We start from the raw sequence: 288,358 nt of genomic DNA, 5'->3' as shown, positions 1-288,358 counted from the left end.
GACAAAAAGGACAGAAATAAGTAGAGTCCAGGCAGGCTTCGTTGGTAGCCCAATGGGAATCCCTACCAGGTAGGATTTCCACCTCAGGCCAGTGAAAAAGTTAGACAGGGTTGAGTGGAATGATGGATGCTTTCAGCAGACACAATGGTCCTTGACTTTAGGTCTGTCACACTGTCCAAGCTTCCCAAGACTAATCACAGAGAAGTATGTTAGAGACAAAGTCTGAATCCAAAACATGGAGCTGTGGTTCTCAATCATGTGTGACCTTACAAATCACCTGAAGGGTTTGTTCAAATCCAGATGGTTGGACCCCACCCAAGAGTTTCTGGTTCACCAGGTGTGGGGTGGGGCCCGAGGATTTGCATATTTAACAAATCCCCACGTGATGCAGATGCCTCTGGTCCTGGGGCCACACTGTGAGGACTACTGACATGGCAGAATGGAAATGAAAGAACAGACTCATCCAGCAAGCTGTTGTAGCCCTGAGCAAGATGGAGAAAGGAAAAGGTTACCAGCTTCTTCTTAAGGTGCTTTAAGAACAGATTAAAGTATTAAAACTTGGCTGAGTCTTCAAAAAAGTCACAGGGAAACAATGCAGCAACAATGGAGGATATCACCCAGCTGCAGAAAGAGAAAGAAGGGTGGCTCGAGGGGTGAAATTGAAGAGTGAGGAGAGGAGGAGCCAGCCCAAGTGCTAGTCCTCCGCGAGCCCCTAGAGGCGCGGGCTCCAGTTCAGGAATCTGCTGAGGGCAGCTCTCCAACAGAAACCAGCAGGCAAAGAGGATTCACAGCCTGTGCTAGGCCTGTCTCCCTCGGCCAGAAGGCCAACCCCCTGAGGCCACACGGCCTGTTTCCCAAGGCCTTTCCTGACTCCTGTGCCAGGTGCAAACCAGCTAAACAGCGGGTGAGTAAACTAATACCTCACTGGCTTATCACACCATTTTTATTATAAAAAGAACGACCATTATTATTATTTAGCAAAGAATGACCTTTGTCTGCTAAGTGCCAAATCCTCATCATGGCCCCGTGAACTACACGATCACCCGTCTATTACAGATAAGAAATCTGACCGTCGGACAGGTTGACGATCTTGCCCAAGGTCCCACAGCAAGTCAGAATTTAGCTAATCCGGGCTTCCTCACTTCTCCTCCTGGGGAGAGGAAGTTCTGCCTAGGAGACAGAAGGTGTGGGGGCATGAGCCAGAAGACAGAAGAAATGAGGAACAGGAAAAAAACAAGAGATACCCACTGCAAAAGGAGAGCTTCGACGTTCATGAACACCTAACTGCTCCTTCGGAAGTCCTTGTATGAGAAAAGCTTACATCCATGAACTGACCCATTTTCATCTTGGTCTTCGGAGTTAGAAAGCCCTCACAATGTAAAGCAAATAACGCAGAATGCCGGAAACTCGGATTCTTCTTAAAACCTGCCGCCTAGCCAGCGAGATTGTGTCTTCAGTGCAGGCCAGCTTTCTGTTCGTAGTGCCAACGGCTGGACCCCAAGCACGTCACCAGCTTGGGGACGCCATGAAGGGAAGAATGCAGAGTGTCCCGGGACCGAGGATCCCGAGGGGCTGAGAGGTGTGGCTTCGCTGGGGAGGCGGGCAGGCATCACAAACGGGAAACCAAGCCTGCAGCACCGACTTAGAGAGCTTTGATCTATCTGCGAAGCTGGTAGAATCCGCTCTACAGGAGCCACAGCCAGATCCAGTAGTGTAAAGAGACATTGCCTGGAGAACAACTTCCCTCCCAGTTATATATTTGCATGCGGTCTAAAATGGCTAAACATCTGAAGAAGGAAAACGCTGGGCATCTCAGGACTTAACTAGAAGTCACACTAGCGCCTCGAGCCGTGTTGAAGGCAGAAACAAGCCCCCAGCCTCTACAACTACCCCCCAGTGTTGTCACTGGGAGAACGAGCTTATTTTTGTCTTCTCTTAGAACCTTGATCATTATGAGCAAAAACAGAAAACAGATTTCTGTATCAATTCTGGAAGGAAAATTTACTTCTCTCATGCTGTTTTTGATAATAAAAAAATCAAGGAGAAATGCCTTCCCTGCTTTTTACAATTCAATGATAATACTTAATCTTGAACTCTTACCTTCTCAACTATCGGCGGCTTCTCAGCACACTGTAGTTCCTGGGTAAATGATGGGAGAATGGGGAATAACTGAAAAGAGGTAAATATCGATTGAGCTGACAAAGTACTAAGGATGAGCACTTAGGAGGGGGTCCTTTCATGCTCATGGTACTTTCTCAAAAAAAATAAATACCATGAAAAGATGTTTCATCTGTCATGCTGTTTCAGGGACATCATGTGATCTCAAGAGAACCTGAAGGAAACTCCTGGCCACTGGAGTTCAGTAAAAAGCAATAGGTAATCAGATCAAAATGGAGAAAAGGAAGTTTGATATTTTATGTTCTATTTCAGTATCATCTGCTATATTTACTTTCATGGTTCACACCTCTGTGATGAATCTATATAGTCTTACTCTCGGTAATTTCTCTTTAGTCTATCAGTGGATCACATGCCATGACAGTTGGAAGCAACTGGTAAGCTCCAAATTGCTGCAGAAATGGCCTCCAGCCTATGAGGGAAGTAGGCAGAAGAGGACCCAAAGTCATATTAATAAGGAGCACACCCCATTAGAGACTGTCGCTTTTTTTTAATATTCTGTTTACTGTTGCAGGACAAAAGCAGACAGACTGAGCTACTTATAGTTCTTAAAGCCATTAGTTAACTCACCGCATTCAAACCTTCTAAGTCATTCAATAAGATGTATAACTTAGAGATCGCTACTGGAATTTGGGGGGATAGGGTAACTGGGTGATGGGCATTCAGGAGGGCACGTGATGTGATGAGCACTGGGTGTTATATGCAACTGATGAATCATTGAACAGTACATCAAAAACTAATGGTGTACTATATGTTGGCTAACTGAATTTAAATAAATAAAAAAAAATTCCAGAGGGGAGAGAACTTCTGTTCCCCAGCAATACTGCTCCCAAGAAATGACAGATGGGAGGAGGTGAGCTTGGGAGAGGAACTGAGCATGTCCAGCATGATGCATCAGCCCTTTGGGAGCAGCCCGTCTTCCACTGTCTTCTACATGGCCATTTTGTGAGCCTGTGGACTGCCAGCGAAAATGGAGTATAACTAACGTGAGGTAATATTGGGAAGCCCATTGGACAACAGATCCACATCTGTTTACTGGTCAGGACTGTCTCTCTAAAAAGGCAGATAGTTTTCATCAAAGTTTCTCTCCTGCAGAAAACACTGTTGTCCTCTACCCGCACAGCTGGGAGATGCAAACACATCTTTTTCCTTTCTGGGCAAAATGGTGCCATTTGAGGTAACTACTCTCATTCCAGATAGGCCAGGAGGTGAGCCACTGCACATCATGCCTTTGCCAAGAAAGGACATCCCATTGCTGAGGGCCACACTTTAGTTCAGAGCCTCGATCCGTGGTTGTGTCTTATGAGGTCAACTTAAAACATCACTTCTGCCCAGGCCCCTCGCTGCCACTTCATTGTGTTTGCCATTTAGCACAGAGCTGGATACCATGTGCTCTTGTGCTCTTTGGCCCCATGTATATCTGTGCCAAGCAGCTCTTCACACGGGAGAGTTCAGTTGTGCATCAGGAACTCAGCACTGGTCATCCTATCTGGTTCAAGCCCAACTTGCAAAACTAATCAAGAGACTGGAGATGCCATCGTCAACAGGCCCAAGTCTTGTGTTTGTCTATTTCATAGGGTACCTCAGTTTCTATTAACTCTTCCTTTGGTCTTTATGCCACATTACTTTTGGGGATTTCAAAGTACTGGCATAATTAATATTAAATACCTGAGAACCTAATGTGTATTTAATGTTTATGGAGCACCTATAATGTACCAGGTAGAAACCTGGACTGTACATACAAGGAATCCACAAGGGAAAAATCATAAACAAAAAAATACAATCATGTTTAAGTGTCATAATAGAGAACAGGAGACATGAATTGTGTGGCATTGTTCCAAGTCTTTATGACAGGGTGGATATAAGAATACCTCATCTCTTAGGTTTATTGAGGGCATAAAAGCAGATTGCATACATAGAACCTGATATAGAACTAGTATGTGTTTAATAGGATATTTTTTGTCCCATTATTTCCACCCCTCTCCCACCCCCCATACCTATGATAGAATTATGAGTGATTAGAGCATACCCAGATAGGATTAAACCCTCAAAAATCTCTAAAAGAAGACTAGTTATCTGGTCTTCCCACTTCGGGTGCCAGAATGTGCAGTACCATTGTCAACTGGAGTCCATTTGGACCTAAGTGTTTCATTCAAGGAGGTAAGATTAAATGTAAATTATTGAACCCACACAGTTGATGAGAACCATGTACAGACAGCTAATGTACAACCAAATATAACACTTTATAAACAGCATAGCTTAGAGTACTATTATTGCATGAAATTTCAGTTTCCTTTCACCAAAAATTGCTCAAATCTTACCAAGTGTGACTAAGGACACTGTCCCTACTATGATCTGGCCCAGACTTTCCTGTTCTTTCATCACCAGGATCCACAGATCCTCTTCTATGTACCTACCTATGCTGCCTTAGACCCAAGCCAGTGGGCCCTGCCGTGGAGTTGGCACTTGAAAGAAACCCACCTTGCCTTCCCCATGGGGCACACTCGGGCCCAGGCCCCCTTCTAGGTCACTCTGTGAGCATCCCAGGTCCCTGGAATTCCCTGCGTGAATAGCCCGGAGCCCACTCCAGGCTACACATACATCTTTCCTGGGCTGTCCTCTTGAAGATGGGGACTTGCTAGTGGCATGTGGAACCCTGATCTCAGCGGGGTGGTCAAGGCGTGACTATTGGCAGGAGGTCTGGCTGGAGCTTAGACACACAAGCTGGCCATGTGTGTACAAGAGACCCCTTGCCATGTGAGATAGAGCCTGGGCTATATGAAAAGGGGGTAGGTCGTAGGCCTAAAGAAAATGAGGAGTCTTGGGTGCCTGGGTGGCTCAGTCATTAAGCGTCTGCCTTCGGCTCAGGTCATGATCCCAGGGTCCTGGAATCGAGCCCTGCATCGGGCTCCCTGCTTGGAGGGAAGCCTGCTTCTCCCTCCCCCACTCCCCCTGCTTGTGTTCCTGCTCTCACTGTGTCTCTCTCTGTCAAATAAATAAATAAAATCTTAAAAAAAAAAAAAAAGAAAAGAAAATGAGGAGTCTAGATTTGCTCCTGACCTTCCATGTCTTTAGGAAATTGTATTTGTCAAGGTGGGGAGCTATGATATAGTTTACTTATGAATTTGTAAATGTGATCAATAACTTTAAAATATGTAGACCTATTGTATGTGGGTCTCCTGTTATATCTTGTCCTGAACCCTACAAATGTTAAGACCAAGGCTGTCATCCAGGGCCCTTACCAATGTGTACCTTGTGATTATTTCCTTGTATCAGACCCCTCTTTACTAACCGCGGAACATTCTCTGTGTCTGCAGCTGCCCACAGTTCAGAGTTTATATATAGTCTTTACCAACTGCATTCACTTTCCTCTAATAAACATCTGCGGCTTATCACTTGGTGTGGCTTTTTATATCTTCAGGGGTTTAGAGCTTCGATTTTAGTCTCTTTCTTGGTCCTTCCCATTTCCTATTCAGCCTTGTCAGTGGGCAATGCAACTTCCAAATTGAATATGAGTCTCCAGAGTCATGGAGGCACGTTCTGGGGATGGCTACCAAATGCCCCTGTTGGCTGAGACGGTGAAACGACTTCACACCTATCTCAGGCCTTCAGCTCCCCCACAGTGCTGTGGGATGGCAAAGGAGGCCCTGTCCACCTGTGCTTGGGGACCCCAGAAGGAAGGAGAATTTAAGCGGAGACTCACGGGAATTTCTGTCTATGGTAGGGAATGGTAAGGTTATACCCCAAATGTATGACATACTAGGTAAATTTTAAGCACAAAAGCAAAAAAAGTCCAGGTACATATTTGCACTAGGGAACCCTCACATCGAGCCAGAGATTGTAATTGATGGTACGGGGTTGAAAGCCCTCTCTGAGTGCTGATTCCTACCTAGCAGACAGAGTGCGGATACGCTAATCAACGAAGCACTGAAAAATGAGGTAAGATTTGGTCGGAGCAGCATCCCGACGCCTACGCCAGACTCTTGGTGATAAAAATGATTTGGTAAGAGATGAAGTTAGAGAGAAGACAATCAGGGAACAAGGGTTACTGTGGCATCCCCCAATTCCCAGAAAGGTGACAGTCGGTCCAAATTTGTATACAAATTTTTCCTCCGTGGAAGTATCTAAAAGCAAAATTGGTCCATTGAGTTAATCACTAAACAGGGCACTTCAGTGTGCTCTAGTTCTGATCTAATCAGCAATACAGCTGCATTTAAATATGGAAGACTTAAAGGATTTTGGTTTCTGAAGCAAGGGATTTTCTAGATAATCTTGCCTATAAGGTCCTTGACTTGTGCAGTCGAATGCTGCCAACTGTGATCAGCAGGAAATTACAGGGCGGTGCTTATATATCTGTTTTTCTCCTGTGTATATGGCTGGGAATTCTTCATTATAATTAGCATTTGCTAGTGAAAAGCTCATTTCTCAATTTAGCTGTTGACTTGATAAGAAACCCAATCTACGAGGACCCACCCTCCCCTCTGCAGCTAAGTCCACCGCCAGGCGAGGCACCGTGTGGTACGTGGCCTCGTGACCCTTAAAACAAGTCAGGGGGTCCGGCTCAAAAAACTTCCAAGGCTAGAGCTCAAGCCAAGATTTTTCTTTTTCTCTGATCTCTTTATTCTCTGAATAGAAAGAATCTAACAGAACAGAAACCAAAACTTAAAATGATGCTAAAATAAAAATGCTGCTGGGCTATTGCAGTATAGATTATGCAAAAAAAAAAAAAGAAAGAAAGAAATCATTAGGATAGGGCCATCAGCTTCCATTAAATAAGCCTAAAATAAAGAGCTGGGGGATTAAAAAATTAAAAAAAAAAAAATTAAAGAAGAAAAGGAGGAAAAAAAAAAAGAAAAGAAAAAGGCACATTTGCTTTTGATGCCCCCTGCCAAAGCTCTGGTAATTATGCTCGTTGGAATATTTAGCATAATTAGTCCTTAGCTGCCCATTTCAGTTTTGCTCAAGATATAAATGTCAAGTCAAAGCTATTAAAAACCATGTTCTTGAGAAACAGATACTCAGAAGGAGAATTGCCCAGGTAGCAAATGCACTGCTGGAAATCACAAATGTCACTGAATATTTGTATTGTTCTGCTGGCTAGATGCACTAATTACTATAATTCTTTTATAGCATATAAACTCGGGACTGGTTGATAGCCACATAAAATTAATTTTTATGTTAATTAGCCTCTCGTCCAAGTGAAAGCTAACCAAAGTCACAAACTCTGCCCTGCCCATCCACTGGATAGGTTATTCTCTCTCAGAAAATTGGCCCCTATGCCTTAGGTCAGTATTTCCTATTAAGTGGCAGGGCTCTTCTTGGCCCTGAGCTGCTGTAAACCAGGCATATGATTTACTGTCCATCATCTCAGATAAAAATAGATCTTTTTTTCCACAGGCGGCATGAGGATCACTGGCCAGAGTCAACAGAAAACACAGTCTGGTGTCCCTGGCTGAGCGGAGGGCCCTTGTGCTGTTTTGCATTTATCACGGGCACTTCCTCTGGGGAAGATGAGAAATTCCCATGGGTGACAAAGAAGCAAATTTCTTCCCCTTTCAGAAGGAAGGCTACGGTTACCTCAGCAGCTGCCCGAGAAACTTTTATCTGAGCCCAGAGCTGGGGATGGAGACCAGAGCCCGATGAAGGAAACAGCTTGGAGAAAGGACGCCCATCCCAGGCGGTGGCAGGAAGAGGCTTTTTGGGAGCAGGAAGTGCACCACGGGCAGAGCCCTGGAAGTTAGAGACTAACAGAAATGTAAAGAGCTTTCCCCCTCCACCTTTTACAGGTGAGGAGATGAGATCAAAGAGGGGATGAGACTTCCAAGATGGTGCACCAGGTTGATGGCAAAGTTGATGTGATGCAGGCACAGGGCTCTTTTTATCTCATCCCAGTTCACCAAAGGAAGGAAGGATGAAGTTGGCTCTGGCCAGGCTGACAATCATGTAAACATGCCTATCGGTTTTTTGAGAGGGACATTTTGAAAAATATGGAAGCTTGGGAATAGGGTGCAAATGTGAGCATGAACAAATGCAGCTCTGTAAGTAGGAGAGCAGAAAACACGAGAACAGGCAGGCCACATGAGAAATCTGGCACATTTTCCAAATAGAGCTCAACTGCTTGGCTGTCTAATAATTTCTTTCAGTTCTTTGAAAGATTAAGTTCCACAAATCTTGTTTAACGTGCAGATAATCTGCCCACCTTCAGGCTCACAAGTCATGGGTGACTCCAGGAGGTGACTGAACATAAAAGACACATGTTTTCTAGAATTGCCAAGGCGTACTGCCCAAGCTCTGTAAGTGGGGCCTGGGGTCCTTGTCTGGTCACAAACCAATTAAGTTAAGTGCTACTGAAATTGCTTTTTATCATCTAGATAAGAAGCAGTTCACAAGTGAGATGCAAGGCTTGACATATAAAAGCTTATTCATAAGCCTGGGCCTAGTGACTTAATAGTCACACTAAGACCCATATAACATATTTGTGAGATGGAAATGAGCTGTCAAAGCATGAGAGGGCTCTGGGGATCACAGATATCAGAACTGTGTAACAGCTCCTCACTCTCCATAAAATTGTTTGGAATTGCCAATGGCAGCTCTCTGATAATTCCACTGACAACCATGTCTGCTTACATCAAAGGAACTGAATCCAATCTGAATGGCTAGGCTGGTGCAAAAGGTGCTGGGCTACATCCCACGGCAAGGTCCAGCCTTAGCTGGACTAAAACACAAAATTGCCTCCAAGCAGGAACAACCAGCTGACTGTTGCTTTTATCTGTCTAAAAAATCTCCATTTCCTTTGAGGAATTGCTCTCCACATCCCTTGCCCATGTAGGGAACAATTCTGGTGGGTTCCTTCAGTGTCCCATGGGACCCTGGTTCCCCCGGACATATAAATGGGTCATCATTCATTTTTCCAACAAATATTCATTGAACGTATTGTCTTGGCACTGGGGCTTGTGCAGTGAGCAAGGCAGGCAAACTCTCTGCCTATGTAGAGCTTGGATTCTGCTGGAAAAGGCAGACAATTAGCACCCAGAGTAATAAGTAAATGATATACTTTCTACAGTGGTGAGTGGCAGGAAGAATATAAAGCAGGGTGGCAAATGGAGACTGCCTGTGAGACCCTAAAGAAGTGACAGTGGAGCAGATACCTGGCCTGTAGGAAAGAGCCAGGTGTGGGAATACCTGGGAAGGAACATGTGACCCATGACGAGGCCCAACCAAACCTTCCCAGGTCACAGCAACTGGTCCAGGACGGGATACATAACAAAAGCCAGGCCAATCAGGAATTTTCTATGTGAGGCCAAAGAGAGGGGCTTTGTCTTTTGGGTTACGGAGAGCCTGCCAAAACTCACCTTCTCTGACCAATGGAAAAGAATCATCTGCAGTCAGAGAACAAAGCCAAGAAAAGTGAGACCCGGATGCAATAACACCTGAAGCCAGACCCACCCTGGGGCAGACACCGAAGGGCACCCATCAGACCCTCCTTTGAGAAAGGACTCTCCTTTTCGTTTGTGGGAAATGTGCTTAGCTGTGGTGACTGTGTAGAGCCTCCAGCTACCAGCTTCCCTAGGGACCACCCAGCCCTCAGACTGAAGTCACACTTTTCTCAGGCGTCGGCTCTTGTCAGAGACTGAGCCAGGTGGTGATAGCCACGGTCACACTCTTCTTGAGCGTCCCCAGGTACAAGGACCTAGTCCAGAAGTCCTCAAGCACCCTGCAGGACCTTGGAGAATCATGGTGCACAGCTCAAGAGCTGCAGGCCTAACCATTTCTATCCGATGCAGGGCTCCTCCAACAGGCACGCCGTGCTCCAGAGCTCTGGGTTGGGCTAGCAGCTACTTTGTCAGATACACATTGCAGACTAAAGACTTCCCCTGCCCAAGCTGTCTTCCTCCTTCTCCTTTCACAGACATTATTACCCAGTAAGACTTTTGCATTTCTAACTCCATCTCCTCATCTGCTTCTGGGAGAAGCCAACCTACAACATATCTCTTGATTTTCAAAAGGCTGAGTTATCTGGCACAATTTAAGGGAACTTCATGAAATCCATTCCTGAGGTCACATTTAATGAACATATTCCAAAAACGATAGAACTGATAAGTTTGCCAGATCAGATCTCCTTCCGCTACAACCCATTACGGCAGTCTTAGTCGTCTTTGCCAGCCCCCAGCTCACTGTTGGTCACAGGAGAAAGTACTCAATAATCATTGATTGTATATTTGATGAATGAATCAATCATGTATAAAAATACACACAATATATGTCAGCATTTTAAACAGAGTCTTGAATAAAAGACAGCTACCATATGTTCCACCGTTCTCTTAAAATTCACCTGCATCTTCAAAAAGGTCTATCAATTATATTTTCCTCTCCAAAACTACATCATAAATTAGTAGCAAGATTTCTGGCAGAAAATAAGTATTTAGGGAGAATCTATTTCCCCACTAAGTGAGTGCATCATGACACTGAATGCAGTTGATTTCATCAGTAAAATTAATAAGTAGATTGGATTTTCTTGTGTAGGAAACCCAAGTGAATTTCAAAATCCAGTCATTAGTGAATGAAACCAAGCTTGAAAACACAACTAGACAAGAAGTTATGTCTGTGCTCTGTAGTATCCATCCCCAGGCATTTCATTGCCATATTTAATACACATTACAATAAAGACTTAAAAAGTCTCAGCAAAAGAACACTTAATGAAGGCAAGCCCACCTTAGAACAGGATTTCCAAAGACAGAAGTGTTTCATTCTGTTTACTGGAGAACTAAACCTACCATGGAGTTCTTGAAACATTTCCCCAAAAGTACTTCATGGTGTAAACTTATTTCTCTCAACCAGATTAGAAGTGAGGAGGGGATCAGTTTGATGTGGGTTTCCATACACACATTCTTGGCACTCCCCTTTCTCATGTGGAAGCGGCTTGCATCCTCTAATGGAGAGAGTCCTCGTCATAAGTCAGCCCAGCCTGCACTTCCATTAGTGCCAAATGCTCTTTTAAAGTGAAAGAAATACAGGAGATTCAGCCCTATATTTCCCCTCTCTTCAGGGCCTTCCCGGACGGGGCGGCGGGGGGCGGGGGGAGGGCAGAGGCTTGGTTGGGGAGGGGGAGCTCCCCGGACCATCATGGCCTTATTTACTGCTCCAGTCATTTTTCATGCTCTTCCAGAAGCAACCATGCTGTCCAGCTCAGGTGTATCAGCAGATGCCCTGGGATTTCACACCTGCTGTGATGGAAGACATAAACACAAGTTAATTAAGTCTATTGTTCAAACAATTTGTTTCTCACTGAGGTTGACTCACTTGCAACTACTTCAGCACAATTTTTTTTTTCCTGAGGTAGACTACCACTTTCACTCTGGTGTGAGGACCGCCTTCTTTAGAAATTCATTTTATTTCAGAGACTTCCAGGTCACTGGCAGAGTAACACTTTAAAAAAAAAAATCTATTGCTAATGGATGACAAGCTGTTTAAAAAAAAAAAAAAAGAAGTATGTGGTGTGCTGGGTTTTTTTTTCATAGCCATAACATTTTTCAGAGTAACATCATGAAGGTGAAACTGGAATAAGTCGAATGTTGAAGATTTAGTATTGTGCAGCATTCTTACTCAAAGTCAAGACTGAAAACTGCTTTTGAAAGGCTTTCATAGTCTCTCTGGCAGAATGAAGCATGGAAAATGAATGGAAGGTTTAGTCCAAGGAGAAAAATGTAGGCAAGAGACATATGGGTGGGGGGGGGGGGGTTGTAAAGCATGCTGCTTTGTTTTTATACAACAGGATCAAAGGACATTTCCCACATTAATTGCTTCTATTTTTACTTTGTATCCTTATTGTGCTTCCATTCATCCTCTCTACCTGATGTTCTGGATACTCTTTTTGTCCTTGTTCCTCTCTTGTCAAATGCCGAATCATTTCTGCCTGGGATCACCTGTCCTCTCTCTCTCTCTCTCTCTCTCTCCCATTAGATCCAGTGTGCGGTGCAGCAGACATGACCCGCCACCCTTTGTCTTCCACAGTGTAAAGATGTTCCTGGGAAGTAGCTATCTGGCCAAGGACCACATTTCCCAGCGCCCCCTGCAGTAAGTTGAAACCAAGTGACCCAGTTCTTCCCAATGGACCATAAGAAGGGTGCCCTTTACTTCCAGATGTGGTGCATTACACCTTCTGTGCTCTCATCTTCGCCTCAGCTAGCTAGATATTGACGCCCTGGACCCCTCAATGATTCCTCCCTTTATCCTCCTTCCTCTCACCATTGGACTTTCTGTAAGCAAGAAATAGACTTATTTTGTGTTGCACCATTGTGACCGTGGGGATGATGATTAAAATAGCTAGTGGTACCTTAACTAATGCATGAGAATGATCAAAATATCAAAGCCTACTGATTATTCCTGCCACAAATACGTATTGAGCCATACTGTATACCAGGCTCTGCACTAAGTCTGGGGGTTGGAAGATAAAGGACACAGAGAGAATCCGACCCTCGCAGAGCTTACGCAGAAGCCTCTTAGTTTTCAAATCGTCTTGTCTTCCTAACAGCATACGTTCTATTGAACTTCACTTGAAATCTCTGAATTAGGATAGCCACTTATTCTTGTTTCACACATATAGAAACTACAACCCAGACACGACATGGCACTGGAATAAGCCAAATCCAGATCTCCCTGACGGAACCATCCGCACAGCATGGTCTGTGGAACCGTCAAGCAAAGTAGAACTGGCTTCTCCATGAATCCTACCAAGTCAAGAACAGAACAAAACTCCCCAGCCACCTCTCAGACCTCAGCTGCTTACTCGGTGATACACTGCGGGTTTGATGCAAAAAATGAAAGTTATCGGATAAATAGAGAGAATTTTTTAAGACACAAGACTCCGGGGTTTTCTCCTTTGACATCTCTTCCTATAACTTGAGGAAATAATTCATTTTAGAAATCATCTGCATCTACCCACTTGTTTTTGCAATAAAAAAAAAAATCGCCTATACGGGTGCCTGGGTGGCTCAGTCGGTTGGGTGTCTGCCTTTGGCTTAGGTCATGGTCCCAGGGTCCTGGGGTCGGGCCCCGAGTTGGGCTCCCTGCTCATCGGGGAGCCTGCTTCTCCCTCTCCCCCTGCTCCTGCACTCTCTTCCTCTCTCTCTCTCTTAGGTAAATAAATAAAATCTTTTAAAAAACAGCCTATAAAAAGAAAGAAAGCATAACTAACTCAGACGAAGGTGAACTCAGATTTGTGATACCTGAAACTTAAGTATTTTGGAGACTCTCTTTAAAGAAAAGAATATAAAATTACAAAAACGAATTTGGTAAAGGACCTCAATAGGGCTCTGGCAAATGAAAGACTGTCAGACCCAAGCTTCATTAGTTTTATGGCAAATCCATATATAAGCCAGCTTTTTTTTTTTTAATCAGGTGAATAATTGAAAGGAGGATTGAGAATTTTTTAGATATAATCCCACTTTGATCCTTAGTTCAGTTAATTATTAATTGGTTGTCTCTAACCAGATGGAGCAACTATCCATCAAAACTGTGTTTTTGAGCTCCTATTTTCTGAACCATGTATCATGTTGTGTACTTCTGTTTTAAATATCTATTTATACCTACTTATGTAAGAGAAGACAACATGATTTTTTAAGTGAAAACAGAAATACGGATATTGGAACACAAAATAATAATGATGGAAATCTTGTCAGAAATTTAGGAAACTTATTTTAGTCCTACTTGAAGAAAAATGCTATTCTTCTCACTGATTTCTTAGACCTATGGATAAACCCCCCATGCCACTGCGTACGCAAATCCGTCAAGTACAGTAATTAGAAAATATGCTAATTTGGTCCCTGATCTTTACCCAGCCTCCCCAAAAAAGATTTTATTTAAAAAATGTCCCTTTTCCCATTTTCTGAGAATGAGTGACCTTATGCTTTGTTGACTAGGGAAAACTCAGTTGCCAAATGAAAATCGTCTACAGTGAACTGTCAGCTTCCAGCTCTTTAGACTGTAACCCAGGGAGCAATTAACAGGAACACATGGCTCATCTTCACCACCAGGGGGCTTGGGAAGCCCAGACCGCAAGTCTTAACCAGCTAATTATATCGCCATGAGTTATCCTCAGGAGTCAGTTTGTAACCCAGTTAAGAGAACAGTCACATTTCCATAAGTTCCAGTGTAAATGTTGTCCTGTTAAACCCCTAACAGCCACAAACTTGAGTTGATATTAACAAAACATTTCCTCCTAAGATCCTAAAATGTAAAGGGCTACTAAGATACTTATTTTCTGGGTCATCACTTTCAGTTTAGTTCAGGCAAAGTTATATATTTTAATAAATTACGTCCTTTTACCATGACCAAAAGTTCAAAACAATATGTCCTATACGATCAACATGTAGGTAATCATTGTTATCACCCCACTGTAAAGAATCCAGGACCATATTTTCTCTCAAACAGCCAACACGTGATGAACATGATTATTAATCTACAGTCACCTTAAAAGACAGACTACCTTTCCAGTCAATATACCAGAAAAACAGGTCCCAGACACTGAATAACTTGGGCTTGGTGTAAAAAAAATATCGCCGCCTACTCAATATCTGAAGAAAGACCATGTACGCTGAAAAGAATGATCTTCTTAAAGTTTCAAAAAGAAAGAATTCCATTAGCTAAACCATTTTTTCACACCATATTATAAAAGTTCACTTAAAATAAAAATTCACCTAAATGTATGAACTACAATGAATAAAATTCTTTGATGAAAACATAAGCATGAAGTGTCATGACCTTGGGTCAGGCCGTGGTTTCTTAGATATGACACCAAAAGCACAAGCAACAAAAGAAAAACTTGATAAATTGAACATCATCAAAATTTAAAACTTTTATGCTTCAGAGGATGCCACCAAGAAAGTGAAAAGATAATGCACAAAGTGGGAAAATATATTTGCAAATCACATATCTGATAAGGGACTTGTATTCAGAATACATAAAAAAAAAAAAAACGCTTGTAACTCAACAGTAAAAAACCAATTGACCCACCTGAAAAATGGACAAAGGATTAAATAGATATTGCTCCAAAGAAGATATATAAATGTCCAAAAAGTACATGAAAAGATGCTTAACATCATTAATCATTAGGGAAATGTAAATTAAAGCCACAATGGGATACTACTACTTCACACCCACTAGGATGACTAAAATGAAAAAGAGAATAGCAAGTGTTGGAGAGGATATAGAGAAACTGGGACCTTCAAACACTGCTGATGGGATTGTAAAAAAGGTGCATCTTGGAAAACAGTTTGGTAGTTCCTCAAAAAGTAAAACATGGTCACCATATTAGCCAGCAATCCCGATCCTAGGTAGATACTCCAGAGAAATGAAAATACACGTCCTCACCAAAACTCATACAAGAAATGTTCTAAGCAACATTATTCACAATGGTTGAAAAAGCAGAAACGACACAAACGTCTGTCCACTGAAAAATGTATGAACAAAATGCACTGTACCCTGCAATGGAATATTATACAGCAATAAGAAGGAATCAAGGACTAATTTGTGCTACAACATGAATAAACCTTGAACACATTATGCTGAGTGAAAGAAGCCAGACCAAAAAAAGAAAAGAAAACCCACATATTGTATTACTCCATTTGTATGAAATGTCCCAAATAAGCACATCCATAGTAACAGAAAGTAGATAACTAGTTGCCAGAGGCTGAGTGAATACTGGTGGGTGCGGGGCTTCTTCTGGGGATGGTGAAACTATCTTAACATTGAATGTGGTGTTGGCTGCACAGCTTTGTGAAGATACTAAAAACTGTGGAATTTTACAGTTTAAAAGGGTGAATTTTATGGTATGTAAACTATATCTCAATATTATATCTCAATAAACCTGCTATTTAAAAAAACAAAAACAAAAACAAAAACTCACTCTGTTCAGGGAAGGTGGTGTTCCAGTAACGGATCTTCTTAGTCAAGGCAATGGACACCATGTTAGTGTGGTGCCACCAGCCACAATACGTTCCAGAACATTCTCTCTGCTCTGATTCTAAATATAATTTGGCTTCCCATTTACGGTTTTCTCACAGAAAATAAACTTGTTATCAGTGAAAGTGAGCATTTTACTCCCCTTTCATTCATATGTTTGACAAATATTTTGAGTCTCCTTTTTGCCGTGCGCTGAAATATACACATGATACAGAACAGTGAACAAGACAGAAGTCCCTCCCCTCCCTTCACAGCTCTCAGCTCTCAAAGTCTGGGGTTGGGAGGAGGGGTGTGTAGTAAAGGAAAAAGCAAATAAGTAAACAATATTCTGCTTCATTATTTATTGTCTCACAAAACTTCTCTCCTTAACCAAACTCCTGCCCTGACCTCACATAATAACAATTCTTATATCTATTCTTTATATCCCACTATAATTATCTAATACACACACACACACACACACACATAAAATCCATTCAGATAATACTCGCAAGCACTTAGACTATGCCAGGCACATAATAAGTGCTAAGTGATTGTTGTTATTATTATTATTATCATTATGATTTCCTCCTGAAGCAATGTTTGTGTTAATGGCGGTGTTCCCGATGAATATTATTTGAAGCCTCAGGTTGTCCGTCATCACAGAAAGCCAAGAAGGTGTTTGTCAAGACACGGGCTGTGTCTAAGGCAGGGGTTGAGGTGTTTATGCAAAGGAGATCACCACTTTCTCCCCTGACTTAATTCTTTCAGGCCTGAATTTCAGGAACTTTAGCTTGTCTTTCCCCAATCTAGTTGATCTGCATCCTTGAGGGAACTTTCAAAGATACTGGACCCAAATCTGGGGAGATCCTAATGCAATAGGCCTGGGGGAAGTGTGCTCAGGTTACTTCTGCATGGTTGGGGAAAAGAGGGTTTAACAAAGGCAGGCCCTGAGAGAGCCCCTCCACATTCCTCCTGGGGACTCCAAGCTGAGGCTCGCACACGGTATCTGCCAAGCCACATTATCCAAATCTCATTATTCTCCACAACGTTGCCGGAGGACAGACCATGCATGCCCTCTGCTCAGAAGAAAGGACCGCCAAGTTATCATCATGCAGAGAAGTAGCCAGTGACTTTCTAGCAGAAAAGGAAAACTCAGATCTCGACAGGCCTGCTCCATCCCAAAGAGAGATCGCATGCCCTGCCTATCGAGGGACCCAGGGAAAGGGGAGAGAGATACTGGACTGGGGCTTCACATTCACAAAGTAGACAATGGGTCTGTAGTTACACAGATGCACAGACAGGACTGACCACGTAAACCACAGTTTTTGTAACCCTGAGGGGGCATAATTTTTCTCTTAACGCACCAGGAACATTTTTTAATGTCATTATTATAATAGCTAAGTTTCATTCTTTTTTCTAAGAAAATTATTATTCTTGTTCTTATTTGGGCATGGCTGTGCAATTTAGAGCAACTGCTCAGCCATTCTGAACTTCAGGTTCTTCATCGATAGAAATGGAAGCAATAATATTTGACCTCAGGAAGTTGTTATGAGGTTTAAATGAGGTACTTAATACATTGAACTGGCACATGATCAAGCCTCTATTTTAGCTAGTAGTAATAGTGGTGGTGGCGGTAATTTTTGAAATAGTAGTAATATCAGTGATTGAGCCACATTATCCAGGTTCCGAATCGGTCAAGCTGATAGCCAGACCCCAAACTATAATGACCTCACCATGTCATGCCAATCAGTTGGCCAGCTTTTCCTTAAATATCTTTGAAGAGTCTCTAGCTGAAGACTTCAACACCTTCTTTATAAAAATGAAGACTAATGGGGCACCTGGGTGGCTCAGTCGTTAAGCGTCTGCCTTCAGCTCAGGTCATGATCCCAGGGTCCTGGGATCGAGCCCCGCGTCAGGCTCCCTGTTCAGCGGGGAGCCTGCTTCTCCCTCTCCCACTCCCCCTGCTTGTGTTTCCTCTCTCACTGTGTCTCTCTCTGTCAGAAAATAAAAAATCTAAAAAAAAAAAAAAAAAAGAAGACTGATGTCAGTTCTTCACAAAGAAGATTTCTAGGTAATCTTTTTCTAGGCATAAGATATAGATATATGATGGATGGATGGATAGATGACGGGTGATAGATATCAACAGTAGAATATTAAAAATATCTATCAAAAATTTATTTATCATTAAAATTATTAATCATTTGGAAGCTTTGGATTTTATCATGCCAAAACTTTTACTCATTCATTTCTCCAACAAATATTTACTGAATGCTGATTACATACCAGACATTTTGCTAGATATAGGGGATTCAGTAGTGAGCAAAACTAAGCATGCTGCCTGCCCTCATAAACCTTCAGATATGGAACATCCTGGATATACCAGCAGGCTGGTAACACATCTAAGCAGGTGATCTCTAGGACGCATTTCTTTCTCAGGGTATACATCCTTTATGTTCCTTCAAGAAATAGCATCACACGACTGCTTGTCCTAATTCTCCAGGATATAAATCCCTCTAAGAGGAAACATTCCATATTTTGGAGATCACGTGGAGATGGAGTTTTGCAGGGTGTTGTACATCACTACCCTGCAGCGGGAAATTTATGAAAAGATGTTCTGGGTCACACTTTTAGTGTCAATAGACATTTATGAGGTCACCCTCACTCCCGAAGAGGGAATGTTCCCATTAATATGTCTGAGAAGTGTTCTGGATTCGGGGGAATACATTTACCTACAAAAAAACATATCAGTCCCCAAAGTAGATTTTCCATGATGGCACCATGCTAATTACTCAGAATGACTTGCCCTTAGTGAACATATTGTAATAAAATGATAAATTTCCTCAGGCTGACATTTATCATTTCCATATCCTGGTCATGGACCTCACTGAATTTCCTCAATCAACTCTACCAAACAAGTAGAATTAGATTCACAATGTTTGAAAAAGCATCATGATTACAGTCATTGTTTAGAAGAAAATGAGTAAAAGACTGATCAAAAATAAATAAATTCAAAGCAATAAAAAAAAATTAAATCCCAAATCCAATCTCCAGCCAATCCAAAAGATAATTCAACCTAAACAAAGAGAGAGCATTTAAAAAGTTTTAACTCTGATTTCAGTTCAAATCAAGGGAGAGAAGATTAGGAAAAAAGAAATGTTCAATTAAAGCAATTGGGGTATATTTGTTAAGATTACATAATTCCTAAATAAGCACAAAGCCCTGATTGAGGGCCTAATTGCTCCTCATGCCTGCACTAGATCATCACTAAATTCTCCTTTGTCAAAATCTCTGGTGAAAACACTAGAGTCTTAAGGAAAAAATCTAGGGGAAATGAAGGAACTATTTAGTACTGAGTGATTTTACTTTAAAAGAAATCTCCATGTGAACTCTTAAAAAGACAGTCTGTATCCTGTCAACACAAATATGTGCTCTATAAGCCATTAGTCTGTGTTATTTGAAAGCACTTAATTTTCATCATGCCATTTGAACTTTTTATCCATTTAGCCACAATCTCAGTAAGGCTGATAATTATTAGACCAAACATAAAGATAAATGTACTTTTGCAACTCAAGAATGCTACATCTGAAACAAGTGATGTACTTTAGGTTGGCTAATTGAATTTAAATTAAAAAAGAAAAGACTGGAAAAGGAAAAAAAGCAACTTCTTTTTCAACTGAACAAATTTAATTTTGTTCTTCCAAATTTTTATTTAAATTCCAGTTAGTTTACATACAGTGTAATATTAGTTTCAGGTGTAGAATTTAGTGATTCATCACTTACATACAACACCCAGTGCTCATCACAATTGCCCTCCTTAATACCCATCACCCATTTAACCCATTCTCCCCTCTCCCCCGCCACCACCCACCTCGCCTCCAGCAACCCTCAGTTTGTTCTCTGTAGTTAAGAGTCTGATTCTTGGTTTGCCTCTCTCCCCCCACCCCAAACCATGTTCATTTGTTTTGTTTCTTGAATCCCACATATGAGTGAAATCATATGGTATTTGTCTTTCTCTGACTGACTTATTTCGCTTAGCATAATACTCTCTAGGTCCATCCACATCCTCACAAATGGCAAGATTTCATTCTTTTTTATGGCTGAGTAACAGTCCATTATGTATATGTACGTATACACACGCACACACACACACACACACATATACATCTTCTTTATCAATTCATCAGTCAATGGACATTTGGGCTCTTTCCATAATTTGGCTATTACTGATAATGCTGCTATAAACATCAGGGTGCATATATCCTTTCAAATCAGTATTTTTGTATCTTTTTGGTAAATACCTAGTAGGGCAATTGCTGGATCGTAGAGTAGTTCTATTTAAGGAACCTCCATACTGTTTTCCAGAGTGGCTGCACCAGCTTGCATTCCCACCAACAGTGCAAGAGGGTTCCCCTTTCTCTGCATCCTCGCCAACATCTGTTTTTCCTACGCTGTTCATTTTAACCATTCTGACTGGTGTGAGGTGGTTTGTAGTTTTGATTTGTATTTCCCTGATGATAAGTGATGTTGAGCATCTTTTCATGTGTCTGTTGGCCATCTGTATGTCTTCTTTGGAAAAATGTCTATTCATGTCTTCTGTCCATTTTTTAACCAGATTATTTGTTTTTTGGGTGTCGAGTTTGGTAAATTCTTTATATATTTTGGATACTAACCCTTTATCAGATATGTCATTTGCAAATATCTCCTCCCATCCCCTAGGATGCCTTTGAATTTTGTTGATTGTTTCCTTCACTGTATAGCAGTTTTTATTTTGATGAAGTCCCAATAGTTTATATTTGCTTTTGTTTCCCCTACATCAGGAGACATATCTAGTAAGAAGTTGCTATGGCCTATGTCATAGAGGTTACTGCCTGTGCTCTCCTCTAGGATTTTGACGATTTCCTTTATCACATTTAGGTCTTTAATCCATTTTTAATTTATTTTTGTGTATGGTATAAGAAAGCGGTCCAGCTTCATTATTTTGCATGTATGAAGCAACTAACTTCTTGCATTTGATTTGGGGTTTTCATTTTAACATGCAATGTAGAGATTTAAACACCAGAGGACAGTGTGTGAATGAAAACAAAGTTCAATTACTATTCATCCAATTCAACTCATTTACTTAGTACATCAAAGAAAAATCTTAATTTTAAGTTCTTTTCCCCAAAGACATTTTATGTCATTTCATGCTTCAGAAATTAAAAGTAGAGGTTGATAGAAATGTGAATCATGAGACCAACTAATCAAGTTAATTTGAATCATAATGGAAATCAGAAAGATTAATTTCATAAGCAATCATTAAGAATAGAAGCTCTCATGTACGAATAATCAAAGCTTTAAGTATTGTATGGTAATTAATTCATTACTATGAGCTGCATATTTTAAAATAACTGAAATTTTCTTTGCTTTGGTGTACTTATTAATAGCAATCCTGAGGGAAGAAAAGCTAAAAGGTTTCTTTATAAAAGTTTGTTCTATGTGTCTTTAAATGGGCAAGAGAGAAAGATGAATTGAATGATACAATAAACAGGCTTGCTCCTTGGTAACTGGCCTTCAACCATGGACAAAGTCAATTGTCAGCCTTTTATGAAAGAGGAGAGAATTGTGCTCCTGATGAAGAGATGGCTTAAGGTGGAAGATTAATTATAGTATTTGTCCAATAGTGAAACTAGTATTTTGTATATGTTTCATTTCATTTAAAAAATGCATTTGATCTGGGGCTTGATTTAGAAAGTGGTCTGGTATGCACTCCCCATTGACCACAGCATATGTTACAAAATCAGCTTGATAGTTTTCTCATTCGCAATGCCTCTGCAATTTTCCCATATTCAAATTCACAAATTCCCATATTCAAATACATAAAACACTGGGTATTATGGGTTATTCATGTAAAAATCAAGGCACAAATATACTTGGACTGTACTCTTAAACATTACTTCTTATCTTTAGGAATATTTTAGTATTGTCATAAAAGAGTTGTGGAAAGTGTTATATAGTTCCTTAGTGATCATGTGAGCTCCGGAATATAATGTATTCCTATCATATGTTAAAATATTTTATATATAAAAACCTCCTTATGGATAAATAGACCTGACCTTGTTTTCTACATTTTCTCCCTCCATTTTGATGAGTTTTCTGGGTGATCTGGATTTGCCCTGGTCTCGATGACACTTGACTACAATATGTGACCTCTGTCATGCTAACTATAGCCATTCCTTCTGCCAACAAGGATTTGTCGAGTATCCACCATATTTTAGTCACCCTTTCTGGTTCTGGAGATTTCAGGGCAAATAAGACTAGGTGCAGGGAAGAGTTCTAGGCAGATGCTTGCAAAGGCTCTGTATTTCTGAGAATCTAGAAGGAGCCTATTCTGACTGACCCACTGAAGTAAATGAAGGAGAAAGTGACAAAAACGGTCAGGTAACATAGGGTCTTGGCAGGCCAGGTAAGGGGCTTGGAATTTTTTCTAACTGCAATGATTCCACTGGATTTATCTTTTTCAAGTATCATGTTGTCAAGAAGGCAAGCTGGGTGGCCATTGCAAAGATAAGACTGATAGGACTAGGATGGTAATGGGGAGAGAGGGCAGCAGATAGATTTAGGACATATTTGAGCGTTAGAGGTGACAGGGACTTCTGGGGGACAGGCCATGGTGTGTGAGGGAGAGAGCAGAGTCAAAGATGGCTCCTCGGTTTTCAGCCAAGAAACCTGGCGATGGAGAATCTTGGGTGAGAAGCAGGTTTGTTGAGGAGGAAGCATTATTGTTTCGGCCATGATAAATTTGAGGCAATTAATAAATATTCAAGTAGAAAAATTGACTCGGCAGTTGGATACAGGAATCTGAAGCTCAAAGAAGGGGTTGGGGCTAGATAGCTATATATATACTTGTGAAACTTAATAACTAATGGGAGGAGAGAGAAATTAAGCAAATAGTATAAACAAGAGGTCTTCTGGAAAAGGCAGTGCAACAAGAGAACCATATTTAAATGAAGGATTCAAGACAGCCTCTTTGGGAGCAGAAGGCTCTGAAGACTGTGATTTCTTTCAGTGTCATATTAAAGGGTTAAAGATCTTAGATTACAGACACGACCTTTACCTATAAAATAATAATTGCTTAGGGAAATAGATCCATAATTACATGCACTTTCTAATATGTAGCAGCACCCAAGACCACTCTCCTACCAATTACAAAGATTATCCCTCATAAATATTATATGGAGCATATGCTCCCACAATGGGTTATGACCAAAGACCTAAGCCCTTGTTGTCAATTCTTTATTTTTCTCTTATTTATAACTCTTTGTAGAAGAAAGGGGGGGAAGAGCATCAATGAATAAGGAATGAAATATATCGAAGTAGCCCGTATCATATGCCTTCCCTTTCCCTCCTACACCTCTCGAAATTCCAAGTTTTCTTTTCCACTCTGAATACCCATTATTATCATAAGTTAAAGCCAATACGTCAAACCTCATTTTCCCAATTTCTCTTCCTCTCTTTGGGAGACTTAAGCAAAGCTCTTACCCAGTAGATGTCAGTGGTAGCAGGTAACAGGATTCTCATGCGGTAGGAATTACAAAAGAACAACTTGCTAAACTTCAGCTGCCACATAATTTATTATCAGGATTTTTTTATCCACTTCCTCTGGAATAAGAAGTTGTCCTCTAGGAAAAAAAGAATATTTCAAATAATAGTTCATAATTCCCCTTTAAGCTCCAATCTTGATGAAATTCAGACTGCCATTTTCAAACTAAAAAAGTTCCTCCTCACCTAGAAATTAATGAATGAACACACACACAAAAATACATAAACATGCATACATACCACTAAATAGTATATATGTATTTTTAGGTTTTAGTTTATGCTATTCCTAGAAGCTGTCACAAAGCAACTAGTTGAACAACAGAAATACTGGGTATGTGGTTGTTCTTACAGTTATTCTTACAGTATGTTATTCTTACAGAGTTGATTGAAGCAACTAGTTTGTCACCTCAAACTCTAGCAAAGCTACTTAGATGCTTTCTATCTGGTACTCAAATACTTTTTTCATTCATCTCAATTTGTTTTCCATTCATAAACATTAGTTTCTAAGCCATAAAATTTGACTATAATTTCTTCTTTTCTGTGTCCTTGGATGAAACCCTAGCTCTGGACCAGCTCACTTCCCACCCAGGCTCTCATAGCACCCTCTGCTTGATCTCCAGCCTCCAGACCCTTCCTGATGCAATCCTTCCTGCCCTGCTCCATCAGATCACACTTGCTCAATTACCACTTTGATTATGTCACTCCCCGTTCAAACATGTTGATTGTTCACTATGTGCCCATGAAGTCCAAATTCCTAACGTGATGCCAACTGACACATCTCTCACACACTGTCCAGCTAAGCCCAGTGACCATGGGGCTGTACCTTATTTGAGGACTCTCCCTCCAGTTTTGTTAAAGTATGAGGCTTCCTTTAAGGCACAACTGAAATGTCATCTTCAAGATTATCTTCCAAGCCATCGAATCTTTAACACTCTCTTGCGTTCTCTGTAGCTATGAATAGATGGCCCACAAAATGCCACTTATTACATGTCATGTACCCTTGTATTGTAGATGCTATATTTGCAAAGGTTTTGGTTTCTGAGTGTTTGGTTTTTGTGGGTTTTTTGGGGGGGGGTTGGGTTTTGTGTTTTTTTAAGAACTATAGAATGTAAGGCCTTTGAAGGCAGCCTATCTTTCTTTGTTTATCACTCTGTACCCAAGCATACAATTGATGGTCAATGAATATTTGTTGACCTGAATTATTAAGATTATCTGAAACTTTAGTAGTGACATTAATTTCACCCTGACCCAAAGAATAACTGTTTTTAGATTATTTATATGGAAAGGATGATCCTTCCTATTTCCTCTTTCAACACTTCTCTTATTAATTAGAAGATTTTTTGTGGGTTATGCTGTGCATTTTCATATTTGCTTACTCTTTTCACGCATTCCATGAGAACAAGCAGGCTGTCTGTTTCAATAAAAAGAGAACAATGCCTGGGAGGTTTTTAGATGGATCCCCAGCCCCACTTCCCAGTAAACCAAGAGTTAAGCAATAGGAACATTGAGACCTGCTCTCCAGTCTATAGGCATTCTCTTTCTACCCACTGCAGGACTTACCTTGAGCCATGAGAGAAATGTACCTATTTCCTTAAGGGTCTCTAGCCAATAATGTTATCCATGACATCTTTTTAAAGCCTTAAATGTGATCCAAGACAGTAACTGGCATCCAGTCATTTTAGTTTTGCAACACCAAGTTAGTAGACCCATGGCAATCCCACTTGTAATACTTACACCAGAGATTTCTCTTACCTGAGTGCCGTTTAGACCTCCCCACAGGGACTGCTAGGGTCTCATTTGCCCAAAGTGAAACCGCGACTAACCTGGGATTCTTTTAATAATCTGTGTTCTTTCCTTCTCCCTCCTTCTCTCTCATCAGTGAGTACCTTATGCCCCCACTCTAATTTCCATTTAACTGCAAATTACAGCAACGCCCAGCAGGAAGCAAAGCTCATGTATATTCTGTATTTTTCTACGAGGTTTGCCGGGTTTATGCGCAACAGAGGATAATGAACTGGGCACCAATTTCAAATTTTAGAGTTTTGAGAACAAGAGATTTAAAAACAGTATTCACCAGAGGGAAAAAAAAATATTCCAATGTTTCCAGGCTTTAAAAAGAAGTACCATTGCTCTGGGGATTGTTGGGTAGCTCAACTCAAGGGGACAAACAACAGAACCTGAGGGAACTTGAGAGACTTTGAATCGAGTGAGTCCAATTCTTGAATTTTCAAGGTTTTTTTTGTTTTCTTTTTTTTAAGTATGTCATTAACGTCTGAGAGATCAGCTCTTACCTGGCTGACACCTAAAGTCTGAGAGATCAGCTCTTACCTGGCTGACACCTAAAGTCTGAGAGATCAGCTCTTACCTGGCTGACACCTAATGTCTGAGAGATCAGCTCTTACCTGGTTGACACCTAATGTCTGAGAGATCAGCTCTTACCTGGCTGACACCTAATGTCTGAGAGATCAGCTCTTACCTGGCTGACACCTAAAGTCTGAGAGATCAGCTCTTACCTGGCTGACACCTAAAGTCTGAGAGATCAGCTCTTACCTGGCTGACACCGTTGCTGTTGACACAGCTGCTCTGCTCTCCTTATGGAGGGTGAGAGGGAGGCAGCTTGCAGCCTGCCCCAGGCAGTCAGCCCCTCCACCCACACGCCTTCGTAAACCACGCAGATATTTCTCTGCTCAATTACGCGTGCATGTACCTCTATGAGCTAATCAGTCTTCTAACCAGGTGTTATCACGGATACCCTCCATAGCACTATTACGATAAACTAGGAACAAGGCACAGAGGCGCGGCCAGGATTGCGCAAGAGGGTTTTGGCAACAGAGCCTGTCTTGAAGCCAAGAGTGATTATTACTATTAATAATAGCTATCATTTATTAAATTCCCACCAGGTGCCAGCTGCTTTCTATATGAAATAATGATGCAAGGTAACATTTCCTGAGGTGTTTAAATGATAGGTACTGTTACAGATTCTTTATGTGTATCTTCTCATTTAATCCCCCTCCTACCACTCTATGAGGTAGATACTACTTTTTTAGCACCAGTGGATATATAAGGAACCTGAGGTGTAGACACATTAAATAACCAGCCAAGGACATGCAAGGAGTTAGGTGCTGGAGCTGGGGCCTTGTCTGGAAGCATGACGTCTGCAAGCGCTAACTGCCCTGTTCAGCCACTTTCAATCCTTTTATACCCAGTTTGCAGATGAGGAAACTGAGGTCCAGAACTATTAGTTAATATAGGTAGTAGCTGAGGCCCTCCTCAGGTCCTCTGGACTCCAAGGCCTTAGCCCCTGAGTACAGAACTCTATTACCCCAGAAACCTCTGTGGGTGTCTGGCCTTGGACAAAAGTGTCAATTCACTGATGTTTTCTCCAAGAACTGTCTCCTTCTCTCTTCTCCGTTCTCTATCCCCTTTTCACCTCAGAACTCTCACTATGGCCCATCTCCCCCTCCATACCCTCTCCCAGAGCCACCCACTATCATAAAACTACTCTCTCCTTTGTCTCCTTGGGAGGGGTTGTAGAGAGGAATTAATAATTTATTTATTCCTTTCTAATTTTTCATGGTCAAATATAGCACCTTAGAGTGCTGAGTCTGTTGAAAACACAAGTCCCAGGCCCCAAACATAGTGGTTCTGATGAGGTAGAACTGGGTGGGGCTCAGGGATCCACATTTTCAGGAAGGGTCCCATGAGTCAGATGTAGATCAATATATCACTACTGTCCGGCAACATGTTTGCATTGTAGAAAGGGATTTTCCAGTGGGAATTTCAGACTGGGGTGGGTGAGATATTTTAGAGCAGAAAGGCCTTTGTTTTTTCCTTCTGCTATCACATAGGTCAGTCTTGGGTATAGATTTTATTTATGTAAATTTTAAAGCAAGGGTCTTTCAAATACTCTTCTGTTGTATTAAATTCAAAGAATTGATGTTCTTTTTTTTAAAAAAGATTTTATTTATTTATTTGACCGAGAGAGAGAGCACAAGCAGGGGGAGCAGCAGAGGGAAAAGCAGGTTCCCCGCTGAGCACGGAGCCTGATGCAGGGCTCGATCCCAGGAACCCAGGATCATGACCTGAGCTGAAGGCAGACTCTTAACCGACTGAGCCACCCAGGCGTCCCAAGAATTGATGTTCAAAAAAGAACAAAAATAAAACCTCAAGGCTGTTACCACTTTACTTAGTAAATAATACTTTTAATAAATAATAATAAACTTACTAAATAACAATTTTTCCTTTTTTGATTATTAAATATATACATAGATCACTTGTGTGAAATAAAAGGTGTTGGAGTTCATCCTTCCTTCTAGTCAGGTTTCTTCCCCCAGTGCTCCAGAGGGTATATACTGAGGAAGAACATGGTTTTTAAGGACAGGCTTTCTTTACAAATATCCTAAAACTTAAGTGTTGAAAGAATTGAGCATTTTTCTCTGATTTCCATGCGCCTTTCCCCAATAATATTCAACATGAAAAAGCTAAAAATACTGATGATACGAAAAATACTCAGCAGAAAAAATAAAGGGTTAGTTCTTAATGCTAATAGAAGTTTGAACATTAAGCATTTTGGATTATTAGACAACATACAAAAGATGAAGAGACCCACTCCAAGGAGACTCAACAGTTGCCGAGGACAATCTTCGTATCATAAATAAATTAAGCTCGAGTAAATACTAACGTGTGCTCTACCTCTTTTATTTTGAGCACGGAGCTTTCTCACATAAGATTCTTATTAGTAATAAATTCTCTATGCTACCATAGCGACCTTATAGCTTAAAATGCTCAGTTATTTTTTTCAGCCAACTTTGGATGTGTTCTGAAGGTTTTATCTGAACTTTTTTCCCAGATACTCCTCTGGTTGACATTTGCATAGTCATTTGCATAATATTATTCCTGATAAAGCTCTGGTTCTCTGAAGAAGAAAATTAGCAATTATTATTTTGCCGTGGAATGAATGATAGCACAGGATGTTAGCTACCAACCTCGCTTAAAAACTTTTGAATTAGGGCATAAAAAGAATATGAAGACATGTGGTATTAAAAAAAGTCACCGTCCCATCACACATGGCACAGACTTCTCTTCCAGTGATTAATAGTGTCCACTGGAGGTCTGTGGGGAGCGGGCGAGGGGAGGAGTTGGCAGTTGCTAGAAAGGCAGGGAGAGCAGGCGAATTACTCTGAGCGAACCGTTTAATGAGGGCTTTGTTAGCGTGCAGGGCTGCCCTGCTGCCGGACAGCTGGCCCTGAACGGTCACGTCCTTACGGCAACATAATTCTGTCCATTGGCAGCTCAGCAGAGGGGACAGTAATGGCCCAGTGTAGCCCAGAGCAACACTTGGTTTTAATTATAATTTTCCCTTATTGAAAAACACTATATGTGTGGGTGTGTGTTTCACACTCACATATGTGCATACATTTTTTTTTTTTTTTTAAAGAAACAAGGGAGGGTTTTTTATAATCGCAACGCATCTTTTAAATTACTCCCTCCTTCTCATGGCCATCAGAAAAGACCGGCTATTGTGGACATTGCTGCTGTAAACATTAGGGGGTCTTGAAGCTTCTCAAAAGATCTTTAGGACTAGCCCTGCTCCCCGCTCCCCTCACACTATGTGTGGAGGCAGGAGACTTGGAAGGAAAGGAGGACGGAATGGCAGGCAGAAGAGTTCTTAAAACCCTTTTCTGGGGGCGCCTGGGTGGCTCAGTCATTAAGCGTCTGCCTTCGGCTCAGGTCATGATCCCAGGGTCCTGGGATCGAGCCCCGCATCAGGCTCCCTGCTCGGCGGGAAGCCTGCTTCTCTCTCTCACTTACCCTGCTTGTGTTCCCTCTCTTGCTGTGTCTCTCCCTGTCAAATAAATAAATAAAATCTTTAAAAAAAAAAACCCTTTTCTGTGCCCTTGCTCCTAGGTCTTCTCTAGGCTGCTGTCCGCTGTGTTGGCCCCTTCTCCTGGATTGCTCTGGAAGCGTCCCCTTCTTCTGCCTCTATGATGCAGAGCACATGAGTGCTTTCCTACCAGGATTCTCAGGTGCCTCAGGGAGGGTTCTAGAGGGGAGGGGGGTGGGGGGATGGGTTAGCCTGGTGATGGGTATTAAAGAGGGCACGTACTGCATGGAGCACTGGGTGTTATACGCAAACAATGAATCATGGGTCACTACATCAAAAACTAATGATGTAATGTATGGTGACTAACATAATAAAACAAAATTAAAAAAAAAAAGTAAAAAAAAAGAAAAGACCTCTCCTGTTCCCTGAGAAAGAAGTGCCCAGCTGTGCTTTCTCCCCCACTTGCGGTGACAGGCTGCAAGTCACATCATTAGCAGGACTGTCATGCCACGGACGATGGGGTGAGGGAGAGGGCTGCAAGCAAAAGCTAATCACCATTGTCTCAACACACCCAAAATATTAAACAACTTCAACATTTCTAGTGGGTTGAAAAAACCAAGGGTCACCAATTATTTATAAGTGGGACAACAGTAAGCTCTTTAATAAAAGGACTCTTAAAAATAAATTTATTTAAATAAAAATGTTTTTTAATTAATTAATTTAAATTTTCTCTTATAACTGAATTACAGAACATTTAGAAAATGAAAAGAAATGAAAAATTTCAGTGAAAGAAAAGTTGTAATTTCATTACCAAAGGTAAATGGTAATAGTCTTATACTGATATCCTTTTATTTGATATTCTATCCATCTATCTATAATTTGTTAAATGGTAGTATTATACTGTGATAATGGTTTATAACCTGCTTTTTTCCCTATAATAGTATTCTGTTAGCATATCTTCCCTGTCATTCAATATTTTACTCTATGACCAGGTTTTTAATGGCTGCCTAACATTCTAATTATAAGAACATAGCATCTTTTGTTTAACCAGGCCTCTAAAGCTCTAATGTTAGGCTTTTAGGTTGTTTCCTTTTTTTTTTTCCTTTGCTATTATGCAAACACTTTCTTAAACATGAAAAGAAATTATCAGATGGCCACGTGACAATGGTTATACTTCCAGTATCTCACTGACTACAGAATTTTCTAGAAAGGAAAGGCTACTATTAATTTAATAGTACTTATCAATGAATTTGTATTTTATTCATCACAGTAGTATCTCTGCACATTTAACAAGCAGTAATACATGCACACAAGTAGAAAAACTATTCTGTGCCTGCATCATTCCCGAATATCCTATAAAATTATGAAGGCTAACTGGGGGCCTCCAGCCCACAGGTAGGAGAGAAGGAGAGATTTGGTGACAGCACTCATCTGGGAAGGATGTTTCAGGACTAGGCATGGAGAAACAGCATTAGCTTAGCATTACCTCAGATTTTAGAACCACAGTGTTTTTGGCCCCTTAAACTAAAAGGCAAGCATTAATTTGTTTTCAGTGGTCTATATTTGTTTTATGCAATGTTTCAGAAAAATCCTTAAGCCTCAGGGTTAAAAATCATAATTTCAAGCTGGGAGCATCAGAGAAGAGGTCCCCTGAAGGAAGGAAAGGAGGGGAGAGAGTCTTAAGCCCTGGTTTTGAGCCAGTGCTGTAACTAATACTTTCACATATTAAATCACGGGTCCATGCATCTATTTGTGTGAAAAGCTAATATTCGAGATCAATATTTTGCATTAAAACAACTAAAGAGTTTACATCTACCAAGATAATTTATCCATACCCATTTCAAAATATAGTCAACTAGCCTCATGGCATAAGGCAGGCTCATAACCTCCAAAAGTTGAAGAATAGTGTAGAAGAGGAGAATAGATTTTGAAGGAAAAAAAAACACACATCTGTTTTAATTGTCCACACCAATTAAACTCAGCTCAGTACATCTATTTTGAGGTGTTAACACATTTTATGCAATTTTGCTATTTAAAATTCAAGGGGCAAATCATTGGCTATTTCAGCATTTAGTTGTTTATAGGTACACAATAAAAATTAAATATATGTCCAAACCCACTCTAATGAATTTATAAGGGCCATACAAATATCTTTCGCTATCATCTGGAATAGTGGGCCTGCACAATTTTGTTATATATTTTTGTATTGAAATAGGATACAACTCATTATAAAGATTTTAAGATTCCAGATTTAAATAGACTATATATTTTTTAAATATGGAAATGTTTATGACACATGGGGGAAAAACAGTACATAAAACTATGCCCAGCATCATTGCGATTATTTTTCATTATATCACTGCAAACCAAGTATCAGTTGACACCATTCTGCCTTTAAGATTTAAATAAAATTGTTGTTGCCGCCTTTCTAAATCCCAATGGGAGTTTGGGGCCATCTCTACGATTTCTGTGCATTCTGGGTTTTACTGGTTTTATTTGTGGTGCCAGGTTTTTTCTACTAAACTTTGCATCTCATGCAAACATCAGCACGGTGGCATTTCTCTATCCCTTCCGCACGCTGATCCAGCGGTGGAATTCAGCCATTTTTATTTCCCCCCAAACACCCACACGAGGCATTAGGATGTGAAGCAAGACAACACAGATTTGGGGTGACCAAAGAGGATCCTATATCGCATACATTCAAATGAAGTCTTAGACATCCTTGTGCCTTGTTCCTAAAAGTCGTTCGATCGCCCCGCATAGAAATTGCTCGTTTGTAATTCATTTGTAACACAGACTGTAGCTTCCTGCCTTTGCTACCCTGCTCGCTTCTCGTCTTCTCTCTTTTCTCCCCTCACTTCTCTTCCCATAACTACACTCCTGTTCGTTTCACACGCAAGGCAATTTCACTGTCTCTTTGCTATTTCCTTCTAAACATGCTCTAGAGCCTCATTTTCTGTATACAAGAGTCTTATTAAGCACTTTTTCTAAACAACTACAATTTCATTCTACCACCTTCTCTCTGTCTCTCTCTTTCTCTCTCTCAGACACACACACACACACACTCTCAGGCACACATAGGTAATGTGGTAAATATTAAATTTTTTATTATATAAAATTACTTTTATAGTCAGAAAGCATGATTTAAAACACAAACATATTTTGAAATAATGACTTCATAGGCATTCTTCTCTCTGTTGGTCTGGAAACTGCTAGCAAAGCTGCTTGGGGAATGCCCCCTGTCTGACTGAAATGTAAAGTGACCATACTAAATACTGTTTAATCTTTATAATTCCCTAATATCAGAAGAGTTGGATTCAAAAGATTCTCTCTCTCTCTTTTCTCAGAGGTGTTTCATTCGAAGTTCCTGTAGGTGTTGGGTATGGTTATTTCTGCCAAGTTACATTCCAAATGGTTGAAATGGGGTCTGGACTATAAATAGGATCCTTAAATGGTTTTCAAAAATGAAAATATGGGGCGCCTGGGTGGCTCAGTCGTTAAGCGTCTGCCTTCGGCTCAGGTCATGATCCCGGGGTCCTGGGATCGAGCCCCGCACCATGCAGGGAGCCTGCTTCTCCCTCTCCCACTCCCTCTGCTTGTGTTCCTGCTCTCGCTCTCTCTCTCTCTGTCAAAGAAATAAAATCTTAAAAAAAAAAATGAAAGTACACGTACATGTACTTACATGTTTCAAACCATATGTAGCAAACATTGATTGTTAACACAATAGTCACCCCCCCCTTTTTTTTAATAATGAAGGGGCCCCTATTTTATTCCAGAGGCTGTCCCTCTCCCATATGACTCAAGGATGAATCTTGTTTGGTCTAAGCCAATCATGGTGGTGCAATTTCTCTCACCAGTGAGTATTTCAAACATGGGCGTGTGATCTAGTCCTGGCCAATAAGCGATGAGCAAATACCTACTGGGGGATGTTAGGAAGTGTTTCCTTCACTCTTAGGGGAAAAAAAAGTCTAAGGAAGAGATCATCTCTTCTTCTATTTGATGTTTTCATATCTGCATGTAATACCTGGAGCTGCAGCAGCAATCTTGTGACTATGAGTACAGTAAGCTAGAGGATGAGTCTGACAGAATGAGATTGCAGAGTGACAACACAGAAAGAACATGAATCCTCCATGACTTCATTTTACCTCCAAATTAATCAAGCCTGGAGCTGCCTCAGCACTTATTTTTTTTCTGAGAGAAAATAAATTGTCCCCTTATTTAGCCAGTTGAGCTTGGGTTTTTTGGCTAGTGGTACAGAAAGCATCCTGATACGCTGTCCTCAAGCCCATTGACTAAAAGGAAACACAATATTTACACTAATTTGAACACAATATTTACACTAAGCCAATGTGAGCTGCAATCTCAGAGGCTGTCATTTTCATCTTCACGCTTTAAGATGCCTGATCTCGTTCACCAGCCACGCTGGCATTGCTCTGTGTTTATGTTGCCTTCTTGGCAATTAATACCAGCTGTCTCTACTCAGAAAAATGACTATTGTGCCCCATGGTTTCTTCTCCATTATACCAGATGCTCTTTGAAAGGAGAAGGGTGCTATAGAGGTCATAGATTTGTTCCTCATAGATTAGTCCTTCACAGGAATGGCTGCTCTCAACTCAAAGACAAACTGATGAGAAAAGGAGTCACCCAGGTAATCAAGGTTCTATAATTTGATGGAGGCAACCAACAGGCTCTCTTCATTCCGTCTCATATGTGTAGACCTAGATTCGGTTCACAGATAGCAGAATGACATTTTACAGAAATATAGACAAAGATGGCACAGTGAATTTTGAAAAGACTGACTTGTTTCAAAAAAGCCTCTGTCACCCTACCCTTTCTTGCTGTCCAGCCCCAGGGGTTTCCGGATCAGCAAAGCAGCTCTGTCATGTCATGTTCGCGCTGGTTTGTAGTATCCGTCTCACACAGGCAGTGGGGTGGGTGTGGCCAGAAGTGCTAATGGGGCAGTAATGACAGGAGGCAACCATCTCCGTGTCCTGACATCTGGGTCCCAGCTCCCATTTGTGGCATGAGGGACGTCTCTCTATTATTAATCCTAAGTATTCCATATTTTAAAGTTTGGTTTAACCTGGCAAATGATTATAAAACATGATCAGCCCACATTGTTTACAAGCCCATTATCTTCAAAATATTTCAAAAGAAAAAAAAAAAAAAGAAAGCCCTATGGATTATTTATATATCTCTCAGCTCATCTCCTAAAGACCAAACATTGGAAGCAATTTAATATGTGCTTTTGTTATTCTTTATATCACAGTCTCCATGTATGATCATTGGTATGAATCCAATATAAACCTCAGCAGTTGCTTGCGTGATCTTAAACAAGTATTTAACCTTTTTAAACCTTGATTTTAGTAGGAACTAAAATCAAACTAACTAAAATCAAACTAATAAATTTATTGCCAGGAGTAAGCGATATAATTTAGATGAAGTGCTTGGCCCAAGGCTGGGCAAGAAACAAATGACCAATTAATATGAAGTATTGTCGTGTTGTGTCATGGTTGCTAACAATTCTGGAAAGAACTTTGGAGTTTGTTCTAAGAGACATAAGTTTAGTTTCATCGTGGTCGCCTTTTCCTTCCTTAACCATAAAATCGAGGGAATAAATCATCCTAACATTGAAGAATTAAGTGACTTTAAACCAATGCTGAATCTTTTTTTTTCAAGATTTTATTTATTTATTTTAGAGAGAGCATGAGCAGGGGGAGGGGCAGAGGGAGAGAGAGAGAGAGAGAATCTCAAGCAGACTCCCCACTGAACACAGAGCCTGACACGGGGCTCATTCCCAGGACCCTGAGATTATGACCTGAGCCAAAATCAGGAGTTGGACCCTTAACCGACTGAGCCACCCAGGCGCCCCACCAATGCTAAATCCTTAAGCATTTGATTTTACAGGCAAAATTTTGGCACTATAAAGGGCTCAATTAAAACTTCATTTCAAAATACTTGTTCAAGAAATTGAATCAAGAAATACTTGTTCAGAAAATTAAAGCTTTTGCTTTAATAATTACAGTAATGCTCCTTATTCTTGTGTAAAGAAAGACAATGGGGAGACAAGGCAACAAGAAGTCCCCAATAAAGTCTCTGATTTTAGTACATACTGTAAAACCAAGAGATAAGAGTAAATCCACAAGGGGGAGACAGGTACATGCTAAATTTCCTCAGGGAAAGCAAAAAAAAAAAAAAAAAAAGAAGAAGAAGAAAGAAAGAAAAAGAATAAAAATATGATTCTATTCAAGAACTTCTTGAAATTTCTAAGCGTTTTAGGTTTAGTCATTTTTTTAAGGAGTATTAGTTTTCTACTCTATAAAATAAAATAATCTTAGAACTTAGCAAATCTTTGAACGTAGAGATAGACGCATACATACCCAAAATTCCACTGAGTGATTCAATCAAAAATAAAGTGTGAGGGGAGCAAAAGGAAAAAGAGGAGGCTAGGAGAAGAAAAAAGCAAAAGTACTTTAAGCAAACCCCAGGCTGCAGGGCTGTGGAGCGGCAGTCCCAGGGCTCATGTTGTCCCCACTCGGCCCTGTTGCCCTGCGGCCCGCAGCCTGGCCCACTTCCCAGCCCCATCCGGCGGGAGCTATGGAAGTGCCTCCAGTGAACTGGCTCGGCGCTTAGGAGACACTGGACGTCTCCTGCCTTCTCTTCGTCCTCCCCATCTTCCCCAGGCTACTTTGCTCGGTCTCCCCTGTCTCCAGAACTGAGCCTCTCGTGCTGGCCTGCCACCATCTGCTTCCACTCACCGAGGACAGAGACAGGTCTCTCTGGGTCTGAGATAGTTCCCATTTTTCTTTCTGGCCCCCTACCCTTAGGGTCAGTTTGTGTGCACTTCCCTTTATAGCTTACCTTGCAGTTGGCCCTTAGAGGAAGGAGTCTTATCTAGAAAGAGACATCAGGGGGCGCCTGGGTGGCTCAGTCGTTAAGCGTCTGCCTTCGGCTCAGGTCATGATCCCAGGGTCCTGGGATCGAGCCCCACATCGGGCTCCCTGCTCGGCCAGGAGCCTGCTTCTCCCTCTCCCACTCCCCCTGCTTGTGTTCCCTCTCTAGCTGCCTCTCTCTCTCTCTCTGTCAAATAAATAAATAAAATATTTAAAAAAAAAAATAGAAAGAGACATCAGTGGAAACCGGGTTCCCAAGGAGACTTGCTCATAAAGGCCATGACAGTCTCCCAACAGCCTTTGCTCCTCCAGCTTGGCATATGGCACCCCCATCCCACCAAGCCACCTCCCCCTGCTTGCCCTCAGCTTCCACTCGCCCTCATTCCCTGCTCTCCAGCTGGGCCCCCCTCTTTGACCCTGGGGCAGGAGCTCAGCCAGGGACCTGGAGGGCAGCAGGGGAGGAAGCGAGGCCGCCAGCATGCACCATGTCTGTTTTCTGCTAGGCACTTGGCAGCCTGTGTGTCTTCCCTGCTAGGAGGGGATGAGGAGCCTGGGCAATCGGGAGGTGGAGGAGGAGAGACCTGAGCCTAGCGGTATTCCCCAGGAGAGGAGCGACGATCCCAGTCTGGCTCTGCCTCGCTGAGCTTGGCCTGCTTCCCCAACAGCTATGATTTGCTTTGTTTCTGTGGGCCAGTGTGGGTGTGCCCTCCATGGGGAGGGGGGTCGTGATCTGTTTTGGGATAGTCCCCACAGTTCCCAGAAACCTCCACCCGACCAGCTGCTGCAGCGTATGCATCTCTGCTGAAGGACAATAAGGTCAGGCCTGCAGAGCGAGGCTTCCATGCTCTAGACTCCCAACCTGTGGGGCTTTGGCCTCCATTTCACCATTTGTTATGTGGGGACACTTGGTCTGCGGACTATGGACAGGGTTAAATGAGGTCAGAAAGTCAGACAAGTCAAGGATTTTCAAATCACACCCTGTGAAGCCCTAAGGGTCTGAAGGACATATCTAAGAGACTACTCCAGCAATGCGGAGGGGGTTCTGGCACTCAGATCCCATGATGAGGGCGCGCGCGTGCACACCCACACCCACACCCACACACATACACACATACACACGCACACACACGCACACACCCACACACATACACCCGCACCCACACACACATACACACGCACACACACACGCCCACACCCACACACATACACCCGCACCCACACACACACACGCACACACACACATACACCCACACCCACACACATACACCCACACACATACACACACACATACACCCACACACATACACACATACACCCACACACATACACACATACACACGCACACACACCCACACACCCACACACATACACACATACACACGCACACGCACACACGCCCACACCCACATACACCCACACACATACACACATACACACGCGCACACACCCACACGCACACACCCACACCCACACACATATACCCACACGCGCGTGCGCACACCCACGCACACACAACCACACACACGCACACACAACCACACACAAGCACACGCACATACACACACGTACACACACATACACACTGCAACCAGAAGAGCTGGTTGGCCTTACATACAAGACTTTAAGCCTCTCTGGATTAGAATCCTCCCCTTCCTTTAAAGGTCCCTATACGCCAATGCGGTTTCAGGCTGGAGTCTCTAACCCGTGCAGCCGTGTTCACAAAGTGGGCTTCCCTAGTGCTGCTCTGGGGGTTGGATCTCCCAGCTTCACACCCAGCTCACCCCCTCAACCGGACAGAGCAGCCCCGTTTCTGTCCTCTGTATTAATGTGATTCTGAGTAACATCGGTGGGGAGGGAGCCGTCGACTGCTTGCAAACAGCCTGAGGGGCCCCTGGCCGAGGGCATCTGGAACCACTCAGATGAGCAGGGCTGATGAGTGTGATGCAAAGACACGGGGCTGGGGGCAAGAATCGGGCTGTCCGGGGCTGCCTCAACTGCAAGCGGCTTGCTAACACGGGGCTCAAAACACTTTTCAGTCCAAATACCACTGGCCAATTGCCTGGAGCTGTTTTCTTCCTTGACTTGTGTCAGCTTCCAGACTTGAGCCAGACCATCACACGTATGGGGAGAAGCAGCTTTAGGCGAGGCGGGTGCAGAAGCCAGGCTTGCGGAGGTCACCTACCGCCCCTAGCCAGCCCGGCCTCTGACGGGCGAGCCGGTCAGCTGGCGCGAATTGTCTACACCACTGTGCCCTGCGAGTCACAACGAGGCGCCTCCTCACCTGTGACACACGCAACACACGACCTTCACGGGTGCTACACGTTGCGGTGAGCGTACCTAGATCCGCGGGTGCAGACTTGGTGTGGTAACAGCTTATCTCCAGGTGTTCTCACTGAGTAAAATTGTGTTTTATTTACCTCTTCTCTGTCTATCACTCTCCTGTTATTTTGATTTTAAATGTTTATATCACAAGACCCAAAAGGTGGCAGCAACCCAAGTGTCTATCAAGGGATGAGTGGATAAACAAAACATAACATATACACACAATGAAATAGTATTCAGCCTTCTAAAGGGAGGGGTGAAATTCTGACCTGCGCTACCATGTAGGTGAATCTCGAGGACATTATTTTAAGTGAAATAAGCCAGTAACAAAAATAGGATACCACCTATATGAGGTACCTAGAGCAGTCAAATTCATAGAGACAGAAAGCAGGCTAGTGGTTGCCAGGACCTGGGGAAAGGGGGGAGTTGGGAGTTAGTGTTTCATGTGTATGGAGTTTCAGTTTGGTGCAGTGAAGAACGTTGTGCTGTATTGTATATTTGAAAGTTGCTAAGAGAGAGATCTTAAAAGCTCTCATCACAAGAAAAAAACTTGTAACTATGTGAGGTGACTGAAGTTAACTAGACTTATTGTGGTAATCATCGGGCAATATACACATATATCAAATCATGATGCTATGTGCCCAAAACTAATACAATGTAACATATCAATTATATCTCAATAAAACTGGGCAGAGGGGAGTCCTGAAGACAGGTGGATGGAGGGGGGTAACAATTCCACAATGATGTGAATGCACTTAATACCACTGAACCATACACTTGATAATGGTTAAAAGCATACATTTTGTTATGTATATTTTACCACAATGATATTTTAATGTTTAGCTATGAAATATTTTTTTAAAGATTTTATTTATTTATTTGACAGAGAGAGAGCATAGGCAGGGGGAGCAGAAGCAGAGGGAGAAGCAGGCTCCCTGCTGAGCAGGGAGCCCAGGACCCCGGGTTCATGACCTGAGCCAAAGGCAGACGCTTAACTGACTGAGCCATCCAGGCACTCCTAATTATGAAATATTTAAAACATACAGAAAAGTACATAAAATAGCATTTGTGTAAGATCCTGGATTTAATAAATGCTTACATTTCGCCATGTTTGTTTCATTTTTTTTTAAAGAAACAAATCATCACCACCAAATGTGGCTAAACTTCCCCTTCTCGCCCCAACCATTTCATTACTCTTTCTCCTCCAGAGAGGTAGCCACTCTTGTGTGTATCTTTCCCATGTATATTTTAACATTTTACTATATAAGAACACATAATATTGTTTTATGTGGTGTTTAAATTAGGCAAAGAATAATGTCCATTTTGGTGGTGGGGGTGGGTGGATTTGCCACACTGACCAACATAGTCTGTTTATTTTTAAATCCTGAATATTATTCCATTGTTTGAAACCCCCACTGATGGACATGTAGGCTGCTTTTACTTGTTTGCTGTCATGAATGTGCTGCTGAGAATATCCTGAGCATGTTGCCCAGGGTGCGTATGTAAGAGCTTCTCCGGTACACAGTCCTAGTAGTGGAACTTTTGGGTTGCAAGGAAATGTACATTTTCCACTTTACTGGATATCATCAGGTCGATCTCCAGAGTGGTTGAACAACTTGAATTCCCCCTTTCACTGGAAAAAGACCTATTGTTTCCCCATTGCCCTCACCAAACTTGGGTATTATTACCAACCCCCAATCTAATGGGAGTGAAATGATATCTCCTTGTGAGTTCAATTTGCCTTTTCTCCCATCAGTGAGATTGAGCAGGTTTTCACAAGGTTACTGGACATTCTGCCTTCTTCTTTTCTAAACTGCTTGCTTCTTATACTGAAATGTCCATAAGGACAAGGACAGTCTGCATTATTCATGGCGCACGCTTATCACCTAGCCCGTCATAGGTAGCCATAACTATTTGCTGAATGAATGAATAAATGAGTTGCCAGGCACTCCGACAGGCACTAGGTAAAAGTATTATTTTAAAAATGTTAATGACAGTAGGTGCTACAATTACTCCTGACCATGAGGTTCATGGAGGTTAAATAATTTGCCAAGTCCACAGAGCTAATAAATGCTGGAAGCTAGATTCAAACCCTGGTTTGCCACATGCCAGAGTTCACACACCTAATGGTTCAACATCCTGCCTCCCTTCAAAACTCAGCTAGGAAGATAGCAAATAATGAACAAATGTATAAAGGATCCTTAATTCTGTTAATAATTCTTTGTCTTAACTTAGCCACCTTATCGTGATTAAATCTCTCAATTAAAAAATGTGTTTTAATGTCTGAAAAATGTGTTTAAGGTGTTTTAATGCCATTTGCTTTTGGAAAGCATCAGAGGATTTTTATTAATTTGGAAGCTTTATCCCAGGAGGGGGGAAACCCTCTTATTTAATGCAAAAGCTATTGCCAGCCACCTCTTCCACTAGGAGACCATTTATATCTGTTGCCCGTACTTCTCATCCAAGTTGTAACCTTATACACCCAACTGCCTATGAGATATTTTTGATGTCTAAAAGACACCTCAAACTTGCCTCTCCAAAATGAACTTTTGCTCCTTGCCCCCTGCCCCCCAATTCATCCCACCCACAGCCTTCCCATCCCAATTGGTGACAACTCCATCCTTCCAGCTGCAAAACAGAAACCTTGGAGTTGCCTTTACTGTGCTCTTTCTTTCCTATTTCACCTCCCTTCCCTGTTGGCTCTGCCTTAACAACACATGGCAAGCTGGACCGCTGCTCACCACCTTCCACTGTGTCACCTTGGTCCAATCACCTTTGTCTCTGCCTCATAGGTACCCCTATTTCCCTCCCTTGCCTCCAAAAGTCTACTCTCAATACAGCAGTCAAAGTGATCCTCTTATAACTCAGGTCACATTCCTCATCGGCTCAAAAGCTTACAAAAGGTCCCCATTTCACCCTCTAGAAACTAGAGTCCTTAAAATGGCCATGGACCCACATAATCCTTCACTGAGCTCACCTCCTGGCACTCCCCTCACTCTTCTGCAGCCACACTGACGTCCTTGCTGTCCCCTGCACATGCAGGGCACTCCTGCCCGAGGGCCTGTGTCCTAGCTGTCCCCGGTAGGCACTGGCTCTCCTCCTCACCTTTGCTGAGATTTCACTTTTTCATGAAGTCCATCCTAAGATCTCCTTCCACGCCAAACTCTTCCACTCCCAATCCCCTGCTCTAATTTTCTTCTTACCACGTTCTACATGACATATAGTCATACTCTAAACCTATTAATAATGCCTGCCCCCCTCCAACTAGAATGTAAGCTCCTCAAGGGCAGGAGTATTTTTTGTTTGGTTCACCGAGGCATCCCAAGCAACGAGAACAGTGTCGGGCCCAGCTATGTAGTGCCCAACTATTTGAATAAATAAATATTGTTTGCCTACCCAACACCTTTTCCCCTCATATCTTCCTAACTAAGCAACTCTCCGTTTTGGTAGAGAGACTATCCCTGCCCCAAAGAATGAATCATAGTCTTCTTACCAAGTAACTGGATTTGGGGTATGCAGGTGGCCCCACTTTTGGAAACTGAAAAGTCAACTTCAAAGATGTTTATGCAGCGAGGATAAAGGCATGTGACTTTGGCTTGACTAAGCGGATGTAATGGTGTGGATGTAAGCACCATGGCTGATACTCTGGCATCCAGGGAAGTCAAAGCATCTGATTCTTATCAGTCAGCTATGGTGGGGCTCTGGTATCATATGTACTGCAAGGCGGCAATCTCAGTCATGTTTCATCTATAACAGCCTAAGGTTTGGTAGGTCATTTTTCCTAGTTGCATTGTTTTTGATCAGAAAGTCTTTTTCTGGCTTTCCAAAAGATACTATTCTTTAATACATCATTTTCTGCTTAGAGTAGATTTGGATGTCTGGATCTATGAAATGTGACCAGTACAAGCTTTCTTCTTTTCTTTCTCCCCTTACTGCTTTCCCTCCTTTGAACACTATTTTGTAAGGATGTTATGTCCAGTGATATAGCAGCCATCTTGCAACCATGAGGTAATGTGCATGAGCAATAGAGCTAGACTCTGAGTTTAGTGACATTGAGAACATCATTAAACCACCAAATTAACCCTGAGACTGATTACTTCCAGATTTCTTACAACATAATAATCAATGTCATGGTGATTTAACAGTTACTATATTTTCTGGTACTTTCAGTTGAACATGTACTATTTTAAGCTGTACATAGTTCTTCAGTTCTCTAAAAGATCTTGCTTTGTTTTATTTTTTGATTTAGAAAAAATAAGAGCCCCTAAACATGGCCTGGATGGGTGAGAATGGGACAGAAAAAGAGCTAAATTTTTCTGCCTCATGAAATTAGAAGGGCTTGGCAATTTCTGTTGATACCTTGGAGTGAGGGAGAAGCAAGAGAATCGGAAAGAAGTGAGAAATGTATGAAGGCTATATAAAGAGAAAAAAATGGCACTTCTGTATAGAGTGTAGAAAGCTGCAGAGAGCATCAGTCCTGCCATAATAACAAGAAAAAAACCACTTAAACTACAAAATCAAAATTTTCTTGAACCTATCAGAGAGCTGAGTTCACAGGAAACCAATTAACCTAAAATCTAAGAAAAGACAGGCCCTCCAAGGAGACAGGATGCAAGCACTGGCTCAAACCAGGGCAAGGAAGAGACACTGGATGCCATATACACAAATAAGGAGAATACAGCTAAATGTTTCATGAACCCTTAAATGCCAAGTGTGACTCCCAGGAATTCCATAGACACGAAGGAAGCATGCACCCACTCAGGCTCCACAAACATCCACTTTATCCTAAGTACTACCGAGAAAGACTAGGGGCAGGGCAGAAGACCTGAGCCAGCCTCATTTGGTGGTGGATGTCTAGAGGAGAGAGGGAAAAATGCAAACCCTGCCTGGCCCCATCTCCCCAATGGAACAAAAATCAAAAACTGCTGGGGCAATAGAAGGAAATCTGTCTCTCCCAGCACATAGATGAAGACCCATGGGGGTGGGGGAATGGAAGAGACAAAGCTCACCTCTAGATACATTCTGAGCCCAGGCCATTTGAGATCTTCTGTCACTGGGGGAGGAGCAGGGAATTCTCTCCCTTGTAATGCCCTTCAAAAATACAAAGTAGAGTTTGCCTGCCAGTGGGAGAAGAGACAGAACACTGAAAAATATTGCCCCCCAAGGTCCAGTGAGACAGGGCTTACCTAAGACTGGGGTTGGATCAAGACAGTAGAGGACCACCCTCTGATTCCCATCAGTGGCAGGCCAGCAAGCACCCAATAACAAGTAACAGCCGTTTACCGGTGAGGGAGGAGTAAGGGCATGAATAGATCCACCTGGGGTACAGATACCCAAAGATATAAGCTGAGAGTGGAAATAAAAGAGCATTAAAAAATACCCCTCTAGCCACCCAGTATCCACCTTAAGCATAAGATAATGCTAAACGAATTTAAGGTTAGCAGTATAGTAAAAGTAACGACAGCAATGATACAATCTAAATTCATCAAACTCTGACTAGGTTGCCTCAACTCCCCACATGGATGGCCTAGTAGAAGAGGCATGCTCATTTTCAGGCATGAGTTCAATTTACCTTGGTCTTTCCTGTTCTATACATTATATCTAGAATTCAATAAAAAATTACAAGGGGTTGGGAGGGGAAGCAAGGGAAAACAAACCTCAAAGGCAAAGTAATCAACAAAGCCAGACTCAAAGATAACATGGATATTGGACAGGGAATTTAAAATAACTGTGATTAATATGTCAGAATATCTAGTGATAAAGATGGACAATATGAATACATAGAGGGAGTTTCAGCAGAGATGAGAAAATTATTGAAAGACTCCAATGGAAATACTAGAAATAGAAACCAAGATATCAGAAATGGAGAGTAACACCAGTGGGCTACCCATGGACTCAACACAACTAAGGAAACAATAAAGGAATTTGAAGAGAGGTCGGCAGAATTTGTCCAAACTGAGACCCGCACACAAAACCTGAAAAAAATAATATTAGAAAATTGAATCTAGCAATAAGAATGCTATATCATACCAAATGAGGTTTATCTCAGAAATACAAGTCAATATTTCAAAACCAATCACGTTATGCCCCATATTAAAAGACCAAGGAAGAGAAACACATGATCATTTCAATAGATCCAGAAAAAGCATTTGACAAAATTACTGTTCACTTTAAAAACTCTCAGCAAACTAAGAAAAGAGCAGAACTTCCTTAATCTGATAAAGAGCATCATTTAAAAACCTATAGCTAACATCACATTTAATGTTAAGAATGATTGTTTTCCCTCTAAGATCAGGACGAAGGCAAGGATATTTGCTCTCACCACTCCTACCAGCATTCTGCCAGAGATTCTAGCCACTACAATAAGACAAGAAGAAAAGTGACACACAGATTGGAAGGGAAGAAATAAAGCTGTCTCTATTTGCAGACATGATGGTCTACATAGAAAACCCCCAAAGTCTCCATATATGCGCCATACATAATGAGTGAGTTTAGCAAGGTGGCACTTTATACAAGGTCAATACACAAAAATCAGTGTATTTGAATATACTAAGAATGAACAATTGGAAATTGAATTTTTTATATGTACCATTTACAAATGTATTAAAAAACGTGAAAGACTTAGGTATAAATCCAACAAAATATGTAGAGTATTTGCATATTGAAAGCTGCAAAGCACTGATGAAAGAAATTAAAGAAGACCTAAGTAAATGGAAAAGTTACTGTGCTCATGGATTCAAACACTCAATATTGTTATTAATTCACCCCAAATTTATCTGAAGAGACAACCTAAATCAAAATCACAGCAAGACATTTTGTAAAAATTGACAAGCTGATACTAAAATTTATATGTAAAAGCCAAGACTAAAAAAGCCAAAACAATTTTGAAAAAAAAGAACAAGGCTGTGATTCTGATTTTAAGAATTATTATAAAGTGATGTTAATCAAGACTATGTAATGGAGTTAAAGAAGAAAAAGTGATAAATTAAAATTAATCAAAATTTAAAACTTCTCTTTAAGAGACACAAGTAAGACACAATTCTGTTCAATGGGACAGAACAGAGTCCAGAATGGAACCACACATATATGGTCAATTGATTCCAAGGTCATTGAGATAGTTAAATTTATGTGTTAACTTGACTGGGCCATGGGATCCCCAGAAATCATGTTAATTATTATTTCGAGGTGTGTCTGTGAGCGTTATTTTGGGAAGAGATTAGCATTTGAGTTGGTTGACTGAGTAAAGCAGATGGCCCTCTGCAATGTGGGTGAGCATCATACAATCCATTGAGGGCTCAAATAGAACAAAAAAATCAGAGGAAGGGAGAATTTTCTTCCCTACTGCCTGAGTACTTGAGTTGAAACATCTGCTCTCAGACTGGGGCTTAACAACATCTGCACTCCTGGTTCTCAGGCCTTTGGACTTGGACTAGAATTATACTACCAGATTCCCTGGGGCTCCAGCTTGTAGATGGCAGATGGTGGTACTTCTCAGCCTCCATAATTGAATCAGCCAGTTCCTCATATAAGTAATTATATATATATATATATATATATATATATATATATATATATATCCTACTGGCTCTGAGTTTTGGGAAAACCTTAACTAATACAGTAATTTAAGTGAGAAAAGATAGTATATTCAACAAATCGGGTTGGAACAATTGGACATTCATATGGAAAAAAGTAAACTTTTAATCCTATCTTGCACCATATACAAAAATTGATCTAAACCTAAATGTTAGTTTAAAACTATAAAGTTGTGGGCACCTGGGTGGCTCAGTCAGTTGAGCGTCTGCCTTTGGCTCAGGTCATGATCCCAGGGTCCTGGGATCCAGTCCTGCATCAGAGAGCCCGCTTCTCCCTCTCCCTTTGCCCCCCCCCACTCATGTTCTCTCTCACACACTCTGCTCCCTCTCTCTCTTAAGTAAGTAAATAAATAAATACATAAATAAATAAACAACAACTATAAAGTTGGTAGAAGAAAACAAGCAGAAAATCTTTGCGACCTTGAGTTGGGCAAAATATTTTTACCTATCACACTAAAAGCATGATCCATAAAAGAAAAAATGATAAATTACAACTAATCAAAATTTAAAACTTCTTTTTGAGAGAGACAACTAAGGAAACTAATAGACAAACCACAGATTGGGAGAAATATTTGCAAAACACATCTGATGAAGAAGCACTTATATCCAGAATTTATAAAGAATCTTAAAAACTCAACATTAAGAAAACAAACCATCTAATTTTTTAAAATGGGTGGAAGATTTGGACACTTCCCCCCAAAAGATATACGGTGGCATAGAAACACATAAAAAATGTGCAAAAGTATTCGTCATAAGGAAAATCAAATTAAAACCATGATAAGATACTGATAGAAGTGCTGGTGAGGATGGGGAGCAACTGGAAATTTTATCCATTGCTGATAGGAATGGAATACATTATAGCTACTTTTGAAATCTGTTTGTCAGTTTCTTATGAAGTTAAACATACACTTACCCCATGATTCAGTAATCCCATCCCAAGTATTTACCCAAGAGAAATGAAGACTTAACATTCACATGTAAGCCACATGTGCATGTTTATAGTGACTTTATTTATAAACACCAACAATGGGAAACAGTTCAAATGTCTTTCAACGGGCAAGTGGGTCAGAAGAAAAAACTGTGGTACACTCATCCGTGGAATATTACTCAGTATAGGAACAAACAAATCACTGATTCACTTAAAACCATGAATGAATCTCAAATGCATGATGTTAAGTAAATAAAGCCGTATATGGCTTGATTCCTTTTTAACTCCTTTTTTATGACATTCTCAAAAAGGTATAGATACAGAGACAGAAAACATCAGTGGTAGCGAAGTGCTGGGGGTAAGGTGAGTGGGTGTCTAGAAGGGAGTATTAGGTACTTGGGGGGTCATGGAAATGTTCTTTGATTGCAGTGATGGTCACGCAACTGTAGCTTTTGTCAAAAGTCATGAAACTGTTACTAAATAATGGATTTTGCCATATATAAATCACACCTCAATATACTCGACTTTAAAAAAAAAAGAGAAAGAAATAAAGGGGGCAAAGAAGATAGAGGTAATCCAGGGTTTTGAGGAGGTTAGAAATTCCGCATGATAAAATGGCAAAGGAATTTTAAGAGAGCAATATCTAAATCTCATTTCCATCCTCAGCTACTCTGACCCTTAAAATAAATATTTTTTTTCACCTGACACCAACAACACAGTGAGAAATTCAGGAACAGAATGATGAAGTCAGGTGTGGCAGCCTTGCCTGGAGTCCCTCTCAGCCAAGGCCAGTGGACGCAGCGTGATATCAAGGGGAGTATGACAGCACCCGTGGGGACCAGGATTCAGGTGAGTGGGGTCCAAGTGAGTGGTGCAGCAGGGCACATTGGAGAAGTAGGCTGGTTTGGACCGACCCTAGAGCAGAAATGAGACAAGCCCCTTTTCTCCAAAAGTACCAAAGAAGATAATCCTTGAATGGATATTGGCAGACACTTGGATTATAATTCCCAAAGAATAATCCAGACCCGTATTATTTCCTCTACCACATATCATCAAGTTGTGTTGAATTAATGTTTTACAGCAGAAGTATGAACAGAGCCCTAATTCCAGCATTTACTTGTTGTTTTTCTGCTTTGTGAATTATCACTACTGTAGCACATACATTACACATTTGTTCCACTTAAAGTTATAAAAACATCAAAATCCATCTCTGCATTGCTAACAAATACGATGGAAATGCTCCGAGCTTATTTTATAAAAAATGAATAGCATCTCTTCATTTTATTTTTTTTAAACAGTGTAAGGGTCAACTTGGACAAGAGTTCAATGCTGCTTTTTAGAAATACTCTTCTTTACAAATTAGATGGGCTCAGCATTTTATTTGATTTGGGTCAGCTTTTCACAAACAAATACCCTAAGTATAATTTTTCTACTCTGTAAGCTTAAAAAAAAAGAGAGAGAGAAAAGGTTGAGGAGAAGGAAGAGTAGGAGGAGAGTGGTCAAATCAGTTGAGAATATGTAGCATAGAATTTCCCTGTGGTATTCACAATGCAATTGGTATAGGAGAGGCCCTCAAGAATCTTCCAGTAAGGAAGCCCATTTAACTGTGTTGGGACCAGGGGTATTTTATTCTGTGTGCAGCACAGCTCCTAATAAAGGGAAGCACTCTGTCAATTTTCTTGAATGAAGCAGTATTTCCCACACTTTATTTGATCAGACAATCCTTTCTTCTATAACATCTGTTCAACAACCTGCCTATCTGTTCTCAGAAACTGCTGATTTAGGTATTAAAAAATTAAATCAATGCACAGACGATTTGGGTTTTTTTTTAATGCACAGTTTTAAAAGCAAAATTGGCATTGCCCAATAAAGAAGAAAAGGGAGATTTTTATTTTAAAAAAATCACTGAATGCCCTACTGTCAGATGTAGTCACGTCCTTTCTCTGACATTTAGAGTTCAGCTAAAATGTGGTGAGTTTAGCCGTTTTCAAATTTGGGGACTTTTTGTCTTAGATATCAGGAAGTTCATTAAAATGATATCCTGACTTTTGACCACTGTCATTTCATTTTTTAAATGACAGGGCAAAAAAATAACATGAGAAGCTACAAATTATATATTTTATAGGGGTTGGGAAAGTTCAGTTAATCACAGTCCTTAATTTTAAGATTGATTTTCACAACTTTTCTGGTCCCAGAAGGGTCTGGAAATAGGAACCGTCAAGATAGATTAAGGAAGCCAGTCTTCAGCTCTGTAGAACAATTACACAACAAGGATATCAAGTCTTGTGGTACAGCTTCGTTCTTTGTGGGGAGGTGAGCAGTAGGAGAGGGTTGAAGGGGTTGCAAGGGTTAGGAAAGGCTTTTGGAATCTAGAAGCATTGTCCCCATGGGAAGGTCCACCAGGATGCATGGCTCTCAGCTTCCCTTATCTCCTTGACTGTCCTTTCCTGTCAGAGTTAGGGACATTGAGGAGTCCTACAGGAAGGTTCGGACAACATCCATTTGCCTGCACTCATCAAAAGCACTTCCTGGTTCCTCCTCTGTCATGCTGGTTTCCTGGTGGATCACCAAACACAGGAGGGGCGAGTGCATTGGCCTGTCGCAGGCTCGTCCCAGAGAGCCAGCAGGAGGCACTCAGGGTTGGGGGGGGAGGGGTCACTCTCCTACAGGATAAAGGAATTCTTATAAGAATTGGTGGGAGGAGCTTGGGAAGTGAAGATGTGCAAGAGCAGGAGAGTTGGAAGATGAGAGGAATCACCAATTAGTCAAATAGAGGAATTAAACCCATTCTGGTGATTGAAAGGGGACTGTGAAGTAGGGCTGTGGGGACATCTATGGGAAGCTCTTGTCTCGGCTGCTTCTGTGGTCTGTAGCCTGGGAGCTGGTGGCAGGCTTAGGGCTGCTATTGGTCAGCACGGCCAGTGATCTGGAAGGATGGGATGCAGAGCAGAGTGAGGATAAGCTTTGCCCATCCGTCACCATACATAACCCCCAAAAGACCTTCAGAAAGCAATGGCCACTGTCTCTGTCTTCTGCTTTTCAAATCTCATGCAGGTTCCACCTCTGGCCAACTGTACCCTGGACTCACGCAAGGAAGGGGATTTGGGGCAACGGCTCCCAGTGAGATGGACTGACACAGATACGACGCACCACACGGTCTGCACACTTGGCAGGCTGAAACCTTCAGCTACGCGTGAGGCCCCTTGACCAGCATGGCCAGGTCACGCTCAGACTCTGATGGATCCAGCATTCCGCCATTCATGGTCTTTGTGCTCCTATCACTTCCAGGGTGGCCCTGGAGACATCGTCTCTGTTCAGTGTCACTGATGATCAGAGTACTGCCAAACCTCAAACAGAGTGTCAACAGAGTATCTTTCATAAAAAATATTCTCTTCTCTCTAATTACTCTACTCCAGACTCTCAGAAGCCCATGGAGACGTCTATCTCGCTTCCACGGAAAAAGCCCTGGACTCAGAGACCAGTCCAGGCCTTTATTCACAAAGTTACCTGGTCTCTCTGTCTTAGTTTCTCTCTATATAATTTGAGAAGATGTAGACTATCCCTAAGGACATTTCTAGTTCTAACATTCTATAATTCTACATTTGTGGAAATGTTATGTCTGGAGAGGCAAGTCTGTTGCTTTGCGCAGAGGATGAGACTCTGCCAATGAAAACCTCCCTCTCGTGGAAAAGAAAAGGCAGTAGTCATCTTTTCTCATTAGCAGCACCAGATTCCGCTACCTCAGCTGCAGGCTGGTTAGTCACCTCCAGTAATAACCTTCATCTCAGCTCCAAGCGGCCGAGGTCTGTGGTTATGAGTCACAAGCTCTTGGAGCCAGGAATCTCAAGGAGACCACGGAAGGCAATTTGCCTTCCATAGCTGGCTTGCTAAGAACTGATTTCTTCCCCATAGAGAAAATAGTATTTGTGGTTTATGAAATATCACACAGTATTTCCTCCTAAACTCATAGCTCCAGAAATGAATTCTAATCCTCCAACTGGAAAAACTTAGACTTTGGCTTTAGTTATTATGATCAGTTGCTGGATCCGCAGCTCCTTTGTGGGACATTAAGTCATAGCAAATGCCGTGCTCAACAGAATACAGTCATTGATACAATCTGCTCCCATCTGGGAAGTCTGATGAGCCTACTTGTCCTTTTGGCATTTTCCCTTTGCTCGGTTTTAAGACATGGGTTCAAACAAGGCTTGGCAACAGCAGCATACCTCTAAGGCCGTACTTCCCTCCCCAACAGTCATGCTCACCTTATCTCCTTGCTGGGCTTCTATGACGTGTCTAATAAATACTCATGGCTAGTCCTCTCCCTGCAGCTGTTACATGAGAAGTCAGGAAGGAGGTGGGGCCAGCCCTACTTTTCACTCACCACACCCAGGTCAGCCTCCACTGCCTGATTTCCAAGTTTGAGAGGAAACAGGAAATGCAAGTTGCAGACTATAAAAAGAGTTTGGAGAGGATCAAAGGTTGGTAGAAATGGAAACCCAAGTCGTGTCTCCTGTAGACAGGGAATGAGTTGGGGGGGCGGGGGAAGTGTCTTCATGGACAGTGTCACTGCCAGAATTTGGCTACGGGAGATCAAGGGCAAGGCTGAGGGTGGGAGTGTGATCCTGGGAATCCAAAATGAGTACATGAGAGGACAGAAGCACAGAAAAGAATGAGGGAGGAGGCGAAGGAGAGGTGAGGAAGAGCACAAGGAAGCAGTGCGGAATCTAAAGATCAAGCGAGATGCTCCATGATCAGTGCTCTTGCTGAAAGCCTAGCTTCTGAGACATCCCATGGGAAAGGGAGGGGAATGGAAGGTTTTCCCAGAAGATCCATTTTCCTTCCAGCTTCCCAGGGGAGGTGACATCTGTGTTGGTCTCAAAGACTAAGTTGGAGTGACTGATACCACACAGCATAAGAAGCCAGACTACGGGGCTCCAGCCTGTCCCCACTGTGTACTGGCCGTGTCATCTTAGACCTAGCTGTGCCTCGATTTCCTCATCTGTAAAGCTCATTCACTCAACAACACTTTGTTGCTGAGCACCGCAATGTACCGGGTAGCATTCTGATGAAGAAAACAGAAATCTCTACTCCCTGCAGCTTACATTTTAGTGGTTGAGAATAATAGTAGTAATACCTACCTCGTGGGGTTGTCTTGAAGATTAAGGAGCAAACACACGTCGAGCCCATAAAACAATGACAACATATAATGGGTGCTCAACGATACCTATTATTATAGTATTATTATTGACAGTTCCTGACTTAATAATAATGGTTCAACTTACAATTTTTCAGCTTTTTGATGGTGAGAAAGCGATATGCATTCAGAGGAAATCGTGCTTCAGATTTCGAATTTTGATCTTTTCCTGGGTTAGCGACATGTGGGGTGCTACCCTGGCATGATGCTGGGCAGCAACGAGACGCAGTTCCTGCGCAGCCAGGCAGTCGTGAGGGTAAACAACCGATACACTTACAACCACTCTGCTTTTCACTTTCAGCACAGTAGGCAATAAATCGCATGAGCTATTAACCCTTTATTATAAAATATTAGATGGTTTTGCCTAACTGTAGGCTAATGTAAGTGTTCTGAGCACATTTATGATAGGCTAGGCTAAGCTATGATGTTCGGTAGGTCGGGTGTATTAAATGCATTTTTGACTTGTGGTATTTTCAACTTATAATGAGTTTATCAGGATGTCACCCTATTGCAAGTCAAGTAGGACCTGTGGTATTATTATTGTTGTTGTTCCTGCTGTTGCTGCTGTTGTTGTTATTGTTACAGCAAGAAAGGTGAGAGCCTTCTAGTCAGAGGTGAGTATGGAAAAAGCAAGAAGTTAATTATGGCCATCTTGTTGGGCACCTGGGGTAAAGATACTTGGCCAGTTGATCTAAGAGCACAGTTCCCTGAGCCCTCACTACTTCCTTCTGAGTTTGAATCTCAGATCAATTACTCACTAACCTGCTTACTGTGTGACCTTGGAGAAGTAACTGGAGCTCTCTGTGCTTCTGTTTCCTTCCTCATCTGTATAATGTAGATAATAAGATTTCTTTTACAAAGTTGATTGAGGATTAAGCAAATTAGTATTGTTAAGCTCTTAGAAACTTGCTGTTATAATTCAGGAAGCATTTGGGGTGCCTGGGTGGCTCAGTCGTTAAGCGTCTGCCTGCCTTCGGCTCAGGTCATGATCCTGGGGTCCTGGGATCGAGCCCCGCATCGGGCTCCCTGCTCAGCGGGAAGCCTGCTTCTCCCTCTCCTTCTGCCCCACCCCCTGCTTATGCTCTCTCTCTCTCACTGTGTCTCTCTGTCAAATAAATAAATAAAATCTTTAAAAAAAATAATTCAGGAAGCATGTAATAAATATAAGACACAATTAATCATTGTCATTATTATTTCTATCATCTACCTCAGCTCTCCAGTTTACCCATAAGTACTACATTTTCCTTGTTCTTTGCCTTTCTTTCCTTCTATCTCCAACACAACTCGCCAGGAAGCTCTGCCTTTTTCCTGCATCAGGTCTCTCGAATGCCTCCTTTCTTTCCCTGGGCTGCTTTTCCAGTCTAGGCTCTCACTGCATAGTTCCAAGGATAGAGCAGCAGTTTCCCAGTTGGCCTCTTTTTCTTAAGCTCTCCTTCATCCCAGTCTGTTTTTCACAAAGCTGCCAGAAAAAAAACCGTTCTTAAAGAGCATTGTCCACATGTCCATGAATCTATATTGTCTATTGCATATCTTAGCTTTATCCTAGCATTCAAAATAATTTCATTAGCCCTGCTATCCCCAACCACCACTGCCGCCGTCCTACACCTCCCCTACCCCGCCAGGATGGCTAGCTCAGATGTGAGATAGATAAAGCCACCCTGTTCTCAAGATATTTGACGGCCATCTGCAGCAAAATTGTTGCTATCAGCCAGGGTCTCATCAGGAAACAGATGGTACATTCAAATTGGATAATTTACAAAGCTATGTGCAGGATTTAGGGGAACAAACAATGGAGGGTGTAGTACTCCAGAGCCTGCAATGGTCAGGAACCATTATCACCCACGAGTCCTGAAGGTTCAAGGGCAGGAGGTGGTTATCACAACGTAGAGGAAGGTAGCTGCATGAGAAGAGCTGTTTGATAAGAATTGTGACCCTTCAGGAGAGGGTCAACTCAGAGTGACCTAGCAAGGAAGAAATGATCCGAAATGATCCGAAATGATCCCACCTCACATTCCTCTTGCCCCTTCTCCTCTGCATTCAACCAGAAGACAGATAGCAAGGCAGCCCCTTGGGGTAATTCATACAGGTCTACTTCTTAGGACACAGAGCAAGGAAGGGTGGGACAAGTGGACCAGGAGGAGCAAATGGCAGACACTCAATAGAACTATGATCATAAATATAAATCTATGATGTCCCTACATTTGCACAATAAATAACTTGTGCAGCCCAATGCCACAGCCCTGACACCATGTTGTGACCAGGATGACCTCCACCTCCAACTACATTACACTCCCACCATGGTAACCTTCACCAAGGCCAGTGCTTGACTCAAAGGTGTCTTAGTGCAAATTAGAAAAGGGCAGCTTTGGGGTGCCTGGGTGGTTCAGTCAGTTGGACGTCTGCCTTTGGCTCGGGTCATGATCCCAAGGACCTGGGATCGAGCCCCACATCGGGCTCCCTGCTCAGCGGGGAGCCTGCTTCTCCCTTTCCTTCTGCTATTCCTCTTGTTTGTGCTCTCTCATGCTCTCTCTCTCTGTCAATTAAATAAAATCTTAAAAAAGAAAAGAGAGGAAAAAAGGCATCCTTTTTCAAGACACTTGACTCTTATCTGATGAAAAAGTTTTGGAACATTCTGAGTTTATTAGAATAAGATATCTCACAGCCATTTGCCAGAAAAATGTTTGTTATTATAAATACGCAAATATACTATATCCACAATGTGAATGAGGTCCATCGCTTCGGGGTGGCAGCATGAGGAGTCCCACAAACCCCCACTCCAGAGAAACAAACAAACTGGTAAAAACTATTAAAACAACAGCAATAACATTTAAAATCTCTGGAAATTGTCCAAAAGGTGTACAGCAATTGAAGAAACCTTTATTCAAGAAAATCTACTAAGATTTTATTTCAAAACAGAAAGATCCTATAGTATTTGAACCACAATCCACTTTCTCCCTCCACCTCCCCCCTCCCATTTCTCCTATGGCCAAAAAGATGGGGATCCCTCTCCCCTCAGCTCTCTATCAGGGATTACCATATCTCACCAGGAGAAGCAGGCCACCGGCTTATCATCTCTTATCCGCTCCAGCTCTGAGTTGCAGAGGCTAAATTCCTGGTGCATGCAGCTGAGAGGATGAGGGCTCTCTTCTACCACCCAGCAGCCTCTCACAGGAGGGGCTCTGCCTACGGCATGCAAGGCCAAGGATCTTGGGACCTGATCCTCCTCACCCCAACTCACTCATAGGGCAGAGGTTCTACCCCAAAAAAAGCAAGCTGAGAAGACTGGAGGCTTCTCACCCAGCGCCCCGTGTAGTGGCTTAGAGAATTTGACCAGGGGGAGAGAAAGTCCTTAAGAAACTGGAGCTGCAATGCTTTTTCTAAAGAAGTTGACTTCCTTAAAGAAACAAAATGTAGGAAAGTTCAACTTTAAGTGTGCTCTTGAAAGCAGTAGCTCCCCTCAATTAAGAGCAACAAGCTAAACCATAGATCATGGAGTTCGCCAGAGACAACCAAGGAAAGAGACAGCTAAAAAGAGCCTTCCTGGGATTAGAACAAATCTCAAAAACTACCCCTGCAAAAAGGCCCAAATTTAATTTGATCAGACTGCTGAATAATTTACACACCGAGCACTGTGGGGAAACAATACATCAATCAGCCAGGAAACAGTGGACCTTAACAGCTGAGTGTGGTACCAACGGAGGCAGACGCTTCACGGATTGATCAGAGAAAGAGCCACAGAGAGCCCGCTGAAAACACTGTCATACAAGGGGGATGGGGTGCACACTCGCACACTCATCCCCACCCTCTGAAGACCGACACTGGCAGAGGGTGAGACAGAGAGGGAATCTAAATAAACATCACTAAATAAATAAACAAGCAAATTACAGAAGTGATCCCCAGAGATGAGGGAAGGGAATCAGTATCCAAAGTTGCTACAGTACATAACCTAAAATATCCAGTTTTCAACAAAAGATTACAAGACAGGCAAAGAAAGAGGAAAGTATGACCCATACATAGGGGGAAAAAAAGCAGGCAACGAGAATTGCCTTTGATAGGACCCAGATGTTGAATTTAATAGACAAAGTCTTCAAAACAACTGTTATATGGATATTCAAAGAACTAAAAAAGGAAACCACATTTAAAGAAGAAAAGGAAGATATGAGGACCATGTCTCATCAAATACAGAATATTAATAAAGAGACAGAAATTATTCAAAATAATTAAATGGCAATTCTCACATTGAAAAGTGCAATAACTGCAAGGAAAAATTCACTAGAGGGACTCAACAGTAGATTTGAGCTGGGTGAATGAAGAATCAGCAAACTTGAAGTTAGATGGATAGAGATTATTCAATCCAAAGAAGAGAAAAACTAGAATGCAGAAAAACTGACAGAGCCTCACAGAAATGCTACACACCTTTAAGTGCAGCAACATAGGCATAATGGGAGTACCACAAAGGGAGGAGAGAAAAAGCGGCAGAAGAAATCATGCCTGAAAACTTCCCCATGTGACCGACACTTTAGATGTGATACATCTTGTGTGGTGCACGACATATACAGCCGTACACTGCAGTCTAAGTTCACGGCCACAGCTGCCACCACCATCACCATCTCTTCAACCCTTTTTCTTCTTCAGGAGAGCGGTTCTGTGCTAGTCGGGTCAGTCTCCCAAACTGTCACCTACACTTGTCTTGGTCATTCTAAGCTACATGACTTTTCCCTTGACATTTCCTATTCTTGGATTACCTTTCTTTTATTCAGTACAAACCCATCATCTCTCCCAAGCCCCCAAATTCATGTATTTTTATCTAATTACTTATATTGCTTACCTGTGTTATGGTAGTTTTTCTATCATTCTATTTAGATGCCTACAAATATTTATCGAATGCCTATTATATTTCAGGCATCCTAGCGGGAACTAGGAAAGAACAATTCAAAGGGCCTGTCCTCATTAGCCCACATACAAGTAAGCCATCAAGTAGCCTAAGAGTAGTATAGATAGCAATAGGTACTGTGTCAGGTGACAGAGATGACCCGGGGAAGGAGAGCTGTTTCAGATAGTGTCCAGGGAAGGCCTAGTTAATATTTAGGTGGCAAACTAAATGAAGACAAGAAGCCAGCCAGGTGAGAACATGGAGAAAGGACTTTCCAGTCAGGGGGAACGACAGGGCTGAAGGCCTTGGGGCAGGGACATTTGAGGTGGGTATGGAGAAGAGCGAATAGGACAGGGTGACTGGAAGGCAGTGAGCCAGGAGGAAGGGGGTAGGAAGTCGGGGTTGGAGGGATGGTGGGAGCCTCCATCACGTGAGGCCATATTGGTGTGCCTCGCTCTCCTTGGGATGTTAGTCTAGGATTGTAAACCACTTCCTGAAACACTCAAGTTCTACTTCATTCTCCGCCCAGGCCCAGTGTGTCTAGGGAAAGAAGGGTAATTTCCATACCCAGGCCTCAGAGTCCCTGCTCTTAAAAATGAGGACTGTTAGAGCTAAGACTGCCTGAGGAACAGGAGGAGGGGATCAAGAATGATGAGACCCCTGCAAGCTGACAGAAGACATTTCCTGTAATACTGCTTACTACACACTTAGTCTGTGTCGAGACCTCTATATACACAGTGCCATTTAAACTTGACCACAAGCCTGTGACATAGGCACTACCATCCTATTTTATACGGGAAGAACCTGAGACACAAAGATTCCCCACAGTCGCCCTGTTGGTGGTAAAGCTAGTTTAATCATCTGTGTGCCTCCAAAGCCCAAACTTCTAATCAGCCACTACCGCTACGCCCTGGAAGCTCAAAGATTTAACAAGAGGACCATGAGAAAGAGAGGAGGAAAGAAAGAAAGCGAGGCATTGAAGAGGAAGAATTCCTCAATTCCTATGACCTGAGAATGTCTAGACAACATGAAGTAAATATTATTGTTTATGGTCAATCTGTACTTCTTGTTTAGCATAAGTAAGCAATCAAATGAGAATTGACTTGAGACTACAGAGACCAAATCTGAGAGTTTTTATTTTAAAACCAGCAAGAAGGTTTTTAGGTTTCCTTTTTGCTTGTTCTTTTTTTTTTAAGTTTAAAAAACACAAAGAAGGATAAAGAAGAAAAGTTAAATCACCTAGAGAACACTCATCTATTTGTAAGTGCTGACTTGATGGTCTAGAATCTTCTGGGACCTCATTGTAAATTCTTAGGAGAATCTGATTGGATCAGCTTGGAGCACATGCATCCCTTGATCCAATGACCTGTAGCCAGGGAGGGTGAGGATCATATCTTAGCTGTAGGGATCCACCTCTTTGGGTTTTTAGAGAAGAAGGTCATCAAGAACCCAAGAGAGGGTCAATTAAATCTGGTTTGGGATGGCTATCTCTGAAAGCAATGTGGGAGATGGATTGGGGTGTGCAGGACCAGAGCCAGAGACATGGGGTGGGGGCCGTTGCCATGATCTAGGCTAGAATAGAGGCTCTTCACCTAAGCGGGGTCTGTGGGGAATGAAGGGCTGCAGAAGCATCTGAGGGAAAATTAGTGAGTGGAATCAACTGTCTTTGGTGAGTAATTTGATATGGGAGATGAAAGTGGGGTTAGTAAGAGCATATGAGAATTGGTGACAAGATCACGATTTTGAGGGGCCTGTGGGGCATGTAAGCAGACATGTCCAGTAGGCAATTATGTGCCTTCAGACCTTAGGAGAGTGGCCTGGGTTGGAGTGAGGTGGGGTTAAAGCCATGTGTGAAGAGAAGGTAACCGGGGAGAATGTGAGGAGGGAGGAGAAGGCTGAGGCTAGAACCCAGGGGGAACCATTAATGTGTAGGCGACAGGTAAACTAGGGAAGAGCTGCCCACAAGGGAGGCTGCGGCGTGACTGGAGGAGGAGGAGCACCAGGTTGGAGTGCTGTCATGGCAGCCAGCACGGGCACTGCCGGGAAGTTAACAGAAAATCCTGCAGCCAAATCAATCATCCAGCGCCTGGAAAGAGCCAATACAACTCAGCAGCAAGGTGGATGCACTGGAGGCGGAGGGATAGAGGATAGAGCCCGACCTCGGGGCGAATGCGCAGTGAGAATGGAGATGATATTCCAGAAGCTTGGCCATAAGGGAAGAAGAGAGGTTAAGGGCAGAAACTGGAATGGAAGGGATCCGGAGGGAGGGGTGCATGAGTGATCGCGAGAGAGGAATGTGGTCTGATGCATTTACCAAGCCTCATTGAGGGTAGGATGCCAGAGGTAGAACCCTGAGAACACGGGGAAATGATGTATCCAGGGCTGTAGACCGAAAAGGAGGAGAGATGAATGTGGGTGTAGCTAAGTGTGTAGACAAAGGAGCAGCAGGCTGAGGGATCTTTGCCTTGAGGCCTCCATTTGCCCAGTAACCAGACAGAGCAGGTCATCTGCTGAGAAGGTGGGAGGAAGGTAGAGAGGACCTGAGGAGCATGAATTCTTTGCATTGTCAATTGAGGATGCACAGAGACATTTCCCACTGGTGTTGGAACCCAGGGTGCTGTGGTTCCATCAATCTGAGCCTCGGGATTTCTCTGTAAAACTCAGCATCTGGAGCAGAAGGGAAAAAAATCTGCACAATTAGGTTGATCTGGTTTGGGGTTTTGCTGAGCGTGGAGACAGAGTATCAAAGTGGAAAGAGGGTGAAGGGAGGAAAGGGCTGATGGACCTGAAGAAGATGAAGTAGGAAGTGGGAAAGAGGTATGGCAGGGACCAAGGTGTGACTGAGATGGAAGACAGAGCTCAGGTGATTGAAAATCATCTTGCTCCACCCACGTGTGACTGTATTGGAACAGCTGACAAAGCCCTTTGGTGCTTTAGTGTTGTCGCTCTGTAGTAGGCTTAGATGGTCTGTCCCTTGGCTACAGGTCTCCTGCCCACAGTGATAGTGATAAAATCATAATGAACATTTGTGAGCCCTTCAGAACATGTGTGCCCCGGCTTCTCACGTTTTACGTTATCTAATTCCCATGACGATCTTGTCCTTATGTTTGGTACTGCCCTCATTTACAGAGGATATTTGGACTCAGAGCTTAATTAACGCCAACATCATGTGAGCTTGGCTGATTTTGTAAAATAGCACCTTCCCCCAAATCAGCTGCAAATGGGGTGTTTGCTTCACCTATGGAACATGCTACCAAAGTTCCGACAGCCTCGTATCTCTCCAAATAGCCCCAAATAGATCAAGAAATCTCAAAGGATACTAATTTCAATTTGCATGAATCGAAAGGCCCTGGAAAGAGTGGTCCTGAAGCCCATGGGGACAGGGCAGGGAAGCAGGGCAAGGGACAGGATAGCGAGTTCTCTCAGGGTGCGGACCATGCCCCCCCAGAACCGCAGATTCTGAACCCAGTGTATCTGGCAGGAAAGCCCCAGAACGCCTAAAACCTTGAACACTTTGATCAGTGGCTTTTCTGAAAACTGTTCCTCCCTCCGCCTGCCCGACACGTGGAGGACCGAGAAATCTTATTAAAGGCCTTTCAAAAAAAGCTCCATGTCGTGGAGCATCTGCTTCTGGTGTGCGAGAGATTACACACGAGTGATCTTGGCCAGGGAGACCCAGCCAGCTCCAGGCTCCACCGGGGAGACAGGACTTCAAAAGGGAGGCGCTCAATTAAGGAAGCAGCCTTTCCTGGTCGCGGCTCTGAATCTCATTTCCAGCCTAGGCTCCTCTGGTTAATGATAAGAAGCCAGGGATAAGAGCCTGCTTGTCGCCTGAATGGCTTCCTTCCTGAGGGAGAAAAGAAAAAGGAAAGAAAAAAGATTAGCACAAGTATCAGGCTCCTGATTTAGCTTCCCTTCTGGAAAAAAAAAAAATTACAAAGAGCCCTTTACCATCTGAGGCTGTTTGGATTTCTCTTCTTGCACGGCCCCATTCAGGTTATGTTTTATTTCTTACGGTTGACCCTGTGCATTGTGGGGCATTGTGTCCTTTTTCTATGGTAGGCACTTAATGGATTAAACTGAAAAGAGTCAGTGGTAACCAGACATCCATTAGAAGGGTCTATTTACATGCAGTCACTCCTGCCGTTTTTTGAAAGGCACAGAATTAAAAGAAAAAATGCCCGGAAAATACAATCATCAGAGTCCTTTGTCCCTCTTGGCTCCACCTCTTTAAACCCCTCCATCTGCTGAGGGGGAGGGGAAGGCACCCGGTAAAGATGGGACCTTGGGAGCATGGGCTCGGCTTCTGGGGTGAAAAGGACATTCAGGACCAACGAGGAGGATGAGGCTCCTCGCTCATAATGTTTTCCATTCTGCTGCTGCTATCATCTGATGATCTTTTCCCCTAAGCTCACAGAAGCTGTCTTGAACGGGCTGGTTCAGGACAACTCCTAAAATCCCTTCTTGGGGCGCCTGAGCAGCTCAGTTGGTTAAGTGTCTGCCTTTGGCTCAGGTCACGATCCCAGGGTCCTGGGATCGAGTCCCGCATCGGGCTCCCGGCTCAGCAAGGAGTCTGCTTCTCCCTCTCCCACTGCCTCTTCCCTCTGCTCATGCTCTCTTGTGCTCTCTCTTTTTCTCTCAAAAATAAATAAATAAAAATGATTTAAAAGAATAAAATAAAATCCTTTTTTTAATGATTTATTTATTTAGAGAAAGAGAGCACAAGTGGGAAGGGCAGAGGGAGAGGGAAAGAGAATCACAAGCCGACTTCTCGCTGAGCACGGAGCCTGATGTGGGGCTCGATCTCACGACCCTGAGATCACTACCTGAGCTGAAACCAGGAGTCAGACACTCAACCGACTGCACCACCCAGGCGCCCCTAAAATCTTTACAGAAAGCAAGGTAGCCTGATTTGAAATCTCAGATTCAACCCTGTACTTAATATCAATGGGGTCCTGGGCCAGAGAGTAACTGACAAGGAAATTCAGGAATGTTCTATCTCTTACTCCGTGGAGGATTTGCACCTATGAATCCTTCATCGAAAAGACTTTTATGATTTGTAATGTTTTGAAATCTACACATTCAGGACTCCGTCTTTTTCGCTTTCAGTGTGCTCTGTGATCTCCGCATGGTTAGCATGGTTGTTAACAGGACACCACTTACTCATTAATGGAGAAGGCTGGTAGCAGACACCTGAGTTATCTCTTTTCCGGGTGATACGCATTATGGACACAAAAACACTCTCTTTGACTTCCAGAAAGCACAAAGCTTAGAGACAATGTAGAATCAAGGTTCTCATTTGTTAAAAAATAAATTGAGGCATATTAAAAATTTTAAGAATTTATTGGAACAAACATCGATTTGAATCAGGCAGCATCCAATCTGGCGGGAAGAAAGGAGCTCCAAGGAGCTGTAAAACATGAAAGACTTTTACAGCCAGAACGGAGCAGAAACAAGGAAGTTACACTCGGCAAAAAGTGGGTTGGTTGTTGCACTTTCCCTTACGGAAGGGCCGGGGTCCACCAGGCAGATTACCTAACTAGTGCTGATCAGGCAATTCCGGACTGACTGGTTTAAGATTCTATTTCTGGGAAAGCCAAAACTGTAGTAAGTTATAGCTTGGTTTGGTGACTCAGAGCTGTAAGTGACTCCATTCTGGGTCTGTTGTCTTTTTAACACATCTCAAATTACTCTTTAAAGTAGAAAAGCTTGAGGGTTATAGAATTTAAAAATAATAAAAATTCAAAGAGCTTTTGTTAAGGTGTGTTGACGGCCTAAAACAAAACGCAAAACAAAAATCAAGTCAACAAGTATTTGTTGACTAACTATGCTAGTTGCTTCTAGGAATACAAAGATAAATTGAACATGAATGAACGTCAAGTCCTACATTTAGATTCAATCAATTGCACAAACTCACATTACATGGGACATGGGTGAATTAATTTAAAGTTGACATGAAATAGGCCTTGAACCTTTGATGTGATGGAAACAGTTGATAAAGCCTTGGCTGCCCCAGTTGAAGCACAAGGTCTAGTACAAAAGAGGGCTTTTTAAAGAGGACTTTTACAAAGTAGAACCTATGCAAAGGAAGGCATATGTGTGGATAAAGGTCTTGGGAGACCTATGATATGAGGAACACTTGAGGGAATGGAGATCGTTTAACTTTGAGAGGATCGGAGTTAGGAAAGGACTAGAATCACAGAATTGACAAGAGAGTGACCTACTTTGCATTTTTTCTTTCTAACCCCTGTCTTTTACAGATAAGAGAACAAACCCAGAAAAGGGAAATGCCTCACTGATCTCCATCTGCAGCCTTGCCCATATCCGCTAGTTTTATTTCCATAGTATCAACTTCTCCAATTCCAACAGGCGCTGTATAGCTGTCTATGCTTCAGGTCGATTATTGGTTGATTCTTGTTGTCGGAAGGATGGACCTTCCCTGCCTTCAAAGCTATTTGAGTGTTGGAAAGAAGAGGAGCCAAGAGTCCAATTCTTCTTCTTCCATCACCTGCCTGGCAATTACCTGTTCGTCCTCCAAGGCAGCTCAAACGTCATCTCTTCTCTGAGCCTTCACTTACAGCTCTGCCTTAAAAATTAATTACTCTCTCCTCTCATTTCCTTCTGTCTGGAAATAAGTCACTGTAGCATCCTTCACACTGAATTGTAATTATTTATTATAATTACATGTACATTCATCTTTCCATTCGATTCTGAGCACCTGGTCTAGCATGGCTGAAAATCCAGGCCCGGCTGACGCTACGGCTGCCCCCCCCACCATGTCTCAGTGTGACCAAGGCTTCCTCACAGCACGACTGCCTCAGGCCACTCAGTCTCCGAGGGCAAGTTCCAGTGACCAAGGAAGAAGCTACGTGGCCTTTTGTGACTTTGCTTCAGAAGTCGTTCTTGCCATGCCTGCCAAGATTCAGGGTGTGGGGCATAGACCCTACCTCTCTGTGAGAAAAGTGTCCAAGAATTTGCAGCCATGTTTTAAGACTGCCACAGGTTGACAGGAAACAAACTGATAAATACATAAAATACTGTGTATAATATGTCTAATGGCGATACATTTTATTAAGAGGAATAGAGTAGGGGCGTCTGGGTGACTCAGTGGGTTAATCGTCCAACTCTTGATTTAGGCTCAGGTCATGGTCTCAGGATCCCAGGATCGAGTCCCACGTTGGGCTCTGTGCTTAGCACAGAGTCTTCTTGTTCCTCTTCCTCTGTTCCTCCCCCTGCTCTCCCTCTTCCTCTATCTCTGAAATAAATAATAAATAAATAAAATCTTTTTAAAAAAGAATTGTGTAAAAAAAAGTGGATAGAGAATACTGTGACTTGAGGAATTAGGAGTGAAATTCTAGGTAGGATGGTCAGAGAAAGCCTTACTGACAAGATGCTGTTTGAGCAAACGGTTTTCACTATTTGGTCTTTAACCCATAGGCTCAACTACCTTTCTTCCACGTTTTTAGGCCATGTTCTTATTGATTTCACAGTACTCAAAGTTGTTCCAACTATAGACTTTTTAAATTTTTATTTTTGTGGCATCGCTATAATAGTCTGCAATGTGGATTCCTTTCTGCTTATTGCTCAGGAAATGCCATACAAGCAATCCTTGTTTTGCACGACACCGTGTTAACAGAAACTCATGCATCTCTGAATCGTGTCCTTGCTGAGATATGTCAGCTACTACAAAACCATGCAAAGGGAGCACACTGTTTCTTCCTATTTGCGTGAGTTTCAGGTAACAGGATACTGTGCATAGCAAAGGAATACCTGTATTCTTTCATTTGTAAAAAAAAAAACACATTATTTCAAGCTTCTCTTCAATATTTAAATATTTCTCTTTTGCATGCACTGCTTGGCATTTTTGAGCCAGGATACTTAGATGTTTGGAATGTCGGGTGTTGTCAAACATAGAAAAGTTCACAAGAGTGAAGGTAGGATAACACATAATATGAACTAAGGTAGCCCCGACCGGTGGATGTCGTGTGTGTGTGTGTGTGCATTTTGGGTGCTCCTACGGGTTCAGTGGGGTGTGGTTTTCTGCATTTACCTAGTATTTCTCACAGATGAAATTGCACATAAGCAAAGGCAAAATTCATGTTATGGTGAAATGATTCCCTAATGTATTGATCATATAAGAACAAATTCACAATTTCAAAATACGTGTTATAGCAGAACTGACTGGATCGACTTTGAGATGCCTATTGCCACACAAGTGGAGACATGCAAATAGGCATTTGTCTCAAATTCAAGCAAGAGATCAAAGTTAGATATATAAATTACAGAGCCATCAGTGCCTTAAACTTATGAGTAAGGAAAATAAATTAAAAAGCCATCACTTTATACATATACTGAAATCCATGAGCTCATACAGAGATTGAGTATAGATAAAGAGACTCAGGCTGAGGGATTCCAAAACATAAGGGGTAACGGGACAATGAGCAACCAGCAAAGGAGACTGAAAAAGAGCAGCTGTGATGTAGGAGTCAAACTGAAGATTGCTTTAGAAACAAGGTAAAAATGTGTTTCAAGGAGAAGAGAATGATCCACTTTGTTCAGCCCTGCTGGTTAGCCAAACAAGATGAGGACAGAGAATTAATCACTAGCAGGGGTAAGAGCCAAAGATTAACTGCAGAGAGTTCAAGAGAGTAAGGAAGGGAAGAAACTGGAGACAGCAAGTGCAGATAACTCCATCAGGATTTTTGCTCCATCAGGGAGAGAAGAGAATTGGGGTAATAACTGGACTGGAATATGAGGTCACAAGAGATTTTTTGAGATGGGAGAAATTATAGCAGACCCATCTGCTGCTGGAAATAGTAAAGGGAAAGGGAAAAATTGAGGACACCCTGGGGAGGAGAAGTACTTGACAGGGGTAAGTCCTTCAGTATAGAGGAGGGGATGGATGGGATTCAGGATTCAGTGCCCAAATTGGGGGCTTGTCACAGATAGGGGTGTGGACAGTTGAGCTGTGGTAACAAGACGGGAGGCAGAGAACACGGGTACAGGTATAGGTAGGTATGTCATGAGGTGGTGGAGCTTTCCTCATAGCTCCTTTTTTCTCAGTGAGATAACAAGCAGGTTCATCAACTGAGTGAAGATGGGAGGCATGGCGAGATTGAGGAAAGCTACAAAGGTGTTTAACTGTTATCTGACAGGTGGGAATGAAATAGGAAAATGTGGTAAGGGGTCCAGTGGAGACTAGGGTTCATGAGATGGTAAATCAGTTAATAATCACAGAAAGTGCTTGGCGCAGTGCCTGACCCATCACAAGAATGCAATCACGGGTAGTCATTTGTTGTTGTTTTGTTATTATTATTATTATTATTATTATTATTATTATTATATTGCACTTTTTACTCGAGAAATTTTAAGCAATCTTAAAAAGAGGGGAGAGGAATTTAATATTGAACTAATGGAGCCTCCTTGCAAGAATTTTCCATTACCGCTTGCCAGCACAAGGCTCTGCTTTTAATGAGATCAGGGTTTGTCTACTGACTTAGTCACTTCCCCTCGGGTTGCTGCGCGGGCTGCGTGGGCACCTCCAGGAGTGCCGTTTATATTCAGTGTGACGGAGCTTGAGCTCTCAGAGAACACCGTGATGCTGGGCACAGTAGTCAGTCTCATGGTAGATCCACGACCCAGAGAGATTCTTCCCCTGTGTTGCTATATAGAATTGAGAGAGAGAGAATTTCCTTTCTCTTGGCATGCCTAAACCGGGAGATGCTCTATACAATTGCCCAGTAATGCTTTCAACTGATCGCTGATGTATCTCCAACAGATGGTCTCCATCCCTTCAGAACACCCTGAATAATGCCCACAGCGCTTTGATTACTCACTTGTGGCTTCTAGGCTAGTCCCTTGTTTTCTTATTTCCGCTCCTATCGGTCGAGTTATATTTCTATCAAGAGTCGATTGCATTTGTATCCAAACATGTTTATGATACCTGTTCTTTCCACAATTATGTAACATAGTGTATGCTGTATAAATCAATGATAAATGAATGTGTAAAGAGAATTGTGCCCATGAAGACAAAGTCAAATGCTGAGGAAAGACTTGAGCAAAGCAAAGCATTACACAGAATATAGTTCCTATCAATTTTTAAAAATTTATTTATTTATTTATTTATTTGAGAGAGAGAGAGAGGGAGGGAGAGGGAGAGAGAATCTGAAGCAGACTCCATGCTGAACACAGAGCCCGACGCAGGGCTCAATCCCATGATTGTGAGATCATGACCTGAGCCAAAACCAAGAGTCAGATGCTTAACTGACTGAGTCACCCAGGTTCCCCTATTGTTGCTATCAATTTAAGTGTGGGCAAGAAAAGATAAGAGATTGAAAGAATCATAAAAATAGGTTTAAAAGCGTCTTTAAATCCTCCTTCCGTTATAAAGAAACCAAAATTAAAAATGATAAATTATACACAGTGGAATGGTTTATGCAAGAAAGATGACTGAGAACTGTAATCAAAGAGAACTTGACTCTTTATTGAAAAGTTGGTAAATGAATGTATACTAAAATGTTTTAGGTTAAAATAGAATGTTTAAGAAAAGTACATATCCTTTTTATGATTTTATACTATAATCAACTTTTTAATTTACCTACCAACTCCCAGATCCAATCCCATAGGATGAGCATAATTCCATAGCAGCTTTTGAAAGCTCTATGGTTCCAAATACACTAGGAAGCAAAATATAGACAGTGGGGGATTTTATTAAATAAATGTCATGCAAGAGCAAGCATTGAATGGGAACCTGAGGTCAAGGTCTGATCAGAAGTCCAGTTTACATTAATGTCAGGGATATTCCTTGGTGCCCCCAGAGACCTAACTGGGAAAGAAAACAGTTTGCAAGAATTTAGCAAAAGCTGGAGGGTAAGTGTTTCCAAGAATGATATGTAGATGCAGGAGGTGATGAGACAGGCAGCTGAGTCCCAAGTCAGGACTCACGAGTCATGCAAACAAAGAGCAGGCATGGAGGTGAGCATAGACCCTAAGGGAGAGGCTTTTTGTTGTCTGCTCCATTTTATGCTGTTAATGGAAGCTACTAACCTGGGGCCTCAAGCTGCTATCCAGAGCCAGAAGGATGTAAAAGACCCTCAAGGTGAATCTTGACCCCATTTGAGAAAGAGCTAGAGATGCTGAGATTAATCACACTGTGAAAGCTTTTGACATTAATTCTTAGTGTGTAGGCTAGTCTTGTTGAACAAAATTATTTGAAGTAGGAAAGCAAGATATTTTCTATTTTGGAAAAATCATTCCAGGACTTATTCATGACTGATAGTTTTCTCTACTTAAAGACAAGTTCATCTATACTCAATGCCAGCAGGCCTAGGAAAGAATTTTTTTAATTCCTTTTCAAAACCATATTAACAGAGCATACCTCACATACCCACCTTGCACTTAATCATTGTCTCCAGAGATAAATCAAACATGGTTACAGGCTTTAAAGTCCTCATCACTTTTACTAAAGAGTCAAAAGACCCTGGGTATTTTGAGTATCATATCATAAAGCCAGATTGATGACTGATATAAGTCTAATGAATTTTTCTCTACTTTAAGATTAACTCTCCAGAGTTTTATTAGGCTTTCTTAGACAATTTGGCTACTATTTAGGTATAATATTATTTAGCAATAGATTATTACTTTTCTGAAGGCATCCATTTGCTATTCATCAAATTAGATAGTTACTGTGGGATCTGCATTTCTTCTTATTTCAACAAGCAATTTAGCAATCACATATGTTCTGTTTTCTTGGACAGATACTCACTTGCTGAGCCTCCTGTTTAGCATCCTGACTAATATTTATCTAAGGCTCTGTGAAGTCAGTTTGTCCATCTGCAGGAGAAAGTGACTATAAAAAATATACAGGAGGATCTGGAGGCATAACAGACTAAGTCCCCCTCCCCCCAGTGTACTTAGATTCACTTCTCAATGGAAATCTGGCAACATAGTTCAGAGGACCAGTGACAAGTTCAATCGAAGGAAGCTTCATAATGATCTTAAGACTGCAATTGAATGTTTTGGGAGCAGTTAAGTTGTAATCTTTTATTCAGCCATTGGTTTTCTTCCTTCAATTTTAAACATATCTAAAGGTTTTACGCGCAAGATGTAAAGACAAGATAGAACATACTTACATGGATCTTCGAATAGTGCTCAGTAACATAAAAGCCAAGGAGCAACAAGGTAGTCCATTTTTAATTGCTAGTCATGTGGTGTTGGTCAGTGAGTGTATGAATTAGAAGGACGGAGGAATCCTCATAAGCTAATGTGCAGGCCAACATCTAAGACAGCCTGGAACTTGAGCTGGGTCTTGAAGGAAACACTGGAATCAGGGAGGTGAAATGCGTAGGACGAATGAGGAGAAGGAGGGAACAAGGTATGGGCATGGAAATGACCATGCTTGTTTAGACCGCATGGGCTGGCCCAGCCTATCTGCCCGTGGTAGCTGTCTAATATACATTTGTTGCATTTAACTGCTGACGCTTCGGAGGACAGTCCTGGATGCTGGCCGGCAGTAACGGAATGTCTGAAGTCTCTAGGGCATGGGTTGGCAGGATGCAATTATGTAAGTGTGGATCAGGAACAGCAGAACAGTGGCCTGGATTGGTTTGATCAGTGCATCAGCCACAGCGATTGGTTCAGGAAAATGGAAATATGTATCAAATTTATCCTTTCAAAGTGACCCCCAACATTTTTGTGTGATGCCTGGAAGACAAATACGTCTCTGTTGTGATGTAGTTCTGGACAATCAGAAATAAATGGAAGTTTTGGCAGAGGGCTCCCAGAAAAACTCCTTTAGAGGTTGGATTCAATAAGCATGTACCATTTTTGCTCTTTTTGTTTTTTCCTTCATTCCTGAAAGTGGAAGTGCTGACTGGAGCCAAGAAAAAAGAGCCAAGAGGCTCACTGCAACCTTGGCTTTGATGATTTTGAGCCACCCAACCAACAACAGCAAATACCTACCCACCTCCTACTTATTACACGAGGAAAAGTAGACTCTTTTTTTTTTTTTTAAGATTTTATTTATTTATTTGTCAGAGAGAGAGCACAAACAGGGGGAGCGGCAGGCAGAGGGAGAAGCAGGCTCCCTGCTGAGCAAGGACCCCGATGCAGGACTCGATCCCAGAACCCCGGGATCACGACCTGAGCCGAAGGCAGACGCTTAACCAACGGAGCCACCCAGGCATCCCTACATGAGGAAAAGTAACGCTTACCTTGTTGAAGCCAGTTATTCGAGTTTTCTGCTACATACAACCAATTTCACCCCTGCTAACTTCTCTTCCTTGATTTTTCAATCTTAAATTTCCAGCTCTCCCCCCTCCCGTTCCCTTACCCTGCCCTTGCACTGCTGCTCTGTCCATAGCAAACGACTCTCTGGCTCCCCAGCAAGCCGTGTCTGCTCACCTGTAGGCCTTGTGCGTGCTCTTCCTTCTATTTCTTCTCTCTCCCTCACACTCGTCTGGCTAATTCCTGTTCGACCTTTATGTCTCCGCATAGATGGCATTTCTCCCTTGATCACCACCACCTCCACCCCGGCTTCACCCCCATCCGGATTTGAAGACTTCCTATGTATTCCAAAGTATGTGTTACTCTCCATAAGAGAAATAACACCTCCAAGGGGCTGTTCTGAGAATGGCATGCCTTTCAGGATGCTCACTGTATGCGAAATACAAGGTAGCAAGGCTCACACATCCGCATCTGCCATCTTCCTTCCGGCTCTCCCAGAGAGCCTCACGGCCTGAAAGCCCGCAAAGAACATTGCAGTGCCTGATTCCATTACTCCCAAGAGGACATCTTTTACTCAATAAAGTGGACAGCAAGAAATGGAGCCACTTCGTTCTTATCTTTTATCTTCTTGATGCCATAGTCAATTCAAAACATAAGCAGGTTGGGCCTATCCTTTTTCTCTGGTAATTGAACACTAAGCTCGCTCCATCTTGGTGTGATGTAAAAATATCCAGCAGATTCTGGCCTGTTTTATCTTGGTTTCAACATTTACATCCGTTTATTTTCCATCTAAAAAAGAGGGATTGTGAATGGATGATTTTCTCCACCTTGTATTCTTTCCTTTGTTCTTCCTTCTATCCAAGGAAATAGTCAGTGCTGTTCTCATGGTCTCTAGGTAGGTTTGTAGCAGGGCTGGAAGAGAAGCCGCTTAGAGAAAGGTCTGGCTTTGTCTTACAAAAACCTGAGTCTTAAGGAAGAGGGCCTTTTCTCTCTTGCTTTCTGTCCCTAGATGAGAAAAGGATCTTTTGGCCTATTTGCGGGGAGAAAGAGGAGAAAGAGAGAGAAAGCAAGTGAGCATGAGAAAGGAGACAGAGGTGAAGTCTGAGAGAGGGAGGGCCATAAGCAGAGGGCACCTGTGCGGCTCTTTCTAGAAGCCCTGAGGGGAAGTGGCTGCATGGTGCATCTGGGCAAAGGACCACGGGCTTCTGAGCAAACATGCCCTGACCCTAAGCATGTAATGGAAGCAGAAGAGGGCCACCTGTCCTGCAGCAATATGTAGACAAGAACAATGAACGTCAGGGAGCCACGTGTGTGGACAACCAGAAGTTGTTTCCCTGCCCTACCGTCTCCCCTTCTTGAGGTCTTGGAAATTCACAGAATCCAAGAACAATGGCACCTACACTGACAGAACTGGGGAAAAGCCCAGGAAGGACGAAGGTTGTCAGGACTACTACATCCATTTGTGCTTGTTGTGTCTTATACAAAAGTGCCTGGCCAAGGGGTGAGGGTGCAGCCTGGGTGAACTCCATGTGTTCCCTACATCCCAAGCCCTGCACCTAGAGAACGGGGGCTCTTGTGGTTTGTCCACCTAAGGTGTGTTTTGCGATTCTGCTACCTGGAAGAGCGGCTTTTTGGAAATTAGTTGCTAGTGGAGCTCTGAAGGTTTACTCCCACCAACCAAGAGTCGGAAATTAATGTGAGTTCTAGACAAGCTCTGTTCTTCCATACTTACCCTGTAGACGAGATCCGTACCCACTGTGTGAAGTTTGCCAGGCCGACCTGATAGATCACTGAGAATATCAAATGAGTTCACAGATATGAAGAAAGAGTTTGAAAACTGGTGAAATGCACACAAGCTTAAGGCATTATTATCAACAGCTTTGAGCTTTAGGGCCAGAACACTTTTTTGTGTGTATGATTCATGTGATCAGTATAAAACATTTCATTTCTCTTGGTTGCACCTGGAAGTGTGAAGGAAGGGCTAAGCCTACAAAATTGCATGTGTGCCTCGCGCCATTGCATTTGGCCTGTGGAATGGTCATTCTAGGTCCTTAGGTCATTTATTTGTTTAGCAAAGACAATGCATGTTCTATGCACTTATTAAATAAAATTGATGATGGTGACACTAAAATTAAAAATATAAAGCACCATGAAACCCAATTAAATTGTTCTTACAGGACTCTGAAAAGCAATGCCAAAATAATTTCCTCCGTTGGAACACCAGACCACGTTTAAAATGAAAATATTGTATGCATAAAAAACTACATGGTTTGCCCTACACCGACTGTCACAGTAAGATCTGAACCTGGGGACTCTGTTTTTGAAACTGGATCCAATAAAACTTCTATTTTGGCCACATAAAGGCCTTTCTCTCTTTCTTGTTCCTGTCTCATTTTATTTTTTAAACTATAACTAAAATTACTTAGTAGAAAAATGTTTGGAGACATGTGAATTCATTTAGAAAGTAGTTCTGCTGTAAAATATCTTTTTGGCATCATTTTCAATGAGCTCACTCTCCCCTTTTTCTTTTGTTTAAAGACACTGGAAACTCGTAGGAGGAAAAAACGAATGGTGGGGGGAGGGTTGGAGCCCTCAGGACAGCCCGTGACAGGAAGTCCCAGTGGAACAACCCACAGTTACAGGAAGTGAGGAGCCTTTCTTCCCAGAGTCTTCTGCAGCTGTGTGGTTCGAGGAGGCCACATTCCTGGACTGACCTCCACTTAATTACTCTGACCAACAAAGCCCCAAACTTTGTCCTCAAAGCTGTAAGAATATTTTCTGATTGTAAAAAAAGTTTTGACTCCTCACCTCTTCCAGGCCAGCCTTGCCCTGGGCTCCGCCCTCTGATGTGCCTCGGAGCCTCTTCTCCCTGAGTCAACTGTCTTCTGGGACTGTTCCCAGGACGGGGGTGGGGGAAGAGCTTGGTGAAACCAAGCAGCCTTTAAAGAAAGACTATCAAACTGAAAGTCTGCCCAATTTTACACATTCCTATTGTCCTCCATTTTCTCTTAGTAAAAGTGTGATATCTCAGGGGATTCCAACCAGTTTTGATAAAGGTTTGTATTAATAAATTTTTTTTGATGTTCAGTAGTTAGAGGAAAAAGAAGTTATCGACCCAGAGTCTGAAGTTACCTATATTAGTCATTTCATTATTTGACTTTTCTAATACCCTGGACAGGATAAAATGTCCCAGCAGGATATGTTTGCCTTTGACCTACGGAGAAGAAATGGGGTTTCAAGCCTTTTCGATGGGAGAAATACCTTTAAGCAAAAAGAAACATGCTATGTTGAGAGCAGAAGTTTTTCAGGGCTGGGAATGGGATGCTTTTAAAATTCTTGCCTTTGTTTCCTACATTACAGTGCTCAACTACCAAATAAATCAGGGCCTTTGGGGAAGCCATAAAAACTCATCACTTAAAGGCACATTAATTCTTCTAGGTCACTGGGTGTCATTAAGTAGATCACTGGCCCAAAACATCTTAAGGTGCCTTTGGGGCCTGAAAGAATATATATGCTTTCCTCAAAGAAGAGCTCAGCCACTGAGAGCTGGCCTGCCTGCCCTTCTTCCTGGGAAAATCAGGACCAGTCTATTTGAAACTCGTATTTAATTCTAGGAGGGCGCTGTGTGTCAATGCCAGGAGCCACCTTTTGCTGAATTGCAACTGTGTGCTTTGTACAAGGGCTTGATGCACTGATTCTTCACCCTGAATGTTGCCTAATGTTAGACCAATGTTTCTCAACCTTTTTTTTCATTATTGCTCCCCTAAGGAGCCCTTTTTGACATTTTTTTTTTCTCTTTGCTACTCTTCTCCCCAGGAAATTAAATACCAAGGAACAAAGAATAAGATTTTTGTCAGGCTAGGGTAGAGTCATTTTAATATTTAAGTTACTCTCCTTGTTGAGAATATATGCTTTAGACCAGCTTCTCAGCTTCACCACTACTGATACCTGGGACCAGATAGCTCTTTTGTGTGGGGGGCGGCTGACCACCACACAGTAGGAAGTTTAGAGCATCTCTGGCTCTACCCACTGGATGCCAATAATTCCCCATTCCTCTGCTCCTGTGTGACAACCAAAAATATCTCCAGACACTACCAAATGTTCCTGGAAGACAGAACTGCCCCCATTTGAGAACCACTGCATTAGACGCATAAACAGGAAGGAGAGGGCACCTGGGTGGCTCAGTTGGTTAGGTGTCTGCCTTCGGCTCAGGTCATGATCCCAGGGTCCTGGGATCCAGTCCCGCATGGGGCTCCTTGCTCAGCGGAGAGTCTGCTTTTCTTTCACCCACCCCCCACCCCGCTTGTGCGCACACGCATACGCGCTCTCTCTCTCTCACAAAAATAAAAAGAAATAAGATCTTTAAAAAAAACAAGATGGAAATACGTCAATGTGTATGAAAAGTCAGAATAGCATTTTTGGCAAAATTCAGAAGAGACAATTTTTAAAGTGAGAAGTAAGGGAAAGACTAGGAACTAGAAGGTGAAATGCAGAAGACAATAGTGAGAAAAGTGAAGTGCAAAAGGCAATGCTGGGGGTGAGGGTGGGATGGCAGGGAAAAGGAGTGGTTGGGGAAGGAGACCTATTCACTATTTGTCCTGGAGGGTTGCACGCTGATCTCACTCTCCTCACCCAGTCTGCCTCCTCTGCCCTCGGGCTCCCAACACATGGAAGGCCTGGTGGCAGTTTGTTCATTTATGTTTTATTTATAACTCTGTGGATCAGTTTCTTGACTTTTAATCATTAACTCTGCAACTTTGAGTGGCAGAGTCTGGGGGAAGTATTGGCAGTTTGTCCTGGATTGGATTGAGCTGCTAAGCAACCAGGCCTCAGTTTATAGCTGAAGTTAACTGAAGAGAACAAGAATCTTGACTTCCTTGCCAAATCTCTTTTCATAATCTGAAGTATTCATCCCTATAAATTGATTCTCAACAAGTAAAGTGATGATCTAGACCAGTAATTTTGCCTATGGCCTCACCCTTGCTTCAACCAGTACAACTGGGCTTTGATCTGTGTGAGGTATATTCACGAGATTTTATTTTTTTGAAGAAATAATTCCTCCACTTGAAATGAAAGCAGCGGTCATTTAGAGATGGTGTGTGAGATCTTAGAACCTCACTTTGCATGCAGTGCTGCAAATAGAGCTAAAAGTATCAGCGTGAGCACCAATAAGATGCTGTACACCTGCCTTCTTACGTCATATCCCAAGGAATCCCAATGATCTGAGAGACACCTTTTGAAAGCCAGCAATCAGATGGTTTTGTTGTTAAGGAACCCCGATACTGATGACAGACTCACCCAAGGATGGGCATCAATGGCTTAGCATCCCCTAGAACAGCCCTATTTAGATTGCTGTGAGTAGATTTCATCTCTACCTGTAAAAGTTGTAGAAGACTGAGAAAGTTTAGGAAAGTACAGCAGAAATGGGTAGAAATAAGAACCAGAAGGAAAAGATTTAAAAATATCAGTTTTCTTGAAAGAGAAAGGCCAAGAAGTGATTTAATGTAGAAAAGGGAGGAAGACAGTTAATAGTTTAATGCTTTCTAGGTATCATGAACCTTAGTAATGTAATCTTTACTATAAACTAGAGAGGAAGGCTACTGTTTGCCCCTAATATTCATTCTTTCCTTCTTCCATGGTAATAAAATTTTCAACAGGGCTCATAGCCCTCCAAATATAACACTATATTTTCCAGTCACCTTGTATGTGGCTTTTTATCTGAGTTCTGGTGATTGGGATAAATATTTTGTAGTAGACTTTGAGACTGCTTCTCTCTCTGCTTTTTTCCTCGTTGCTGCTGGACGGAGAGTAGACATAGTTGCTAGAGTGGGAGAAGCCATCTTGGAACTTTAAGGGAGTTTGGGAATGATGTCTTCTACAGACATAGTTGTGAGATGAAAGGAACCTGGGTCCCTAGTATCATGGATTGCCATACCCACTCGGGACCAACCGAAGATAAATAAACTTCTATCTTGTTTGTTGCTTTATTATTTGAGATTTTTCTGTCACTCCCAACTTTACCCAATTTCAACTGATAATCCTAGATATGGCCACTATCATCCTTTCAGATTAGACAGTTGAGTCTCAGAGGTGCTAAATAACTCAGTGCTGTGTCGCTAATAAAGTTCGTAGTGCTCTTTGTCCAACACCAAAGTCTATGTGCTTTGTATTACATTGCATTTCAACTGCCATATAAATTTACTGTTGGGCAGGTCTTTAGGTAGAGTAAAGATTATTTATTGCTATTCTCCATATCAGGACAGAAAGGACATCGGTTTATCTTCGAGTAAAATCTTGGTAGACCTATCTTATTGCCTGATCCCTAATTAGGAGAAGTCAGACTCCATTATTGAATTTGTATCTGTAGTTTAAGTATAGACTTGCTGGACGAAAAGGAATAATCCAAATGTATCCAATCATCTTGGAACAAATGTCCAATGAGCATCTTCTAACTGCCAGGCACTGTTCTGACACTGGGGAGAGAGCAATGAACAAAAGAGGAGAAACTTTTTTGCCGTTATAGGGTTCATTTTTTTTTCTAGTGGAAGTAAATAATAAACAAAATAGTAAAATGATAACATTTTAGATGGTGGTAAGTATTATAAAAAAAACTACATCGGTAAAAGGGAGATAAGGAATGCCAGTGGTGCTGGTGGGGGAGGGAGGAGGGGAGGGTGCCTTTCAAATAAAGTGGTCGGGGAAGTGCTCACTGTGAAAATGGCAATTGATCCAGCCCAGCCCTGAAGGAGGTGAGGAGCTATGCAGGGTGGACATCTGAAAGAAGAGGGAAGAGCCAGGACTAAGGCCTTGAGACAGGAGTGTATCTACTGTGCTTGAGCACGGCAAGGAGGCAGGTGTGCCTAGGGCATGAGATACAGTTAGCAAGATGATGAGGGAGCCGGACGGTGAGGGACTTGTAGATCATTATAAAGAATTTGGCTGTTATTCTAAATGTAGTCATAAATAAATGAAGGGTTCTGACCAGAAGAGTGAAGTGATGTGATTTAAATATTAAAAGGCTACCTTGGGCTGCTGGGTAGAAGACAGACTGAAGGGGCAACAGTGGGAGTGGGGAGACCCATCAGGTGCCCAGGGTTATACTCTAGGGAAGAAACGATGGCGTGTTCTGGTTCCAGGAACCGCAGAGGGACACGTATCAGACTAAAGCTGTCATGGATAACAGTTATAAACTCCGGACAGAATGTTTTTTTAAAATGTAAGCCACTGTCAAGTGGTCAGAAACAGCCAAAAACTGGAAAGAACTAAACCCTTGAAAGAAATCATAATCTGATTGAAAGAAAAGAATCACGAGAAGTGAGACTGTGGGTTTTCCCCGCACAGCAGGCTCCAGTCCGTATAATGGGGGCAGCTAGAACTCACTCAGAAAGCCCAGTCTGACCGGTTTGAGGAGTCAGAGGACAGAACTTAGGGACTGCAAGAGCGGCTGGGAATTGAACAGAAAAATCTCAGAAAGAAAGATTCCACAGAGTGGGGAGCCCAAAAATCCACATATAAATTCCATTCCACTCCTTGAATGATTCCTGAACTGTAAACATATGGGGTAAAAATGCCCAGGGGAAAACAAAGGAAGAACAACATAAGAACTGACTGAGAGAGCGCCTGGGTGGCTCAGTCGGTTAAGCGTCTGCCTTGGGCTCTGGTCATGATCCCAGGGTCCTGGGATCGAGCCCTGCATTGGGCTCCCTGCTCAGCAGGGAGTCTGCTTCTCCCTCTGCCCCTCTCCCCCACTCATGCTCTCTCTCTCTCTCTCAAAAAAAATAAAATAAAATCTTAAAAAAAAAAAAAAACTGACCAGAGATGTTTACTACTCACAGAAGGGGAGGCAGAGCTTAAAGTTTAAGTTTAGCCAAGTGAATTGTTTGCTAGAATAACTGGATAACAGAATTCAAGAGTCTGTACAATATATCATCCATAATGTCTAGTTTGAAATCCAGATTACTAGATGTGAAAAAAAGATGAAGATGTGACTCGTGGTCAAGTGAAAAAGCTATCAGTAGAAACCAGCTCTGTCCAGATACTGGAATTAACAGGAAACAAATTTAATGCGGCTATTATAACTGTGTTCAAGTACTTAAAGGAAAATGTGGCCATAATTATTGGTGAACCTCAACAGAAAAATGGAAATTTATTAAAAAGGAATAAGTTCTAGAACTGAAAATTATAGTATCTCAAATGAAAAATTTACTAAATGGGCTTAATGACAAGATAGCAGAAGGAAGAGTCTGTGACTTTCAAGATAGAAATTATAATAATCCATGGAACAGAAAGAAATTAATAGAAATTATCTAATCCATGGCACAGAAAGAAAAAAGCTTTGAAAAAAATAGTATTGAAATGACCTGTGAGATAATAAATGTGTGATAGCTGTATACTTGGTGTTCCAGAAGGAGAAGAGAGTATAGACTAGCAGACCTGCACTTCTAAAATGACAAGAGAAGATTTTTTTTTTTAAATGAAGAGAAAGGACACCAGATGGAAACAGATTTGCAGGAAGGAATGAGAAGCACTGAAATGGTAAATCGGTGGGTAAAAATAAAAGACCACCTTTTTTTCTCAGTTTATCTTAAAGATTGCTCACTTTGTAAAGCAAAGAGTATATTGCATTATAGTATTATGGGATTTATGACATATGTAGATATAAAATGTGAGGATAATCCAATTGAACATCAAAATATATGATAAAAGTAATGACATATAATACAATGGATATGTCTCCAAGTTCCTACTATTAAAAACAAATGCATAATACATAAATAGATGGGAAAATAGGTAATTTCTTCTGCACAGAATGTTGGCAACTAATAAAGGTAAAGGAATGGTGGATTTTGAAAATAATCAATAGAAGCTAAAACTAGTGGTTGAAAATTTGATGAGAACAGCATCTTTATATATAGTTTTAAACATCTCCCTCCAAACTATTTATGAATTATAAAGGGAAAAATTACTTATTAATTATAAACTTAAGTATATCTTCACACTGAAAAACCAGGTAGATACCACTTTACTCAAGGTTCCGAATAAAATATATGCATGTATATTTATGTGTGTGTGTGCGTTATGTTTGTGTGTTTGAGAAAGGGGAGAAAAGAAAGATGAGTGAATGTAAAGTAATTGAAGGAAACTGGAAAACATTAATGAATCTGAGTAATAGGTATATTGGAGTTCTTTATACAATTTTGGCAACTGTTTTATATGTTTGAAATTATACTGAAATAAAAGAAAATGATGACAGCTTGACCCCCAGTGGTAGTCATGCATGTCCTAAGAAATGGTCAGATTTCTGAATACATTTTGAAAGTCAAAAATATTTGCTGATACATTGCCTGTGGGGTGTGAGAGACAGAGAGATATCAAGAATGACCCCAAGATCTGGGATTCAGGCCATTGGAAGGAAGAAGTTGCTTTCTGTTCAGATGGGAAAACTGTGGGTAGAGAAAGTTTGTGGAGGTGGAAATCAGGCATTTGGTCTGGGACATAATAAGTTTGACATGCCTATTAGCCATCCAAGTAGAGCTGTTCAGTAGGCTCTTAGAATTTATATGTGGACATCAGCAGAGAGGTCTGGGCTGCAGATATAAATCTGCTAGTCAACAGTTTATTTAAAGCCATGAGATGATGCAGGGGATCAGCATAGAAGACTGAATTGGGAGACACTCTCGCTGAAGACCTTCCTGCTCTAAATCTACTGACAATACATGAGTCCACAGTCTGTGTTTAACTATTTGCAGACTCATGATGCAGTTTAATATGTTGTTTTGTCTAACTTCCTCACTTAAACTTGATGAAACAAACATTTATTGAGCATCTTCAGTATGCAAGGCACTTGCATGTACCTCTAGTGCAAGTACCAGCATGTCTAAAAGAGTCCACCCAGGTAACATGAGTTTGTAGGTAGCATAAATAAACAATCCAGAGTCACGTATCTTGTCATGCTGCCTACCTGATTCAGAGAAGTTTATTGCCCTGATAAATTACAAAGACGTTTTAGGTAATATTAAGCAATGCATTTGCAAGAGAAAACACATAACTCTACTTTCTCACCACTTCTGGGAGAGCCAGGGACGAAGCTTATCACTGTTTTGTTTACTTATTTTTAAAAATAAATCTACTGCTCAAGAGAGGTTACAATAAATTGGAGGAAACTTAACCCAAAGTCCCCTAGAAGTGAGTTTTCTATGTCAAATCAACCCATGACCTCTGTGAGGCATTGCCCTCCCAAACTAACAGTTATGGAAAAATTCACTCAATCTTTTAGTTATTTTGTCCTCTTCTTTTTCATCTCCTTTTCAATTTGATTGTAAAATAAAACACTAATGCAGAAAACCACACACATCAAATATATGGCTTTCTGAATCATTTGAAGGCCAACACCTCCAAGGTCATGAAACAGAATTTCACCAGTCACCCCAGAAACCCTTCAAAATGTCCCTCCTTTCCCCATTAGGTTGCAAAAGGGTGATAGTCTAAGTATATGTTTTTTCATGTATTAGTTAGAATACTTTCATAAGAGACACTTCCCTTCATCCAATCTTTGGTTACACAGTGATACAGTTCATATAGAGAAAGGAGGATAAATGCTTAGTTCTCTAGCTCTATATGCCAGGTTTCAAGTTAATGATTTGGCTTCCTATCACCCTCCAAAAAGTAACAATTACTTTTCATAGTTTTATGAGATTGTGGATTTACATATATTTGCTGAATTTCAATCCACTGCAATTACTATTATAAACTCAAAATTTTCCATCTTTGACCAATGGGAGCCTCTTCAAGTTGACTCCAGAGTCCTTTAGACATAACCCTCATAGTCTTTGACAGCTTCTGTGCCACCTAGTCTGACAAGATGCCCCAGGACCATCTTGCTCATTTCCTACCTTACACCCAGAATCCATCATTTCTCCAAAGGGACCCGGTCCCTTGTAGTGAAAAATGATATTGCAAGACCACAATCTGCATGCTAGAGATGCTCATTGCTATTGTGTAGTTTATTGTTTCTAGGTCTTTTCAAAGGACATATTTGGAAGTAAAATAAGATCAAGTACTTCATGGGTTTATATTGATAGCTCCAGTTTTGAGATCAGAGTTTTTACTTAACCTCTTCTCTACTACTTTAGTATCTTCTTTCTTCCATATCCAGAATCCTGGTTCTTAAGGAACCAGGGATAAATGAGATGATAGAATTGCTCTCAGGTATAAAGGAGATGATAGGATTGAATATCTTGTTAAGTACTCATTTGTTTTATCCCATATTATACACATAACAGTCTCAGGATCGCAGTTATAAGACTAATACCAATGTGATTACTGAAAATATTTTCTCCTCCATTTTGAAACATTTGTATATCTACGCTATCAGAGGACCCAGCTCTGAGCATTGTCTCTTAGCATTTAGTCAGTCATCTTAGTTCTAGGGAAACTCTGTACTGAATGTTCACCAAAATTTCTTATGTCAGACAGTATCCGTCTAGTTATTTTGTTGTTTGAGGTTTATTTTCAAGAAGATTTCACAGGAAGAGCTCATGGAAACATTTTGAGTTCTATCTGTGCCCATTATACTTGAAAGTTACGCTTGATTTAAAAAGTCTTTGATTCACACTAAATTCCTTGAGGATCTTAAATTTGTTAGTCCATATTTTTCTCACATAGAACATTAGTTTCAAAAAGCATAATAATCTAATTTTCTTTTTCTTATAAATTACCTACTCTTTTTTTTTTCTTTTAGATATTCAAAGGATATCTTCTTTTTCTTTAAAGTTGTGCCATTTTAGTAAAATTTTTCTTGCTGTCAATATGGGTCAATATTCCCAGGGTAGATGGTGTGCTCTTTCAATATTCAGTTTTAAGTCCTTTTTTTAAAAAAAAAATTTTTTTCAGGGAAGTTCTCATAATATCCATATGTTCTATCTTCTTTGCCTATCTTTAATATTTATCACATTTTCTCAAATCCTTTTATGTCTTTCATTTCCTTTTTCTCCTCTATTTAAAATACATGGAATTTAGGAAACAAAACAGATGAATATAGGGGAAGGGAGGGAAAAATAAAACAAGATGAAATCAGAGAGGTAGACAAACCATAAGAGACTCTTAACTACAGGAAACAAACTGAGGGTTACTGGAGGGGAGGTTGATAGGCGGATGGGGTAACTGGGTGATGGGCATTAAGGAGGGCACATGATGTAATGAGCACTAGGTGTTATATGCAACTGATGAATCACTAATCATTTATTGCATGCTTGGCCTTGACCCACTCCATACCCGTAGCACGCTTCCAGTCTTGACAATCAAAAATGTTTCCAGACATTTTCAAAAGCCCCCTGAGTGAGAGAGGGAATCAATTTCAGCTGAGAACCACTAATGTAAGTTACATATTTTTGGCAAGGATACCACACAAGCAATAGGTGTCTTCATAGCATCCCACAGGAGGCATGATTTGCTCCATTACTGGGAAGGTTAACTTTTGATCACTTCATTAAGGTGGTTCTGCCAGAATTCTCTACTGTAAATTTAGTATTTTACCCTTTATAAAAAATAATATGTGTCATGTAAGACCATGCAAATACAGTGTTTCTCATCATACTTTCACCTACTAATTTTGGCATTCATTGATTTTTGCCTGAAGCAATTACTACTATAGTTTTTGCCAACATTTCTTTCTACGTTTATTACTTACATTTCTACTTTAAGAAAGAGCTTTCCTTTTTCCTCCATTTATTTCTTCATTCAATTATTTATATCAGTATAGACTCATGTATTCTTATTTTATGGGTTATAATTTGTTACCATCATTACACATTTTGTTGCTCAAATTGTCCCCAGTATGGCCATCAGAAGCCTCTGAAGTTGGCTTTTTTAAAAACTTCACTAACTTTATTGATGTATAAAATACAATCCAAGGGGAAAAAAAGATAATTTCTCAATCCCCTCCATTGATTGCTGTCCCCAGTCTCTCCCATGTGGGCATTCTGGAGCTGTCCTGTTGCCAGGCTATGGGGTTTGGAATTCATTCAGTAGGTAATGGTGATGGGAGTCTTTTTTTTTTTTTTTTATGTCAAGAGCCAGTTGATCAGGTCTGCAAATAAGAAAACATGGCTCTGAGACAGCCTGAAGTTGGAGACTGAAGGCAGAAAAGGCAAGCACACTCAAGCAGGGGAGTGACCACAGGGAGAAGGGGTTGTTTTAAGAGAAGCGAGGTGCTACGGTGTGGGTACGATAAACAGAGGTCTGTGATATCACATAATACACAGAGGAAACGCACATGGAGGTCTCACTGTGCTTCAGGTGCTCTGCCAAGCCCCAGCTCACCTGCTCTTCCCAAGAAACCTGTGAGGTCAGTACGATCAGCAGCCTCACCGCACGCAGCCACCTCTGATGTTTGCCCTGGCACCCTGGCTTTTAGACCCCTGCAGCAGCAGATTGAAATAATCTCTAATAGATCTTGAACGTTGCATTGCTCCCCAAAGACTCCAACTTCCATGAGTGTCTGAGTCACTGTGAAGGCCCTATGGCCACAATATAGCTCCCAGAGAGGAAAAGATATCTGTGGCTTTACTTTCTGTGGTGGGTCCTGCCTTACTACTCTCTTGTATTTACCTCTAAATGGAAAAGATGTTTGGAGACTGGGCAGCCAAAATGAAAAGGTTGTAATCCAAAACTATACACTTGATCTTAGCCAAAAGGCCGAGAAGCGATATGTAATCCAAAATTATAAATAATGATGAAAGGAATAGCTTATTGCTTATTGCTTATAGAATGTTTTGAATTGGTATGACATATTTCATATATCTAGATATATATCTATATATATGTACATATATGTGTATATATACATAAATATATATAGATCTAGATCTAGAAAGATCTAGATATATATGTATATGTAGATATAGATAGATAGATAAGTATATATTTCCTTCCAAAAGGATTATACTAACTTGTGTGTAGTGTTTGATATCATGAATTGGTTGATCCACAGTACTTTCTAATCTTTTCTTCTCTTGCTACTTTCTACTGTACAGGCTGGAAAACCAAAGCACTTGAGTTTTCTGGTGCTTTTGCTGCTCATAGTGACTTTCTGATACAATGGGATATAAATAGAAGATTGTGGGGAGGATATTGAAATTTTTTTAAAAAGATGTATTTATTCATTTGAGAGAGAATGGGAGCATGCATGCATGTGCACGTGGGGGTAGGGACAGAGGGAGAGAATCTTCAAGCAGACTGCCTGCTCAGCGTGGAGCCAGACACATGGCTTGATCCCAGGACCTATGAGATCATGACCCTAGCCACAACCAGGAGTCAGCGCTCAACTGACTGAGCCACCCAGGTGTTCCAAAAGTTTTTGTTTTCTTAATATCATCCTAGGTTTTTTTTTTTCTGTCTTTAATGCACATGTGATGTCTGGAGATACAGCATCCACTTTGCAACCACGTGGCAGGAAGCAGGAGGGAAAGGCCAAGAAAATCAGAGACGTTGCTGTGACATCAACAAGCCAGTGAACCCAAATCAGCACCTACCCCTCCAGGTAGCTTCTGTGAGAAAATAAACCCTTGTTTTTTTGTTCATTGTTTTTGAAAATAACCCTTCTTGGTTTAATTTACTATATAGAGAAACAGAACCAATAAAATGCATACGTATATAGAAAGCAATTTATTTTCAGAAATTGGTTCACATGATGATAGAAGCTGACAAGTCCAAAATCTGCAGGATGGCCAGCAGGCTGAAGACCCAGGGAAAGACTGACGCTGCAGTTCAAGTCCAAAGGCCATCTGTTGGTAGAATTCCCTCTTGCTCGGGGAGGTCAGTCTTTGTTCTATCAAGGCCTTCAACTGATTGCATGAAGCCCACTCACATTATGGAGGGCAATCTGTTTCACTCAAAGTCAACCAATTTAAATGTTAATCTCATCCCAAAACACCCCCACAGAAACATGCAGAAGAATGTTGGACCAAATATCTGTAGCATGGCCCAGTCAGGATGACACATGAAATTAACTATCACACTCACTCTAATTCAAGTTTGTGTTACTTGCAGCCAAAAGCATTCCTGATACATAGTGCTATTTGAAATATTAGATATTCAAATATTTCTCATCCTAGTTCACCTCAGTCCCAACCACACAAATTATTTCCCTGCTCTGTCTTTACTTATTCTTTACCTCCTACCTTCTTAGCTAAGATCTATGCCTCTGAGAACCCCATCACTCCATTGTATATTAATGTATATTGTATATTAATGGCACTAGGAAACATTGGATTTAAATGTTAATGATAAAATCTACATATTTTTAGACAGGGGATTAATTTTTTTCTCATTTTGTTCAAATGTTTGCTATGATATAGACCTGTGATAATGTATAGGCCTCTAATACAGTAACCATTAGCTACATGTGGCAATTGAGGATTTAAAATGTGAGTAGTTTGAATTGAGATGTGCTGTAAGTAGAAAATACACATTGGATTTTGAAACTTTAATTCAAGAAAAAATGTGAAATGTCTCAATAATTTTTTACACTGATTTCATGTTGAACTTTTTAAGATTTTAGATACAGGGGGTCAAATAAAATATATTAAATATATTACTAAAATTAATTTCACTTGATTCTTTTTACTTTATTAGTGTGGTTACTAGAAAATCTAAAACTACATATGTGAATTGCATTTGCAGCTCACATCATATTTCTCTTGGACAGGGCATAGAATTTTCTGGAAAATTCACTGTTATTTTTGTAGTTAATTTATCAATATTGTATGTAAATTTTATTTGGGTTTAAAATTTTACTAAGAAATACAAATTGACTTATTTGTTTTAAAAATGGATAGCTGTAGCATTACTCCAAGTTCAGAAGAATAAAAATTATAATGAAAAATCCTATGTATAATGAAAGGTTTATAACAGAGAATCAGCACTTTCTGTCCAAAAATTTAGCAATTTTCCCAGCTAACTGAATTGTGGGAACTCAGCTTTTCCAGGGAATAAATATGCTATTTTTAACATTTTTATTATACAATTTGTCACAGGCTGTCTCATGAGAGTATCAACAATCAGTTTCAAACAGAATCCAACCACAAACACTTCTCCACATGTGACTTGGAACATCTGGTCTGTTCAAGTCCCCATCTACATCAGGCGAGTGCCAGCCTGACTTTGATTCTTAGGCTCCTAAAATCCTTTGTCCCACTTCCCACACTGGGAATGAGGTGGGGTGAAAACCATCTTCAAGGGGCCAGCCTGAAGCAAGTCTGAGTGCTAGGCTTGTGTTTCCCCTCACTCAAGGCTGCAAGCCCTTTCTGAGGGAAGCATGTGCTGCATTCCAGGGATATCATGAACTCAAAAATTTATGTGGCGTTTTCCCTAATGGGTTGAGAGAAACCTTTTTTAGAAAAACTTTAGCCAGCACCTCCTAGCCAAAGAGATCATAATACCTGCCCTGAGCGGAATGCTTCAAGCAGGAAGTAAAAAAGTCTTGAGAGCTACAGGCCTGCTGTGTTGACATTTTTAAGTAATGAAGAAAAGGCTCATGACTGGAAAAATGAAGGAAGACGGGCTCACTTAGGTGCCATAAAGCAAGGAAAGACACCAAAAGAGGGTGATCTGCGGGGGGGAGTGGGGGTGGGAGGATTATGTAAAGGGAATGCAGGAGTCTTATCCCCTCCCCGCTTAAGCAATATCAGTCTTTCTGAAAGTTGGAAACTCAGTATTAAAAATTCACTGATGTTGCTGGCCATCTCAAAAAGCCCCATGGGAAGTTCTTTCCTAAAGGGAAGGGATCTTTAATGAAGCAAAACTATCCCTAAATATGTTTTCCAAGTACAGTTCTCCATACCAGTTTTTCTTCAAATGAGGTGCACATGTAGAAGATTCTAGCTCATAGAGGTGGTAGAGCCTTCAGAATAACACATATTTACAAGTAAATGCTTGTTTGACACTTAGGCTTACCCATATTCAATAGGTGGGACACACCACATTTCTCAACACGCCATGATTCACACGAGCATATACACACTGAGGTGTTTGCAGCAATGATAACAAGACTCATAAAGCATTTGCCTAAGCAAAAAGCAGATTTCATTTTTAAGAAGCTCATTATCAAAATATTTGAAAATATTTATGCAGAATTGATATGCCATTTCTTCACCATCTTAAATATAGATATGCATGTTGCCTTTTGCCACATTCGTAATTGTATGAAATAAATGATAGAGAAGATATCGAAAGTTTCAATTTGAGTTAGGCTCAATTTAAAGTCCTTGCTACCATAACTTTTAAATTCAGTCTTTAACCTCAGTGACGATCAAACATGCAGCATATGTATGTATTTTGTACACAGGGCACGATTTTTATTTTCACACTTTTATGGGGAGTGTTATACACCTTTTATGTTGTTAATTGGTCCTCATAATATTCCTCTCTGTGAGTTTTTGATACATGAATGAATAAATGAAAGGGATGTGATAAGGCAGGAAAATAAAGAAAATAAAAGAAATTCTGCAAAATCAATGTAGCATTTTCATTGGGAGAAAGTTTTCACAATACGCCTTTCAATTTTAATACCTAAAAGAATTCACGTGACTCGATGAAAAGTTTGCCACCTTTTCTAGTTGGTGAATGGTATTCCACACCAACAGAGGTGATAGAAGTTGTGTTGTGTTGGTTTTTTCTTTTGGAAGAATAGAAGTCTGAGTCATAGATGGCCAGTAACCCCGGAAGGAGACAGTCCTAACACCTGTGTTGCAAAGTCACCGTCAAGTTCTTCCTCTTAATAATAATATTCTTGGGGCAATGAGTAGGCAAAATATTTGCATTGGGTTTTTAAAAAGCCAAGTATTAACATTGCAGTGCTTCCTTCAACATTTCGTTGGGTTTTGCCCACGCTGAAATCCCATCTACTCATGCAGATAGAGTATATTTCTAGAGTTAAGTTCATTATTAGACACATGAATATCTTTCCTTATAAATTGTTCCAAGTGGTAGTTGGGTTCCTACGCTCACATCCAAAGCTTATTAATATTATAATGTGGCTGAAACACCTCACATTTGCAAAGACACATAGTTGGAAATAATATTATATAATATTAGTCATAAAGAGAGAAAAATAATGAAGTAAAAAAAGGAAATATTTCCACTTGAAAGCTGGCACATAGAGTTTTAATTAGAAAAAAACAAGGAGATAGAATGCTTATTTTTCAAGAATTTTAGAGCTTAATCATACCAGTTTTTCATGATGCCTATTTTTAGTTGCTTTTCCTTTTACTTAAATGAAGACAATTTGATGCATTTTTCAGTTAGAATATAAGCTTCAGGAACTTTTATTTGCTTATTTTATTTGTCATTATAGCCCCAGCACCTAGGTCAGTATCAGATATATAGTAAGTGCTCAATAAATATTGCATTTATCATTCATTTGGTAATTCAGCAAATATTTATTGAGTATCTATCTGCATTTGCCTGCCACTATATTGAAACTGGGGAGTTTTTTAAAAAAGGAGTGAGAAAAATCAGTCTCCACTTTTACCAAGTTCCTCTCTTATACGGGAGAAGGAAACTCACAAAAGAATCTCACTAATGAACTTGAACATTTAAAGATAGCTAAGTGCAAGGGCGCCTGGGTTAAGTGTCTACCTTCAGCTCAGGTCATGGTCCCAGGGTGTTGGATCGAGGCCCGCATTGGGCTCCCTGCTCGGTGGGAAGCCTGCTTCTCCCTCTCCCACTACCCCTGCTTGTGTTCCCTCTCTTGCTGTGTCTCTGTCAAATAAATTAAAAAAAAAAAAAAAAAGATAGCTAAATGCTCTAAAGGAAAGAGGTACTTAGCCATTATTAGCACACATTTTTGGCTCATAAATATCATAAAGATGAAGAAGCAACGTAATTCTTCTGCGAAAACTGAGAAGCTAAGGGGCAAGAAGGAAGGAAAGTCTAAGAGTGTGTGCGAGCAGAAGAGAATAAACTTCTCAGAGTTGCAGTGAACCAAGCTGAACCAATGGAAAGGCAGAGATGAAATGCCACTCCGAGTGGTATGACGTCACTGGGAGGGAGCGGCTGAGAGGAAGCAGGTGTGGGGAGGGGATGTCCTGTCTGCGCACAAAGCAATGTGGCCCAGAGTGGGTCAGTGAGAGTCCACTGGTGGAGGGATGACAGAGGCAAAATACAACCTTATTTAATCATATAGGATGTTTTGTCCCTTAGGAAGTTCCCACATCGTCTTTTTGAAAAGTTAATTTTATGATTTAGACAAATTACTTTTGATTTAATAAAATTATTTTTATAACTGAGTTCTGGAAGGCTCGTTGGGAGGAGAAATGTAAGGATACAGTGTACACTATTTACTAATTGGAGACTATGGCATCCAACTCAAATGGCCTCTGCCACCACAGCAATATTCCCTCCCACTTGTCACCAGTCCAAACCCACATTCTTATCCCTGGTAGCTCTGCCTTGCCTGCCGCTCTGGTCACACAGCTTGGCCACACCACGTCCCTATCTCCATGACGTCATCCTTGGTTGTCCCATCTCTCTTACCCTTTTCTCCACTGGTCTGTCAGAATGGCCTAGAGCCACGCAGGCTAACACACCAGTCCACCCTGCAGAGAGCAAAGGAGCATCTTTCGGACGGCATGAAAGGAAGCTACATTTTTTCCAGTAGCAGGGAAGGAATTAACAGTGACCTCTAGGGGCCTGGCATCTGGACTTTGGTCGAGGGCGGTGGATGCAGTCCAAGCTAGCATCATGGAATTCTATTTTGTTCTCTTTCTTTTCAAAATTTTAACCCAAGTGTTATGATCTTTGAGGGACAGGACGCGTTGTTTTCAAGGGAAGCAGAAAGATGCAGCTTTATGTTGCAAAATAGTTATATAAATATCTCCAGTACTTCCTGATTCGAAGCATCACAGATGAGATCTGCCTGTTTACAAGATGAGGTCAAAGTTCAAAGAAGCAAGCACAAAGCAAAGGTTTTTTGTTTTGTTTTGCTTTGTTTTGATGTATACCCATGTGCCTATGCACGAGTGCGCACACACACACACACACACACACACACACACACACACACCATCCTCAGAACTGAGGGTTCTGGTCACTTTCTATTTCGGAAAACAATTTAGCCACAAGAGAGACTGAATCACATGGTTTCAAAGAATAATATACATTTGCTTGTTTTAAATATCCATCTGTCAGTCACAAGCACATGGAAATCTTATGAACAGTACTGCTAAGTCAAGAAAGACCCCATATTCAAAATTTAAATGCAAATAAGGCTTCCCTGTTGAATAAGTGCCAGAAATAGAAGGAGTAAGAGTCTCTACAGTTAGCTTCTTTAGCATCTGAGCCCCAAGGCTTTAAAAGGGGAACAGTAGTAAGCTATTCTCTACAAATCTGAAATGAAGCAGAAATTAAGCTCTGCAGATGCAATTATTTCTCTTTATGGTCCAAAGCACCAGCTGTGTGGGCTTAAGAGCCATTTGGTGCTCAGGAAGCAGTTTGCCGCTGTTAGCTGTCATTCACACCACGTGCTGAAGGACACGCTTGAGATGCTACAGCCACCGTTCTCTGACTCCATGCTTCAGGAGCTGGAAAAATATGTCCAAAGCTGTAGCTATTCTAGTTTGTGGAAAACAAATATGATTATATTATTCTAATTTTCGTCTACAGTAGAATTATTTTATTAGGGGGTCTAGAAAATAAGAGGGATCCAACAAAGAGAATAATGTCTTCCTTCTTTAAAAAATAAAAAAAACCAAAAACACAAAACCACCATGTGCTATGCAGAATGTCCTCATCAATAACAGAATTTATCCCCAGGAGGATAATACAAACATGTCCTTCTTAGGCATGTTCTGGAAAGGTTAGCATTTTTGCAGATCTTATTTCTCATCATTTTATTTTTTAAATTTCTTTCTGATCGCCTGTTTTTGTTCTTGATTTTTCTCTCACTGGAAGTGGCTTCAAACATGTCAGCCCGTCCCGAAAGGGAGGAGGCCAGGCTGTCACGCCGAAGGGCACCCACCGTGCGTAGCTCTGGGGCTGCATTTTCGGAGGGCTGCTGACTGCCTTGCACACAGGGCACCCAGGGCCAGGATTCCTACCATTCGGGTGAAGAAACAGGGCTATCAGACCCCCACTTCTAAAAGGAGAACACGATGCTGCTGTAGGTTGAAGACAGGTTTCCCCAGAGTTGCTTCAGGAGAGAAGCAAGGTGGATGGCACAGTGGCGGTTTTCATGCCATAGCTCTCCAAACTGTCATCCGTAGCACATTTTACTGTGTGCTGTTTTAATCTTCATCGATTTATGATCAATTTATCAAAATGATGAATTTTGGGTTTCGAATTTCTTATGAGAAAGTGGTGAACAATCCTCCTTAGGTATCTCAGGATTGCTTCCGGGCCAAACGCCAATGGTGAACCTTTGGGCTCCTGCTTTGCACCTGTCCCAAGGAGGCTGCAAGGGGGAGGGACTCGAGAGTTGACACAAGTGAGGAGAATAACAGGGCAAAATCTGCAATAGCGAAGGTTTGCCCTTAAAAAACAAACATGAGTCAGTGTGTGCTACAGAAGCCCTGGGCTGTGGGTGTGTGTTTATAAATCAAGATGAAGATCTAATGGAGCTGATCAACTCTAGCATGAGCTTCTAAACTGCTCCAGAATGCTCCTCCTAGAAGATAAAAACTGTTAGGGCCTCCGAGTTGAAGTAGTGCAAATCTGTACAAATCCCCATCACTACTTTATCAGAGGTAGCAGCCACTGGCTTATTTCAGGCTCACAAAACTCAATCTGTTTCCCTGATCCTTCTTGTTAAATAAATGGTATGTTGTAGCATCCACAATTGTGTGTGCTTTTTAAAAATAAAGTGCGAAGTCTCATACAGACTTAAATACTATTACTTTACACACGGTCAATACCAAATAAGCTTAAAATCACAGTTCTCTTTAAGAGACCAAATATCTAAATGTCCCATGTCTTTTCAGGCAGCTGAAGATACCTGCTCTCTCCTCTTCCCTACGGGAGACATCAGAGGAGTATAACCTGGACTTGTCTGGAAGGGCACTGAATCCCGGACAGGACTGTCTCAATTAATGCCTGGCTCTTCCTGACACAAAGCGCTCCTCCTTGGACATCTCTATTGGCTCTTGCACAAAAAAATGAGTCCACTGGGACTCAAAGAACAATTTCATGGACATGAGGAAGATGCAAATGTGTTTCCAAAATGGGTGTTCTTGCTGCAGGATAGTTTTATGTACAATATTAAAGATATAATTTGGTTTTGGAATATTCACCATCTTAATTAGTTTAGAAGTAACTCCTAGAATATTAGAAAAAATGAATGAAGACCAAGGGAAAACTTCTTTCATTGTTTATATCAATGTTACATTCCTTAGAACCGTAAGAAAGTTTCCGAAACGTTTAGGAAATGAGAACAGTCCGTTTGTTTGTACTACTTCCTGCCACAGGGATGGAAGGTGAGTCCGATAAACAATTATTATACTGTTAAAGTTATGGATGGTGGGGAGACTGGACAGAGGTAGGAACTGAATTATTATAGATAATTATCTTTGGGAAAAGCAAGTTTGAACATTCAACTGTATAAGAGTGAACAATGCAATGAGAGTTTCCAGCTTGGGGGAATTGGAAACTCAGGGAGGGCAGAGGGTTAGTTATGGAAAAGAAGTTGCGTTTCCATCTGCTCTGTTTATTGAACAACTACTATGGGCCAGGCAATACCAATTTTGGCTTCTACATTGGGATCCCATCTTTTCTGCTTACTTTTTGTATTGTGGCATCTTCCATGAATAGCCACCACCGTAAATTCATAAACGACAATACAGGAGGTTGAGTATCTTTTCCTAATCCTGCTAAGGGAGCCTGTGGTGGGGAGTGGAAACACCAGAAGACGTGGATTACAGTCTAGTCCTGCCAGTGACCATAAAATGTTAGAACAATCGCATCATCTCTCTGGGCCCTGATTTTTCTTATTTGTAAAGCAAAGGGATTAGAGGATATGGATGCACAATTTCCAAACATTGGAGTTTGTGCAAGGAATCTAGGAGTCCATATGAACCAAGCCTGTTGACTGTATTAATAAGACTTGCAGACATATGTAATTCCATTTTGCAAATGTGTTGAGAGGTGCTATGATTAAGAAAATGCGTATTTATTTAAGTCATGCACTTATAAAAATTATGTTATTTACAGAGTCAGAAGATGCTCAAAGCCTGGCCACCACATGCCAGCGTTCATGAATAAATTAAGAAGGGGTCTCCATATTAGAAAATGTTGGGAACCACCTTAGATGACAGAGATAATTTCTTAATATTATTTCACTGATATTCTTGAAATTCCATTGTGTAAAGGGAAAATTCTCTTTTTAGATAAGAGTTGAAAGTCTTTTTCCTGCACTAACACTTGTCATCCTTAGCATCCACGGTCTCAATCAAGATGGCAGCCTTTCAGACACGCTCTAAGCGCCTTCATTTGAAGGGCAATGTAGTTTCCACCATGCTGACTGGCAGTTTTGTCTAATGATACACATTTGGCAAGACTTGTTGAGGTGAAGTCTAAGAGCAAAATGGACCATTCAGGGATCTGATTTTGGTTTAAAAAGTACTTTATAATTGAATATTGAATATATTGAAAAGATCAAGTGGTGATGTAGTTATTGAAAAATAAGTGACTTGATCACATCACAATAGGACTTGGTGGCAAAACTGGAAGAATTCAAACCTCTACCCTCAACATGAAGCAGTTCCTCATGTCTCAGCAGAACGTAATAAACAAAAATGCTGCAGTGGTTGCCCCAAAGATGAAGTACTGGAAGACAGGTTTGTTTGGGAGGTAAGTGGCAACTGTGTGACTGAGGGCTTCTGAGACTTGTACCAATTTCCTAATTAGCCACGTGTACCCATCACAAACGGCTTTTTGTTGTTGTTGTTGTTATGAATGGTGTGTCTACATCTGTATGTATCAAACCACACTAGTGAAGTAAACTCTTTCAAACTGTGTGTGTCTGGTATGGTCTGACGGCAGTTCGAGACGCCACACATGGCATCTTCATCTGTGGGGCTTTTTTTCCAGTGGGAAGAACAAATTGGTGGGTGGATTTCCTTCCCCTTTTATAATGTTTCAGCAACAGCTCCCAAGTGCTTTCCATTTAACGTTACCAGATCCCATTTCTTTTTCAGATCCAAGTCCAAATTGTGCGAGGAAGTAAAGACAGCTGTTACCCGACAATCCAAGATCATCACAAAGACTAAATCCCAACTATTGCCATTTTCTGGACCACTACCCTAATTTGTGCCAAGTCTATCTATAACAGTACCCAGACATAAGAACTTTTCGCCCCTTTTAACTACGCTCAAGTGAAGGTGTTTTCCAACAGAAACAAATACCAAAATATCTAAGAATATCTTTCTTTTCATTTTTGTTTAGTCACTCAATTTCTACAAAATAATGCTCAAAATACGAGTAAGTTCTTTCCCCTCCTGTGCAAATGGTATGTGTGGGAGCATTAAACTTGTAAAGCCCTTTTTGAACTTGATTCTCAAAAACGGTCAGGTTGGTCATCTGAATAGAAACTGATTTTCCCCCACCAGAAAGTATTAGGTAGTTTCATTTGAATAAAACAGTGCTGAGTTGAATCTAATAGATACAGTCTTATATTCTGAGAGTTCTAGTCTAAAAGCTGTTTCAAACTTTAGGAAATTCATTTTTGGTTCATTCTTAAGGGCAAAAACAAGGAGACTAAGTTTTGATTACTCTGCTTAAATAGGACACTGCCCCCTTATTAGAAGTTAGGACTTACATAGTGCATTTGTTGTGATGAGCACCAGGTGTTGTTTTAAAGTGTTGCATCACTATGTTGTTCACCTGGAGCTAATATTACACTGTATGTTAACTAACTAGAATTTAAATACAAACTTAAAAAAAAAAGAATGTATACTTGGGAAAGACAGTATCTTTAAATTGTAACATTCATATTCAATATCACAAATAAATATGCTGTATATGTATATTTAATAAATACTGGTGTTGGAAATAATTTCTTAAAAAGACACCAGAATAGTCGTATCACCATAGTATCACCATATACGTTATATTACCGAATAAAAAAGGAAGGTTGAATTTGTAGGTGAAGGACTACTTGCAGGTTTCTAAATGAAGGAACATTTTTATTTTCTACTATGCAATGCCTCAACAACTCTGTGGTGACCCTCTGTGTAGGAGCTTAGATTGATACAAACTTACCTCCTATTTGACTTACAGACACTGGAACCTTTCCAGGCAATTATTATTGTTGCATATAAGATGAAAGGTAAGCATGTTTTCCTTTGCCTACAATTTGCCCCTCTAGGAAAGAAAAGATGCATACGCCTTTAATGCTCCTGAAAAACATGCTACTAATTGCCTTTTCAGTGGTGTTCCTCTCTGTCAATTAAAATTTCCACCTTAGGAAAGCTGAATTTGTAGTGATCATTTTAGAAAAGGCAATTCTGAATTTAGCTCCTAACTGCACACAAGGGATTGGGTGATTACTACGAAGTTATTTAGAAACATTTTTTTTTTAATTAAAAAGAAAGTGTGAGGGTACTAGAGAAGGACTTCACTTCTAGCACCAGCTGACCTCATCTATAAACTATTACTGCACGAGATAATCAGTTGTAAAAGACTGTAAAAATAGTGTAAAAGTTTGTTAAAGAATTAGAAAAACCACGGAGTTCTCTCATGACCAAAGGAATCACATCTGAGGAAAAGTTTTACCTGAAAACAAAAGGAAAAGGAAATATTCACATGCACTTCTATAAAATAGTAATTTTATGAAGATTAGAGGGAAAATTTAAAGTAGGGATAATTAATAATATGGATAGAAACTATTGCATCAATGGAAAACCAAAACAGCATGTAAAATTAGACTTACTTTAAGGAAACATTTAATATTCTCCCCTCATGATCCCATTAAGAACTCCCATGCCCAAAGCCCTGCGGCTGAAGAAAAGGGCTATGTTCATATTTTCAGGACTCTGATGAACTATCACTACTCTAAATACTCGCATGTGTATTTATTAGTTTTAATGCATTACTCCCTGCTTTCATAAGAGTATAGGACCTCTGAGTTACAAATTTCACTTCTACATGACCAGGCCAACAAGTTCTAGAGCTGTAATAATTAACATGGTTTAGTACTGAAACAAAGATAATTAATTTAATATAGAATCTAAAAACAGTGCAGTGAGGCAAGGATGGCCTTTTTAATTAAAGGTGCCAGGTCCACTGGCTATCTATATGGGAAAAAAAAAATCTTGACTCCCTACTTCACATCATTCAAAAAAAAAAAAAAATCAATTCCAGTAGACTAAAGAGCTAAATATGAAAGGCAGAACAATAAAGCTTCTAAAGGAAACCACAAATACCTTCATAACCTTGAGCAACAAATATTTCTTCAACAGAAAACAAAAAGTATGAACCATAAAGCAAAGAACTGGTAAACTGGACTACACTGAAATGGAGCGTGTGTTCATCCAAAGACACTGGTAAAAAGGTCACTGTAGACCGTGCGGAGATACATGCCACACACATATCTGATAAAGATCTTGTATCCAATATATAACTACAAATCAAAGAGAGAAAAGACAATCCCAACAGAAAAAAATAAAAGCGAACTACTTGAATAGGTACTTCACAGAAGATGTACAAATTGCTAATATTGAAAAGGTATTTGAGCTCACGATCATCGGGAAAATGCAAATTAAAGCTAAGACCCATCAGAAGGACCAAAATTAAAAAGACTGATGACACCAGGTGGGGCAAGGATGTAGAGCAAATGCAACCCCAGCAGGCTGCTGGTGCGGATGTCAACTGGTAGTTCCTTTGGAAGTCAGTTTGATGCAATCTACTGAAGGTGAACATAAGCTTCCCCTATGACCCGGCAGCTTTATTCCTAGGTATATACCCAGCAGATACGTGGACGGATATTCACCAACAGACGTGTCCAAGAATGTCTGCAGCAGCACGATGCTCATAGCCAAATGCCCGTCAACAGCAAAATGGATTACAAAATTGCAGTCTCCGCACACTATGAAGTATTATAGAGACAGAGCAAACTTTAGCTACAAGCAACAATGTGAATGAATTCCAGTTATAATGCTGAATGGGAAAGGCCAGAGGAAGAGCATATATTGTACGATTCCATCTATATGAAGCAAAAACAAACAAGAAACAGCAAAAAAACAAAACCCAAAACAAAAAAGGACAAAATTAATATATGGTCCTAGAAAACAAGAGAAAGTTACTTTTGTGGGGACTTGTGACTGGGATGGACAAAGGAGCTTCTTGTTTTGGGTGCTAGGTACATGGATGTGTTCACTTTGTAAAAATTCTTTGATAGGTATGTTTCTGGTATGTGTAATTTGTGTATGTCATTTAAAAATACATGTTTCTAAAGAGAATATGCCAGATCCACTAATTAGTGAGAGAAAGGAAGAAAGGAGAAAAAAGGGAAGTTGGGGTGAGTATAAAGTAAGTGAACGACCTCGAGAGTAATCTTAAACGTTCTCATCACGGGCGCCTGGGTGGCTCAGTTGGTTAAGCGACTGCCTTCGGCTCAGGTCATGATCCTGGAGTCCCGGGATCGAGTCCCGCATCGGGCTCCCTGCTCAGCAGGGAGTCTGCTTCTCCCTCTCCCGCTCCCCCCTCTTGTGCTCTCTCTCTCTCTCACTCTCTCTCTCAAATAAATAAATAAAATCTTTAAAAAAAAAAAGTTCTCATCACAAGAAAAGAATTATAACTATATGAGGTGATAGATATTTACTAAACTTACCGGGGCAATCGTTTCACAATATGTGCATATATCAAATCATTATGTTATCCATCTAAAACTAATACAATGTAGCATGTCCATTATATTTCAAAACTGGGCAAAAGAACATTTTTTAAGTAAGTGAAATAAGGTGGCTGGCTGATCTGTTTCTTTCACTCAGTACTGCCAGGCCTTTGGGTGAATATGGAAATAATTCCGTTCCCAGTTTCCTCCTTAAATGCTGAGAAGCTGACACTGTTTTCCTTGGTTACAAAGCTAGATTTTTGCTGGATTTTATGGAGCTGAGCAGAGAAGATCTGGCCACCATGGCAGCAAAAAAAGTTAATGAGGAAGAGATTGTGGTTTATGCTGTACTGTGATTAACTCCAGATTTTGAAAATGATCTTCAAACCAAAGAGAAGGAGGCAAACAATTCCAAGATTTGCAGGAAACCAACTCAAAAGCCATTAATTTTCTACTGAGTGGCTATTGGATTAGAAGCTGATGAGACCAGAAAGTGAGTGCAGGCTTGTCAAGGCCATGGCTTCCTGAAGTTTCGAAAACCAGAACCTGAGAATGGACAGCACATAATGGAATCACTACAAGGAGATCCAAAGAAAGAGCCCCTCCAATGATAACATATTAACTCCTCAGCATTATACCTTCAAATGGACAATGAAAACTTACAGCTGTTTTTCTCACCAGGAGGAAAGAAGAGCAAAATGACTGTCCTTTCTCTTCCTTTTTCTCTCTTGCACCTAATGGTTTGAATGAATCTGAGTGCTGCAGTCGTTAGCAGAAAACCCCCAGCTTAAAAACAAAAGGCTTTTACTACAATGCCTTCTTGTAAAAACGTAATAAACACATTAGGAATTTACAAAATCTTTCCCAGCAGTATATACCATTTTAAAGAGTGCTTGTGATTGGAGTAGGTTAGAACCTAAACATCTTACCTATTCTGTGCAAAGCAGCATATAGAAGATGTTGTTGTCTATCATATTTAGACCAAGAATTTTGAACCATATTCTAATTACCATAATTATACTTAATTACATGAATTTGAGAGTTCTCACTCAGCATACTAATTGAGATGGCATAATAAAACCATGTATCCTCCTAGGTATCAGCCAAATCCTCCATACTGACGAGGTGCCTCTGACTCTCAGAACTCTTGGCCCTGGTGCTTTGGTATCACGGAAATACCCCACAACCCCTGCGATATGAGAAAAGGTATTCAAACTCGAGCTCAAGGTTTTACATCCGAGTACCAGGTCCAAGTTGTTATTCCAAGAGCGGGGAACCCAAGACTGTAACCAGTCTATTTAGATAGTCACTTTCCCATGTGCTTCTTGCCCCGTGGTATGTGGAAGTCGAAGTCAAGGATAGCGTGTCACCCACACTGCAAACTTGGCAACGACAATGGTCTGATATTTGGTACTTATTACCTCGTTACTTTTTTTCAAGCACAGTTATCTCTTCGTCTGGGCCTACAGGTCACTCCAGGGGCTGGGCAACGAAGTGGCGGCTGAGAACAAGTTAGGGCCGTGTGGCCAGGCCAGAGCAGAAAACGTGGAGTGCCGCCAATACTTCCATTCCCCATTGCAGGACAGCGGCAGAAATTCAAAGATAAGGAAATACCGGCTGCTCACCCATTATAATAGGGCAATGCCACGGTTTGTCAGTAACGCTAGCCAGGCACAGGGGGCGGGCGGGAAGCACGGGTAGGGCCGGCCCGAGCTGCGCGGCTAGAGACGCTCTAGGCCAGTTCTGACACCCGAGGGCTGCATCAGAATCACCTCCCAGAGGACTTGTTAAGACACATGGCTGTGTAGCTGCCGAGAAGCGCTGGTATTTTTCTTGGTGGTTCTCAAACTCCAAGATGCTTAATCACCTGGTGATTTTCTTGTAAGCGCCTATTTCCAAGCTCTGTCCTGGAGATTCTGATTCAGTTGGGAAGGGCTATAGCCCAGGTATCTGCATGGTTGTTTGGCTGAGTTTTAAAAACAAGCTTTCCTTGTGATTTTTGACCCCTCTCTAATCTCATGACCAAAGACCAGGGTTTCATATTCTATTTCTGAGCTGAAAATTTCAAAATAATTGCTTGCAACAATTACATTTATCCTAATTACTAGTGCTTGCTCCCTATGGAAAAAAAAAGGAGGCAGGGAGGGGGTGGGGGGACGGAGTAATGGGGTGATGGTCATTAAGGAGGGCACGGGATGTAATGAGCACTGGGTATTATATAAGACTGCTGAATCACTGACCTCTACCTCTGAAACTACTAATAGTACACTATACGTTAAGTAATTGAATTTAAATTTTAAAGAAAAGGCATCACTACATGTATTGAAAACATTAAGAACTCTCACTTCCAGTCTGTATTGTTCAAGGACGCTCTCCCCAGCTGGCGAGCTTGGTTTAGGAAACTCTGAGGAGGCACATTTCACCCTGGTGCATACAGAAGCTTTCTTGCTAAGGTTTGGAAAAGCTTTTTCAAGTCAAGTCACAACCCACCTAGAATGAATTTCATGACCAAAAATTATTGAGTATTTCAATGACAAGACTAGAAGTGATGGATTATATGCAAAAACACTGTCATTTAAAACTACTTTGTAGAGATATTTTTAAATCCAGGCAGAACACCTACCACAAAGTCTGAGATTAAATGGCTTCTCTATTGGAAATAAACTCTGGGAAATGTATTGTTGCTAATCATCATAATGAACAATCTGCAGAGACGGTATTTAGGAAAATTTAACAAGTAGACCCGTGAAATATTGGTCCTCTCTGTCGTGGACTTAAATTTCCATTCGGGAAACAACCCCGTGATGATCGGGAGGGGACTGGATAAACGTATCCATACAACAGAAGACTGTGCCACAGTAAAAAAGAACAAAGAGCAAAAGAGACAAAGTAAAGAACAAAGTCTATAAAGTATTAGCTTTTGTCTACTAAAGCAGGAGATAAGAATCTATATTTTTATTTTGTTTTGGAAGCATATGCATAAAGCTGTGCAAAAGCAAGTAAAAACAACGGTTAACTTGAGAGGGGGCGTGGGAACTGAGCAGATGGGGGAATGACGGGATGGAAAATTTGCATTGTATTTCTATCTATCCTTACTTGCACGTTGAACAGTGTGAATGTATTACATATTTTTTTACACATTTTTTAAAAACACCTCAGTTCCAGATTTCTAATCACCTATTTCAGGAACTACCAATCTACCGCTCTAGGTACACGATGCGGTAGACCGAGAGAAAGTAATGCTATTCTCTACCTGCACCAATAAACACAAAGGCTTCTGAGAATTTCTTTATGGGAGCGATTTTTTTTAAGTCAAAAATTAAAAGAAAGTGCCCCCCCAAAATACTTTCAATGAATGTTTCTGGTTTATAAAAGGTCAGTGAAATTCAATTACACAGAAAACATATAATGTTTGAATGGTAAAGCCTTTCGGTGCGATATTACACTGACACACAACATGAGAACATACCTTGAAATACAAAAATACAGTTGTGATCCAGGAAATGGCACCAAATTAGAACAGTTTTATTATTTAACATACCAATGTATATACATTATCCTCCCAAATAAGAAACAATTTAATTCCAAAGTAGTTTCCAAAAATGAATCCTTATTGTAAATTTGGAAAAAAAAAAAAAGTCCTGCAAATTAACATAAACAATTTTGATCCTTGACTAAAATATGCACCCTGTACCAATCACCCTCTCCTACAAAATGTATATTATAAATAAAACTTTCAAAAAAGATCTTGGATGTTTATTTCACATCGTACAGAATGCTTGCCATTATCTGAAAGGCTTTCAGCCCTTGACTGTATTAGCTGTTTAAAATATTTACTCAAATTTGGGTGAAAACAACACTCTGCAAATATTAGCCTATGTAGGATCATATACGAGGCTTACCAGAAACAGGAAAATATAATCTTACTGGACTACTTCTGTCACTTTTTCTACAATAAGAATGACTCTGTTTTCTACTGTTAAAAGCAACGACAAGAGCCGAACAAATTAAAAGTCCTGTTGCAATGTCAGTTTTCTCTTTTCAAATAGAAACCACATGTAGGGGCATTTTACCCGGTCATACATTTCTACTTCCTAGGACCAAGCCCTTCTTGAAGTGGACTGGTTAAGATCACACTACGGGATTCGGAATAATGCTGTCCATCAGCAATAGGTACTGTTTGGGTTTCAACGTCTTCAACCTCTCTTAGCCCTAGTCAAGACAGCACAAGCCAGCCAGATGCCGCGGCCTGAAAAACAAAAAGGCTTCCTAGTCAGTTTTCACGCCATCCAGCACCGTGCCTAGCAAAGAGGAGGCACTCAATAAATATTTGATGAATGAATGCAATTACCGCTTGGGACCATTTACTCTACTTAGAAATAGTAATGATTTATGAGCAATATGCTGATTGCAGGTACACAGATCTAACATGATGGCTAAACAAAGAACACGTATGACATGGCACAGACACTGTTAGCTTCTATAATCCTGTCCCAGGACAGACTGTGTAATTTAAGGTTTAAAACTATTCCAATAATAAAAATTGATTAGTCAAATATTTTTTTTTTTATTTTGCCAAGGGTCTCTAACAGTATTAGCCTTTGGCAATTCCCAAACATACAATGAATCCCAAACAAAACAAAACAAAACAAAACAAAATTGCACTGTTACAAGGAAACAAGTCCGTGAAAGCAGAGAGGAGGAGCCAGTTAAGGAACAGCGACTTCCAGGAGACGGTTGTTTTTTCGTTTGCAGGTTGGGACACTCCCATTTTTCTGGTTGCCCTGAATAAACTTCACACATACTTTATCCTGTCTGAACTGCACCAGGAACCTAGAAGAAGAGAATAGGACAAATTAGAGAAAAGCACACACACAAGAGCGGATGATGATACTAACATGAGCTTTTGTTTCTTAATGGATAGTGACCTTGACAAACATTCCTACTTTCTTTCAGCACTTCCTGAAGTCACCACTTAGCCCCAAGGAAACCGAAGTTCATTAACTCACCATATTCCAGCAAGGGGAGAAGGCCTAAGAAGAATTATTTCCATGTTCCAAATGGAAAAAAATCTCCCATTTTTCTCCATTTTTGCATAGCAAAAATATAAGCTGGGGGTCGGGTCCTATTAAATTATCACCAATTTCAGAAAATGAAATGAAAAATTTCAGGAAAGGGGTCTAGAGATCCTCCAGACTATGATTTCCAGACACTGGTTACTCACCTATTTCCTAAACAATTTTTGTTATATCCACATACTATGCTAATAGTTGTTTCTACCATAAATAAATATGTTTCAAATAGCTGTGACCTATGGAATAATAATAATAATAAAATCACAAGTTCAATCTGCCCCTTATGTTTTTTGATATCCACCAAATGGATATTAAATGGATATTAAAATATATATATAATTTATATATATACATAAACTATAAAGTTTACAAAATCTATCAGTGTACACCCAAAGCCCCCTCTTACCCTACCAGTAGTATGTGTGGGACACCGTGAGAAACCATATTCTAGTCCGAATCTTTCCTGTCACAGACCATCAGGGATCAAGTACTTGTCCGTAAGATTATCCATCACACCTTCCTACCACACACATACCGCCTTCCTCCTGGGCTGGGTGCTGGGGGGGACACCCAGACCTATCCAATGAGGTCCTTGCCTGCAAGGACGGCATATCTGCGGAGGCAGGAGAGTGGCATGGCTGGTCCAGAACCCAGGCTCTCCCAGCTCAAAGCCAGTGCTCTTCTTTCCACCAAAGAGTTATAGCACAATGTTACCACATATCCAGTATGCTTCTCAGGGAACAGTTTTCTGAGTTGTTGGCATATAGCTGAGTCACTCTACCAACCATGTGACAGACCACATGCTCACTGGATCCACCCAAGTGCAAACATCAAAACAGCTCTGTTCTGTGCACATTAGTCTCAGTGTCAAGGTCTACAGAGCCCGTGCTTTGCAAACATTATCTACTGGACTAAAATGTGACACATAAACTCCTGATTTATCAGTTGCTTTAGGAGGATAGTATTTCCGAGCTTCTAAATAGGCTGTTCCTTTTCAACTTGAAGGCACTGAAAAGAAAGAGCTATCATTCCAAAATCGCATCACAGATATAGATACTTATATCTACGCGCCTCAAAGAAAGAAAGCACCTTTCATCAAGTCTAATGCCAATACACACGTTTAAAAAATCAGATATTTTGACATTTTAATTTTCAAAGACCACTTTTAGTATAATAAAAGTATAGGGAGTTCTTTTCCCCATAACTTTAGCATTGGCTGTCTTCATGTTCACGATTCATGAGTGCAATTCACTCCAGAAACAACAATAATAGCGAAGATACACAGAGTATTTGCCACGCACGGCACTGTTCCTAGTAAGCTACATATATTAATGCAACTTTGAAATAATCCTATGAGGCAAGTAATATTTCTATTTCATAGAAGAGAAAACTGAAGCATGGCCCACAGGAAGGACACGGTACTCAGAGAATCATATTCGCCAGCAAACAATAATGTTGAACGCATCCTTTCATAGCATCAATACTAGTAAGAACTTCACAGCGAAAAGAATTTAGATGATTCGATTTAAAATATTCACAGAAACAACTGTACCAGTTAAAATGATACGTCTGTGTGTGTATGCATGTACATATACGCACATGTGTTTAAAATGTTTAATAGATAGAACAAATTCACTTTGGTTTTTTTCAACACATTCAGGACTTCATTTTTAGAAATTTTTTAGAAATATTACACATTTAAGGTCATCCTTAAAATGCAATCTATTTATGGACTGAAAGGTTTGGGAGTTGAAGGACTGGGAATTACAAAGGAGGTTAAAACTGCTCTAAGGAGTAAATAGGACTTTGCCTCTCCTCCTGGAAATCAACATCCAGTTTATCCAGAATGGCTATGGAGACTGGGTTTGTTAAAATAATTACTTCTACTTCTGAGAAGGACACGCTGAGGAAGGTTTTGGTCACTGAGCTGCACACCGTTTATAATACTAATCTGTAGAGCGGCAGTGAAATGGATTAAAGCCACTTAGGGCTGAAAAAAATACATGGGCAAGGGTGCCCATGACTTTGTCAAATTTTGTTTAAATTTAAAATGTTCTCCAAGGAGGTGTATAATCCCTGCTTATGAGCTCTCGAGGTTAGTAAACGGGCTCCCCGGGCCCTTGCTCTGCCCCACAGCTCCCTTGCTGCCTGGGCAGGGACCCACCATTGCTACGCGGGGTTCCATCAGCTACTCTGTTTCTGTGAAACCAACCAACAATTAGGAACTGGAGAAAGAAAGGTGTTATGGACTGGTTTACAATGCTACCAAATGTTTTGTTTTCTTCACATGGCCACCCTGTCAACTTGCACGCACACAAGCATGTTTACTGCAAGCTGACACAACCAGAACATCATACCCCACCCCCCGCCCCCATGACAAGGCAGGGGCTCTGCCACCCACGAGCGAACTCTCCCACAATCATGTGCCTCACCCACAAACCGTGAGAACCACGGGAGGGGCTCTGTGGTTGATTCTGTATGAGGAACACAGCTCACGCTAGCCCACCCAGCCCCTCAGGAGAGTCATGATGTACGACAGGATGGTGCATCTGGGAAGAGCTATAGTAAAGGATTATAAATTTCCACCAACGAATACTTTCTTCACAGCAGAGGCAGTGTTCTTAGAATACCAGCTTGGGAAATGCTTTAAAAGTAGCAATCCTTTGTACCCTGGATGTTGACGTGGCTTTCTCTGTAAAGACAGCCTCGTTAATGGGGTGAGCCAACCAGGAGGCTGCGTCATCCATGTACCAAGGAGCTCCTGCCTCTGGAACAAACAGAATCTTCCCAGGATTGGTGGGAATGATCAGTTCCACCAAAACTGAAGCCCTGCATCTCAAGCTCTAACAAATTTCAGCTAAAGGGAGTTTAAAGTTCTAAGGGGCCCTAACAGTTTAAAATCTTAGTTGACTGGAGCACGACTAGTCATTTTATTTTTTTTCCCCTAATATGAGAAAGGATCCAACGACAAAAATTATCTAGTCCAAACTGCAATTTCCAATGTAGAGGATACATAAAGGTCAATCTCCCACCAACTTAAACATCATTCTTAATGTACAATGAGAACAGATGATGGACCTAAGGTTTTGTAAATCCCAAAACATCAAGGAAGGTTAGTCTGGCTTATGCAGGGATAAGAATGGGTATGAAATTATTTTAGAAAGACTTTTGGAAGCACCATCAGCATCACGGGGACCCTGTTAGAAAGCAGAGCCTCAGGCCCTGCCGTAGGCCCGCTGCATAGGAACCGAACAGGATCCCTGAGTGATTTGTTTGCATATTCAGGCTTGAGAAGCACTGACCTAACCTATCACTCATTCTGAAAGAGCTATTTAAAAAAAATTCCTCAGTGATTTGGTGAAAAAAAAGGCGTCACAAATATAACACATCCAAAACAGCACTCTTGACTTCACGCCCCTTGGCCGCCCCCAAACCCCTCTTTCTTCAGTGTCATCTATTGCAGTAAATGGTACCACCATTTGGGCTCAGGCCCCAAACCTAGCATCTAATCTGTTAATAAGTCCTCTTTGTTTTCCTCCAAATTACATTTGGAATCTGACTACTTCTCACTACCTCCCACTCACACCCTAGCCTAAGCCACATCATCCTAGACAGCTCAGAGAAGCTCCTAACTTTTTTCTGCTTCCACTCTTGCCTCCCTAGAGCTATCTTCCACGCTGCAGCCAAAGCGATCTTTGAAAATCACAAATCGGATCATGCCGCCTCCTTGCTTAAATCCTGTAATGGCATTCCATCATCCACAGTAAAATCTCAGCTCCTTAGCTAAGCTCCTCCAGCTCTACAGGGCCGGGTCTCCGCCTGTCTCTCCCGAGTCTTTTCCTACCATTTCACTCTGCCACTTTCACTGCTGTCTCAGGGCCTTTACACCTGCTGTCCTCTGCCCTGGAAGGCACCTCCCGGGTTGTTGCCTGGCTTGCTCCCTTGATTCCAGTCTTGACTCAAATGTCACGGCATCAAACAAGGCTCCCTGACCTCCCGATCAAAAATAGAGCACCCTCTGGCCCTCACCCTGCTTTGTTTCCCTCCACAGGCACTTGTCACTAACCAAAGTCATATCTCCTATTTCTTATTTATGCATATTTATCTCTTTCACCAGGATGTCCGGGACATGAAGGCAAGGACTAGACCACCACCATTCACTGCCCATCCACCATTTAGAACAAATCCCAGACACACACTCGCTACTTAAAGGTAGCGGCTGTATAAACAGATGAGACCGGAGTGCTCGACTACAGCAATAAAGCTAAAAGTGAGACGGCACATTCAAACGATGATGTACATACTCATCAGAAATTTCGATATTGAGCTTCTGTTTGGTTTGGCTGAGAGTCGTCCGATACAGCTTGGTGGCCATTTCAATCAGGTGATCACTGCTGAAGAGAAAGTCTCCTTTACTGGCTGCTTCAGACCCCTGCAAGGACAAAGCAAGAGGTAGACTATCATAATTAAGGAGAGCTTAGGACGTAAATGTTTACAAGCTTGGCTGAACACATATTTACAGTCTCTTGAAAACATCAGCTACTGGAGTCCACTCTTCCAAATAAACGATAACAACAGAAGAGGCATTTCTTCCAACTTGCTCCAAGCACTCTCAGTAAGGTTACCTAACCTTGTGCTACCCCAAAGTTGGTAGATGGACCAGAGGCACCATCAGCATGACGGGGAGCTTGTTAGAAAGCAGAGCCTCAGGCCCTGCTGTAGGCCCGCTGCATAGGAACCGAACAGGATCCCTGAGTGATTTGTTTGCACATTCAGGGTTGAGAAGCACTGACCTAACCTATCACTCATTCTGAAAGAGCTATTTAAAAAAATTCCTCAGTGATTTGGTGAAAAAAAAAAAAAAGAACAACAACAACAACACTCCCAACAAATATCTGAGGGCAGTGACTCTTCACCTAAGCTACACAGGGAGCTTGCAAACAGGAGGATGGTTTTGTGCCCCATTCCAAGAAACTCTGATCTGGTGGGAGTGGGGGTGGGGTGGGGTACGGCCTGGACATTAGCATTATAAAGTGTAATCAAAGTTCAGAATCACTGTCTTAGGACTGGATATGCTCCTTTTAAGTTAAGACCCACAGGAGGGAAAACAGGCTGAACTGAGCATAGGGGATTTTCCTAAGCGTAGAAGCAGCAAGACAGGTGGGCCACCAACTAGATGCATGTCCCTAAATATGATTCATATTTGCTGACATCTACTTATTCAGGGACTATTTATTATAGGGTAGGCACTATACATAGTGTCTCATTTAATCCTTTTAACAACATTATGAAGTAGTACTAGTATTCTCTCCATATTTTAAAGAGGAGAAAAAGTACATAGGAACATGGAAGTTAAATGACTTGGCCAAGGTCACTGTAAAGTTAGTGAGACCAACTCCAGAGCCTGCATTCTTAGCTATGCCATTCAAATCAGGAGGTCCTAGGTTAAACTAAAAAAGCACAAAACATTAAAAAATCTTTAGGTCAAAATTATTAGGCAGTTGTTTTATTGTGGTTGCCTTCTTTAATAAAAAACTCACAAATTAAAGATGAACAAAGGGACATTTACTAAGTTGGTATATAGAATAAACAACAGGAGGAAGCATAAAATATCCTGATATTTCCATGGTTTTTCTCAAAATAATGCACATCACAGTGAGTGCATACCAAAGCTGCTCAGTGAAATTAGAACTCAATGAACAAGTTAATAAATGTGATTAATCAATGCAATTTCAGTTAATCAATTTCAATTACTGAAAAACCAAGCCTGAGATTTTACGTGGGAGTGAATATAGCCAAAATCTGCAAATTAAGGTTATAATGTATAAACTTCAAGTAGTAACATTCTTCAGATGTGGAAAATTCTAATTCAGTGGCTCAGAGATTGGGAAAATGCAGAAATCTTTAGGTCAAATCAATAGTTGAACCTTTACCTCTTTGAGGTGGACGGCAAAGAAGCCATCGTTTTGTGAGCTCATCGATACTTTGGTCACATCCACCAAGGGAACCTCTGATTTGATCTGCCCTGACTTTTGATCAGCAAGAAGGAGATTATTATTTGTTAAGAGGAAAATCCGAGATGTGCTCTAAAAGAAAACAAAACAAAACAAATAAGGATGTAAAACCAATGATCAAAAATACCCCAAGTGGGTCCATGAGTTTAAAGCATTTGTTATTTGCAGAAATGCCCATTTGATTCCGTATCTTTCAGCACACATACCTAGGTAAACTGAGAACACACTAAAAACATAGACAATAGATCTTAAGTCATATAAGTTTCAGAGAACAAGCAAAATTCCACCTAAACTTAAAGGTAAGGGGAAACAGCTCCCTTTATAGGAACTCTGCTGAGAATATGAAAGGCAAATCAGAATAATCAGAAAATGAAAGATGACTGTCCCAACTGATAAACACTTCTTACACGTCTTCAGGGTTAGCATTTTTACCTTCCCATTGGCACGGTTAATTTTGTTCACAACTTCAGCAATGATAATCTTTTCTTCAATGGCATCCTTGAGTTTCTTATACTTGGGATTCTTGTTGATTTCCAGGTAAGCTCCTTGGAATGGCTGCCCAACGCTATAGGAAAAAATTCCCTCACATTAGAAACAGTACCGGATGGAGGCATTACTGGAGAAAGGTAACACGTCAGCTGATTCTGAAGCGCATAACTTCATCAAAGTTAATTTTATCCATTTTATTCGTTTCCTAAATACAAGTTGGAAATGAAACCTGGAACCTACTTTAAATATACTTTTGATGGGATCATGGCATTTTGTAGGTAGCACTTTGATAAAAATCTTATCGTATGGAACAATCAAGCTAGAAACCAGTCACAAGAAAGAGAGTCAGGACCCACGTGCATGGTCTCATGTGAAGGGAAAGGCAATTCCTTCTAATCTGGTAATAGAAAGTTAACAGCTGCCCACAAAGGACTTTTAGTGCCTTTCAACAATATGTGGCAATGGAAAAAAGGACACAGATCATTACCAACACCTGCTTCAAAGGGAAATTTCATTTTCTTGCAGAGAATAAGAAAACCAAGAGGCCGTCCAGGGGAGCATAGATCCAGAGCAAGCACTTTAGAAGAGAACTACAGAGCACTTAATACTATCATGTAACTCTGGCTCTAGATCAGGCCTTTCCTCCAAGGATATGCCCCTAAATGGACAAGGTAAACATTCAGAACCAGAGCGGTTTTCTTTCAGACAAACTCCATCTTGCGAGCAGCACAATCATGTACTAAGATGCCCATTTCCCTAAAGGCTTGTGGGGTGACACTTTGAGGAAAGCCTCTTCCAAGACACCAAAAAAAAAGAAAAAAACCCACACACATACACACACACATAAAAACCACCCAAAAAAAACAACCGTGGCTTCATTTTGAGCTATAAAGTTCTGGCAATTTGCAAATACAACTTTAAATGCTTGTGTTGTGGGTGGAGGATCAGGGAAGAAAACTCCACGTAGGTGGTCAGTGTTTCATGGCTCCCAGCATATAAAAGGCTGACACCCACCACAGCGTGAGGGTAAATTATTCCTCCCCTCCGACTACTGCCGGCTGAGCGCACCACCATCCCTGAAAATGGATAGAATTACCCCAGAAGGACTTGGCTTGACGTTAGTATTTGTTTCCTGTTGTTCACATTCAAACATGTTTTTAATAATAAAAAGTGCTAAGAGCCTTTGAATTTGTTTCTTCACAAATATATTTTTCTCTTTGCAGTTTCTGAAGTGTCATCCACAGGGAATGTTAATTAAGACAATTACTCTACAATTTAAAAATCTATAAAGAAAAAGTTAAATGAATTAGTTGCTGGAGAGAGTATATAGGCCATTTTCATGTCTGAATGTGCTTTATATAGCAGGGACTTTGGACAACTTTGGATTTAGATGCTACGTTTGACTCAAAGGGAGTACAGACCATCACAAACCGCCAGATCAGCTGACCCAGCAAGTTGGGTCATTTAAAATATTTAAACCACATGAGCCTGGCAACAATGTTTATTTCAACTTTTCAAAGGAAGAGCTTTCAATTGTGTGTAAAGACACTGAGAATATAAACACAGCATATGTAATACATGTGAATATACTTAGCATATAATGCTTTTTCATTTCTAGGCCATCCTTTGGGAGAAGCTAAAAGTTGTTAGAGATTTGGCTTGAAACTGTCCAATCTAACTTTTTTTTTTAGGGGCACCTGGGTGGCTCAGTTGGTTAAGCCACTGCCTTCGGCTCAGGTCATGATCCTGGAGTCCCGGGATCGAGTCCCGCATCGGGCTCCCTGCTCAGCAGGGAGTCTGCTTCTCCCTCTGACCCTCCCCCTTCTCATGCTCTCTATCTCATTCTCTCTCTCAAATAAATAAATAAAATCTTAAAAAAAAAAAAAAAAAAACTTTTTTTTTTAGAAACACTGGATGAAAAAGGGATATGAACTCTGGGGGAGAAATGATGAACTTGGGAGATGTAAGGATATTCAGGTAAGCGGTCTTTACCAACGATTTCACTTGGCAAACTTAACAACTGGTGTTCCTTCTTTTACTGAGCACTTGGTGTCTACGACAAAGGAACAGATCTGACTGCACAGGCCGCTAACATCGTACCCAAGGACTTAGCCACGCGAAGGCTGTCACAGACCAGGACTGCCGCAATACTCAGAGGGCGATGGGTCACTCCTCATTATCATGCAAATGAGCCTGACCCAGCTTGTTCGAGTAAGACTGGAATGGGATGACAGTAGATTGCCCACAGAAATTGATCCCGCAGGTCTCTGAAAACAATGGAGAACTAACAGGAATTTACAATGTAAATTTATCTTAATAGCCTATATAATTTGTATCTTAAAGGACAACTTCTAATTATTTAGTGAAGTGTTCAGGCTAATGCCAATGAAGTAAAACCAACAAATGTAATCTCATTTCATTAAAGTATGCTATGAAAGCCATTGCCCAAATGTGTTTATGTGTATTCATATCCAGCTGATCATAAAATAATTCATAAAATTAAAAACCTCTCGTGGATTACTAAAATCAAACTCCGCTAGACCTACAAATATATTTGAGAAACTTTTAAAATGCTGACTTTTATGGGTAAAGCAAAGCCATAATACCTAGATGGGTATAAAGCCTTCTTGTCTTTGAAGAGTTCACTGGCTTCTAGTTTTTCTTCATAAATAAGTTTCTGCTGGTCTGTGAATTGGTCCCTGTATTTTTTACACTGTGAGAAATGAAAAAGGGGGGAAAAAGAAGATAATCACTTATATAAATAAATCTTTATTCATTCTTAAATATGCTAAGTCCATTTAACAGCATCAAGAGTAAGACTAAATGTGTACAAATACCCATTTAAAAAACCAAGAGCATTTTTCCTTTCTGGGTTTTAAAAGGTCGGTCTTAGAAAATGTCATAAAAACTATTATTTATATTGTGGAATTTGGGATGCTTCTTCAAAACACACAGGGCCTTGCTGCGTGGGTCCTGCTGGGAGTACTGATCCTCCCACCATGACGTCAGCTTCCCCCCAATCCTTTAATCCTTATTAGTCTGTCACACTCTTTCACAAAGACCCGCAATAAGAACAACACTGTACATTACAACTCACTGCACACATTTACACACACACAGACAGACAACGGACACAAAAGCTTCATAAGACAATACTTTCAACACGTCCTGTACCCCATTATTTTTATTCTACCATATTTCATTTTACAACCCTGGTCAATAATCTACTAAAAATTGATTTCATGACTCACAAATATGCTACAACCACTGGTTGGAAAAATCCTTCTCCGCACCCCCCATTACCATCTTAAAGTGTGGACATGGGACCTGAGAAGTCTCCCCTTCACCTGGATTCTAAGATGGCACTGGAGGGAGACAGGGGGTGGCTGGAGGGGCAGGCCAGGTTTTTAGATGAACTCAAAGAAATTCAGGTACAAATGCAGCTGAGAGCCACCAACATAATCGTATAAAGGCACATCAGCATTGCCGGCCGCCCTTTCAGGACTAAACACATCCCTCTCATTCTTTACCCCCAACACAAGGGAAGTACGGGCAAGATTCAGGGGCCAGGAGCCAGTGGGGAGCAGAGGCAGAGCAGACCCCTGGCATGAGAGGCTCCCCATCGTTATTCCTGAAAACAGTTCCACCGTCAGACTCCAAAGGGGAGAGATGAGCACGGAGACATGATGCATCTCACCAAAGTGACTCACTAAGCGAGGGAACGGAAGTGAGAGTCTAGTTCCACATGTTGAGCGGGTACCAATATGACACTAATCAGTGATAATGTCACTCTGCATAAGGGACTCTGGTAAGGGACAAGCCTACAGTGCCCGGTAGGAAAGAGCTTCCTGGAAGACATGTCCATCAATCATTCACTTACTAACTAGAAGCCCTTCGATCAATGATACTTGTACATAGTTAGCATTTAATACATCAACTGACCGAATTATTAAAATAAAGTCAACATCTAAACAAGTATCCCATGTACTCACGCTGGGCAACACCTAATGTTTTCATAAAATTAAGGAAGCTAAATTATAAGCCATTATCAAATAGATTTCCAGCTTCCCTTTAATTCAGGTAGAGGGAAACTTGAATCTCTTGAATGTCTCGTGGACACTGTAAAGCCTTCTCTTCCAGTCCATCAAAAGGTGGGCACCTTCTCACGAAGGTATCCAACAGGTCTCAGAAAGCAAACTCTTATGATCTGCAGGATTTCACTACCTCGGGTGAAGATGTTCAAACTGTATTATTCTATCTCTGGCAGTATTCCTTCAGATAAAGATGAAAAAAAGAAACAAAGCCAAACAAAACAAAAACCTGAACTCCTTTAAAGCAACTGGAATGTGGAATGAAACTACACACTCTCCGTTCCAGCCAAGGGTGAGAGGAGACAGCCATGGGAGCTCCTGGCTGCTCTGGGAATTCTCACAGAAAGCCAAGTACAGGGCAAGGTTCAAAAACACCGTAGTCCTCAGGTGCAGCTCCTCGAGGCTACAGGAAGAATGCGGTTAAAGTGTGCTTTTACCTAACACTTCTCAAACACTCAAAATACACAGTAAGGAGTCTCTGGAAAAAAAAAAGAAAAAAACCTAACAAGGCATTTTTTACCCTCCACAGGTGGAAAATCCTTTTTAGCTCCTTGTGAGTAGAATCCAAGAATAGGTAAGGTCTTGGTGGCCAGTTCTTGTCAATTGGAGATAAGGAAGGCATCTTATTTTTCATTTCCAAGAAGTATTTTTGCACCTATGTTGGATTTGACAAAAAAAAATGCCAGATGAGTAAAATATGCCAGGATCAAACAGACCAGTCTTTAGTGGAATTTAGCAAGTTTTAGGTGATAAAATGTTGTATTTCCTCTGGAAAATCTCTTTTTTTACTCTCTGTCTTGGTTGGGAAAATCAAAGCTCCACTAAATGGTTAGGGGAAAAGAAGAATGCTAACACTAACACTAATGTTAATATTAACATGAACACTTACACCAGCTAACACTAGACAGCTGCATCGTTTAAGAGGTAGCCACTATCCACATGTGGCTGTTGATATTTAAATCTTAAGTAATTAAAAAAATTAAAAATCCAGTTCATCAGTCATATTAGTTACATTTCAAGTTAGCCACACGTGGCTAGAGTCTCCTCTATGGTACCATGAGGATACAGAACATTTTCATCACTGCAGAAAGTTCTATTGGGCAGCACCACTCTAGACTACTGGAGAGGGGCCAGCACTGTAAGAGCTTTCTATGACCACAGATGACAAAGTGAGGCTCACGGAAGCAATCTGCTCACGTCACAAATCTGCACGTGGCAGAGCAAGCTGGCTCCAGAGTTTGCACTTCCACCACTACATATACTTGTCTGGAAGACAGAGGGGAATGTTGGACCCCACCCTGGTTGAGTGGCACAGCCTGGCTCTCCTTCGCCCCTCCGCCCACTGCCTTGTTTGCCGCAGGGCAGGGGTGGCAAGATGCTGGCATTCTCCTCAAATCCCTATGTTGAAATCCTCGCCCCCCAATGGGACAGTATGAGGAAACGGGGCCTTGGGGAGGAAATTACGTTATAAGGTCACAAGGGGTAGTGCTCCCAGGATTAGTGCCCTTTTCAAGAAGACCCAGGAAAGTGCTTGCTTCTCTTTGTCTTCTCCTGTGAGGGAACCAGGAAAAGGCCCTCACCAGAACCAGAACATATTGTCATTCTGACCCTGGGCTGCCCAGTCTCCAGAACTGTGAGAAATAAATGTTTACTGTTTAAGTCACACAGTCTGTGGTATTTTCATTATAGTAGCCCGAACTAAGATACCTGGCTTGCTTGGGTTCACCTTCCCCAGACTATGTTCTCTCTGTCAAAGAAGAACATTAAAATAAAATGGCACAGGGGGAGGGAGAGGGACAAGCAGACTCCCCGCTGAGCAGGGAGCCCAACGCGGGGCCTCGATCCCACAACCCTGAGACCATGACCTGAGCCGAAGTCAGATGCTTAACCGACTGAGCCACCCAGGAGCCACAGAAGAACAATTTATTAATTATTTTATTAATCATATGTGGGCCACTGATAACTTCCCGACACAATGCTACCTGAATGTGGGGGGAAATGATAGAGAAGACAGAATCCCTCAGTGTCACAGCTAGGATTTAACTGTTACCAAACAAGTCACTTGAGGTGATGCTATTAACTAATTAATCCAATAACGCTAATCAGCTATATAGAAAGTGTAAACTTACAATTCTCTGAAGCGTAAATTCATAAATTTTCTTTCCAGCATTGGCTCTGAAGAATTTCCTGTACTCCCTACGTACCTTTAAAAAGAAGCAGCAGAATGTAGAGGTTAATGCGTGGCCAGCAGACGCCCATACAGATGATGCACCTCTATTAGAAAGGAAAACAGGTGGAAGGAGTAAAATCTCTAAGTGATTTTCTGGATACAGTAAATAATTGAAGCACGTTAAGACAATGGATTTTAAATCAGAGAAAAAGAAATTAAGAGATGCAAAGTGATAATACCAGAGTGTTCTGATGTTTTAAATACTCTTAACTAGTTTTTAAAGAGCCTGATGATTTGACAAGAAACACTCTACAGACAGCGCTGCAAACTCATCACAAATCAAAATACATTTCAGAAAAAAAATTATCTAAGGTCATTTTCACACAGATTGTTCTTAAAAGGTAAAAAAATGCCTGAAGAACTCTTGCGGTTTCCAAAAGCCTTGCATCCGAAGACAGGACTTTGGTACTGCACACTGAGAACTAAATGTGCCTAAAAATAAGAATTTAAAAAGCAGCTTGTGAACGAACTACCATTATCTTCCATTTAATTGCATTAATATTTCTCTAATCTCTGCTCCTGCCAAAATTTCTACTAAGTACTATCACAGCACTTAGGACATCACATTACAGTTTTAGTTTCCCTATTTGCTCCTTGCTAACACTGTCACATTTACTTTGCATGCTAATGTCTAACAAATAAAATAACTAGGTGAGGTGTTTACTGTTTGAATGAATGGTACAGTTAAATCTTGAAACTAGGGGAAAATATTTAAAATATTTATTATCATCTAGCCGTAAATGAGAACATTAGATTTCAGCAAAACATTAGCCTATTTGAATAATTCAGACATTATGTACCTTTGTCTTTTGTCTTTAGTTTTCTGGGTTTAATTGCACATGTTCAAAATATTTCTACATTAGGGCTTATAAGCTAGCCACCTACTAACCAAATTCAGTTTGTAGAAAAATGTTTTATTTGCCTATTTTTAAATTAAGAACTTCACATAGGAATTCAGACTGCATGTTTCTCTTGAAATTTTTCTAAGATCTAGCAACAGTGAGCCCCATTCCTACATAACGAGGCCTACGTGGGCCACAGGAGCTGTTGCTGTCTTTATGAGACAGGCACGCTCCAAACTGCTCGAGGCCCCACCATTCCTAATCCACCCGCCCTCTGCTGCTTCCCTCATCCATGTGACCTCCCGGATCCTGTGGGGCAGATGAGCACCAGACCCATTCTCTACACTTGTGGATTATTAGGTCTAAAACGTTTCCCATCCATCATACAGGCAGTTTTTCCTTTTGTTCCTATTCTAGGTTACTGCTTATCATTTTTTCTCTTAGCCAAGGAGCTCCTAGATTCAGAACCATTTCAAATCTCAAACTAATGAAGTTGGAAAGGACAAGGAGAAGAAAAATGAAAATTATTTATTGGCTCCTGGAATTTTAATAGTGTAGGAAAGCAGAGAAGGTAAAGTGAGATTTCATGTAAACACATCCATAGAAATACAGTGGAAATCCTACTGTTTAGTTGAATGTCACTGTAAATGAGTTCACTGTAACATGCTTTTTGATATTCACAGGAATATTTTTCCTGAAATATTCTCTGGAATCACAGCTATATACAGAAAAGGCCTGGTGACAACGTGCTGGCCTACGCGGAATGGGTTCCCCTCGTGGGCTCTGACAGTCCTGAAAGAGTCCACTGAACTTTGTAATCAATTCCACAAGAACTTAATCATTTAAAAGGACAAAACTACTGCTCTTATCAACATCATTCTTTAAAAAAAAGCACAAAATGATTACATTCTTGGACTCCAAAGAAGTCTGACCTTATTTCATAACAATAATAATGGTAACATATTAAAATACTTGTTTTATAAGGAAACTGGTGGAAAAAAAAGAATTACATCTAGAGGAAGCCCAGTTACCTCCAGCTAAAACCTACAATTCACCTACAAACTGAATTTGATTTATAGGCTGCTAGTATACACCCCTAATACGAAAGTATTTCTGAAACCATACACAGTTAAACCCAGAAAACTAAAGATAAATGTGATGTTGCTGGTAGAAATCATGACACAGAGTAAAAATCCTGACTCAATGTTTTGTTCCTTCTTTTTATGAAAATTAGAATGCAAATTAGAACAAGTGAATAAAATGGGAAATAAAATCCTTTAAAAAAAGCAGTTATAGAACTTGTTCAGAATTAAACAGAACATCTTGAGTTCCTGTTTAAGTACTTCTTAATTTAAAAATTGCTTGATGAATATTCAGTATAATCAAAAAGGTTAATTTACTAAGAGTTTATAGGCTAAACTTTTAGGGGAAAATGCGGATTATTCAAGAGCAGAACATACAGATACTGCTAGTGCTCTTTAGAACCAGAGCCAGTGGTTTCCTGGATGGTATTTAAATATTTAGAAGAAGATGAATTGTTATACTATTACAGCAAAAATAATAAAAAAGGAATAGAATCAAAAGGGGGCCTAAGTATCCCCAAAAGACAATCTGGATGGCACCCTATGGCGATGAGTTATTGAATACTAGGAAGACACAGTCTTTACACTGCTTAAAAGTTGTTCTCAAGGTTTTCTGGGGGCTCAGTCATATTTTACCTAAAGGAGTAAGCACCACTTTGAAATGAACCCTGCCCTTAATTAAAAGGCATCTGAATCTAATCTGAATGATCCACTGCCAGTCTTATTTGTCTGAATCTGTACTTTTATGCAAAATCCTTTGGGTTCTATGCTGAACAATGAGAATGGCAGTCCCTCTGCAGAAAGCTCCGCTCCAGGACCCATTACTGGAGCAGAAGAGTTGGACAAGGGGAACCAAGAGCCTGATATCCCCCACGCTGGCCACCGTAGACCGTGGGTCAGCTTTTAAGCTCGTCTACTATAACTCTGTCTCATGAATTAAAAACAAAAAACAAAACACAAACTTCATCCTCATAAAGATAACATGAAATAGAACTTGGATAACAAAGTGTCTTATTAGATAAAACACGCTACAGTGCTATGACTTTAAACCGACTGTTTAAAGAAATACACCACAATAAAATCAGCAAATATTAGTGCACAGGTTTGTTCTCAAAAAGGAACGCAATTAGGCAAGATGACATCGTAAAAGACTGTGCAGACCATAAGCAAGCATAATCGATCATTTTCTCAGGGTTAGTAAGTGCTAGGCTTCGTTGAGTTCACCGTGGGCAGAAAGAAGGGGTGGGGAAGTACCTTCAGTCCAAGCCAGTAAGCCCAAATGACAGCAACTGCATGCTTACGCCTAGCCTCCTCCTTCAAGCGTTTCAATTCCCTTCGAGCCTAGAATGTTTTAGATAGTAAATAAAAGAGACAGCCCAATGCAGACAGCACAAATGACCAGAAAAAGACACCCCACCAAACAGAAGAGCCAATTGATGAGTAAGGATTTCAGAATGATAGAGCAATCGGGCACAATCATTTAAACCCAAAGAATCAGCGTAAGTCCGGGGCAGGCCCTTGTCTTTTTAGGGCACTGAGCCTCTGTTCCAGGGGAAGGCGATCTGCATGGTACCTGAGGTTAGCACGCCTCTGCGCCCCCACTTCCCTTTGTTTTCCTTCTTCCTTCCCTGGTCTCTCTCCCTCTTCCACTTCCCTCTCTCTCTCCCTTATCCAACCCTTCGAACTGTGAGTGGCAGCTGATGCCTTCAGCAGATTTCCCTCTGCTGCCAGTACACAGGGCTAAAGGGGCTATGAATTTGTGTTCATTCATTCAGACGTTATTATAAAAAGACAGCTCTTATGAACAAGCGTTTGAAAATAGAAGGAATATGGGCTGTTTCTCTGAAGTTCAAACAAAAAAAAAAAACTCAAAATCCTTTCCCATTAGAAAATCAGAAGTAGCCCGTATCGAAATTCAGTGTGAGCTCAAGGCCCCCAACAGTGAAATACACTGACGATAAAAAGTGAAAAGACTTCTAGGTTTAAAAATCAATCTTAGGGAAGAGTCAAACTGAGGCATGTTACTGTGAAAGATGAAACAGGCAGTGACTTTTCATTACACGGTAGTACTGACTGGGAAATGAGCTCATTCAGCGGGGAAAACCCAGAGATAATTGTCAAAGCGTCTCTCTGCCTGTGCTAGGACATTTCCCTCCACTTACTAAAGGAACTAGTCTGTTCTGCACAGATTTTTCAAGCAAAAACACAAACGAACAATGCTGGTGAGTGCTTTCGGCAAATTAGGATCTTCATACAGGCAAATGTTGACTTTTCTCATTTTTCTCACAAGATGGGCTTCTAATGCTGACAAGGTAAATTTAAAAACATAGGACTCTATTGATATTTATGTTTCTAACCGGAATACACATTTTTAGCAGAGATGACCTTTGATTTTCTAAGTAACAAAAACATCTAAAAGTCTCGTCCCTTGGGGTATGTGAAATGTTCACAGAGCCCACGACTCTGCCTGGGGATTAGTGAGAGTATTTCAGGAGGCCTTTGTTTCTGAACACAAACAGCTGATGCTGAAATTCTTGGGATTCTTCAGTGGCAATTATAGCTAGCTTTGTATGAACACAGCTTTCTGTTAAATCACAAATGATCATTCTTTCCACATACATTTTGCTTATAATAATCAATGGCTGCCACAAGGAGCCTACAACACATTTCATTCATGGATTAATATGTTTTAAGGCATGCGTTAAAGGTGGTCCTATCATCATCATGTTGCAGAAGACCAACCGAAGCCCAAACCTTAACATTCCCAACATGCCCCCCCGCCCCCCCCCCACCAAACAAAAATACCTCAAGAAAACTGTCAGTGTATGTTGGGGGTTGGAGGGAGGGAAGGGGGGGGAAAAAAAACTAAACTAAACATGCACGTTACTTGAGAGTTTTTTTTTAAAAAAAGAGCAACTATACTGGTGCCTCATTAATAAGCAATTAGAGTCTACACATTCGGCCTACACATGCTTAGGGATCCTAATGGGTACTACTGACACTACCACACCCAGGTTTATTAAATCCGGCTGCTAGGACATGCACCAGTGGGGGCCACCGTTAGCTGGAGTCATTCAGCCCCTGACAGGCTAAAGATCCAAACTGATTATGGCGGATTCCGGGACCGAGGGACGGGTTGTGCAAATCAAGTACCTTAGATCCAAGCCAGTAAGCCCAAATAACTGCAATAGCATGTTTATTCCTAGCCTCCTCCTTCAGCCGGCTCAGTTCCCTTCGCGCCTGTGATGCATTTGAAAAGGAGTTACAGAAAAGTTTAAGGCAAGAAAGGTTACTGCTGGTTCCCAAAGGGGAAAGAGGAAGAGAGACACCAGTCACCATCACACAGTGAACGCGAAAGCGTGTGCCGCCACCCCACACCACAATGTCGGAGAGACAGGCAGGTAAAGGCGTGCTCAGTAGCTTAAGCCAGGGAAACATTTCTGGCCCCCGAAGGAGAGGGTCCGTGGCCCCACACATGACTCCCGACCCACTGCCTTCCCGGGGGGGCGGCTGGGGGGCAGTCTCTGGCCTACCTGGGTCCCACGCCAATACGCTGCAATGGTGGTGGCTGCTTCCTCACATCGCTTTTGGTGCTTCAGTTCCCGCAGGATCTTCCGGGCCTGAGGGGAAGAATCACCCAGGAAAATAGAGAGTTAACCAAAAAAATGAAATTCCATAGTGATTTGAAAAAAAAAATACTTGAGGAGACAGTCATCATATCCGTTCTCAAGTGAAAAATCTACAGCTTAAAGAGAGAAAGAGGAGAACTTGCTTAGTAGGCCTCAACGGACCAGGAGAAGGTGGTAAATGAGGCCGTCATTGAGCACGACAGTGTAGCCCCCACTCAGACTGAGGTAGCGGCCTCCTGTGCCCTCACGTGTGACAGGAGGAAAATCTGAGCACAAGCAGTAGAAGCTGGCGCACATCGGATGGAAGGAACCGCTCTCAGAACGTGGTCAGAGGATCTCCAATGATCCTCCAAAATCCATTTACCACTTTCATTATTGTTCTATACAGAACGTAACTGGAGCTGTACTTTGTATTCAGAAGAGATGTTTAAAAACTTGCTAAAATAATCTCACTGGTCCAAAACCAGCGGCTTCTTCCCAGTAGCCACCAGGAGCCAGGGCAGCGCGTGGTTTGGAGGTGGACTCTGAATGTCTGAAGTCTCTAGACTGGAGTCACGGCCCCATGACCCAGTAATGAGGTCAAAGAAGAACTGGCAGGCGGTAACTTCACTTCCTCTATGTGCTTGGATTTGTATTTTGGCATTTGCTGTGGGACAACGACCAAAGTGTCCCACGGGCCTAGACAAAGGTCAATCGATGCCGCTGGACTCCTGGCCCAGGGCTCTACCCTCTGAAGGGGCTCTGGGCCTGGGAACTACCTTGGAGTAGCCCCTCTGGACCCAGCTCACCCCACAAAATCTCCCAATAGGGAAGTGGTCAGGATAGGCCCTGAAGTATCTTCGACCTGGAGCAGGGGTCAATAACCTTTCTGTAGAAGGCCAGACGGGAAGTATTTCCGGCTTTACAGGTTTCACGTTCTCTATCACAACTACTCAGTTCTGCTGTGATAGCGCTAAAGCAGCCACTCACAAGATGTAAATAAATAAGCAAGGTTTTGTACCAATAAAACTTTATATGAACTTTGTAATTATATTTGTATATATATTTATATATATATTTTATATTTGTATATATATTTATACAAAATTTGTATCCCATATAATTTTTAACACCTCATGAGATGGTTCTTCTTTTGTTTGAAACAATGCTTTAAAAAATATAAAAGCCATTCTTTGCACAAAAACAGGCGTAGGCTTGATTTGGTCCAGAGGCTGTAGTTTGCTGACCTCTGAACCAAGCTTGTAGGAAGGACCTGGAACTCGGTGATGGGTGCGCTGTGATCCCCACTAGAATGGCCAGAGCTCAGGATGTTTTGATCATTACGGGGCAGCCCACAAGACAGTCACCAGGAAGTTACGGAAGGGAGCCGGGCTGGGGGTGCTGAGGTCCAGCAGGACACACAGGTGCGGAGGCAACAGTGTGAGAGACAGCCCTCTGGGCTACACTTCCCTGGCAAACAGGGGGCAAGAGGATACTGAAATCATGTACAGTATTATTTCAAGGACTTCCTGCTCAGAGAACAAAGCTCTTGAAAAGAGAGCCGGTTGGAAGGACGCAGCCAAGACATGGTCACAAGGGCCCCAGCATCGCCCATAATATTTATTCTTTCTATCTGACTGTTTACAGGGTAGGCAGGAGACGAGGAGCTCTCCCCTGCAGGGTGACCTTAAAGACATCATCCTTTGTGAAGAACCTGAAAACCCCAAATAAATAAGGCTTACTTCTTTCAAACTTACCTTCCAACCCCGGATATAAGACTGAATTACCAAGGCAGAACTCTTGATCTGCTGATACCTCTTTTGTTGCTGTAGGACGAAAGGGAAAGATATTAGCGGTTCTATTTACACATCTGTAATACACACACTGCAAGGATTGAGAAAGAGGACTTGCTCACTTAGTGCAATTAACCCTTGATTTCCCATACTCCTTTTGGGAACCAATATGTAAAGAAATCAAAATATCAAACGATCCAAAATTATTAGAGTTAATCCAGAGAATGCTTTAAGGATGCTAAATATAATTCAATGATCATCACTTTAATAGAACTGTGGGGATATAAATGTGAATCCAACCCCACTCCTGCACCCAAGGACTTGCAGTGGACACCAGTCGGCGATGTGAAACAGAAACAGCATCTTGGGAGAGTCGAGTGAGCACCAAGTAGGTTCAGATACAGCCAAGGTCGCCTCCGGGTAGGGAAGGTTAAAGCAAACCCAGTGAGCCTCCAAGAAAAAGGCCCCAGGCCAAATGTTGGCACAGCAAGCTCAATGCCCAGAGGCCCTTTTTAGTTCTAGGGCTGATGCCTCAGAGAGTGGAGGCCATTGGAATCCTACCCCTAGAAACGTGAGCTCTTACTGTATTTAATGTGGAATATTCCCTGGCACATGTGCATCTGGGGTGAAATTTCAGCTTTTCAATGTACTGAAGTCATGTTGTGCTTCTTTCACTTTGGAAATGCTAGATTGCTCAGCTCCCTTTACTGGGGGGCAGACATGCCTTTCGGCACTCTAGGTTGTATTTTGGAAGCTCAGAGGAAACACGGTGATGTGATCAACACATGAGCAGCGAAGCAAGAGAACACCAGAGACAAAGACCTTGGACAAGTCACTACCTTCTCTGAGTCTCCATTTCCTCATCTGTCAAATGAGGAGCTGCAAACCCCTCCCCGCCCCCAGATTCCTCACAGAAGAATATTCCATGCTGTACAACAAACTATACCCACCATCTCTGACCATCACTTCTGACATCCATTTGGTACCTCACTGTTCTCTTCTGAAACTCCTAAATGGCTTGAAAATAACTCTATCTCACTTTAAAATTCATCTCATAGAGCCATTAAAAAGGACAGAATATGGATTTTAAAATAATCAGCAACTGAAAACAGGCATGGAGAAAGTGTTTGAGTTATCTGATTGAGGAAAAATACTGAGTTTAATCACTGGCGTGGATAACATATAGTTTACTGGTTGAGGTATTTAGCTCAAATTCTGAAGCAGATTTGACACTAGGGCAAAATTAATACTTTCTCTGAAAGTTAGGCTATTATTTGTTTCTATTCTCCAAATCAGTATTCGTCGTAGCTCTCACCATCATGATTTAATGATACATCACATGGTGGCTCTTTTATTCGTCTGGAGACACAGGGACGAAAGGCTGCAGATGGTACCTGCTCTTCCTGGTTCATTGCCCTGTTGCTTCTCAGCCTTCTGATGAAATGCCACCTTCCAGACGTCTGCCTTGACCTTGCTATCTAAATTTATATCTTATATTTATATCTTAATTCTCCACTATCCTTTATCTCAGTACTCTTGTTTCCTTCCTAGCACTGACTACAATCTGTAATTGTTCCGATTATTCACTTGCTTACACCCATATTGTCCCTTACTAGATATAAACTCTAGGAGGTCAGGAAATTAGGTTCTTTTGTTCATGGTGCTCTCCCCAGAGCCTGGAAGAGTAGGTGTTGGCAAAAGCATTCATAGGATTCAAGATAGATGAATTCACTACACTCCCAAACTTGGATTTTCTTAATGATCTCAAAAATAAATGACGGAAAGAGTCCCTGAGGACTGGTGATTTCTCAGTTCCCCCTTTCTCAGGCAAATACAAAATAGAGCATTATGAATCTGCAGAAATGCCAAGTGCCATTGCTGTGTGCACGGAAGAGAATCCACCACAGCCAGGTTGGTGACAACCGTCCTCTGCGCCTTTGCAGAATACATAGGAATACATCTATCATCGTGACTGGACAGGTCCATATGTCCACACCCGTACCACTGGTTGTACCCTTCCGACTAGAGGAAGCAATTTTAAAGATACTCTCTTAAAGATCAAGCAATTTTTTTTCTTTGGCTTAATCATTTAAGTATGTCCTTAATTTCTCAAACTTGGGACATATTACGCTAAAACACATGACATGAGACTAGGTCAGCAACACTATGTCCTCGTTATACACCGCCTCCTAGTAAGATGTTTCTATAGCAGAAAAACAGAATACCCTAAAGGAGATCTGACTGCAAATTCAATTCATCTTCCGACTCACTCTCTAGAGCAAATGCATAGATTGAAAAAGCACTTGGGAGTAGTGTTTTTATCACTAAAATTCATTTGTGAGAACACAGCCCAGGTTTAAGCTAGCCTAAAGGCAAACCTTCGGGCTTCCGTCAAACATGTTACTCCTTCAATGAAACATCTATAATCAAGTGAGAAAGAAAATCCCAAAAAGAAATGCCATGTCTATTAAGTAAACATACTGTATTTTTGAGTCTTTTCCCCTAGTTAATAAGACCAGCTATCTGAGGACTAAAGGAAATTGAACTCTTGCACCAAACCCAGAATTCTACTACAATGGGGCATTAGTTTTCTGGAATGAAGCCATTTTCAGCGCTGCTACAATACACGGAGAACAGCCAATTATTCTGGAAAATTGACCCTACGATATGAAGAGAGTTAAATGACACTGCCTCTTCAAATCTGATGAGCAATTTCAAGACTTCAATCTCTCACTACATGTATCTATATCAGGGAAGGCAGCGTCGTGACATACTAAACTTGAGCTTTAAAGTTGTCCTGGATGCAAACCTCATCTCTGCTGCTTAGTGGCTGTTTGCCCATGGGCAAGTCACTTAACGCCTCATGCCTCAGTTTCCCTGTCTTTAACAAAGGTACCACAAGAGCACTCATTCCATGAAGTTGCTGGGGGAACCGAATATGTAAAAATGACATACACAGTTAACTACATAACGAATACTTGCAAATAAGCCTCATTATTACAGATGAGAACGGTCGGAGGCTCTTACCGCATATCTCCTGCACCAGGCGGCTATCACAATCTGGCTTTTCCTCATTAGCAGGAAGTGTGTGCGGCATTTCCACCCCCGATAAATCTTCTGAATGAGAGTGGCCAAGTCCTCAAGACGCTGTTTCCTCAGGTCTTCTAGTTTGAATAACTAATAAGAAAGGGTAGATGGATTTATCAAAAGTCTACCAAAACCTTATGACATGCATGAAAGACATCTCCAGGAGGAAAAAGTTCACAATGTTAGAATCAACCACATTGAGAAAAAAAATGCATAACCATCTTAATTACAGATGATAGGAATAACAACCCACGAGAAGACTTATTTTGATGAATTCATACAAGATCCACTATTTACAATAGGGCGATGTAGAATTTGACAAATCAGAGAGGGGCTGAACTGGAAGCTCAGATTTACCTTCACGCTATCCACGGGAATGCAACTACTAAGCACAGGGGGATGCTGATATTGTTTCTCTCTTGAACAATTCAAACATTTGCCAGATTCTCCAAATTACCAAAGACACTGCTACGTTAATTATACTTCATCCTAGTCTATATTCATTTACAAAAAAACGTTCCCTTGGAGTTCCTACGTAGAATTTTAAGTGTCCTTTTCACCTTAAAAATTTTTTCAATAGGAATGCTTTCATGTACCTTAAAATAATAGGGTTATCTTTCCTAAAATTATTACATAATTCAGCTATAATCAATATAGACTGAATTTACCCCCAATTCCTATGAATTAGGGAGGTTTTATTGTTGTAATAACCGTTTCTCTAGTAAGTGGTGTACAATATATCAGTTCAAAGATTTTGATGTTTCATTAAAAAAAACCACGTTCTTCTACTGCCCTCCTCCTTGCCCATCCTCCTGAAGGTCTGCAGAAAAAACAAGAATGTGGGCCTCCTGGCAGCATCTCTGGTGATGTTATGAAGTTAAATATCCTTTAAGGACTTGCCTATATGATTATAATGTAAGTTCAGAGTGTCAAGATTTTGATTACTTACTGTTCTCGGGTTCCGGATGAATATCTTTGATCTACCAAAGGAGTATTCTTCCACAGGAATCTCTAATTCATTAAACAGAACCTCCACGCCAGCCCTATAAAAATAAATAAAAACAGTGAGTTTTCTGAGTTATAAAAAGAGGTTATCTTCTCTTCAATCATGGTATCAGGTTCTTAGCAGCATAAAAAAATAGCTTTATTTCCAAGTATAATTGGTCTTTCAGTAAGCAGTCTTTTGTGAAAGATTTTTCAGACTGAACTCCACAAATTAAACCAAATCCAGTAACGCTAAAAGAGTAAATTTGGGTTAGGAACTATGTAGTCTAGGAAAATATGGCATTAAAGCCAGTATCTTGATTTCATTAACAGAGGCAATCTTTGTATCAAATATACCCATAACAAAGCCCCAACCAGGGTCAGGAGGGGATACAAGAAATTCACATCTATTTTTGAACCCGCTCAGTTAATTCTTGAAAATATTTTTAATATTGCGCTCATGCCTCACAGCATGGGCAGAACCCAAGAGACAGTGCTAAGTGCCAGACCAATGGGGTGGAATGAAGCAGAGGCCTTATGTGATGGGAGCAAGGCCTGAACTGGGCTCTGACTTCTCCATCCTGGACCCCGCTTTCAACATCAATCTTTAACCAAACTTCAGCCCACCGACTTAGGGACTAGGTGCCAAACAGGGAGTGAAGGCATGTTCTGTGCATTATGGTAAATACTGACCATAATACCGTGGCAATTAGCAATGGGAACAAACAGTACGCAGATCCCACACTGCCTGGGTATTGACCTGTGCATCGGAGGCCACATCGTATGTCTGGAGTTCATCTCCTTGTAATACAGGGTGAGTGTCCTATTCCAGGCCGTGTCCAGTGAGAATGTGGGGGCAATACCAGTACGGTGAAATCAAATCCCTAGTGCCTGCACAGGCCCGTAAAACAGACACGGCGGCCTTCCTGTGGTGGTTGGGAGAGCTTCTACCACCTGCAGAGAAGGGGCAACTTCTCCGCCTGGCAAGAGCTGAAGAAAGAGCAGTGGACAGCCAAAGCCTGCCTTCTCTTCTGCAGCAGCCCCCCGGCAGACACAGGTTCTGTCTGCATGTGGAGAGCTCACAGGGGCTGCTGCTGCAGTGGTCCTTCGCTCTGTCTGGGACTAGATGCCTGAGTACAGTTCAGGGGAGATGGGCGGAAAGCCGCAGGACCCGGGTTCCACCGTGTTCTCCAGTCCAGCTTCACCAGCAGTAACACTGGCTCAGTCCTACTTGCTCCTGTATCTGTTTCCCAGTTGGCGCAGACCCAGGCCAAGAGTGAGACCCTCACCCCCACCCACCGTCTGTCTCTGGGGTTCATTCCCCAGGAAAAAAACCCGAAAAGCGAAGAGCAGTGATCTGAGCTGCCTCTAACTGCTTTCATGATTCTACACAAATATACTTAGCAATTACAAATCCCCTCCTACGAACTTGCCACAGCATATTTTAAAAATTCTATTGACATACAAGTTCCAAATGTGGATAAGCCCTGTTCAGACCTTACAATCGAGGCCTCTATAATCAATCACTAATTGGCACAAAATGGTACCCTAATGGAAGAGGGTCCAGCACAGAGGAAGCATCCAACTTGCCACAGAATTGTTTTACTAACAGCAGGTGAAGAAAATAGCATGGGATTTGTAGGCTTTAAAACTTCATTATTAAATGTGATCAATGCATTTCTTACCTTGCTGGTCCTTTCCAATGAGGCCATGTTTGTTTACAAAGCATTTTGTATCTTTCTAGGCACGGTTCATAGGCCTGCCTGAAGGCGTAGCCTGCCCTCCTCACTCGAACATTCTCCAAAAGACCCAGGTACCTGATCTGATGACATACTAGAGCCTCGGTGAAGATGTGTGCTGCTTTTTTATCATTTGGTTTGATGCACCTAAAATATCACAAAGATTTTAGGTTTTAAACTCTGTCTCTTGAGGACAGATCTGTGTTTTACAAAGTAGAGTATATAATTATTTTGCGATAATTATTTATTATCCTTGGGAAACCTAGTCATATCTTTTGAAATTATTTTAAACAGTTTTACAGAAACCTAAAAATGAATATGACATACATGGCACTTAAAGAATATACTAATACATACAATAATAACATGGATGAATTATCACTGACGTTTTGTTGATTGAAATAAGTTTGACATAAAAGAGTATATATTTTTTAATTCCATTTATATGAAGTTCAAGAAAAACAAATCTATGATTAGAAATCAGTATTGCTGTTACCTCTGGGGAGACGTAGGGGTGCAGATCAACAGAGAAGGGGCACAAAGGAACCTTCAGGGATGATGGGTACAGGTGTATACATATATAAAAACTTCAACAAGCTGTACAATTAAGATTCATATACTTTACTGTACCGTATGATATAACTCACTGAAACTATTAAAAACACTACTGTTTCCCTATTGCCTTGTATCTCCCTCCTTTTTAACAGGGCATTTTGCTGTCCAAGGAACAACAAACATTTCCCAGCCTCTTTTGCAAGTAGGTGTGGCCATGTGATCAAAAGTCTGGCCACTAGGATCACAACAGAATTAATATATGGCATTTCTGAGTGTCCTTAAAAGGAAGGGACTTGCACTCCCCTTGTTCTTCTCTAACTGCTGGCTGGGAATATAGAGCCATGGTAGAAAGCCATCTTTGACAATATGGATGAGGGAAACACCCTGGGAACCACAGAGCCACAAAATAGAAGAAAATGCTGGATTAGCCCCGAAATCCTTATACTCAGAAGTTACATAAGGAATAAGTGAGTCTTGTTTAAGCCGTTGTTATGTTTGGATCTTACGGAAGCAATCTCTATATCTTAATTAATACACTATTAAACATTTATGGTTATATCTGCCTACTTACAAGTGTTAAATAAATTCTACACACATATATAATACGTGAACAATTAAGTCTTACCTAGTTTGACTCTGGTGTTTTTATGCTTCTCCTTTTACATTTACAAAAAATAATGTCCACCCTTTGGCTTAAAAATAGACAACCAGATCAATGGGAACAGCCTAGTGAGTTTAGACCTAAACACTTACACATGTTTTCAACTGATTTTCAATAAAGGCATCAAGATAACTGAATAAAAAACAGCGATTTTTTTCTTTTCAATATATGGTGCCAGAGCAACGGGATATCTATATGGAAAAATATGGACCTTAACATGAAATCTGAAACTACAAAGACTCTAGAAAAAAATATAATATATTCACAAGCTTATAGTTTATTAAGACTTCTTAGCGATACAATAAAGTCACTAAAAAGGAAGGAAGATGAAGGAACATTCTGGGGTGATAGAATATTCCTTATGTTGACCAGGGTGGTGGTTGTCAAAGTGAATACAATGATGAAAAAATAACTGAGCTATTCACCTAGGATCTGTGCATATCACATCATGTAAATTATTATTAAATAATAACTTTTTAAAAGTCCACTTAATTGAGAACAACAAAAGCAACTGACCACAGAAAGTTTCCTGGGTTTTTTTTCTTTTTTGAAACTAGGATCTTTGCCTGCTATATGTTCCAACCTGATTGCAATCAAACCAGGGGGTTTTGACTATTTATATTTATTACCAATATAAATATTAGGTAAACAAACCACACAGAAATGTTCTTCCTGCTAGGTTCCTCACAACGGCATTTTCAAAGACAGTTATGGAAGGGATGTGTGAGTGTGTGTGCGCTATACGAAACCTAACCTGTTAGATACACATCCCCCATTATCTACTTCACCAAATACACACATTGAAAACTCCAATCCTCACTGGGCTTTACTGAATCTTGAGATCTAAGGTGCCCTGGAAACAGGAAAAAAAGACCAGATGCTTCCGAAGGAATTCTTTCTGTTGCTTTGAAAAATTTAAGAATGTTTTGGGAGTCATTCCTTTCTCCAAATCTGTAAGTCTCAAGAAAGAAAAAGACATATTTTCTAACACCAAAGTTGGAACTAAAGCCCCACTTGCTTTAATGCTGTGCTCTAAGTTAATGTAAGAAGATGAATCCAACAGAAGAGTTTTCTGCAAAACCTTTACCAGAAAAAACGCTTACATTTCTGAACATGTCATGAAACAAAGATACAAAAAGTGAAAATAGCCTATGTGCGAACAATGCAATTTCATTAAATATCTATCCCCCCCGCTTTTTTAAATTCCTTGCTTGAAGGGGTGGGAGGGGCACTGGAGTATTTTTTAAGCAAACCCAAGATACCACATTATTTGACGGGTAAGCACTTGGGTTATCCTCTGTGGGGGTTATATTCTGATTTAGGCAAACAGGGAAATGATCTTCCTTGAAAGTACCTTCCTAATGAACCTGTCAAAGAATTTTATGTGCCAGAAATACCTAATGTAGTTTGGATTCTTGGTCTGGAGGTTTCTCATCAGTGTGGCCACAGACGCCTTGAACTGAGAGCCTGCTGTAGGAGGCCTTTTCAGGTTGATCTTGGCGGGGTTCCCTTCGGGGAACAGAGACTTGATGAGGGTGTGGCCAGCTTTCCACATGGCTTGGGACAGGTCTCGATAGAGAAGATCATTGTTTTTGTCAACAAATCCTTCCACTTGATACAGCACCTATGAGCAGCACACGAAACTCAACAGCTGACATACTGCAGTCCCGGGCATCACACAACTGTTAAAAATATTCCAAGACTATCTATAATGCAGCCTCTACTTTCCCCATCAACCCCCCCCCCGCCCCACCGGCACATTAGTCACACTCCTAATACCGAATTAGCCTCCAAGTTTAAATTCCATCTGTCTAAATCACAGAAGAGTTCAAAATAAATTCTATTACACTTCAGGATTTGCAAGAATAAACTCCAAAAAATGCTATCATAACATTTTCAAAGGATTGTAGGCTTTTTTGGTGTTTGAGCACATTTTTGAGGTTTTACTTTTCTTTCTTTTTTTTTAGTTCACATGTGCCAATTCTAGTCTGCTTAAAAGTAGGAGAAAATAGAGATAGCACCGATATTTTCAGACATCCTAAGCGGGCAAAGAAACTGACCAGAAAAGTATCTTTTAATAACATAAGCTAACAACAACAACAAAAAAGAAGTACTAAGTTCCAACTTTTTGAAATTAACAGAAATTTGGGTACCATATACTTAATTTTTACTAAATATATAAATAAGAATGTTTTCCTCTTTGGAATTTGCAAACTTATGTAAAAGAAAGGAGGTATTAACGTCAACTGATACTCTTTCAGGACTCTAAAAATTAAGCTATTGTCAAAATTGGTTTTAACATTATCTTTATAGATCTTAGGTGGCATAAAATTAATTCCCTCAAATATTAAGCAAATGAGTAAGCGCTTTTTCTTTTTTTTTTAAGATTGTATTTATTTATTTGTCAGAGAGAGAGCACAAGCAGGGGGAGAGGCAGAGGGAGAAGCAGGCTCCCCACTGAGCAGGGAGCCCGATGTGGGACTCGATCCCAGGACCCTGGGATCATGACCTGAGCCGAAGGCAGACACTTAACCGACTGAGCCACCCAGGCATCCCAATAAGTGCTTTTTTAAAAAAGTAGGTATTTCCCCCACTGTTGTTTCAAAATCTCAATCTAAGAATTCATTGTTTTTGCTAAGCGATCTGTGCTTCTAAAACCTTACTGTCAGTCGTTAGTGACTCCTAATTTTTACTAGCAAGTCTCCTTTTATTCATGTTGACAGATCTATTTTTATAGGATAACAGAGAGCTTGGAAACAATAACATCGATTTTTAAAATACATTTGAGCTCTTTCATTAAGACCACTGGCTTTTCCTTTCAGCTCTCAGTTAAGATTTTGACTCAACACGATCCAGATTCTACCTCTATTAAACAATTTACTGATTCTACGATTTCAGCGACTCATGCTTACAAGCTGGCACTGGTCCAAATGCCACCTGAGGCATGGCCTCCTCAAGGGAAGGACTGCAGGCCCGCTGGGTGCTCGCGGCTCCCCCGTACCTTGCCAGCATAGTGCTGAATTCTGAAACAGCTGTGAGGCAGGGATGTGTCATTAAGAAACCTAGAGCTCTTGCTCATCCTGCTCTCAAAGTGCTGGTGAGTGGCGCAGACTTGGTTGAGCTTCTCCAAGAAGGTCTCGTCGGTGACCGTGCCAGGTCTCAGGCACTCCTCATCCAGCATGGCCAGGATCCCATTTGTGTTCTGCGAGAAAGGAAGTAAAAAGGGTCTCCTTCCTTCCTCATTGTATTGTTTAAATAATTATTCCTAATTACACCGTCAAACACAATTAACTTAGTCACAAGAAAATTCCGCTCGGTTATAACAAAAAGCAGAGAATCAAAACAAGCCACAAAAAGCCACAGGAGTCCCGGCCCCCTTCCACAGTCCCAGGTGTGTGTCCCTGCTGGGGGGGGGGGGTCTCTATCCGTCTCCCTCCCCCACTCTGCCCCCCACCCCCCCACAGAACAGGACTTAGGAGTCACCTCAGCTACCTCAGTGGGCTGATGACCGAAATCCACATTGTTCAAAAAAGGCAAATCAGACCTCATATTCCAAACACACTCAAACACAAATCTAAACATCAGAAACTACATGTGACAATGCAATCTCTACGACATGTGGTCATAAATCACAAAGCACAGTCTTCTAAGGCCATTATTTGATCCATAGCTTCAGAAGGAAATTGGTTTCAGATGTTTTCAGATTGTTCATGTGTTCAAAATAGTTTATTTTCTAGCAAAAAAAAAAAAAATGTGATTTGGGATCAAGGCAATCAAGCTGTGTTTCAAGAATATCTGTTTAGAATAAAATTCTTCCACATAAAATTTCGAAACAAATGTTGAACACGAGTGAGAATTTGTTGTGTATTCAGACCTTATGGTCCTATTTATCCTAAGAGCAGTCAGCCCAGTTAAACTGAATCAAAAATCCAGAATCTTCTACTTTGCTAAATAAAGGCCGCTCTTCCTTGGATTGCCCCTATGGGCCCATATGTCTCCATTCCAAAGAGAACAATCCACTTTACTGACCATCAGCCCCACCCACTTCCACCGGGCCAAAGCTCCCGGTTCCTCTCCCCTTCTCCTCACAAGGCCGTGACATCCTCTGACCAGCATTTGCTCATTCCACACAAAACCCCAGGGGAAGTGTGGACTCTCAGGGATCAAGTGTGTTCACAACAGCCCCAGAGTAAACATTATTGTTAGGTAACACCGGAAGGAAACATTTCCTTTATGTACCCGGGCTTCTACGTGAACCTGAGTTTCTTCAAGCATATATGCAAGGGGATTTGGAGCTGAGATAATCCAGTTAAATCAAGTATATTACCATGGTTCTCTCTGTTTTTCCTTCTTGAAGGGAAAATAATTAAGTTCAATGTTGTATTTATGAAGGAAAATGTACTAGTCATGACTTCTGAAAGTTAAAGTTCTCACAGCAAATTACTTTGGTCACAAAATTTACAAGCAAAAAATTTTCAGTAAATTCACTGATTTTTCTGGATATTAGAGTTTTGAATTGCTTTAGGTGGAATGTTAGCATTCACCTTCCAAAACTGTTCAAATATTTCAAAGCAAAGTTTACTTAAACAGTCATACTTCAGAATATTCAATTTAATGTTCCATTTAATTCAAGGTGCAGCCTTCAGGAGTATCTTAAAAACTGAGGGAAGAGATACTGGCTAATTACATAATGTCCAAAAGGTCTTGTTACAGATGAACAGAAAGTGACTTGCTGGACATTTAGAGCCTGTGATTCTATTCCAGCACTCACCTACCACTGACAACTAAAAAGACTGCAGGACAATAAAGTTTATGCATTATTTCAAATAATTTTCAATAACTTTGTTATTGAGGCCAAGAGTGTGAGTAATCTTAAGCATAAAAAAAGGGCTCCCAAGTTTTCACATACAAATTAATCTTCCTGAAATCAATTCATTTATAATAAACTACAGACTACAATGTAAAAAAAATATTTAGTAACCTTTTGGAATCTAAGATTTATCTGGTAATTTTTCATACTTTAAGCCTTTTCACATATATACAGACATAGTTGGTCACCTGAAAATTCCCGTGGCCCTTGGCCACCTGCAAAGTCACACACATACAATATCCCCCACATAGGCAGTCTGAACCAAGGTCGGGTCTGTAGTGGAGCCACTCCTGGGGTCCCACTTAGCTCAGCTCCCATGATTGTCCCTTTATCCTCCTTTATCTTAACTCAAAGAAATGTTTTTTGTTATCTTACTTGAAGAACATGTAGCTGGAAGAGCATGCCCCCTTTATCCTCCTTTACCTAAACTTGAAGAGCATGTTTGTTGTTCTTTATTAATTTATTTTAACAATGTTTTCCAGCTTTAGTGCGATACAGTTGACATGTAACACTGTGGAATTTTAAGGTATACAAGGTGATAATTTGATATACTTTTATACTGCAAAATGATTACCACCATAAGCCTTAGTTAACACCTCTATCATGTCACATAGTTACCATTTTTTTTTTGTGATGAGAACATTTAAGACCTGCTCTCCTATTTTCAAATATATAATATAGCATTGTTAACTGTAATCACCATGCTATATATTAGATCTCTGGAACTTATTCATCTTGTAACTAGAAGTCTGTACCCTTTGACTGACATCTCCCCATTTCCCCCACCTCAGCCCCTAGCAACCACCATTCTATTGTTTCTTTGGCTTTTTTAGATTCTACATATAAGTGATATCACCCAGCATTTGTCTTTCTCTGCCTAACTTATTTCACTTAGCGTAATGCCCTCAAGGTCCATCTGTTTTGTCACAAATGGCAGGATTTCCTTCTTTCTCAAGGCTGAATAATATCCCATTGTATGTATATACACACCACATCTTCTTTATCCATTCGTCTATAGACGGATACTTAGGTTGTTTCCATATCTTGGCTATTGTGAATAATGCTGCAATTAACACAGGAGTAAAGATACCTCTTCGAGATCCTGATTCTGTTTCCTTTGCATATATATACCCAGAAGTGGAACTGCTGGATCACACAACAGTTCTATTTTTAATTTTTTGAGGAATTTCCATGCTGCTTTCTATTATGGCTGCACTAATTTACACTCCCAGCAATCGTGCACATTTTCACACATCCTCACCGATAATTCTCTTTTTGGTAATAACCACTAAACAGTGTATTAAGTGGTTCCTGGAATTTTGGAAATGAAATGGATATATGATTGGGCAAAAACGTTTTGCCCGAGCCTCCTCTGACCAGTGCTCATATTCCCAGGAGCCGGGGACTGGACCTGGGCTCCCGGCAAGAATGGGGCGTGCATTGAGGGCATGGCATCTGAACGTCATGCATGGGCTCTGTGATGTGGCCATGGGACGAGACTGAAAATCCTAGCCAAGGATCAAAACGTCCAGCTGTCTATGTGTGTGTTCAAGAACTGTGCATGATCTCTGATGGCTATAATAGAGTCTCCAGAACTCTGCAGTTCTGTAAAGAAAAGTGTCAAAATAGCAAAAATGCTACAGCTTAACCCCGAAGCCTGCGAGATCTTTTGTGCAGGAAATTATTACTAAGCAATTTTTATACTCACATTTTCTATTAGGTCACAAATGATAGCATTATTGAAGTAGTCAATGTGTGTCCATTCTATGCCCTGAGAAACAAAAGAGAACAAAATCAGATTCCATATGATGAGGCCACACACCACCATCTATAAATCAGCCACTCTGCCACCTTACTATGCTTCATGTCCTCTCTGGGTATTTCCTTTATAAAATCAGTGCTGCAAAATGTCATCTTCCGGTTCCCAAAACTTCCTTCATTTCAGCGGTCTACCACTGACATGATGTGACTAAAGTGCACGCCCTTGACCTGTTCTGAGACTGCCTCCCATTCCACTCTCCCATCTGTGGCAATTTCCCATGCACTTCATTGGCTCTGTGCCAAACATTTACTCAACAGGCCCTTGGGTCAATATTACTTTGTGTATATTTACAATGTTTATAAGGAAATAAGTCAGAACTTGATCCCAGGAATCTAAGGCCCACATTTTTTCTGTTCTTAATTTGTAACCACAAGGAAAAATTAATTTTAGAGTCAATCCCATGTTGTAGGGCAGCTGACTATTCAAATGTAAAAAATCCCAGTGCTAAGACAAAATATTTCTAACGTAAGGAAAGACATAAAAATCGACCCACTGGTTCTGAGGCTAGCTACAAAGCCAAATCTGTGAGGCTAAATGTCATCATTCTGGATCTGCTTACACTCTGCCTGTAAGTGTAAACATTTATTTTTCTTCTAAGGGGAACTTAATTCATACAGCAAGCTAGGGATCTTCCTATATATTCTTAGACGTGTTTTAGACAATCTGTAGCAACTGTTTTAAGTTACAGATCAAAGTTTGGGCAATCTATTTATGATGAGAAGACAGGAAGAGAATGAATCTGGCTTTTAGGATGTTTACGTTAAAAAAGGTGCCAGCCAAGTATGAAATGTTTCTAAAGCATGGTGATCATTTAAAAGAAAGATGAAATATTTATGATTTAGCTTTCGAGTACCTGGGTTATTTTATTAAGACACTGGGGATAACAATCACATTAGAAAATTCTGTACTGAAGCAAAAAAAAAAAAAAAAAAAAAGGGATTCAGTGTAAAGACACTGAATTTACAATAACACTATAGAAAATGAAAAAAAATAGGTAACACCATTATTAAAATATTAAAGCAAATAAATAAAAAGAAACAAAAATATAATACAATATAGACACAATACAATAATTCCTCCTTTTGTTTGAAATAATTTTATACTTCAAAAAACATTATTTAAAAAATGAAAGCGTGAAAACCACATATGGTTGTACAGTTAAGGATGAAACTTTATAAACATTACTTCTGATTATTTTCAAATCACATTAAGTGAGATCATTTACACAGTGCTAGTACAACACCTGGCAATATAGTAAGCACTCAACAAATATTACCTGTTTTTATTATAAAATCTTAGAAAATCAATGCCGCTTTGCCTTTTCTCGAACAACATATCATGGAATCCTAGGGTACACAGACTTTTGAATCTGGCTTCCTTCATTTACCATAATGCATTTGAGATTCCTTATGTCACTGTGTTTATCAATTGCTTGTTCCTTTTTTTTTTTTTTTGACAGTGGACTGACATTTTTATTTTATTATTTTTTTCTTTCATTTTTAATACGTTTTATTCTGGAGTAGCCAATTCTTCAGATAAGTCCTTGATCAACTATATGTTGGTTTTAAAAAAAAACTGCTTTTGAGTATAGCTGACACAGTGTTACGTTAGTCTCAGGTGTACAACACAGCGATCCAGCTTCTCCATACCTTACGCTGTGCGCACCATGAGCGCAGCTCCCATCTGTCACCATGCAGTAAGATTACAATCCCATGGACTGTATTCCCTATATGCTGTGCCTTCCATTCCTGTGACTGGCTCATTCCATAACCGGAAGCCGGTATCTCCCACTCTCCTTCACCTGTTTTGCCCATTCTCTACCCCTCTTCCCTCTGGCAACCATCAGCTGGTTCTGTGCTTATCGGTCTGATTCCACCTTTTATTTATTCATCTGTTTTGTTTTTTAGGTTCCACATGAGTGAAATCATATGGTAGTTGTCTTTCTCAGTCCGACTTATTTCACTTAGCATAATACCCTCCAGGTCCATCCATGTTGTTGCAGATGGTGTTTGTTCCTTTTTATTGCCTGGTATGGATGTACCACTGCTGTTTGCTCATTCATCTGACTCTTTTTTTAACACACTATTATTTTACATCATTACAGTAGAATCCGCTAAGACTCGAGCCAGTCAACTGATACTTTCTGAGCACCTACTATGTGCCAGGCACTGTTCTAGGCTCTAGCAGCAGGGCAGTAAGATAATCCCAGTGAGCTTAAATGTCCTAACAAACGCACTTTTAAAAGACAAAATACGGCTAAACTTCGATAAATCTGATTTTAGGGTCCTGTTTATAGCGACTTCTGAATCCACAATTTGTATGATGAGTAAAAAAAGGAACCTTTAACAAAATGTATTTCAACATTACCTCCCGTATATATTCCTCCTGCTCTTCTTTAAGAGTCAGTTCAATGAAGATTTGTTGTAGCTTTTCATTACAATAGTTAATAATGAACTGCTCAAAGCTGTTGTCCTACATGGAGAAAAATGAAGAGAGCGTTACAAGCCATGCCATTAGGTCTCACACAGCAGTGACACTCTAACACCGCAATCCACAAGAAACGTCACACACACACACCATCTGGCGGATTTAATTGTGGCCCAGCACACAGTTCCCGGGACGCCGAGGCCCAGCACACACAGGCTTGCACGCTGCAGGCACTCGAGAAATGGTTCATGAGCCAAGCGGGTGAATGAAGTATACACAAGTTACGTAGTATTTTGAAAGATGAGGATTTTTGGTTGACAGAGAAGCACCCCACACATGTATGTATACATACATACATACATACATACATAAATAAATAAATAAATAGTTTCCCCGAAAGGATCCAAAAAGGGAACAGTGAAATTTATAATCTCTGTCACCCAAGTTCTCAATCGGCCATTCTCGGGTGAAACTCTGCAACTCAAGAAAGTCTTCTTGACCTGACCGCTTGTTCCCCTATGCAGGGTCAGCTCCCTCATTCTGACTCTTAGATACCAGTACTTTCTAAAAATCACACTCTGTGTATATGCGTGTGGGCATGTGTGTACACATGTATCGATTAGTTTCAGCCCCGTCTCACTAGACGGGCAAGGACTGACTACGTGTCTCTTCTGTTCACCAGTGTAAGCCCGTGCCTCGCACAGCACTTTGCACCCAGCAAGTTCTCCACATGACTTGATGAGTGAATGAATGAGCGAAGTGCTGAAAAAACAGAGATTCAAGGGAATCAGCACATCAAAATCATTTCCCTAGTGAGAAACTCTCTTCTCAGAAGGCTCATGATTTATTGCTCGTATGGTTCTCAGCAGCTTCTCCTTCATATTAGAGTTATCTCCTACAAACTCCGGTGGAAGATCCATGCCTAAATCATCTCTGGACCATCCACAGGGCTTAATGTATTGCTGTAGATACTGAGGGCACAAAGTGCATGTCTGTTGAATGAATACACCCCACCAAGAACCACACCATCCAGGAAGAGGTAGATCTGGTAGTAAGACATGTTATTTTCACCTCGGTCGTCTGTCTCTGTGGAGAGCAGATGGTGGCCATGGGAGCAAGGGACAGTACGACCCCACCACTGATAAACCTGACTCTTCTCCTACCGAGGTGGCCAGTCCTGGCCCTAACGAGCTGCGAGCCACGAGCATCCCGGCGTGAAACTGAAGCTCATCGCTTCTCATGAATACCCAGAGCAACTGACCTTCAAATCTCTCTGTAAATGATGAAAGCAAAAAAGTCATAGAGCTTTTCAAAAGCTGAACTTTCAAAATCAACTTTGCTCCTATGTAGGACAAATTTTAAAATGAGACTTATGATGCTGACTGATACCTGACTACATTCTTTCTTGGAATTCAGCTAAGGGTTTCCTATCGCCAGTGATGAACTCATTAATCAGGGAGAACTTTTAACTCTAAACCATAAATGACACATACACATGATCATTGGTTAATCTTTCAAATGTTAAGTCCAGTCAAGGAAAAGAGTTTTTTGGTTTTTTGTTTTTAATCATGAAGGTTTTTACTGAAGGGAATACATTTATTTTCAATACTTTCAACGAACGGTCTGAGACACAAAGGGCATTCCCCAGTACTCATTTTCACATAAGTTTTAAAAGCCATGTGCTCCAATCTTCGGAGCTTAACAATTTTGCTTAGAAGCTGATGTCAATCTGGCCTAGATGCCTTATTATGATTATGATCAGGATAAGGCCATTTCTCTACGAGGAAGTCTGGCTTTCTTTGTTTGGTAAAATATATCCTTATATAACACTACTACCCCAATTTAAAAACTTACAAATAAAATTAAAGTTTTAATGGTTTATTTAACGGTTAAAATCCTTTCTGTTATTTAAGAAGTCTATACTCATGGAGCTATTTAAACAAAATTATGCTAAGTCTTCAAATGGTAACTAATGAGGAGAAGCGAGAGCAGAATAGTGTCCTGAGACACATGACACGGCCTGAACAGCTGGAGGTACGCTTTGCAACAGGACTACGAAATACACACAGGCAGGTTAGAAATCAGAGGCAAAGCTTCACAATTACAACACAACTTCAGGGGTAAGTTAGAGCCAAACTAGATTTCCCCTCAATATTTAAAAATTCCTGTATGAGTTCTCTTTATTTCATATCCGCACACAGGTAATCAATGGCCATTTACTGCAAAATCCACACAGCTGGAGAAGCCAGTAACACAGGAGCATGCAACAGACTGTCACTGCAAACAGTTCATACTTACTGCATTCTGGTGCGAAAAGGGACAGATTACACAAAATGCAGTCAGTTCTTAATTTGCAATAAACCTCTAAAAGTAAACACTTATTGACAGTTATTCATTGGTGCAAATGACAGATTTTACCATTCAAGCTATGTTTCTGATTGGCATAAAACTTGAAATCAAGACACATGTCCAATCAGTTCAAAAAACGGGCCCCCGATACCTACATGCGGTGTCTGAACTGTGGTTCTCCTAGGTGTGAGCTACGCAGGATAAAAACAGTTTGACTCAAATAATGCCTCACATAACTTGCTTGAAGTCCCAAGGCTTCGGGATCTAATGCTTCTAATTCTAAATTCTCAGGAAAAATAAATGACACATCCCCCTCCCCAAAGAGTCACTGACAGAGGCAAATGGCAGGTCACAAAAAGAACGAAGAGATCCAGCAAAATCCAAAAGCACCTCCTCTTTCTCACCACAGCAACCCACCCCGTGCTGTCCCTGCGAGGTCTCCCCTCAAACATAATCAATGTGGTAAGGAGAGAACGTTCTGGAGATGGCCTAAGAAAAAACTTGTCTCTCCTACCTCATCCTGCTGTCTAAAGAACAACAACAAAAAAACAGAATAGCACGAGCATCAAAGCAGAAACCGGCTGACTTCCCCTCCGAAGTATCTCTGCATCTACTGCAAACACACCTCATGGTCTGCAAAACGTGTCACGAATCACCAGAGCAATCATCTTTGCCAAACGCGAAGGCAATCCCATTTCTCATGATCTATGTTTACATTGTTGACATCGCCCTATGTTTTGGGAAACGGGACTTCACAAATCATTAAAAATAACATACAAACATTTGTAATTTGCAAAAAATTAAGGAACGTCGTGGTAACAGTTCGTATAGCTGCAAATTGCATAGGTCCAGAACATGCCTTCATGTACACAGGCACTAAATATCACTAGGGTTTCCTCTTGGGTCATTCTCCCCTTTAGAAAATAGCTAAACTGGGTCTAGGAACCACCCCATGAATCTCAAGACCCCAAGGTAATTTGATATTTGGATACTTTTGTGTCAAGAACTGTGGGTGGCAGCGATCCCTGAGGCAGGCGCTGTCTCCCACATGTCAGTCTCATGAATCAAAGTCTCCTCAGGAGGAAGTGGGCAGGAGCTTGAATGACTCATCTCCGCACTCTCTCTCTCCAGTGTTCTACCCATGCCCCATGCATGGAATGTGTCTCCACTGCCTAACTCATATTTATCCCTAAAGGCTGAGGTTATGATAAAACTAAAACTTTGGGGAACGTCTTCGAACAAGCATTTCCAGAATTTTCCATCACACAATCTCCCTGTGTGAAGCCCAGAACCATCACCACCCCCACCGGACTGCTCTAGGGAAAACAGATAGACAGCAAGGTGTCTAGGTTCTATGCTGTTTTACACTGTATTCACCAAGTGTAGACTGGGGTGGGAAGAACTTGCTAGGTTTAGAAATAAAATAATAGACCAAAACTTCAAAATCTAGGGCTTCTTTCAAGAATTCCTGAGTTTGAGTCCACCTTTTCAACATCAAACAAACAGAAAACCATACTCCCAGTGAAGTTCACAACTACTTTATACTCTTAAGTATCAATTATGAACTTTCCGCTTGGAAGGATTTTGAAAGATGGGTCAAAAATACCTGCCTGTTACTAATTTATCTGTATTTTCTCGGCAATAGAGGCAGCTAATGATACCTTATGCTCTTTAAGACAGGTAGATATTTAAGTCTTGCCCTCTCTAAATACATAACATTTTTCTTCCTAGTACATATTAAAATATGGTAAATTTTAAGAAAAACAACATTATAGTGCTTTTCTTACATAAAATAAGCTTTGACTTAAAAAGCAAGAGTCATGATGTACAAATACATATTATGAACCATATTATTTCCCATCATTTCCATTCTAAAATGTACTTTAAAAATTCTCCTTCCTCTTTAAGTTCTCTAGCACACAAAGAACAAAATTAAAGGAAAAAAGCTGGAACAGAGGTATTACCTATAACCAGAATCAATTTTCTTTTAAAATCAATTTAGAAAACGCATCTCATCATCCTGAGACAGACTTACCAGGCTACACTGACTCTTGTTCGCCTCTTAGGTTCTTTTATTTGGAACAATCATTGCATCCAGCCTATCATATTCTTACTGTATATGGGTCACTTTCAATGAGGTTCATAAGGGCAAGATGAATAAAGAGTGCCTGATTCAAAATAACTTTGGATATATGAAACCAGCTCAACTGTATGAAAAGTGAAATATCCAGCCTGCTGTTCTGCTTTGGTCTACAGCACACTAATAATTCGTTAGATTTTCCCAGTAAACTACCTGCCATTTTTAGTACTTCTCAGATAAGCACACTTAGAAAAAAGCTGAATCAGTTTAGATGGCTCAACTTCGCTCTGAATTTAATTTTTTCATTTGTTATTTTATGGTGACGCTATAAATGTTTCTCAGAGAGCAGTTATAAGAACATCCAAACTTAATTGTGTGGAATTGGAGTGTCTGGATTATAGAACTCTCTTCCTTTGCAAAACTGGACTTACATTCAATGAGGATTTATAGCTAGATTTTTCTTCTCTATGAGTTTTAACTCACTTCCTCTTATTTTTGGTATCAGTGTGTTCCACTAATCTGTTTTCCAAACTGACATCAGATCACATGCGGCCAGCAAGGCAGGGCTATTCATGCAGCTGGCCCTGGAATGCTTTGCAGTCAAATCCATGGGTCATCATCCCATGGTTTAATGCATCAGTTTCCCTCTTCCATTTAGAGACAGACCAAAATGAATGAAAGGTTTCCACCAGCTCAGCTGAAAAACGTTTTCATGGCAACTGTCAATGGGGTCATGAGGCAGAATTAGAAACATTAAAAATTTTTTTTTCTGAAGCTTCACAGTCCAATTTTTAAAGTGATGCCCAGAGTGTTCTAAAAGGTAGAACACTTAATTCTTGCAGTCAAGTTTCATGGAAAAACGAAGGCAGAATTCTCTCTATACTCCACCAGTTTCTTTTTCACTTGGGTATACAATAACCTAGAAATTTTCATTTGTGCACTGATGAGGATTCAGAATACTTCTTCCCAAGTCAGACTTTGAGCTTCTACTTCAGCTTCTGGTACTTTTAAGTCCTTAATTGCCTGGCTCCCTCATGTTCAATACGATGGACTTCCTGATGTTTCCATGTGTTCTAATTTTGCTGAGAATCCAGGAAAATATAGGATGGCACCTGAGGCATGCATGTGAATACATTAAAAAAAAAAAGCCTCTCTAATTCCATATCAAAAAGCAGGTAAAGTATCTAAAAGTGTGCAACCAGGGGCGCCTAGGTGGCTTAGTCGTTAAGTGTCTGCCTTCGGCTCAGGTCATGATCCCAGAGTCCTGGGATCAAGCCCTGCATCAGGTTCCCTGCTCTGTGGGAAGCCTGCTTCTCCCTCTCCCACTCCCCCTGCTTGTGTTCCCTCTCTTGCTGTCTCTCTCTCTGTCAAATAAATAAATAAAATCTTAAAAAAAAAAAAAAGTGTGCAACCAAATCTCTATTCTGACTTCACCCAAGTAAATTTAATTATAAAATAAATCATTAAGCAGATTATTAATAATCAAGATGTTTGGAAGATCTGAGAAGGTTTAGAAAGGAAAATGAAGAGAACAGTTAGTTACAATGAAAGACAAATCTTAATTCTCTCAAAGAACTGGGAAAAGAAATCAAAGCATTTACTGCATGGAGAAGGAAAATTAATTTCTCATGATTTTAGGTACATCATAAGATCTGCTATAGACATGACTGGTTAGATTTGGTCTTGGTTCAAAGTTCTGGTTTGGGGGGCTTCTTTAGAAAAGAATTTTTCTATTTCAGGGTAGTTCTGAGTATATTCAAGCAATTCTCCTAACTCACAAACCTCAAATTCTTCCCTAATACCAAGAGCCTATAAGCCTTCCTTTGCAGAGTCTGCTAAAGGGGCACCAATATAAGCAGACATTGTGCTGAAGAGCATCTTCGAGGGGCAGGACGGGGGGTGGGGGGGCCGGCAGCAGCCAGCACACGGCACAGGTGCCCCACACTCGGCCACCAGCACACCAAAGAACCCCAGGGGGGCTCCCCATGCTGGCCAGCTCAGAATGATGACAAGGGCACAGAAATATGGGGCATCAGAAACTTATCACATTTGTGTTTTCTCCTTATTTTCAGGTACTGGGGACCTTATGAGTTTGGAGAGAAAAGTGCCCTATAGGAGATCTTTTATTATTTATTAAGGAGGCCTAGGGTTTAGGTCCTGAGTTTGCCCTTTGGTAACCATGTAACCTTGGGAGCTACTTGACCTTCAGAGCCTCACCTCCTCACCTGTAAAATAGGAATAACTGCAGCAATTTCATGACATTTTTGTGAAAATTAAATCCGACAATATATGTACCACTTACCACAATGCTTACACACAGGTAGCCCTCAATAACTGGCCTCAATATGGACTGTGGTCAAGCAGGGAGAAGGTACTATCACAGAAATAAATGTTGTAAGAAAAAGACATTTGCTAGAAAGGCCTAGCTTAGCACAGGGAATGGGCTGATGTTTTTTTTCTATTCTGTGAACCTGATAATTTGGAACACGTGAAGGCTTTGGGTGGTCATTCTGGGCACGGACTGCTTATTGAAAGGAATTCACAAATCATTACTTACGGGGAGAATAAAAACAGGAGGAGCCTGATCTACTTGTTATTTTTCCAAACCAAACGAAAATGCCACTCCTAAAAGTAAGAGTACGTGCTTTAAAAGGTCCTTAAAATGGGGGAGGGGGCAAAAAAAAAAAAAAAAAGTCCTTAAAACGGCTTCTAAATGTCAAAGTTAGTAAGAGGATAAATGGGACATTCTAATGTAAGTATATAATGTTTAAATATTTAATCTGTAATAGGCATGGAGTCTTTTTAAAAAAATTCATTATGAACTTCCACTGAAATTCTTTCAACCTTTGCAACAGAACTCCTATCGAAAGACTGCAGTTGGATGAGACCCAACACATCACCCAGTCGAGACCGCCTCTGCCTGAGTCCAGCGGGGATGAGGTGACCAGCTCCGGCCAGGCCGCAGCCGGCACCCGGCTCCTGGGCTCCATGCTTTCTCAGGGCACCATCTTGCTTCCCTTTCTTACAAATATGAACGAATGACTAAGGCCCAATGTCCATATACCTTGTTGGCAATTTCACAGGAAGAATTCTGAATTTGCAATTACAAAAGTCAAATACTGATACAAGAAGTTCTTCCTTCGACAGCACTGGCTCCAAAATGCTGGCTCTCAGCACTCCACACACACACACACACACACACACACACACACACATTTTGTTACATCCCCAAAAAGGCTTCTTTGTAGATTCAAAGTTATATTAATTAAATTAAATGTGGTCTGTAGAATATACAATGTAATTTCCAACTATTCCGCATAAATAAAGATAATACAAAAGCTAGGAAAAAAGCTTACCTCAAAAATTTCAAAGCCATAGATGTCCAAAACACCCATGACCTTCTTTCTCACTTTGGTCTGTGCCTTAAAAAAAGTTTAAAATTGATGGGTTAATTCAGGCCTGAAATAGAACACTAAAAGCATACTAAGGAATACAGACATACATTATAAATTAACTGCGTTTCACAACTAGGAGAATAACTATAATTTAGTTTTGTTTGTTTTTTCTTTAATGTATGAGATAGAATATTGGTATGGAATCTTCCAGAAATTTTAATAGGTGACTTATTTAAAGATGGTGATGCTTCTTTGTGATGCTTTATTATAATAAAAGATCACTCAATGTTATGATCTAGGTAGGGCCTTTCAAAATCACACTACTCCAATACCCTCATTTTACTGAAGAACGTATCAGTAGCTAGAGAGGTCAAGTGACCTTTTCAGCCAAGTGCATAAACTAGATAGATGAACCACCAAGACCTAGGATGCTCTCAGAGTAACTCTGCAAAGACCACTAGACCACTGACGGGTGAGATTTCCTACAACATACATGGCAAAACAAAATAAATAGAATCCTGACAAATTTCAATCCTATGCAAGGTAAATTCTTTTCAAGGAACAACCTTTGTAAGTCATAATCAATTATCTGATTATAAAATTAAAGTATTTTTAACTTAATGTTTACACTCTGAATACCATTTATTACAACTGATTTATCTGGTTATTAAATTCAGTACCTTAATGCTTTCATTGATTCGATTTACCAACCATGAAAACAATCTGCTGTAGAGGTTTTTAGCCAGAGCATCACGGGCATAATATGCCTATTAAAAAAAAAAAGAAGAAAAAGAAGAAAGAAAAAGAAAAACTCAGCACCCACAACTGTCACAATGCTTAATTTCAATAAAATAATAAAGGTATTTCTTTAAATATTTAAAGCTCTTTTATTTCAAATTTCTTTTCAGAGCCAGTCTTCATTATACTCTGGATGAACAGTCAAACCGTTAAGAGAATTGGGCAAATTATTTATACCCAATTATTATGCTTTTTTGCATCCCAGGAAATGAATTCAAAACATTACGAACACTTTCTCCAGAAAGATAACCATCTCAGTATTACAGAAGAGAGGAAAATCAGAGGCAATTTAGAAGTCCAACAACAGTAGAATAGCAAAATGAATAAATGAATGCCCACTGAAAGGGAAGTTACACAGTTATCACAGAATGATCATTATAAAAATTAGCTAATAAAATGGAAAAAGCTTATGTTTTATGAAAATAAGAAACTGTACATTTTATACGAAGACTCTATCTTTTCAACCCCTACACATAGGAAAGGAAACTCAAAGAAAAAACGTGAAAATGGGTCTCACCGATGTGATCTGCAAATTTTTTCCTTCATTCAACCCTCTGAACGTTTAAAAAAAAAAATTCCGTAACGACTAGTGTCACAATACACTGTTAGACAATGTGCTGGATAAAATAGAAATCACATGCTTTTATTTGCTTATTCATTTATTTGAAGCTGTTCAGAGGTACCTGACAAACAGGGGCAGAAGACAGAGTCTCGCTGACCCTGACCTAGAATGCACGCACTGGAGAAAGGGAGCCTTGCTGGGGCGAGCCTAAGAGTCCCTACAGGCATCGGGTGCCACGCAGGTACCATAAGCGCGCACCAACAAGAGACGTGTGAGGCAGTGCTCCCGGGGAGGCTGCAGATGAGCGTCAGCAGCCTCGGGGAGCAGAACTGGAGGGTTTGCTCCTATTCCTAACGCTCTGGCCCTATGTGTGCATTTCACTGCTGCTAAGTAGAAATGTGGGCATTACTATGAAAGCAAACCATTCCATTTTTATCTTATAAAGAATTAGGTTATGCGGAAGTTCTTTTTCCACGTTTCTTTCTAAATGAAGTGTAACAACTTTAATCACACAGTCACCTTGCTGGCAACGTACGGCAGCTTTAGAGCACCTTCTCCCTTCATCTGACACTTCCATGCTAATCCCAAATCTCTCTCCCTACATCTCAGGCAGCCACTCCAATGAGAGCTAGAAAATCCACTGAGAAGTTGGCAGACAAATAGAACCCAACTGCACAATGTTGTCTTGGAGGGTGATGGTAGTTAATGATCCCATTGCAGAAAATGCATGTAAATGCTGAAATAGAGAAAGAAGCCTGGGTTTAGACAAATACCTTTTCTCTACCCTCCTTCCTTCTAGGTTTTACTTTCTTCAAATAGGCCATACAAGTGCCTAGAACAGTGCCTGGCACACAGTAAGTCTATACATGTATTTATATCATGATTTCTGAAGTATCTTCTTCCTTTCCCACTCGTGAGCCTCCTCTCTGCTTTCTTCTTGCAAATTCCATTTACCTGAAAACGCCGCATAATCTCAAAACATCACTTATTTGCAAACAGAATGTCATCATAATGGCATCTGGTTTTTTTCGTGGTATGCTACCGGCTTCCAAAAAACCACCATTTCAATATGCAATCGAACTAATAGTGACAACTTATTCTGGTCCTACTTTGTATTTTTTAAAGTGTATTCACAGCCAATATATTAATCTTCTTTGCTGCCTTCAAACAAATTATTTATTCCAGAAGTCTCAAACTCAAATGTCTCCAGGGACTGCCCGATAGAAATAAAGGGGAAGTAGTGGGATCCACAGGCGTTGAAAGATGCAATCCACGTTAAAGGTGCTCAAATTCAAAATTTAAAAAGCAAGCAAACAAAATGAAACAGAACCACAACAAAACTACACTTTCATCAAATGAAATATGCCTATTGAGCTCTACCTGTCCCCAGGGAGCTGCCCATCTTCCAGGCCTGACTTCCTGAGTCTGATTCATGCCATTTCATTTCCACACTAATGTCCTCCAAAGTAGGGGAAGGAATATTTATTCTCACTTAAGGATCACCAATGAGGTGTACAGAAATAAGGAAGACACCGAGTGCACCGATTCACCATCTCAGATTCTAAGCACAATATGAGGAGACTACACATTTCTGCAGCTGTGTGAAGCTTACTGAGAAAGATCCCCAGTGGATGTGCTTCAGACATGACTGCTATTAGTCTGTGGCCCAGGTGAAGGAGATACACAGATGTATGGCCGTAGGGCCCACTCGGTAGAAGCTTACAGTGTGGCGGTGGAGATCAAACCAAGATGAATGGAACAATCAGAGAGCAAGTGCCCAACAGCAAGAGAAAAAGGAATTCAGGGAAGGGAGAAGAGGGGGCCAATGGGATCTAGGAAGGCTTCCTGGATGAGGTATAATTAGATGGACCATTCAGACAGACAGGAAAAATGAGCCATGGCATGTGGGTAAAGGAGAAGTAGGAGCAAAGAACTGGGTAAAAAGAAGTATGGCATTTAGAGAACTCAGCACAGGGAATAAACTGAGATCAATTGTGTAGGATCAGATTACCGAGGGCCCGAGGGCCGAGGGCCGTGGAAGGCAGGGAGGGAGGATGTGGCTGAAAGACTGAAAGACAGCTCTGTCTTGAGTGTCTATCATTTCACTATTCCTCGCTGTATCTGAGGAAAGATCAAAATGCCTTGGGGAGAATGAGGAACGGGGCGATAAAGATGATCATGGGGCCCAAGAATTGAAGCTATGAGGAAATGTTAATAAAACAAATTACTTCTTGCTGGAATTGAAACCTTTTAGGCAGTAAGATTGGTAGAAACCTAAATCCTACATTAAAAAAAAAAAAAAAGAACTTGAATAAGGAGCTGAAAAATCAAGGATCTCAAGCCAAATTCTTTTATGCCAAAGGTTAAAAGAATGTGGAAAAGTTTAACCCAGGGATGCAAGGTGACTCAAGCTCATTAAGTAGGAGGCACCTGGGCCTGGTTTCTGTAGAGGATGATTAAAAGGCAAGAGTAAAACTACACAATAAAAACACCACAATATAGCCACATATATATTCCATATATATCCATATATATGTGGATATTCCTAAAGGGCTTCTTAAGCAGCAGGCCTTTTCTCTTTGCAACAGTGTATATTTAACGATCACCACTCTGGCTATTGAAAATGTCTAAATTCAATGTGACCTTCAGTACAGTGGTTCTCAAAGTGTGGTCCCTGGACCAGCAGCAGCATTGACCTTGTGAGACGTGCACATTCCTCAGTCCTACCGCAGACCTACTGAATCCAACGCTCCAGAGACATGGCCTGCAAACCAGGTTTGGCAAACCCTCCAAGGGGTCCTGATGTGCACTCAAGTTTGAGAACCGCCTCCACACTTAACCTTTCCAGCCCCATTTCTCTGAACCCATTTCACAAGCCTAAAGCTATAGCCGAGCCCAACCAACCCTCCCCAAGATGTGGACTCCTTTTCTCACTGTTTTCTTTTTGAAATGTGCTTTTGCCCATTATTTGTACACCTAAATCCTTCAAGACTGGCTCAGAAACCATCTTCTCCATGAAGTCTTCTTTCATCCCTTATGCCCCTGCTAACGGTCTACATGGGGGCCTGTGCTGAGCAGGCTCAACGAATTTTTCTTGATTAAGTCAGTCGTTCACCATCTGACTTTGCATTAGTAAGGTTGCCCTGGAAAGACAGGACAGCAGAAGTAGTAATTTAGGAAGAAGGACACACAACAGTTATAGCTAGAAAATTTTACATATACACAAAGTTATAGTATTTTTCATAGTCAAAACAGCTCACCTAAGATAAGAAATCAACACTGAAAGAAAGCTACAGACACACAGGCATCCCTGGGTCAGTAGCAGAGCCTAGTTCAGAGCAGCCAAGAGAAAGAGTAAATCCACCTACTGTCTTACAGATGCTTAAAGCCACTTACAAAGAGGGGGAGAACACAGTTGGACTATGGGGGGAGAATAAATAGGGCTCTGTGGAAACAGTCCCGAATTAGTCCTTTAATTCCAGCCCAGATCAGCACTGACCAGTTGGAAAATGTCTACGCCGTAGAACAAAGGGTTTATATTGGAAAGGGTTCCAGAAGCTGCCTGGGTATAACATCCACACACACATCCATCCATTCCTTCATCCACTTAACTTGAACCAAAAGAGAGAAGAAATAAGCAACTCAGACTGTCTTAGAAAGACTTCACTGGCTTCAGATGGACAGTAGCCAAGAAGGAAGGAGGAAGGCCAATTTGGCCATTTGACCACACACTGGCTTCTCCCACCGTGTTCTGCAAATCTGTGAAGGGCAATTCTATTTTCCCAGTTGCTTAGGTGAAAAGTGTTGGGAGTCATCCTTGACTCTTCTCTTTCTCTCACACCGACTACCAAGCCAGCAGCTCGTCCTGTGGCCTCTACCTTCAAACGACACCCAGAGGTGACCGCTTCCCACTCTACGGCTACGACCTGGTTCAGCCACCACCATTTCTAGCTTAGCACACATTTCTTACAGCTCCCCAGTGCCATGAACTGAAAGTATGTGTAGTCCCTCCACCCCACCCCAAATTCCATGTAGAAGCCCTAATCCCCAATGGGATGGTATTTGGAGGGGGAGCCTTTAGGAGAGAGTTAGGTTTAGATGTCGGATGACATCATGAGGGGAGAGCTCCCATGATGGGATTAGTGTTCCTTATAAGGGGATGAGGACACCCGCATGCATTCTCCCTTCCTCCACCCCTGCTGTGTGAGGAGGATACAGCAAGAGGGTGGCTGTCTGTCTACCAGGAAGATGGTCCTCACCGAGAATGCCGCGCTAGCCCCCTGATCTCAGACTTTTAGCCTCCAGAACTATGAGGAATAAACGGGTTTTTTTGTTTAAGTCACCCAGACTATGGTATCCTGTTACGGCAGCCCAAACTAAGACACCCTGCTTGTGCTCCTCCCCACCCCCCACTCTGCTCGCCGCACTGCAGCCACAAGGACCCTTTGCAATAAAAGGCAGGTCACGCCACTGGTGTCATTTCCCCGCTCACTCAGAACCGACTTCCCCGCCCCAGCACTGTGGGTCTCCCTTCGCTGCTCTAGTTTTTCTCTTTGTCTGCTGCTAGCTTGCTATATAAATTGATTTACTGACTAGGTCAACTGGCTATTGTCGGACTCCTCCTCTTGCCAAAAGTTTAAGCTCCACGAGGGCAGGGATCCTTATCTGCTTAGTTTGCTGCTCTGCCCCGAGTGCTCAGAACAATGCCTGCAACCGTATGACAGTTCATATAATAGACTGCAAAATAAAATTTTTGTTTCCACTTAAATACAAATATCACAGACTTTTTTAAAAACTTACTTCTGGGCATTATGTTTCACCCACCTGAGCCACATTCAGTGTAGTTGAAACCTTCTCCTGTTTGGCCTCCACCGTTCGGAAACTGAATGCTCGTTCTAGAACTGACTGATCAATGCCGGTCAACTCACAGATTTCCTTTAACTCTGTAGGGGGGATGGACACAAAAAGTGACTGCCTGTGTGCTGCTAAAAATCATTTTCAAGGCTTACGGTGTTCCTTCTAAATCACATTCAAATCAAACAGTAGAAATGTATAACTCGAAAGACTTAACACTCAGCTCCAATTATGTTTCTGTTCAGTTTCACTGGAAAGTGTTTTCGAACCCATGAAGTTTTACTTTCTAGATTAAAAATTGGGCAGAAGTTTAAAGCAAGTTTGCTAAACAAGGCTGAGTCTCCACCGACTTACCATTTTTGTCTTTGATTTTGCTTTCATCTAAACCATTCACTCGAGATTCAGGCTTGAACTCGATGTTCCCCAGTTTCAACACCGCGGCCACCACCTCCAAGACAGACTCAGCTTCATGATCCATAAAACCCACAATCTGCATGGCGTTCTGCAGGGGGGGGGGGGTGCGCGGGAGGGGGAGAAAAACAGCTGTTTTCTTTCTGCCATTCTTTTATCATTATTATTTTTTTTTTTTTTACTAAATCTGATAACAGATTCGTTTCTGAAAAAAAACAAATGAAAAGACCAAGTGTCGGAGAATAAGCTCTCCGAAGGGCAAACCTATTAACAGACCTGATGCAGCACCAGTGTGGGGCTCTAACTTGTTCAGTGGTTTCATGCTGTGATTCAAGGATCCCCAGGGCACTTGGCATGCTGTGGCAAGGGGGTGCAGGAGTACAAAGAGGAAGATGGAGGAAAAGGAGGCTGAGAGCCGGGCCTTGAGTTCTAACCCATTTCATCCGCAGCAGCTCAGAGTGTGTGTGTGTGTGTGTGTGTGTGTGTGTGTGTGTGTGTGTGTGTATACACATGTGTATATGTATCTTTTTTCATACCGGGTTCTGATGCTAGAAAGAAAACCAAACAAAAAGTTCTTTATAACCTCCTACATAAAACCCTCCTCGTTTATTTCACCTGAGAAAAACTGATTTGCGAAGGTGAAGTGCCTGACCCACGGCAGTACAGGTAACAAGGAACATTCCATCAGTCATAAACTTTTATTGAGTGCTGATGATTTGCCAGGCAAAGCATTACAGAACTGGACTTGAACCGAACTCTTAAATCATGGCCAAAAATCAATAGGCTTCCCATATGGGGATGTTTACAGAGTTTTAACAAATTACATACTCAAGGAAATACTTTCTTTTTGAAAACAGCCCAGCTTTTTTGTTTTCTTTTCGTTGTTTGTGATGAGGCTACCTAGTGATGGGAGTCATGTGCATTTTTTCTCATGGAAAATTTCAAACATATACAATAATAGAGCAGGAAAAGAACCCCATGTCATTTTCACTCAGCCTTGAAGATGAACTGATGCCAGTCCTGTTTCAGCTGACCTGACCTCCTCCCCCGCCTCCTCACCACCACAGCTGTCCCACTCGTAAGTACAGTACAGTTACTATAGCATGTCCTACTAGGAGTAATTTTCAAAGTTAGGATAGTGTTTAATCTATTTTCTAATGAGCATGAAATGCCAATCATTCTGGCTTACATATGATCTGTGGAAAAATATATAAAAACATGACTTTCTGTCTCAAAAACAGTATTCATTTAATGCTTTCCTAGGACAGTTTTCACAGTTGGACATTAACTACTAAGCAATCGCCATGAAAATATATGATTTAAATACAGCATTAAAAGAGTCAGGATAATAGAGTAAGAAAGCTCCTTTTGATAAATAGTAAAATCGCATGCTCTAGGAAAGCGTGGGCCTTCACAATATTGTATAATTTTAATAAGAATACAAGAAATTCTTGTATAATTCTAAAACCTTAGGGTGCATGAGTTAGACCTCTGAGAAAACTCAGAATTGTTATCAATTCCAAATGAGCAATATACAGTGTTGCCCATTTTAAAGAATAATGAAAGGATTGTATCTTGCTTACCCTGACAGTTCTGAAATTTGCTGCGTCGTCCACTCCATTAACTTTGGCAGAGTCCAAACTTAGGTAGTTATATCTGCTGAAATCCCGCTCGAGTGTAAGTTTATCTATTGAATCACGCATACAAGTTGGTAAGTTACTTCAATAAATCTAAGCATCTTTAATATCTCATTCCTTAAAACCTCCAGATAAAACGACTTTCATATGAGGGACTCAATCAACAGAACAAAAATTGATACCCAAATACTAATAGCATTTTTCTAAAATCTACCTTTACACCACTGTTGTACATATTTCAAACTGCTTTTTTTTTTTTACATTTATTCATAGTAAGGCCCCTTCCATATTTTTATAACTTAACCATCTTCAATGCACTATTTCATTGTAACATATGAGGTCTGCCGAGTGATTCCCATGCCATTGGACACGAGAGCAGTGATAAAGGTCTTCATACAAAGTGTTCTTTGGATTCTTTTGAATTACTTCATTGGGATCTATTCCAAAAAAAATGGTATGCCTGGGCAGTGGGCTCTGATCATTTCATGACTTATTCTGGATTGCTAACTAGTCCCCAGGAAGAAGTCCTCACTTGGAAGTGACACCCACAAGCTCTAAGCAGACCAGGGCCCGATAATTCTGCCAGGTTAGTCCTTTTTCGTGACTTCTGCTAATATATGTACAGCGAACGTATCAGTGCTTTTGGTTTATGCTTGCTGATTATTAGTGAGGATGATTCTTCCCCACATGTCATTTACTTCCCATAGTTTCCATTTGGACTATTTGTTCAAAAATTTCATCACTTAGCTTATTGGATACTATTCTGATAGACTTATATTAATTCCCTAAAATAGCCAAAGGTCAGATTTTTAACTCTTTTATCAATTACAAATGTTTTCCCACTATGTTTAATTTTCACTGAGCAATTTTTTTTTATAGTTGTTTTCATCTACTGCTCCCTGCTAATTTCTTCTTCCTGAGTGGAACAATCATATACTTCCATTTTATTGTTTCAATTTATGATTCCCTCCCCCTCACCTCCCTAATATTTAGTTAGCTCTTTGAGTTAGCCAGCTGAGACCTGTGCACAGCACCTGGTGAGGTACAGGGATACCGAGCAAGCAAATCCTGGGGCAGGATGACAGGAGCAAACAGACCATGTTCTACACTTCAACCACAGGCATGGAAAATTTTTAAGAACATGAAAAAGAATGCTTTGGGAAATGCTGTGACACTAAAAATTAAAGCGCAGACACAGGGACTTACTGAGGAGCTCTTCAGAGGCACCAGAGAGCAGCTGATAGAACACATGGAAGTTTCTTTCACCCCTTGGTTGCTTCACAACTCGAGACTTCTCTAAAAGATCTAAAGAGGAGAAAAGAGTCAAATCATCGTATATTGTTAATCTTGCTTTCAAATCCAGCGTAGCTCTTCTTTTCCACCCCCCTCACTTTCTTTTTCACTTTCTGTTTTGTATTAATGAAATAATAACAGAAGCTAAATTTTCCGTTCTTCCTTCAGGAAGAAGCCCAGCTCCAACTAAAATCACCAAGTTAAACAAACCAGGTTCTTGTCATACAACAGTGAATATGCAAAATAAGTTCAACAATACATTCGACGAGCTGATTAAAGAAACGATAACAGTTTGTGTATTAAGGTTCTCTTGGTTTTATGTAATATGTGAGGACATTAAGTTCTTCAAAACACAGCATTACAAAGCTAAGCAATGGAATTCAGCCATTCAGTTATGAATCCACTTAATAATTATAAAGTTAGTGTTTCTGAGATCTTATTATGTGCTAAGTGCTTTATATCTCATTATCTCATTGAATCCTCGTAGCCGTTTTATCAAATATTATTTAACAGATGAAACAAACAGTCCAAGAGTTTAAGTAGGATTTGAAATCAGACCATCTGATATAATGCAAGCCCCACCTCCTCATATCCACACACCCTGCCCACCTGGGATAAAGGAAGCACATTTTCTGGATATTCAAAGTCTTAGAGAATGAAAGGTGATTTTCATCTCATGGAATTTGGTGTTGTTCTTTGGCAGCAACTTTCCTTGGTTCCAGATACTTTTTCATCCAATAATTTGATGTCTTATCAAGTTTTCAAACTTTTATCCAAAACTGAAGAAAGGAAGGAAGGGAGGGAAAAAAGGAGGGAGAAAGAAGCCAACCAACCAGAAAAGAGCGATTGTGGCAATATACAAGAGATGCCAAAGTACAATGGCAGAGGTATTTCACCTGAAGTCCTGCTTATATAAAAGTGATATAAAGAGGGTCTGGATCCTGTAGGCAAAAGCCAAATTTAGTTGTAAAATTCTGAATCAGTGATCCCATTATTAACTCTAGAGAACAGACACATCTGATTTCTAATCAGGTTGAAATCTAAACATTATCAAAGGAATGAGGGAGAGATGTGCAATTTCTCTGGGAATGGTCACTGAACTTCTCAATGTGTGTTTCTGGAATCCACACTAGCATGTAAAGAGGAGCTTAGGGAGAGTTAAAGAGTGCAGATTTGATGAAATGAGAAGTCCTAGGGGCCTCCCAATACCGGAGGTCATTTGTAAGAATGAAGAGATGGGTTGCAAGGACACATAAAATTAAAAATGAGAACAAAAATACGTAAATTCAAAAATGATAAGAACAGGATGCTCTAGAGTTTCAATTTTCATCTCCAGCTCTCATTTCATTTGGATGACTGCCAATGCCCTCAAATCATACACGGAAATAATGAAGACTTCATATTTAGCAAAAAGAAAGAAAACAGAAATCGAAAAGCACGAGTGAGACAAAATTTCGAAAAGAAGGGATCGTGTACTATTCATCATCTCGAAGGACTGCATGTTTCGGTTTGTAAGTAAATACTGACATACAAAGCAGAAGGCAGAATAAGCAGGTAAGATAAAAATGCAGTAGGACTGTACTTATTAGCATGTGACCAAGATCCTATGGGGTTCTAGGGGTACAGGCACAGTTTTAGAAGAAAAAATCCACAGAGCATGGGCAGATTCTTCATTGGGAAGCTAATCTTTAGAGGAAATTCCTCAAGTCTAGAAGGAAGTAACTCAACTACATGAAAAATATAAACAAATGCTACAGTTCACTTTATCTGTTCATGTACAATTCCTTCAGTCAGCTCACTTAATGCTCACCCACTATGTGCCGGGAACAATCTAGAAACGCACCCAGCACCAATTGCAAATATGAAGACCTTCTCCCTCATGGCCTACAAGAGTCACACACGCTCTGACAACTCCCACCACCCAAATCAACAGCAGCAGTTCTTTCCAAGGTGGGATGCCTAGTTCCTCAAGAGAGAGCAGGAAATGGAGTGAGGAAGGCAGAATGACTATGCATTTGGGGTCAAAGCCCACAAACCCCCAGGCTCTTCCCATAGCGTTAGGAGTCCTGCCACACAGTCCTCTCATTTCACAGGGGCACCTTAATCATGATGACAATTGTTCAATGGCACTCATCCAATCACATTCTAACAAGCCAACCGTGGTACTTCAAGACATTCAATAATGCCCTCAAAGCATGACAGAGCCACCCTGCACAAGAGGCACACGCTGGCCAGCCTCAGGTCTGGCACTTTTTGGACAAATGCTCACAGAAAGTGGAGAGTCTGAAACAGCGGTGGCTAGAAGATTCAGCAGACATCAGCCACCAGGCTAAAGAAGAATATTCATATGTGCACAGTGTGGAAAGGAATGCTGGCCAATGTACGTCTTGAACCACACATGCTGATATGATCAGTGATTACTATCACATTCAAATGTGAAGCATAATATGATGTGTTTAAAAGGAAAGGTGCAGAGGGGAAGGAGAAAAGGAACTTTCACTGACCTTTTGCTATGCATTTGGTGCTTTTCATTCATTATCATATTTGGCCCCAAACACCTCCCCTGAGGTTGGTTTTATAATCCCTATTTTATAGATGAGTAAACAAGGCTCATATCACATTGTTACCAAGTGACAGAGCCAGAATTCAAAGCTTTAGGTGACTAAAGTTACAGTTTGTAATTTTCCAGCAAAAAGAATGCAAAATCCATAAACACTGATTTCACCTAAGCAACTCAATCACAAAATGAGAAAACTTTTATTAAAGGCAGTTGAAGGTTTTAGCACCTAAAATGCTTAGTCTATTACTCTAGAGTCTCTCGTGTCTTTATGACTTTTCTCGTATGTTACAAGCTTTCAGGTAGAAAAGTAATCAGGGAAAAGGTCTGCCCCAAAATAATTTACTAATGCTTAAAACCATTCCCTATTCATTTTTAATGGGCATGCACCAACATAATCTAAGAGTACGAAGCCATATCAAATAATTACTCAAAGTACAGAACATATAAAGACTTGCCACCTGACCATTTTAATTTACTGAATGTTCCCCTGAATTAGTCAAAGCAAACACTGGCTCAGCCTTCCCTGTGGCTTTACACGCTTCTGCTAACAAGATTTAGTAAAGAAGAGTGCAGGATATGCCGAGCATTTAGTAGAGAAGAGAGTGTAAGTCTCTGTGTATTCCAATGCAGATACATTTCCCTCTCAAAACGTCAATTTAAGTTCATATTAAATTTGATACCAACTAGAGTTTTAAGGGAGGAGATAAACCTATTAAGCCATCCTAAAGGGGAAAACCAACAGAGGGGGACAGAGAAACTCTGGAATCAGAACTTCCCCACCTACTCCACCATGCCACTGCCCCTGACTATTACCCACCCAGGCCGTCATTCAGGGGCTTTCCTGGTTTTGACTAATTACCAGCGAGTCAAGGGCAGGGACACGTGCCTGTGCACAGCATAGGCCAACCTCCCCACAGTACAAGACATGAAAGGAGTAAAAGGTCCATGTTTGCACCTGCTAGAGAAGGAAGTCTTTTAACTGGCACAGGAATAGCAAGATAAGTAGCAGTTGGGAAGAAAAAAACTTGACATTACTTTAGAATATAACAGATGAAAGATTAGATAGTTTGATCCAATTTATTTTATGTATTGTCTCCCTTCCTGGAAAAAAAAAAAAAAAAAACAACCAAAAACAGTCCAAGTCCAAGGCTTAAAGAATAATCAGCTTGGTCTCAGTTTTGCCAAGAAGACCAGAATGACAACGGAAGCACCATGATGCACAACTCTGACCAAGCCCCAGAGATCCTGTGCTCCTCTCCAGTTGCACAAAGATAGATATTATGAAAAAAGTGTTTGAGCGGCATTTAGGCTTTTCCAATCAATGTATGCCCCTTCACTGCTGCTTTAGCAAAAATGATGGGCCTGCAATCTAAGTAACCGGTGTGTTCGCACAACCGATGGCAGTCTCAGTGGAAAACGGACTATGAGCTTAAGTCTGCTCATGTAGTAGGGCATACACTCCAAAGTCAACCCTCTACTTTTTCTGGAAATAGACAACAAAACCCTCAAGGCTGACTGACAATCAGGAAGTTTCACTAATAACAAATTTCAAAGTCAAAAAGACGGGGTGGGGGTACCTGGGTGGCTCAGTCGGTTAAGCGTCTGTCTTCGGCTCAGGTCATGATCCCAGGGTCCTGGGATCGAGCCCCGCATCGGGCTCCCTGCTCAGCGGGGAGTCTGCTTCTCCCTCTCCCTCTGCCCCTTCCCCTGTTTGTGCTCTCTCTCTCAAATAAATAAATAAAATCTTAAAAAAAAAAAAAAAAGACAGGGCGAAGGTCTTCTTACAAAGCACTCACTGCACATGTGTGTTACGGTGAACCAGAGCACCTGTGAACAGTCGCCACAGGGCTCTCTCTCAGCCTGGGCATCACATGGAGCTCCATCTACCTGCAGGTCACTGGCTGTGAGACATGTGAACCACCTGGCATGCCACGACATTACGATTTTCCCTTACCTCCACCTCCACCAAATAAATGGGAATTTTTAAGAAATTAGCTTCAAGTTTCACTCCAAAGTCAGTATCCTAAAGTTATAAAATCAGCTCTAACGATAGCTGGACCTGCTCCGAGGGGAAGCTGTGAAAAGGTGTCTGGTGTCTGCACATGAAACATTAACTGGGGCTTTAAAACACCAGGAAAAGTTGGCTTATTATCTACTTAATCAACAACTGTTTTTTATTAGGATCTGTTTATATACCTATAGCATATATATGTATTTTCACAACAGATTTCTTCCTAACAAATTTAATGTTTAATACTTAAAAATTTACTCATATATGTACATATCTGAATCTAAAACTCCATCTCCAACCCTGAAATAAAATTAATGAAATATAGGCCATAGTATCATATTATTAGATATGCTATCCTAATTAATTTAGACATATTTAATATCTGATGTCTTCTGTATTTGTATATAATCTTGTTTTGTGGCAAACAAATAGTCTTTTATCACAGTAAACATATTTTTATAATAGAAAAACCACCGAAGTAAAATTGAGATGAAGGAAAGCATCCATTTTTATACAAAGCCATCCACTACAGAGTAACAGAACTGCTCTTTGAAATTTGTTTTATTGCTAAGGATACTTCACAACCAATGGTGGATTATTTCTGTCTTCTGAATATTAAAGCACTCTGAATACTGAAGCACTAAGAAAGCCCAGCCCTGTGTTATAAACTAGACAATGCATCGTCTTTGTTTTTGGTGAATTTCAATCCTAAAGAAGACAGGTTAAAAACAGACACTGTTTATTGATGAATATTCACTAGCTGTTGAGAACTGACTCATGTATGGCTAGTCTCCAATGCTACCTCAATCTCTATGTATTCTCAGAAAACAAAGCAGTGCAGAGTTTCCTTTAGGGAGTGTTCCAACAGGCCGTTTTGCTCCTAACTTGTCATCAATAACATCAAAGATATGATATAAAAGGAAAAACAAAGCTATAAATCTCAAACCATTTAAAAGAGTACAATTGTATTCCATATCCTACAAATGGCATGGATGTGTCATATATATAAACATGTCATGAGACAGCACATAAAAGTGCGAGCCAATTGCATCATAAATTCAAAAGAAATCTAGAAGAGGAATTCCAAGAGATTTGCTCCATCTCCCATCTGCCCTGTGAGCGGCGTGGATGTTCCCTCCTGCTCTATTGATTCCTAGTGGGAGGCTCTCCTTAGACTAACTCCCTCGCCTCTCTCAGCCCCTTATTCACTCCTCACCTGGGCAGGAGGAAGGACATCTCTGAGCAGGGCGACTGAGACGGGGAAATGAGCAGGCACATACAGTTCAGCCCTCTAGGTCCCCGCGCCACATTCCCAATCAGCTCTGCTCACCAGCGCGGTCTAAGAGAACTGGGGCACTGCGCACAGGGAGAGGTCAGAGGTTGCTTAAGGCTGTCAATGCCTGCCTAACTTCCAGGCTCCCAGCACACCTGCGTGCGCGAGAAACCAAAAGCCACTTTCTTCAACTGTGCTTCTCACAGTAATAAAGCTGCTTCCTCTCCAGCTTGATTCCTGTGCCTGTTTCTCATGATGCCAAACCGGGGGTAGGAAAGTAGGTTATCTATTGGACCTCTGAATCAGTTAGTTTTTGCCGCACAACAAATTGTCCCAACACTTAGCAGCTTAGAACAATACCATTTATCAGTTCATCAGTCTGAGCATCAGCTTTGTAGTTCTGGTCTGAGCCAGCTCAGCTGATCTCTCCTGGGCTTGCTCACAGGCTGGCGGTCTGCCAGCAGCTGGCTGATCTCAGGTGCCCTCACCCTTACGTCTGGTGGTTCACTCCATGTGGTCTCTCACCATCCAGAAGCCTAGCCCAGGTTCGTTCGCATGGTGGTAAGGAGAGCGTTCCCAAGAGGAGCATGAGAGGACAAGCTCCAATATATGACCAACTTTCAAGTCTTTGGTTGTGCCATGTTTACTAATTGTTCAATGGACCAAAATAAATCCCATGGCCAAACTCTGAGTCATTGAGAGAGAGGACTACCCAAGGGTGTAGACACAAGGGGAGAGATTATTGTGACCATTTCTGAAAACAATCCATCAGACTGAGGCTGTTTAAAATGGTCACAAATTATTTGACACTCTTCCCATTGAGAGGTGGAATCTTCATGCCCCATCCCCAACTCTGGGCAAGCTTGTGCTGACTTTGACTTCATGGAGTTCTGCAGAAGTGACACTGTCTGATCTCCCAGGCTACTGCAGGCTTCCTCTTGGTTCTCTATCAGGATGGTTTCCTGTTGGAACACTCTCCTTCAGGACCTAGCCATCTGTGAGAAGCCCAAACCACATGAGGCCACATATAGGTGGCTCTAGTCAACAGTCCCAACTCAGCACACACTTTGAATCATCCTAGCCCAGGAGCCTGACATGTGACATACGATAAAGCTTCCAGAAGATTCCAGCGTTCACTCATGCAAGTCACTCCCAATCATTTGTCTTCCCTGCTGAAGCCCCATGTATCATGGAGACAAGCCAACCCTACTGTGCCCCATCTGAATTCTTGACCCACAGCATCCAACAGCATATAAGAGGGCCACTGTTTTACTCTACTAAGTTTGGAGTGGTTTACTGGGCTGTATTAATAGGTAGACTAATTTGAACACTAATTTCAACACTTGCTTTCCTTCATAATTCACAAGATATTATTTCTTTCAAGCTGAAAAGAGAAGGCAGTGACAGATGAAGTTTGAATACCAATAATTCTGCTGCCTTTCTGGGATTTAGAAAAAGCATTTAAAAATGATTAGCATAGAATATTCGACATATAAAATAAATAAGTCATGAGGATGTACCGTACAGCATATCAACTATAGTTAATAATACTCTGCTGCATATTTGGAAGTTGCTAAGAGAGCAGACCTTAAAAGTTCTCATCACAAGAAAAAAAAAGTTTTTGTAACTATGTATGGTGATGGATGGTAACTAGACTTATTGTGGTGATCATCCTGCAATGTATACAGATATGAAATCATGACGTGGTGCACCTGAAACTCACATAATGTTGTACATCAATTACACCTCCATAAAAAAATGTTTTAAATACTCAGATAAAAGTATCCAATAAAGCAGGAGCTTTATTTCTCGATAAAGTTTCCTATGTCACAGTTATGTCACTTATTATTGATTGTGTACTTGTGTAGTTATTAATTAATTCAAGAAATATATTTCAGGTGTCAGACTGTTTTTGTTGCTGTCATTCAGCAATGAGCCACACAAACTAAGTCTCTGTTCTTATAGGACGTATATTTGGCGAGGGGCTGGAGACCATAAACACATAAGTATATAATAATGAAAAAAAAAGCAAACATTTATTCAATGTTTACTGGGTGCCAGGCACCATTCCACGCACTTTAGATGTTAACAAATAATTTACACCTTTTCATAACCCTATAAGATCAGTAATATTATTATCCCATTTCAAAGATGAAAAAATGGAGGCACAGAAAAATGAGTCACTTGCTGTCTTGTTTAGACATTAAAAACCACATGAGAAGAGTTGCATAAGTAACATCATAGGTTTGCCCCAAATAATGGAGCAGGGAAAGGGAGGGCCTGCCTATATATAACCAATTCTATCCTCACCTTAGCATTTACTGAGCACCTACTGTGTATCAGGTATGACACTAGGCTCTTGATACCCTACCGTGAACAGGAAAGCCATACCTCCTGCTTTAACCTGGAAGGACAGGTATATATGCCACCTGAAATCGTAAGGCTTTTTCACAGCATATCTGCCTCTGTGCTGTTCTCCTTTTAGGAGATAAGGTCCCCAGAGACTTGTACCACATTTTCTCCGCAGTGAAAACTGCCATCAAGTGCCACAGCTGTAAGAAAGTGCTTACGACTACCAATTAAAGCAACAGGTGTCCAAGGTTTCTAGTTCATAACACTAGGCCCCGAATCCTCAAATACAAATGCATACATCTTATGAGACTTACAAGCATTAACAAAGTGGCAGCAATATTATTTCACAGAAGCCAAGACCTGCTAGATGTGTTTCCACACTTTATCTTCTGTGCTGAAGCAGCTGTGTCATTTTCTATTTTTGCAACACCCTTGGCCGAATGATACCAACTCCAGGGATACATAGTTTTCAGGTGAATTCAAGACTTGTTTTCGAGCACACCTCTTTTAGAAAGAGAAAGTTACTGGGCTTTCTCTTAAACTCCCTGGCAACCCAGCTGGCTTGAGTGATCGTGTGTCTTCTTCCAGGTGATCAGTACAACGGACAACGACCTACGCTGTTACTACACGGCTGCTGGAAATCGAGACAAAACACACTTCCCACAAAATGGCATGTCCTTTCTTCCTTTCTAGACTCCAAGAAGCTGACTTTCGGCAGCTTGGAGAGAACAAGAACGGGTTTGCCCATTGCTCTACACCCCGGAAGCCAGTGCACAGCAACTCCCACTGACCACCTATGAGTCAGTCCTGTATCTACACAGGGTGAAATTTCCTGCTCTTACCGCAAACGTACTCCTTTCCTTCCCAAAGCAAAGGGTACTCTAAAATACAGGGTGTTCCCACTACCACAGATTTCCATATAATTTCATTGTGGGAACGAATGGTAACAAACACCATATGAAATCCATTCATGATGTTATATTAATCTTAACTGGAAAAGAACTGAGTGTTTAATATTTATTCTCCATGGATACTGCAAGAATTAGTTAGGGGGCAGGAAGACATTTCTACTTGGAACTTAAACTTCAAAATGTTAAAACCTAAGTTATTTTCTAATATTTACAAGAAAGTAATCCTTAAATATTTTCCTAGAGTCCTCAAAAGCAATTATAATTCAATCATTCCACAATGTTTAGATGCATTACCCTCATTTAAAAAACAGTGTATTAAATTAATAATGAGAACTAATCCGTCTTGTAAAAAGTTAAGTGTTAATGACTTAGGAGTATCTTTCAGAATAAAAATTAATCCTTCCTTAAAATGGTGGTCTTAAAACTGAGGCCCACCTTTTCCCTCACAACATCATGCAGGAAGCTTGGTGGGGTGGTCCTCAGTGCTTCTGGTTATATCATATACGGTTCGCAGGAGGACTTTTGCCTCCATATTTGACACATAACCTAAGTAGCACTATCCCAGCCAATTTCATTTCGTAGCAAAGCTTTCTCTTCAAACCCTTCTTGAACAATTATATATTTTTACAAATATGGCTGGTCCCAATGCATGGCACACAATGTGGAAACTAAAATGGAATATTAAACTATTTATGAACTACATTAGAGTGGAAACAGGAAGAACCAAAGAGTTCATCCAGTTCAATCCCATTGTTTCAAAGATGAGGAAACTCTAGCCCTAGGTTTCTCTATGAATCGTGTTTTAAAAACTTAAAAAAAAAAAAATTCAGCTGCATACCTTCCTCAAATCACTTAAAACACTGATTTCAAACGGCAGTCCTCTGGTTCTAGAGTTCATCAGCAAAGATCTCAGGGGCCACCTGGGGGCCAAGGGGTTCTGGCTACTCATCTTCTCTTCAACCAGGTCAGATCTTGTTTTCTCTATTTCTTATTTGGGGTTCAGCATGAAATTTCATTTGAAGAAGGAATTGCACTGCTATAACAAATCTAATGAGCATTGCTTTGGATACCTGAGCCAATTCATTACTTTTTTTCTAGTGCAAACTTAGATTTTTTTTTTTTCAATCCCAATAGCACCACTGGGTGGTGAGGAGGCCAGCAGTGATGGGAGGTTCCGTGGTGTGGCCTCAAAAATCACAGGAGAATTCAAGAGGATAACCAGGCCGTGGTTCCAGGAGGAAGTGCACAAACCCTAAGGTGTCATCTTCGATCTTCCAAACAAATCAACTACGAAATCAGCATGAGCAGAAGCTTCAGGGTGGGCCGCGCATACCGCAGGTGCAAAGTACTGGTGACAAAGCCATATTTACAAATACCATCACACCCACTTTAGAGAACTCTGGACTTGGGGCTGTTCAGCAGACTCACCAGACACTGTTCATTTTTTTACCTTTGACAAGAACATTTCATTTCCATAATCACCAATCATGACTTAAGGAGGCTAAGAAATCTGTATTTCTACCTACCAGGTTTATCACATTTCAATGATGTAAATACACAAAGACAAGCAAAATTTCCCACAATAAAATGTGAAGTACAAGTCCACTCATTTTATTGAGTAAATGTTACCCAAAAAGTTACTAAAAAGTTATTAAATTAAAATCAACTATTTATATTTTATTTTTAATCATAAAATAATTTTGTTAAAGAAAATAACCACTAGAAGATCCTTTATTAATGAATTGGCTTAAAAACCTATAGAACATAAAATACAGTTGGACTAATTCTTATTTGTTTAGCAAAATTTTAAAGATTTTCAACAGTAAAGACTTTAAGAGATCTTTAAAAAAGATTTAGGAGGGGCGCCTGGATGGCTCAGTTGGTTAAGCGTCCAACTCTTGATTTCAGCTCAGGTCATGATCTCACAGTCATGAGATAGAGCCCTGAGTCGGGCTCTGCGCTCAGCAAGGAGTCTGCTTGAGATTCGCTCTCCCTCTCCCTCTGCCCCTCCACCAGCTTACATGCATGCTCACACTATAGTCTAACACATAGTCTGAAATGCATTGTCTAAGGAAAAGAAATTATAGTCTTATGTCTATCTCTTAAAGACTCAAGTATCCAAAATCTTCTAATATATGTTTTGCTATTCTGAACTTCTTTAAAAGGATTCAAGGAAAATACTCACAGTTACTTATCACTCCTCCCAGTGGATCGCCTTTAAAATCAAATTCAATATCCATATATTTGCCCTGCCAAAGAAAGACTTTGTGAGTTTTCAAGATTACCTCAAAATATTCAGTCAGCATATCTTCTTAGAGAATAAATAGCATGCTAACCCTTCACACATTTGTTCAAATGTAATTAACACACAATTTATGTAACCATGAGGCAAAACAATATGCCTCCATAAATAATTTATACTAAATACCACATTAGCTCAAAGCTTAACATATCATGTTGCTAATTTAGGAATAGATCTTCTTAGCCAGCATGTGACTTTTTCATTTCAGATACGTGTTTCAAATGTCTCAAGAGTGTGTGTGTATTCAATTCAAGAATAAAAACTGGGAAAAGTAAGTATTCCTTATATATGCACTAGTTGGGAATATAAATTATTTCATTTTTATAAGCAAAATGTGTTTTAAGTCATGGCTAGAAACTCCAAGTATACTGGACAGTGGATAAAATGGAACACATAAAGTTCTGTTTTTATATCCACTCAAATCAAATGCATGATTATACATTGTGACCAATCTGGAATCAAAGACTGACCATTATTACTCTCTTTGGCTTTTGATCTAGATTACACAGTAATACATATATCCCAGTTTCCTATTACATTTTATAGATGGTATCTTAAACACACAGAAACACACATGGAGTTTCATACTGTGATTTTGAAAGAACTGGTCTGTAACTGTCTAGTTAAAGAGTAACAAGCATAACAGCACAACCCTGACAGCTGGTTTTTGTTTGAAAAAGGATGTGTTGGTCTAATAAGTGGTCTTTGCCTTTGTTTCATGTTCTACTTTAGTAATAATCACATAGATGGCTTGTAAATAAGTCTCCCAAAGAATGACTACTTTAACGCCTTCTATTTTCAAAGTAAATGTAGGGGGTCAGAAACGTGATTACACGGCACTCCGTCAACAATGCGGTCTGTGACCTTTTATTAGCTTATACATGCTCTCTTGCCTTTCTTTTCTTCATTGTCAAGGCTCACCTGTCCTTTTCAAAAGTATTCTCTTATTCATTAAGCAAACGTCTACCAAGCATTTCTTAGATACTTAAAGTAGGCACAAGGGAAAGCAAGGCATAGTACCTGCCCTCAAGGAACTTCCAGCCTGAAGGGAATTGCGCCAGATAAACAGGACGTTACTGTGTATGGAGACAGATCCTACAGTGAGGCAGGGTGCTTGCTATGCACGAAGAGTAGGAGACAAAGGCTGAGGTCCACCCCAGCTCAAATGTGAAGTATCAGGGTTAAGTCAGGCAGCAAGAAAGCGAGAGAGCAGGAAGGAGGGCCATAAGAATAGGTATCTGTGAGGCTGGTGAGGGAAGCTGGCACACCTCATGGCATCAAGACACTTTCCTGACAGCAAAGTCCTGTCATTAAAGATTCTAAACAAGGAAGCCATGATCAGACTTGCCTATTTACAAGATCACCCTAGATAACGTGGGATGGACTGGAAAGGAGCAAAACCAGACACAGCTGACAGGAGGTGGCAGGAGTCATGGGAGAAATGTTGATGGCTTTAAGCAGGAGTGAGCAAAATCGGGCAGAGTAAGCAGAGCTGAGAGCTCCCCAGAGAGTCACCATGACAGATCCCGGTTTGATGTAGGAGGTTAAGACAGGAGGAGGGCAGTGATTAGAAAGTCCAGGCAAACGAGTAGATAGCTATGCTAAGGAGGGGAGAAAGAGTAACTTCACAGGAGAGTCAGAGGTTGACCATATAAGAGGAGGTGATTTTGATGGAAGGTGCTTCCTGGACAGAGGAAGTGACCAGATCCAGAGCACAGGCGGAGGGATTAGCAAAAGATGGGAGTTGAGACCTTCCCAGTGTGACAGAAGGGTATCTCTACAGATTCAGGGACAGGTGAGGCCCCAAAGCTGAGGATGTGGATGAGGAGGAGGAGCAAGGTGCTGATGACAATGATTTCCACGAAGTAAGCCTCCTGTCATCAGTTGACAGTAAAGGATAGGGGCTCTGCCGACAGTACGATAAACCCCATACAGAGTGGGAAAGGAAGCTGACCAGGGATAAACGAAAGGACAGCACTGAGAATTCAGATGATCTTGGAATGGCATTCTTCCCATGAGCTTGTCATGAGTCTTCTCAGAGAAGACCAATGCCTACCCACTGCCTAGAAAATAAAGCCCTGGACCCTGAACCTGATACTCGAAGCCCTCCAGGGGAGGCCCTGACCCATCTCTCCAGGCCTTTGGCCCATGCTCCCTTCACAGATCCTCTTGTCCCGCCACTGACATGGACCAGGGCAGGTCCATTCTGGTCTCTCTCCTCGGCTTCCCCATACCAGCTCTCCTGGCTTTCTACTCGATTTTGGCACATTTCAATCTTACAGGCCCACTCAGAATTGCCCCCTACCCCAGACTCCTCCAGCTTCTCTATTCGGAATTTCCATAAAGCTATTTTTGGAACTTACTCATGGGGAACTTACTATTTTATGTGTTGTGTTATAATTACTTTTAGACATGTCCATTTTTTCTGACTCGTCTATAAGCTTCTTAAAAATATTCATTCATCAATGTTTTCTGAGTATCTACTATGACACCAGGCACCGTTCTATGACACAAGAAGGCCGAGCTCCTTGCTCCCATGGCTCCTCCTCTCTAAGGTCCACGATCAGAGAGAAACAGAGAAAGTGAATATAATCTTTCCAGAGATTAACGAGTGCCTGAAAAAATTAAAAGCACGATGAAATCAGAGTCTAGAAGAGGCATCATAGAAGTAACATTTGAGGTGAGACCTAAATGATGCAAGACAGTGGCCATGCAGCGATCTGGACGCAGAGCACATCATGCAGGAGGACCAGCAACTGCAAAGATCTAAGGCAAGAAGGCGCTCAGTGCTCCTGTCACAAAGGCCTGTGCTGCCAAGGTGGGGCATGCAAGGGCGGGGCGGGGCGTGCAAGGGCGGGGCGGGGCAGAGCCGGCCACAGCTCAGGCAGGCCGGCGTGGGAAGCTCTGGGAGGAGCCTGTACTGCACTCCAGGTGCAAGGAGGAGCCACCGACGGCTTTCAGAAGAGCAGCAATGAGACAAGTTTGTAAAGATCACTCTGGATGCCAGTAGGGAAAGGTCTGTAGGCTGCAAGAGGAGATGCAGGGAGACCCATGCTTAATTAACTTTTGAAAAAACAAAAACAAAAACAAAAACCAGAGGTTTCAAACAAATGAATACATTGTATGTTTTTTTTTTTTTTTATTCTTACTGAATGAAAGGTTTGGTAACGGAATTTTCCGGACCCTATGCTTTCTCTCCTAGCTTGGCTCTCTGCAGATGGTAGACGCTCCACTATTACTCCTCTTCCCTCCCCTGAATTGCTTGGTCGAGAATAGTGACTTCCAAAGCCTTAAATGTCTCTTTTCAAAAACAGTGGGGTCACTTCCTTAATAGAAGTTCAATATGTCAAACTAGAGGTACTTGGGGGGTAGAGAGCAATGTGAGGTACCTCTCTGAGAACACTCGTCTGATATGTCAGCGGCAATGAGCATGCGTAACTACACCACCACACCACTGTCTACCACACTGCTCAGTGAAGAGATCAAGAAGTTCATCAAACACAAAGGAAATGCAATTTCCCCAGAGTACAAATGTTTAATACATAAACCACCGTTATATACAGTAGTGACTGTAAATATAGTAGAGTCCTGTCAAATTATAACGTGGATTTGAGTATATTACTGATCAAGTCACAGACCACCAAGCAGAGAAATTACTAAAAACTGGGTATGAAATGATTTAGTCTATAATCAAGTATTAATCTCATATCCTAACACCCATGTTATAATAGGATTTCAAGTTACTTATTAAGCCAAACCACCTGCCAGGTCTTTCACTAGATTTCAAACATCACAAAGTAGTAATGACTCTTTAGGCAATATGGTTTTCTGCATTTTTGTAATCTATAGACTAAATAATTTAGACATTTTTAAAAAGTGTATGTGTACATTTCCAACAAGCCAAAAAAAAAAAAAGTCTTCAAAAAGGAGCTTGATCTCTTAGAATTACTTCTATCTGCCCACACCTTGCTTCTAAGTCTATTTATATAATGAGATTAGCCATGTTACCACAACAGTCATGGCTCAAATCAGCTATAACCACGTAAAGGGCTAATCCAATGGAAAAAATTTACAGCCCTGGAATTAGGAACCTCAGCCCTCCACTTTCCAAGCTACCAAAACTACCTCTACCTGAGGTCACTGTCTTGCCTTGAGCACTGCATAACTCTAACGAGAAAAAAAGCAAAAAGGGAGACTAAAATAAGTGATGGGGAGAAAGGGCAGGAAGGGTCCCTGGCAGAGAAGCATAAAAATCACCCAAAATGGTCCCAAGTAATGTATATGAGAAGAAGAGCTTATAAAGTAAATGACCTTTTATTATAAAATTTATAAGATAGGTTGAACTGTAGAAAAAAGGGGCCAATTTCAAAATATCACCATCACACTCAACGCACTTCCCCCAGCCGCCACCAGGCCATGTCTGTGTCTCCATAAAGACCAAAGCAGGACAGCACGTGCTCAGCGGGAGAGACCCCAGTGGGCTGCTGAGGGCAGTGCATGCTGGGGAGAGCCGGGAGAGGAGACCAGGAAGGTGTGTCTTCCCGCACTCAGCATTTTCCAACTCAACCAAACTCGAAACATCAATCAGCTGCAGTTTTTACCTCTGTAAAGTTTCAGTGTACCCTTCCATCCTTCCTCGTCCCACTGAATAAAGGACAAAAGCTGTAGAGTACAAAAACTTGACACCCAGTTTATCCTTCCTTCTACTTAATCTGATTCTTAATTGTGATTTCTAAATGCCAAAACTCAGGTAAGTAAAGAGTTCTTCTAAAGAGCCTCCTTTCAATTGCCCATGGAATTCTATGATAGATGACAAGAAACTATGAAAGTCTGGCTGTCACTCCAAAAAGAATTAAAAACAAAAATCCCAGAAAGCAAAAAGTAGTCCTTAGAGAACTTTCTTTGTCTCAACAGCAGGGGTGTTCTTATTTTTCAAATGTGTATATTAAGAAATACTAAACATCTACTGGTTGTTTAAACATACATGAGCTAAATATTAGTGTTAACACTTATGCTTATACAAATACTTACAAATCTAGAGGAGTTGTCATTCCTTACAGTCTTGGCATTTCCAAAAGCTAGTAAGAAAGAAACAGATGCATGGGTAAAATTGACAGAAAAATAATTTCAAGCAGAAATTTAAAGCAAATGGAATATTTGATAGCTATAAATCCTAGAAAATACAACTTGCAGCAATGGCATTTCTGTCCAAGCTTCCCATAGAAACATAACACAAGTCTTAAGAAAGCTTCCATGTCTTATGACAAGTTCATAGAAAAGGAGAGTCATTCCTATGATTCATGGAATTTTTTCAAATATTACTATAAATGGAATCTTGTCTAATTAAATAACCTTTTACTGTTTTAAAAGTAGTCAGTTGAGTGGATAGCAAGCAAGGCTTGTATTCTCCACCATTACCATCAGTGTAAATAAGATTATTTCAGAGATGACTGACTACTTAGTATTATCAAAGGCTTCATGGAATTTGATGAGGTTTCCAGATGGAAAAGGCACAAGAAACTTTAAATTATTTAATTAATTTTAAAATAAAGCTACTGAAATGTGATTACGTATGTAACTGTGAAATACAGAAAGAGTAAGAGATTTGGAAACTAACATCATCTCCAATAGGCTAAAAATACTACATAGTTTCTTTAGTTCATACCCATCGGACCTAAGTGAAACTTTCCAGAAAAGAAAGAAAACCAAATGGGCCCATAATGCAGAATCCAAGTTTATTCCAAACTTAGCTGCTGTGAGGAGCCCAGTCTCCCACAGGAGTCCCTTTTAAGAAAATAAGGGCACCTAAGAACCACAGGTTGATGCCACCCCAGGCACAGAATGCTCCTGTTCAATATAGGTAGTTCACGGCATCCTAAAGAAAAAGGTCTGTTTCACCAAGCTTGTGCACAAAGTAGGGGCAAATTAATCTGGGCCACGGTAGCAGAGAATTAAGCTGAATAAATATAAGGCATATAAGCAGACGGATCCCTGTTTGATTGCTTTGGAAGAAGCCCAGCAGTGTACCTCTAACCTCAACATGCAAACCAGTCACCTAAGGATCTTGTTCAATGGGTCTGGGATGGTCATGAAATTCTGCATTTCTCCCAATACTCCCCAACCCACCCACCCCTGTTACTAGGATCCCTGGGCCCGCCGCAGCTAACAGGGACTGAAGAGTACTCAGTAATGTGGCAACCAGAAAAATGAATCTTGAGATTAAGAAGCCAGGCATCAAACCTCTGGAAGCCTCCATAACTTCATTAAACAGAGGAAAGATTAGAGTAACAGGAGTTCAAATGGTTACCAAGGGCTAAAAGCTGATCCAAGTTTTGAAAGCAGTCGCGTGATCAAGGCGCGACCGTGGGTTTCTGTTGAAGTTCACTTGGATATTCAGTAGCCAAACCGGATGCGTTATATTTCACGTTTGCTGGCTTTTTGTGTGTTTTTGATTTTTTAAAAATAGTTGGTTCCGGCTCAGTTCAGTAGAAATTTACAAAGTCAACACAGGGAAAGTTCTTCGTATCAGCGATTAAGGTTGGGAGGGGTATAGTTTGGTAGGTCCCTGATGCCAAATTCTCTCCTTAATAGAAAATCAGCTGAGAGGCTCTACTGAGTGGGGAAACCTGCACACAGGAAATACTCAAAAAAGGATGCTTACTGAAGAGGCTCACATCATTATCCATGTCCACCACCAGCTAAGAGGCTTTAATAAATGCAACCCTGAAAAGGCTGAGTGTTGCCCCAGTGGTCATGAAGACCACGACATTTCTCGTGTTTTAACAGGCTAGTCTTCCCGGTGGGTGTGAACATGTAGGGGGGCCAAGTTAACTAACTTGCATAGCCCCAAAGTCCAGCTTGAGACGCTGATGCATAAAGGACAGTTTATTGTGGCTTGAAGGTCAAGGGCAAGTGAAGGAATTGCTTCAAAAAAACTTTATTCAGGGCGCCATTTGCACGCCATAAACCATCTTTTCATCAAACAAATCCTGAGTTGCACACACAGCTCTAAACACTAAAGTCTTTTATTGTGAGCCACAGAATCAAAAACAAGTGTTTCATTATAGAACACTTGAGACACATTCCTCAATTGTTTTTTTAAGTTCATTGTTCTAAATGTTCATTTACAGTAGCAGTTCCAGTTAAAAAGTAAAGCATTCCCATAAAAGATAATACATGCCCACAGCAGACATTTCTTCCATTTCCTGCACTGGGGCCTAGTTCCAAATACCATCAAATAAAGGGCCAGATTCTCAACACAGATGCAAGCTATAGCATCCACAGTGCTTCTCCTTTAGATCACAGCATTCTTAAAATAAGCATATACAGAAATACACGTACAGCACCCTAACTTAAAAGCAAAAGGGAAAGTAAACAAAAAGTCAAATACTGGAACAATAAAATGAAGATACAGCACTTTCCGTAATAGCTTCTTTATTCGTTAAGGTACCGAAGGGAACGAAAGATTGGTAACAACAGAATAGGTGTTTCAGGCTTTGTTTTTCACAACTTAAAGTATTTTCACTAGTCTTATCTCACTATCTGGGGGGTGAAGAGGCGGGGAAGGAGGGGCTAGGTCTAGGCAACAAAGAAAACAGGCAGGGCTCTGTCCCTCCACACTGGGGGGCATCTTACTCACCCCAAAGCAGTTCTGCTTTAATCCATGTTAAATCTTGACCCTCCATGACTTTGAACAAAGAGTTAAACCAAACTACTCTTCTAGACCAAAGACTCTGATCAGGGCTGGTTTTGACCCTTGACATTTGGCAGTGTCCAGAGACATTTTCAGAGCTAACAACTAGGGCCAGGGGTGCCTCTGAAACCTAGTGGGTAGAGGCCAGGGATGCAGCTAAACATCTTACAATGAATACACAGGACAGCACTCCATAGCAGAGATTTATCCAGTCCAAAATGAAGTTGAGAAACCCTACTCTATCCCAACAACTATATGAGTGACAATAAAGACAGGCTTACAATATAAAGCAAAAATTAAGGACTTGCCATCAATAGGGAAAGACTGATTTACTGTTTCCAAAGCAAAGAATGGTTTATGCCTATGGTTTATGCCAACCTCCATGGCATTAGGGGGACTCACCTCTGGCTTTTTCTGATGGTAGTATGGACTCCATGTATGTGTCCCCCACCAATTTTTATGTTGAAGTCCTAACCCCAATGTGATTGTGTTTAGAGCTGGGGCCTTTGGGAAGTAATTAGGGTTCTACGAGGTCATGAGCCAACCAGGGTTCCTGCCCCCAGCCACCACACACAAAGGAGAGATCATGCGATCCCACAGCAAGATGGTGGCTACCAGCAAGCCAAGAGGCCTACCGTGCCAACACCTTCATCTAGGACTTCTGAGCCTCTAGAAGTGTAAGAATACAAATTTCTGTGGTTTAAGCCACCCAGCCTATGGTATTTTGTTAGAGCAGCCTGAGCTAACTAACACAGAGGGCCAACCATAGAATCTGAACTCCAGAGTCAGGTTTAGGCTTTCTGTGATCCTGAAAAAAACTGTCCTTTAGATGTTTCTCTGGCACGGCCTTTCTGACAACAGACATAAGCAGCCACAGGTGTTACCCCAAATGATAAAATAGCACTGCACTCATGTGGCGCTTTTTCACCAAGTTTTTCCTAGCCATCAAGTCAAATGCAAATATCAGGTGATTACTTTTAGGCAAAATTGAAGTAATTCAAATAAAAATTGAAAGGGAAAAAAAATGAATGTAAGTGGGAAAGCTCCTTTTGGATGAGTAAACTGTTTCCTCCTTTAAGCACCTGAAGCCAAGAGTTCTTAGGACACAGCTCATTTGCCCTGCAGGTCCGGGCCTGAACCTTCCTCTTTCCCTGCCTCCCCCCAGCTCCCCTGCCAGCCCACCAGGTACCTGAAGAGCCCTGCAAACTGGATCACACTGACCCGATGTACACAGGAAATCCTACCTTCCAGGACTGGGTTGGACTGTAAAAGCTGTTCTTTGACTTGGTTCACTTCTGCTCCTTTTCCACAAACGGCCGCTACATACGACATGACAAGCTTGCTGGCCTCTGTGGATGAAAACAAATCCTATCAATAAATTAAGCAGAAATCTGGAAACAAATTTTAGAGGAAGGAAATAGGGTGTAGAAGATCCATTAATGTTTTCAAATGCCTTTATACCTGGGACTAAATAATGTGTTGGAAATCTTTTAAAATTTGTGTGCTTTCCGGGGCGCCTGGGTGGCTCAGTTGGTTGGGCGACTGCCTTCGGCTCAGGTCATGATCCTGGAGTCCCTGGATCGAGTCCCGCATCGGGCTCCCTGCTCGGCAGGGAGTCTGCTTCTCCCTCTGACCCTCCCCCCTCTCATGTGCTCTCTCTCATTCTCTCTCTCTCAAATAAATAAATAAAATCTTTTAAAAAAAAAAAATTTGTGTGCTTTCCACCAGTCAGAATGGCTAAAATTAACAACACAGGGAACAACAGTGTTGGCGAGGATGCAGAGAAAGGGGAACCCTCCTACACTGTTGCTGGGAATGCAAACTGGTGTAGCCATTCTGGAAAACAGTACGGAGATTCCTCAAAAAGTTAAAAATAGAACTACCTTACAATCCAGCAACTGCACTACTAGGTATTTCCCAAAGGATACAGAAATACTGAATTGAAGGGGCACCTGCACCTCGATGTTTACAGCAGCATTATCAACAATAGCCAAACTATGGAAAGAGCCCAAGTGTCCACTGACAGATGAATGGATAAAGAAGATGTGGTGAATATATCCAATGACATATAATCAAAAAGAATCAAATCTATCCATTTTGCAATGACGTGGCTGGAGTTAGAGAGTATTATGCTGAGTGAAATAAGTCAGTCAGGGAAAGACAAATACTGTATGATTTTACTTGTATGTGGAACCTAAGAAACAAAACAAATGATCATAGAAGGGAAAAATAGAGAGGCAAACAAAGAAACAGACTCTTTTTTTAAGATTTTATTTATTTATTTGACAGAGACAGACAGTGAGAGAGGGAACACAAGCAGGGGGAGTGGGAGAGGGAGAAGTAGGCTCCCCACTGAGCAGGGAGCCCGATGCGGGGCTCGATCCCAGGATCCTGGGACCATGACCTGAGCTGAAGGCAGACGCTTAATGACTGAGCCACCCAGGCACCCCAGACTCTTTAACTATAGAGAACAAACTGATGGTCACCAGAGGGCATGGGGGTTGGGGGACGGGTTAAATGGGTGATAGGGATTAAGGAGTGTACTGGTTATGATGAGCATCGGGTATTGTATCTAAGTGCTGAATCACTAAATTCTATACCTAAAACTAATATTATACTGTGTGTTAACTGGAATTTAAATAAAAACAAAAAAATTAAAAATTAAAAAAAATATTTGTGCTTTCTTTTCAATGACGTCCTTAATTCAGATATAATAGGAATTGTGCTTAAAGATTATCACCAGTATGAAAAAAAATTTGCTGAGTAATAGAGCCAACAACATGTCAGGAGAACTATCTTAAAGCAATCATTCACACATAATTACAATATTATACACAGATAATTCAAGGCAAAAATAACCTGGTAACCTGGGTAGCTTTACAAAAGTATTTTTAAAGTTTAAAAGAACTGTCCTCCTCAAAAATAGTTTCTAAATCAAACTAGTTTGCTCACAACTAGACTAAATTAGTTACTCTTGCTCACAACTAGACTAAATTAGTTACTCTTCAACTCAATTAAAAAACTAAGCCGCTAATGTAAGGATTTGGTAACAAGAAAGCTAGCTTTTATAGGGCACAGTTGTTTTCAAAGGTTTCACCAGGAACTCTGAAAGGTAAGCTGCTAAAAGAAGCTGGCCACCTGAAGCATACAAAGAATTCTTAGCTCAAAGGTGGGCAAGATTTGTTTTTGGTAGTTTTATCCTTTGGTGTCTATCAGCCTGTGTCCTCTCTCAGCATCTGCTTCTTAGGACCTGATCTTTTGAATAGTGCCTTCCAAGGAATATTAATAGATATTCAGGGAAAATGATGTCCAAAGTTAAATGAATTAGATGAAGTGAAATAGGTTTCTTTTTAAAGGGTTTCCTGGAGGATCACATGCATGGTGGAATTCTGGAAAAGGCTCGAGAATGCTACACTTCCCAGACTGGTTTGCCATGGAATCTGTTTCTCACTGAGCTGTCCTCATTCTGATTTTCCATAACCAGGGAAGGGCTCAACTATTAACTGTCAGCAGAATTCAACACACACCTTCATTTGGGCGGTCGAGGTAAGGAGACTCGAAGAAGTCTTGCTTTCTCTGAAGTCTGTGCACGGCTGCCACCGTCTGAGAGCAGGAAGGCGTCCTCAGATCTGAGTGATGATACTTCTGCCCACAGGTATAAGGGGGCAGATCTCAACACTGCCATTTCTCATACAGAGACCGACAGGTGGCTTCCAGTCCCACTGCCCACCACGAAGAAGTAATAAATGAACAACCGGAATTCACCTTGGGCACACTGCTGGCACTTGCTTTAGGACTTTAGAACAACCCCAAAGCATTGACTAACAAGCCACTGAGCACCAAGAATCTATATCAGGTCACACAAAGTTCTCTAGGCCTGAGGTAGGAGCAAATAGGGTATAGGGAAAGCAAACAATCTCATGGAACCCTGAGAAATGAGGTGGGAGATTGGGTATTTCTGCCATGCTTGCAGTTAAGTCTTCCTCCAACGCGCTTTCTGGGTAATGAAAATGGGTCCACACAGGTTCTCTGGTGGTCTGTGATGGCTGATTTCTATTGTCTCCTTTTAGGGGCTGCAATTGAGAAATGCCAATCTCTTCATCTCTGTGATTCTCTTCCTCCAAAGGGCACTGTTCCTTCACACACCTTCCACTGTGTAAAGTTTCTGAACTACATTTCCCACTGTTCTCAGGGTTTCAGCATCTAAAAGCTGGTGAATTATATATGGACAAAGAGTTTATATGCTATCACATGTCATTTGACTTCCTGGTGCCACAATTCCCTCTACCCATCAGTCCGAGCTGGAACTCTTCTTCTGGTCACTTCAGGATACTTTCTTTCTAGGCTCTATGGCTTTCAAGTTCAGGTGAGGCTGCCCTCCCAGGAAATTCCTGACATCCTGTGCTGTCTGGTCTCCAATGCTGGGCCACCTCTCCTCAGTTACCCACACATCCCAACTCAGCAGTCTGGCCTCTGAAGCAACTCACCTCCAGGCCTGCTTTCTCATCATTCCACTTTCTCATTGGTACCTTCGCTCCCCATCCTCGCCTCCACCTTCACATATGTTATTATATCCCTAACAAGAATTTCTGGCCTTTCTACCCATTACACTATGACAAGACTAAAAGCATTTAGAGGCACAATAACGGTCTCAGATAGTAGCAAATACACACACACACACACACACACACACACACACACACATATATAAACACATATACTTTAGATGAAAAGGTAAGTTTCCTTTTAGGTAAACTGACAACAAATATTAAAAGTCCAGGTCAGGCTGTTTTGATTATTCCAGTGATTATGGACCTCACTGTAGACAAACCTCAAGTTTAGCTACATGACCACACAGAGTTCTCTGGAAATCCAGTTCTGGACCAGGATGGACTCTTAGGGACAAAATGCTGGGGTGGGGGTGGGGGGCAGGAATCAACCAAGAATCAAAATTCTCTGGTGGCTGTTGATTTGGTCTCAGAGACTTTTTAATGGCCAGTATGAAAAGAATCAAGTTTTCTCAGGGTCAAATCTGTTTAAAAAATGGTACAAGGAGCAGATCTTTTGGAATTTGGATTGAACTTACATCTGGTTGTTAAACTGCGTATAAACCCACAATATCTATTGAGATAGAAAGAGGACTTAATTGAAATTAGGAATGACTTTTATTAACCTTAAAATCTATTTAAGTAATTCAAATATAATTTTTAAATATAGTTCAAGGATACTTATTCCTAAATTGTTAAAAAGTTTGTATATTCAATTCTTCACTATCTTCAGGAAATCTAATCCTGGATTCATTTTGATAATTCATTTTTGGAAGCCGGGATTAAGAGTAGTTTTCTTTAAACAGTCTCATTATCTAAAAGAGACAACTCTTATAATATTTTTTCTTGACATAATACTTGATCTTTAACTTAAGCAGCTCATGAAATACTCACTACTTCAGAGAAATAAGTAGAACAGTAAGGATATGTTGCAAGGTCCAACATAGTTTAGAAGACTGTTCTTGTAATATTTCACCATGCTGGAAACAGGAAATAATAGTTATCTCATGAAGCTTTCTGCTTCATTTCCTTTTGGCCCTTCTGTACTAAAGTTCAAATAAATTTGTATCTTTATTCAAGTACTTAGATATTTATCCAAATCAAAACTTCATGTAATAACCTCTATGAATGAAATATATTTCTAAGAATCAAGAATTATAAAAAAAAAAAAAAAAAGAATCAAGAATTATCATCTTCCATATCTCAAAGTCCAGTTTTTGGATTATGTAGATTGTTACAGAAACCAACTAAACATGACCTTGGCAATCACGGTATACAATTATAAGCATTTTCCAAAACAACACTCTTGAACAGACCGTGGATACTTTAATCCAGTAATCATACTCTTCAATGACAATGTCTTTCATGTACATTGTAAAAACAGAAAATGATTCTACTTGAGACAAAAAGGTGTACTCTTCATGTATACACAAAACTCTGAAAAGCACAGCTATTTTAGACCTAAAAACACTGGCATTTAAAACTGGCAAAACATAACAGCATTTGCTTAGAATCAATTCTTAGTTCATCATTTTCTCTCACTCGTAGATACTTCACATATGTAAATTTATGTACATATATATGTTTGAATGTAACTTGAATCCTAAAATTCATCAACAGTCAGACAAACAAAATATTAAGTCTTCGAAGTAAAGTCTCTTCTCACCAGAAAATGGTAGGACATCTAGGGTTGAACAGATATTCTGCACTAATGGGCAAATGGCCTGTCACAAAATACTTCTAAATCAGAGTATCTGGATCAGAATTCATTTCAACAAAGAAAGGAAAGGGGTTACAGAAGATAGAGATTCTGGGCATTTTAAATTCCTGATAAGGAAAAAATGAGAATTTAACTCTGTATTCTCTGGTACCTTGTAAAAGACTGTGAACAATATATATCATCTGTTATTATGCAATTATTATATAATCATATAATTACGTAATAATTTTTTTTATGAAAGAAAGCAAAGCAAAGTAGTAGTAGGTGAATGAGAAAGGAGAAACAAACATTTCAGTGAAAGACATTTGCGCTCATGAGGACAGCAGGATGGGAATCTTGCTGCTAAAATTGCAAAACCTGTGCATGTTAACTGAGCAGGCTCCCATGGATTCAGTCACGGTATCAGGAACAAAAAAACCCAAGAACGTATGGATACAAGCAAGGCTTATTCGAGTTTTCTTCACAGAACTTCTCATAAATTTATCCAGGAGTTAATAGGTATCCATGTATGCATTCATAGTACATGCAACACCATATATGTCATAAAGCAAACAGAGCCACACATTTCCACACACACATATACTGATATATTTATCTGCTTCTATACTTCTCTATCTCCTTGGTTAAAATATCCAAGTTTTTCCGGGCACCTGGGTGGCTCAGTTGGTTAAGCGTCTGCCTTCGGCTCAGGTCATGATCCCAGGGTCCTGGGATCGAGTCCCGCATCGGGCTCCCTGCTCAGCGGGGAGTCTGCTTCTTCCCTCTCCCTCTGTCCCTCCCTGTGCTTGTGCTCCTCCCCCCCAAATAAATAAATAAAATCTAAAAAAAGAAAAAAAAACCAAGTTTTTCTAGGGACTGAGCTTACATAGGTCTCACGGTCCAGTGACCTGAAGAGTAAGACTACCTCAATCAATGAGGCCACCTCTGTGTACAATGAAAGACAGATGCTGCAACACAGAGGAACACCCTTTTTAGCAGCCACGAGTCTGCAAGGCTGTACAGTAAGCCAGCTGCAGCATGTCCAAACTAACCAGACAGGTGGCCTCAAACCGTTCCAGCCGTGGTACAAAGAGCCTGGGTCTCGTGATGAGCAATACAGCTTTTCCTCTAAGAGGAGTCATGACGGGCAGTGTTTTTACTGAAATACAACGCTATATACAAGTTGTTCTGCTTCAGAAAGTTTGGCCACGAGATCTCTGATAATGAATATAAAACATGTGGATCAAGAGAGGCCTTTCTCACATGGGGAAGAAACAAAAGCTCACTATATTTTGGGCTTCAGTCTGCTTAGCTGTTCTGCCTCCCTGGGACACCTCTGTAAGGAGATGTAAAGTCGTACAAGGTCATTTGGGGTTCAGAACCAAAGGTCTTAATGAGCAAGGCAGGCTTCATAACTCTCCTAGCAGATGGTTGGAGAGTTCCTAGAAACTGATGTAACTGTAAAATTAGAAACCAAATGATTTATGCTGTTTTCCTATGTCAGGATCATCTTCTTAGGCCCACAGATTTATTGTGATGTCTTTGAAACAATATAGTTATGATGGTTCCTTCACGTTCTATGCCCCCTGCCCCCATCAGCGCTTGCATGATTCTCCACAAACTATCGGTATTCACAGTAGTGAATTCTGAGTTCACTGCCTAGAAATACTTGGGCACTTTTATGAGGCATGATGAATTTTTTATTTAGCACAGCAGTAATGAATTAAACAGGACCCCAAAGGACTCAAAGAGTTCACGCCTCTCCCTGAGTGCCCACATTATATAACCGTGCAGCATAAGAATATCTCCACTGCTTAAGGCCAATAACATCATCATCCGCCAAGGGGGTTTACAACCTCATTAAATTAATTACTTCTTGTAAAATAAGCCCTCTAATACTGCAGGGTAGTCCTGTATAAGTTATCAAGTAAAGATTCTTACCGAAAAGACATACTGTGCATAAACTCTACAGTACATTCTAGGCCCTCCATAAATGTTAGTTCTCTTCTTCTTTCATTTAATTACCAACAAAATCTTTAATAACGATGTGTACTCAAAAACAATTTCAGGGGCGCCTGGGTGGCTCAGTCGTTAAGCATCTGCCTTCAGCTCAGGTCATGATCCCAGGGTACTGGGATCGAGCCCCGCATTGGGCTCCCTGCTCAGCGGGAAGCCTGCTTCTCCCTCTCCCACTGTCCCTGCTTGTGTTCCCTCTCTCGCTGTGTCTCTCTCTGTCAAATAAATAAAATCTTTAAAAAAAAAACAAAAAAAAAAACAATTTCAGTGGTCAAGATAATGGGGCATTTCAAAAGTGCCCTGGCATCCCTCTTCCCCACAGAACTGACAAAACCCCATCTCCAAACTCCTCACACTACCATGCTACAATCTGTGTATTATTTTCCATCATTTCATTTTCCCGTAAGTAATCTCCATGAACCAGAGACATTAATCAACACATAAATTCTATGCTTTACTCAGATGGATAGTGTAATGACAACTAAAACCATAATAAATTTTGAGGCAATTTTTGTACCACTCCTTGCAAAGTGAAAGAAAAGTAGAAAAAGATGAATAAGTAAGTGAAGCACTAAATGTCCCTGGGGACAGAGATGTAGGAGATGCTGTTGGGATCTGTAAATGAAAAGGAAGAGCTTATTAGCAGCTACCAAAGAGTGTAGTTGAGTGGATATTTTAAAACAGCAGCTCTCACTCAGGACTAGGGTCCACCTCCCAGCACTAGGAGGTTTAATGACAATGGACAGCTGAAGATCACAAGATCCAGGAATCACAGTAGCTCAAAAATAAGACAAATGCATCAAATGACCTCTAGGCAGTGCTATTCAAAGTATGATCCAAAAACCATCACTATTCAAAGTTGGTAGGTCCATGGACTATTCCCAGTCTACACATGAGAATAGGCTTTTATAAGTTTTTATAGCAATTTGGTCTTTTATTTTGTCTCTTTAAATGAAAAACAATTAGAGACTGGTTCTTCTATGTCTTCTTTTATTTCATTTTTCTGATATCAGTCAGGAACAGATTTGGGGAGGAGAGAGACCGGTGTTTCACGGTGGAAGGTTTGAGAAGCACTGCTTGAGAATGGCTATGGTACCGTCCTCCAGCTTCCCACCTGAAGCAGCGCCTCACCTTGTGTGCTGTAAATAGAACAGCCCTACCAGAGGGAAAAAAGCAAAGACCAAGAAGCAGCTGTCCATTCTTATGACAGAGGGCAAAGGGATCCTAGGAAGGACAAAATCCGGGGAGGACGATAGGGAGAAAAGGATTCCAAGTGGTGAGTGGGATACTGAAACCCAAAGGACAAGTTATTACATAACAAAATATCAAGAGAAGAGAAAAACTACAGAACAGAAGAATGAACTCCATCCCACTAGATTCCTACCAGAGGAATGAGGTGCTTTTGTTTTTCTTGGAAAAGACTGAACACCAACCCAGTACCATCAACCTCCACTTAGCTTTTCAATAAGAAAGACACGTGAACCCACCGGGAGATGGAATCTCACTGCAGGAGCGGGCAGTGTGGTTTAGAACTCTCTGAGAAGGAGGTGGTCACGCGCTGACATGGCTCATTAGTGGATGTGTTGTCTTCTTGGAATGTATGTTCCAGAGGAGATGAAGACGTGGCCAACACCAGTCAAGCCAGTGACCACAACCACTTCTGATGACTCACTTAGGAACAAAGTGATACAATCAGACTCTCAAAAAATGTATCTTTAGTCATGATGAAGAATTAGTAAAAACCTAAAAAAATTAATAGCCATAGGAATAATTTCATATCTTCCTCCCTCATGCTTAAATGAAAAGAAAGGTATGAAATGACTAGGCTTGTAGATGCAGTCAAAAGGATTGGGGTAAGGAGTGGGGGGCATGAGATACACCAGCACAAATGCCTCCTGTCAAGGGACGTAGTTTTTAACTTGCCTTGCAACATTTCCATTGGTCAACTTGGAAAGTAACAAGAAGCTGTACTACTTCTAAGAATTTAATTGTTTCATAAGAAAGAACTGGTTAGTGACAGAAGAGAGGCAAAAACTTTCTCGCAAGACACCAGTGTCCTTTTAAAGTATCTACTGTAAAGAGAGAGTTCTGAATGGCTAAAGATGTCACAAATTTCTGAGCAAATAGAGGTTTAGAGCCCATACCCAGAGATTCAGATGAATGATCTGAAAAGGAATAGGAAACTATATATAGTTTTATATGTCTATATATAATAGAGAGCAAAACTTTTAATGAAAAGTAGCACAAGCTGCAATTATTGAAAAGGAGAAAAGCAAGAGAGAGGTGCAGAAGTAGGTAGGGACTAGATCACACAGAATCTTATGTAGCAAGCACAATGGACTTGACATTTATTTTAGTGCAATAGAAACCATTAAAATGTTTATACAAAAGTACCTTGAGACAAATGAAAATAGAAAAACAATGTATCAAAACTTAGGAGATGCAACTTTTAGGAGGAAAGTTTATAGTCACAAATGTATACATCAAGAATAAAGAAAGATCTCAAACAAACCTAATATTACACCTCAAGGAACCAAAAAAGAGTAACAAACTAAGCTCAAAGTTAGCAGAAAGAAGGAAATAATACCAATTAGAGCAGAAGTAAATGAAACATAGAACTGGAAAATGACAGAAAAGATTAATAAAACTAAGAGATGGTTCTTTGAAAAGATAAACCAAACTGACAAACCTTTAAACTAACCAAGAAAAAAGAGAGGTCTCAAATAAATAAAATTATAAATGAAAGAGGAGACATTCAACAAATACCATATAAATACAAAGAACCTTAAGAGGCTACTATGAACAATTACATGCCAACAAATTGGACAACCTAGAAGAAATGGATAAATTCCTAGAAACATACGAACTACCAAGACTGAATTGTGGTAAACAGAACAGTAACAAGTAAGATTGAATCAATAATCAAAAACCTCCCCAAAAAGAAAAACCCAAAATTAGATGGTTTCACTGTTGAATTCTACCAAACATTTAGGGGAGAATTAACACCAATCCCTCTCACTCTTCCAAAACACTGAAGAAGAGGTAACACTTCCAAACTCATTTTACAAAGCCAAACTTACCCTGATACCAAAGCCAGATAAAGATACTACAAGAAAACTACAGATCAATATCCCTGATGAAAAAAGATGCTAAAATTCTCAAAAAATACTACCAAACTGAATTCAAAGACTTTTAGGATCATACACTGGGGTGCCTGGGTGGCTTAGTCAGTTGAGCGTCCCACTCTTGATTTTGGCTAAGGTCATGATCTCAGGGTCCTGGGATCAAGCCCTGCATCAGGCTCCATGCTCAGTGGGAAGTCTTGCTTCTGGATTCTCTCCCTCTCCTTCTGCCCCTCCCCCCACTCACACAATCAAGCGCTCTCTCTCAAAATAAATAAATCTTAAAAAAAAAAAAAAAAAGGATCATACTCCATGATCAAGTGATATTATTCCTAAGATGCAAGGATGGTTTAACATGTGCAAATCAATAAAAGTGATACATCACATTAACAGAATGAAAGATAAAAATATGACCATCTCAATAGATGCAAAAAGGCATTTGATGAAATTTAAAATCCTTTCATGATAAAAACTCGCAACTGATTGGGTATAGAAGGAACGTACCTCAACATAGAAAAGGACATAAATGACAAGCCCACAGCTGACATCATACTCAATGGTGAAAGGTTGAGAGCTTTTCCTCTAAGATGAGGAACAGGACAAAGTTGCCCACTCTCACCACTCCTATTCGACATGGTAGTGGAAGTCCTAGCTAGAGCAATTATGCAAGGAAAAGAAATAAAAGACACCAGAATCAGAAAGAAGTAAAACTGTCTCTGTAGAGGACATGATCTTACATATAGAAAACTCGGAAGATGCCACCAAAAGAACTGTTAGAACTAATAAACTAATTCAATGAAGTTGCAGGATACAAGATAAACATACAAAATCAGTTGTGTTTCTTTATACTAACAACAAAGTATCTGAAAAAGAAATAAAACAATCCTATTCACAATAACATCAAAAACAATGAAATACTTAGGAAAAACTTAAGCAAGGAGGTGAAAGATCTCATAAGACACTCATGAAAGAAAATTAAAGACACAAATAAATGGAAAAATACCCTATGTTCATAGATTGAAAGAATTTATGGTATTAAAATGTCCATACTACCCAAAGTAATCTATAGATTCAATGTAATCCCTATCAAAATTCCAATGGCATTTTTCACAGAAAAAGAAAAAAACAATCCTAAGATTTATACAGAACTACAAAGAGACTGCAAACAGCCAAAGCAATCTTCAGAAAGAAGAATAAACCTGGAAGCATTATAATTCCTGATTTCAAACCACTACAAAGCTATAGTAAATAGTATGGTACTTGCATAAAAATAGATACATAGACCAAAAAAAACAGAACAGAGGAGCCCAGAAATAAAACCGTGCATATGCAGTCAACTAATATTTCACAAGGGAGCCAAGAATACTCAATAGGGAAAAGACAGTCTTTTCAATAAATGGTGTTGGCAAAATAGGATATTCACATGCAAAATAAATCTGAACCCTATCTTATACCACTCACAAAAAGTAACTCAAAATGGATTAAAGACCTAACTCTAAAACCTGAAGCCATAAAAAATCCTAAAAGAAAACATAAGGCAAAAGTTCTTTGATATTGGTCTTAGCAATGATTTCTTGGCTATGACATGCGAAGTATAAACAGCAAAAGCAAAAGTAACAAGTGGGACGGCATCAAACTAAAAAGCTCTGTAGAGCCGAAGAAACAATCAATAAATGGAAAGGCAACCTACAAAATGCAGGAAATACTTGACAAGTCATGTATCTGATAAACAGTTAATACGTAACTCATACAACTCAATAGCAATAAATAATAATAATAATCTGATGTAAAAATAAGCAAAGGACTTGAATAGGTATTTTTCCAAATAAGACACTGAAATGGCTAACAGGTACCTGAGGATGTGCTCCATATCATCAGGGAAATGCAATTCAAAATAACAACCTGGTACTTGTCAGAATGGCTATTATCAAGAAAAGCAAGAGATAACAAGCGCTGGAGAAAATGTGGTGAAAAGGAAAGCCCTGTGCACTGTTGGTGAGAATGTAAATTGGTACGACCACCATGGAGGACAGTACAGAGGTTCCTCAAAAACTCACAAACTTCCAGTGATGGGATTAGTGTGCTTATCTCACTCTCACTCATTCTCTCTCTGTCTCTATCTCTCTCTCTGTCTCTATCTCTATCTCTCCCATGTGCAACACAGATAGAAGGTTTTCACCAGGAACCAAATCAGCAAGCACTTTGATCTTGGACTTCCCAGCCTCCAGGACTATGAGAAATAAATATGTGTTGCTTAAGCCACCCAGTCTACGGTATTTTGTTAAATCAGGCTGAACTGACTAAGATAAGTGGGGACTCTAGAGCTTTATATATACCTGTGTTCAAAATCCCAGCTCTGTCACTTTCTCACTGGGAAGTTTGGACAAGTTGGTTAACCTTTCTGTGGCTCAATTTCCCCATGATAAAAATGGGGGTAAGAAGAATACTTACGCATGTAATATGCTAAAAGCACAATGCCCAGCACAATGTGTACTTATTATGTAGGGTAGCTACTGTTATGACCCAATGGCACAACAGTGGTTCTACGGGAGGGAACAGAATCAGAATTTGTCAGTTTCACAAGCGGCTTTAACAATGGTCTAAAATTTATAAAAATAAATAAAAGATTCTACATTTAAGCTTACAATAACTTTGATGGACAATACCAGATTGAGCATATCTGACCTAACAGAAGTGGATTCAAAAAACCTACAATATCTTGCTTGACGAAAAGACTGGTATGATTCCATACATGTGTTATATTAACAGAAGCCTGGTAGCCATATTAAAAGGGGGAATAGTTCCACTATAACCAAGACCAAACTTGAAGTATTTATTTTGTCTCTCTCTCTTCTTGGGATATAATTTTGTGAAGCGTATAGACAAAATGGGATTATTCCAGAATAATAGGACCATGATAGTGAGGGATTGGAGAATGAGACCTAATCCTCCTATTATATGCTCTTAAAAGCACCCTGTACTTTTGCTTCACTGCACTTAATATTCTGTATATAAACTGTATGTATACATGCATACATACAATATATGTATATGTGTATATTTAGTACATATACTATGTACATGTATATAAAACACAGAGCTATTGTCTATCTCCTCCACTAGTTTACAAATTCTGTAAGGACCAGGATGGCGTCTGGCTCACCAGTGTATCACTAGTACTTAGTACAGTACCTTTCACCTTATTAGTATTCCTACTGGTACTCAAAAATTATTTCCCAGGGGCTCATGGGTGGCTCAGCCGGTAGAGTGGCTGAATTGGTTTTGGCTCAGGTCATGGTCTCGCGGTCCTGGGACTGGGCCCCGTGTCGGGAAGTCTGCTTGAGGATTCTCTCCTTCTGCCCCTCCCTACCCCTCTAAAATAAATAAATAAATCTTAGAAAAAAATTATTTCCTGGATGAATGAATAAATGAATGTGCATTACATGGGAAATTTGTGAAGACAAGGCATGTTTAGCCCTAGGAAGACACGATGGATGACTTCAAATAACTGAGTGACTGCCCCATAGAAAAGGAAGTACACTAACTGGATAAGGTTCCAGACTGCAGAGGTAAGACCACTAGGTAGAGGCAGAATCCAACTCTAGGTAAGAAAGAACTTGTGTTAGCTGAACCTGTATGGCAAATGTAGCAGTCGGCTTTCCAAAGCAGTGAGCCCTCCATCACTACAAAAGAAGGCAGTCTGGCTGTTCTACGGGAAGGACCCCACAGTAGGCGGTATACAACTACAATCCCTTCCAATATGAGACTATGCTTTCTGTTACTTTCCATTCTTTTTTTTTTTTTTTTTGAAGATTTTATTTATTTATTTGAGAGAGAGCAAGTGAGCACAAATGGGGTGGGGCAGTGGGAGAGGGAGAAGCAGAGTCCCCACTGAGCAGGGAGCCCAACACTGGGCTCAATCCCAGGACTCCAGGATCATGACTGAGCCAAAAGCCAAAGGCAGACACTTAACCGACTGAGCCACTCAGGCGCCCCTGTTACTTTCCATTCTTACATGTCAGTCAATAAGACTTCAAAGGCACAAATTTTAGGAGGGGCTTATGAACAAAATATCCATTTCGGTCAGATGACTGAAATAACCATGGGCAACTTTCTTCTCTTAATAATCAGAGACTCAAAGTATGCTAATCTGATCACTTAATAGCCAAGCAAAGTAGAAATGTTTAAATCCCTTTTTAGCAAACTAGCAGAATCATCAGAGTCTTGTGTATAAAACAAGAACATTTTACAGATAAAATGGCTGTGAAAATACCATCTCCCTCATCATCCTCCTCCTTCAGGGACTTACCAGTTCCATCAAAGAAACTCACTGACAACAGTGGTTTTAACCTGCCCAAGTCTGGACTCACAGAGCACAGCTCTTCTAAATTTTTTCCAGGTTAGCTGGGCATCATGTGTAAAATCATTTTTTCACTCAAAAGCATCATCAATCACACGAATTGTTTTTATTAAAAGCACAAGAAAAAAAGCATAATCTCTCCATTCAAGGGTTTGTGTTACGGGGAGGTTGCTAGCCTATCTAAAAATATATAGAAAATTTCAATTCCTTAGGCTTCAAAGTCTTTAGAGTAAAATTAAGCATTTTTCTGGTATATTCCCTCCTCACTCTTTAGCAGAGGTAAGATGTGCCTGTGGCCTCTCAAAGCCCAAACAATCTGTCATTCATCAAAGAAGTGGTAAGACCTCAAAGGTCTGGGGCCTTGGAGGAAAGGTAAAAGACCTTGAAGTAGATCCGGAATCCAGAAATAGACTCCCATACTGGTTGAAATCCCTTTGACAGTTACCCGTTTCTTCAAGTGAGAGATGTTAAGTCCTTCCCAGAGAACAGTCCATGATCCTAATCAGCAGCCTCCTGCAAAGGAGCCATCACAGTGGCCCTGTGCAGCTTCATGCTAATGAGCCCCACCCTCTGCTCGAACATCATCTGTGCCGCATTTACCTTCTAGAGAGGAGAAAGGAAGGTTGTCCAGGGCTGGCCTTACCTGTTTTTCCTGCTCCGCTCTCCCCAGTAATGAGAATACATTGGTCCTTATCTTGATCTCTCAGGGATCTGTATGCTTCATCTGACAGGGCGAAGCTGCAGGGGATAATGGGAGAAAAGTCCTTAAAATTCAGCTCATTATCATGTGTTTATCAGATGCAACCACAGGCTCTTTAAAGGACACTGATATGCTTTAGATAGGAAGCTGAGACATCAGATTTTATTTCCTTCAAATTCTTAAAGGCAAAAATAAACCCATCCATCATTGTGGCCCATGTTACCTTTTCCTTCGAATTCTCTAGTAAACAAAATGTTACCAATTTACTGTACTCCTTAGATTGCTTTATTTAACCCACATGTGATACTTAAGGTTCATTGTATTAAAATCTGGACAATTCAGAGAACCAAGGAGAAAATGTCACATCACATGCCCAAAACTGGACAATGTTGAGGTTTTCAGAACAATACACTCGTTTCAAAACAACGAGAAAAAATTTTTTTCGAACATTAGAAAAACGTTATCAAATACCAAATAGCTGGTATTAGCATCATTAAGCTAAAGACAGAACTACTGCCTTCCCAGACACATAAGTGAAGCTAACCACCCACCAGAGGCCAGAGGTATCACGCATCTGCCAAGGGTCTTGTCCAGTCCCAGGCCCTCAAGCTCCTCATTGGGCCCTGTGATGACAAAGGGCCCCCTATCGAGGACCAAGTCAGTCCTCAGGTTGATCTTCCCTGCCTCGAAATCTACAAACAAGGTAAAATGTGCCCCCTCTAGCTAACTGAAAAATAATTTTGACAATATGGTACTGTGTTTAAAATAGGTAAAGTCCCTCTTCTAATTCATTTATCAACGAGTACTTATCGAGAATCTACCTTGTGTAAAGAACATGCTGGAAATGTAAAGATAAGTTAGACTCAACCCTGTCTCAGGAATTCTCAGTCAAAAGCAGGGGGGAGAGAGAGAAACAGAAAACAGCAACCCAGCAAGTTAAAAGCAATGAGAAAGATATGTGCAAACGTTGCAGAACAAGACAGAGGCCTCAGGGGATGGGGAATGGAGCTGCACAATCTTCAGGGGTAGAAAAACCAGTCCTCAAGAATATAGTAGCAAGACTAAGGGCTTTTAGGGAACAAAGCAAAAGACAAAATAACCTAGGGGGATGGAGAAGGGGGGTTATGAGCAGTTCTTGCTACTGGAAGGCAAAGCCTAAGGAAGGGACAGATGAGTGACAAGGTAGAGCGAGAGATGGGCAGACTCCAAATTAGAACAGAGATGATAGGGAGCTACACTCCAGGACTGTAAGCAGGAGAGTGGCAGGACTGGATAAGAAGTAGATAGTAATGAGAGCTAAAAATAGCAACATTTACCAGCACTGTCCCAAGCCCTTCCTCTTTAATCATTTTAAATCTCACAACAAAACCACTAAGAATAAATTATTACTAATCCCACTCCAGATGATGAAACTGTGGCATGGAAGACATGACATACCAAGGTCACACGGCCAGTGGGACACAGTGGAGCCAGATCTGAGCCCCGCTCCTGACCACCCGGATATACCGCCTTTGCATTTGGGACCAGGCCACAAGAGTGCACAGGAGACCAATCTGGAGACCAGGAGGCCAGTGAAGGGCTAGGCTCCAGGGAGGGTTTAAATTTGGCTAACCAAACCACAGACAGCCTTTCAATCAATGACTGGCTTTTCTTGAAGAAGTGTGTCATACCATTAATACTGACAATTTACTGAGCACCTTCGATGTGCCAGGATGAGGCGCTCGCATATTCACAATCAGATTTGACCCTTAAAACCGTTCTATGAAGTAAGTGTTAGCCTCCTTAAAGAAAAATGATCCAACTCAGACTGAGACGTGACTTGATGCGTCTGTGATTCCTTTCCCAGGAAAGTTGTAACTTGCACCCAGAAATACCACGTACCACATTCTTCCCCTCTTGTCACATCCTCCTAGGACTATTTGTGATCTTATCTTCCGGCTGGACTACTGCGGGGCCCTCAAAGAGCCACCACGAGCCTTATTCTTAAACCGTGATTTCAATGAATCCAATGCCTTGCCCATAAGTATACTCTAAATGCATTTGCCGAATCAATGTATGAATAAGAAAAAAGAAAGAAAAAAGAATGGAAATATCTGGCACAAGGGACTTTTTTTGAGTAGCAGGTGGCTTTAGCCTGTTTCTGTGACCAGTGCATGGTGATCTCCTTCTGCCCAGCAAGGTCTTACTCACCCCTCAAATCCCTCTCAGCCATTCCCTATCTAACCAGCACCTTGCTCACCCCCCAAGACCAATCAGCATCCTTCTCTCATGTTCTCTGATGCCCCCAGGTGAAAACAGGCATGCTCCCGTGTGCACCACGCATACCAGGAAAAGTGAAAAACACAGTGACTGTGGGAGGAGAAGACACCCTGGATAGGATTCTCTAGGCCCCAGACTCACAGCTTACCACCCCTGACCTTGAGCAAGTCACTCACCCTGGCCAAACAGCAGTTTCTTCACGTACAAATTGGAGAATGGAGCCACATACTTTAGCTGAGAAGGCTATATAAAAGCTCTTTAAGTGTTGTAAAGTCCTAAATAAACATGTGAAATCTTTGTGTTACAATTAGTTATGTACACATCTTCTGATCCCTTACCAGAAGGTAAGCTCCTCTAGGGCACAGCCTTTCTGTCTAATTCATCTCTGTGCCACCCTGCACAGTTTTAAGACACCGCCAATACCAAAATACGAAAGAATGAACGAGTGAATTCTCGCCAAGTATTGACAAAGTCACTACTGGAGTGAGCCCCACAGAATGGTAATCAGGAAATTCATTTCTTCTCATGACCTTCCTGCAAGAAAGAAAAGCAGTGCTTCCACTTCTTATCAGTCTCCCTCCCCTTCCTGTTCCTCGCACCTCCAGACAACAGTGCAGAGATGACACTGTCATTATCCTCACTGGCAAGAAATGCAGGAAAACACATCATGGCAACTACAAGTGAACTTTTCCAAATCCATATGCACTGACTTCATGGGTTAACATACACTTTTCCTATGCTCCTAAGACTGCAAGTTAGTTTTATATACTACACCATTCACAGATCCCAAATGATGCAAAATTACTGCTAACATGAATAACGATATAGGATTGTGTGTGTGCATGTGTATGTGTATGCCGCACACGCGCGCACTCACACACACACACACACACACACACACACACACACACACACGAGGCTTTAGAAGATCACCAAGGGACCCTGCCATGCGTTTCTTTCACATCAAAACACTTAAGTTAAACACTTAGGTTTTTTTTCTTGTCTGTCCAGACAGAAATACTTAACTGCTGTCCCCCAGACTGGGCTTGATTCATCTAACAGAGTATATTTTCATATAAGATAAAGGCGAAAAGGGATAGTTATTCTTTCAAGATTCTAGACAGCCACTGAGTTCAAAGTGCCTCAAAAATACACCAACTGAGGTACATAAGCACGGGAAAAACTGGCTTAGGCTACTGACATGCCCATCCCCAGCACAGGACACCTGTGATCATACACTTATGACGTATAAACTCAGATCGTGACTTGACTTATTTAAAATGATGACCAAGGGGGGCAGGCCATCAAGGACACAAGCCCTGCTCCTGGTCTCGTTCTTTTTCTCTCTGGCAACATCAGCACGGACCCAGCACCAAGGCCAACATTTATAACTATAAACTGAAACCACACGCCAGTCCTCCAAACCACTCTGTAATTAAGGAACCTAAATAAATCTTTAGAGAAGTTTTTACTTCAAAACACTTGCGATCCATATGCTTCACATTATTTTGTGAGCATGTCAGCATTGTTAGTCACCACACGCAGAAATGAACGGTTTATTCTGATGCGAGGACGACAGCGTCAGGTCCCAGCACGGGTTTTATGCCCCGCCACATCAAGGGCGCGGTTTCATCCACATCTTCTGTCCTCTAGTTGAGCTCTAAGAATAGAGACGGCCTGACACTTGAAAGCCAGTCTCCCCTTCGTTTCCAGGTCAGCTACACGGCTGTTCTGTTTGTGGAGAGCCAAACTTTCCCCAACACCAAGGATGCTCACTGCACATTCCCAAACGGCTCTATCTACCGCTTTTCGGTTTTAGGACTTTGGTTTGGGGTTCATCTGTTATTTCCCATCAGGGCGGAATGTTGGGTTGCGTGTTCAAAATTATCTAGCCAGTATTTGCGTTCCTCCCCCATCGTCTTTCTGTTCAGAATGTTAATCTCCAGTTCTGCTTTCATGGTCATCAAAGGTGATGGCAGGGCCTCTTTGCCCAAAACTCCATGCTCTCCACCCTGCAGTCTCCTTTCTAAGTTTATTTCAGCTACAATGCAAAGCAGGAAAGATGTCACAGCAAAAACATCACCGCCACCACCTATAGCCTATGTGCTTCCCAGCAGACCTCTAGTTTGCACTCTCTCTCGATCTCCCATAATGAGTTGCTTGAGATCTTTCCCTACAGCAGGCTAATCCATTTTAGTCAGTCATCTCCCATGAGCCAAAGTTTAACAGAACAAAATCTGTCTCAGGAAACTTTCCTGAATTTAGGTAACTGTTTCTACTGATTTGTTTCATGACATTTTCTTCAAAAGCTCTCAAAATGGTATTGCCTTTCATTCAATCCTGAATTCTAGAATATTTTTGAATCACACTAGGAAAATTCTGCTTCTGACTTTAATCCTCTTAGGATAGCCAGTCTCAAAATTCTCATCTACAATTGAGATCTACAAACCTCCACTATTGCTTTTCTTTCTAGCTCTGGCTCAGCCCTAAAAACTAGGTTTTTCTAAAATTATGTAACACACACACACACACAAAAAGTGTTTTTAAAAAATTCCTAAACTCCAAGTGTTCCACCAATTTCTAAGTTCATCTGAACCTGATCAAGGGCTGAGAGAGTCCACAAGAAGGACAGAGAAGAGAAGGAAAAGGAGAAAGGGAATTATGTGTGGTGTGTTTTGCATGGAAACCATGAGGATTGTTTATTTGCCTGCTTATTTTTGAGGAGAGGCAAAATGTTGGCCTTTCTTGAGAAAGACTATTGCAGTTATCTGTACATCAATCATTGTCTCATATTCCTAAGTCAGAAAATATTCACCTACTTGAAAATATTACCTTGTTAAATTAGTATTATGCTCTACCACCAGACATTCACCGTATAATATCTGAAGGGAAAACTTCAGGGAAAGTAAGAAACTATAACTTTTTATTCTGGAAAGCTTTATTACATTCTGTCCTATGCCGGCATAAACATGGTAAATTAACACATTTTCACAATACAGTTATGCCCTCGTAGCCACATTATTGGTAAGCTGTTCTCACAATCCAAGCCTCAGAACAACAGAAGATAGACAACAAAAATAAGCCTCTCCTCAAAATAAACATCAATGGGCAAAATGTTCACTACGAAGCAAAAAGGAAAGAATATGAAAACAAACATAAAGAACAGGATTGGGGGAAGAGGGATGGTAAATGGACCTACATGGCTGCAAGATTCCTTTATTTTACAATAAAGTAGGACAATATTAACTCAATAATGGTCCTGAAAAGTATATTATAATACCTGGAACAACTAAAATAATAACACAAAGAGCACAAAATAACTAAAAAATTAAAATGGAATTCTTAAAAAAATTTCAAATAATCCCCCCAAAAAAGGCCGGAAAAGAAGAAAAAACACAGAGGGGACAAACGGAAAATAAATTATTAAATGGTAGACTTAAATTCAACCATACTGATAACTACATTAAATGTGAATGGACAAAAATACTCCAATTAAAAGACAGAGGATGTTAGAATGGATAGAAGAGCAAAATCCAATGATATGCTGCCCATAGGAGCCACGTTTAAAATATGAAGACATAGATAGGCTGAAAGAAAATAAGATGAAAAAAGATATACTAGGCCAAAATGATTCGTTAAGAAAATAATGACACCGTACTTTTTAAAAATACATTTAAATTCGAAGAGGTCCCTAGTTGCCATGTAAGAGGGACACTACATGGTGACACGGCATATGGCGTAGAGCAAATGAGACTTAGTTATCTTGAAAAATGAGCTACAATCATTTTTGAATAATTTTATCAATGCTTAATTTTCTAAATCCATAGACATTTGTATATCCTAAACATAAGGAGCCACACTGATTTCTTTTGGCTACAAAATTTTTTTTTAAAAGATTTTATTTATTTATTTGAGAGAGAGAGACACAGTGAGAGAGGGAACATAAGCAGGAGGAGTGGGAGAGGGAGAGGCAGGCTTCCCGCAGAGCAGGGAGCCCGATGCGGGGCTCGATTCCAGGACCCTGGGATCATGACCTGAGCTGAAGGCAGACGCTTAACCGACTGAGCCACCCAGATGCCCTGATTTGGCTACATAATTGAAAAGGGCTTGTTTCTATTAGCTACAAAACAGAAATAATCTCATCAGGGATGAATCATTTTAACATGACATCTGTTCTGAAGTGACACAAGTAAAGCATCACATAAAGCTCAAAAGTCAGGCTTTAAAATAGGGTATGACAAAGAGGCACAAAAAGTTTCTTCTTCCTTTAGAATTACATTGGTTTTTGAAAAATAGACTCCCACACAGTATTTTTGTGAAATTCCATAGACTGCCTGAGTCAACCTCAATGTACACCCAGCCTCTCATTATTTCTTAATGGGTCATTCAAAAATATTTTTTAATCTTTAACAATCAAATATAACCACCAAGGTGACAAAAATCATAGTATTTGAATGTTTTGTATATATAAAATTGTTCACTTGTGTTATAATGTTTTAAGGAACAACAGAAATCCCTATGTAGTTGGACGAGAAATTCTTCTTAGAATTTACAAAGCTCTTTATTTCAAATGTTCACATGCTAATTATGGAATATAATCCAAAATTAACAGCAAAGAGCACTTAAGAAGTCATCTTTCAAGATTTTAGCAATCTTATTTATAATCCTTTTGTGATGAAGAAGCTTTGGGGGATACCCAAATTCTTCTGACCCTATATGCCTAACCATGATCAAAATCACAATGGGATATCCCATGTGTACCCCATCCAGGGCCAGCCAGCCAAGAGTCACTTCTTCTAGAGAGTGCTACCAAGGGGGACTGGGCCAAGGGGTGACATTTTCAAAGATTGCAAAAGCCAGGTACTGGAGACATGCATTAGGAAGAGACAAGAGGTTTAGAGAGACTAAATTATGCCAGGAAGGAAAAGGACTGGACTCAAGATATGAAAGCAGTGAGGAGGAAACATCTGTTTTCAGGGCCTGGAAGCCGCTCTTTGGAATTTAGCACAAATCCCTTGTACTGCTCAGGACTTCCTTCTGAAAATGGTGCCCAGAGCATGAGATGCCACAGGGGGAAAGCCCTCCAGTGGCGCAGCATCCTGCTTGGGGTTTGGCAAGCATCCAGAAGCAAAGAGGCTGATTCCGCGTCATCAGTGTCTGCTGCCGCAGGCCCTTATCTCACAAATTAACGAAGAATGAATGGCTTCTACCATTCAAGATCTAATCAATCCCCTAAATAAGTAAAATGAAGAGTGTGTGGAGGATGGAGACCATCCACAAGGCCAGGGTTCCCAGGGAGTTCACAGGCACCCATGAGAGAAGAGACATTGTACTCACGGTGTGGGTTCTGAGGATGATGATGAGGAAAATCTGTCCTCTAGAAGCTTAACATCTAACAGGAAAGACACTGAAGTCCCCCAAAATGGAGGTGGGAGAAGGTAATTAACACATCAGCAATCTCCTAAAGACATTCAGAAAAGGAAAAAATGACTTTTATTGAGAAAGGTGTGTCACGGAAATCTGCAAAACTCCACGGCATATGCAAGGACAGAGGCTGGGGGGACATGGACGGCAAGGAGGAAATTATGTTATTTCCCCTGTCCAGAAATTAACAAAACACACCTGATTTGGAGGAAAGAACAGACAATTGGGCTCTCAATTCAAATTCAGTAAGCCCTTTAAGTATTTTTAGTATCCCTCTTAACAAAAGAATACTAACAATCACCCGACTTTTATCACCCGATTCTCATAAAAATAATTACACACTTATAATCTATAAAAATAGCCTTTCCTGCTCAAGGTAAACACAATTTAAACAAATTCCCAACACAACTGTTTCTAAGCTTTTTGGAAAAACAGATTATTTCAACTAATTTCGTAGTCCATTTTTATGACTTTATTACAGGCAACCAAATCCTGGAAGAACTTCTCCCAAGAGAAGTTATTCCAAAGACCTTCCTAATTACCCTTAGGACTTCTGTTTTATTCATTAAAGTGAACGGAATGATTTCAAATTCTCAAGATGCTGATTTTCCAGATAGATGTTCCTTACTGAGTTAAAGCCTGAAGATGTGCCACTCCCTACATCACTCTGTGTGTCTTTGTCTAGCTTGGCACAGATACTCTGATCTAAGGTATCTCACATCGACATCCCGAAGAGTTAAGCCTGTTCAGTAAAGTGAACCTTTCAGGTTTACGATATTTAAATATAAGCCCGTATCATTTAACTTGGATAGCCCCTCAGCGCCTGCTGTGCACCCAGGATACAATGAGGCTGAGCTCCAGCCTTCCTCCAGTAGAAGCAAGAGACACAGGGGATGCTTGTCCACAACAGAAGACGCTGTGCTGGGGGCCCTACTCCGCACCCCGTACTGAAGAAGTGCAGAGAAATCTGGCTGCGCTTATCACAGAAGGCATCGGATGGAGATAGCATCAGAATGGGAACCCCAAGTACACACTGCTTTGGTTTATTTATTTTTTTTTAATGCACAGAGGAGAGGGAGTGGGCAGTAGTGGAAGGTTGGTACCAACTTCTTCCAGCTCTGGTCTGTGCTTCCAGTTTGCGGAGCTGTGCAGGGGAGGCTCATACAGCACCATGTTCCGTGTCCGAAATGGAGCAGGCCCTTGATAAAGGACTAAAAGGCCAGCGGGGGCTAAGTCTGCATGGTTACCTTCTAGAATTAAGGTCACAAATCAATTCACATTTTGGGACACGAGATCTGCCACCATTTCATAGAGTGGATGCGAAATTCAATGAAATCAACAAACTTTAACAGGATGCCTGATAATAAGTAGACAGATGCACACACACATGCAGACCACTGTGTATATGTAATGAAGCATCGGGGTCTGCACACATTACATACATTATTATGGAGAAAGGGAACTGAATAAGGGGGAGGAGGAGGAGGGGGGAGGAAGAAGAAGAGGAAGAGGAAGAAGAAGAAAAAGAAGATGACGACGACTTTGGTTATTAGCTAAACACACATCATGATACCATAAGAGAGGAAACATTTTGGAAATAATTTAAAGAGAATTCAGCATTCATTTATTCAATAAGAGCATTCTATGTGTCCGGCAGAGGAATACAAATTATATCATCCCTACCCCCACACACTCAGTGTAGAGAGATCATGTACTATCTAACTAGATAATAATCTAATCATGTGAGGACAAGTCATTTGGTCTATGTGGCTTACTTAAAAACAACAACAAAACCTTTCCCTGAGGCATGAGGGAGACTGGTACCAGAAAAAAAATTTTTTGAATTAAAATTTTGCTTGACTCTTTCATCCAGGTACCCAATACCTTTCAAATCCACCCCTTCGTCTCCTCCCCACTACCGGTTTTTTATTGCCTTAGACAAGTTCCTCATTTCTGGCCTGAGCTTCAGTAACTCTTAAAGGGTATATATATATATTCTTTATCTCCAACAAGACATTTTCACAAGCCATCTTGATACAAGACTGTCAAAATACAATGTTATTTATAAACCATGACTCTTTCTCCATCCCTAATCCTGACCTCCCTACAGCGAGATTTGACTTCTTGCTTTTATGTGTTTCTGTAACAAAGTTTATTAAAGTCTGCTTCTGTAAAGAAAAATTTGTGAAAGCTCAAAGCAAGGCTATAGATTCCCATCTTCCAAAACTAGGGTTCTATGGAATACTCTCAATTTTAAGTATCACACACTTACATTGTTCAGGCATCAGAGAGAAGTGTTAGATACGTGTTCGAGGATTTCCTAGGAGTCTGGACTGAACTGAAGTGATCCTAGTGGCCCATAGGCTCCCCACCCTCCCACACCCCCAGGGTTTTAATACGGGGTTTAAAATCTATTCAAATGAAGTCTGCAAATTCAGGACATAGATAAAATGCAGAAACCTTTCCTCTCGATTTCCAGAAGGAAAACAAATGAGTCCATTATTACACAGCCAAATCTTTGTCTCGATTTTAAAAAAAAACAAAAAAAACCCCAGTGATTGGGGCGCCTGGGTGGCACAGTTGGTTAAGGGTCCGACTCTTGGTTTCAGCTCAGGTCATGATCTCAGGGTCCTGAGATTGAGCCTGCTTTGGGCTCTGCGCTCAGCAGGGAGTCTGCTTAAGAGTCTCTCCCTCTGCCCCTCCCCTGCTTGTGCTCTCTCTCTCTCTCTCCCCTACCCTCCCTCCCTAAAATAAATAAATAAATCTTAAAAAAAAAAAAAACAACTCAGTGATTGAAGGGGGGAAATCAGAGGACCACAAATCAGACCATGAAGATAGAACCCCTCCCCCACTTACCGCACCCCTCCCCTCCCCACCCCCTGCAACCCAAAAAGTAGGCTCTGGGCTTGGAATGACTGATAGTCCTCTCTGAGAAAACCCAGCTTGGTGAACAAAGGATGACTACTCTTTACTGGGTGTGTTTTGCAGATGGTTCTACTCCCACTCCCTCCCTTACCCTTGGTTCTGGTCCCCACCCAAGGGAAAGGACTCCATGATAAGGTAAGGAAGGCTCAAGATGCCAGGAGGTCTGTTCTGCACAGTAGTTACTGTTTTTTTACATGTTGTTTGTTTCTTTTAATGTTAAAATGTTTGCCTTTTTAAAATGGCTTCAAAGTGGCCACATAAGAACGGGTAAACCAAAAATACCATAGTCCACTCAGCCCGCAGTCTGGCTTCCCTGCAACCCTCCTCCTTCTAAAATGTGAATGGGTCATTCCCTCCTTGACAAGCTTCCCTGGCTCTCCACCACCCCGGCAGAGCATAGTCATATGCAGGAAATGATGGAACAGCAACGCTTCTGCTGCAAGAAGATTCAATGTTGATCCAGAGAAAGTGTCCTGACGCTCCCAAAAGGGTCTGATACAACTCCTGCACCGTTCCATCCTACCACAGCACAGCTCCAAGGTGACCTCAAAGACAGAGCACTCAAACGTCTGCTTTCAAGTACTTTAAGCCATGTCACTCTGTTGGCAAAGTGGCCACAAGAAAACGGCTGCACTGACAGGTCACATACACAGATCACATATTTATGTGAGAGAAAGAAACATTCGGATCTGCAAACAGGCAGGTAGTATTTATCACCAGATGTCGGCATCTAATAAAGGCATGGTCCTTAGAGACCAATCTTTGAGAAACTAAGAACAAAGTCCTGAAAGCCAGCAACAACCCTCCCATATCAGCAGGGTAGTGGCGAGAGAGCCCAGATGAGAACCGACTATGCCTAAGGCACTCTGGATACAAACACTGGGTCCTTGAGACCTATGCATAGTGCCGGTGGATGTTTTTATTACAGAATATAAACTCAAGACAAGCTTCTATCTTCAACGCAAAATCTTGAACTTAAAAACTTCATGTGTCTCTCGACTGGTTCCTGCTTACCTCGAGAGGTAAAGATAAGGCAGGGCCTCACATAGAATCCAGTCTCCAGGAGCTTTGCTTCTCATGGGTGGTCTACATGTTAAAAAGCAAGCAAGGCTCTTTCCAGGAGCGGGTTTAGCTCTCTCTCCTGGTTCATCTCCCTATCGGTTCCCCCCTGCTCCACTGCCCCCACCAAATACCCTCTTCCCTTGGAAGCCCTCCCTGGGTGATTCCCCTTGCTCCAGGAGCTCCCTGCCTGTATACCTATAAAATCCCCTTTATATATCTATTATATCCCTAGCATATGGTGTTTTAATTTTTGGACTTTTTTTATTACAGTTTCTCTCCCTTGAGAGCAGGAATTATGACTCACCATCTCCATGCCTGACATATAGTATATGCTCAGAATAAATTTCTGTAATGAATCCTAACAGTCTTTTCTCCTGCTCATGCAAGAAATTGACAAAATTAATTTATGGCGTTTTCAAAGTCTGTGTTTGCTTACCAACTATTTATTAACAAAAAAAAAAAACCTAATAGAGGAGAAATCCAAAGAAATGTTACTGAAGTATGCATATGTAAGTGCACATTCGTATCTTTACAAGAAAGAGCTCCATGGATTTGAAATACTCAAAGAAGAAAGTTAAAGATGGATGGGATTCTACTTTACACTTGCTCGCTGAAATTCTTCATTTAGGTTATGTCTTAGCATTCAGCAATTCTCTCTAATGCTGGTCTGTATACATTCTATTTGAAGACACAGGCAAATGATCACCTAAAATCTTCTGCCTTAGAAAGGCAAAGTGCGATTATATTTGCACTAGTCCAGATCCTTGCTAGTTCCTAAACTAAGAGGCAGAAGTCATTTCCAGGACTGGCTGCTGAGAATAGCCTGCTCCTACCCTTCCTAGAAACCCACCTTATATGACCTCTCTTCTCCAAAAGAGTTTTACAGGCACTTTTCTAGGTTCCCCTTGAGCAAATTATCCTGTTTATCCTTAATTTCCTTGCAGAGTTTGGTAGTCACTAGCTACGGAGTGCCTACAATCCACCAGGAACTGGCCTGGCAGCAGAGGGTGTAAAAATGAAAATGAGGCTGTCTCTGCTCTCCAGACTCTCAAGTTCAAGCCTCTCCCTCCACCATGGCCTTTTAAGAGTCACACTCATCACAGACCCCTTCTGCCCCTCAAACAAAAAACCTCCGCCCTGGAAGAAGGCATGGAGTTAATGTCCTGCAATTTATGTTCCTCAGGACAGATTTTCTGCACCAAGAAAATCACTGGGACTTGCAGAGGTGGGGCACTCAACATTTTTGTCAGATGAATAAACCAATAAATCTTCAAAAACTCCTCACACATTAAATCTTCATAACTCAAATGGGTAAAAACACTGCCTACAAAGCCTGTGGCAATGGCCCTCTGCCCCTTTCCCTGGGCCTTTCTCACCCCTGAGATCTAGCATGCTACTGAATCCAACAGATTTAGTGACAGGTCCTAGAATCATGCCCAGTTACCCTCACTGGAGCTTTCTATATGCCAACAGTAGGCTTAGTGGCAGAGAAGGAAATCTACAGTATTTGGAACAAAGACGTGTTTCTCAGGAGGTTTCAGAACCATGAACATTTATCGGAGGAGGACTTCCCTGCAATCTATATAAAACAGTCATTCAGACAGGGAATGCTGATTCCTAAAATTACTTTCTGGTTCCTAACCTTAGTGCTAAGGTTTAAAAAAAGAAAACACACACATGTGCATGCACATATATAACTGCTCTCCCCTAGTGTGTGTATGTCAAAACCTTGCTGACGGAGAAAATACCTGAGTCTGCAATCGCTCCCCAGGTGGGTGATGGGCCTGAAGACTGGGACCATCCCCCTGCCCTACGCAATTGCCTAATCACCATCACAAACTAGTGCCAGTCTAGAGAATTTTCTATTTATCTTGTCCTATGGCCCACATCTCTACAGAGAGGAGGGGCCCATCGATTCAAACAAGTCTCGGTTGTTGTGTCAATTTTCATAAAATGATAACAGCCCCACCTATCACTCAGTAGGTTTAAAATTAAGGCTCTGGGGACGCCTGGGTGGCTCAGTTGGTTAAGCGTCTGCCTTGGGCTCAGGTCATGATCCCGGGGTCCTGGGATCGAGTCCCACATTGGGCTCCTTGCTCAGCAGGGGAGTCTGCTTCTCCCTCTGCCTGCCACTCCCCCTGATTGTGTGCTCGCTCTCTCTGACAAATAAATAAATTTTTAAAAATCACATAAATCCTTAAAAAAAAATTAAGGCTCTGTCTTTTCTTGACAACAGAAAGTGTATACTCTGGGACTCTTCCAGAGAATACAACCTCTAAATGTCTGCAGAACACCTTTAATTCAAAGCCCAGTTATGAGGAAACAGAAACCAAATAAAGAGAACATATAAAACTGTCACAGAAGTATCACCGGAAGGAGAAAGTGCAATCTCCCTGTTCCTTGCATTCCTGAATCAACTCAAACCACCAATAAGCTAGGCCCTTGTACTGGTGGTTCTTCACCTTGGATGCACGTTGGAGCACTTCAGGCGCTGATGCCTTGTTCCTCGGTGCCCCACAGCTCCACAGATTCTGGTTAAGTTCTGCAGTGGTCCTACTGAGCACCCCAGAATGACAACCACTGCCTTACGTGTCCTATGGACTTCCTCTTCCTCACCCATGCTCTGGGTGCTATGTCCTCTTTAGTGGCTTAGCTTAGCTTAGCTTCCAGGGAAGCAGCATAAGCAGCAGCTATATAAAATTCACCACCCTATTTTCTGCAGGGAAATTTTGAGAGGTGTTGTTCAAGATGACATTCTTCACATCCTCAGTCCCAGAAATTTCTTTTAAATCTAACTGGTAAGGAGAACTTTACTTCTCTTGAGCAAGTCAAGTGCTTTGATCTTATGTGCAAAAATAATTTTGTAACTGATCATATTTTCCTTTTGGTTTTCACTACCAGGAAATGAAAATCCAAGTTCAATAACCGTACAGGACATCATGGTATTAACCTTTGCTTGGGTCTCATTTACTTTGTTTCCTTTACTCTACTTTAAAAAAGCTAGTCATTTTATAATATTGGCTATAAATTAGTAAGCTGTCTCCTGTCAATTTTCAATGTGTGGGGGGGGGGGATATAATAACTAGCTCCTAGTCACATTCCTCACACATTTTTGAACTATAAAAAGCCAAATAATGCAATTAGTGTAACTAAAATCCATGTAAAAGGTAACAGCTCTTCTTTGGGTGTTTGTTTGGTGGGGGGAGATGATACATTGATGGATGGATAGATAAGTAGTTAGGTAGATAGACAGGTAGATACATCTGCTTCAAAATATATGAGCCCCCTTATAAGCATAACTAAGAAAGGCAATTTCTCAAAAATTTTTCAGTTATTCACTTAAAACTCTGACATTCAAAACTATTACAAGTCTTCAGTATCAAGCAGAATAAATTATAGCAACACTGAGTTGACAGAAACTTCAAAGGGCTTTTGCCCTGCCACGTGCTACGGAAACAGGAATTCTGAATGCATAACTGTTGACATGGATTTTGTATCTATTGAAATTATTTGCACATTCCTAATTTTGTGTTTTATCCCCTAATTCCCTCACCCAACCACCTCAAACTTCCTCAATTTTTCTGCAAAAATCCAATATTCTTCTCCTTTCTTGCAAATTCCAAGAGGACTCTTGCCTTATATGCTTTTGTGGAGATACTAAAAAGGAAGCATATGCTTATGAGAATCTATTGATCCATTCACTGAGATCTCCAATGTAAATAAACCAACTCTCAGCCACCGATAACTCAAAAACAGTTAAGACTTATTTCTTGAGAGTCGTCTCTAAAAAGAGAATTGGAAAATATTTGCCTTCTTTTTAATGCAAGTAAGGCCTCTCAGTTACATCTCCAAGTTACTAGAAGAATCTCTGTCACAAGTGACAGAGTTGACAATGAAGGGCAAAACCAAGCTTCATATCTAGATTTGTTAGTAATCTTTGATTACTCGAATGTAGACCATGACCTCTTGTTAAACTCCATAGAATGAAATGGCCCCACATACGCCCCATTAACTATTCTAGACAACTGAAGCAAACCTTTCATTCACTAATGTTAAAAACAATTTCTAATGATTTGTTTTCCTAAAATATACCATGCATTTCTCAAAAAAGAGAACCATATACCCAAAGAATTTTACATTTGAAAGGAACGCTAGAATTAAATATTTCCCATTCATAAATTCTTTGTTGACATCCACAACTCAAACACCACAAATAATTGTACTGACAGTGCAAGTTAATCTGTGAATATTTAGCTATAATATTCTCAAGATACACTCAAACCTCATACTTGAATAACTTTATTATTTTCCGTTCTCCATTATGAATATGTAAAGGAGTTGTTTCCTGTACTTTAAAATTATATTAGACCATTTGAAATTCCACTCTCCTCTCTTTTCCTTTGCTTGCAGCAGTCACTAAATATCAAGCTAAGACAAAGTCTTTACAATTTGGCTTCATCTTTTGAGATGAATTCCTGGAACATGAGATATTTTTTAACATGTGATTAAGGCTTATTGGATCTAGTTAAATGATATTACAGGATATTACAGACCATCTGCCATGGGCCAGCCGCTGTTATGGGCACCAGGAATACACTGAACATTCTACGGCATGAGGTGCAGGGGGAAGGCAGGCGATAAAGAAGATAAGTAAAGTACAGCTTGCCGGAAGGTGGTGAGAAGAGAAATAAAGCAGGCACGAGGAAGAGTGAGTGCCGGGACAGGGCAGAAAAGGGGAGCAGGCTGCGACCCTTAGAAAGGATACAATGAGAAGGTGACATTTGAGCAAAGACTTAAAGGAGGTGAGGAAGAAGGACATGTGGAGATGACAGATAGAGGCATACAGAGAAGGTCAGTAGATGACTGATAGACACGCACACGCACACGCACAGGTTGAGGGGCTAGGACATTCCAAGCAGAAAGAACAGTTAAGTACAAAGCTCCCAACATCCAAGTGTGCATCTGGCTTAACAGTTAAACAGAATCCTATTCCAATTATCCATGCCACTTTAGTGCTCTCTTTGATGCCTTCAAAGAGCTGGTTGGCAATGATTTTTAACCATACCTTTGGGTACACTGACCTACAAATATTAATAGTGACAATGAGCGGGACACTTAATTTGGCACTCTTGTACCATTCAAAGACAGTAGAAAATTTAGTCTATTCCCAAAAGGAGACACTGTATTGTAGGTAAAACACGATATGTACACATAAGATAACCCCCTTTTTAATAAATGCGTAGAGATATATAAACAGGAGCTTGCTTTTTATATTTAATAAAACAATTTACAAAAACAGGGATATTTTTCCAGATTAAGAGAATACAAGAAAAGTATATAAAGGATATACTTCAATTTTTTTGCAAGGGGCACCTGGGTGGCTCAGTTGTTCAGCGTCTGCCTTCGGCTCAGGTCATGATCCCAAGGTCCTGGAATCGAGCCCCGCACTGGGCTCCCTGCTCCGCGGGAAGCCTGCTTCTCCCTCTCCCACTCCCCCTGCTTGTGTTCCCTCTCTCGCTGTGTCTCTCTCTGTCAAATACATAAAATCTTTAAAAATATATATTTTTTTTGCAAGTACTTGATCAGGACCAAAATTAACAGGAGAATGACTGGTATAAATTTGGAAGTAAAATTCAGAAGCAACATATTATCTACATTATCTAAGATGAAAATATAGAGTGACATTATATTAGGGGTGAAAAGGTGGGTTTTGGTTTTCCCACCATGAAAATTAAGATTATTGCCTTAAAATTAAAATTTGTTGGTCAGAAATAATATCAAAATTCTTCTGTAATCATTTCTAAAATTTTAATACTTCTTCACCTTCCATCTTTGACTGCATCCATATTTGGAAAAAGAAATTAACTACAGTTGTCCTTAAGCACGGTTTAAACTCCCCAGTGTGGGGGAAATTCAGTTTTATTTATTCACCACCCATCTGGGAAGAGTTGAATCCAAAAACATTAACATTGCACTGGCTTCAATTTCAAAGCTGGTTAGAACCATTTTGCCACAATTCCCAACAGATGAATACGTAAATTAATATAGACGAGGTCAGCATTGAATTTTCTAAAACTCCCAGTAAACATATTGGTTCCAAGAAAATCAATAATATGGGAGTTGCACCAAAGAGAGACATATTGCTACAAATTATCAAAGCACTTAAACACATCTTCAAATATTCACATATTAACTACTCCTGCAAACAAGAACAATGAAATGTGACACGACTAAAAACCTTTGTTCATAATAAACCAGTAAGCAACTAGCCTCTATGCCAAACAGCAATGTGAAGAAAAAAAGGAACAACAGGAACATGAAAAATGAGTGAACAGTTGTACTTTGTTTTAAAAAAAAGATTTTATTTATTTATTTGAGAGAGAGAGAGAGCACGCACGAGTGGGGAGGAGGGGTAAAGGGAGAGGGAGAAGCAGATGCAGGGCTCCATTCCAGGACCCAAAGATCATGACCTGAGCTGAAAGGCAGATGCTTAAGGGACTGAGCCACCCAGGCACCCCGGACAGTTTTACTTTTATAATTTAAAATGCGTTCACCCCACAATGAGTGTAGAGATAACTTAAAAAGTAAATAAAAATTAAAGATTAAAAAAAAGAGAAAAAATCTTTAATAAAATTAAAATGCATTCAAATAAGATTAAAGTGGAAATGTGAAAACGCACCGTGATTACAGTCATGACGAGGAAAAAATATTTGAAAGTACTTTAAGAGGACCTGTTTTCTTTCGAAATTATATTACTGACCTCGTGTTTAAATTCACGCAGAGGCGTACTTTACACAGTACCGAGGATCCCAGCAAACAGGAAGCCCTGCAACATATTTACTAAATCCCAGCACTTATTCCCCTCCCCAGGCACACAGGGGAAGCATGTATTTCCCAGCTGCCTCTGCAGTTAGGTTGAGCTCATGTGACCACACACCGACCAGAGAATAAGGCCTGACCATGCTCTCTCTTCACCTACCACAGCAAACCCTAAAAGCCACGTGTTGTAGCTATTACAATTACGAGATAGAAGCAGGCTGGGCATGTGTCACCACTTGGGGGAGAGCCTCTGAGGAAATCCATCTGATCCTCATCAGACTGTACCATTGGTGAGAAACAAAACTTCATGTGTCGTATCTTGAGATGTAAAGGTTTGTTACCCAAGCATAACCTACCTTTGTCAGCCTATAATTCTGATTTTTTACTTGGACAGCCAGAAATGTTGTTAGCAACCAGCACAGAATTGCCAAAGGTTAAAAATAAGTATTTCCTGAGTACTTAATATGTCCCAAACACTAGGCCTCCAAAGTGAGGTCTGGGACCAGGGCATGCTCAAGATGAACCACTGGAGTATGGATATAAAATATGAGAACTTCTATCTTTATGTCTTTATTCATCTTTTTCCCCCCATACTTGTGTATGTTTTATAAGGTACATAGTACAGTGGTATTACATGAAGTTAACTATATATAAGCAAACATACTGGATGGATTTTAAGACCACGATCTTAAGGGAACAAAAAGACTACAATGTATAGTCTCTGTTCAAAAGATGCTTCCTCTTGCATAAATCCAATCCATAAGTAGGAAACAATTAATGAAATATATAAGATAGCACACAATACCCTGCCATACAATCGTGACATAATGCATGCTATGGAAAAGATGTGTTAGGGTCCTAAAGAGACATTTTAGGAAGAAGCTTCAAAATGCAGATGTACGCCTCCTACATCTCGAAAGATGAGAAGCACGTGAAGATGTGGAGAAGTGTGGAGTGAGGGGTAACAAAATGCAAGGCCAGGGTGAACGGAGAGAAGGAGAAATGAAAGAAAGAGTGGAGCAGGCAAGAAGAGGCCAAGTGAAAGAGAGCTCACAACCGACTGGTCACCAGCTACCATGCACTCCAACTCCACTTCTCCATTTCCACAGCCAAAATGTTCACATGGGACTGATTTTAACTGTAAAAGTCCTATTCAAGATCCATGCCAGACATATGCAAGCCCCAAAGAAAAGTTAAAGTCCCTACATATAAAAAAATGACAGGGATTTTCAAGTTTTCAGATTCCTTTATGCCCCCTTAACTGTGCCTACAAGGCAAAGAATGACATTCACAATCACAGACACAATACCACGATGGTGAAAATTATGTCACATTATGAAAAGGAAGCAAATATGCAAAGCATTACGTAGCGTTTTCTATTTGTTTTAGGAACAATGCCCAACAAACACCGGTACACATCTCCACACTTCCTCCTTCCTTATAGCCCCCGTCCAGGTAATGAGTAACCAGCTGGCAATGACTCACCCACATCACGTAGTCTTAAATAGCCACACGTGTTCATTGTGCAAGTTAGGTCTTAACATCTTGATACTTCAGGAATATCTTTTTTTTTTTAAGATTTTATTTATTTATTTGACAGAGAGACAGCGAGAGAGGGAACACAAGAAGGGGGAGTGGGAGAGGGAGAAGCAGGCTTCCCGCGGAACAGGGAGCCCGATGCAGGGCTCGATCCCAGGACCCTGGGATCATGACCTGAGCTGAAGGCAGACACTTAGCGACTGAGCCACCCAGGCACCCCAGGAACACCTTTAATACATTTCTGTGACCTCTGAGGGGGTTCTGCCATTTTCAACGTCATTCCTGGTTTTTATCCGTAATGTTATTCACATGAGCAAATTATGTATCAGCCTCTCTTCTTAATAATGGCCAAGGTAATTATAAATATAGACGGAAGTGGCAGCAACACTGTAGGACGGAATGCGAGGGAGGGTACATGAGTATGAGAATGTCTTTTGAAAGCAATCAAAGCAGTAGTTTAAAAACAAGCAATACCTAAAGAAACATCCAAGAGCCCTAGAGATGTGTACTTCATGAAAATAGAATATGAAAGAGGGAATGGACCCCTCTGATGGCGATCTAAGGTCTTAAGTAGGCAACCTAAAGCACATGCCTGCATGCATTTCCCAAAGGAAACCAGCCAAATCCTCCCTCCCTCCAGGTGCTTTCTCATTTTTTGCTGTTGAGGTGGACTGAAGGAAAAAGATTAGTAGAAAACGTATACATTCTAATTTATTCCTCTATCGCTAATTTTTTTTTTTAATTAGGCTAAACCGTCTATAAGGCTTAGGATGTTCTTAATGTAACTGAGGGTATAATTTTCAGACCTCAAGCTGAACACCCATGCATCCAGACACCGAACACTATCCTAAGGGAAGGGCTTCATATCCAAAGGAGTGTGCATCCTTTGCAGAAGTCAATAATGGCCCCAAATCAGTATATTGATTTTGATCATATTACATGTTCCTCCTCCTGAATAACTTGATTCATCACCAATAGCAACCAGAGGTTTTGTCATAAAACATAATGAATTAACATCCGTTTCCACTTATAAGTCATTTCAACATTCAGTCATTCACCACTCATTCATTAAAACATTGCATTTATACACATACATATTTAGGCATATTTAACAAGTCTGAAATTTTTTTCCAGTTGGTGACTGAAAATGCAAGATGACAATTTTTCCACACAAAAAAGCTTGTAATTTTAAGGGCCACCCTCACCTCAAACTCTCCTCCTATTACTTTGTAGTAACCTTCATAATCCTTCAATCCTCCCAAGAATTCAAGTAGACTGGTATCAGAATGTTTTATTTAGAAAATGAAAAAAAGTTCTACATGTAGCTATCACCTCAACTCAAACGCCTTTTCCCCCATCCTCAGATTCCCGGTTCCCTACGCCACAGCCCCAACGGGCCTCTGGCTTTATCTTCTCCATAGCTAGTTACTACACCATAACAGCTACCTGTTTCTACAAGTCCTTCCGAAACACTCAACACAGGTGGGGCCTTCAGAATCCCTGAACACCCACCAATTTTTCTGTACTCCCAACTTATTCTCTGTCATTGCAAGTATGCTATTATATTAAAATGACCCATTTATCTAGCCATTCCCTCCTCCCTCCAACTAGCCTGGAAAATTCTTGAAGACAAAGGCCATGCGGTGTCTTTTACACACAGCTTCTGCGCACAAGTAGTAGGCCCCCAAATTCATTCATCCATCCACTCACCCAACAAATATTTATGGAGTGGCTGCTCTTTGCCAGGCATTATTCCAACTGCTGTGGATACATGGATATGCAAAATAAACAAAGCCCCTGCTCTCATGGAGATGGCATTCCAGGACAGGAGACAAATAACAAAGACATCAATGAATGAACACCTAGAGAAATGTCAGATAACGATTAACAAGGAAGAGTAAAATAGTCTAAGGGGATGATGCATGACTGGGGCAGGGTCTGCTATTTTAGGCAGTGTCAACAATTAAGACATTTCCTGGGGCGCCTGGGTGGCTCAGTCAGTTAAACATCAGCCTTTGGCTCAGGTCATGATCCCAGGGTCCTGGGATCGAGCCCCACGTCGGGCTCCCTGCTCAGCAGAGAGCCTGCTTCCTCTCTGCCTCGGCCCCTCCCCCTGCTTGTGCGCACTCTCCCTCTCTCTCTCAAATAAATAAATAAAATCTTTTTTTTTTTTTTTTAAAGACATTCCTAACTGGATTGGGAGAACAAATCAACCCCTAGATGCGAGAGGAGTAATGCAGCATCTGGCATGCTAGAGGAGCTGCTGGGGGACCAGTGTGAGAGCAGCAAGCAGGTGGGAGGTCATATATGCAGTCAGCTGGTCAGTGCCTACACCAAGAGGAGCCCTGCAGGACACATGGGAGCCACTACAGGTTCCTGAGCAGCAAAGAAAAACAATATGATGGGCATCCTCAAGAAAAATCACTTTAGCTAGTAGCTGTAACATTCGTGGAGGAAAGACGGCTAGGGGGTGAGCTGTGGGAGGAGGAGACAACAGTAGAAGTGAGGTAAAGGGACCAGTTAGGAAGCTCCTCCAATAAACTAAGCAACACAGGATGGCGGCAATGGAGGTGGTAAGACTGGGTTTATCAAGGGAAAGTCAACATGACCTGATGATCGGTTGAATGTGGGGTGCAAGAGAAAAGAAAGAAAGGGTGTGGCCTGAGCAGCCGAAGACGGTGCTGCCACAGGCTGGGATGGGAACGAGGAGAGGGAGCAGGGCAGTCTGAAGTCTGGTTTGACACATGCAACTGAACTTCCAGATGTCCCTTGGACAGCCAAGGAGATACGGAAGAGGTGAATGTAGCTAACGGCTAGGAGCCCAGGGAAGTCCTGCTAGAGACCTAATTCTGGATGCAGCAGCACCTTGAGGGTTAATATTTAAAGCCCACGTGGGCTCCTGGAACTAACGCCCACAAAGGCAAAAGTAAAGGCCCAGAACCAGGCCCTCGGAGGCACCAACATTCAGAGGTAGGAGAAGAGGCGCATCCAGCGGAGGCCAGAGATGGAGCAGCCCGTGGGCTAGGGGAAAACAGGAAGGTGTGGAGGCCAGAAGGCCAAATTCTAAGAAAGGGTTTTGCGAAGGAACTGGTGATACTGTCAAATATTACTGATAATTAAAGGAAGAGAAGGGCTCAAAACTGACAGCTGGGTGTGACAACATGGAGGTCACAGGTGATCTTGTCATTGAGTGAGGAGATAAAAGTCCAACACAAAAGGGTATGCAACTTTTTCAGAGTTTTGTAATCGAGGTAAACAAATGGTGTGATAGCTAGGAGACATGGAATCACAAGGAACAGTACAGCACGTATGTGGGTGGGAATGGATGCGGGAGAAGAAGAGTTGAGAATACAGTGGAGAAGGGGGATAATGGCAGAGTGAGATCCTTCAGGACTACAGGAAGGGCTGGATGGGACCCAGGGCCCATGTGGAGGGGGTGCCTACTACAAGGGGAGCTAACAGTCAGGTCTGGATGACATTCTGTTTATTGAACTGAACTGGTGAACTACCCTTAAGACAGTTCTGGAAAAAAGGAGGCCCACTAATTCCAGTTTCCAGGGCACCATACAGAAACTCCGGCATTAACTTGGTTTCAGGAAGCTAACACTCAAGAATGAAGTAGGCACATGTCCACATCTGTGGTATAAGAAATGTAGTGGGTCTCTGTGTCTGATTCCTAACACAGAGCTCCTGAAACCTTGGAATTTCCTGAGTAATAGGAATGTTTTTTTTGTTATTCGTAACAAGTGCCTTTCATACACACCTGAGTTTTTGCTAATGAGGTGACTCACGGTGGGACCCCTGCATAGTTTCAGGATGAGGGCTGGTCACCAGAAAGACCAAAGGCATGATTAAAGGGTGGGAACTTTCAGTCCCGTCTCCCCACCTCCAGGAAGGGAAGGAGGAGCTTCAGAGTGGATTATAAAAACTTTTGAACAAGGAATTTGGGGAGCTGATGGCGAAAGCAGCAGTGGGTTGATGAGCTGGCATGCCCAGACAGGGCATGGAGACTGTGCGCACCCCCCCCCACTTTGCCCTATGCGTTGCTTCCATTTGGTTGTTCCTGAGTTGTAGCCTTTATAATAAATCAACAGATGGAAATAAAGTGTTTTCTGAGTTCTAGGAGTCATGCTAGCACATTACTGAACCTGAGCAAGATCGTGGAAACACCCAAATTTGTAATCAACTGGGTAGAAGTGTGGGAAACCTGGGTACTCTGCTCCCAGCAGGCATCCAAAGCAGGGCTGTCTTGTGGGAAATCTACACTAACTCTGGGTAGTGTCAGAATTGAAGAGAATCATTAGACTGGTGTCAGAGAATTAGCTGGTGTTAGAAAAAAACAAACATTTGGTGTCAGAAAACGTACAATATCTGCTCTTGGGCCATGGAGGTTGAAAAGAAACAAGAGATCAGGGACATGGAAAATGATGGCAGGAGGGAATGTCTCAATGTTGACATCTTAAGCAATCAGGTTTGAGGAATAAAAAAACAAGACTAAAAAAAAAACAAAAAACAAAACCTGTACTCTCTTAGTAATATACACATGTAGGGGTGCCTGGGAGGATCGGTGGGTTGAGCACCTGACTCTTGATTTCGGCTCAGGTCGTGATCTCGGGGTCATGGGATGGAACCCTGCACAGGGCTCTGCGCTCAGTGGGGAGTCTGCTTGAGATTCTCTCTCTCCCTCTGCCCCTCCCCTGCCCCGCCCCTGTGCATGCATGCGCATGCTCTCTCTAATAAATAAATAAATCTTAAAAATAAATAGGTAGGTAAATAAATAAGTAAATAAATAAATAAATAAATGTATACACATCTACCCAAGGACCCTGAATGCAGAAAACACGGGGGTGGGGAGTTAGCACACAACAAAGCTGGTCTATCTGCTTCCCAAATCTTAATCACCTGATGAGGAAGTTCAGATCAAAGCAACACAGAGCGAGCAAGTTATGAGGCCTGGACAACTGGACACGAACAAATTATTACCTTAAAAATAAAACAGCTACATGGTGAGTTCATACATCAATGAGGAATTCAAATTTTACCTAAAACCTTTCAGAAGCACTATTATAAAAACAGTAAATGCTATGTGACTGAGCATGAGCAGGAAGAATCCAATATTGGGAATGTGTGCCTCGATATGCATCCTCTTCCCTAAGTCCACACAGGCCACTGTGCCCCCACCCTGGGAATCAGGGGACACGAGAGTGGCAGAGAGGAAGCCCAGCCACTCCCCGGAGCATCTGTCACAATCTAAAACATCCTTTATTTTATTTACTTCTCTGGCTTACTGTCTCTCTCCCTTCTAGAACAGAAGCCCAAAGGGGCTGAGATTTTGCACAGCACCTGAAGAGCTCGCACTTGGCGCGCGGCAAGCACTCAAGTAGCAAACACTGACCGACGGAACCAACACCGCTTCCTCGGATGCGAAAATTATTTCCTGGGCCTAGAATCCTGTTCCTTATCTATATGGCAGATTCATCATACAAGACTCCCGCTGTCCTTGTTAACTGCAGACTGGATCAGGACTAGTATTTGCTGATCCCTGTCTTCTAGCTCCTCAGGCAGGACCGCACACCTTTTCCCGACATGCCCAAGCACCTTACCCACTGGGGGCCCAAACTCAGACACCTCTGGGAATGCAAGGGGCACTATCGATAATTACGAGGATTCAACAGGAATGCCAGGTTGTCTGGGGCAAATTATAACATGTGCTCTTTCTATATCTCCCACCCTTTTTTTTCTTTAAGTTTTTTTTTTTTTTAAAGATTTTATTTATTTATTTGAAAGAGAAAGCACGAGAGGGAAGAGGGTCAGAGGGAGAAGCAGACTCCCTGCTGAGCAGGGAGCCCAATGTGGGACTTGATCCCGGGACTCCAGGATCATGACCTGAGCCGAAGGCAGTCGCTTAACCAACTGAGCCACCCAGGCGCCCCAAGAAGTTTTTTTTTTTTAAGAGAGAGCAGGGGAGAGGGAGAGGATTTTTTTTCTTAAGATTTTATTTAGATTAAGATTTATTTGAGAGAGGGGTGCCTGGGTGGCTCTGCCTTCGGCTCAGGTCATGATCCCAGGGTCCTGGGATCGAGCCTGGCATCAGGCTCCCCGCTCGGCGGGAAGCCTGCTTCTCCCTCCATCACTCTCCCTGCTTGTGCTCCTGCTCTTGCTATTTCTCTCTCTGTCAAATAAATAAATAAAATCTTTAAAAAAAAAAAAAAGATTTATTTGAGAAAGAGGGTGAGTGTGAGAGAGAGCACAAGCTTGGGGGAGAGGCAGAGGGAGAGGGAAAAGCAGTCTCCCTGCTGAGCAGGGAGCCCAACGCAGGACTCAATCCCAGGACCCTGAGATCATGACCTGAATCGAAATCAAGAGTCAGGTGCTCAACCAACTGAGCCACCCAGGTGCCACACTGTATCTCCCACCTTTTTCATGGAAGTTCTCTCCCTTCTGTAGTTATTTATTGGTCTCCTCCCATAGCAGGCTGTGCATCCTTAAGGACAAATTTGCATTGTATCCACAGGACCTCACACATATTGTGGATGCTTAGTAAAGCTAATTGAATGAATGAACAATCACTTCCATGTAGGGATCTGGGATCCCGGAGACAGGCTGGAGCTGGGAAGGAAGCACATCTTGGACAATGCAGGCAGCATCAAGTCCCCTCCCGAGCCTGGGACACCAGGGCCTATTCCCCCTTGTATGGATTTCTGTCCTAGGACAGTCCCAGGACACACTCCTGCTTCTCCAGTCTCCTAAGTCTGGGACCCTACATGATTTACCGAACTGTTTCCATTATCTCTGGCTTTCTCTGGCTTTGTTAACTGCAGACTGGATCAGGACTAGTATTTGCTGATCCCTGTTTAGACAAACTCCCACACAGCTCCCTTTGCCCTAGCTACCCTGTCCTACTGCCAAACAAGTCCCAGCAACAGACCTTGGCCATCCTTCTTATTTCAACAACAGAAGGGGTGCCTCTTTGACCCTAAACACTAGATAGGGCTCCCCACATGGGCTCCAACTATAGCTCTCTTTGTTGGGGATGAAGTGTTAGGTTAATCATTTTCCAGGCTGAGGCCTCAGTGCCACTCCTTTGGATGAAATGGATCTCTCCTAGAATGTTGTAGACTTTCTCAGGGCCTGTCAAAGATCTGTAACATTCCGGCAGGAATCTGTTAGCTGAGAACCAAAGTTTTCCCTTTAAGATGGTATCACTGAAATAACTATGTATGCTGGTATGAATGTGTGCTTGGCACTGCAAACAGACTTTTCAAAATAAACTTCCAAGTCTGAGATGTGCATTTTGTGAGACGTGAAATAAATTTTCATTAGAGGTGCGTCTGGGTGGCTCATTTGGTTAAGCGACTGCCTTTGGTTCAGGTCATGATCGCAGGATCCTGGGATCAAGTCCCACATTGGGCTCCCCTGCTCTACAGGGAGGCTGCTTCTCCTTCTCCCTCTGCTACTCCCCCTGCTCGCTCTCTCTCTCTCTCTCTGTCAAATAAATAAAATCTTTAAAAAATTTTAAAAAAAAAAATGGTTCATAATCTGAAAGACAAATTAGCTGAGGTATCTTTCTGCCAAGAATATATACTCAGTAAAACGATAAAATGAGAATAAAAGCTTGAGAGTAAAAGGCAGTAAGTTCAGTACAAGGAGCTTTGCAAAAGCTGGATATGTGCTAGGCCCACAAATGTTTCTTCTCACCGCACGGCCTAGGGAAGCCTTCAACTTAATGGCCGTCCTTCACCGCCACATCGCCACTGCCCAACTACAATCAAACTCTCTACTCCCCCTCCTCCTCTAGTAGTCCCTCTAAATCAACAAGTTTTCTAGTCCGTGGTTGTCCAGAATCAAACAAATATCTGCCAAGACTGAAAGCAAACACAGGACTGCCTTCTGCTTATTTTGACTCATGAGAGTCATGCAGAAAGATGAAAGGCAATTTCAACTATTTTCAAGACCGTGTCATTCCAATAGGAAATGTTAGCTTAAGGAGTCTACACCAGAACTCACAACAGAGTGTGGACTCTGTCCTGCACAAGTCACTCGTCCAGGTCAGAGGCCTACACAGATGCAAAACCTTGCAGACCACAACCTATCAGCTCCTGACTCAAACCACACAAGAGGACAGGGATCAACGGTGCTTTCTAAGATTAACTATCGACATTCACTTTGTCTTCCACAAAAGCTTCCCTCCCTTTGCTCTATCCTTCTCCCTCCTAACTGATGGTTGGAACAATCTTGGTTTGTGTAAACTTAAGTTAGGAGAAGACATGTCTCCATCAAGAAGACAGGAATTTTATCTGCTCTGTTCACAACCGCATCCCGGTGCCCAACAGACAGCGTGGAACATGGTGAGGGCTCAATAAATATTTGCTCAGTTAATGAGTATCTCTTCCAAAGCAGGAAGCAGAAAAAACGCTAGGTGGGAAAGCACAAAATCTGATTCTGCAAGTGAGTTTTGGAGAGGTACAGAATCAGTTAGAGACTCAGTTATTCCAAAAACTGAAATGAGAGCAATACTACAAAAGTCTCAGCAACATAACATCAGCTAACTTTCTCTCTCTCTTTCTCCTTAAGAAAGCACTTTCACGGGGCACCTGGGTGGCTCAGTTGGTTAAGCGACTGCCTTCAGCTCAGGTCATGATCCTGGAGTCCCGGGATCGAGTCCCGCATCGGGCTCCCTGCTCAGCGGGGGGTCTGCTTCTCCCTCTGACCCTCCCCCCTCTCATGTGCTCTCTCTCTCTCTCAAATAAATAAATAAAATCTTAAAAAAAAAAAAAAAAGAAAGAAAGCACTTTCACACTCTGTTATACAAACAACCTCTATGAGAATTCAGGGTCTAACTGTCTTAAGAGTTCTCAATTCTGGACTTCACAGAATTCCAACTCTGCTGTAGAGAAAAATACTGATATTATAAAAGGGAGAACATCCGGATCTTCTGTCCTGGACTTTTCTCCTAAGTTCTGGACACCCACAGCAGTAGTACATTTTGAGATATAGTTAGAAATATTCTTTATAACATTTATCTGGTTTACCTTCGAGTAAAATGATAACGGGAGTAACAAAGACGTAGAATACACAAGCCTTCCAGCAACGTCACACTACGGGCAATGGCAGGTGGTCCTGCAAAATCAATCTGGCCCAGAATTAGGGACCAAAAGTTCCCTAGTGACAGAGGGCTCATGTCTGGGACACTGACACGAGCACTGTCCAAATCCTCCCATTAATTACTTTCTCATTTTTTAGGTGAGAATAGCAAAATTTTTCGAAGCCTCAAGCCATTTTCCTCAGTTTTTAAAACTTGTTGCAGGGTTTTTCATTTACTAAGAGAGAAGACTGCTTGCTTCAAATGGTGCTCGTAATGCCTAATGTAATATGGCTACCACATTCTATCCTAAGCTAAAGACACATTTCAGCTTGCTCTTGGGCTGTGACCAGCCGGAGGGGATGCTGGTAGGGGTTACAACACACTCTTCCTTCTACGTTGCCATGTTCCCTTGGCTAGACTCTTCATCAGACGGTAAAAGTGCTCTAGATCATGAATAAATGGAACCTGAACACTCAGGATTGAAGAGTACCATAAAAATAGTACTAAATATTGGCTTACATTTTTTATAAGAATGAGAAGAAATTCTCATTATACTCCACGAAATTCTGAATAAACACTGCAAATATCCTACTAAGAACGGTTTGATTTCATTAAACTACCAGAGATGAGATAACACAGGTAAAATGAAATGAAAAATGATTTAAAACCTCTTTTGGTCTACAGTCACTGAGCTCTTAAGAGAAAAGCCATGAAAGAGCCACAGACATATGCAAGGAAAGGATCCTGACCTCTAGAAGTTGCCATCTCATTAAAGAGGATGACACACAAGGAGGGGTTCCTTTAACTCAGAGGGAGAAGTCACTTGTGTATTGAGCTTTCAGACAGCCCCGAGGAGACTGGCCAGGTTTTAACAGTAGACAGGGTATGCAGTAGGAGTGGAAAGAAGAAGACGTAAAAAGCTGGGACTCAAAAGGAAGTTCCATGAAGGAGCTTGGTGTGTGGGCCTGGAAAGGTGCGCCGAGGCTGGACTGCACAGAGCTTGAACACCAAGCCACGAAACTTGGAGTTCACTCAAACATAATAGGGAGCCCATGAAGGTTTCTGGGAAGGGAAGTAGCATGCTCTGATTTTAGGAAGATCCACAGGATAATAATAAACTGTATCTAGTGCTGCAAGGTCAAAAAGCAATCACCCAACAAAAGGCCAGTGGATTTGGTAAATAAAATATCAGGTGGATTGTCATGGTGCTATTCTAACTGAGTGGAGGGAAACTAAGTAGTTTAATTATTTTCCTCATCTCTTCCCTATCATTCTTTCCTATCTATGCGGTTGGGTGATCTGAGGTACTTCTCCATGAATACAGTTCTTGAGTTATCTGAAGGTACTAAGTCCTCACCGGGATACATAAAAAAAAAAATTCCTAATGTGCAAAGAACCTTAGAATCACATTGGAGAGGCACTCTTTACACAATGAGAAAGGCAAACGGTGTCATCTAAGCTGCCCCATGGAGCCCTCCTTTTTCTGGACATGACCCCCAGGGATACCACGCTCAAGGTGTGGCTCCAAACACAGAGGGGGGAGGAGTTCAGAGAAGAAGGGAGCAGGAGAAGAGGTATGCCAGCAGAGAATACCTTTGAAAGGGAATATAGGTACAAAACCACTGTTTATTCTCATTTTACTCATTTATACACGGCCACTATCTCAAAGTCACATACCTACATGAAATGTAAATATTTTTCAATGATCTGAAATTTAAAGAAAGATAATTTCTGGACACCTTCAAAAATACATGAGCTAGAAGAGAAGTACCTGGATATTTTTGAAGACTAACAGTCAATACCAGGTCAAATTAAATTCCAAATGTCATCTGGGGTAAATTAATTGGCAAAATTTTCAAAGTATACGTGGTCTGAGCAGCTGTTTAAGTTTTTTATTCAAACTGGGATCAAGTTCTTAAAAGACTTACCGTTAGAATACATCAAAAGCCTAAAGTCATCTATCTTATTATACTGCAAAATTCCTATTTGAGAATGTCGGACTAGGTTTTAGTAAGAAACCTAGCTAGCACGAACCCCATTTCAGACACTATCAAAGTTGGACATTCACAAAGAATGATGCAGGGAAAATGCTTTAAAGGAAGTGGAGGGGCGCCTGGGTGATGCAGTCGGTTAAGCATCCGACTCTTGGTTTCGGCTCAGGTGGGGATCTCAGGGTCATGAGATTGAGCATCGGGCTCCATGGTCAGCATGGAGTCTGCTTGAGATTCTCTCTCCATCTCCTTCTAACCCTCCCGCTCGAGCTTTCTCTTTCTCTCTCTCTCAAATAAATAATCTTTAAAAAAATAAATAAATAAAGGAAGTAGAAAATGTCCCACCATGGAGGAGAAACTGGTAAGAAAGGGCATGTTAGGATGCTCAAAATGTGTTCCACACTTCTCATTATTACAATAATTACATTTATCACTGTTAATAGCAGCTGCTCTCCTTTACTACAAGGCTGTGGCCCATTCCATACTAAGCACTTGACATATACCAGATAATTATATTATCTAAATATCTACTAGATAGTTACCCCTCACAAAAATCCTAGGAGTTAATAATTATTTTCCCACTGAACAGAGCAAATTGCTTAATTTATGAGTTGAAGTTTTTTTCAAGTAATTTGCTCAAGATTACATAGCTTGCGAGTGGAAGAGCTGGGACTCGAGTCCAAGTCCTGTTCAATATATTCCCAGCACTTAACTTACTTTGAGTCACTAATAATGTTATGGTGAGCTGGCATGCCAGGTGAGGCTGACATGAATCAAAAAATCCCATAAAGCAATATTAACCTGGAACTGTGACAAGGGCAATGGATCTGACCTTGACCGGGAGGGGGCGAGGGACGGTCCTTCCCTGAGGAGGTCTAAGGCAATCTGAGACCTAGCGGAAGAACAGGAGTTGCCTGGGGAAAAGGGAGGGAAAAGCATTCCAGGAAGAAGGTACAGAATGTGGAAATATGACCCAGTGGAAAGGAGTGTGGTGAGGACTTAAAGAACAAAGCAAGATGGGAAGGCGGGTGTGATACAAATCTGGCAAATTCAGATTCATTAGATAAACTTGGACTTTGCACCGCCACCCCATGCACGGTGTTTCACAGACCATGGTAAAAAGTTTTGTTGCCTAACTCAATCTAATAAACATTTACTGAGTAAAAAAAAATTGTACACTGGATATTTATCTTATAGCTCATCATGGCTATTTTCCTTGGGAAGTAAGGGGGTAAACGAGGGTAGCGGTGCCACAGAGACTCTTAGAAATCTTCCGGGGCGGGGATAAAAATGGATATTACAGAGCATGAACTTCTGTGTTCTAGAATAGACATCTGTTATAGATCTAAACATCCCCAAACTGGAGATTAAAGCTGCAAATGGAAGAATGACAGGCAGTCTCTGGAGATAAAGTGAGGCACAGCTAAGGTTACCGTGGGGGCCTGGGGTGCTGATGGAGGTGCACAGCAAGAGGTCCTGCCAGGACAATGGCGAAACCCATCGCTAGCTGAGAGGCGCTGTTTTCACAGCCCAGCTCCCCACCCACGAGCTGCGTGGCTTTGGGAAAATTTCCCCATTTGTAATAATACCTACATTTCACAGAATTATTCTGAGAATAAAATGAGTTATCATACTTGTAAATAATAAATAACAAACCATTATTATATTATGAAGACTGCTTGCATAAAGATCATGATTTGCTATAAGCAGTTAAGGAAAGGAAAATATTGGTAAATATCCATCTAAGACAACATGTTCTCACACTTGCACATACATGAGAATCACCTGGAAAGCTTGTGAAAAATGTAGATTCCTGGCTTGCTAGAGTTAAGGCCTAGGAAACTAGATATTTCATAAGCTCCTGGGGGATTCTAACACCCCTGATCTAAACATCTTACTCTGGGAAGCATGGTTTCAAGGCCTAGAATTTAAAACAAACAGTCATCAAATAAAGTATTTCTGGTTCCATACAAATTGCCAACAGACACATGAAAAAGTGCTCAACATCGCTTGGCATCAGGGAAATCCAAATCAAAACCTCAGTGAGATACCACCTCACACCAGTCAGAATGGCTAAAATTAACAAGTCAGGAAATGACAGATGTTGGTGGGGATGCAGAGAAAGGGGAACCCTCCTACATTGTTGGTGGGAATGCAAGCTGGTGCAGCCACTCTGGAAAACAGCGTGGAGGTTCCTCAAAAAGTTGAAAATAGAGCTACCCTACGACCCAACAATTGCACTACTGGGTATTGACCCCAAAGACACAGATGTAGTGATCCAAAGGGGCAAGTGCACCCCAATGTTTATAGCAGCAATGTCCACAATAGCCAAACTATGGAAAGAGCCAAGATGTCCATCAACAGATGAATGGATAAAAAAGATGTGGTATATACACACACACACACACACACACACACACACACACACACACACACACACAATGGAATATTATGCAGCCATCAAAAGGAATGAAATCTTGCCATTTGCAATGACGTGGATAGAACTGGAGGGTATTATGCTGAGCGAAATAAGTCAGTCAGAGAAAGACATGTATCGTATGACCTCACTGATATGAGGAATTCTTAATCTCAGGAAACAAACTGAGGGTTGCTGGAGTGGTGGGGGGTGGGAGGGATGGGGTGGCTGCGGGATGGACATTGGGGAGGGTATGTGCTATGGTGAGCGCTGTGAATTGTGTAAGACTGTTGAATCACAGACCTGTACCTCTGAAACAAATAATACATTATTTGTTAAAAAAAAAGAAGAAGAGAGTAAGAAGGGAAAAATGAAGGAGGGGAAATTGGAGGGGAGGCGAACCATGAGAGACTATGGACTCTGAGAAACAAACTGAGGGTTCTAGAGGGGAGGTGGGTGGGGGGATGGGTTAGCCTGGTGATGGGTATTAAAGAGGACAATTACTGAATGGAGCCCTGGGTGTTATACGCAAACAATGAATTATGGAACACTACATCAAAAACTAATGATGTAATGTACGGTGATTAACATAACATAATAAAATTTTTAAAAATGCAAAAAAAAAATAAAGTATTTCATCACAGGGACTTAACTACAGGGATAACTTTATAAAACAAATTTCAAGATTTTATTTTTCTCCAGGCAAAACGAAACAAGATGACTTGCAAAATCTACTTGTAGACAAAAACAGAATAATCAGAATCCACTTGATTGGCAAAATATACAGTATTTAGCTTTTAACAACCATTTTCAGGAATTAACTTAAATTTTTAGTTCCAAACAGTCCAAAAATGTCAGTATGTGCTATGCTATCAAGAGAAACATCTAAGGCTGGGGTATATATATATTCTTTAATTATTAGATTTTATTTTCTATCAAAAGTAATAGAGCCCATAGCTCATCTTCAATCAGAGAGAGAAAATTCTTTTCTGCTAGACCACAACTAAAAGTCTACAGGCTCTTTCACTTTAGTTCAGAGTTCTTCAACCTTGGCGCTATGTAATTATTGTAGCTTGATATTTATAGAAATTCTTTACACTAACAAGTGACCTTCAGAAAAAAATCAAACAAGTGCCTATCTTTGGGGAAGGTGAAATCATTGGCCTCACATACACATCTGGTGAACAATGGCAGTGTCTATGAAGATCTATAAACTGAAGGTATTATTTATTCCTTTTGCTGAAAAACCATTACACAACCCAACACTTGGGATCTTTCTTGACCCAACCCACGAAAATGCTGCTTGGGCTCTGTAAAAGAATAAACAATGTACATTCTTGTTTTATTTGCAAAAATAATTAGCAGCAGCTGCTACTTATACACAATTTGCAATAGAACATATTTTACATACTGAACCCAAATATTTCAGAACTTGAAGAGCCTGACGCCAAATGAAGTATTCTGCCTTTTTTGAAATTTAAAATAAGGCATAACAATTGACTTTCACATTCCTTCCTCTAATTTTAAAAAATGACGACAACATTTTCCTGAGACTCGAGGGAAACAGCTGGACGCATCTGTCAACTACACATCCCTGCAGTGAAAGAGAAACTTAGCGCTTCAATCCCGTACTTACATGTGAGGGCTCAGTTCATAAAAATTTCTATTCCTGTAATCTTCTACTTTCTCCGGTGAATAAATGGGTAAGGACCGGTATGGGTTAACCGATATAACCACACTTCCAATGTACGTCTGGCAAAAGAAAGAACAAAAAATATCCTCATTATTACACAGGACATGTTTTAACATCTTAAATCACAGTGTCTCATGGTTTCATCCTTTTAAAAACAAAACTAGTTCTACTGCGTGACCATTCATACTTTTCAAGAACACTTAATATCTCCAAAGACACATGGTCAATAATGTTTATTCATTTTGCTGATAAATGGAAGGCACAGATTTATACATTGAAAATACCTTTCAAAATAAATCTCTAGATTAATTTAAGGTCCTGGGTAAGAGTTCACAGTCCTGTCACACTTGCCAAAAGTTTCGTCACCAACCACAGCTAATTTTGAGCAACAGCTATGCTTTCTCTTATTCCGGTTAGAACTGGTGTCTCCTTCTCTCATCTTTATCCTGCCGTCCACTGTAACCCAGGATTTCCCTCCGCCTGAACCACATCCATACCCATCAACTAGGGCCTTTACTTTGGGACTGGCCTTACCCCAGCCCGTCAATCTCTCCAATGGGCTCTGACAGCAGACAGCTCCGTATGAGAGCCACGTTTATCCTTTGGGCGTTCAAACAACATAATCTCATATTCTATCTAACATACTGTAACATCAGAATTTAAATGTACTTTCTTGTATATTTATGGAGAGTATATTTAATGTCAAATTTAAATTCAATGTGGAATGTAAATGTACTTCTAGAGGGATCGATACCGTATTTTAGCAGACATGAACCCTCTCACACTACAAACTGGAACGCTATTAATCTTCCTTTTCATTTTGATCTGGATTCCTGGCAGCAAGAGTAGTCCGGTTCAGTTCATTCCGTACAAAGACTAGCACCAGGCCATGAGGAAAAGTCACGTAACTGAAACTCATTTTAGTGGCTTCATTTTTCCTTTCAGTTTCAACATCATGAGGGAGGGGGGCAGCGTGGAGACATGAACAAAAATAGGTAAGTGATAAAAATTTTTTTAAGAAAGAGGTGAAAGAAAAAAAGAAGGGAAAAAAGTCAACTCTAACTTTCCCACCTTTCCAGTGTCACGCAACAAAAGGTGGCATTTTTTAGAGCAACAAATTTTTCCCGTATTGCCACCACTGGATTCAAGATTGTCAGATCTTTCTAGAAAACTGAACGGAATAGCAAACAGAACAGTATGAACGTTCTGATTTTTTTTTTTTAACATAGGTCACAATTATTTTAATTACAAAAGACTTCTCCCCGAACCCGGAAAACTGAACAGGTCATTTCTACACATACTTTTTCATCCTCTCAAGCATAGACAAGACCCCTGTTGTGAAAGAAAACTCTGTTCCCACGCAGTTTCTACATTTATTTCTGACATTCATTTCTGACATTCTATCACTAGGACCAATTAATCTAGCCTGACGAGAAATGATTCCAAGTTTCCTAACTTTCTGCATTTTCAGAAAGGTTTCTTCCCACTCCAACCTACCTGGGCAAGGAGGTGGGAGATGGTGGAGACTGAGTAACGGTCTCAATCGCTTCTAGCGAATATACTAGAATTAGCTACAATGGTAGAGATGAAAATGTAATGGCTGGTTATTCTTTTAATATCTGCTGATTAAAAGACTGGCCTTCTTCAGCAGAAAAGCACATGACTCACCTTTTTTAGGTAATTTCTAGAACCACAATAACTGAGACAGATATTTGCTGTTGGCAGAGAAACCAATGGTCAAGTTGCTCTTTAAAACCAAACTTCACAGCAACTAAATTCTTGATAAAAATCTGCCTCTGTAGCATTCTGACATATTGAACAACTCTGCTGCCTCAAACCCAAAATCAAAAGCCACACGACTGAGTTATAAGTTTCTCTTTGTTACTTGTGACTTTTATACACACTGAATTATGTGTGCTTCCCCCCCCCACCAGCTCTTCCCCTAACACCTCGAAACGGCCTGGCCCATTAATGATGCCCCGTAAATATTTGTTAACTGAATGACTGATTTGTACAGGGCCAGCTCGTCACTAAGAAAGTGACTCTCATATAATTATTCTTCTGTTGAAATAAAATAGCAAGTACACTGCACACAGTGCCTAAGATTTTATGAAACCTATATGCCACGTGTTGCCACCGAACAAACCTTTAAACTATATCCTTTCCCCTCAGGTTCCTACTGTGGGATATTGTTTGCAAAGATGGCTAGAACAATTCCTTCCACCCCTGTAGGCATACTTCCCTTTGACATGTGACTTTGCCACTCTTTCTATCATAAGATCGTTTATTCCTCCAGTCCTTCAGTTTGGACTCGTCCACGTGACCTGATTGTCAAATATCCAATGGGACATTATAAGATGAGACATAAGCAGAGGCTTGAAAAGTACCTGTATAGGAGGAACCCCTTTTTTATGGCCGTGGCTGGAAGCCATGATGTGAATGGGCTTGAGCCACACGCGTGGCTGAGGCGCCCTGAGCCGCAGAGCCTGACGCCCAGCTCTGAGCGAAGCCATTCTCGGCCACCCAGCCCCGGTCAGGCCACCAGATGCCTAAAGTCAGATGCATGATGCCGGCTGAGACCAGCAGAAGACACATCAACCTAAAGTCCACCTAAATTGCTATCCCAGAGAACTGGGCACAAATAAATGGTGGTTGTTTTAGGCCACTAATTTGGGGAGCTGGCTTGTTACCCAGCAACAATTACTGGTACACCAACACAGTTCAAAACAGATCAAAAAAGGGGCCAAGCAGGACAAGCTTTATCAATCTAAATAAGGAAACAGTAAAAGAAACCACACTATCTCCCCATTCTACTTTATGTATATGTTTCAGATATGTATCCTCTAACCTTGAATTCCTAACTAGATTTGTCCTCTACCATGACGCCTGCCCTTGCTGTTTATGGGTTTCTTCTTTGAAGGGTCTACGTGCATTCGTCAAAGATTTAAATATTCCCACACTGTGTCAACAAATAACTCAAATGTTCAGTCATAGTTCTCCTTTCTCTGAGACCCGGAAGAATTCCTGATAGCAGCTGACTGACTGGGTGGAGTTTATGATTCTACTCTGGTCTTGGGCAGCTATCCATTCTACATTCAGGTAACTGCAATACCAGATTACACCTCCTTTTTGGGGATCAGAACAATGGCGACCAGATAGTTCATGTTTACATCAATTAACATTTGGACTTACAAATGAGAAAACATTATTATTTTTTTAACAAGCAACTGCATATTATTTAAAGTTGGTATCTTCTCATTGTGCCATGCTCTAAAAAGAACTATAAACTAATTCATTTAGTAACTCATTTAGTAACCACTGGCATTAAGAGGTTGGACTAACTAATGGCATTAAGAGTTTCTTAAAGTCAGATATGTACATGAAAGGGCTGGGTGTGTCCACTTTATTCTGAATATGCCCCAGAGAAAAACAGAAAAAGAAAAGCTTATAAATCTTTACAAAAGGGAGCGGCAAACAGGATTCATCCCTTGCCCCCCAGAGTTCCACTCACTTACTGGACTGGTAATAAGAGGTGTGTGTATTCTGTGTCCAGGATACACTACTACTCTGGAGCTCGGATAGTGCCCGTACCAACGGCGCCCACAAAAAGGCCTCCCGCGGCTCAGTTCATTTCCCAGCAGGCCACTTCTATGGCTGCGCTCACATCTCGGTTTTGTCCCTGGGCCCCAAAGAACGCAGAGAAACTCCTACTGGAATGCAGAGGATGTTCTCCCATTAAGTGAATTACACTGAAAGGGACTCCTTCCCCGTAATGGCCAAGACTATCTCCCAGTTAGGTTCTATCTACCTTCTCCAACAGAGACAAGCCTGGCTCTCATTTCCCTTGTATGTATGTATTTGCTCAATCAATGTACTTATTTACTCGATGTAATCAACCTCCTAACCATCTCAGCCCCTTCCCAGCTCACCACACCTCCAGGTTCCCAGCCTTTGCACCCCAAGTACTCAGGCATATGCACACCACCACTATGACACTGGAAAGCCCCCTTTAGTCCCACTGCCCTGTGGGACCAGCCTCTGACATCTGGGAAGGAAAAAGGAAGTGGAGGGGAGGGGAAGGGGAGAGAGGAGAGGAGGGGAGGAGGAGGGGGAAGGATGCTGGGGGAGGGGGAGGGAACAAGGAGGGAAGAGAAAGGGAAAACTCTAACTTTTTATAAATGACATTCGATTAGCAACTTTTTCATTTCTCAAGGGCAGACATTAAATCAAGAATGTACAAACATTCCTAAGTCAAAACAATCTCCGTCTTCATATTTCAGATATCTGTAGCATTCCAGAACAAATGCCTTGTGAATAACCAAATAATACTCAGAGTATTCCTATTGTGATCACAGAGAAAACTGAAGTATTTTCTGGAGTACGTGCATCCAGCAATTCAGAACCCAGAAGAAAGACCCCTGATATATGTAATCTAAACCCCAGTCTCTCCAGTTGTGGCTCAGTCGGTTAAGCGTCTGCCTTTGGCTCAGGTCATGATCCCGGGGTCCTGGGACCAAGCCGTGTTGGCCTCCCTGCTCAGTGTTCTCCTTTTCCCTTTCCCTCTGCCCCTCCCCCCCACATCCCGCCCAGCTCATGCTTTCTCTTGCTATCTCTCTCTCAAATAAATAAATAAATAAAATCTTTTAAAATAAAATTTTAAGTCTCCCTAAAAGTCATGTGTAACCACAGGTGAAAACCACCGCTTGTGGTCTTCACCTTCAGGACCCACAGAAACATGTTTTACTCTTGATGGCAGCAGCCGTGACACTGTCGCTCTTGACCTATCTTCTATCTTACTTTCCTCTTTAAATATTCCGATGTAATCAGTTCTGTAAACATTTCAAAACAGGAGAGAAAATCCTTCTGGCCTCACTTACTTTCATTTTAGCCACATTTCTAATAAACTCGGCACACTCCAGAGAAAGAGCAACAACATCTCTAAATTGGGGCCATTCTGTAGCCGCGTATTTCAAATGTTTAACTATGACTCATTGTAAGAAATAGATTTTCATCACGACGAAGTATGTGTTTAAGTGTATATTTACATACACATACACACATGTGTATGAAGCAAAACTTCCACAAAACCCTAAATACTCTTACCGTATGTGATACGCTGATAGGATTTGTTCAATTCTATTCATTACAAATTTTTTTTTAAACTGCTGGTCTTAACCCATCAAGTGGTTTTTATCACCCATTAACAGGTTGAAACTTACAGTTCAAAAAATACTGCTACAGAGCACTTCTTAACCTTTTTTTAGTTGTAGATCCCTTTGAAATGCCAATGAAAGCTACAAAACTTCTCCCCAGAAAAAAACACACATATAATAGGCACATAAAAGTTTGCATACAGTTGATAGACTGAGTTAAGAACTCCTACTCTAAGGGAAGAAACAATGGCCACTAATGGAAAAAGGAAAAGAGACAGAGGGAAAGAGAAGCAAAGAAAGAAAGAAAAGGAGTAAGAAGTGATCACAATAATTCTGCAAGCATAACAATGAAGAGCTGTTTAGAGTAAGAGCCAGCAGCTCAGCTCAGCGGGCCCTGAGCGCTGCTTTATTACACGGCACCAACTCAGAACACAGCATGACGATCAAAGGCCAAAATGAGAGACAGTATTCTGGTTTTGATGACAAGGATATACACAATACATTTTGGAAAGATATCTAGCCAAAGAAACTTTTTTCAAGTTAAATAGTGAAGCACAGTTTGAATATTTTTCGAGTCTCAATTATGTGGAACTGTACGCACACTCCACTGCAATGCTAAATGAACGAAACATTAGTGTCCATACGCAGGAAAGTCAGGAGAGTTTCAGATCTTTCATATCATAGTTCTTCCCCGGGGCAACATTAAGACCTTTAGAAGCTCTAAATTCTGAAAGTTTACATTTCAATTCCCCATATGAAACTGAAAATAAAATTGTAACTAAACCATAAAATACATGTACGGAAATCTTACAATGACTTGTTTTCACCATCATGACTACTTTGACGCTGCTTTCAATATCAATTTCTTCCAAAATATATTTTTAAAGCCCCTGCTTTGCTGAGGTTCTAACCAGGCATCCCATCTGCCTATCTACCAGCTTCCTGATTTTCTTCAGAATGAATTTTAGTTATTTGTGTTACCATCTCCAGTTACTTAACAACTCATCCCCAAACCTATTAAAGTGCTCGCACAGGGGCGCCTGGGTGGCTCAGTTGGTTAAGCATCTGCCTTCAGCTCAGGTCGTGATCTCAGGGTGCTGGGATCGAGCCCCACGTCAGGCTCCCTGCTCGGTGGTGGGGGGAGGGTTCTGCTTCTCCTCCTTCTTCTCCCTCTGCCTCCTCCCCCCAACCATGCTTGCTCTTGCTCTCTCAAATAAATAAAATCTAAAAAAAAAAAAAAAAAGTGCTGGCATAAAACATGCACTTAAACACCTTTTTACTAAACTCTCCCTCAATCCCCATGAGATAGATATGAATTCTCCACCTTAATGTGCATAACAATGGAACACAAAGAAGTTAAGTGGTATGACCACATTATCTAACAGAAGTGCAATCAGGACAAGGAGCCAAGAGTCCACTCTTTTTTCATCAGAGCACACCATCCATGCTATTTTTTAGGCCTGTGAAGCTTGGGGAAAAAGTGGCCAAGCAGAATGGCTAATCATAGAAACTTGTGTTGTGCAACGCCTTCCAAGAGCATCTTCACCTTTGTATCACAGAGACCCACTCTGTTGGGCAGAAGCCTCCTATTTGACTCCCTGAGGAATGCTGAAACCCTCATGCCACCAGGGATAAACGAAAAAGGAGGAGGGGGGAAGAAAAGATGTAGTTACAGGAAAAATGTCTCATCTCAACAGAGAAGATTTTTTCTTAATGTTTATCCTAGTACACAAAGTATGTGCCTCCATCATGAAGAAATGCAAGACACCGTATAATAATCATCCTTGAATGTCAGAAATAAACCAGGAGAGTGGCAAGGCAACAGGAAATATTTCAGGAAATATCTTACTTAATGCTAACGATTTAGTCTAAAATGGCACCAAAGAAGTATTAAAGAATGTGTAGGATTCCTCCAAATCCCGGGATGCTAGCCGCGTTTCTCTAAGCCACTCTCGCCTGCACAGCAATAACACTTCAAATCCAGCACGGGTCAGGACACAGGTAAAAATACCTTTTCCCACGGCTACAGAGCTGCACCAACTGCCTTGACAGAATTCAGGCTACAGCCACTGAAGAAGCAAGCAACGCGGTTACTGAGAGCCTTCTTCACGCACAACATCACGTTAGGCACAGTGGGAACCACAAGACGCTCCTATGGTCTGGGCTCCTGAGTGGCTTATCCTAGAGCTTAGGAGGTGAGACGTCTATATCATCAAACGTAAAACTTAAAGAGTTGTCTAGCCACAAAAAGAGATGAAGTAAGATTTAAGCGATTCCTGGTTAAATGAATCATTCGTCTTCTTATTGCCTAGGTGGGTGCTTTGGGTCTACGTGAGGGAACGATCACTGTGAACTGCAGAGGTCCAAGAACAATCCAGAAAGTCAGAAGATGTGAGCAGGTCTAAAAGGATGGGCATGACTGACACACAGTAATGTGCCCCCAAAGAGTGGCATAAGAGAATTCGGGTTTTAGGTAATAATTGAACTCCTCTTTTTTCCTTCAAAAAAAATTTTTTTAAGTATGAATTGCCAGAGACTCAAAACAGTTATCTGTATACGCCCAGGTCCACTGCAGCACTGTTCCCCAAGGGTGGAAGCAGCCCAAGTGTCCACTGATGGAAGAATGGATAAACAACATGAGGTACAGAGATACAATGGAATATATTCAGTCTTATAAAGGAAGGAAATTCTGGCACATGCTCCAACATGGATTAAAACATAGAGGCACAAAGGCCTACCCACCCATATTTCAAAGACAAGAATGAGACAGCTTGCCTAGAGCAAAGACCTCCAGTGAGTAATAGCCCAGAAAAGAAGACTGGGATCAAACTGCAGAGAGCCTCAAATGTCAGGGTGAGGAGACTGAGCTCCATCAAGTTCTGAAGAGAGCAGTTCTGAAGTAAGAGTCAGTGTGTGCTCTCTCGCTCTCTCCCTCTCTCTCAAATAAATAAATAAATCTTTAAAAATAGGCGTGCCTGGGTGGCTCAGTCGGTTAAGCATCTGACTCTTGGTTTTGCCTCGGGTCCTGATCTCAGGGTTGTGAGATCAAGCCCGGCATTAGGCTCCCCACTCAGTGGGGAATCTGCTTGGGATTCTCTCCTCTGCCACCCCCCACACCCCCGGCCTCACAAGCATGCACTCATGCTCTCTCTCTCGCAAATAAATAAATAAATCTTAAAAAAAAAAAAAAAAAAGAGTCAGTGTGTGGAGTGAGGGGGTTAGATGCTGAAACAGACTGACTTGTTCTTGAGCTCTTCACTCAGATTCTATGTCATACAGAATTTAATGCTTCAAATGCATTTGAAATACTGTGTGAACCTTGGTTCCAAGTTATCTGGCAAAGTTTTTCAGTTTTGTGTGAACCTGGGTAATATACTTAACTTCTCCAAACCCGTTTCCTCATCTGAACAAGAAGGAGAACACTGGTTCCTCCGTCGTCTAATTCTGAGGATTAAATGGGATTCTGTGTTAAACTAGGAAACACAGCACCCGATGCACAGCAAGTGTCCCATAAATACTACCTATTGTGATCACGGAAACTCACAGTTTGGCTCTGTTGGAATCTGCTGGCCACTGTAAATAACCAAGGCAGGACTTGAAAACCTATGACATCGCTAATATATCAGCGAAATTCATTAAGGAGTCCCATAATGTGCAAGTCTTACAAAACGGTCTTTGTATACAGGGACTTGAAGAGTTTTCAGATGAGCACATGAGGTCTGTCTTAATGAAACTAACATTAAAAGCCTAGGAACCCAAGAAAATGATTATACAAGACAAGCTGGTGGAATCTTCAGAGACGACAACAGGCTATTCACTTCACGAGGAGGAATATACCCTCTTCTTGGGTCTCAGATCCTGGGAATTGGATCACAAGACATCAAGACATTATGTGCCACAGTGTTTTTAATTAGCCATTTGTAAGATTTCCCAGATTCCCTGGAAGAGGACTTTTGTCTTATTTGGTTTTTTAAAAACACAGTTTGGTCTAGCAAACACTTTGGTTGGTTTTTTAGACACAGTTCAAAATTGTGAAAAACTGCCCGAGTGAAAAAATTACAAATGTAAGGTCAATAACCGTGTAGCCTACTATCTGGGTCTTCTATCCAACATAGTGTCATTCATGTGTGCACCTCATATACACAGCCTAAGAACATATTTGGGATTTTTTTGGTTTGTTTTTTTTTAAAGATTTTATTTATTTGAGAGAGAGATAATGAGAAAGAGAGCACAAGCAAGGGGGAGGGGAAAAGGGAAAAGCAGGCTCTTTGCCGAGCAGGGAGCCCCACATGGGGCTCGATCCCAGGACCTTGGGATCATGACCTGAGCTGAAGCAGACGGTTAACCCACTGAACCGCCCAGGTGTCCCTAAGAACATATTTGTGATACGTAAGCAAAATATATATATAACTCATACTAATAATAGCCTATTTTCACAGAAGAAGAAACCGAAGGCATTTAAAGGTTTTTAAAACTTGCCCAAGGTTGGGGACTGGGTGGCTCAGTTGGTTAAGTGTCTGCCTTTGGCTCAGGTCATGATCCCAGGGTCCTGGAATCCAGTCCTGTGTCAGGCTTCCTGCTCAGCAGGGAGTCTGCTTCTCCTTTTCCCTCTGCCTCTCTCTCTCTCAAATAAATAAGTGAAATCTTAAAAAAAAAAAAAAAAAAAAAAAAAGACTTGCCCAAGATCTCACCATTAGTGGCAGAGATAGTTTCATGTCAAAGCTCTACACCAAAGTCTGTGACATTAGAACAGAGAAATGTGATTTGGTCAGACTCTTTCAGCTGCTCAGCACAGAGATGCTGTCACGTTACATCAAGTGCTGAGTTTTACTGTACTAAGGAACACACCCAGGAACCCCTGGACAACCTATCACCAAGCTACAAGAAAAGCTGGGACCCAAGAGTGAGTATGGGTGCAGGGCGGCACTATGCCAAGCAACGCGAGTTGGTGAAGGCTTCTGTCCAGTTCCACTATCAATGTGCTCATCCCCTGCTCATGTTTCTGCTGCTTCTGGGCCTGCTACTAACTGGTTTTCTCACTTTCTACTCCATAGCTGGGCTACTTCAAAGATGCTTATTCATAGTTCTGCTTGCAACATGGCCCATCGTGGCCTCACTATATCATGACTGCCAGGATCTGCTTTCATTGATATTGTATTTTTTCTGTATTTCTCAATTCAAAGTTTGAGGAAAGAAATAAGCCCTGTTCATCTTTTTATCTCTGCTGTGCCATAAATCACTGGTCTTAGATCTGGAGCCCATACATAGGCCTGGGGTCACCCAAACCACGGCTGCCAAGGGAGGCCAGCAAGCTGGTCAGGCATGGTCACTGTCAGTCCAAGGCTTAACTAAACTACCATCTGTTCCTGTGTTATAATCCTCTGTTCCTGTGCTGCCAGTCATTTCAGACTATGAATTAAAGAACTATATATGAGTTCTATGCCACACGAAAATACTAGCTAAAAATATCATCTCAGGCAGCCTTTATTTTAGAGCAGGGTAACACAATACTATAATATCAATGTTGAGATAAACTCTATTATGAGACCAGTATTTCCAAATATGTATCGTTCTCCAGACCTAATAAAACTCTCTTAGCTAAGGCACAGAGTGGTCCTGTTACAGGTACACTACGAGCTGAAAACAGTATTTGTGGTGAATTAAAGTAGTAATACAACAAAAATGAAATCTGTTCAATGAATACCAAAGAGGGAGGGGGGTAGGGAAAAGAGGGAGGAAGAGAGTGGGAGACAGGGAGGGAAAGAGAGTTGGGGGAGGGGAGAAAGACTGTAATTACAAGGAAATCTCAGTATCTGAAACTTTCAAGAAAACTCATTCTGGGTTTCCAAGGTTTTCAGATGGTCATGGCACCTGCCAGGTCCTCCACACCTACTATGTGCCAGGCACCAGGCAGAGGCCCCTTAATCTCCATCGCGACTCAACAAGATAAGCATCATGATACCTACTGTGTGGATGAGAAAACTGACTCTCAATTACTCACACTGGTCCCAGTGGTTGTGAGAGGCCAAGATTCAACCTTAGGTCTATGTGCCAAAGGCCTGTGCCTTTTCCAACATGCCACATTGTATGTCAGCCGCCAGCCCTCCAAAACGGAGTCTGAAAACTCTTTAGAAATTAGGACTGCCATTAATATAGATCTGTGGTATAGATGTCACACCAGAAATAGGTGCCTGGGGGTGGGGGTGGCTGAGCTGGTCATGCGACTTGGCCACATGCCCCTTGTGCTGATCTGCTCCCCCTCCTCTATTTTGTGCTCATAAAGGTGAAGGACCTCATGCAGCTGTCAATCTCCTGCCATCCAGTGAACATGATAAAAACAATCTCCTCCCAAGGTCTTCTCCCACCTTCCAGAGGGGGAAAGCATCATCCCAACAGTTGCTATCACTTTTCTTGGATCAGTGAGCGCCTATGCCTTTAGAACTGAACGCACTCGCTGTCGCACTAGATCATGTCACTGCACTGCTGAATGCTAACTCAACATGTGGCAGGAATGCTGACTATCATCTCAATTATGTGTCTGGATTGTTGAGACTGCCTCGTTCCAAATCTATACATTCTTCAGTAGCACACTTAATTATTTTGAACAGCACACTGCAGACTGTGACTACTTGGACTTTAGTGGTATCACTGAATGCTCCGAGCAACCATGTACAGTCAACAGGACTAATATTAAAAGCATGAGCTCTGGAGCTGGACGTCCTGGGTGTGAACCCCAGCTTTATCACCTACTTGCCATGTGACCTTGGACAAGTTAATTTGTCTTCCTAAGCCTCAGTTTCCTTATAGTAAAATGAAGATAATTTAAAAACCTACAATGCATAGAACTTTAGTAAAAATTAAATGAACAAATATATGTAAAGTGCTTAGAATAGCACACTGTAGGGGCGCCTGAGTGGCTCAGTCGGTTAAGCGTCTGCCTTCAGCTGAGGTCATGATCTCAGGGTCCTGGGATCGAGCCCTACATCGGGCTCCCTGCTCAGTGGGGAGTCTGCTTCTCTCTCTCTCTCTCCCTCTGTGTGTATGCTCTCTCTCACTCTCACTCTCTCAAATAAATAAATAAAATCTTAAAAAAAAAAAAGAATAGTACACCGTACCTATAAGGCTTAATAAATGTGAGTTGTTACCATTTACCATTTTACCAATAATAAAACAGTCTCCGGGAGTTAAGGCACTTGCCCTCGGTGTCACAGACAGTAAGTGGTAGAGTCAGGACTGGAGCTCTGGTCTCTGCTTCTAGTTCCCACCACAGTGCTATCCAAACGTAACACCACTGCAAGCCTGAGGTCAGGCCTTCATTTCCTCCAAATTAAAACTCAAATATGGCTTCACCAAGAACATTTAAATTAATATATTACAAATACTATACAAATATTTCAAGTACTGCTGAGTGCCTACATGATGAAATGAAGAAATAAAAGAAATTTTCCGGTCACCAAAGGTTTTAAGAGAGCTGAGGCAGGTTGAAACTGGGGAGTTGTCACCAAAAATGATTGTTTGGAAAAATATGATAAAACTGTCCAAGAGATACTGTGCTCAGAAATTAGACACAACATTTCTCGTTAGCCTTGTGATTGCTCTTTTTCACCAGCTTTATCTAGCCTTCTAATGCTGTCTCCATTCCAAACCCTAAAGCTACACTCTGGGAAACACATGCAATGTGTTCTTCACGTCTCCTGAAGGTCTACCTTTTCAGTGAGCCCAGGAGGCAGAGTCCACTCCTGGTGAACCACCCCGTACACTATGAAGTCTAGCAGTCTCATGTTGCCAAGTCAGGGAATCCCTCCCTAAATGGTCTAGGTGGGATGGGTGAAGACAATAAAAATGGTTCTTTTTTCACTCAAACATTTATGGGTCTGGGCTCACTGGGTAAAGAGCCATCCTCTTCCTACTTCCAACTCTAGAAAAAAATTTGATTTGTTCATCAAGCTAACAGAATCTGGAGCTGGACGTCCTGGGTGTGAATCCCAGCTTTATCACCTACTTGCCATGTGACCTTGGACAAGTTAATTTGTCTTCCTAAGCCTCAGTTTCCTTATAGTAAAATGAAGATAATTTAAAAACCTACAATGACCCACCACTCTCTTAACTACTATTAACTTCTAGAAATGAGACTGGGTAACTGGGCTGAGAAAATCACATTTTTATGTTACGCATTTCTGTACCATCTGAATTATTTTTTCCAAAAGGATAATTGTAATTTTTTTAAAAATGGACTTTTTAAAGCAAATTTTAAAAAGGAAAAAAAGATCAGAGAACATCCGGCTAGCAGGAATGACATTAAACTGGATGTCTGCACACCTGCCAGCTCTCAGCCAACATCCCCGTGAGCTTGGAAAAGGACCAAGCCTCCGTGAGCCTGTAGACCGGGCCGGCACCCCAATGACAGACTGGGAAAACCCTGAGCAGAGGACTCAGGTCAGCCGTGCCCCAACACCTGACCCACAGAAATAATGAGATAAGAAATGTATGTTATTGGAGCGCCTGGATGGCTCAGTCGTTAAGCGTCTGCCTTCAGCTCAGATCATGATCCCAGGGTCATGGGATGGAGCCCCGCATCGGGCTCCCTGCTGGGCGGGAAGCCCGCTTCTCCCTCCCCCACTCCCCCTGCTTGTGTTCCCTCTCTCGCTGTGTCTCTCTCTGTCAAATAAATAAATAAAATCTTTAAAAAAAAAAAAAGAAATGTATGCTATTACAAGTTGTGAAGTTTGGGGGAAATCTGTCATGCAGCAATAAAAACTAGTAAGTCATTAATGCCAAATTCCCAGGAATATACTATACTCATAAGTTATATAACTGGAAAGTGTTTTTGAAACTTCAAATAATTATATAAATGTTAGCTAGTATTATTCATTTACTTTGCACTATTTTAAACCAAACAGATTGGGCACTTAGAGTTACGTAACTTTGATAACAGCATCTGATTTCATCCTTATGGGGATCCTAATTCTAGTACTAACTTCTAAAAATTAAGACAATTTTTACTAGACTTTCAAACCAGTCACTTACACATCTACAATTAGTTTAACTTAAGATCCTAAAATTGGACTAATTCAGCCCCCTCTGGATGATCCTCAACCTAACAATTCAGATAGAAAACAAACTGAATCGACTTGTCAGCACCAAAAATACTTCTTGTCAGAGAACAGACACCTTGGTGCTTTAGTTTCCAAATTTGCCCTGGGCCTTGCTCTCACCTAAATTGTAGCTTTCCTGTTCCTGAACAGAACCACAGTCCTGACCAGCCACCCTAAAAACAGAATCGTGTCTGGGTGGGTCTCCTCCATGAAATCCTGCCACCATTCTGTCTGGCCAGGGGCGGGGGGGGGGGGCGGCGGGGGCGGAAGAAGGTCTGACAAAGTGCTCAGTTATGTCACAACCAGCATTTCCCAACACTGACCCCACACAGACTGTGAGACCGAAAGGCACTTCCTGCAACTTGTCCCAGCCAGAACCGCACTCTGCCAAGAGGGAGGAATAAAAGCAGAGTCTCTGACCCTGCCTGTTACCCCATTGGGCCAACATTCCCTCTCTCTACTCTCACCTGATCCTCCTCCATGTCCAAGTGAACAGCTCTTACTGCAAAGATCACATCAACGTCTGGAACTGTCTCAGATTTAGGGACTCTGCCTAGCCACAAACAGGATGATGAACCAACTAGGGGCTTCGGTGCGTGAACCCCCTTCAAAGCAAAGAATGGATGTTGCTGGAGCATGCCTTTGAGTATCTTTCATCGAAGTATCTGATCCCATCTTTACGGGGATCCTGATTCCTAGTACTAACTTCTAAAAATTAAGACAACTTTTACTCAACTTTCAAAGCAGTTGCTCACAATTAAAATTGGTTTAACTTAAGATCCTAAAGTTGGACTAATTCAGCCCTCTATATCAGGATGTCGCCCAATCTGACAATTCATATAGAAAACAAACTGAACGGGGGCGCCTGGGTGGCTCAGTCGTTAAATGTCTGCCTTCGGCTCAGGTCATAATCCCAGGGTCCTGGGATCAAGCCCCGCATCAGGCTCCCTGCTCAGCAGGAAGCCTGCTTCTCCCTCTCCCACTCCCCATGCTTGTGTTCCTGCTCTCACTATCTCTCTCTCTGTCAAATAAATAAATAAAATCTTTAAAAAAAATGTTTAAAAAAGAAAACAAACTAAATGTACCTGTCAGCACCAAAAATACGTATTACTCAAAGGGTTGCAAGGAGCAGTATTAGACAAAAACAAACCCATATGCATTACAGAACAGAATAAAACTGAATTATTTTGGAAGCAAATATCTCAACAAAATTTCTCTGAAGTGGATGGACTTCAACTATGTTCCCAGAGTCCCTGGGGCACCTATTTACTCTTTTCTGCCATTAGGAGTTCTTCAGTAGAAAGTGTGAGAAGAATGCCTTTGGGCGCCTAGAAGCCTGAAGCCTAGAACTCAAATGATATAGGTATGCTTCCCATGGGGCATATTCTTTTGGTATCAACATCCACAAAGCCTCTTCATTACAAACTCCCTACCATACATGTGATAGATTTACAGCAGTGCCCTCATTAGCATTAATTCCCCTTTCTTTCTCTCCTCTTCTTAACATGTTAATCAATATATCTGGTTGGTTATTCACCTACTTACATACAGCCCATCTACTCTGGAAAAAGCTGACCCTACCCCAATCTTAGGGGTGGACATCATTTTCTTAAGCCACCCAGTTCATTCTGGTCACCAGACCACAGACAGTGGTTCAGGAGTATGTGCGTAAATCAACTGGTCTACCCAGAGCTTTTGGTTTATTATGACAGGATCACAAGGGATTCTACTTCCGAAGTCAGCTGGCAGGAGATCCAGAAAATCACTAACAGTTATGAATGCTCTAGAAAGTTGATAACTTATATCTAGAGGCCAAGCAGTCCCTTGTGAGAGCTCTGTGAAGGCAGGGACTATTTCTTATCTCCAGATACTGGGGGTGTGGGGGCGAGTGGATAGATGGCAGGATGGAAGAAGAGGGTCCCCTGATCTTGAGCTGGTTCACAAAGGGGCTGCTAAGTCTGTAGGGACAGCCAGAGTTCAAAAGTCTGCACTAAGGTCCTTCCATTTGCTGGCCCCCTTATCAACCATGGCTTCTGCAGTCAAATGCTCTACCCCTGAGCTATACCCCCTCAACCATGGCTTCTGAACATACAAATGACTGTTCAGTTTTTTCATATGATGGGTCATCGTGGACCATCACCCACTTTTACAGTATAAAACTATGAGACTACAAAAGAGATTAAAAAAAAAACAAACTGTACTTTCATTGTCTGGGAAACAATTTAAAAAAAGAGTGAAGTACAAGATAGTAAAATATTACATGTCATATTAACTTGGCCTCTGGCATTAGGCTAAACAATTCTGCAGCGACATATGAACAAAAGCAAAGCAGGAATAGTATCAAAGTAAGAGCCAGAAACAGATTTCTCAAGGGTGGTGTACACGACATACACAGTTGCAGAGGTGTGGTGATCAAATTTAGTGTATAGTATTTTTTTATTACCAAAAACAATACATGCTTGACTTAATGAGTTCTATAACACAGAGATCTAAAAGGGTAACCCTTCCCTGTCCCCCATATCTCATCCCACCCTGCTGTGGTGCCCAAAGTTAGCATGGCTTTCTCTATGTGCGTACAAGTATACAAACACATGTGTGCACCCATAAACCCCGCAATAAAAAAAGAAGGATCATACTATACACAATTGCTCTATAACCTTTTTTTTTTTCTGTTTAAAATAGAGAATGCCCAACCTTCCATTATGATGTATGTTTCGTTATAAAATGAAGGCACGTATCTCACGGAAATGATAGCCCTCACATACCTTGGAAAACAATTGATATGAATACCTGGAATCTGAAAGCCACTTTTTTGCTTTGGTTTTTGTAATGCCAGAAAGGGCATTCTTCAAATGGTTAGAAAATAAAATTAGGTAGGGCTGAAACCCAGACATTTCGTCTGCTGAAGACCCATGAACATTAACATTTGGCGTTTTGTTAAAAAGGGGATTGTTTTATCTTAGTGGGCATAAAAAATCAGGTATGTGAATGCATATAATGTGCTGCTCTCCATCCCATTTTCAATCCCGCTAAAAGTGATCTGTGCTTCTTCGAGCCAAAAAGAAAAATGATCAGCAGTGTTGCTTACGATAGAATTGATTCCTCCTATCTCCATCTCAAAGACCAATGTTTAAAAGTCTGTCTTTTATTCGGTATCAGACCACACTTTCAATGAAAGCTGCAGAGCTGTAAGGTTTCCCACCTGAAAGCTGAGCTGCTCCACTCTGCGGGAAGGTGACACCGGCCTCCCGGCCAAACCACACGGTACCTCCTCCCTGCCCTACAGCAGCACTTTATACCTTTGCCATTTGAATCAACATTTCACATAACTACATCTCTGAACTTAGGATCTGGTTATAGCCCTAATATTCCAAAAGCAGTATCCACATATCTCAAGTGGTTGTCAACCTCACCTACTTTAAGCAACACAAATCAAGAAAGATAAAAAGTTCAAGTCCCAGATGATGACTACCATTTCCTTAAGAAATGACTTATCCTGGGGCGCCTGGGTGGCTCAGTCGGTTAAGCGTCCAACTCTTGATTTTGGCTCGGGTCATGATCTCAGGGTCGTGAGATCGAGTCCCTCGTCAGGCTCCATGTTGTGTGTGGAGCCTGCCTAAGATTTTGTCTCTCCCTCTCCCTCTGCCCCTTCCCCCACAAAAAAAGAAATTAATTATCCAAAGTCATCCCTGAAACATAACTGGCTAACTGGAAAGGAAAACTGTATGTGGCATAAAATAATATGGCTTTGCATATCACTTTTTAAAATATATTCGTTCCACAAAAGTAATAATTGATCATACTCCTATCGGTTACAAGCTCTCTTTTTATTTATATTTCTTCTTACTCTTCCCACATTGACAGACAGAAAAATATGAAGCATGTCCCAATAATCCAATTCATCTCCAAACACAGATACACTATAAAAAGAGGGGGAAAGAACTCAGGAGCAAGGCAGAATCTAGTAAAACCACTTCCGTCCAATGCATCCTGTTTCTTTCTCAGCTGCTGGGACAGGGGATCAGCACCCCCCTTTTCTTGGTTTAGTTAACAACATAACTCTACCTGAAGAGATACAAACTTCTGGGCTTTATGCAAATTCCTAAAAAGCTGCATACGAATGTATTTTTTACTCATGTTTTAAATATATTTAAGGAACTCAATAGCTAAACTAACAATATGAGATACTTTATAAAGAATTTGTACAACATAAACGTTCTCCTATTATTATATATCTTCACATGTTTTCATTTTTGTATATGACACTATACTTCCGTGTAGTGGGACAGGACTGTTCCCAAATCTCCAGGGAGCAACCATATATCCTTATCTGATAGTCTGCTTCTGTCTCTCTACTAACAACAAATGTCAACAAGTTTCATGTCTTTTTTGACAGTTCACTGCCTTGCATTTTAATGAGTAGCTTCTCAGAGGTTAGAATGCTAATTTTATGAAGGCATCCAAGAAGATGCCTACGGATTTTACAACACCTCCTGAATATCTGCTCCTCAGAGACAGGAACTCAGTATTCCTCTTGCTTTCCAATGCCTCCAACATCCGGTATGATACTCTGCACGCAGTCGGCCCTCCATAAACACCATATGGAAAACAGACTCACTTGACTCTAATCGATACTACTCATGTGCCAAATGAGTAAAACAAAACTCATTCTGAGAGTATACACAAATACCCCTGGACTCTAATAAACAAATAGAAAGAAGAATTTTCTAGAGAAGAGAAGCCAGCTCTCGGCCACAAAATACAAAGTCTAAACCCCACAGATGACCTTCGGTGTATACTCACGTATATTTCATTATGGTCAAAGCGCTTCTTGAGGTTGTTGATAAAGGTCTCCTCGTTGAGAGGCTCTAAAAGAACCATATCTCCAACCCCAATCATATTGTCCAGAAGTGACGTTTTCACCTCCATTTTGGCCATTGTCTCTTCCTGTAAGAAAGAGGGGGGGGAAGGGGAAAATGTAAATGGGCAAAATTATTTCAGATGGGTTCTTAGTACCGCTGGCGAAATGAAACACCGGTAGTTTCAAATGGCGCTCATCTGCCTCTCAAATGCCGAAACCTCCCCTCCAACCTACATCAGAAGCCCCGGGGCTGGCCGCAGTCACTGCCAGCCCACTAGAAGCCCCATCTGCTCGAACCTCCCTCCCAGTCCAGGCTCAGTCCATCTACAGAACGAGCCACTAGGAAACCAGGCTCTCCGTTTTCTTTTTGTTTTTCTTAACTGAAGTATAGCTGACACACAATATTATACTAGTTTCAGGCGTACAACATAGTGATTCAACACGTACATACATTACAAAATGCTCACCACAGTAAGTGTTCTTACAGTGTTATTATAAAGTTACTACGGTATTATTGATTACATTCCCTATGCTGTATTTCTCATCCCTGTGACTTTCTTTTGTAAGTGGAAGTTTGTGCCTCTTTAGACCATCCCCTCTCCCCAGCCAGAGGTTGCAAAACTCTAGCAAGAGAACCCAACCCAGCCCTTTCCACCAGCCCTTGCATACCCATGTCAGACTTGAACCTGTAAGAAACTGCTTCCCCCAAGATGGCACCTCTCAGTACTTCATGATGAAATTCGGAATGTATTTTCCCAGGAAATAATGGTCTTAAGATGATACTAACATTTGAGTACTTGCTACATATCAGACACTGTATCAAGAACCTTACATGCATTCATTCATTTCATCTTCACAAAAACTCTATGAGGTAGATACTGGTATCATTATCCCCATTTTTAGATAAGGAAGCTCAGAGAGATAAGAAATTTTGCTTATGATTACTTAAGAGCGCATTACATTTTGTGTTAACTCAATCACCACTTCTAACACAACACCTACGGGGGGAAATTTCATTCCAGGCGTCAGCACTGACTCATAAAGGAACACAACCCCACTGTAAATCAGAGGTTGCCTATATAATCTGCCAAGACTGACCTCGATGTTCTTCATTCTCATCCCAACACACACACCACTACAACAGCAAAATCAAATCAACATCCAATGAATAGACCAGAAACACTAGTTTCCCCCCAGCTCAGTCTGCAAGCCTACCAAGCGGAAACAGGCACACTACAAAGGCAGCATTCTTCCCGTTCCACTAATGCGAATGGTGCCACCCAAAAGTAGAATGTTAAATCCCCATGCCTTCAAATCTGATCGCTGTCAAGAGCACTAGAATTCTGGGGCGCCTGGGTAGCTCAGTTGGTTGGGCGTCTGCCTTCGGCTCAGGTCACGATGCCAGGGTCCTGGGATCAAGTCCCGCATCGGGCTCCCTGCTCAGTGGGGAGTGTCTGCCTCTCCCTCTACTCCTCCCCCTGCTTGTGCGCTCTCTCTCTCTGACAAATAAATAAATTTTTTTTAAAAAGAGAGTACTACTGGGTATTTACCCCAAAGATACAAATGTAGTGATCCGAGGGGGTACGTGCACCCCAATGTTTTTGGCAGCAATGTCCACAATAGCCAAACTGTGGAAAGAGCCAAGATGTCCATCGACAGATGAATGAGTAAAGAAGAAGTGGTATACATATACAATGCAATATTATGCAGCCATCAAAGGGAATGAGATCTTGCCATTTGCAACGACGTGGATGGAACTGGAGGGTGTTATGCTGAGCGAAATAAGTCAATTAGAGAAAGACATGTATCATATGACCTCACTGATATGAGGAATTCTTAATCTCAGGAAACAAACTGAGGGTTGCTGGAGTGGGGGGTGGGGTGGGAGGGATGGGGTGGCTGAGTGATAGACACTGGGGAGGGTATGTGCTACGGTGAGTGCTGTGAATTGTGCAAGACTGTTGAATCACAGACCTGTACCTCTGAAACAAATAATACATTATATGTTAAAAAAAAAAAAAAAGAAGAAGAAGGAGATGATAGCAGGAGGGGAAGAATGAAGGGGGGGAATCCGAGGAGGAGATGAACCATGAGAGACTATAGACTCTGAGAAACAAACTGAGGGTTCTAGAGGGGAGGGGGTTGGGGGGGGATGGGTTAGCCTGGTGATGGGTATTAAAGAGGGTACGTATTGAATGGAGCACTGGGTGTTATACGCAAACAATGAACCATGGAACACTTCATCAAAAACTAATGATGTAATATATGGTGACTGACATAAAATAATAAAAAAATTAATCAATTAATTAATTTAAAAAAAAGAGAGTACTAAAATTCTTTCATTATATATGAACAAGGGAAAGTAGAGTGTTTTATGTTACTTTTTTCAATGTTACCAGGATGTACAACCACATTCATCTGAGACATTCCCTCTAAATGCTTCCGATGCAGAAGTCAATTTTGTATACTTTCAGTATAATAATACTAAACAATACTTCAGGATACTAATAAATACTCACATATATTCATGCCCCTAATACTCAGGAGAAAGTACATTTAACTCTTCTCACTAAGGAGTTAGCCAGGCATATTAATCTTACACAAAGGTTGGTCTGCTTGCTTAGGATACAGCAATTTAAATAAATGTCTTCCTATTCTAGCCTAGAACACCTAGTAGGTCTCCTAGAGGCAACAGGAACTATATTTACTTGGGCTATTTGCAAGAGAACTGAGAAGGGATGAGAATTATATGATTCTTTATTATTATGATGATTTATATGAATCCACAAACACATCCATTATTTCTGACCTTATTAGAAAAAAAATTTTAAGTGTGCACTGAAAAGCCAAAAAAGAGAGACCAAAAGAAGCAGAGAGGAAAGACCTCTCATAAACAAAAACAACCCATTAAGGAAGTATTTAATATTCAAAAGAAGAAAAACGGAGTTAACTTTTTCGTTAATATATACTTCTTTTTTTCATGCCAACTACACCTAGAAAAATGGCCCTAGGTATCACTAAAACCCATGGTTTTAGTAGAATGGTTTCATGCATTCTGAACTAGGCCATAGGCCAGACTCTGTTTTAAAACAAAATGGCTGGGAGAGGGGGCACCTGCCGCTCTCTGGAGAGGCAACGGAAGCCGGGAGAACAGCTGGTCTCGTGCCAAGTCCATGGAAAGACGTGCACAGGAACAGGAACATGAGTGCCCAACCTTTGTCACAATAAATTAACATTTAAATCAAATTTCAAGTTCTCAGACTCATGAAATGCCAAAAGCACTCTAGCTGTGATGCATTACATATAATTTGGCAGATGAGGGAAGAAGGTTTAGGGATTAAGGGGGAAGTCAACCTGAGAAGGGTTTCAAAAATAACCACCTCAAACCAGCAATTTAAATTGAGCAAAGAGGCTGAAAGGGAACTCTCTGCCCCAGGGGTTGGATCTGAAGTCTATTTATGGAAACCACAGCAGCAAGACAAGGACCTCACTGCAGGTAACAGTAATTAAGCAATCTTTCTCTGTAATTAAACCCGATTTACCATCTTTTCAAATACAAGTTTCAAGCAGGTTTGTATGGATTCTAATTTTTACACTTCTACCCAACTTCATAATCCAAAGCGGGGGAGAGGACAGAACAAAGGCTGAGCCATACAACAGGGAATTGGTAAAAGTAAAAATTCTGAAAACACGACCTTTGCAAACCAAAACACACCAATAAAGTAAATCCGCTGAAAAGGTGATACCAACATTCATTTAGTTATTCAAGCATAGTTCTGTTCCATTCCGGGTTTGTTTCGTTTTGTCATTTTTAGCATCCAAGTACTTTGCTGGAGGAAACAGTAACACCCACCGCCCCATTCTCAGGGTAAAAATGGACATGGAGAGAAACAGCATAGAGACACTTCCCTCGCATCCTACAAATGGACTGAGTCCCCTTACTGTGACTACTGGATCCAGCCTTAGTTTGGTTCAGAATCACCAACTCAAGATTTCCATAAACTATCAGAGGAAGTCACATGGGAGAATCCAATGAGCTCAAACGCAAAGCACTGAGGATATGTCTTATTTGACACATTTATGTCTATCTTCATCCTTCCCAAGACCCCCACAGAAACCCATGTTGTTCTGAGGAAGGCAATTTTATCCCATGTGCCAGGAATGTAGCACATAATCGATCCAGACACATAGACAACCAACACATTACCATCTTCCAGCCACTGTCATCGATTCAGGGCTGGTTGAAAAACTGAGCCTCAGGCTTGTATCCACCTCTGGATGGCAGGATTTACAGATGTGATACGTGGAACCGACATGGTCATGTCTACTTTCATGGCGGGGGGGGGGGGTTGTCTGCGGAGGATGGCAACACATGGAGGAAAGCAGGGCAAAAAAACAAAAACAAAACTGAGAATTAGGCAGGAGCCCTAATGACATCACAAACCTCTAGATCAAGTTGCATTTGAAACCTGCTCCACAGCTCCTAACTCTACACACACGGAGGCCAATTAATTCTCCTTACTGTTTAAGCTGCTTGAGTTGGATTTTCTATTAATTGCAACAGAAAACATCTTACCTAATAGAAGCAGCTGGTACAAGGAAGTGGAGTGTTAGAAGTAACACAGGAGCATGGACCGGCTGAGCTAAGGCCACAAGGGGGAGGGCGTGAGGACCTCCCATCTTGGATTGGCAAGATGATCACCTCTGATATGTGACAGTAAACAACTGATTAAAACCGTGGCTTCTCGTGCCTTATGCCTTGGACCTTGTGCCTCCAACCCGACAGCATTTGCGAAAAATTCAGATACTGGAGTATGTGTTGGCTACTTAAGGATCTACAAGAAAAAGACAGGCTTGTTGTGAAACTGGCCGGTGTGAAAACCAGAGCGGAGAACAGGGCGGGGGGCTGCTAAATGGAGCCACTCTGGCTGGAGATGGGGAATGCGGAGGAAAGCGACCTGTGCTAAGCACCACCTGTTCTGTCTCTATGGCCTGAGGCAGGGACAGCACTCCCACCATGAAGATGCAGCACACGAGAGGCATGACCCACCCTACGGCTTCGTCCACTTCCTCACTGTTCCTGGGGGATTCCATCAACCAAGAGCTAAGACACTGCAGCTCATCCACGGCTAGATCCCACTGCCAGGAAACAAGCTCTCAGACCAAGTTCTAGGTCGGAACCTTGGGAGTTGGCAGTATCTCTAATGTTGGTTACTAGTCCGTGGACGCAAGGACGCAAGGACATCTTAAAAGCCAACACACTTTTAAGGGATCCATGCTGCCAAAGAAGTCTGGCTGACAGGACTTAACATGGCTTGATCCGTAAGACAGTCAAGCCCAAGACCTCCAACCCCTAAGAACCACGACGACAAACCGCTACAATACTGCAGCCCCTGCCAAACCCATCTTGCCCAACGCTCATCTCAAATGTGGCCACGGAAGACAGGGGACAAAGGAGAGCTTCTCAAAGAGCACAACCTCTGAAGAGGGTGTGGCTATGCTTCCAGCCATACAGAAAAGAGCTGCATCTCGTGGGCCAGGGCACGTTATTTTCATAACCATAAGTACAGTGAGAAAGGTGTATGTGAACACTGGGCAGCCAAAGGGGACAGCCACTGTAGACATTTGTCTTTCTTTTCAAAGGGACATTCTCCAGGACACAGTCCTACTCCTATTGGTACCTAATCTCCCTTTGAGGGACTCCCCAGTTAGCTTATGATGACAAGTAATCTAGCGAGAAGTAGTACCGAGTTCCCACTGCAGAATTCACAAGAGGCAGATCTGCTCTCTCCACCCCAAGGCACAGAGCTTATGCACAGCCGATCACATCGTCCTGGGTTGGGAGTCCTAGGTGATGGTGAACGCTGGGGGTGACGGCTGGAGGGAACACTCATCACTCACCGTAGCAACAGCCACAGCACGAAGCCCGGGGTCCCTGCGCCAAGGCTTCTGCTGTGGATCCTGCTGCCCAGCCCTCCAGCCCTTCTTTGGTTCCTGCCTATCTTCCAAGCCTGTATCCTTCCTGGTCTTCCAACCTCTCTGCAGTTTTGTGAGTCTCTACATCCTTTCTGCATTGCACACAATCAAGATCCCTAACTGACAGGAACACTTCGTACAGTACCCAACATACAGGATTATACCACTGTTACAGCTTCATTATTGTGTAAAAACTAACCTTTTTCCCCCAGCATTGGTGAAAGCAATCTACAAAATACAATCACGGGGGTAGCCTTTGGAACAACCCCAGAGGAGCCTGGAAGCAGGGTCTCTTTATCTAAGGGTGCTGATCTAGCCCAGCCACCAGCCCACCTACAGCTGCAGGAGGACTTCACGGCTGCCCCAGCTTTCCACCTGCTTGTCCAATCAAGAAAAACAAAATATATGATTGCAACTATTCTTTCCCCGACCTACTCTCATCTCATAAACTTCCAAAGTTACTACCTGTATTTCAGTGTGTACCAATTCATTTACTGGCATCTTTCCCAGTGTAAAAATACCATTTAAAATACTGAAAGCATCATTTCAAAAATTCCTCAAAATCCAAAAGAAAATGCAGCATAAACATCCTATAGCATCTTAAAATGGCCACCTGGAGCCTAATATTTAAATATACGTCGTCTACCCCAGTCACCAGCCCTAAATTCCAAGCCACCTGTCATGTTCATGTCACCTAAGACCAGCATTCTCCGAGCCAACAGCCCTGCACCCAGACACAGCCAGACCAGAGCGCTCATCCCTGTGAAATGCACGGTTATTCCATTCGATATCAAACAGCAACAGTGAAGAACTATTCCAAGTTAATAATTAATTAATTTAGTAACAACTGAATAACAACTAAGAAAAAATGCAGGATAAGCTAAAATAAAGCAACCAGTGGTCTCCCATGTTATTCAAAGTTCTTGGGGTAACACAGATGAGAACAAACACGTTTTTAAGTTGAAACAGTTTTACTGTAAAACTGGAAAGGACATTCACAGATCAGAGCTGAGGATGCAATGATTAACAAGGATTAATATCAAGTCATTAGCATAATTTTAAAGTTGAGGGAACTTTTTTTTTTTAAGATTTTATTTATTTTGACAGAGAGAGACACAGAGAGAGAGGGAACACAAGCAGGGAGAGTGGGAGAGGGGGAAGTAGGCTCTGCGCCAAGCAGGGAACACGATGCGGGGCTCGATCCCAAGACCCTGGGATCATGACCTGAGCCGAAGGCAGACGCTTAAAGACTGAGCCACCCAGGCGCCCCAAGTTGAGGGAACTTTTAAAGCAAAGCCATAAAAACCACTTGCTAGAAAACTTAATGAAAGCAGACCTCTATTGCTTCGGCAACTGGAAATGAGGATGTTGAAAACACATCTATTGCAATGTCATTAGCAGTATACATCGGAGGCAACACCTTCGGGGAGTCTTCTTAGCATAATAACAATTGTTCGTATCTGACTCTGGTTCCATTCCTGACCTCCTTGCGGGGGGGAGGGGGTCATGGATGCATGATGGCCCCTTTTCCGGAGAATCAGCTCTCTGGTGTCAGGAGTCACAGCTTATTCATCTTTATTTCCCCAAAGGCACAGTGCACTGCCTTAGCACATGGTAGGCATTCAGAGGAATACAAAGGGAAAACAAGTACGCAAATTTACGACTGACAACTGAATCATTCGATAATTCAAGTTCTTGCAGCCGCCATGGCTGGTCTGACCAGAAGGCAAAAAATGACTGCAGCTTCAAGCCACTTTGATCCATTCCTCTGAAAACATAATATTACCCACAAAGGACAGGAAACAGAATTGAGCCATTTGACTCCCAAAGAGATCACTAAAGCTTTTAAGAATAACATGAGAAGCACATTTAAGTAACCAAACTGGGCCAATGTGGCAAGATTTCATGAACAAAATAAATCTCAGCAAATCCTGGTGGCAAAACAAAGGCAAAAGAGGGGCCAAGTCTATAGGACGTTGTTCAGAACCTAATACAATGAGCTTAAATGACTAAGAAAAACTGGAATTTCCTTCCTCGATCTTTTAAAATAGTACGCATCTCCTCTCTGAGAGCAGTCAGATTAAATTTCCATGCAATTCAGCTCAACCACCACTTACAATATTGAACCCTGTTGGTCTCTGGTGTCGTGTTAAGTGCTCCGGACACGCTGCGGATCATCATGGCACTCCCCCACACCACCTCCTCCAGGACCCCACAGTCCAGTAAGAGTCAGGAAAAGAAAATAAACCACTTCTGAAATTTCAAATAACCTTTTAATGATTAGAAACAACACATATTCACTATAGGGAAAAAAATTTAAAAATGTAGCTGAGCAAAATACAAGCCAAATTCAACACCCTCACATTTTAGTCTAAATCCTTTTGAATTCATTAGGATCCTGATGAAACCTGATTTTTATAACCAATGAATTGGCCATCATTTCTGGTTTGATAAGTTTTGATATAAATTTTGATACATTTCTAAATTTTGATATATGTTTGCCTCCAAGTAGGAATGTGAAAGAGATCTGGAAGACCTGTGAAACTTAATGAAGGTACACCAATAACACCCCCACCGTTTTTAAATTCAACCAAGTTGCCTGACCATCTGCCCCTTGATTCTTTACCTTCTCCCCTCCCTCAAATGAGCAACCCAGATTGTCAACAGCCTGCCCACCAACCATCTCTCCCACTTGGCTGAGTCTAACATCTCAACACATGGCCAAACCTTCTATCTCCTACCATCCTATAGCAAAATACCCCCCAAAACAAAAACAAAACCCTCTTATTCTCCCTAGATCCCACAAAGTCACAAGAGACCCAGTTTCTCACCCCCGGCCTCTCCCTGCCTGTTACCTTCTCCCCCCAAAGCCAACCTGTCTCTCGATTACATCAGCGTCATCACTCGCAGTCCTACCCCCTCCCCCCTCTTCCCCACTGTGACTGCCCTAGCCCGCCTTCACCCTTCCTCACTGGAAGGCAACAGCCTTCTCTGTGGTCTCTCTCTGTCTTGTCTTGCCACCTCAGCCCCTGCCATCCCTCTCCTTCCCCCATGCATGGGCCACACTTCCCAAGTCGCCCCTCTAGATCACAACCTGATCAGGTGAGCCTTGCTTTAAAGCCTCCAATAGCTCTCAATAAGCCTATAAGCCAATATTCAAATTCCTCAGCAGACCCTGAAAATCATAAAACATGCAATCACCCTATGACCCAGCAATTCCATTCTGGGGTATAAAAGCAGGAATTCAAAAAGATATTTGCACACCCATATTCAAAGCAGCATCATTCCCAACAGTCAAAAGGGGGAAGCCACCCAAATGTCCACCCACGGATGAACGGATAAACAAAATGTGGTGTGTGCATACAATGCAATAGTATTCAGGCTTAAAAAATCAGGAAATTCTGACACATGCCACCAAATGGATGCAACTGGACGACATCACGCTAAGTGAAACAAGCCACTTGCCAAAGGGCAAACGCTTTATGAGTCCACTTACGTGAGGTACTAGAGTCGCCAAATTCATAGAGACAGAAAGCAGAATGCTGGTCACCAGACAGAATGGGAAGCTGTAGTTTAATGAGCACAGAGCTTCAGTTTGGGAAGACAAAAAAGTTCTGGAGAGGGACCGTGGTAATGGCTGCACAACAGGGTGAGGGCACTTCATATCCCAGAACTGTGCACTTAAAAAGGCTAAAATGTTGGGGCGCCTGCGTGGCTCAGTCGGTTAAGTGTCTGCCTTCAGCTCAGGTCATGATCCCAGGGTCCTGGGATCGAGCCCCGCATCTGGCTCCTTGCTCAGCGGGGAGCCTGCTTCTCCCTCTGCCTGCCGCTCCCCTGCTTATGCTCTCTCTCTCTCTCTCTCTCTCTCTGGCAAATAAATAAAATCTTTAAAAAAGAAAGGCTAAAATGCTAAGTTTTACACTATCTACCTTTAACCATACGCACAATAATTCCTTGCCAGAGATGGAGACTTCACAACCCGACTCTGGCCTTCCTCCCCAGTCTCACCTCTCCCCAGCGAGCCCCCCACCCAAGGCAACACACACAACACACACAGATGCCAGGCCCCCGATGGCTCCGTCAGCCAGGCCACTGCTAACGGCGCTGTGGCTATACACCAGCCCAAACAATGTCGGCTTCCAAGGTTCTCGAATGAGGACAGAGACTATCATCAGGTGGCTATGACGAAGTCAGCGTGGATCCAGAGGACGGGGTGTCCCGTTCAGGGGAGCCTCTGCCGGTCTCTGGACTTCCTCTGAAGCTAATCCGAGAAGAGGAATGACGTGGGTGCACAGAGAAGCAGCTTGGGACGACAGGGGACAGACAGAAAAGCTGCTTTGGGTCCCGAGAGTGCTTCTAGTAGTAGGCTCTCAAGAGGTTTAGCCAAGCTTCATGCCTTAAATAAATCCTCCCTGACCAAAACCAGAGCGAGTGGCCACTCCTCACCGGCAGCGTGTGCTGAGCAAGCCAGGAGATCCCCTGCACAGGGGTGCGTCTGCTGGTCTCCTCGTCCCTGGAGAAGGCCTGAGTGACCCCCCCCCCCACTGGCTGGCACATCAGAGACACATAGGCCGCTCTTCCTGCCAAGACTGTTTCTGTCAACTCTACCCTTCCCATCCAGCTCACAACAGACAGAGGATAATCAGAGAACTTCAACTGATACACAAGAATGGAAAGACTCAGGATAGAAACCAACGGGCAAGACGGTTTCTCAGTATTTACCAACCTAAAGGGCAAGTGGTAGGACAATTTACTCAAGTAGCATGGTTTTCAAAGGAGAAGAGAGTTGGGGGGAGGGGCAGAGAACCACAGTGGGTGCTTTGCAGGGCTCCCCAGAGTAAATGAGAAGGTGGGCCCCAGCATGCAGGCATGAAAGGGCTCAGTGATGCTGATTTGCACTCCTATCAAACACTTCCTTAGGGAAACTCACAGAAGGTGTGTTGATTCACAGCATTTACTACATAAAATACCATTACCTGATTTCCCAATAATTTATTCTATGGTTAAAACCACTTCATCTTGAAGGTCCCCCCCACCACCATAGCTTTTTGTTATAAATATTTAATGGATTGCTGGTAGGTTGGTTTTGTTAGGATCTTGGATTAGGGAAGAAATAGGCCCAACTACTGGCAATTTCCATCCAGTAAGTTGTCTTGTGTTCAGACTCTGGGTAATACAAAGAACATTAAATTATCAGACAATGATAAAGTAGAATAGATTTGGACAGGGGCTGAAAACAAATAGCTAAAAGCATACAGAAGTCCATAAGCCAGGAAGCCAGACTCAGATCCTAAAAAGCTCTATGAATGGGAGGGGCAATTAATTCAACATTCTGGTGATCTAAGAGTTAACACCCCAAGAGGGATCACCCCACAGGCAGAGAGGGGCCAGGAACCACCCACTGTCAAAGTCAAGGTTTGTTTCTGTCTGGGTATAAAAAGGCTGGCCAACCAACAAACACCATCAGCCAGGAGCTCAGCTACCCTCAATCCCAGGAACAGGCGAGTTATTAAGGATGTGAAAGATACTGGGGCGCCTGGGTGGCTCAGATGGTTAAGCGTCTGCCTTCGGCTTGGGTCATGATCCCAGGGTCCTGGGATCGAGCCCCACAATGGGCTCCTGACTCAGCAGGGAGTCTGCTTCTTCCTCTCCCTCTGCCTCTCCCACTGCTCATGCTTTCTCTCTCTCTCTCTGTATCTGTGTCTCAAATGAATAAATAAAATCTTCAAAAAAAAAAAAAAAAAGGATGTGAAAGATAGCATAGAACTTTACAATTGTAGAGTGACTGGTTAAAAACAAAGTTTTTCCAACTGTGAAAATGGGGACTATATTATCAGAAGGATTTTTGAGTCAAACAGGACAGTGGCTGCTATGGCAACATCGAAGGTTTGGGATTACAAGCTACAAACTCTCTCTTCTGATGTCTGAGCAAAATCTGTTAGGATCCCAGGCAAGCCCTTCTGTTAGAAGAGAGAGAAATGGACCCAGGAGGTGTGGCACAACTGGTTTCTGGAAGAGGCAGGGCAAGGAGAAAGCGTTCCTGATGGCTCTGAGCGGTCTTTCACACCTATTACATTGCATGCACCCATCAACCTCATTCCCAAGTCAGCAAACTTTTCGCAACACACCCAGTTTTTTAAAGAGAAGCTTTGCTTCCACACTGGGAAGAGTCATTTGCTACAGAAGTTTGGTAACAAGAGTTTACCATCACTGAGAATTCCCTTTTGATCTGCCCCAATACAGGACAGCACAGGCTTTGGATCACAGTCTTAGGCTCGAACCCAAGGGAATTAATTCATCTCTGGAATTTGAATTTCTGATCTAAAAGCTCAGGGATGACAACATCCATTGCCCAGGGTTCTGAGGCAGGCTGGCTAACAAAGCAAAGCCCCTAAGAGGGCAGGATCTCACTGGATGCTAGCTCCCTCCTTCCCCGTGCCCATTTCTCCTGACCCTGAAGAGCTCACCTACCGGCATGTGCATCCGGCATGTGTATCCGAGGTCAATAACCAAGAGAGTTGCCTCATTTGCAAAAGTCATCCCATGGGGTTCAATACCCTGAGGAGTAAAAGCAGCCAAAGTCACTGTCCCCAACGTCATTTCCTGGAGGAAGCTCTGCAGAGTCATGGCAGGAACAATGCCAAAGGGCAAGGCAACATCGGAGAATGCCATCCACCACCAAAACTGGGTCTGAAAGCCACCCCCGCCCTCCCTCTCCGCCCATCTCCCACCCCCAACTTGGCAGCCGTCACCGGCCAAAATCCTAGAAGGTCTAGAATGGACATCAAGCAGTCTCTGGCTCTAGGGGGAACCTATGGCCACGCTATCTTACTCACACTGGGTCTGAGAAGAATTAATGAGCTAACGTCTGAAAAGTGCTCTGAGTTCCTCCGGGACAAGGTAGCCAAAAACCATAAACCTCTGTTACGGCCAGAAACACAAACTCAGCTGCACGTGCGGTGTGCTAATTATAACCCATAGACTTCTCAATGTGTTCCCTCAAGGTAGATAAAAAAATTCCAATAAGCCGAATGTGTTTAGATTGGCAAACCTGAGGCCCCAGGACCCCTAGGTGAATGTAAAAGTGCTCAAATTTAACTGACACACCCAACAGCTCAGACTTGTTCCTGGCCGGTGCACAGATACCAAGTGCTACCAATGAGTATTAAACTGAATACAGCCACCCAGGGAAAACCAACTTTCCTTCCAAATGAACTGGCTTGTTAATCAGAGGGTCCAGATCCCATCCCATGTGCTAAGAGCCTCCCCAAGTCGTCCTGTCCCTTGCCCCACTTCCCCTGCTGACGCTGCCTGTAGATTCGTTCTTTCTGTCCTCTTTATACTTGGTCCGACCATCCCATCACTCAAGGTACTCCCTTATAATTAAAAGACCAGTGCATTGCCCCTGGTGAGCACTCACAGAGGATTTCCTATACCGTCAGTTTGGGGAGTCCCTATGGATTGGTTTTTTTAAGACATCTGGCTGAACAAAGATGCTCACAAGAAAACAGCCCAGGGTACCCCAGAGCAGACTTAAAAAGGCACCTTCCCATCATTCAGGCTCTTTTAAGGGACAATAGAGGGAAATGTATTGAATTTAGTGCACTTGTTCTTTGGGGCAAGGAAGCAAGTCAGCCCTCAGGGAAACATCAGCTGTTGCTTTCTGCAAATCATAGAGGTTAGAATGACTACTAGAGTGGCTCCAGAAAAAACACCCAGAAGATCCAAGTCGTAGACTCAGCTCTGCAGCTGGCTCAGAGTGAGACCTTGGGCATACTGCCAATGCTGAGCCTCAGTTTCCCCACAAAGGGGGAATACATCATCTCCTAAGATCCTGTCCCAGTCTGTCATCACCGATTCAACAAAAAAATGCTCAAATCTGCAAAGACTGAGTTCCTTAATTTTTTGGTGAACATTCATCCTGTCTCTGGTTATAAAGAATGTTTAAGCCCAAGAATGCCAGTCCACAAGAATCTTTCTCAGTGACATTTACTCAGAGGTTAAGGAAAGTAGCTCTTTATTCTGACCTCACCAGCAAAAAAAGGGTCTAACCATACACAGCACAGTAGGAAATACACGGAGTCAACTGGATCTTCCTAACTACAGGCATCAAGGCATGAGGGAATGTGTTCTGTTTACAACTATATGGCTAGTTGCAAAATGGCACTGACTATTTTAGTGAGTTAATCTAGTTATGAAAGCAAAAAGGGGCCTAAGGATTACAAAATTAAGAAATCTATATAGTAAAAGGAGAAAAATATGCATCACTCAACACTGCATTTTGGTAATGTCTCTGTACTTGTGGTTAAGAAAAAGGTTTTTAGAATAATAAAAATTCAGAAACTTCCTCAAGCAGTGAATATTCACTGAAACAAAGTCTAATAAATCAACTATGTAATCAAAGGGAGAGATGTTTATACATTTACATTAGGATTTCATGAGTGTTTATTACTTGAGAATTGATCAAACAAAAATAGCTAAGATGTTTCCAAAAAAGACACTGATGATGTAAATTGAGAAAGTGGAACTACTTTGTCATTAAAAAAGAATTTTTAAAGAAAAGAGCTAAATTGCAGTGGGTTACTTTACCTAAGTTGATTAAAATCAACAATCAGAACTGGGAAGTATTTTCTTTTTTTTTTTTAAAGATTTTATTTATTTATTTGACAGAGAGAGAGAGAGAGCAGAAACACAAGCAGGGGCAGAGGGAGAGGGAGAAGCAGGCTTCCCGCTGAGCAGGGAGCCTGATGCGGGGCTCGATCCCAGGACCCCGGGATCATGACCTGAGCCGGAGGCAGATGCTTAATGACTGAGCCACTCAGGCGCCCCTGGGAAGTATTTTCTGAGCCAAAGTTTTTCTAATTTTTCTCATGTTGGAAGCAATACTGAATTTAAAGTCAAATGCACCATAATACATATCTTAGATATCTCTAAGTACATTCTGAAGTATTTATGAAGAACTAAAACATACACGATACAGCAAATCAACATATAAGGCATGCCATAACATAACTTTTTAAGTCATAAATTAAAATGTTTACTAAAATTTGACTAAATTTAAATTTATAAATGTTAACTAAATTTGAATAATAGTTCTCATTTCCAAAAGTTCTGTAAGACATAGCAATTATTCATATGTTTATATGAGGATACAAACATACAAATGTCCCCCCCACACACACACACACTATTTTTTTTTACTAGAATATAAGCACACACTTAACCTGTAAAGCTACACAAAAATCAATTTTTAAAGTTAATCAGTTTGGCCATGTATAAAATAAATTTTCAATAAATTTTCCCAAGGGAAATTTGGGTAAGAAATAAGATATTCGGGGCGCCTGGGTGGCTCAGTCATTAAGCGTCTGCCTTTGGCTCAGGTCATGATCCCAGGGTCCTGGGATCGAGCCCCGCATCGGGCTCCCTGCTCCGCAGGAAGCCTGCTTTTCCCTCTCCTGCTCCCCCTGCTTGTGTTCCCTCTCTCGCTGTGTCTCTCTCTGTCAAATAAATAAATAAAATCTTTAAAAAAAAAAAAAGGAATAAGATATTCAATAGTCAACCACATTGTATATGCCTGATTAAGAAAAATTCATTTCCCTCTCCCAGTAATTTATCAAAATAAGAGGTCTTCAAAATATCATATTATTACATTTTAAGTCATCGAATTAAAAGGCATAAAAACTTAAAATTCACAATCCACCCTTAATCATGTCTCTCAATAAGTAGGCAGGCAGGCAGATAGATTAAAAGGAAACTATAAAGTTCTTTTTAAACGACATAATTGTAAGGTCCCCTAGTTTAGGAATTAAATAAAACTGCTTACCAACTTTTCTTCTCCATTGTTTTTTCCACTGATTTAACTAGTACTTTAGCATTCCGTTCATATGAAAGGAAGAGACAAACATTCGTTGTGACAGGGAGAACACACTAAGTACAACAAATATTTTGCACAGAGATAAGAAAGGGAAACTAGGTCAATATCCTGTGGCCGGGAAGAAGCAGCCTGAGCTTCCATCCAGAACTGTATTATATGATTAACCAGGCTAGACTCTCTTCTCTCCAGGCTACTGCTCTGACCCATGCACCTGGGATACACAGACTCTGGGAGAAAGGAATAAGAGACGCATCTACTACTTCCCAGCCTTTGGCAATCTAATTGGGGAAAGAAAACACATTAAGAGCCGAATAACTCATAAAACAAGTGTCACACAGGGCAGGTGATTCACCGCAGAAAGAGGAATATAGAGACTCAGGTTTATAATTAGAGGCAGAGCTATTACTATGGTGTAGGAGGATCAGACAAGGATGGCTAAAGAGGAGAAACTTGACCTGGACTTTCTGAGGATGAGCAGTATGTGGTCCAGCAGAAGAACTTTAACACAAGAACAAAAAACCCAGAAGACAGTGACTAGGAAGAACGACAGCAGAAGACAGCTGGGGCGGGGCCCTGGTGGATTGTGAGGCTGGGAGGAAAGGTAAGCTGAGACAAGACAGAGAGTCCAAGCTGAGGAGCTTACAGCTGGGAATGTGGTGGGAATGGGTGGGAGAGGAGAGGGAAGAGTATCTACTGTGTCTATGCTGCAGTCAGTGTATCCAGAGGGCCACAAGTATGACTAAGAGTCACTGGTGACAGTATGATGGAAAATAAGATCGAAGATAGCCATTATAGATTATGGGGAGTCATCAAAAATGTCTTGAGCAGCAACAGACAACAAAAAATGAAAGGTTGTTTACTTAGTGAATAGTCTAAATTAGCTGGGAGAAAGCTAGAAGCAAGAAGCAAAATTGCTCTGTGCAGTTGTTCAGTTTGTGCACTGCATAAAAAGCCAAGGGGGAAAGTGGGCACTGACATCAAGTGGACCTCTGTGGGATAGTGTCTGCCCTGAAGGGTACCTTTTTCCGATTGTACGGTAAAGGTACCATACTAGCTAGCAGCAGGGAAACCAGCTAGGGCACAAATCTAGAACTAGGGTAGAACTAATGGAAGTGAAACAGGTGGATAAGTGCAAGAGAAATAACAGATGACTCTATCATAAAAGGCAGAACACTAATTGATGGAGGGGGCAAGAGAGACAGGAGGGTTTAAGACTAAAGTAGGCTCTCTTATCCAAATGCATAAGGATTGACAGTTTGGCTGCTTGGTTTAAAGGAAAAAAAAAGTCAAAGTTGGAAGACATTTAAAAAGATAAATACCAAAACATATTTTTTTAAATTAAACCCTATCATCATACATTTATTTGCCCGTGTTTTGCTGTAATGCTGAGGCCTTTTCTTCAAGTCTATGTCCACCAGCTGCAGTTCCCAGCAGTACTTTCTTTTATAAACCATCTCAAGGCATCACCCTTTTAAAGGTCAAATTTCTTTAAAGAAATGGTGAGGCTGTAAAGACACCAGAGAAACAGTGCAGATGCTCACTACTACTCGGTGAGAAGGTTATCTACCTTGCCGAATGCAGGCAGGGTCACGCAGGCTTCCCCGTGGTCTTTCCCTCCGCCCAAAGGGTCAGCAGGGTTCCAGAGGGGGCTGCTTCATCACACTGTGTCCCCTAGTATGGACGAGGGCGACACAGAGCAGAGCCATGGACCTGGCCATCGGTGAACGCACCGAGTGAGTGCAGATTATTGCTCTGAGCCACTAAGATTCCTGGGTCTTACATAATCACAGCTGAACCCACCTATCCTGAATGGCTGACAATATTAGTGGGAACACTCTTCTTTTAGGACTCCCCAACTCCTTAACAGTTACCTCAGCCACTCTAAAATCAGCCGCCATTCCATTTTAGAAACTTACTTTTTATCAGGTGCTTTCCAAAACATTCAAATGAATTCAAATAAATGGTCACAAAAACAATAATTATTTTTGCACATATATTTAAAATCTTTATATTAAATAGAGGAGTAAGTACAACTGGCATAAACAGGTTTGGGGAGAAGAAAAAAAAGTTGAGTCTGGATACTCACACATGTCCACTGGTGGGAACAGAAACCCAAGAGCAGGGTGCCTGGGTGGCTCAGTCGGTTAAGCGTCTGCCTTCGGCTCAGGTCATGATCCCAGGTCCTGGGATTGAGTCCTGCACTGGGCTCCCTGCTCAGCGGGGAGCTCTCCTTCTGCCCCTCCCCCCCACTTATGCTCTCTCATGCGCTCTCTCAAAGAAAGAAAATCTTAAAAAAAAAAAAAAAAGAAAAAGAAACCCAAGAACACACAACAGGGGAGCCCTGTAGCTTTGACCATTTCATGTGTTATGGGCATCAGTTGATATATTTTGCAGAGAAAAAGAACACCAACTAATCCAGCAAATCTGGAGGTCCCTAAGACCTTATACCATTTTCTAAAGCTGTGAGCCTAGAAAATTGTAATAATGAAGAGTACTATCGTATTACCAGGTTAAAAATCTGGCCGGTTTTTCAAAACTATATCCAACTGCCATATTTTTTCTGTCCCAAATGTACAGTCAGAAGTGCTTAAGTCATTTAAGAAAGCACAAAAATAACACTGCAAACCCACAACCAGACATAGAGTCAAGAGTACAAGGTCACATGTCATTCCATAACCCGGCTCTTAAAGATAGAATAAACACATAAGTTACTATTAAAAACTAAATTTGAGTTTCATACTTTAAAATTACATACTGCTTTAAAATTGTCAACAGAGATAAATGTTTCTCTCAAGGTTGCCTAGTAAAATCTGGGTGCCTCCATTTTGGGTGGCCAAACAGTCAATCTATCCATAATTTACATACTTTAGAAATCTGATACTCAGCCTCTTCAATAAAAATATGAACTTTATGCAGAAATCATATTGATATATTTCAAAAGATTATTGAGAGAAACACTATGCAAATACACATACACCAGAAACCCCAAAACAACCAACCATAGTTTAAATAAAATCCTCCACAAGTCAACCTTGTTCCCTTCACCAATATGCACACGAAGCCTCCCTCCTAGGCATCAAACAGGATAATCTTAACCTCTATAGCTTTAAAAACAAACAAAAAACCTCCATCTGGAGACAAAAAGGCAGTAATACCATACCTGCCAAAATAATTCTGCCCCAGACTCTACTGAGATAGCAACCCATTCAGTCTTATTTTAACCAAGGCAGACCCTTGAAAAGAAAGGGAGAAAAACACTAATTTGTGAAATATGAGGTGAACTCAAATATGAAGTTTCCCCGAACCCTGACCTAAATCAATGTTCCCACTATTTTTTTTTTTTTTAACTGTGAGATAAGCAACCATGAGGACAGGATCACAAAATGGTTTAGTCTTCTCATAAAATAAAACAATCCATCAATTAATCAATCATCATCATCATCAAAATAAAACAAGAGTTAATCTGACACCTGGAAGGAGGAATACTTTGCTATAGGATGAGGAGCTGCCATTGAGGAGTTGAAGACAGACAGACGAACCTGACTTCAGGAAGAGAAGAGGGCCAAGGCCCAAACCCTGCAGGATGTGGACACCAAGGGGGTCAGGAGGAGCTGAGGGTTGAGACCAGAAGAACACAGGTCACCAAAGCCAAGACACAAGTATGACAAGAAGGAGAAGATGATCAACCATGTGGAGGATGGGAAGGAGCACAGAGCAAGGAAGGAGACAGGGGGTTATCAGGCCTAGAAGCCATGTGTTAGGGGCCGAATTGTGTCCCCCTCCTGAATTCATATGTTGAGGCCCTAACCCCCAGGACCTCAGAATGTGACTGTACTTGGAGACAGGGCCTTTAAAGAGGTGATGAAGTTAAAACTAGACCATTATTGTGGGCTCTCACCCAATATGACTGGTGTCCCTATAAGAAGAGAAGACTGGGACACACACGACACAGATGGAGGGACAACCAGATGAGGACACAGAGAGAAGGTGACTGTTTGCAAGCCAAAGAGAGGCCTTGGAAGAAACTACAGCTGCTGACACCTTATTCTTGGATTTCCAGCCTCCAGAACAGTGAGAAAATACGTTTCTATTGTTTCCACTACTCAGTCTGTGGTATTTTGTTATGGCGGCCCTAGCAGACTAATAAACCATCCTACGACCCCTTCTGGCAATTGCCTACTTCCAGTCTCTTCCTCCATACAGCTAAGGTTTCTGACAAGGCCTACCTTTGACACTTGCCACATGCCACTGAAACAGCTTCAGATAAAATGTCACCACCTGTTCGTTGCCCACCGCACTCTCTCCTTAAGCTCTCTCCTGCCCTGGCTTCCACAGGGCCATTTCTTCCTGGCTGCCCACTTCCTACCTCCATCACTCCTTATTCTTAGCGGCCTCTCCTTCCTCTAGTCACAAAACAATGTTCCCCAGAGTTCTATCACCCACCTTCGTCTCTCCTCATTCCACCCTCCAAGCAATCTTAACATCTTCAACCAGATGCCGGCGATCCCTTCATTGGACCTCAGGCCCTGGCTTGTCCCTGAGCTCCAGGCCCTGTACCTCGGCAGTCTGCCGAGCCTCACTCACTGCCCTGAGGCCCCGTATCCCAAAGAGAACCCGTCCCCTTCGGGCCTGTGTGTGCCAGCCATTCCTGACCTCTCAAAGGAACCGGGGAACCCTCCCACATTCCAGCTATCACTGTTCTCAACACCTACTGTCAGAAAATCAATATTCGAAATATGGAAAAAGTTCTATGTACAACAATGCTAATCAATGTATTACTCACGACAGCAAAATGGTGGAGGCAACCCAAATGCCCAACCGTAAGAAATGTTTGAGGACATTATGGTACTCAGTGGAATAATACACAACTATAAAACTGATTTCAAAAACTCGGCAGCGATACAGATCTTAAAACATAGGCATAAAAAGCATGGAAAGGAATATTCAGAAATGACCAGAGTTGATAGTTCCTCCATTTTCCAAACTTTCTGGAATGTTCTTAAGATGACTCTCTAGTACACAATGTCCCAATGAGAGTTCCAGCCATCTTGGACTTTCAGAATTGCTTGGCTGAAGGATAAATGGGAGGTTTACTCCAGACCCGCCTTCAGCTGTCATTCCACATCCACGCTACATCTGTTGCAACGTCCAATGCAAACTCCCATTAAATAAATTTCCCCTTAAATCCTACTATCCTTGTAGCCCTCAGCATGAGATCCTAAAAAAACTGATTTCATTCTTTCGAGAAATCCAACTGGACATATAAACAGCTGTACGACTGTGGGACCGAGCTCCCAACATCTGCCATGGTTATTAAGTGCTCTAGTAAGAAAAGATCATCATCACACGCAAGCTGCTGCCAGGAGAGCAGATGTCAAGCTGGAAGCTAAATCACAGAAGGTGAAGCCACCTCCATATCCAATGTCCACCAGGTGAAGAGGGACATGTTCTCCATCCGAAGAGGAGAGACGCTGACAGCTCTTCCATCCGAGAGTCCATGAGACAGAAAACTGGTCGCCCCCTAAGGACGTCAATTGGTACTGTTCCTTTAATATTTTACCTACACCTTTTTGTTTGTTTCCCACATTGGCAACAAATGGCAAGTATTAAGGTGGGGCTGACAGTTTTACCTTTATTTCTTCAACCCTCACGCCCTATCCTTGGATGCCTCATACCAACAAACTCAACAAATTTCTCCTCCTCCATTTTTGGGGTAAATGAAATGAAATAGGCAAGAGCCACCAAAATCACGCCCGCACCCGCGAGCGTCTGTGCCAAAACATGGTGTGCAGCAGAGGTGTACGTACAGACATACCTTCTCGGGCGGCTGCCTCACTCAGAAGTGGTGTAGATAGTGTTTCTGATGCAAAGGACTCCTACGATGAAACCTGTTGAAAAATAAATATGAACTCCTAATTATACCCATTCTATAAAGCCAGGTTTTACTGCAATTGTACAGACTTCCCTAACGCACAGAAAGAATGCTCATAAATATTTATGTTACATTCAAATTGGGCATTTGTGGTTAGAGATGAAAAACATTATAAACTGTGAAATCAGGTATAGGAAGGCATCACCTCATTTAAATCCCCTCAACTAGATTTCACATTCAGTTGTGAAATGTCACTGCAATCGGCAATATTTCTCAAGGAAAAGAGCTCTTCCACTCAGGCCAGGCAACACTGCTGTCATCTCCTCTTTGAAATCCGTGTCAGTATTATTTTGGGATACTTAGAGGATGCCACAGCTTACAGATAAATTCCTGCAGATAAAACGAACTTAGCAGGAAAGCCCATTTCTTCTCCGCTCATAATTATACAAGAGGGCACGAAAGGAAAGCTGGAAAGCTCACTGAACTTTTTAAAAAGTAATTAAAATCAACAGGCTTTTGAGGAAATGTGTCAGATTTGGCAACATTTTCTTTGTAAAAATGCATTTTGGTAATTTTCCAGAATTCTGTTCTTCCAGTTGGGAAAGGCTCAAAAATTCTGACACATAATGAAATGGTAACAATACAGATCACCCTAATCAAAATAGGGAAAGAGGAAAAACTTAACTTCAGCATTCCCTCACTCTTCCCTTGCTCTCAGCCTCCCAATCCCCCAAGATTCCTGGTGCTTTTAGGAGGCACAGGACACCCCCCCTCCCACAGAGGTTAAGGAGTTAGTAAGTAAATCAATCAATCAATTATTTAATTATAGGTGTGAGTAAACAAAAGGCTGCTCAATTTAGATTTTTCAGGGCAACAGATTACATTTAGTTTTACAATTAATAATAAATAAAATTTACTCTTTGAATTATAGAAATGTATGCATCACTTCTACAGGACAGCAAGGAAAGGAGAAAGATGGGGGATTAAAAGGAACAATATTCAAGGGGGAGGGGAGTAAGAGGAGCCCAAAGGAGAGTGAGTAACAGATGGCTGGAGGCCCACTCAGGGAGTGCAAGAAGGAACAAAAAAGGAAAACAAAGACAGAAAAAGAAACAAAGAATAAAGGGTTCCAGGAGGAACTGCATCCCCCCACCGTCTTACTGGGATAGTTCTACTAAGGGCTTTTAATACATACTGTTGTATATCTCCAACAGTAAGCATAAATGGGAAAGTACTCCACCACCTCGTGTAAATGCAATCGGAGGAGGTGGAACCCAGGCGTCCCCCTCTTCCAGCCCCACTTCAACGACCCACTAAGGCAACTGCCAGCCTAGCCTTTTTTCATAAGGTTTTATCATATTATTATTTGTACAGAAGTAACATAACCAGATTAGAGAAGATGCATAAAATCAGAGGGGTAACAGCAAGTCACCAGAGTATACTGCACTAACACAATCACTGATAGCATTTTGGTTTATTTCTTTGCCATCTCTATTCCTTCATCTTTTTCAGGCGTAACCAGAGTGCCGTATCAAATCATAAATTATACGCGCTGCTTGGATTCAAACGGATCTGAGCATCTGGCTGGGAAGAGGAAGAACCCCAGGAACCCATTTTCAGGAACGACCAAGAAGAAGTAACTAACATTTACGTGGAGTGTTTGCTGACACTCTTCTAGACACACACACGTTAACACACTAAACCCTACCCCCGAAGGAAGGCTCTCTATGACCCGCATTTTGCAGATGAGAAAGCAGAGGCAAATTAAGCTACATGCCCCAAGTCATGGACTCCTAAGCAGAAGAGTCAAGTCTCCAAACCAATACTTTGTCCAGAGCCGGCCTGTAACCACTACACCACACTGCCTCCCACTGAGGCCTGTTAGAGTGAACCACGCTCCATCAAACTTGTCCCAGGCACAAAGCCTCAACGACCAAAGAGCCATTATTCCAGTGGAGTGAGGAGTGTGTAACTCACACCGGACCCCTCCACTACCCCCAAAGCCTTCAGTGTGTATTTGGAGAAGATGCCAGAGAGAGGGGGGCAAGGGCTTAGCCAGTGGAAGAGCCAAAGGTGGCCCTGCTCAAGACCCATCCCAGTAAGGGCAGACAGGGCTTCTCCAGACTCAGAGAGCAAGGCCCCAGTCTGAGCAGGATCCGGATGTGTCTAGCAGAAGTCAGTGCGTGGGGTAATGGCGGCACTCAGATGGGGGTGTTGGGGGGGGTCGGGGATGGAGGATGGACCGTAGCCCAGTTCAAGCCACATCACAGAGGTAGCTCTCTTCACTTGAGCAGTTTCATTTGAGGAGGAAGGAGAACATACTGATCCAAAATAAATATTTTCATGTCATCGTAATTCACACAGTATGTAATACCACTAGGATGATGATTTACTAAGAGGCAATAACAAAAAATTTAAGTCGTTGATTACTAAAATTTCCATCAATCTACCATTCACAGCAGAGCCCCATCTCAGGGCTTCTGAGCTTGGTTTGGTTTTCACTGCCTGGAAAGCTCTTCAGGCTTCTCTCCCCTCCAGCACCAACTCAGCCCCCAAGTGGCTGCACAAATGTCAGTGTCCTCAGACCCGCCCTCCCTGTATCCACAATCTATTGTCGCCTCTCCCCACCCTTCTTATACTCACAGCCCCCTGTCCTTTTCCTTCACAGCACCCATCACAATTCATAAATATGTCATAAATATCTGCATTCATTTCTGCAAAGTCTCTCCCTCCTCATGCGCCGTGAGAGCAGAAACCATGTCTGCCTGATCACCATTAAAGATTCAGCACCTAGCACAGGAGCGCACACTAGGCACCCAAACATCTGATGAATAAATGCACACATTAAAGAACGAAAAAGTCACCTCCCTTTACTTCTAAAGGTATTACAGTAATTTTATTTATTTTTTTAAAGGAACAGTTTTTATTTTATTTTTTTATTATTTTTTTTAGTAATCTCTACACCCAACGTGGGGCTCGAACCCACAACCCTGAGATCAAGAGTCTCATGCTCTTCTGACTGAGCCAGCCAGGCATCCCTACAGTAATTTTAAAAACTGTGACATTTCCAGGGCGCCTGGGTGGCTCAGTCATTAAACATCTGCCTCCGGCTTGAGTCATGACCCCAGGGTCCTGGGATCGAGCCTCGCATCGGGCTCCCTGCTCAGCGGGAAGCCTGCTTCTCCCTCTTCCACTCCCCCTGCTTGTGTTCCCTCTCTCGCTGTGTCTCTCTCTCTGTCAAATAAATAAATAAAATCTTAAAAAAAAAAATTGTGACATTTCCATTACAGGTTGGTATTTTGTGCTCTATTAGATAAGCCACCCAACTTCAGGCTCTAAGAACAAACACAAGTTTAAATGTACACTTGATCAGCCAAGAACCATCTATAAACAAATACAAAATCAACACCATTCTTGTACACCAGTGACACCAGTCAGAAATATGACACGCAATTCCCATGACCATTCACAATGACCACAAAAACCATAAAGCACCTTGGCACAAATCTAACAGAAGACATAAAAGAGTTTTACGTGTAAAATTATGAAATTTCATTGAAGGACATAAAAGACATAGATAAATAGAGAGGTACATCAGTTTGCAGATGGCAAGCCATGAAGCCCCAAAGATGGCAATTCTCCCTGAATACTATCTAAATGCAATGCAACACCAATAACACAAAATTTAAACACAAAAACAAAAACAAGCCCCATGCTTGGGTAACATGTACAAGTTTACCAATGGAGAAAGAGAAGAATACAATGTGTGTGTGATACCTCAACAGACACAAATATGGAAAATGTCACCTTTGCGAATTCCAGTAATTTAACTATTTATTATAGGTACGCAATGTTACTTTCAATATTTTGACTGTTTCAAATATTTTCTCTTTTTTTTAAGCTGTGAAACAATAAATGCTGTAAGTTCAGAAGAGCAAGAGTCTGGGGGAAATTGACAAAAATGATTAACACAACTGGGTTGTGAAAGCTGTATAACAGGCGGAGAGGGGCTTCCAGGGGGAAGGAAAGACCCAGGAGAATAAATGAGGAAACAAGCATAAGATACATCTGAGAGTGAACCAAGTGTGGCTCACATCAAACAAGTATTCTCACAGAAAGTCAGCCAGTAATGGATCTAGAAACGGTACCGTGAAGGAATGACAGCAGTGTGATCGTATCATGGGCCCGCCCAGAGTGGTCCAATGGTCACATAACGGGGACACGTGCATATTGTATCTCTCTCTGGGATAATCACAGTCTGCAGTCACAAATAAAAGGCCATGAGAAGCCTTTCTGCAAAGAAACTTATTTAAAATGTTGTTTAGCCAACACCTACTTCTCCAAGGATACCTTTATCACTATACACCATCTACTCACTCTATGGGTATTTTTTTCAACTTACTAATTTTTATGGAACAACCCACTTTGGAAATTGCTACATTCTACTGACCCAGCCTTTTAGAGGGCTGAGCCAGAATAGAGGCTTAAGGATTTGGAAATAAAAGGCAACAATCAACCAAACCTAACAACCGACTGGATGAATGGACGGGTCACAGAAAATCGGGAAGTAGGTAATGCTTCTGGAATCCCAAGCCCAGATGATGATTAGGAATGCTAACAGCACAAACAGTGAAGTCAAAAGAGAATCAACTGTTAGGGAATGGGCACTAAGCTTGAATTTAGATGGGTTTGGGGAGACAGTGAGATAGTCCCCTAGAAGGAAAATTGAGCAAGAAGAGACTACAATCAAGTTCCCAGGTCTATCCCCAGTCAACTTTATGAGCCTGAACAGGTCTTAAATACGATGAAGGGGTTACAGCGGTGACCTTTAGGCTCTTTCAACTTTCACTCTACCATTCCAAAAATTGGGCACTTGGAAGTCAAAATACCAGTACTATCAAGTTCTACCTTTAAAGGTGTGAAATGTATAGAATATAGAATAAAAATAAACAATTCAAGAATTTGAACATAATGAACTTAAATATATCAATGAGAGGCTTTTAAGAGATTATGTAATTATAGATGTTGAAGAGATCCAGGAACCCTACAAAGCCATGAAGTTTAACTCTGCCCCCCCCCCACAACGTCACAGAATACTTGGTATTCTGTTGCTGCACAAGGCCAATGCCTGAATCTGACCCAGTGTGGCAGTTCATTTATTTTTATGAATACCTCTGAACACCCTGAAGATTTCGAGGCAAATGAGAACTTTCTCCTAGATGGCTCACCACATCAGGGTAGATCAAAACTGTGGTCAACTTATTACAGCTGTGAGCACAGTGCCTACAAAGCACTAGCCTTGTGCACTGGGTTATAAAAATTTATAAGCCCAGGGTTTACAAAAATTAAGCTTTTCATAAGAGCACTTAAGCTGGGATTCTAAAATGAATAAAATCGTGATGATCCTTTTGAAGTACTTTCAAAGGAAAAAATGATCAGCTAAGAACTGCAAATAGCATTGCAGGGTCTAATAATAAAGAAATTTCAAAGGAAGCAGCTCTCAGGGAGGAGAGAGAAGAGATATTGGAAAATGCACGCAGGGCTGGCAGGGATTTTTTAATCAAGGTCGAAAATTTTTTGGAAAAAAAACAAGAGTTTTTGTTGTTGTTGTTTGTTTTGGTTGAAGTGTATGAAAAACGCTTTTATGAAACCAGCAGGAAAATGACAGGCACACACAGAGTTAACAAAAGCCAATCGTTAACAATCTGTTCCATTGTCTTTTCAATTCCATTTTCGAAGATCTCTTTAAGGATGCTGAATTTTTTTTTAACAAGTTTAAAACAATGTAAGATACAATTTCGAATTGTATTCTCATTTTCACACGGCAAGATGAAGCCACCTGGGTAATTTCCAAGCCTCCCGAGTCCTCGCAGGATCGGTGGGAAAGTCCCTGGAAGGTACACACCTGGGTTCCTCTTGGCCTCTCAAGCTATCAAGGAAAGCCAGGCACCTGGTATTTTTAGAAGCTCAGAGTTTATCTGATAAGCAAAGTAAGAATGTCAATTTTCACTTTTCTCCAGACTTCAACTTCTAAAACTGCCTGTCTTGGAAGAATATAAATTCCATACCAATCCTCTTCCTCCCCGCCTTGTCCAAAGTCTTACTCCCTAAGCCCCAGCTAGGCAGTGGTGCTAACACCATTTCATTCATATACATCAGACCCTGAACTCCAGCAGGATGCCCAGCAGCATACATACTGCTCTTGGATAGACTGTAGACCAGAGGACCAGACAAAGCCCCTGAAAACTCCCAAATGGCCATCTAATTCCTACAGCTAAGGAAGTGCTGGGAGAGGGTAAGAAAGATCACCAGGCAAGCTGGATCCTCACCAGCAGGCTGAATCTTGTTCACCAAGTCACCCTCATTTGGGGGAGAATGAGGCACCATGGAGAGCCAAGCACAAGGCCCAGAAAAGGAGAAACCGAGAAGCATTTCAACCAACCCGCCCAGCTCTGGACTGGCCAAGGACACCCACAGGAACCCTGACTCCAGGTGACAAAGGAAGCAAGCCAGGAGGGAGAGACTGTCAGAGTAGGCTCTCCCTCGAACTCCTTAAAACAACCTCCTTAAGAGTGGCCCAAAGCTTCAAAGAACACTGTACCATGAGCAACATGTTCTGGAAAGCACACAGTCTTGGGCTTAATCTCTACCAGCCCTGGGTAAATTACTCAGTTCCCTCATCCACAAATATCTCCTACTGAAGGACTGCAGTGAGGATTAAATAAACAAGCTACAGAAAATATCCAGGGGGCGCCTGGGTGGCTCAGTCGGTTAAGATTCAGACTCTTGATCTCAGCTCAGGTCTGGATCCCAGAGTTGTGAGTTCGAGGTAGACAGGAACTCCACTGGATGTGGAGCCTACCTTAAAAAGAAAAGAAAACAAAGTGCCCAGGATGAGGCCTGACACAAAGAAAGCACTCAACACTTGACGAACAATAGCATGAACATCATATAAATATGAATGATTCATTCTTTGGGGACTCGGCATTTCTTGTCCACAAGGCAAATATGGCTGAAGTCCGTGAACAGCCTTAGCAGGAGTGACTCGCCAGCCAGGCTGACCACAGAATGAGGACAGGATGCTGGCAGGTGGAGAGGGGAGGAAGCGGGAGGCACCAAGGACCTACCCGGGGCCAGAGCGAGCCACGTGACTCGGCGCCTTCTCCCATGGAATGGCACTTTATACATCCTCAGAATCCAAACAGGATCCCCCACGCTCTCCTCCAGGATGCTGCTTCCTAACATCCCAACCAACCCAACCTTCAGAGGCAGGTGTTCGGAGACCTGACCCCTTCCACACCACCAGAGGCTGGAGGAAATGAAACCACCGAGGACAAAGCCGGAGCGGGCACCGTGCTCGGTCTCCTCCCACTCTCTCGCTTTTGTTTGTTTTCAGCTTTTGTCTGGGCAGCGAGTGTTGGCGTGGCCTTGGTCACCACAGCTGTCACAGTCATTTTCTTCATTTCCCCAACATCCACTCTGGGCACGGTGGCCTGCCCTGCTGTGTCCTTTGAGGCACAATGGATTTCCTTTATTGCTTTTTAATGCATGGCCTCCCATCAACCATGTGCTTAATAAAATATGGATGGATGAAGAAGGTACTGACAGCGGAGAAGAAATCTACGAAAGGTTATAGGAGCGAGATGCTGTGGGGCATCCTTTATCCTGCTCAGCGGGTAAGCTGGAAGGTGGTCCCTGATAGAGCCCAGCAGACCATGTGTCTGCCTCCCTCCAAATATCCAGTGAAGGGGGATTTAATGACAAGAGACAAAAGTTACTGCACCTACACCATAGTCCCTGAAGACCCCAACTGATGTCCTATCATTATTTGAAATAATTAAACAAGTAAAGATAGAACTTTCAGTCTTTACAATCTTATCTTAGAAACAAACAAACAAAAAACCCAAAAAAACCAATATTGACTTTTCCATTTGCCCAGGAGCATTCTAGAGAAACCCATAAACAATCAATGATGCCAAGTGTTAAAATCCATTCCGCTCCTGCACTCAGCAGTCACTCATGGGTCAAGGTCAGGTGTCTCCTGCCCACGACCACTCTCCATGCCACCCCTAGGATTGGAAACCACTTCCATTCCCTTTTCACACGGACACCTAAGCTCACTTCCCCTGTGGGTACAGGATGAGCCCAGAAATTCCATGGAATATGTGTTCCCATGAGCACAGAAATTTGATGATCTCAGAGGTACTGTAAAGAAAGACCCCTGACACTTCCCTAAGGAAGAATGTCTTCTGTAAAAGGCGACTGCCAGGCCCAAAATGTGCTGGGAAAATCCACGGCCTGCTGCTGCGTATGTTTCCAATTCTGATGTCCCACTTCCTCCTTATAATCACATTCCTTTCCTCCGTATTTCTCTTCTAAAAAGACACTCTGGCATTGGGTCTCCAAAGTGTGCTGTTCTATGAAAGGCTGTAAGATAAAAAGAGCTAAAATGGATTTCAATAAATATAAAATGCTTAGACACTATGTAAGATCTATTCCATTCCACCCACTTTTAAATGTTTCCAAAAAAGAACTTATTTTTAAATGTTGGCAGCCTAACTTCTTAAAAATAAAGTTGCCTTCACTTAAAGCTTATTCACACAGGCCATCACACAGCATAAAGCTTTTTAGCAAATACACTTTTAAGAGTTGTGATGTCACTAATTGTGACTTCCAAACCTATCTCAGGGGTTTCTCTCTTTTTTTTTAAGATATTATTTATTTATTTGACAGAGAGAGAGAAAGAGAGAACACGGCAGAGGAAGGGGCAGAGGGAAAGGGAGAAGCTGCACGGAGCTCACCATGGGGCTGAAATCCCAGGACTCTGGGATCATGACCTGAGCCAAAAACAGATGCTTAACCGACTGAGCCACCCAGGCGTCCCCAGAGAGGTTTCTGAAAGGATCAAATATGATAATACTCGGGAAAGTGATAAGAAATTTGCAAAAGGCCAATCAAATAGATATTCAAGCTGTTGTCATTCCAGTTTTTTTTAAAGATATCATACCATACAGCGTTTATTTAAAAAGAATATGGACTTTGGAATCAGAGATGGGAGTTCCAATTTCACCTCCAACACTTACTAGTTACCTACACAAGTAGGGTGTTAAGAGGCAAGCTGGTAAACTCCCTCGGCCTCGCTTCAACTGTCAAGTGGATATAATACCCACTTTAGCAAGTTGTGAGAATTCCTACAGTAATGTATGCAAAACCCACTATACATAGTAAACACTTACTAAATGATAGTGACAATTATTGTTAGGCTATTTAATGAAAATCCAAATACCCAGCTATTAAAAATAGTAGAAGGGAGGGGGAAGAGGGAAGAACCTCACCCAAAGGGGGGACAAATGCTAAAAACATGGATCTCACACTCTGAGGATCCCTTCTTCGCCAAACCACTCCTACCCCCCACTCCTTCCCCACTGAGGTCAGAAGCTCCTCTTTGCTTTGCATAACTGTGCAGCAACCCGGGAGAGTGAGTCTTTAACACCAGGCTTGACAAAGTGATGATTCATCCCAACCCATGAAGGGGGTGCAGCCAGTAGTCAGCCTCACCATACAATGGGAGACCCACGGGGAGAGCCTGTGGCCAGAGACAAGCTATGTAAGAGAACCCCCCCCCCCCACCTCTGTGTCTCCAGTAGCAGTTAACACAGTCTCGGGCTTCCTTGTTGTTAATGTATATTCCGATGAGTAGCTGGGAGGAATCCAACTGTGCTATATTTTACAAAACAATTCACAACATAAATGAAAAGTCCAAAATGGCAACAACAACAATAACGAAGTCTCCCTCTGTTCCCTCTGTTTGCTGCCTGTGGCACCATGTTTTGCCAGGCAGTGTGTTAGTTATAACAACAAACAGCTTGATGGTTGGACAACATCCCACTTCAACTTCACAGCATAATGGCTCCTGAGGACAAGTCCCACTGCATCTCAGCCTGGCCTGAAAATGTGACCGCATCCCCCACGAAAAAAGACAAACCCTCAGCAGCAGCTTATACAGCTCTTTTCCATTACCACTTCGTGGGCAGGAAACATTTTTCCCCCCTGGAGTAAGCTCCTAATTCCCCTTCTAAGGTTAAGAGGCTTTCAGACTTGGTTGTCTTAAATTGAATGCCCAGTGGGGCGGTTTAACCGTGGGTCCTCAGAGTTGTCAAAGAGGAAGCGCTGGGTCATCTGCCACCCCTGCCTGCAGCCAGACTACTAGAACTGGATGTCTCCTCAATTATCACCACAGTAATTCGAACCTTCAGTCCGACTTTGGGATCCTTCCACCAGTGTCCCATAGGCACAAACCATGAATGCCTGGAAATGTCAGCCTCCTCCCCAAACTGTTTCGCTTGGAATACCCCATTCAAAAACACTCATCATTCAATCCCCCTGGCTCCCTCCCCCGGTCAACCCTTCCTCCTGGGTTTCTCGATTCCAATCTAGAAAAGGGTCACTCAACAAATGTCCACCATATTACATTTAATTCTACCTCCCCCTAAAAAAAAAAATTCCCATTGACCATAATGGTGTGAGTTCTCTTTCTTATTCCGGGTGGCCCACACTGGGGAGTGAAAGCACAGAAGCAGTGGGTCTTCAACTCAAACTCCGAACACTGGGGTGTGTGGGGTGTGTTTTCTGAGAAAGCCTGCAAAAGGGTTTTTCAACTCAGTGTTACATAATCTGATTCATTTATTTAGCAATGTCTAATTTTATAGCGGTTTCCCCTCAAACATTCCCGGAAAATTGTTAAACTATATCACAATGGAGAAAATTATTTTATGTCAAAATCAATTTTATAAAATTTGCCTCCTACCCATTCAAGCCAATATCCACTAGCTACACACACAGGTCCACGGGCACACACCTACACACAAATACCCTGATCCCTAACAGGAACAAAAACAAACAAACAAAAGTCTTCTTCCAAAGTAACTAAGATTTGACTTCAGCAAACTAACCCTGGGAGCGCCTAGAACTCAAGGAAGTGCACAACTTGTTGCGGCAATAAACGCTTGGCCGGTCTGAACAAAGCATTACAAAGGAGCTCCAGAAACCCACACGGCCCGTGGACAAAATGTTGTGTGTTGGCAATGAATTCTCCAATGCACTCTCATCAACCCCTTCCCAACCCTCTTCCCGGCCCCAGCAAGCACCCTCCAGGACTCCGGTTCCTAATCTGGTTTTCATTCCGGCCCCGCTCCCTCCCCTTCTCTCCCAACGACCGTGAATCAATCCCATCCCGGGCAGGAAACGAGACCCAGGGCAGCCCCCTCCGCCGCGGCGGAACAAAGGAGCACAGCGCAGCTGCACGCGCGGGACGCCCCATCGGGTGCTGGACCCCCTTCTCCCCTGCCGCCGCCGCCGCCGGGGCACGCCGCACCTGAACCCCACTCCCCTGGACGCCCCATTGTTCTCCCTACGCTTTCCTTCCCTGAGGCGGCCACTCCGTGCCCTTCCATAGAACCAGGGGGCCAGGAAACAGCTGTGGGCCAGAGAAAAGGAGGGGGTGTGGGTGAGAACGAGAAAGATCTGGGTTCCACTTTGCCCGCAGGTACAAGGAGGATGGGGCAAAGTAAGAGCAACTTAGTTTACAAGCCTTCTTCTCCCCCACCCGCCCCCGAAGCAACTGCGGAGTCACGACCACCCCGCGCGACCTCCAGCGTGCGCGGGTTCTCGCCGCAGCGCCGCCGCGCCCGGGGGAGCGCGCCTCAGCCCCCGCTGCCCCGTGCCCCGCGGGCTGCGGCGGGGCCACGGGCACCTCGGGCACAAAGGCACGAGGCGCCCGCTCTACTGCCCCTGGCGGGCCGCGGCCGGAGCGAGCGGACAGGGCAGGGGAGAGGGGGGAAAGCGCTCGCGCTACCTCGCCGGGCGCCGCTCCGCCTCCTGGTCGTCCTCGCGCTCCCGGACGCGGGCCCACCGCGAAGCTGCGGGGCTCCCGCGGCGGCTGCTCGACGGAGGCTGCTGGGCGGACGCTGTCCCGCGGCTGCCGGCCCTCTGCGCGCCCCGCGCTCCCACACCGCCTCCACGCGCCGCGGCTGGGCTCCGGTGCGCGCCCGACTGCAGAGTGCTGGGCGCCTGCGGAGAGCTCGGCGGCGGCGGGAGGCGTGCGGCCACTCCCCTCTCCCCCGCAGACGGAGGGGCTGGCCGAGGGGCGGGGGCGGCGACCTCGCCGCCTGGGATTCGCCCCTCCGCGCACGGGCAGGACCCGGAGCCACCGCCTCCGAGCCGACTCACCTCCGGGCGCCCGGTGCCGGCTGCACAGCGCCCCCCGGTGAGCGCGAGCGGCAGCCTGCGCACCCGAGGGCTAGCCTAGATGGGGCCAGGAACGGAAGAGAAGAAAGAAAGGGGAGGCGTCCTCGCTCAGCACCCACGGAGAGAGCACGGCCCTTATACCTGTTTTACTCCTGAATTTACTGACATCAAACAAGAGATGTAATAACTGGGAGGGGGGGACAACTAGGCGGCAGCCTGGGGGCGAATGCCAGCAAAGACTGGGAGTGTTCTCAATTGCTCCTTCTGCCCTAGATAAAAAAGTTCGGCTACCCAAGAATATCAGAAAGGATTAATTTGACCGAAAGAGAAAGGAATTGTATTGAGTAGCAAAGTATCCTTTTACTTACAAGGTTTTTAATATCTCACATTATGCTAAGTAGAAACTGGCCAATTCTCTGCTACAAAAAAAATACAAGATAGATAAAAGGAATTTTAAATACCCATATGTATCTGAAAATAGGGCATCAGTGGCCACTGGGTAATGATCAATGATGGGGTATTAGTCCGCATATTATTTAAGCATGTTGGAGGGGCCAGAGAGTCAGAACCTCCAGCTTCTCACTCCAGCCTGCCTCTTGCCTCTTGGTGGAATTTAGAACAAGCCACTTGACCCAGGTCCCGGTTTCCTCATCCCGGGGGAGGGCAGGGTGCTCCTCCAACCTTACTCACTGGGTGAGGTGAGGATTACTTGGCTAAGGTGTTCAAAGCAATGTGGGCACAGTAATTATTACTCATGATTCTAACTACTTTATCCTATAATGGAATAAATTGCCATAAATGGGGCCAGGTTTAAATGGACTGACCTATATCTGGAAACTGTCACTAAAATGAGGTGAACCAAAGAATTCATACCATATATAGTAACTCTGTTCCCAGAGGCATAAGAACCACAGGCACTGGGATTTGTCAAATGTCACCAGTAGAGTTGGGAAAGGTGGCAATTGCCCAGACTCTATGCGCTTAGAAGTGTATCATCACTGATGACGCTATCCGCATCAAGTCAGATCCGCGGAAGACGTGATAATGGGGTAAGCTAAGGTATATTGAGTATCAGGTGCTGTTCCATTCTTGTTTAATCCTCACCGAAACCTGACGTAGGTTTCTTTCTTGCTCTTATTTTATGGACAGAGAGGTCTTCCAACTAATACGTGGCAATGGTGGTTTGAAGATACGTCCACAAATTCTTTGACACTCCTCCCATTAAGGAGTGGAGTCTGATTGCCTTCCTCTTGAATATGGCTGAACTTAGTGGCTTGATTCCAATGAATAGAACGCAGCAGAAGCGATGCTGTATGACTTCTGATTCTAGGTGGTAAAAGGAGCTACAGCTTTCAAACCTGGCCTCTCTTGGAGCCCTCACCCTTGGATCGTGGCTGCCATGTGATGAGGAAGCTCAGTCCACATGCAAGGTCAGGGCTAGATGTTCCAGCGGATGGTGCCAACTGAGAACCCAGCCTACAGCCGGATATGTGAGCTCCTAAGGCTTTGGGATGACCCCAGCCCCAGTCACTGACTGACCACAGTGCATAAGAGACCTGGAGAGAAACCCTAACTGAACCTCGTCAGTGCCCAGAATCAGGAGACACAACAATATTGAGAGATTGTCTTTGGAGGGGTCGTTACATAGCAGCTGACCCTGGGAACAATGGCAGAGATGGGATTTGAACCCAGGCAGTCTGACTCCACAGTCTCCACCACAGTCACACTGCCTCGGACCTTGCTAACCTAGACTGATGCACACCAGCCTTCCCAACAGTGTATGGACCTGCTACCCGATGACGCATTTAGACTCACTTTTCTATTTTGCCTGTCTGATTTCTGGTTCCGAACAGGTTACTTATAGCAGCTTGGCAATAAGGAAGCCTCTGACCTCTCTATCTGGTCCAGCTTTCCAAAAAATAACAAGTTCAAATGGCAGGTTCACAAATACCAAATGTAAACAAATGGTTTGAAAGAGTGGGGGAAATCTATCATCTTATCATCTTTGAATAGGGCCAAGTTTTCTTAAAAAGTAGGTTTGGAACAAGTATGTGCTGTTAGGACTCCTGAGAAAGCTACACTTAGGAAGATTTTGGAGCTCCTGCCCAAGGAAAAGATAGGGAATTTAGTTATGTGGAAACAATTCTGCCTCTAGAAGGATCTAGCTCTCTCTCCCTGGTTTTCAGCAAATTCAGAAAGGAAAATATTAGAAACTGTTGAACTCATCCTAATAATCACTGAGAAAATGAACCAAGAAGCTATTAGAAAGCCAAAAGTCTTTCTAGAGCAAAGTTCTGCTTCTCTTTCAAAAACACCATTAACCTAGTTTTCATAAATCTCAAAATCCAAACTCCTGAAGACATACCATGAGGTTTTTAAATACTTTTTACCTTCTTGGCTATTCTTTTCAAAAGTCAATCAATCAACAACTTTTGAATTTAAGAGAAGCAGATTACAGTTCTAGTAACTGTCAAGAATGGATAATAAATCCACCAACTACAAAAGCATTTTTTACTTTCCTATCAGTCTATTTAAAGGAAGCAGAACATATGAAGAAGCAGAAAGACTATTATTATGATTTTAGGGTGAAAAACATACATTTTCAAATTACAGGAGTGAAAAGAATATAAGAAGTATACTTTAGGTCAATGAAAACATGCAATGATTTAAATTAAAACAAAAGAAATCCTGCAGTCCTTGTGGGAAAATGTAGATATAAAAGTACACTTGTGTGTTCCCAGGAAGAGAATTACCACTAAATGTGTAGGGTTTGTTGTTTTTCTTTTATCTTAGGTGTTTTTAACTTGAGCCCTTTTTATTTTATTTTATTTTATTTTATTTTATTTTATTTTATTTTATTTTATCTTATTTTATTTTATTTGACAGAGAGAGCAAGAGAGCACAAGCAGGGCGAGCAATAGAGGGAGAGGGAGAAGCAGGCTCCCCGCCAAACAGGGAGCCCGATACGGGGCTCGATCCCAGGACCCTCGGATCACGACCTGAGCGAAAGGCAGACACTTAACTCTCTGCGCCACTGAGGCGTCCCTACTTGAGCCTTTCTTAAAAATAATTTTTTTTAATTCAGCTTTGGGGGCAATAAACCACAAAAGGCCCACACGACCTGCTTCTACCTCATTTTGGTGTAGCAAAAGAAATAATGAGCCAGAAGTCATAATTTTATGTGTTCTCACTGGCCCCATCTACAGCTAGATTTAGAATTTTAACCAGAAGGCTCAAGCTGTCTGTCCTTAGTTATTTTACACCATCTTTAAGGGCCTCCAGTTCTAAAAAAATCTAAGAGTCTTTGTTTTGGCCATCTTCTCTCTCATCTACCTACCCAAACACTTAGTTTTCACCCACTTTACTTATCCTTTGAGACCAAACTCAGTTCTCACCTATTCATGACCCTTTTCTTGAATCGGATCCTGCCTTCTCCTCCGTGGTAACATCTTGATGCCACATCCTCTCGGTACCTATTAATTTGTTCCAGGTTCTAAAATCTTTCTAGTTGTTCTCTTATAAATGTTTGGCCTCTCCAACTACATGGTAGATCTCTAGATCAAAGGAGTAATTCAATTAGAAATCACCAGGCCCATGACAATAAGAACAATCTTCGAGAGCTTACTCTGTTTTCAAAAGTGTTCTTGGGGGGCCTGGCTGGCTCAGCTGGTTGGGAGTCCAAATCTGGGTTTCGGCTCAGGTCGTGATCTCAGGGTCATGGGATCGAGCTACACGTCAGGCTCCTTGCTCAGGTGGGAGTCTGCTGGAGATTCTCTCTCTCCCTCTTCCCCCGCCCCTCCCCCTGCTTTCATTCTCTGTCTCTCTCTCTCTCAAATAAATAAATAAAATCTTTAAGTCCAGTAAACACTGAATTAGTATATCTTACATAGTTTCATGCAAAAGAAACTTTTTTTATGTATTTAAAGAGTGGTTTGAAAATAAATGCCTCATTGTCTGCCTTCGGCTCAGGTCATGATCCCAGGGTCCTGGGATCAAGCCCCATGTCAGGCTCCCCGCTCAGCAAGGGAGTCTGCTTCTCCCTCTCCCTCTGCTGCTCGGCCTGCTTGCGCACTCTCTCTCTCTCTCTCTCTCTCTGTTAAATACATAAATAAAATCTTAAAAAAAGAAAAGAAATGCTTAATACAGTATTATTTGAAATTCACATTAGGTATTATAAAAAATATTTCTATGACATTTTCAGCCTCCAGGACAATAAACACTACTCTTACTCTAAGTATTTAAGAAGCTGTAGATAGAAAGTGGCTAGGAGAGTGGATCTTAAAAATTCTCAATTTCAATGAGAATGAAAAAAATAAGATGATTTGAACTACATATGATGATAGATGTTGACTGAACTGTCAACTAGTGATCCCTTTGCAATATATACAAATATCAAACTATTACATTGTACACCTCAAACTAACATCATGTTATGTCAATTATAATCCAATAAAAAATAAAATTAATTAAAAAAATTAAAAACACTAGATAAATGCCAACAAGAATCTTAAAGGATAAAATGGCTGATAGAATTTCTCCCAGGCAGGAAAATTCGCTAAAGCTTTTTGAAGATAAAAAAAGGAAGAATTCAAAGACCTCACAGATAGGGTTCCTTCTAGGTACTGGCCTATGGGAAGATCAAAAGCAACTATTCTTTATAAAAACATAACAATGTAATTGAGCACTAAAATCAGGCAGGGAAATTCCAAGTGTAATTTTTTCCTCCACAAAATGCATTTGTCCATAGCTCAGAATACTCTGATCCTTCAAATAAATTGTAGACCCATTGCCAGGAAATTTAAATTGCCAGCATTTTTCCCCCCGACATTTTACAATTTTGTGTTCTGTCATTTTAACTAGTAAAATAATTGTCTTTTTTATTTTCTCTCAAGCTGTAGCATGTTAGTACCATTATGGCAAAAACTTGCTGTAAAACAATAAATCAATCTGAAAAATAGCTAGACTTTTTCCAATCTTTTTAAAAAAGCATTTTCATTTTTCTAATGATAACTGGGGAGCTTGTCATCTTGTTGCTGAGGAGACTCGAGGAGGACTGTAAGGAAAAGCAAATATTATGGCAAAGGAAAAAAAAAATACTGGCTGTCTATCCCAAATGAAGAGCCATTTAGCAAACATGAAAAGTAAGACTCGGTTTCTGCTGCAGTCCCTAAAACTAAATGTCCATTTATTTATTCCTATCAGCATAGGAAAATGTTGATAGAGAAAGATAATTGCTTAACAAAAAAAATGTAATTTATTAACAACTAAGATGACATATAATCCAGGCTAAGGTGCTATTGACTAGATAAATCAAAATTTAACTTGGAAATATGAGCCAAGGCTTGGTAGCAGGTTTGCTCATTGCTTCAGCAGTGTTCTCAATCTTAACATCTTCTGTACAAGTTGAGAAGCTCCATGAGGGCAGAATTTTTGTCTCTTTGGTTCACTGTTGTATCCCCAGAGCCTAGGAACATACAAGATATTCAATAAACATTGTTGGTGAACTAATTTCATATATTATTACTTTAAGTAAATTGAACTGGCCTGTCATCTCAGTTATTATTTCCAGATGGATCTTAGAGCAATTTTAAAGACTTTCTCAGCAAGGTAGAACAAAGCAGGTCCTATGAAGACTTCACAGTGGTGATCTATTTCAATTCCAACTAAAGCTGGAAAAACTTTTAAGAGAGTAGCAGCAAGGCAGAGTCTACCTTATACAGAGGAAGAAGTGGGCCACATGATCCAGGGCATTGAAAAGTAATCCAACTTCCAAAGCAAGCATAACTTCTACTGAAGAGATGCATAACCTCCTTTCCCATCAGACACACCAAAATGTGGGTATTTCTCCCCCAATCCATACATGTCAATATGACTAAGAGAAGGGAGCAGACGTTTATGTCTTTGACCCCCTGGGGCCCTCTTGCCAAGCCTGCCCTCACCTGCCCCAACCCCCATCTCAGCAAGTGGGTGCTTGACAAGTTCTACCCAAATCTTAGATGACCCTGACACAGCTCAGGGTCAAATACCTTCCTCAAATGCCTTCCTCTGGGGCTTTGGGTCTATAAATTTCTTCAAAAATTCCTACTCTTCTGAAGTCTTCTTAAAACTCCTATGAAAACTAGCATCTACTCTGGGAGGGGTGCTGCAGGGTCTAACATGCTTCTACAAGTCCACAGTTCCATTAAATTGAAAAGCATGTTAAAAACTTTTCGATATTCTTTGTGAATCTTTATCAGCCTAAAGCAGTTATCATCACCCAGATTTAGCTTGGGTATGAGAAAGAGAATCTCTTTATTTCTTGGGCACATGGGCTCTTCCATGCCTAAATGGTTTGGTCCCACTGAGTGATTTTGATTGGTGTGTAATTACTCTAGATTATCAGCCATAGAAGAGGTTCAACCTTGGGGACTCCCATTCTTGCCTGTGGTCAGGCATCATTACTCCAAGGCCAAAGAGTGAAGTAGATGACATTTGACCTACATTAAGAAGTATTTGAGTGCCTACTCAGTCCTATGCTGGCTCCATCACTAGGATGGGATGGTGAACATGATGGTCAAGGTCTGGAACCTTCCAGGAATGTATGGTCTAGCTTCAGGTCTTTGGCACCTTCATCCCATGGATATAACTCCCCTCTCCTTTGTAATGCCCTCCAAGTCCTACAGGCAATGAGATCCCTCATGCTGCCCCTGGACACTGCTAGGCCTCAGCATCTGCTTATCATTCTCTTTCACTACACTGAGCCAATCTTGAAGACAGAATCACATCTTATTATTTCCTTATTCCCATGTTTAACATGGTTCCCAGAATATAGTAGGTACTCAATAAATTCTTGTTTCATGCATGCATGCATGAATGAATGAATACAAATTTTTTCCAGTATCTTCTTTTGTGGGTCCTGCATAGCTCTTATTGCTCAATTTGAAAGATTACCTCTTTCCTCTTATAGCAAACCTCACGAAATTTAGTGTATTATCCTCTTCCACAACAAATAGCTATAGATGGTTTTTTAAAAGCTATTTTTCATTTTTAATCCATCTTGGAACTGGTGTCTCCTATACTTCTACCATACATTTCCATACTTTGATGCTAAAGGATTCTTATTTCTGTAGAAACAGGTACCCATGCTGACCTCATTCGGCTTATCATGAATGTTCTCCACTGCTTTCCATCTCATATGTTTTCCCCAGCCTTCCTGCGCAAGTCAATTCATAAATATTTTTAATCTATGAACTTTTTAAACTCAAAAAGATTTATTGGGACACTTTAAATACTTATTTCTTGCTTACGCGGGCCTGAAAGATCACAATGGCTCTCAGGATCAATTGCATTTCATTTTTCAGGACTTATTTCACAGCTGAGCACTTCTCAGAGTTATGAACATGAGTCCAGTCCCTGAGAAGCCATAGCAAA

The 288,358-nt window shown here is 41.6% G+C and overlaps 1 protein-coding gene, 1 long non-coding RNA gene and 1 other non-coding gene across 8 annotated transcripts; all 3 read right to left on the bottom strand.

Moving 5' to 3' along the window:
- Positions 1–10,899: 10,899 nt before the first annotated feature.
- Positions 10,900–23,770, bottom strand: LOC118518578 (uncharacterized). The gene is made up of 2 exons (XR_004908710.2): positions 23,635–23,770; positions 10,900–11,399 (listed from the first exon to the last, which is right to left on the bottom strand). It is a non-coding gene; the product is annotated as an uncharacterized LOC118518578 (long non-coding RNA).
- A 78,098-nt stretch (positions 23,771–101,868) lies between these two features.
- On the bottom strand, positions 101,869–280,949 carry MYO1B (myosin IB). 6 transcript variants are annotated; one of them, XM_078071121.1, is made up of 32 exons: positions 280,557–280,824; positions 268,646–268,718; positions 246,923–247,066; positions 227,815–227,930; positions 192,602–192,696; positions 177,459–177,563; positions 173,553–173,599; positions 168,405–168,468; positions 157,026–157,124; positions 155,766–155,869; positions 154,126–154,273; positions 153,742–153,860; positions 148,238–148,324; positions 147,519–147,584; positions 139,674–139,778; positions 137,193–137,255; positions 133,616–133,816; positions 132,012–132,238; positions 129,345–129,545; positions 127,625–127,718; positions 126,616–126,765; positions 123,553–123,621; positions 121,721–121,807; positions 121,341–121,427; positions 119,442–119,528; positions 116,163–116,237; positions 114,554–114,688; positions 112,549–112,655; positions 109,886–110,018; positions 109,373–109,525; positions 107,744–107,871; positions 101,869–103,197 (listed from the first exon to the last, which is right to left on the bottom strand). In XM_078071121.1, exons 3-32 carry the CDS (start codon positions 247,055–247,057, stop codon positions 103,074–103,076), a joined length of 3,411 nt encoding a protein of 1,136 aa, XP_077927247.1. In that variant the 5' UTR covers positions 247,058–247,066; positions 268,646–268,718; positions 280,557–280,824; the 3' UTR covers positions 101,869–103,073. The 6 variants fall into 6 exon arrangements, with proteins under 6 accessions (XP_077927247.1, XP_077927249.1, XP_077927251.1 ...); XM_078071123.1 differs by lacking the exons at positions 268,646–268,718; positions 280,557–280,824 and adding an exon at positions 280,931–280,949; XM_078071125.1 differs by lacking the exon at positions 121,341–121,427.
- On the bottom strand, positions 271,664–271,736 carry TRNAK-CUU (transfer RNA lysine (anticodon CUU)). The gene has a single exon. It is a non-coding gene; the product is annotated as a tRNA-Lys (tRNA).
- Positions 280,950–288,358: the final 7,409 nt, after the last annotated feature.

The sequence above is a fragment of the Halichoerus grypus genome, chromosome 4 (genome assembly GCF_964656455.1).
Source record: "Halichoerus grypus chromosome 4, mHalGry1.hap1.1, whole genome shotgun sequence".
In the NCBI taxonomy this organism is placed as follows: domain Eukaryota; kingdom Metazoa; phylum Chordata; class Mammalia; order Carnivora; family Phocidae; genus Halichoerus; species Halichoerus grypus.
Note: the sequence above shows the minus strand (reverse complement) of the source record. Positions and strands in the feature narration are given on the sequence as shown.

Excerpts from the sequence above, each read along its gene's own strand:
- MYO1B (XM_078071123.1), bottom strand. The coding sequence starts at position 247,057 with ATGGCCAAAATGGAGGTGAAAACGTCACTTCTGGACAATATGATTGGG. Across the intron at positions 129,546-132,011 it reads AAGAATCCAAACTACATTAG|GTGCATCAAACCAAATGATA; the intron begins GTATTTCTGGCA and ends GTGATATTTTAG. Across the intron at positions 123,622-126,615 it reads CCTGGTGCAGGAGATATGCG|CAACAAAAGAGGTATCAGCA; the intron begins GTAAGAGCCTCC and ends TTCGTCCTACAG.